Here is a 237,500-nt window from a genome sequence, read left to right on the forward strand (position 1 = left end):
TGAATGGAATACACATTACCCTATGTCACACTGCTAAATGAGATCGCATATAATGTAGGCATGAGTTATGATTTTGTTACTGGAATACTTAGACCCAACGGAGCTCGGATGATTTGGAGCAGGTTTTGCCCATGCTTATTTATTATGATTACGATTAATTTCCTAGGCCCCATTTTGATTTAGCATGTTTTGTGTTGTGGTACTCCTGGTTAAAATCTGTATATTACAGGAATAATAATAACAGTTTGTACAGATTCACATTTTTAACTACATACTCAAATGTGAACAGCATAGCTACCTGAATGGGCATGCATGACTCACATAGGTCTACACTGGAGGTGTTTTTAAGCTTTATGGAAGCCAGTGGCTGTTCTTGCAGTGACTTAAGGGTTTAAAATCGTTGGGCGCCTAATTCCAATTTCTTCATCTCTCCACCTGAAAAACTGAGACTCCCAAAGCTACAAGTTTGTAGCACTGTATTACGCTGGTCCGCAATCATTCTGTTTGATCCTGAGAAATATGTGTTCAAAACGCGCGATCCAGTCCACCACCTTATTTTGATAAACGGATAAAAGGCAATTCAATTATGTTGATGCGTGTTTCTGGAAAAACATACGCTTGAAAGTGAGCAAATATTAAAGAAACAATAATGACTTGATTTTTTTTGTTAGAGAGTTGCAATGTTATTTGTAATTTTTCCACTGAGGAACATGGATTTCAGGATTAGACAGCCGCTAAAAAGAAATTAACAGGAGAGTGGAGATCTAATGTCACAGCTAAGACACTGAAAGCTCTCTCTCTTGAGTTATGATTATAGGATAAACTGATGTTTGAGGTAATCGTGGATCTTGCTGATGTGTGCTTCTGCATGAGCGATGTATTGAGTGATCTCAGGAATTTGATGACTGTTACAGTGGGGTCTGTTAATTATGCTTATGTTTTCTCAGTTTTGATAATATCATGTGAAATGATTAAACAGCTAGCTAATGTAATTATTTAAGAGAGAGCTGTACACAACCTAGGTTCAGAGTTGCCATATTAGTTACCTAGAGGTTGTCCTGCCTTCCAGTAAATGGTCACAAGTGTATTAACAATCAGCTTGATTTCAAGTGTCGAAAAATCTCTGTAACGCATAAAAAGAATAGCAGGAACATGTTTTTATAGTTTAAAATAAGGTAGGCAATTTTGAGGGGGCTGTGCAAGATCCCATCCTCTCTGCATAATCACTCTGCAAATTAAATCTCCTCCAAAATATGTGAACGCTCACAGGAAGACCACAGGCTAACCCACACACAATGAGAGATGGCGATGGTGGAGGGTTGAATGCAGTTCTTTCAGATTACCTCATGTCTCATTCACAGGAGAGAAAACATTACAGTACAGAATACATAATATTACAATAAACGCCTTCTATTCTGTCTTGGTTTGCAGTAGCATAATGGATGGCGCTGATAATATATCATGCCTTTGTTAACAGGGTGCTCAGAGATAGGGCTGGGTGATATAACTCAAAAAATGTATAGATGATAGAATGGTCCATATCGTTCGGTATCAATAATTATATATATTTTTTAAAACAGTGAACAATAGATTTTTATTTATTTTTAACCACTTTATTTGTTACATTAATTGTAAATTAACTAAATTTATTTAGACAAACAACAACACAGATTGCCTTTAAAAACAGATGCAGTGAAAAGGAATAAACCTCCACAAATTTGTGACATTTTTTCTAAACGTTAAAACATTTTTAACTTTGCATGGATTTCTACACGTGTCCTGGGCGTGAGACGCGAGTACACCGGTCATGTTTGTCCGTCTAAAAATTTGTCCTGAATAGCTTGGTTTTAATCTAATCAAGATCTTCTAAGCATATATTATAGTTCTCTGCTGATTTAATTAAATAAGTTTATTAAGTTTATAGTTAACGTTCTACATGTAAACTGACATTTTGGTTGTGAAATGGAAATCTTTTTACTTATGTTATGGCTGCTAAAACTTCATATGCTCTTTTAAAGTTTGTAAAACAACTATAATAGAGTAAGTAACACATCTGATGTACATGTATTCTAGGTTACTCCTGGGCACACATCCCATCAAACTAGAATGAAGCAGTAGTCCAATGTGCCTCTCTCTGCATGACCACTAACTGTGGGAAACCTGATTTGATAATGAGAATTTTGGTGTGAGCCATCAGGCATCTATGAAAAATAAAACCCACAGATTTAATTTTTGAATGTCAAATAAAGTTAGGATTAAATATGTATTTATACTTTTAAATAATTCAATTCTCGGAGAGGTTTACTTTTAGTTTCATTTCAGATTTTAAGAAAATGTTTTTTCCCAATCAAATTCAATCAAACTCTTCCAGTCTGGCATCACTGCATAGGTTGTTTTATGAACAAGCATTGGTGTCAAATTATGCACCAGCTTAAGGGCAAATTAAGCTCATTATGCACATTTAAATTAAATTTACAGTTCATCTACAGTTCACCCCCTGAAAGTGTCACAACATGCATGAAGCCAAGTCATTTCCTGGCACTTTCTTTCTTTATTCACATCAACCTCAAACAGAAAAGGAGAGCCAAAGGTCACTGTCACCTGAGCAGTAGGGCAGGTGTATTAAAGTGATTATTCTCCTGGGAGCCATGGATTGTTTAAACGGTTCATGAACTCATCTAATTTTAGTCAGGACAATGAGCAACTCGTACTGTTCCTGATAAGGGAATATTTTAACAGATAGGAAGAAGTGAGCCTGAAAAATTTGGAATGACAAAACTGGATCCAAACTCATTTATGACTGCCATTTATCTTGATATGATGACATTAGTAAACATTAGTAGACATTATTGAACATTACAATAAAGTAGTTGTAATTGTCTGGCAAGCCTATCATAAGATCTTTAAAGATTTATAAAATAGCACATAATTTATATGCCTGAAATGTGCTACTACTTTAATTATCTAAAATAATTTTTAGAAAGAAAAAAAAAAAAGATTTCATCTGTGTTATAATCATGCCAATGAGACAATTTAAATATTACATTGTTTGGTTTAGTCCAGATTGCAAACGGTTTGACAGTTAGGCTACAACACATTATAATAAAAAATGCATTCAATTCTCAGAAATGTTTTTAAGCAAACTTGTCAGTGATCTCAGCACTGGCAACAAATCAGTACTTACTGCCAACATGAATGCTTCCTTGGGAATGATTTGCTCAATATATTCTAGCTTTTGCAGAATTTTTGGGGCTGATTTCATAAATTGAAAGACTAAGGCCAGTATGCATTCTGCAATAAAATAAATAGAGACTGAGGAATAGTTTTTTATTTTTTTGGTCAAGCAAACATGGCAGCATTTAGCCTTCTAAATCATTTTATTTATTTATTTATTAACTGTAGTGGTGGTTACTGTGACTTTTATTATGCTCCTTATATCTGTAATCATGTTTATTGTATATAATCAATTAATTATGGTTTGCATATTGCTGCATTTTATTGGATGGCAGCACTTTTGTCAGGGTGTTTTATTATAGATCAGTAATTGTATTCACTGTTGAGTTTGGCCTTTTAAGGGTTGGATTTCAGGAAGCACTTGTTTGAAGTACTGTAAAATGCTGAGGAGTTTAAGCGCTAAAACATTTGTTGAGTGTTTAACAGCTATTATTACATCATCAGGAACAATTTTAATCTAGTAGCACTTTTTAAAGAAAGTGTTGAAGTGCAAAAGAGTGTAAGTGGGTATTTAAACACATTTTATTAATACATGACGCAAAGCGGAAAAGCGTGTTGCATTTAGTCTAAACCCATTATCTTTGTCAGAGTGATGTGTATGCATTTAACCAATAATCAAATATGGCTATTGCTGAGAAATATTTGAATTGTTCTATTCACACTTTTTCAGACTTAAGCCTGTATCAAGAAATGAAAAAAGTTAAAATAAACTAAAATAACACCTGTCACAGATCTGGCAGGTTCTGCCACCACCCAAATCACAGCGATCTCCCTTACCAGAGTTCTAACTGGTCACACCTGCACCTCATCAACCAATAATAATGACATAGCGAGCACTACAAGAACACACACTAGAAAAGATAAGATTGAAGTCACTGACTCTCTAAAGACTATATACTCACCTGTTTCCTCTGCAAATTACTTTCCATGCTCATCTGTGCAAACCTTGTTATCAATTTGTCTGCCTTCTTTACACATCCATAACAACCAGACCTTTGTGCAGTCTTATTTTTACTTGCCCCTTCTGATACATGTCATACACAGTACAATACAGATTGTATCAAAGCACTGAACAGTATCAAATAGGAATACAATGATAGGGATGTTATAATGATGAAATGGTCTATGAAATACAATCAACGATAATCGCTAGAAAGTAAGTGCCCCAACTACGCAAGCCAGAGGCGACAGCTGCAAGGAACCAAAACCCCATCCATACAGAATGGAGAAAAAAACCTTGGGGGAAACCAGGCTCAGTTGGAGCCAGTTCTCATCTGGCTGGTGCCCAGCACTTAATTTTCAGTTAAATTAAAAGCAGTTATGTCAGATTGTGTAAAGACCTAACAATCCTTTAACAGAGTGTGTCTGCTTCCTGAACAGTGTTAGGGAGATGGTTCCAGAGTTTGGGATCTGCCGTCTGCAGTCAATTTTGATATTCTAGGTATTATCAAACCGCTAGAGTTCTGAGAATGCAGAGGACATGCAGGACTATAATGTGATAAGAGCTCTCTCAAATATTGAGGAGCTAAACTATTCAGGGCTTTAAGTAATTAACAAGATTTTAAAATGTATCCAATGTTTGATAAGGAGCCAATGCAGTGTTGACAGAACTAGGCTAATATGGACATACTTCCCAGTTATAGGAACCACTCTAGCTGCTGCATTTTGGACCAGATGAAGTTTGTTTATTAAGCATGCAGAACAACCACCCAACAAGGCATTACAATAATCTAATCAATTTGACATTGAGAGCATAGGTCGTAATTTGGATATTTGGATGGTAATCTGTACTTTTGAGATGGAACATAGCACTTAGCATCATAGCACAGACTTTGCGCTGTGACACTCTTGCAAACTGATATTGTGTACATCTATCTGCCGTGTTTTACTTTAGATATTCTTCAGATGTGCTTTGTTACTTACTATGTTTGGAATGCAGTGCTATTAGTTGCATGAAACTTGCACTGACTTTCACGTGTAATTTGTTTGTTTGTCCTGAAACGGCTGATCGAGGCTGCGGATAAATGCACTTATGTTTATAAATGCTTTTATAAGAAACTGATGCACACACCTTCAGTTATGTTTTTAGAGCAGAGTAAAACATCTTGTATATTGAAAGAGATCTGTGCATTAGTTTGAATGCAGCCTGTTAAAGCTGCTATTGTCTATGATCTCATCAGTAATAATCAATTTTCAATAATGAAGAGGGGAAAAAAAATTATATTTTATAATAAAAAAAGAAGGTAAATTTTGAACCAAATAAATGTGATTTAAAATGTCTATGAAAACGTAGCCATGTGAGGTAATACTGAGAGCTGAGAATGTGATATTCTGTCTCAACTGAAATATCTTGCTCTGACATATCTTAAAATATGTCTGTGTATTTGTTCTCTGTCAAGATGCACAAATGTAATGTTTTCATCGAAGCATTTTTGTAAAAGTTGCTTAAATATGTTCATTTAACTAAGACCAAGTCCTGGTCTAAGCTAAGCCACGTATGTGAAACCGGGCCATTGAGTTGATAATGATAATAGTAATTAAATTGAATCGTGAAACCAAAAAGCATATAAACTCCAATTTTGTTTAAGATTTAAAGTTGTAAAGATGCATTTGCACAGAGGAAGGATTAATCGGGGGAAAATAGATCAAGAGGAGATTTGGAATCGGATCATGAAGTGTTTTTACATTTTGCATCTGCACCCAATTATTGTAATAGTATCGAATCCGGAGGTAGGTGTATCATCCCTTCCTAATGCACACATACCTTTAATGCAGAGTTGATATAATAATACTAAAGCAAACACATGGCCCATAAAAACCTGTAAGCCTAGACCACCCAGATTCTTCTTGAACAAGCAGGAAAAGCACATTTTTGCATGCACCATTCAAACCCAGTCTAAGCACAGAATTGTTGCCACAACATGACTTTTATTGTGCAGTGCTGTTAATTGGATATGCAAGATCGTTGGCAAGCGTTGCCCCAGATGAGTCCTCAAATCTCAGCAGAACTGCTTAAACAGCATCTGGGAGTGTCTCACTTTTCCGATTTCCTCCCTTGACTTTGTCATTAGGGGTGCACAGACTGCTGAAGCTGCTGATATGCTGCTTTTGAGCTGCAGTGATGCATAGGTACACTCTGACGCAGTCACAAATTACATCCAATAAGGGATTAAATTTGTATGTGTTGTGGATCGTTTCTCTTTCAAAGATTTGAGTAGGGTTATATTGTATTCAATAAACTGGTGGTGTTTTATGTCTGATTTAGTTATCAATATCTTTGGATTGGGTACATATTACTGTACGTGTCTTATTACTGTTTTCTTCCATTTTTGGTTGGGGGACCTTGATAAAAATTGTACATAATGAAAACAACAGAATGAAATTAGAAAGAAATAAATGAAAAACAACTTTTAATGAAGCAGCTCAATAGTTTCTGCTGAAACATGATTGTGTGAACTCAATGAGACTTTGGGCCCTTTTAGCAACATTTAATTGTCTGCGGCCTGTAAATTTGCCCAAAATGCAATCCACTCTTCTCCTCTTTCTCTTCATTGCAATTCTTCTTTCGAACATCAGCTATGGCCCTAAGCCAGAGTCCGATGAATTATTGAACACTTCAGTGGGAAAAAAGCCTGCCTTTGATTGATTGAAAAGTCTATGGGCAAAACAGAAGGGAGAGCCCGCCCTAGAAATATTGCCTTTCCTGCACATAAAGAGGAATCAAAAATGACACACAGCCTTGAAGCGTGAAACAGCGGGAATTTTAGAAGTTGTAGACAGAGTTGAGCATAGTGCATTTATAAGAAGGGCAACAAAATGAAACCATTTACCATTGCCTGTCAAAATTATTTGACACCATGAAGCCTGAAGACACAACCTGCGATGGAGGGAAATGAAGTCAAATGAATATGCAGGAGCAGGAAAAGTGTGTGAAGTATAAATAAGTAATGTCATTATAATTGTCATGGCAGCTTCAATGAAGATTAAACTAGATGATAAAATAAGAAACGTGAACCTATTCTTTGCTGAATTTCTATCTATTTAGAAAGAATAATTTGACATATTACAATTACTGTAAACATATTACCAAGATAAAGTTTGATGTTGACTTGAGAGAGACAGCTAAATTCCCAAGAGCTTGTTAGAGTTCATGCATGTGTGTATTTATATTGGTTTTAGAACATACCAGTGTTTAGTTTCTGAATTAGTGCGTGTTTTAAATGAATCGTGTGAACCAATGATAAATAAATACATATTATAATAATTGTAAGGGTAAATATATCATCAAGTTGAAGTTCGGAATCTTTGAAACGGTTTTAAAATTGGATTTACACCAGAGTTCATTGTCCTTTGTTTGGCTGAATTTCAAGTGGAATCCTTTGTTCCTTTTCCAAAACTTAAATTTACTTTGGAGTTTGTTTGTGTGCTTTCTGATTGGCAACTTGCATTGTTTTTCTCAGTGCTGATCTTATTATAATAATAATAATACTACAACAACAACAGTCTATATATTTGGTTGACCCAGAAACAACATTTCAATACAAAAATTTTGTCTTGACCAAATCGCTATACCTAAACCTAACCATTAATAATTCCTAAAATCAGAAGGTGATGACTGACACTGCTGTACAAGCACTACACACTGATTGTAAGAATAAAATTCACTAAAAAAAAAACTATAAAATGTTTCTTCAAATCTGATTGGTTAATCACAATGTTGTTCCAGGGTCACAAACACTCAGCAAAATCAGGTTCTGCAATAACAGGGGTCTGTTATATAAACATTTTTTCCTTTAAAAAAAAAAAAAAAAAATTATATATATATATATATATATATATATATATATATATATATATATATATATATATATATATATATATATATATATATATATATATATAATAAATAAATGACATATTAATCTAATATAAAGTAAGACTAATTATCCCTTTGATGCTGCTGGTGACAGCCTTAACATTATGACTTTGTTTATGCAACTGAAATGTTTTTAACACTAGGAAAAATAGAGAACATATTAAGGCGGAAAAAGATGGATATTACATATGCCTGAAACTATGTTCTCTTGAAATTTATGCTGCTTGTTCAGTGATGAACATCTTGTTCTCATTGTGAAGCATCTCAATTCTTCACATATTTCCTTTACAAGAATACAGGCAGAATAGTGATTTGCAGGAAAGCCACAGTATAGCACTTACGGATACCTCCTCCACAGCGCAGTCGATAAGACACATGTCACTGGATAGGAAAGTGTGTGAATTTAGTTGAGGTCTTCCTAATGTCTGTGCTAATAAGATCAATGGAATGCCTCATACACCTTTAATGGCTAACAGATCTAATGAAGTGGAAAGTTTTGTGAGGCAGCAATGTTTTCTGGGTAAGATGGGAGAGAGCAAGCAGTAGAGAGACTTAGACTGTAAAGCAGCAAGCGGTGAGCTTGAGATGTAATATGGATTTAAAGCGTTTGCTTAAGGCTCAAACCTGGTTAAGCAACTAATTCCTCATCTGAACTCCTATAGCCAGGGATAATAATTCCCGCTCACACGTCTTTCTCTGTTGGAAATCCTTTACAGAAAAGGGTATGAAAGAGGCAGATATGTAGGCAATTATGTATGCTATTTTGATGTAGAAATGCTTCCTCAGAGTTCAGTATACTGGAAAAAAAAGAGAGCTGAGATAACTAATGTGCAATAAATGTAACATTGATGGTAACCAAATGCACTTGTCAGGTACAGTATGCATGCATATACAAAATATTTCTGACAATTTCATTTGGTGTCACCACCCTTTGTCTTCAAAACAGCAGCAATTCTTCTAGGTACACTTCCACATCGTATTTGAAGAAACTCTGCTGGTAGGTTGTTCCAAACATCTTGGAAAACTGCCCACAGATGTTCTGAGGATAGATTCTTTCTCCTAATGGTATTGCATGATGGATAATCTGTCTGTATTTCTCAGCGTTCAATCCTGACCAAATCTCCTACTCCATTTGCAGAAATGCAGCCCCAAACATTCAAAGAACCTCCACCATGCTTCACTGTTGCCTGCAGACACTCACAATTTTTCTGCATCCCAGTTCCTATGTTTTCATACATACTTGGGTCGCTTGGCCTTGTTCCCACATCGGAGGTATGGATTTTTGGATGCAACTCTTCCGAGAAGACCACTTCAGACAGAAAATGGTTTTACCTGGGTCCCACTGGCTTCTGCCAGTTCTGAGCTGATGGCACTGCTGGACATCTTCCCATTTTAAAGAGTAATAAGCTTGATGTGTCTTCTTGGCCGACCACTGCACATTTCGAACAGCACATTTTGGAACCCATAGTCTGCTTTGAAATATTTTTTTTCTGGGAGAGTCCTTGTTGATAACTACCTTGTGTCTTGTTGCTGTGCTTAAACTTGCCATGACATCTATCACAACCTCACCTTGGAAGCAGAGTTTGGCTGTTCCTCAACCAGTTTTAAGCCTCCTACACAGCGGTTTCTTTTTCAGTTCATGGATTTTAACCTACGTGTGACATTGATGATCATTAGCACTTGTTTGGTATAATTGGTTGATCATACACCTAACTATAATCCTACAAAATCCCTGAATTTGTGCAAGTGTACCTATAACAACTGATGCTGGTTTGAAGGCAAAAGGTAGTAACACCAAATATTGATTTTAGATTTTTCTTTTGTTCGATCAATTTGCATCTTGTAAATTGACAACAATCATTATTTATATTTCTGAAAGCATTTTTTGTTTACAGCAAGAAAATATCCCCCACACCATTACACTACCAGCCTGAACCGTTGATACAAGGCAGGATGGATCCATGCTTTCATCTTGTTGATGCCAAATTCTGACCCTACCATCCGAATGTAGCATCAGAAATCAAGGCCAGTAAATGTTTTACCAGTGAAAATTGTAGCTTCAGTTTCCTGTTCTTAGCTGACAGGAGTGGCACCCAGTGTGGTCGTCTGCTGCTGTAGCCCATCTGCCCATCAGACCAGCCCATCTGGCACCAACAATCATGCCATCTTCAAAGCCACTTAAATCACCTTTCTTCCCCATTCTGATGCTTGTTTTAAACTGCAGCAGATCATCTTGACCATGTCTACATGCCTAAATGCATTGAGTTGCTACCATGTGATTGGCTAATTAGAAATTTATGCGTTAACAAGCAGTTGAACAGGTGTACCTAATAAAGTGGCCGGTGGGTGTATATACATACATACATACAGGTACTGGTCATATAATTAGAATATCATCAAAAGGTTGATTTATTTCATTTATTCTATTCAAAAAGTGAAACTTGTATAATATATTCATTCATTAAACACAGACTGATATATTTCAAATGTTTTTCTTTTAATTTTGATGATCATAACTGATTTGACTTATTTGCCTGAATTACTGCAGCAATGTGGCGTGGCATGGAGTCGATCAGTCAGTGGCACTGCTCATGTGTTATGAGCCCAGGTTGCACTAAAAGTGGCCATCCGCTCCTTTGAATTGTTGGGTCTGGCATATCACATCTTCCTCTTTACAATACCCCATAGATTTTCAGGGGAGTTTGCTGGCCATTTAAGAACAGGGATACCATGGTCCTTAAATCAGTTACTGGTAGCTCTGGCACTGGTATATAAACTTCCTGGTATATGGCTGCATTGACCTTGGACCTCAGAAAACACAGTGGACAAACACCAGCAGATGACATGGCACCCTAAACCATCACTGACTGGAAACTTTACACTGGACCTCAAGCAATGTGGGTTCTGGGTTTCTCCTCTCTTCCTCCAGACTCTGGGACCCTGATTTGTCTGATTTTGTCTTTCAGACGTCTGTGCGTAGTGGTTCTTGAAGCACTGACTCCAGCTGCAATCTCCCCCACATTTTTGAATGGGTTTTGTTTCACAATCATCTCCAGGGTGCAGTTTTTTTCCACCATATCTTTTCCCTCCTTCACCTCTCTAATGCGCTTGGACACAGAACTCTCTTTTGCAATGACCTTTTGTGTCTTGCCCTCCTTGGTCGTCTTTTGGACAACTGTCAAGTCAGCAGTCTTCCCCATGATTGTGTAGCCTACAGAACTAGACTGAGAGACCATTTAAAGGCTTTTGCAGGTGTTTTGAGTTAATTAGCTGATTAGAGTGTGTCTCCAGGTCTCTTCAATATTGAACCTTTTCACAATATTCAAATTTTCTGAGATACTGAATTTGGGGTTTTCATTAGTTGTCAGTAATCTTCAAAATAAAAAAGAAATAAATGTTTGAAATATATCAGTCTGTGTGTAGCGAATGAATATAATACACAAGTTTTACTTTTTTAATGGAATTAGTGAAAGAAATTAACTTTTGAGGATGATATTCTAATTATATGACCAGCACCTGTGTACACACACACACACACACACACACACACACACACACAGACAATTTCAGTGTCAGCCTATGCTGTTTTCAGTAGATAAGTAATTTTTTTGCAAAATGCCACCCAATAATCACAAGTCTGCTTTCAAATTCTGTTTAATCACAAAATTCAAACAACACATTTTGTTTTACCACTTCAGTTTAAGCAACAACACAGAGCACACATGAACTGATAATGTTGCTTTGACTGTTGACTGTTTGTTTGCAGATTTTTAAAATTCAGTCTCTGTGTGTAGTACATCATATTTGTGCTTTATCAGTTATGTACCTCAATGCTTAATTTCTTGTATTCAACATCAGTGTCGTTGTTAAACAATGAACGTGTGTTGTGAACTCTTGCTTAGACGTGTGCTTTCTGTATACATTATCTATGATACTATTGTGCCTCAGTCTTCTGGCGAAAGAACAGCTTAAACCCTACTGAAACCAGGCTTATATATATATATATATATATATATATATATATATATATATGTAGAGTGGTCTACATTAAAGATGCATTTTGTTCAAAATTATCCCTTGCTCAGACTATTTTGCATGATTAACCGGGACAATACTGCTTGTTTACATGCAAGAGAATCTCAGTTACATATTATTATACATTTTTTCTCTGTGCAGATCTTATTTGGCAGGCACACTGTTCCTTGGCAAAACTTGTGCAGTCCACTCTTTGCGAAAAAGACCAAATAATGTTAATCCTAGGAACATCTGACTATAGACAAAATCAACAATTTCGTAATCTGTTTGTAGCACACAGCTTTAAGTAAGCTTCTCTCAGCCAGCCTTTGAGTAGCATTTCACTCGTTCATTAAAGGATGCCTTTCATTAACAGATGTGTGATGTTCTGGGCAGGCAGGCTGCAGATATCTCTTGGGTTCAATCCTTGACTCAGTCTGGCACGACACCAAGTCACTTTAATATGATTTACTCGCAAATATCCATACACCTAGCAGTGCTCCAATTTCACGTAATAGAAGTTTGGACTTGGCACAGGTGAAAAACAAAGCTCATTCAGTTTAATTTCAGTGGTTTTGTTTATGTAGCATAAATCAACTATTGTTTGTTCATTCATAATTACAGAAATGTAGCCTCAAATAAGAGACAACACATAACATATGTCACTGTATTCATTAACTAGTCAACAGAAAAGAAGGACAGAATGAAGAAAGAATGCGGGAAAAATAAGCAGCCCCTTACTGCTTCTAAAGACATTAAGAAGGTAATTAGCAGCTAGGTTCTGAAATTAAACGCACATAATTAGTAGATGACAAGCCATGGAACCTCCTTAAATAACTGCAACTTTTTGTGATCTGCAGTTTAGGTATGTGTTGCTGTAACACCTTACTAAGGTTTAAATTTACACTGCAAGAAAAAACAGATATTATAAGCTCAAAACACAACACTACACAAGTACACTACAGTACAGTGCAAAAGTGTGTTTATAAAATAATTTTTTTTTTCATTAGGTTAGACATTGATATTAATCACTCCCTTTTCTCTACTAGTCTTTCTGTCTCACATATTCTGCCATGTTTGTATTTTTCTTATGAAACCCTTGTTTTATGTGCAGTGCACCATCAATAGGTATGCAACTTTGCTGAGCTATATTAATAATATATATATATATATATATATATATATATATATATATATATATATATATATATATATATATATATATACACACATTGCATACAGCTATATCTGTATTGGTACAGACAGTAAAATACAGAAATACTAATTTAGAAAATATTGACTGTGATGATTATTTTATCATAATTAAGCAATATTTTACCTCTGAATAAAGATGTTAAATTTGAGTGGCAAATATTGGTATTTGGTTTGGTATGTTTTGCATGTTTTGCATTCATGGGACTTGAACAGCTTGAACCTCTTTTAAAGTATTCTACAGACAAATGTGAGACCATCTGTGACCACTACAGCTCAGCTAAAATTGGGTAGTATAACATAACACTGATTCCAATCGAACTTTGAATTGCTGAAAAAGGAAAAGAATTAACGTGTTGCAATGGATGAATCACAGTTTGGAGCTCTGTCTCATTATAATGCTGTGGAGGTGCCTTAACACAGTTTACACTCCAAGCTGTTAACAGTATGATGCAACCTGCCAGAGAACTAATTCTCTCTTTATTAATTAATGTACTTAAAGGTGAAGAATGCAATTTGAACACTAGTGTCACCTAGCAGAATTGGAACAATAAAGCATATTTTCAAAGAACTATTAGCTTACCTGTTGAGAAATTCAGGCCCCTCACTGGCCTGCAAGTACTCACCAGGCCTACTGTAACTAGCAGTGCTTATAGAGCTTGCGGGGTGGTGGCTTCCAACCCTAATGCCATGAGCTGTCTCGAGCGTCACTTCCAGGAGAGTGGAGATTCTATCCCCAGACAGTCCAACTGATCTGGAGACGATTTGGAGCTGTTCAGGTAGACCTGCTTGCAAATATGCGTTTCCCCCAGTGAGCCTTTTAGCACAGACACTGAGGAGCAGGTCTTGATACTGGCCCAAGAGGACCTGGTTCCCGGAACTCAAGCTTAAGCCCAACAGGGCCTGGTTCTTGGAACTCAAGGTAGGATCTGCTTTCTCAGAGGCAGGTCATCCTTTGGCAGCCGCGTCCAGACCTGTGTAAACTCCACGTGTGGTCCCTGGATCAGACACAGAGGTTCTAGATGACCTACCTCAGGAGGTAGCACTCACTATTGCTTCAGCATTAGCACTGTCCACTAGATGGGCAAATGCATTGAAGTGAAACCTGTTCATTGATTAGTGTCCATTTCATAGCAAGGACTCGTGGAGGTGTCTGATCAGAGCTGTGCTCTGCTTCCTGCAGCAAAGGTTGGAGTGTAGGCTGTCCCCTCTCAACCTTAAGGTTTATGTGGCTGTTATTTGTACCTACCATGATCCCACACAGGGAAGGTCTATCAGGAAGCACTGACAGGTTCCTTAGGGGGGCCAGGACCCCACATAGGCTTCCCTCCCTACCCTTCGGGACTTGGCATTGGTGCTTTGAACTCTGCAAACTGCTCCTTTATCCTTTGCAGTCAGTCGAGTTTCAGCTTCTTTTCATGAAAATCCTACTCCTTGGCCTTTATCAAGAGGGATCATTTTTGGTCAACGAATCATGCATTGGGTTGGCAGACTCCAGTGCAACACTGGGTGCTTCAGTAGAGCTGTGGGCTGGGAGACTCTAAACACGTTTGCTATGTTCTATAGCTTGCGCATCAAAATGGTCTTCTCACATGTTCTCACCTCAAACATGTAGTGGCACTGAGGCCCGGCTCAGAGTCAGTTTACGGCATCCTTATGCCAGTTCTCCAGAGAGTTCCATGTCCGGGCAAACCCTGTTGAACACTTCGGCATCCACATGCGGTGCATTTAGCTTGGAGATGTTAGGGCATGCTTCCCAGTGTTATCCAAGTCCTACTGTTGGGTTGCTCAAGGAATAGCAGTAGTTTACCTTCTCTGTGTAGGGCTCTGTCCTATTCTCTGCCCTATAGGAAGGGCCAAGAGGCCTACACATAAGAGGGCAGCTCCTGTTATGCTGTGGTAGAGATTTCAATTAACTCATAGCAACTTACTAAAAGAGAACATCTTGGTTATGGTACAGCCGCTGTACCACAGCTGAGCTGCCAGGTCACCGGCTCGAATCCTAAGCAAAAACATGAATTAATGTGGTGCACCTGCAGCCTTTTATACCCTTGCTGTGGGGTATGGCAGACAGATGCGAGATACCGTATGCCAATGTCCAGTATATTCAGTCACTGACTTGACGTCTCCGTTCTCTAACTTCAGGGAACAAGGGTTTTATGCAATTATTCAATTTTCACAAAATTTATGTTAAATATGCAACCTTGAATAAATATGTAAAACATAGCTAGTGTTTTGATAGTCCCTGGAAGGCTCAATGTTTGCTCTTTTAGGGGTGATACAACCATAAATGAACAATTAACGTGGTTAAAAGAATGCATTTTACATAGTAAATCTTTAGAGTTCAGATAAAAAAAATAAAATAATAGTAATAATAAATATACATTATAAACACGTTGGGCATATTCTCCCATAAATTATAATTAAAAATCCTGTTTTATTAAATATAATTGGCAAGAACAAACAAATAAATAATGATCAAATAAAAATGGTATATGCACTTTTTGTCTTTTTAGATGACTAATAATGTCTATATGTAATTACATTTGTAATTAATTTCCCATACTTTACACCTTAACCCACCCTTAAACCTATCCATACTAACCTGTCACTGACCTTACCTGTATCCACCTTAACAGCAGCAAATGTTTTGTAATACAACATGAACACAATACAATTCAAGTACTTTGTACTTGTTTTATGCATAACATATTAGCCACTTAATATAAAGTGTGACCAAATTGCAAATAAACTTTTTGCATGTATTTTTATAAAATTAATTTGTACCATTTAAAATTAAATCATGAAGGCAAAATGTAATTTAAAATTGTGAAATAATAAAACTGTGACTAGTTATCATGCCAAAGACAGACATGCTATGTGTTGACTACTATTTTGCGTTGTTTGAAATGAGGGCAGATTGGTCTGTGTGGTTGGAGTACTCTGGTGGTAATACACCTGGACCCAGGACAAGAATCTGGGCTCAACACATAATGGTTACAAATCTTCCAAATGCATTAGGCTACCAGCTTTCGTTGCTACAGTAACTATTGTTCTGCCAAAGCATTTGTCACACCTGTCCTCCTCTACAACCCGAAGACCCTTGGGTCATGTAGCTACACATTTTGTCCAATACAAATTTGTTGATGTGACATCCTGTCGTAAGTTTTATTTTTCAGTACAGGGACATTCTGTTTATTTTTTCAGAATGGAAAAGGTTTCGTGTAACCCATCTAGTTTATTCAGACATATCAAATTCAAGGACTGTGATTCTGTGAGACTATTTCAAGTGGCGTTGTGTATTTTCAAGGCTCATATATTTTTACTGAGTATTGGTTTGCTTATAAGAAAATCCAGTACTTTTTTACAACAAGTACAAGTTGTGCACAGGTATTCAGTAATTTTACACAACTAAAGATCTGTTTTATATATATATATATATATATATATATATATATATATATATATATATATATATATATATAATTATAAATTATATATATATATAAACAAGAACCATACAGAAACATGAACAATATTTGTGTACAAAAACTTTTGATAGGGCATATGAAAAAAATGTACAAAACATAATAGATAGACATGTGAAACTTGACCGCAGAATCCTCCTCTAGTGAAACCAATATTTAGTACAAAACGTTTGCAGTTTAGCAGTGTATATCTCTCTTAGTCTTACCCTTAAAGCTGTACTATATGTGGATAGCAGATATCATGCAGTGCTCTAGAGAGCTGACTGTTCTTTACATACTTTTGACCTTGTGTTGCATGAGCGAGCACTATGTGAAAAATTTCTGAAGTACACATGGTTTTGCAGGGCTGAATCACCTATACTGCATAATGCTTGGCAGTATTACATAGATTATTTGCAGTGGACATCACACACATCAGCCTTAGTTCAATCAATACTGCAATATATTGACATTTTCTATATTAAAGTTGCATTTACTTGGCAGTTGTAGCTGCAACTATGTAGGAATGATGTGATAAAGGCCCACAACATCGATCCAAATGCAGATGCTGTTTTACTACTTCTAATCTGACAAACCAGAGTTGTTTCCTTTGTATTATTAAACTAAACATTTTTGTTTGGATTGACACTGGTGCTGTTTTCAATCATACCGATGTTTTCAGTATTCAGAATTAAAGCAGGGATGCCACAGTCAACATCATGCCAGTGAATTGCAGAGGTTGTGAAAAAAAATGAAAATTTAAATGAAGCACAGGTTTTTATAACAAATTTATATTTTTTAAATTATGACTCAAATCAGTGACTTCCAGCTGCAGTGTTCGTGGGAGAATTAAGCATATGAAGTAAGCTACATTCGTAACGTAAGCTCAAAAGAAAATAGATGAATGAGGATAGAGCAACACTCAACACCGGTAACAAATTAAAGTAAAAAATAATTAAAGGATTTCCCTATAAGAACGAATGCTCTGATTGATTTTGTCTGAAAGTAGAAAGTCAAATACTCCTAGGATGGTGTTATGAACTCCTATTTGTTCACCACAAGATGTCATTTTTCACCACACCACACTGACATGACCCTGGACTTTTGTTTCCAATATTCTATTGCACAGATTGGTTTCACCTTCATTTAATTATACACTCACCTTATTACACAGCTACATCCAGTCAAACACATGCTATATAAACCTTGGACTTTCTCTCATTCACCACAGGGTATTGTATAGCACTTATCACTGTTCTGTGTATATCTACTCTTCAAAACCAAGTCCCTACTTCCTAAATTTAATCCTAGTCTAGTTTTTTTTAGTTTGTCTTAGTTTATCGTGTTCTGACCCAGCTTGTGTACTTGGGATTTACCCCATCGTATTACCCCTCTTTAGCCCCATTGGACTACATTTGCTGTTGACTTACCCTCGCTTGTTTCCTGGACTATTCTTGTGTTTTTGCCCATGCCATTGCTGTTGCTCGACCCTGACTGTACTTCTGACCATGTCCATGTCTTAAATAAAGCACAGCAAATTTATTTTGTTTGTGTAAGGAAAGTGCATAGCACATACATGTTGATATCATGTACATACATATTCTAAATGTCACTCTCTTCACTTCTAAGCAAGAATTAAGAACATCAGTGCAGATTCCAAATAAAAAACGGACACTAGAGGCAGTAAAAGTCTGACACCTTTTTATTTCTTTTTACACAAATTTGAAGAGGTTTAATTAATAATGCAGAATTTTCGCACAATTACTAGAAATATATCATATTATGACTTAAAATATTAAAATGCTGGGAGATTTGAAAGCTGCCTAAAAGCATTAACTTTTAGCGACAGTCCCCGGATATTTGAATGTAACTGAAGCAACATAATAATAAAAACACAGCAATACTTACTTATGTCAGTGTAATAAAAATGTGTGTTGTGTATTAAACCATTTATTAAACCTGTGTTTTAGTGCCACTTACTAGACATTTCTCTTTGAAACTGTGGTGAAACGTGCAGTAAGGGACATGAAAAATGGTGTTGCACAAAAAGTGCACAGAAGTACATATTTTTATTAGACCAAGTTGATATAATCACATGAAGTATCTTTTATCTTATGAGTGCACAAATGCAGCACGAACAAATACGTTTCTGACTGTTGTTTATATAACATCCACTGGTGGCACTCTTTACAAGGGTTTCGTAATGGCCCCATTAAACGTATAAATATGTATATAATTGTAGTTTACTTTGCCCAAGGGAACAAAATAATTTATATTCTTATACATGCAATATAAATTTGGTGGGGGTGGAGGAAAAATACTAGAATTGATGTACGGCCAAACTCCATGTAATTCTCATGAGATTATGTTGGACTACTAGAACACAGAGACGCTGCACTAAATATTTTAGGGTTTGGTTTTCAAGGACTTCTTCGAGCATTTGATTACCAAATCGATGTTTTCCAATGCTTCACAGTCAAATTCAAGCACTTTATTGAACTTCTTCAAAGTTTTGAGTCACTCATTATGGCAGATAAATATTTATATAATGCCACTTTACTCTTCCATGCTGTGAGATCTTTTTTGTTTTGTTTTTGGGATAAGGTTCCTGTGTCTAACCTGATTCTATCTCAGAAGAACATGAGTTCTCATTAGAGGAACAAGGAGACACCTGCCTCCTGAATATTTTTGGATTTCTATTTGTGTTTGACCTTGACTGGCTATATCACAATGGTCTCATTATGCTGTCTGTAGGAATAAAAAAGACAGAGCTTCTTTAGACTGGCTATCCTCTGTGAGAGACTGTAATATTTGAATATTTAACATGGCTTCTGGTTATTTACTTCACAGCTTTATGCATATTCAGTATCAATGTTTCAATTCAAGAATTAAAAACCGTAACAATACAGTTGTCCTCTGGGATTACTCTGAAGTTTGGAGGGATTTGTGTGTGTGTCTTTGTGTGTGGAAGTGAGGCAGATACCTGCAGAGCAAAGACCTGTGGGCTTGAATGATTTGGTAAACAAAAAATTTTGAACTGCCATTCAGACTCAAGTGTGATTGTGACAGTTGCCTGAAGCTCAAATATGGGGCATCAGTATTCACTGGCCTGACTCTTCCTGACAGACCTCTTTTGCTTTTTATTCACTTTAGACTCACTTTACTGAAAGACAAAATTGCTTAAAGCAGTTTAATGCAATAGTTTTAAATTCTAAAAATAAACTTCAAAACTGTATGTGGAAAAATGAAAAACAGTCAAAAAAACCCCCAAACCCCCAAAAAGCTCTAGGTGAAGGCAAAATTAATGTAAATGTAAATGCAGGGGAAATGGCCATGCACAGTCGTTAATAGTACATTCAGTATCAACTAATACAAAAATAAAAATACAGAAAATAATATTGATAAATGAAACCAATGTCTGGGTTTCTGCTAGCCTTAAAATGACTCATTGATTCTATAAGTTAAGGTGCAAGAGTTTTTATTATTGTTATTGCTTTTTTTAAGTAACACTTTGTCCCAATAGGTTCGACAGCTTTACAAGCAAGCAAGTACAAGAGAGTGATATGTTGACTGTAACTAAAAGTTATTTTTGTGCAGAGCTTTTTTTTTAATACTTGTAAGCCCAGAGAGGTCACAGATCTCAAGACTAATTTGTTATACCGTAACCCACAGAAAACATGTGTTCTTTCAACAGAGCAGTGTGACAATACATTGGGGCTTTCCCTGTAGCTAACATAGACATGCAGTCCCTTTTCTTATGAGACTCCTCCAAAACCCTTTCCCCTCTGTAATGGTTAATACCCACATTTCTGAATTACAAACAATGAAATTCTCAAGTGTTGGTTCCCAATCTGTCTTAGCCAGCCGAAGGGTGAATTTCCTGCTATACAATGCTAATTAATCATATGTTAGCTGAAAACAAAGCTGTGTTTTGAAACTAGCTGCTTAGTGAAGGCTAAGAGAATAAATTATATCCTCAAGGAAGCTTCTGTAAGCAGGGCAGACAAGGAAAATAAAGGTGAACTAGATCCAGGAGCGTGAACAGATACGACAGCTTTCAAAGACACGCTTTTTGAAACTATTATGAGACAAGTTGGGAAGTTAAAAAGGACATTTATATGATGAGAGGATTTATTCTCATACATAGATTATTGAGGCACAAAACACTTCAGTACTTTATTCCAGCATGATGTTTTTTAGCATTTGTGTTTTTAAGTGCTTAGCTGCTCCTGGAAAATAGGATTATAGGTTTACCTCAGGTACTAAGTTTTGTTTCGCTCCCTAACCGAGGCAGCATTCAAGCTTGTATTTTTCCTTACCCTATTTCGTTTTCATTATAGGTGCACTCAGTCATTTTTATTTGTTTCTCTGGCAGATATGAATGTGGTCTTTGGTTACTCATGTGGAAAAATGTGGAAAAGTAGTTATATAGTTTATTCCATAAAGAAGAGCTGGGGGTCACAGAGAAGTGTCATGTCATCTCAACATGTCTGCCTTTCAAAGCCACTCAACGTGCTTCACAAATATAAAAATATTTCAACAAAATACACCAAAAGAAAAACAATATAAAAAAAGCAAAACAAAAAAATAGTCATTCTAAAAATGTAATACAGTAAATAATTGTGGTAAATGAAGTGTTAATTTGCTAAAACCTATAACTAAACGTATTTAATGTTTCAGAAATCATGTTTTTTTTTTTTTTTATTGCGCACAAGTAATATCAATCAAACTGTGGTTGGGTTGTTTTGATTAAGTAAAAATAACTTAAATACAGAAAAAGTACAAAATGATGTTTTGTGGTGCATCATGTTTAGGGGCATGGAAATATCGCCACAATAATAGACCGATGTATGAAAATCTTGGACACATTTTAAAGATTTTATGCTACAAAATGCTTCTTTCTTGAGGGAGTCTGGCAGCACGCATATTTGTTTCCAAACGGAGTGTTAAAGAACGAAACATACGTCTCCCGGAAATCCTGTATAGTTTAACCGGTCCGATGCTGACTTCGAAGCTCCTGAAGTGTTTCCAGATAAGACTGCCGTATCAGACGTTTAGCCTGGAGTTTGGTCCTTTCCACTCACGAACACTTAGTTATTTATCTATTGTGGTAATTTGCAGGCCAGGTTAAAAAATTAGTTGGTCTAGATAAATAGCTATATTCTGTATGTTTACCTCGTGTACAATCATTTTCTTCCAAATACGATAATTTTGAGCTTCTGGTATGACACTTGGACATTTCCAATCTGGCAACACTGCCTGTCACCTGACCTGAATACAGCACTCAAAAATAGATTTATCGGCTTCTGTTCAAAAACAACAAGGGCGCTTGTCGGCTTCTGCAATAAAACATGAACCTTGTGATGCCTTGAAAGTGGACAATACTGTATTTAGTGTTTTTTAGATCGTGCTGTATGTGGAGAATAATGCACAGCAGTTAGCTTCATTTTTGTAACTCGTAACGTGCTGTTTATCGGTTTGTGCAAATATATTTACCTAGTTGCCAGGTAAATTTAAGCTAAAAGCTAAAATATCTCTGCCTGCTTATTATAAATGTGAATGCCTGCAGCTTTAGTACTTTCAGCTATTGAAGTTCTTAAATCAAAATTCTAATTTCATGGAATATTACAACATTTATTCCAAATCATATATTTGTGAATATAGTCTTTAATTTAAAAATGTAAACATTTGCTCAAAGCATCTCTGTCTTCATGTGAGGATGGGACAATAATCACTCTTCTCCAGCAAACTATCGCTTACGTGAAACCACATCAGTTAATAGAAGACAGTAAAACAACCGACTCGATTGCTAAACATGCTCATTTTCTCATCAGAGAAGCTGTTTCAATCGGTTTTCATTACTATAGAGAAGAAAAGATGTTTGCACTTTCTGTTTCGTGCTGACTTTAAAAGTTTCCATATATTTTGATTTCATAATGGCTAAAAGCAGCTTCATAAGCCTTAGTCAATAAATCTCTCAGGATTTCTATCCTTATGCTCAAAGCAGGAAAAGTGAGTGGAAGCCTTTCAGCAATTAATCATCCAAAATGTCATATAATACATAGCACAAAATGTGCCAGAAAACAAGAAGTACAGCCTGGGTACTCTTACCAATGTTTAAAATTTAGATGTATTTAAATAATGGTATTATATTGTCTGGTATTAAATATATCTATTATATTGTCAAAAGTAAAAATGTGCTGAAGGATGTTTCTGACCCTTTTGGAGCTGGTGTAACTTACTGCGGTCAGGTTTATTCAGTCATACTGCATTCTTAAATAAAGGCAGTTAATTGGAACATTACCACATACAGCACATTTTGTTTACCTGCCAAAAAGCTGAATAAACACTTCTCTCACCCAGCTTCACTCTACTTATGTTCTCTTCCTCTGCGAAGGCAGTGTTGGGGAAAACTGACACTCCTATTACCTGCTGGCACTGTTCAGGACACCCCTCTGCCTGGTCCTGTCCTTGGGTTGTGACATTTTTCCTTTTAGCTCCCTGCAGATTTACAGACGGTACTGGATGCTGAGCAGGCCACTCTATAAATACATCTTCTCTCAATTACTGCAGCTGCCCACCAGCTCGGGTCTTCGCTAGTGTGTGTCTTCATCCCACAGGTCTTGTAGATCAGGGACCCAGACCCAAATCCGTTATCAATCTCTGTTACCGCTTCTCTATGGCGGCCTATGTCTGACGTTTTCGCTCACCTGATTTGTGATCATGGTGGTTTCTTAAGAATATCAAAAAACAGGAAAAGGGTTTGTGTATCTGTGTTGTTTGTGTGTGTGTGTGTGTGTGTGTTGATTTGGTAAAGGCCTTTACCAGAGTGACATAATTAGCAGAGATGAATGCTAAATATGTCAGTTTGTGTAAAGTGCTAAGTTTTTTCACAGTGGCATGTAGGTGATTGAGAAAGAAAAATTATGCAGAATACATGCACTCTGAAAAACACTGTATTATAAAGAGCCCAATTTGGATTGTTTTTAGTCAAACAATTAACCAGCTTGGCCAAAATAATCAAGTTGGTGTTCTGTCTAATATTTAACCAGTATCTGGTTGCCAAATAACCATTTTTAACCCAACATTTTAAAATTTTTAATAACTCCATAACCTGCCAATTAAGAAACGGTGTGGTACTCTGAGAAGATGCTCTATATTGCCAAAAGTATTCGCTCACCAGCCTTGACTCGCATTTGATCTTGAAGTGATGTCCTATTTCATGATAGGGTTTAATATGACGTCGGTCCACCCTTTGCAGCTATAACAGCTATAACTCTTCTGGAAAGGCTGTCCACAAAGTTTAGGAGTGTGTTTATGGGAATTTTTGGCTGTTCTTACAGAAGCACATATGTGAGGTCACACATTGATGTTGGACAAGAATGCGTGGCTCTCAGTCTCCGCTCTAATTCATCCCAAAGGTGTTCTACCCAGTTGAGGTCAGGCAGTCAAGGTCATTCACACCAGATTCGGTCATCCATGTCTTTATGAACCTTGCTTTGTGCATTGGTGCACAGACATGTTGGATGAGAAGGGGCCATCTCCAAACCGTCCCCACAATGTTGGGAGCATGGAATTGTCCAAAATGTCTTGGTATGCTGAAGCATTCAGAGTTCCTTAGGGGCCCAGCCCAGCTCCTGAAAAACAACCTCACACCATAATCCCCCTCCACCCAACTTTACACTTGGCACAATGCAGTCAGACAAGTAACCGCTAAACTCAGATTGCCAGATGGAGAAAAAGGTGATTTGTCACTCCAGAGAAAGCGTCTTCACTGCTCTAGAGTCCAGTTGTGGCGTGCTTTACACCACTGCATCCGATGCTTAGCATAGCATGGAAACCCATTCCATGAAGCTCTCTGCACACTGTTCTTGAGCTAATCTGAAGGCCACATGAAGTTTGGAGGTCTGTAGCAAATGACTCTGCAGAAAGTTGGCGACCTCTTTGCACTATGCTCCTCAGCATCCGCTGCCCCTGCTCTGGCAGTTGCTGTTGTTCAAAACGCTTCCATGTTCTTATAATACAGCTGACAGTTGACTGTGCAATATTTAGGAGAGAGCAAATTTCACGACTGGGATTTGTTGCACGGGTGGCATCCTATCACAGTTCCATGCCAGAATTCACTGAGCTCCTGAGAGCGACCCATTCTTTCACAAATGTTTGTAAAACAGTCTGCATGCCTAGGTGCATGATTTTATACACCTGTTGCCATGGAAGTGATCGGAACACCTGATTCCGATTATTTAGATGTGTGAGCGAATACTTTTGGTAAAATAGTGTATTTTAACAACCAAAGTAATTACAAGCAGTGTAATTTAAGTTTTTAATTTAAATTTTTTTTTTTTATGCAAGGGCATCAGGTGTTCATGGTGATCATGAGTCATCAGTGTGCCCTTGTACTGTAGCTTTGCATAAAATAAGATGATTTACAGAACAGTTACAATTTTATAGATTAAATAAAACATACAAAATGCAGGTTTTTGTAAATTTTATTTAATCTATAAAATTGCAACTTTATATACATGACAGGTGATTAAAAGTAGTTTATTTATGTTACCTGTTACACATGTTAGTCTGATTCCAAAATAATAATAATAATAATAACACTTTTTATTATTATGAAATATTTAATATTATTTTAATCAAATAAACCTTTATTTAACAAGGATAAATCAAATAAATAAAAGTGACAGTAAAGATTTTTAATCTTAGTATTTTTCTAATAAATACTGTGTTTTTCTGGGAAGTGTGATTGTATCACAGGCAGCACATTCTCATTTCTACAATGAAAGTTTTGAGAATTAATTTTTTTATATATATAAGTTGTTTGTTATTGAACACGTGATTGTGGGAATCTAGAGTATCCAGTGCTTGAATGCCAGACTCATCACACCTCCAGTAATTGCTCTTCATTCCTCAGTGGATGAGATAAGCTTTTATATCGATAACAAACATAGGCTTTCTGCCTAACTGAAACTAGACTAACAAACAGAGCCAATTAAAGGATTTACTTGAGCTTTTTCAATTGCACCCCACTGCAAATAAGATTAACTACAGCTCCATGAAATCACCTGTCACTAGGGATGTACATAATTGCTGCCAGTGGGCTGTAAGCGGTCCTCTTTACTTCTTATAAAACTTTCCTGCTTTTTACAGTCTTTCATGTTGTGAGAAAATTAAAGCTTGCTAACTGAAGGTTCAATGTAGCATTCATTTCTAATAGTCTTGGTGATGGATTCACATAGGTTTCTTGACATTCACTCACAAATATAAATCCCTTTTGCAGTGAATGTTGACCTTGACTGTTCTGTATATCTCTACTGCATTACATTTACACCAAATATAGATAATTAGTTTAAAAATATATATAGATATATTGAAATACCTTCTTTCACACAAATTTAATTGCAGTTGCTGACCACCTCAGATTCATAAATGCGTGGAAGTTCCTGTTTATTGTATTAAGTTTTTAAAAACATTCACAAGACAGAATGTTTTAGACAGCTTCAACACTGTCTGCAAACACTTAAATAAATAAATCTCACCTCTGTAATTTTGTGCCAGCTCAGATACCGTCTATTTTGGTATTTGTGTTGAGCTCACACTGTGAAAATGTTTTTTTTTTTTTTTGGTTAAGACCCATTTCTCTGTGATGGTTTAACCATCCATGACAAGTAAAGAGAGATAAGACGCCAGTCTTCAAATTCAGAGTCAGTTCTCACGCTTGTGATGATTTATATGGTATGCGATTTCTAAGAGTACAGCAAATTTTATAGCATAACATTTATAAATGTAAAATTAACTTAAAATCTACTTAGACATCAATTTGCCATTACAGACTTTCCTCTAGATTTATTTTGGTGTTATATACCACCGAACTTTACAGTTGGCTCAGTAGATTCAGGCAGGTAGGATTTTTCTGACATTGGCCAGATCCATATTCATCCATCAGACTGCAGATGGTGAAGCATAATTCATCACTCTAAAGAACGTGTTTCCACTGTCTCAGAGATCAATAGCGGTGCGCTTTACACCACTCTAACTGACACTCCGCGTTGCGCCTGTTGATGTGACGCTCACTTGCGTCTGTTCAGCCAAAAAAAAAAGTTCCTGAAGGTCACAACAAGGTTTTGGTGTTTGTGTTTTTGTGTTTGGAACTCAACAGTGAGTAGCAATTAAGGAACGGCTTTTTTAATGCATGCAACACACTTCAGTGTTCGCTTGCCCCTTTTTGTGAGCTTGTGGGCTCTAACATCTAATTATTGTAAATGATTGGATCTGTAGAGTTGTTTTCTCATTACACTTTCATTGCAACAAAAACAGAGTAAAACACTATTATTTTGAAATGTTATTACCACTTATTAATAAGTAATAACTGTTTTTGAAAAGTGATTTATTCCTGTGGTAAAACGCTGAATTATCAGGTGCCATTACTTCAATCTTAGTGGCACATGATTTTTCAGAAGTCATTCCAGGTTCTACAAACTTATTAAACACACACATATACACACACATTGGTTTTTGTGGTTTAGGGGGACTCTCTATATGCTTATACTGTACAAACCATTTTCTATGGCCCTACACCTGTTGCTCTTAATTTCAGTCCTTTTGCTATACCACTCATATACATATTTTGTTTGTCTCTCTTTATTAACACACCTGATTGAGATAATCAGCTCGTTAGAAGGACTGTTTTCCTGTAATGAACACCATTTTGTTTTTTGTTCTTTTTGTCTTTTTGAATTATGGATACATAGGCAGTGTCCTCATAAACCATATTTAAATTGTAATAACTCTGTCATACCTATGTGAATATACAGTACACACATAGATGCACACACATATGCACACATACATCATATAAACCAAACATAATATATTAACCAGGGTAAAGGTAATGTGATAATATTTTCAACCTGGTCTTATCAAAATATGTACATCTGTGTACTTTTTGTGTAGCACCATTTTTGCGTACTTTACTACACATATCTATGAAAACCCATAGATATATAAGCTGGATATGTGTGGTGCTAACCTTCAAAAGCATCAGTTTTCAATTCTTCCACCATATTAATATTACTTTAAAGTCATACCATAATATTTTTCAAGTAATTGTGTGATAATTATGCTTTATTTATATCAAAACTGTGTAAATTTGTGTAAAGAGGAAAAAAGGTGTCAGAGTTTTACTGCCTCTAGTGTTCATTTCTTTTGGAATTTTCAGAGATTTTCACTTATTGGTACGTATTTCATGTCTCAATAAAAAGTACCCCCAGGTACAGTTATGCCATGAGACCAGGTAGAATATTTTTCTGTTTTTATCCTTGGACAATGTCGTACCATTTATAAGACTGGAGTAATTTATCCTGAACTGAAGAAGAAAAACATAAAGCATAAACCATTATTCTCTCAAAGTACATTACTCATTATTTGATAGGTCACCTGAAGATCTTTAGCCATGCGTCATGTCCAGACCACTCATAATAGGGGCTGTTAAAAGCTAAACGGCATCAGTGAATAGACTGTTTAATAGAAGATTGTTTTTGTACATTGTCTTTAACATTCCTAGTTTACATTGGATGGAATGTGCCTTTTACACATGTCTGTGGTTTGTTTTCATGTTGGGACTTCAGTTTAACCTTTAAATCAAAACCTAGTGCATATCTTTCTTCTCTTTATGAAGAAACAGTAAGAGCAAAACAAAACAAAATGTGCAGTCGGTTTTTATGGAATAAATACTTCAAAATCATCTGACTGGTCCACTGTCACATCAAAGGAAAACATAGTATACTTAATACAGAAATGGATCACCTGTGCATGTGTACAATGTGATGCCCAGGGTTGAACAAACGTTGGCCAGCTATCTGTCCCATGGCATGGCATCATCCTTTAAGGGTCTGACCTTACCCATCACCTCAGTCTCTCCCCAGTGCCCTCGGTGCAGCTCTCAGTACTCTCCACCAGAAATCGGGGATGAGATGCTCTCTCACCTCTGCGGGGGTGAGATACTCGCCAAGGGGGTTCTCAACAGAGGTCAGTTCGGCCTCTCCCTGAAGGTGTGCCATCTCAGGGTGCCAAGCTGCCCCTTCTAGTAACACCAGAGGCCAGCCTCGAGAGGCCATTAGTAGGCTGGTTCACACTTAGTAGGCAGTGTGGAAACTACTGCCAACTGTGTCTCGTTGGGACCTGCAGGCAGTAGAAAAATGATATCGAATTCAGTTTGGCTTTCCACCACCGTGCTTCAGTGGCTTGATTCCCACTCTGGTGTGCATAGAGCAGGCTCTGGTCATGGAACAAGAAGTAGATACTCTCTTGAGGTGGTCCCTCCTCATGAAAGAGAATCCAGGTTCTACTGTCAGTACTTCAAAGTTCTAGAAAATGATGGAGGTTTGTAGATCTTTGTCAACTGAACCGCTCAGTCAGCCGAAACCTGAAGTCTAAGATGCTCACGCTGAAGCAAATCGTGTCTCAAATTAGGTCAGAGAACTGGTTTGTCACAATAGATCTTAAAGGCACCTACTTCCAAGTTTCATCCATCTCACAAGAAGTTCACAAGTGATTTTAGTCAGTAGGGATCTCCTCTCACAGGCAGAGGGCACCGTTCTTCACCCCCGTCTGGAGTTATGGAAACTTTGGGTGTGGCCCTTGAGCAAATAGCTCATAGCTTCGTTCTCTTAACCGAGGTTTTTGAGACCATCCTCCAATCTAGAGCTCTCTCTGTGAGAAAAGTGTATGCCCTGAAGTGGAAATTCTTCACTTCATGGTGCAGAGTTTGCAAGCTCGAATCCAGCTCACTGCCCAATCTGTACAGTTCTAAAGTTTTTGTAGGATAGATTCTCTGCAGGGGTAAGCCACTCCACACCCGAGGCTTGCACTAGTTTGACAGAACATGCTTTTAAGCTTCCTGGTCTCTGATGTCACCCGCATATGATGTCATAAAAAAAAATATTTAGAAGAATATTGGTAAGCAAACAGTTCTACTTACCACTGACCTCCACTGTATGGACGGAAACACTAAGACTATTTCTCAGACTATGTTCTTTTGGGTTTCTCATAAGAAAGAAAGAAATAAAGCCATACAGGTCTGAAACAAGATGAGGATGAGTAAATGATGAAAGATGGTTTTTGTGGTGAACTTCTGACACACACACACACACACACACACACACACACACACACACACACGCACACACAGAAAGAAGAAGTCTGTATTCAGCATTTGAGCTAAAATATTCTCTCCCTCTCTCCACAATCTTTTCTGTCTCTCTTCTTACTTGGCCTTTGTTAGAGGATTTCATCTTCAGCTAATTCCATTAAACACAAGGAAATCGGTTTTCTCTGCTGACAGTATTTCACACTAACGTGTCTCCAATTAGGTGAATTAAGAGATTTAACTTCACAAATTTCCACTGAATGGGCAAATTTGTCATCATTATAGGAAATTGCATTTTCTTTGGGTACCACTGCAGCCTCATAAACAAAATAAATAGTTTTTCATCAAAACATTTTTATGAATTATCATGACAGTGCAATTCAGTCAAATTTGCATGGCTTTTGACAAAGTCACATATGCTGGGGATTAATATGAACAGCTTGCTTAAAACATTTCAAAGTGCAGGATACATTTTGAGACATAAGGCTTTAACTGGTGGGCTAAAGAACTAGTATAACGAACTTATTAAATATTTCATGATTATATAAAATATTCCACTCATTTGAATGATTTAGACTCTGGGTTGGACTTCCACACAGCACAAAGTCAAGTGGTTACCACAAGGACCTGTTTCTACCTGATCATTTCCTTACTTTTTGTAATATTGCTGATTTGGTTCTAATGAAACATTTCTTCTTATTATTAATATTTTTGTGGAAACCATTAGTTTAAAAGAACTATATAAATGTCTTTTAATTTGTCTTTATAAAAAAATAAATGAATATATATATATATACATTTCTAACATTTACATTTTCTGACCCCAAAATGTTTGAATGCTAGGGATTTTTAGCAACAATCCAGATATGAATTATATTGTTTATTTACAATTTGAAGAATTTTATTAATTTTATCAGTGCAAAATGTTCAAGCAAAAACAGATTTTCAGATTTGAGACATGTTGCTGATCAAGCGCTGGCTAATACAAGGTTTTTGTTAAAAAATGGAACAATGTGATTTGTCATAATTTCATTATCACAGCCAAGAATTAGAGTATTTTCTGAAAAAAATGTTTAATTACCCCTGGCTTTTGAGGGCATTCATTATTCCACATTAATTGTGTCAATATGTACTGTGTATCTATGCAAAGCCTGGCACTCTGCACCATTTCCATAGCAACATTGTTTTCAACACAACGTTCAGTGATTGATGACTTTAGACTTGCTATTACATGTAAATGTTTAATTAGGCAGTGTACTTAGCAAAACAATTCGTTACTGTTACACAGAATGTTTAGTTGCAGAGAGACGTGCCACAGAGAAAGTGCTGGATTTGGTTTTTATTGACCGGAACTGCTGATGTTGCTCCCCGTGGCATTCTTAATGCAGCCTGGTTTGCTTTTAGAGTAGGATGGACAGCCCTAAACCAGACAGTGACTGATAACATCACTTACCTCTGCAATAGCAATGTAAAATCTGATCTGTGCTGCCGGTTGGCAAAAACCGAATTTAGTTTGCTATGAATGACTGTTATGACAGTCTCAACAAATCTGAGAATTCGACTGAACACGTATTTCTCCATCTCGCTGCTTTACGGACGGTGTTTGTTGATGCTTTATGCAACAGAGGGAGATTTTGTCCCCTAATGTGATTTTGTTCTGTCTCTCCAGGTGCAAGCCATTTTGCAAGAGAAATAATACGCTTACCTACAGAGTTAATGGAAGCTTACAGCAGTCAGGTTTAGTTGTCCGAATTCAGCCATGCTTGTCTTAGAACGGTCAGTGCCTTCGGTTTTTCTAAAATATGCCTTTATGGAATGTAGGAGGTGCTCACCATGGCGCAAAGATGTTTTTTTTTCCGTTCAAAAGCCTCCACATGGATCTCTGAATGTATGTTAATATGTCACAGTTTCTTAAGCATTGTTCTTGAAAGTTGCTCGGTTTAACTATTTGATGCAAATTCAAATTGAAATTGCTTTGTGGAGTGAAAGGATTAAACAACACATTATTTTAGAGGAACCTTGTCAAACCTCAACCTTCTTGTAAAGTGCATAGCAAAAAATATGTCTTGAAAAAAAAAAAAAAAAAAAAAAAAAAAAAATATAAAAATATATATATATATATATATATATATATATATATATATGTATGTATAATTTAAGTCACACATATATTTCAATGGATCCAATTCAATGGCCTTTAAGTTGACAATATTGCATTTTTTCCATTGATTATTCCACTTATTTTTAAAGTTGGACAGCACGACAGTTTAATGTATATGCATTTTTTCTTATCAACAAGACAGTAAATCCATTATTATAATTTAATAAAAGTACTTTCTATTTTAATGTATTCCAAAATGCAGTATTACTAAATAACAATATTAATTTCTTTATTAAAAGAGCATATGAATGCATGCATAGATAAAATATAGCCTTTCATGTAGCCTATAAATTGTACTGTTATGTAAACACGTTTAAAGATAATTTCTAAGCTTTTTATCAAATGAACACATTTTTGCAGGTTAAATATCTCTGCAAGAGATAATGGTGACAGCTGTTGACTCCAAATCATCAATCACCTTGACGCAGCGCTAAGATGATTCCTGTGGGCAGTAGGTTAAGGGTATTATCAACACAATGCCAGCAAACACGCAAAAATACACTTGCATATCAAAGCTTTGTCCTAGTAAAAGCTACTTTTTCCCTCATTTATGATTATGATTCATTCTGTCAGCATATGAATTCAATCTGCCAGATAAAAAGCTTCACATGGACAATGTAGGCATGGCATATGCAGTGCAGTCCCATTATTGGGAACTAATTGGGAAATGTGTTAAATTGTTGCAGTTCGTGCAAGTAATGGTCCATAAGGAAGGGGCTCAGTAGGTGTGGATGTGGTTGAATGTCTCTGGCTCTTCCTGGCTACCCTGTTGAGAAAGTCTGTCACACCAGAAGGTGATTACAGAGACGAGCCGGCCCTTTTATTCAAAAACAGCCCCTCATCTTTTTCTGACTTTTGTATGGTGTAAAAACACAATGATAATGATAACTGCAATGTATTTCTTACGCCACAAAAAGCTCATTTCGGAGCTATATGGCAGTGTTTTCTGATGATTATTTGGTGCTGTGCAATGATTGCTGCATTTCACAAATCATTCGGTATTTACTGAAATCTCATTGTTTGTATGCAAAAACTAAACTATATTTACGCAATTTCACGGAACAACATGTGTTTTGACACCCAACATATATCGTCTTATTTACTTTTTTCTTTCTTGACGTCCTGTCCTGTATTTTTGTTGCCATCTTTGTCATAGTATTTCTCTATTTTTTCACTGTACAATTTGCACAGCTTAATAGTGACAGAGTGTACCACAGATAGATAGATAGATAGATAGATAGATAGATAGATAGATAGATATTGATAATTTAATTAAATGTAAAGGTGTATCTTTCGCGGTTTCACAGCAACTTAATCCCATTTATTTGAAAAAGAAAAGGAAAAAGACAAAGGGAGAGAGAGAGAGAGAGGCAAGAAAAGTGAATGCTGTAAACAATCTGGCCTGTTAAATCCTGACAGCAGGCCTGACGAGCTGCTTGCCTGAAAGACCATTCAATAACCGGGATGGGAACAATTCCAGTTGTTCATCTTCAGCAGGGAAGCCATTACAAGTTTTGTCTTGTTGGCTTTACAATGTATTCCGTTCGTGGCCTATAAATCAAGGTCACACAAGGCAGGCTTTCGCACAGCGTGATGTCACGGATGAAACACTTGAGTATACAAACTACCGCATCCTTTTTGTCTTTTTTGGCCTTGGTTGTGCAAAATACAGCAAAGCTAAAAATTTACACCGTAAAGACTAAATAAGCCAAGCATGTTGTTTGGATTGTCAGTTAATTGGAGAAGCAAGGTAAGTATTACATTCTACTGCTAATAAGATAAAAAAGACAAAATCAACCAGCAGCTTGTTTGTTCGTTTTTCCATCTGTTGATGACCTTAATTAAAGCTCTGACTGAAAAATTACAAAATATAGAACTGAAAAATTACACACTTTGTAGTCTATTTCATGCAACATTGAAAATATGCATAGACTGGCTTCCAATTAAAAGAGGTAGTTGAGGAGGCTGGGACCGTTTTTGGAACTGAAGAACAAAATTTCCATACCAAAAAGAGGAAAAGACTATGAAGACATGAGTGCGCTCTCTCAAGTCTCATGTGGATTGTGATGCCTTTGGATAATTAGAGGCTACTAATCAATGTTCCGGATTTTTCTTTGTTGTGTGCACAGCAGTGAAAAAGAGTGGGTGGTTACAGAAGCATTATTTATTCATTTACAAATACCGTATATTTCTTATTACAAATAACAGCACTACTAACAGATGAAGTACTATATATTCTTAATAAATGAAAATATATCTGGTTTGCATTTAACATTTTAGCAGCAGATTTGTAAATATATTTTAATCAAATTATCTCACTACATTTATTCAATAACAAATAGCTGATTAACAGACAGTTGAAAATGTATGCTATACACCATATGAGTACATGATTTTGCCACTCAAATGTGTGAAATTGCTATGGCTGGTTTTATTCTTTGTTTAAAAACGTATTGAGCCATTGGTGTAATTCTTAGAAAATATAATTGTACAATTTTGCAAGGCTGGAAGGTGTCAGTCTTTTCTTGTAGTTGTGAAGGATTCAAAGTAGACTGGCTGTAGTTTGGATATGTATCGTGCAGTTAGTGAATGAATCGTCTCGGTTACGTATGTAACCCTCGTTCCCTGAAGAGGGAACGGAGACGTCACGTCGGATGACCGACGAATTGGGATCTCGCCGAGAGACCAATCTGCTTCGAGTGTATCTAAACAAGCCAATTGAAGATTGGCATGCGCTAATCGCATCCAGCTGCCGCTGATCACAGCGCGTGTATAAATAAGCAGCGGGTGCAGCGCATATTCAGGTTTTTCGCTGAGGAGCGAGCTAGTGACCCGGCCCCTTCAGCAGAGGTGCAGCACCGTGGCGGCGGGGCGTGGCGTCTCCGTTCCCTTCTTCAGGGAACGAGGGTTACATCGTAACGAGGCGTTCCCTTTCAGTCGGTCACTCCGAGTCACGCCGGATGACCGGCGAATTGGGATCCTACCAAAGCGCCATGGGCGCTGCCTCTTCCAGTGTCCTGTGGGAGCCCACAAGCCCCCTCAGTCTATCGGCGTAGGCCGGGCTCAACCACAAGAAGCCAGCTACTTTTGTAACACTACCCATTCGTAAGACTGGAACACTGGGAAACGTCCACGTTCTAGTGAACAGGGACGTGCGGAAGTCCAGCCTTCCCGTAGGAGGTCTCGGAGCGAATACGCATATGGACAGTATTTCAGTTTGCATATGGAAAATTGGAGGTGATTGAACCCTCTTAGACGGGCAGAAGGTCTGCCGGGAAACACGGGCTCTAAGGCTATGCCGTGGAAATACACACATAAAGTCCTCTTGGGGTACTTTACATGGCTCCCAGCCCTCACCGGTTCTCGCGGATTCATCGAGAGGGCCTGGCGCCGGATGCTCCGCAACATCTGGCTGCCGAGGGAATGGAGGAGCTCGACAGGGTCTACTGTATGGGCGCTCTGGAGGCGGTTAACAAGCCGACCGAAACCGGGCCTCTCAGTGCTTCTACCAGTTTGAGGTGAGAACACAGGAGGATACCGGTTCCACACGTAGGCTATAGAATCTAGCAATCGTGTTGGGGGTCGCCCAGCCCGCAGCTCTACAATCTGTCAGCGAGGTGCCACGAGCCACCGCCCAGGACGATGCAACACTTGCTGAGTGTGCCCGCAACCTGAAGGGGGCAGGGCATACCCTGTGCTTGGTACGCTAGGGTAATGGCGTCCACTATCCAGTGAGCCATCCTCTGCTTGGAGGCGGCACTCCCCTTCTGCCGGCCTCTGTGACAAACGAGAGCTGGACTGAGGTCCTGAAGCTTTGTGTCCGGTCAACGTAGCATCGGAGTGCTCGGACGGGACAAGCAACGTCAGGGCTGGGTCTGCCTCCTCCAGGGGCAGCGCTTGAAGGTTCACCACCTGGTCTCTGAAGGGGTAGTGGGAACCTTGGGCACGTGGCGGGCCGTGGCCTCAGTGGTACCTGGGAATCCGCGAGCCCAAACTGTAGGCGCGAATCGTCGACCGAAAAAGCCTGCAGGTCCCCTACCCTCTTGATGGAGGCCAATGCGAGCAGGAGCAATGTCTTCATAGATAAAAACTTTAGCACAACTGCTGGCAAGGGTTCAACGGAGCCTACTGCAGTGCTGTCAGCACTACAGACAGGTCCCAAGAGGGTACTGTTGGGAGCCGTGGAGGATTCAACCTCCTGGCTTCCCTCAGGAACCTGATAATCCGGCCATGCTTACCCACAGACCTCCCATCTATGGGGTCATGATTTGCAGCGATTGCAGCCACGTAGACTTTAAGGGTGGAGGAGACAGCCTTCGCTCCAACCCTTGCTGCAAGAAGATAAGCACGACTGATAGGGCAATTCCGGGGTCTTCACCTGAGAAGAACACCACTCGGCGAACAGGCTCTACTTCAAGGCATAGGCCTGTCTCGTGGGACGGCACTCTAGCCGAAGAAATGGTGTCGACTACCTCTTGAGGTAGGTCACCTAGAAGCCTCCGCATCCCATCCAGGGACCAGACATGGAGTTTCCAGAGGTCTGGACGCGGGTGCCAAAGTGCCCCATCTCTGAGTCAGAAGATCCTTCCTCAGAGGATCGGCCAAGGAGGGGCTGTCGCGAGGAGCACAAGTTCTGGGAACCAAGTCTTCACCAGTAGGGTGCTACTAGCAAGACCTGCTCCTAGTCCTCCTGACCTTGCACAGTGTCTGTGCAAGAAGGCTCACTGGGGAAATACATACTTGCAAAGGCCCCGCAGCCAGCTGTGTGCCAGTGGGCAATGGGAAGTCTCTGGAGAGGCAAACAGGTCTACCTGAGTGGCTCGGAAGCGTTCCCAATCAGCTGAACCGCCGGGGATGGAGTCTCCATTCTCCGGGTAGTGCAGCTCGCGACAGCTCGTCGGCTGCCTGGTTGCACACTCCTGGAATGTGAATGGCGGCGACCTCAGAACTTCCGACTCCATAGGAGGAGGAGGTGGTGGGCTAGTTGCGACATACGACGGGGGCGTAGACCACCTTGTTGGTTGATGTGCGCAGCGGTCAGTATGTTGTCTCTGCGGACTAGTACATGCTGGCCTCGAAGGCAGTTCTCGAGACTGCCTAGGGCGAGATGTACTGCCAGCAACTTTAGGCAGTTGATGTGCCATTGCAGTTGAGGGCCCGTCCAACCCCTGACACTGCATGCCCGTTGCACGTGGCCCCTCAGCCGGTGGTGGAGGCATCCGTGAAACCACAGCATACCTGGAGACCTTCTCCAGGGGCACTCCGGCCCGAAGGACCGAGAGGTCTGACCACGGGGTGAAGGTTTGGCGGCAGGCGGTGTTATTTGAACCCGGTGAGTGCCACTTTGCCACGCCCACCTCGGGACTCGATCGTGTAGCCAATGTTGAAGCGGACTCATATGGATTAGTCCCAGCGGCATCACTGTGGCGTGGCTGCCATATGCCCCAGGAGCCTCTGAAAATATTTCAGTGGGACCGCCATCCTGCTCTTGAACATATTGAAGCAGTTCAACACCGAATTGCACGCTCCTCTGTGAGGTGTGCCATCTGATCGATCGAATCCAGCTCCATCCCAAGAAAGAGATCCTCTGCGTTGGACAGAGTTTGCTCTTCTCCTGGTTGACCTGAAACCCCAACTGGCTGAGGTGCTGTAGCACCAGATCCCTGTGTTCGCACAACTGAGCCGGGACTGAGCCAGTCATCCAGTTGGTTGAGAATGCGAACGCCTTACTCTCTCAGTGGAGCAAGGGCTGCTTCCGCGACTTGCATGAAAGGCGTGGCGACAGGGAGAGCCCGAAGGGTAGGACTTGTACTGATATGCTCGACCTTCGAACGCCAACCTCAGGAATGGCCTGTGGCATGGAAGAATCGACACACGAAAGTCACGTGTCCTTCAGGTCGATCGCTGCAACCAATCCTGGGGACGGGCGCACTGAATAGGCGTTTCTGTGTCAACATCCTGAGCGGGAGTGCTCGATTCAGGACTCACAGATCCAAGATTGGTCATAACCCACCGCCTTTCTTGGGCACTATGAAGTATGGGCTGTAAGCCCGACCTCATATCGGCTGGAGGAAGCGGCTTTATCGTGCCTTCACTAGAAGGACAGCAATCTCCGCCCACAAGACAGGGGCACACGCATTGTTCACTGACATATAGCGGATCCCACTGAACTTGGGGGCGCCGGATGAACTGAATCATATAGCCGAAGTCGAAGGGTTCGCAGGAGCCACGGGATAGCCTGGGAAGATTCAACCAGGCATCCAGAGACCGAACTAGCGGCTCGGCGGAACCACCGGACGATGCAGGCGATGGGGCAGCGAGGGGGAGTGCAGGGACCCGGCTCGGGCGTCTCGTGGCCGGTCCGAAGCGGGGTCTGAGTGTGTGCAACTCTTACCTGCATCCCCGCAGAAGTGAGGCGGGTAGGCTGTTGGTTCGTCCTCCCAGTCTTCCCACTGCTGCATATTAGCCCAAGGAGAGCGTGAGTGGCGCGGAACTGGCCCGCTCAACTCCTCGCTCTCCCTGGGGACCCAGAGACAGAGGAAACCGCCCTTGTCGAGGTTTTAGGTAGCGGCAACATTCTCTGCCCGGCAGAGCAGCTCCCTCCATCCCCGGATCTGAGGGCCTCTTGCACCTGCGCTTTCCTCCAGGTTTGGCAGGAGCCTGGACAGGCTGGGTGGCTGCCCTGCTGCCAGCTCCACGGTGCTGCCTAGATGGGGGCTGCTGCGTTGACTGCGGGAGTGGTGGCGGCAGCAGGGGGCACCCTCGGCGACGAGCTGGCTGAGGTGGGCCGTCGGCGGCTGGGTGAAGGCAGCAGCTGCACGCCGAGGCAGGATGTTTCTTACCTCAGTCTGCTTCTGGGCAGCGGAGAACTGCTGGGCAAAGTTCTCCACTGCGTCGCGAAGTGGCCGGTCTGGGACATGGGGGCATTCAAGGAACGTGTCTTGTCTACCTCGCGCATGTCGACCAGACACAGCCACAGATGGCGTTCTGGACCACCGTAGTGGCCATCGCACAACCCAGAGACCGCGTTGTGACCTTCGTAAGCTCGTGGCGCGAGGTCCATCACGATACAGAGTTCTTTCAGAACTTCCAGGTCATGACCACCCCTGTGCAGATCCTTCAGTGCCTTGGCCTGATGAACCTGCAACAACGCCAAAGCGTGTACTGCAGGCGCAGCTTGTCCACAGGCCGCACAAGGCACTGCCGTTCAGAGCCGACGAGTACCTGCAGGCCGGGAGGAGCACAGGATCACCGCACTAAGCGCGGAACGGCATTGGGACACAGCTGCATCCCAACTGACCGCTCCACTGGGGGCGATCACCGTAACTCCTGGCTGTGCCACTGTCAAGGGTGGTGAAGGAGGAGGAGCCACTGGGGCAGTTTCTGGCAGTGAAAGGTGCTTTCCACATCCCAGTAAGCTCCTCATGCACTTCCGGGAAGAAAGGTACCAGGGTGGGGCCCTGAGAACCAGCGCAAGCCACCCTTAAATACCAATCGTCCAGCCTCGAGGGGCCGGGAAGCAGTGGAGGTTTCCACTTGATCCCGATCACCTCGACGGCCTGGGCAAGCATAGCCACCATTTCTAGATCTGTATCCAGTACATTCAACGCCTGGTAGGCGCAGAGCAACCGGATCTTCACTTCCAGAAATGTCTGGCTCACCTTCCGATGCAGCGATTGACTTCTGATCATCAGGGGGAGCCCAAGAGGGTACAGCTGATACCCCACGTGAGGGTCCAGACTGCCCCTTTGCAGCTCCACTGGTTGCAGAGTTTAAGCTTTGTGTCACAACGAAATGGAGCCCACCTGTCTGCAGCCAGAATGAGAACCAAGTCGAGCAAACACAAGCTCCGCCTCCTTTTTCAAGGCGACAGAGCCCGCCCATCACTCCGAGATGACCATCTCCCGCGAGGAAATGATTCATCCACAACCGCCACCTCAGCGTGCTAAGCCCAGGCACACGAGGCAGCGATTGTGACCATCACCTAACACCAGGTAACAACCGCATCCAGAAACACACGGGTGTGCGTAGTCTGAAGCAAGACCCACGCTGTCTTCCAAGACGCGTCGAGTTTGCCAGACGTAACGTCGTCTTTAAAAAGACGCACCCGCGAATGCTCTTTAGTGCTGCGGCAACAGGGGATAGCCGTTTGCACACAAACAGGGGGTAGTGCAGCCTGATTGTGGCAATCCACTCGACGCAGGAAAACGACCTCCGCTGAAACGCCGTACTCCAACACTCGTAGATCGTCTTTGGAGCGGAACAGTCACGCCTTCGGCTCCGAAGCGAAAGCTGAATATGCGCTGCACCCGCTGCTTATTTATACACGCGCTGTGATCAGCGGCAGCTGGATGCGATTAGCGCATGCCAATCTTCAATTGGCTTGTTTAGATACACTCGAAGTAGATTGGTCTCGAAGCGAGATCCCAATTCGTCGGTCATCCGACGTGACTCGGAGTGACCGACTGAAAGGGGAATGTGAAGTTGCGGTGTCGACATGGAAATCCTGAAAATACAGTTTCTAGGTATTAGCGTAATGTATGGTTGTGTGTGGGCATGTGTGTGGTAGCACTGTTTCAGTCTTATTAAAAAAATTAGCTGAACTGAACTGCAATATCACTGCAACATCTCAAACATAATTTGTAAAAAAACAAAAACAAAACAAACAAACAAAAAAAACTAAGGTAGTGACAAATCTTTACTTTTGTTTTACAGTATTTCTGAGTGCAACAGGTTATTGAAAAAGAAGAAAAAACATTTGTCGATGGGTAGATTTTACACAAAGTAAATTATTATTATTATTAATATTATGCCTAAAATGTGTTTTATCAGTATTAATATGATCTCTTTAAATGCAAGATATATAAAGAGTATCTGAAGATTGCTTGCAATACTTCCTCTTTAGCACAATCTGATCTGTACTTTGACTTAGAAGCACAAAATTAGTTGTTCCAATGTAGCAGTATATAAATTTAGTAAAGGTAGAATTGAAGGGTATTTTTATTAAGCAAATTCACAGTATCTGTCGTATACTTAGCACAAACTAAATGTATTTCAAATACATCGTAGTATTTTTTTCTTCACATATTTCCATAGAAATAAATAGGATGAATTTGCATTTCATGCTGATTTTGGCATAGTATACTTAATCAGTTTCTGAAATAATTAAACTTTTTCAAAACAGCACATTCATTCTCACCGAAGGCCTTGAAACCACACTGAAACTGAAAGAAGTGCAAATAAGAATGTATCTATATCAGTAACTTTTAATATAGTAACATCATTTGGTGATTTGGTCATCGGTGTTGTAAATTGGTCATTTGATGCATTTGGCATCGCTTACCATTGGATGCTGTACGAATGAGAGTTTAAAAAGCTGATGAAAACATCACAGTGATAGCCACATGGCTTTGGTTAAACATTTAATGTCTTGTGGAGCAAGTCCATAATCCATAATGCTTTCTCCAGTAAAAAAGGTCCATTCACTGTTGTCCTCTGATATCAAAATCCACAAACGTATCCAGAAATGTATTGGATTTTTCTCCAGTGAGATTTTTCACTAGAGAAAGCATTATTATGGATAGAGAATGGTTTCAAGTGAAAAACATCTTAATGGTGGATTTTTTTTTTTATCTTTTAAAAACCGATGGACTGGAGTTGTGTAGATTGCTTGTGAATATTGTAATGTTTTCAGGAGTTTGAAACTCATACTGATGGCACCCATCGGTGTTGTAATACTAAGTTTCTATGTCTTGGACTAAATTTAGATTTATGAGTTCATCACATGTCCAAAATATTTCAAAATATCTCCTTTTGTCTAAACTATAACATCATATGGAAAACACTGCATTTTTCTGTGAAGTAACACTTTAAAAAATGAAAGTGCGGTACGCTTTAGTCTTGTATAGTTCAGGCTTGGCTTGACATATCTGCACTGACAGGATGATTTACGTACTGCTTAGAGGATGAAGTGGAGCTGTCCAGATGAACTGGACTGAGAGTGTGGGAATGAGTGCGGGCCAGGGAATGTTAGAGACCTGGGAGTCGATTAACTGTGTATCGAAAGAGGCTGAGTTCTGCCCCTCCGCTGAAGCTGAGCTACAGAGCTTCAAAACACAGGCCGTTCAGAGAGGTCAGGGGCCGTCCAGAGAGCCTCCCTCAGCCCCGATGATGGATGTGCCCTGTGCTTCCTCTCAAGCCTTCGCCAAATTAAGAGAGAGATGCACAAACCCAATGTAAATGTGTAAATACACATAACAGGGTGGGTGGACATTCATCTCGGCGAGAAATTTGCATCCATCAGTGAAAAATCCTCTGTGTATGTCTTTGATTCAGATAGATGTTTTAGGCACAAACTTCCACAGTGGAATCTTTAGTTATACCCCAGATATCTTTTTGCACGCTTCATTAATAAGACGTGCAGACTGAAAACGCTGCCTTGTATTCACTGAACCTTTGAACAAAGGCTAAAGATGATCACAGCGCAGCTATTTGCAAACAGGCCCTCCTGGCTACGAGCCCGCAGCTGGGACAAAGTGTTTTATGAGCATTGATAAGAAAATGATTAATTTCAACACATTCGTAAGCTACACGTCTCAAATAGCCTGTGCGGAGATAAGATAGCAAGGGACACAATGGTTAAGAAGTAGCATTGCAAGCCTAATTTATCATTTTCCTGACACACATGCCATAAGGCAAAACAAGCATTTTTAGGACATAAGCGCTCAGAGTGAGAAAATCAGATCCTGGAGATTTATTTTAGTAACACTTTAGTTTAGGGACCAAATCTTACTATTAACTAGTTGCTTATTAGTATTCATATTGGCTGTTTACACTTATAAAGCACATTAAGAAAGTAAATCTTACCTTATACCTGAACTTAACAACTATCTTACTTTTAATAAGCAAAAAAATTGAGTTTGAGGCAAAAGTCAGTGAGAATTGGTCCCTAAACTGAAACTAAAGTGTGACTGAAAAATGTAATAACGTATGAAATTAAATGTTTTTTCTTTGAAGTCATTGTTTATGGTAATAGAAGTAATTATATATGTAACGAAGTGAGTGATAAGCCCTTTTCTTGGTCACATTCTGTTGTATTTATAGTAAAGACATCACTTCTATTGTTCCTTACATTTATTTGGCATATGATAGCCCAATAAAAGAGACAAAGAATGAGAAAGAATTGGATTGTTTCTGTGGTTCAGTTTCATATTCATCAGATTTAAACAAGTGTTTGATAAAAGCCTTGATTGTCATTATGTCTTGGAAAATGTGAAAAAAGGGAAAAAAAGAAAAAGCATGCAGTGAAAGCTCACTCATCCAACAAATGTTTTATTCATACAGTGTTCCTGGGTTGAAAACTCCTGATTGGAGCAAAGGATGAATGTTTTAATGAACATTTTGAATGTGATTTGCCTGTAAGGCTGGTTTCACACTGCAAGCTTGAGCTGCATGTGAGCAGCCCATAATTTTCTTTCTTTTGTATGTTAACAAACGCGTGTATTCACACTGGGAGCAGCAGCATCATGTATTTTGGCATGGAGTCTATTTTTGCTGCGCTGCTCATCCTCAATTAAAGCGACAACATACTTTTGATGGACAAAATAAATATGATTTGACACAAAAGTGTAGGGGGAATTATTCCAAGAGTTCAGAGATTGTCTCTTCAGCATCAGAGAGATTCATATAGAGTATAATGAACAGTAAAGAGAAAAATTCTATATTAAATAAAGGTGGTTCATTCCACAAAAGTTTGAAGAAAAGAAACTTCATTCATAATAGCATTCATAATAATAGTGTTTATTTTGCACCACATCAACATATCAGAACGATGACCAGCAGCATCTTGGGAGGCATATGCGCTTCTTTTACAAGTTTTATAATAACGATGGCTCTTCATATGGAACCCAGCATATTAAATAGGTAAAAAAATTGTTTTCAGAACAGTCAGCCATACTATTAGACACATCACTAGGGGATTTTGTTGATAAATTGTTTTAGATGATGTTAAAAATGGCATTATTCTAAATTTACTAATAGAAAACAGTTATATAATTGCTCATTAGTTCAGAACAAAGATCATTAAGGACTTGATAGCTGATTGTATGCTGCGGGGCATAGGGGAACTCTGGTGTGAGAATCACAGTTTATTGTTGTCGGGTTTAATTAAGATTTTATCTTGGATTAATCCACTTATATAAAGTTGCCTTCACGGTCACTGTCTCTGCAGATGGTATGAAGTGCATAGAGGAATATTGTTTGGGGGTGGAGAGGTGGCAAGAAATGTCTTTGTAGAATTAATGGCAACACTAACAACAAGCCTTGCAGCAACAGCAAATCAAACTTACCCGAGGACTACTATGTGTTACAAATTATATAGTGGCTGACATTATACACTTCTAATGAAATAAAAGGTTCAGTCAGCGAACAATTGGTTATGCTTTATAAAGTTCAGTTTGACACATAGCCCTGTGAACAGAGACCTCACTCAGTTATGGGCTGTTTACACCTTTAATGTGGTTGCCCTTCCAAATAAAATGAGTTGCACATATCTAAACATAGCAGTGTTTCTATTGAGACGCATGAGCTGAAGAGTAATATAAAGTCTCTTTGAAGTTTCACCATGGGTGTTACCGTTCTTAGCTATGTCTTCTGTTGTGGTGTGAAATGCAGCATTGCACCTTATTATCATAAACAAAAAAGGAAAAAAACAGAGACTGTAACTATGTTAGCGATAGCATGTGTACAATTAAAAAAGCTGCTTGCAAAATCTTCATTAACAGATGTGTTGTGGTGTGGTTGGAGGCCGGCTTTAAATTGGGCCAGAATGATCCTGAATGGTGTTCGGGAACGTCCGTTCAAAATTGATGGAAAAAAAAAAAAAGATGTTTATTTATATCGAGGCAGTCCCTAGCATGGGGCAGGGCTCAGTGTGAGTTACACAATGTACTAACTAAAGTAAGGCCTTCCTGTCCTGCTAACAATGCCAAGGCAAGGGATTTGATTCCCATGAAAATCGGATCATGAATCTGAAATAAAATGTAAAAAAAAGAAAAAAAAGAATGAAAGCAAAAATGTAAATGCGATGTAATTATACATCAGCCAATTGAACAGTGTGTTGTTGCAATGATCATACATTATTCAACACGTGTTTGTTTCCACAAAGGAAACAAGAACGTTCAAATAGTGACCTCTAATTTATTTTCTGACTTAAATTATGACTTACTGTCGTTTTCACTATGGCTAGTAAAGCCGCACAAAAATTATATTCAAACTCATATTGAACAATTTTAATTAAAAACTGATTAACATGGTTCTCATCTGGTTAGGACACGTTATGATGTTATGAAGGACCTCAGAACTGTTATTCACGATCGCTGCAGGACCTGATCAAACAGTTGCCAATTGCATCTTATTATGGACGGCCATGCCATAATATCTAGTTCTTAGAAATGTCCTCTTTGTATTCATATGTAATATTCATAATGATGGTCCAGTGAACAACAAGTCGTAGATGAATCAAGTGCAGATTTATATCAAAAATGACATGAAGCAGAACCCAAAATGGAGCTTACATCAAATTGGTTATAGAAATGAATAAATATAGGCAAAACTAATCATAATAATTATCTGATATTTTAAAAGACTTTGACACACAGTAATAAAGATCGGCAGGGGGTCCTCTATATCACTTCCTTGATGATTTTTTTGTCATGTTGATTCGCATATTAATTTATGGTCATGTCATATAGCCTAACCTGTAATTTGGAAGACATTGTGAAATATTATTATTATTATTTTCATTTATTTTTGCAATTTTGGATGAATTAATAGATAGGAAGTCATACCCAAATGCATATACGTTTGTTTATATGTCTACCAGAGAGAGAGAGAGATAAATAAAAATAAACTGCCTTATACATTGCATTGCAGTGATCTATGCATTTCATGAGTTCACACATTTCCATGGAAATCAAAACCACGATCTTGGTGTTGGTAGCAAATGCTATACTGTCAAAAATATAGGAACACTTTAACAGCTATAACAGCTCTGCTAAGAGGTGCTGATGTATAGTATGTTAATTGCAAAGATCTCTGTACCACCCTGTGATGTATACAAAGTAGACACTTTAAGGTGTAAATTGATAAGAGAGTGTGTATTTTCATACATTATGATAAAATATAAAGTATAAAGGACATCACACCTTTCTTAGAGTAAAGGTGACTAAATATATGAATGATATACATTATATTATTTTTCATTATTCATTAAAACCTAAATTAATGAGGATTAGCAGTTCATTCCTTTAGGCAAATGCGTATGTATGAGGTTACCGTTGTGATAAGGGCCATCTGTTTTACATGCTTATGCTGCTTTGAAGTCTTTTCTGTACGCTGTCAAACGATTTCTCAACCATCTGTACTTTAACAAGAGTATGCATTATCAAAAACACAGCTTTAGAATCCTATACATTTCTAAATTCCTAGAGCTATTCATCAGAACTCCAGAACATAGTGCCACAAACGTATTGTCATGACATACCAACCCATTAAGCATTAACATCAGCCTCTCATCAGATGAAATGTTAGTAAGACGAAGTACTTTGACGTAATACTTTAAGTATGAAAGCTAACAAGCCCAGAAATGCTCTGTGAGAATGTGATATATGATCAGCTGGAGGCTGTCTATATATCTTTCTTTTACCCAGTCTTAGATCTTCAGTGTGGGTGCCTTTCACTTTTAATGTTTTTTTTTTTTTTTTTAGATTTACAATTACACGTAGACTGCTGACATCTCTCTGCTGATCAAAGTCAGAAAAAGTTTTAGCCTTTTAATGAGCATTACCTTATTTATCACCCAAATGCACCAAGTCACATTTGGACATCTGAAGTTGTTATTAAATTAAGGACCGATTTTACTTTTTGGCTTTCAGAGCTGAAACAAACTCTCAGCTCTATAGATACTGTACAGATTCTGTATAGATGTATAGATAGACTTGATTATTTTACATGTATCTTGTGGCCATTTGAATGGCAATTCATGAACATATTTTTAAACTAATATACACTAGTGATAGTGTTCATAGTTTAGCTTATTTTCCGACTGGTAAGAAGCTTAACCACTTGAGTTGCTTGGTGTTGATTTCTGATCAATTATCTGGTAAATTTCATTGCATGGTCCGCTGATGATGTGTGGAGGTGGGCTTAGACACCTGTCAAAACATCTCATGGATATCGTGCACAAAAAATAACGGCTATGATAATTTTCTGCAGATGTCAGGTAAGCTCTGACATATGGGTCCTTGGTTACCCCTGTTCTACATTTGATCCGATTCTGATTTCACAGCACAGTTTTGCACAAAACACATCTTTCCCATAGTACCGTTCATGCCTATCGAAAACATGAACAATATCATGGGAAAGATGTATTTTGTAAGAGTTGAATTTGTAAGATTATCAAATGGTAAATCATTTTAGGAAAATTAATACTTTTCAGGGTTGAGAAAACCCAGAGACCCATAATGCAAAAAATGCTGTCAACTCATTTTATACTGTTAATTTAATATATTTTTAGCTGTTTTATCTGCTGATTTTTATATTCTTTTGGACAACCTGATGAATAAAATCCTGGGTGTAATACCACTTCAATAAGAAGTTTGGGAAGTCAAACTTTAAAAGTGGAAAAAAGAAGAAAACAGGAAACAGTAAAGGAGATGGTTCCTCAACAGTAAATGGGACTTTTAGCCCTACAATCTCCTTCAATGGATTATGAGCTTTGCCTTATCAGTAGATTAAGACACCTTGAGGTGTAGAATTTTAATGAGGATGCCGGGCTGTGTTCTGTCTGTCAGACTAAAGCACTTGCAGGTTTAAAATAGCTCAACAGTCCCCACAACAGAGGATTTATCTCACAGCAGAAAATGTATAATATCTAACCATAAATCTATGCCCATTCAACCCATCTATGCAGCTTCAAATGCTTGTTTTATTATTTTTATACTGAAGTTACTAAATATGTTACAATAAAAAATAATACTCCTTTTTTTAAGATAACGATTTGGATTGGAATAATTGGAATATAATTAACATTAAAATAATTATCATCGGTAATATAATTATCATTTGCAAAGTGTATTAAAACTAAATGAAAAGTCAATTTTAGAACTCAGTTCCATTTACAGTTTCCATGATGTTTAATAGTTAGCGGCCAATAAGATTTTTTTGATATATTAACCAAAGATGTGTTTACTTGGATCAAACATAAAGTAAAAACAGTAACATTTCAATACAATTAAAAAGAACTGTTTACAATTTGAATATATTTTAAAATGTGATTTCAAAGCTTTCTGAACCTAAAATATCAAACAACCTTTCTGAACCAAAAATAACTAATAAAAAAAGTGAACTCACCATTGCATTGGAATTTATTATTACTGTTATTATAAAAATTATTATATGATTTATTTTATTTTTTGGTAGAATTTACTGGTTTTGAAATCATGCCTATATTTTACCTAAGTTAGAGAAATTCCGGTCTTACTGTATTAGCATCCTGTGTCCAAACAGTTAAACAGTAATAGCTGTAAAATCCAGGTGCAACTGTTCCAAAGAAATAGGTTTGGTTTTTGTGCAAACATAATAGAGAAACCAACTGTCTCAGTCAGCTTCTCATTTAAGTCTGTGGAGTGCTTTGAAATGTTCTCCCCTGGCTTTGCTCGGTCCCGTTAGTGTAGACTGAGGGCACTTTCCACCCACCAGGATCAGACCCCAGCCAGTGACAATCCTGCAGCTCTGCAGGGCTAGAATGAACACAGCCTCCTCTAGATCAATGATCTTTGCAAAGCGAGCGTGCCACTATTACAAATGCCCGTGTGACACGTGATGAATACTTCTTTAATGTTAAGGTGAAGAATCGAACACTGGTATCCTTTTCCTTGGCGTTTTTTATTTCCTCTTGTTCTTGCCACACACTGGGGGAACATGAAGGAAGGGAGGATTGAATACTTCACCCTTGTGATAAATGGTGGGATGAATGAGGCTGAGAATGTTACTGCTCTGGACCAGGTCAGAGTTACACCACTGTTGTCTAATCGATCAGCACGAGGTCTGAGTTATACGAGTTCTGGCAGAAAGCAGGTCTTTCAGACCCTCGTTGATTTTCGTGCAGTGATGTGTTCTGCTACGTTCTCCACAGTGAGGAGATGGAGAAGGTAGAGAAGGACTGTTCCTCTTGAGATCAACGTGAGATCAATAGACGTTTTTGTTCTTTTTTTGTTTTTGTAAATTTGTGCGCATTAATATATTCTGCTTAAGACCAACTAATGGTTAGGTTGTAATTTACGTAAAAATAAAATAACTATCCATATGAATCACATTCGTACATACTCGACTTTTTTCAATATAATGGTTTAGATAATTATTTAATGTCATTTACCTGGTAAACTGTGTTCACATTATTTATGTAGCCCAAATAGAGAGGAGTATTCTGTCTCTGCTGTGATTTCAAGCTAGTAATAGGCGTTATTTGCTTTTTTAAAAATGCAATCATAGACCATAAAGTAACTGTTTCATATGTGTAATTGTGGAGCTGACGCAAGCGGTTTGCTGTGTAAGTTTTATAATTAACGCTGTTTACAATGCTGGTGCAAATATCAAGCGTTTTAATGTGTTTAAATTACTGAAGCGTAAACATTTTTAACTCATTTTTATTGGTAGCTTTTCAGATATAGCAGCAATGAGGCCGAGAGGCATGTACAAAAACCATGTAGATACGTAAAAAAAAAAATGACGTCACCATAAAGCGATTAAAATAAAGAAATATGGGTCTCTTTTTCAGTTTTATAATGTATCCTCTCTACGATTGTATGCTGTGTCTCATATATTTTGTACATAGGGAAAAAAAAAAAATGATGTGAACATATAAGATGCAGATCCTGTTGGCACGAGGAAACCATCTATCAATACTTTACACATTAAAAATAAATAATTAAAGTGGAATGAGTATCGTAAGATTTTACTGCTGCTAGCCAAGCCACAGTTAACCTGAATTAGCCTTTTTTTTTTTTTTTTTTTTTTTTTGTCAGGGGCAACTGCACACATATACGTATAGATTAGTAGCCGTCCAAATGTATCTCCAGAAGCACTGCAGTAATGCTCTTCGACAGTATTACTAACAGAAAATTAAACCAAAATTATACTACAACCAAATAAAATTGTATGCATATTGCACATCTTTTTATTGGTAATTTACTTGAGCTATACAATGTACTATTAGTTTTTTCTTTCCTTTGTTGTTTCTTTTTCCTTTTTACATTTTTCCCCCTCCCCCCTTACAACTATTGATAAATAATTCACCTTTGGTTAGGGATGCTTGGTTTCCCTACCTTGCAGCAACTGAATATGTGTATATCTGTACCGATGCACACAGTAGACTCAAAACATACACGAGTAAATAAAACAGACTTTGTCAGTGCTGTATTTGGATGGTTCAGCTCTTGCATTCTAGCTGCTCTGTAGTGGACCTGTTTACAGTGTTTTGCCCGGTCCAGCTCCTAGCCTCAGGGCAGGTTCAAACTCCTGCCTACATGTCAATACAACCAGCTGACACGTCCATGAAATATTGACCATCTGATCACACACCAGAGATGGCAGAACGTCAAACACGACCAACCTGACCTGTTCAAAGGTCAATGATGCAGGATGTCAGTCCATTTATTATTTAAATTGTGCTGAATAATGAGCCCATTATCTAGCGTAGAACTGCTCTACAGCTTAAATTGAAGTTTCATCATTTATGAATTTGTAGACCTCATCTGTTACTTCTCTGCATTTTACTCTAACGTTGCTTGTTTAACAGATTAAAGTGTGTCATGCAAGTTTGAAACAACATTAGAGTAAAAAAGAACAAAAAAGAGAACATTAGAGTGAAATAGCTAGTACATTTGTAATTTTTTTGGCTGAAGTATCCCTTCTGTCTTATATTTATAATCTTGTGCTCAAATATGAAACTGAGAGGTTGCCATTTCCATAAAGGCTCCTGGAGCAGTTTAATCTGCTCCAAGTGAAGCATTACAGACACCCTGGAAAACCATTTTACCATTTTATGAGCTGGACTAAGGTTAAAAACGGATGGTTAGAGGCAATGAGTAAGGGTCATCCAGCCATGATGGAGATGAGAAAATTTGTTCTTCAAAGCGAGATCTGACTTAACGCCGACTTTCACATTCTTTCTCCGACCCATTAATCAGTAGCGAGTCCATCTTCTGTGCTGTCAGTCGCTGAAACGGGCGGTCGATGGCAAAACGAACGAGTCTGTTCAAAGCATAGTCTGCTCAAATAATTATGGGTTGTCAATGCCTACTCTGTTGGTTGGAGTGACTGGTTTAATTGCTTGGACAGAATCTAGAGTGGGGTGAGATTTCAGGACAAGCGGGAGGCCTCTTAAAAGCCATTCACCTTTTCCCCATGAACCGAATAATTATCGCAAGGGAGCTTCTCCTAGTGCTGTGCAATCTTCTTCATTCACAGTTTCAAAAACTATTGATTTCAAGAGTTTCTTCTTGCTTAGGCAGAAAAGCTGGAGACTCGGTGTGTTTTTTCAATGCCTTTGTCAAATCAAAACGCATCTAAATAAACCCTGATGATGAGCTTCTTGAAGCATTTGCACTACAATCATTTTAACTCTTTGTACTAAAAGAATACAAATTCTGTCATTATTTACATTGTCCTTATGTCATTTCAAATTTTCCTTTGGTGAAACATATTTTTAAAACAAGGTTTATCTATATGATAGTATAAGAAATGTCAATTATGTCCAATATAACATTGGTTTCCATTTCAGTATAAGGAAGGGTATACCTGTAGGTGATTTGCTTCAATTATTTCTTTATGGTGGTTGAAAGACTCTTCACATCCCGATAGCAATCACTAAATTAAGTGAAATGTATTTATGACATCTGTGGAAGGCGTCGGACCATTAAATGTTCGGCCAATCATATTCCTCTGTCCGAGGGCTATAATAAGATGTGTTCCATTAAGTTATTGCATACAGAGTGAGAATGGAAGGCTCTTATTATTCTAATATTATGCACTTTGTACTGCAATATTTTCTCACCAGTGAATGAGACATGAGATAATTTGACATTGATATTGCATTCAACTTTTAACATCGTCTCTCAATGTTCCTGTGGTTTGGTGGAGTTATTTGCTGGGAGGATGGGACCTTATGCTTTCAAAGCTAGCTTGCTAGCTTCTACAAAATTGCCTACCCTCCTTTTAATATTAATAAAACATTTCTAATAATATATATATATATATATATATATATATATATATATATATATATATATATATATATATATATAGAGAGAGAGAGAGAGAGAGAGAGAGAGAGAGAGAGATAGATAGATAGATAGATAGATAGATAGATAGATAGAGAGATAGATTTGGATTCTTGAAATCTAACTCAAACCAACTGAAAATACACTTCTCATTTCTGTTATTAGGAATGCATTTATGTTTCTTCTGAACTGAGTGAAACTTTTCATGCATTAAGGTCTTTTTGTGTATTTGAATAAGCTGATTAAATGGGACAATGTTTTCAACCATAATTTACTGTTATGCACCATAATGGAGTCAGTAGATTGAACACAATTTTTTCACATTGTTTTTCAGTTGAAAAACAGGATAGTAGTAAATATGTAGCTTTTTTATGATTCAGAGCTGTTCATCATTTTCATCTAAGCTAATAAAGTTAATGCATTTCATTGCACACACACACACACGCACACACACACACACACACACACACACACACACACACACACACACACACACACACACACACACACACACACACACACACACACACTGTGCTGTTTTGCTAGTATTGACAGGCAGCAATATTATCAATACAGACTAGAAATATTTTTAGCAGCCGTAGTCTCCTGTTGAGGTTTGCCAGCATTCATCACGTGAAATATAAGCGTGTTTCCTCAGCACTCCTGTAAAAGGAAGCATTGTGAAGCTGACAGCATGAGCGAGTCGATCTGAGGATGCTGCAGCGGACAATACTTGAGTTACAAGCTTGAATGCTAGTGACATTAACAGGTCTTGTTCAGCTTTCAGCAATGAACTTTACAAACTTGGGATGGTACACTAATAATATAGAAATGAAAAACAAAGAGAGAGAACAGCATTTATGAAATTCAAGTGTGTTTATATTGATCCATTTTAAAAATAAGTATTAATAAATCCATATATTTTATATGATGCTCTACATTTCAAGCAGTGTTTTCCGTTGTGTTTAAATGAGAGCCTTGCATATAATCTTTTTAAAGGGTTGAAATTGGCATTCGTTTTGCAGCCATTGAAGTATAAATCTAAGAAAGACGATCAAACAAATCTGACAATTAGAAAAAACACTGATTTTTGTACTTTCAAATAAAGCCACTGTTTCATATCACATTTGCAATTATTTAATCTAACTACAGAGACTACATTTACACAGGAGACTGAACATGAACTGAAATGTTCCATTAAAAGGACAGCTAATCTGCTGAATTTTCATAGAAATGAGAAAAATAGTTATTACTTTTCTTCAAGGGCCCATAATAGATATTTCCTGTGATAATAGAAACCTGTAAAATGATATTTACCAGGGTATTTCCCATCACGCTTAAATTGTGCCTTGCTCTAAATGCTAATTTTATTCCTGTATCTGATGTCATTGTGTTCCCAGTTGTGTATTCAAAAAATAAATAAATAATGAATTAAATAAGCAAATGCATTTACCTGAGTAGAGGAAAGTAAATATTACATTTTAAAAGTGTTTATCCTCTATTGCGTGTTTATAGTGTATATATATATATATATATATATAGATATAGATATTAGGCATCACTCTTCAGACAAATTTTGAACATTATAAAGTGTTAGCAATTTATTTATGTAAAGTACGTTCAGCAAACTTAAGATTCCTATTAGTATTTCAGTCACCAGGACCAGGTCTGCAAGAAGAATGTGAATCCTTGTAATTTATTTGTCAAAGTGCAAAAACAATGGTGAGTAAACAACAGCGCACTTTGAGCGATCTGAACGATTCATTGTCAGCGGTAGGCAGTCAAATTGCATAAAGCATTTCTCAAAAGTATAGTCTCTGTCTGTCTTTTCTTGAAAGTTGACATTGGATGACTTTACCAAGTATGAAATTGTTTAAAGTTGCACTGTCCTTATAAAAAAGTAACTGCAGTTTTTTAACAGCATAGTACAAGTGAGGTGAACTGGATGCTTTCTTCCAGACTTACTTTCTTCTGTGGAACACCAAGAAGTCTGTTACATTCTTAAAAAGAAAGGTTTCCAAATGGGTTTTTCACAGTGATTCCATAGAAGAACCTAAGTGAACCGTTCTTAAAAGAACCGTTTATCTGAAGATTTAAAAAATCTGAAGAACTTTTTCCTCTATAAAGTACCTTTTGTGCAATGGAAAGTTTCCATGGATGTTAAAGGTTCCTCACAGAATAGTCAATGGTAAAAAATATCTTATATTTTTAAGACTGTATAAGGTCAGATGTTGTTATGAAACACAAAGTGTCTAACTAATTCGGGTTAATATTGATATTATTTGTATAATTTATATGTTTGTGGTTTTGTTAGTTTTGGTAATCATGTTTACTGAATAAGTCGAGGTGTCCAAATCATGTGACAGTTATGGCTGAGTTGATTGGCTCAAGAAGGTCAGTGGCTGCATGAGCAAAGCTGGCAGATTTAAACTGTGTAATTCCAGTGGGTTTTGCACCAGCCAAACAGTGGGGATGTTAACAAATCGATTTTTCCAAGAATTATCATCTTCCTCGATCCAGAATGATTTCAGCTTTTGCTCCAGGAGTCAAAAGCATGGTGGGCGGTGACCGGACACAGACCTATACTTTGGTTTTATTACGCTGCTGACTTCGTCTAATGATGGACCGGACCGTCTCCCCTTCAGTTATCACCCCACGGAAAATAAGCCGCTTTGGCGCCGTGCTGAGCTTACGGGATTGTCGGTCCAAAGTAGTGATGGATCCTGGAACCTGGAGGAGTTTCTGGCTCTATCATCCAGGACCAATAGAGGAGCAATCGGCACGCAGCTGCCATGTGCATGGAGTATGATAAGCTCACATGTACAATCGTTTCTAGTCAGACTAAAGCGAACAACTCTCAGCGGCCTACAAAGTCACTTCCAAGACTAAACTGTAAAGGCTCTGTCAAATGCATTCCAACACTTTGCCATTAACTTACTTTTTACATTTACAAGCTCTGTGGGTCGTGCTGGATGACTTCTACATATATTTACATATGAATTTGCATCCTACATCTGCGGGGAGCTATTGATTATGAAACAGCCACATTTATCATCGGTATTCATGCCAAAGCTATTGATGAGCTCTTCTTTCGCACCCTCTCCAGCTAATTTGCATTTAAAATCTCATTTTTATGAAGGTCAAGACCATTTATTTCATGCAGGATAGGTACTCTTTTATGTATAGGCTTAATGGAATATGAATCATGTTTCCACCTGAGACATGAACGGATGCACTGCTGACATTTCCAGAATCCAGCTTTTGTAATAATGGCATAATTTAGTGTTTGATGAATGGTGTGAGGTTTACAAGGAGGTCAGAAACAACTCGCACATCATTAACTGTTTCCACTGTTGAATTGTCGACGTTGATTTGGATTTGATAAATGTACAATAATCGCAAGCGACCGTTTTTTTTTTCTTTGGCTACAATTGACAGGCGCATTGGATGCTGTGTTTCACAGAATAATCACAGTTGATTTTTAGATTTATTCTATGTAATCATGTAGGCGACAATAATGGTCCACGCTTATATATAGTCACGCCATGTCGCCACATGTTCTGCAATTTGTATTAAAAAGGAGATATAGTAGGTGTATCGTAGTTTAGTCATGCATAACCATTGAACTATTGATCTTTAGGTTAAATGTCTTATTTTAGTGGCCTCCAATCTGAATTTGAAAAAAAAGCCCATGAATTATAAAGCTTCAAATTCACCAACTTATCTAAAAGATAAGCAACTAGTTGATAGTGGGAATCAGTCCCTCTAAAGTGTTACCGCGATTTCTATTTCAAATAAATACATAAACACAGTACTCTTTGTATTCATTAATGAATCCTGAATGTCTCCGCAACAATATTAAGCGACGCAAAGTTTAAAATTATTAAAGTAATAATATTTCACAATTTAACTGCTTTTTTTGCTTTGGGGAAAAATAACATACACATGTTAAATACAAAAAAACTGTAGTAAGTGTGCGAAGTAGGTGTTAAGATATAAAGAGGTCTGTTGTCTAGGTGACACCTGTTAAAAATAAAATGCCATAATTATCACAAAATTTCAGACTAATCTGTAAGTCATAATCACTAAGCTGATGCTAAATGACATCTGGTGAATTGAGATGACTGCAATCCTTGTTATTACGCATCAAGTAGAAAAGAGCATAATCAAGATCTTCATCTAATCAAGCTAATAATCCTTTTATAGGCTTTGTAAAAGCTCATCCATTAGAGGCCATAATAACCAAAATCCTACTCACTCTTTTTTCTCTTCCCCTCCCATTCCTGTTAGTTAGTGTGAGGGGGACTTCATTAGTCCTATTTCATTATGCTGTATAATTGAATCATATCCTGCTTTCTGGGGCTGTAATGGCGTTTTAGACTCTGCAGTGAAACTCTTTTGTGGAACTGGTCCAGGTAAGGTCACAAAAAGCATGGTAGTGGTTTTACTCTGTTTTTGTCCTGTCCTCCGGTCTGAGTCAGTGGAACACACAGAATTAGCACTAATGCTCTCTGTTGTGTATTTAATACATCCCCTCTTTCATAAAGGAAATGCAGTGGATATTTTGGAAACAGAGGAATAAATACAATGCTAGTTGTACTTAAAATTTTAATGGTAGGCCTTTTTTAATATATAATAGAGACTTTTCCACTTTTCATTTTGTGGGCTACATGCAATAGTCTGTGGTCTTCCTGTCTGGCATATTTCTGTTAAAAAATGTCAAATGCATGTATAAAACATTCAGCATAAATAGCATAAATCATAACCATATCCGCACTGGAAAAACATAAATAAATGTCCTTTAAAAAGTCTTCACAGTGAATTTTGCTTCCACAAAGAAACATTTAGCCAAAAGAACCATGTCTTTCTTATCTTTTTGTAATCTGAATAATCTTTCACCACAAATAACCTTTCTATGGTTTCTAAGCTCTATGGCATCGTGAAGCACCTTTATTTTTATAGTATAACACATGTTTTCCCACATTTTGTTTTGTAGACGCAAGGCTCCATCAACATTTCTATAAACTAAACACTAAATATGATTTCTATGTGATTTTTCACATTCACCCAAATGTCAGCACCTGCAAATATACAATTAGATAAGGTAAGTTTATAAGGGAGAAGATAAATGATGTTTTGAGAGGAGCTTCTTAATGTCAGTGTTGAAGTTACATCATGTACAGTATTTGCATTCATACTTTCTTTGAACTTATTAAAGGGATGATTTTAATGGTGGATTATATTGCCCTTATTGCTTCCAGTTGCCTCACCGCATTAAAAAACTGGCATAAGCTCATTTGTTCTGTGTATGAATATGTAATGCTAACATAAAATTAGAGCCCTGAGTCCTGTCCATACTTCAGAAGTCTACTTATTAAATATTGATTTCTTACTCAAACAAATCTTGATGTGCAGCATGTTTTGAGCTTTAAATTTTGGGTTGCCAGAGGACTGAGATGTTTGCACAGTTATTAAAATATACATGAGAAAACTGCCAAAGATTCATCTGCATCTGAATATTTTGTATCAGAAGCTATTTTCGTTTATTATCAGTTGTTTTGCTAATTATCAGCTATGAACTGTGACTTTATTGTCACAGTGGTTTTGTTCTTTGAAAGGATTTAATTGTTAATTAACACAGAGCTTTATTGTGAAGTATTGAGACGTCTGGAGTCACGGCAGACATTCGTTTTGAAAAGTGTCGCTTTTTTTCTTTTCTTTTTTTTTTTTTACTAAAGTAAAACATTAAGTTACAGTGTGTTCACATTAGAGCAATCCACTGCTAAAGAAATTCAATATGTTACTGATAATAGTTACTGAAATTCTGTGTTTTTAGTTGAGCTTGCTTTTCACAAATAGGCCTATAGTGTTATATACGTAACCAGAGAGACAAAACAATTTATTCATTGTAAAAGTGCGAGGGAAAGAGAAACATGAAATACATTCATTTACTGTATGTATTTAAAGAAAACAGCTATGATAGAATTACTGTAAAATCAAAAACTTTGTTTTCAGGCCTCCTAACATTGTTGTTATGAGCAGTCAAACTGTATAAAAGGTTTCCCAGGAAAACATCTGAGTAAACAAATACTTCTTTTCTCTAGTAGTGGTTTTGTAAAACTTTTTTCAGTTTGTTCTGTCCAGTCTCAGAGATCTTTTTGTTGTTTTTTACAAAACTAACCATCTCACACCAGACCTTATTTATCATTAGACGCATTCTGCCAAGTCAGCTGGTGATTTCTCAATTTTTTTAGCTGTTAAAATGCCATATCTGTGACTTGATATTAGAAACTGGACAGAATAATGGTGAAATAAAGGAAACTGGAAGAAAAGGGCAACACAGACACAGTGTGAGCGAGAAGGCATAGAGTCGCTGCAGACAAAATAGCTTGAAATCTTGACTCTGTAATAAAAAAATTTATTGCCTTGGCAGTGGGATTTTCATAGTCACATTTAGGGTTCACTAAACCGCGATGACAGTAGAAAACAATAGCAACCGTTGTTATATGGTTTGGAATTTCATGGAAAGTTGTAGCATAAAGGTCTAACTATGACGAAACCACAAGTTCAAATGAACCAGAAGTTTATTACATCAGATATTTGACTTTGAGGCTGTCCAAATGATTGCGCTCCCAGTGGCTATGCCTCTAACAGTAATTAAATCTTACCCCGCGGTCTTCCTAGGGCAGCAGTTCTCAATCTGGTCCTGGAGTACCCCAAAACTGCCCATTTTGGATATCTCTCATATTTAACACACCTGATTTATATCGACAGCTCATTAAGAGGCTCCAAGACCAACTGAGTGTTTCAGATAAGAAAAACTGCCAAACTGAGCTTTTTGGGGGATCCTTCAGGACTTTACTGTCCTTGGGCAAATTAATAAGATGTAGACACATTCTGGCGAACTGAGAAAAGTGCACATACATTATAGTACTTTTTACAAATAAACACTTATGCTTTTTAAATTACATGTTTTATTTAGTAGTTTTCCCAACAAAATAAATGTGGTATGGAAACGATTTTCACTCCGAAAATGCCAGTATGTTCCACAAATAATTACAAAGAACACACATGCAGTACATTACGCTACGTCAGTAAAATCGTCTCGTCAGATGAGCTATTTATACTCACTAATATGCTCACTGACATGGAATCAGAGGATGTGAAGAAAATAAATGAAGTTAATTGGAGTTTGAAAGCAATTTATCACAAGAAGAGACAGAGAAATGTAATAAAACCCCAATTATTGGCACGAGACCTTGGCATGAGGGTTTGTGTGTAAAATATACTGCATGTAAGGGATTTTCATATAATTTCTATTTACCAAGAAAACTACTTGTTTGCTCAGATTTAACCAAACAAGGGGTTAACTGCAGGTTTTGCTTTCCCTTTTCGTGGCTCAAATTTGTAGCTACCAATACCACATGTAGTCACTAATGTTTACTCTATTTTTTGTTTCTTTAACCCAGAACTGGGTATTTAATAATCTCATGGACTGGAGAGTAACATCATTTTGTTATGACTGGAGAGGATATATTGGTGAGTGATGGTATGCAAAATTTTGACACATGAGTTCCAATGAAGAAACAAACTCATCTACATCTTGGATGGCCTTGGGGTGAGTACACTTTCAGCAAATTCTCATTTAGGATAAAGCATTCCTTTAAAACAAGTTGCAAGTATCATGAACTATTTGTCATTACCTAGCATCATGGTCAGAAGCACATATATTCCAGTCTAAACAATTCCCAGAACACTATCACAAAACAGCAGGGCCTCTCGTAGCTTATCCATCTCCTGCTGGCAATGGTGATTTATTAGAGATCTCCACAAGCCCAAGAGGAGACTCACACATTAGATTTAGAAATACTTCATGCCATCCTCAGAGGAAGGTAAGACTCATGAGCTGGTGGTCTCTCATACTGATTTATCTGTGGGAATTTTTATTATTATTTTAATCATGGGTGTCCCATACTTTGTCTCTTGGGGTTTATCTTCATGCAAGGCAGCAGAAGCACTCATGAATCAAGATCATCGGTGGTGGATTGAGATGTTATTAATATTTTACTTGAACTGTTTTCTTTCTGCCCTCAGAGAGTTAGGATAGATCCATTAGATGAACACACACTGTAATATGTGAAACTGTGCACTTGGAAGCTTAAGAAGATATTTATTCTTCTATGCACTAACCTTGAAGATGAAAATCATATGAGCCGCAACCTAAAATATGTTATGCTACTCAGAGAAAGATTTGTTTGGTCGTAATTACATTGATCTCCTAGGGTCTGAAGTACATGAGCAACTGTACTTTATTATTAAAATCGGTCAATAACTTGATGAACTATTCTTCTTTTTGTTTTGGTTCTAAATGGTACTTTTTAGCATTGAATTAAACACAACATTTTAAAGTAAAGGCTGGAATAATATTTTCTTATTGAATTTATTCTAATAAGTGTTCATTAAGGTAATTTCATTTAATTTTTTATTTAATTTTTATTTATTAAACATTCATCAGATTGGTCCAAAAAATTGTTCCAACGAAATATTAATGAAGCATCTGCATATAATAGTAATAAACATGAGTCTTGAAGTAAAAGTACAATAATTGAATCCACAATTATTCATGCATTTGTTCATTTAAAAGATTTAGAGTAATTTATTGTCATTTTTTAGTTTAGCATATTTTAATTTTACTCAAATCAAAGTATATGCACTTGGTTAATATCTAATGTTTTACCACTTCAGTGTTTTTTTCCTCATATAAAGACACATATAACACACAGAGGCGAAGAATACACTTGTTGCCAGTTGGTAGGCATATGTAAATATCCACCGTCAGCCCATGACTGAGGTATTTTCACTAATCCTTCAATGCACTTCATAGGCATCTTGTGTTATCTGAAGTTTGGGCTGGCTTTAAATGTATATGCTTTGAACAGCCTGTGCCAGCTTCCATCCCGCTAGATCTAAGCTGCTTTTCCTGAAACAAGCTTAGCGAGTGGCACTCGATTACAATAGCCACTGTCACGCATTGCCAAGAGGGCCCATTTGATAGCGATGACATGTGAAGTAAAACGTGCTTCGCTGCTGATGCTGGGCTGGGGACACACAATAGCGGGGAACTGCTGAGTAGTCACAGTAGGAGATGAAAAAGTACTTTGAATCATTTGTTCAGATAATGTAAGACGTGACTTTGTTGAGATCTGCTTCACATAAAGCTCAGAGAATTCAAAGAGTAAAGAGAGAAGAGACTTACATTCACCGCACATGCATTCGGTAATCTTGTGTTTGTTTTAGGCGTTGTTTGTATGTAGGATGTTTCTGCCCGTTCATACACGTGTGCAATACAAGGCAAAGCGAGGATCACATGACCTGCATGGTGTTATTTTTAGCTGATTCAGCGGCTCTTTGCAGGCCCCATAACCACACACCCCAATCTAATTCTCCTGCTTCATTCAAAGGGCTTCAGGCTCTGAGGTTTCAAATATTTCTGTCCCAAAAAGACGCAAATGACACTATCTGTAATATTTAATGAAGCATGTGCCAAGATTTTTCTGAAAACCACATTAAGAGTGCTGGCAGGATTTTCCTTGTGGTTGGGCCAGCTAAATATTGCTAGCCCTATAAGGGGACATAAAATAAGATTTAAGAGGGTAAAAGGTAATAAAAAAATTACATAAAATAAATGAATAAATAAAAAAATAATATATATATATATATATATATATATATATATATATATATATATATATATATATATATATATATATATATATATATACATACTGGTTTTCTGGTTTCATTCTCTTTATTTTGTTTATAAATTTATTTACTTACTAATTTAATTGCTTGCTTCCCTTTTTACATTGAAAAAACAGGCTATCAACAAAATATCTAGAACTATATCTCCTTTTTCTTGTTGTTTTTTTCTGTTCTGTGGCAGAAAAGTAGTGTAAAAAAATTCATATTATTTTATTTTTGACTGAAGTGATTCTTTTAAAGCATAATCTGAAAAAGCAAAACAATTGTCTTGGCTCATGAAAATGTGATCCATGTGAAAATGCAGCAAAGCGTGTTTCTTGCGCATTGTATGTGTAAAGCAGCTTTATTGTACAATACAGTTCTCAGCTGGATTAGAAGATGAGGCATTATGGGGGATGAGGTGTACTGTAGGTGAAGAGATCATACTGTTCTGCTTACTCTTCCTGTTGAGTTTAAGGCTGCAGTAGCTTCAAAATATTATCACAGCTGCTCTATGAACTTTTAAAGGTTCTGTTGAGAGAGAGATGATCTGGATTGCTGACGAGATGTTTTTCCTTATATAAGCAAGCAATCTATTGCCCAATAAATACAAGTTATTCTTCAATTATTGTACTTTTATAAAACCTGAAATCATTGTATAGAATAAACATTTATAAAGTTTGCACATACCTCTAGACTCTCCATTTCATGTTACAAAGGCTCACAGCACATTTATGATGTACTCCCTTGACTCTCACAGCACATTTATGAGGGTTGTGCAGCCATACACTGGAATTTAAACACGAAAACATGTGAAACTAAGGCAGAATACAGTATAACTCCAGGCTGGCACAGTAGCTTTGATATTAATGCACGGCTTAACAAAGACAGAGTACACTAACTCAATTTGAATATTTCAAAACAAATTCAAGAAACAGTAACTAATTGTTCCGCCTTGGTTTCTCCTGGGCTTTTGGAAGTTACCGTTAAGGCAACCCATTATTTTCTTGAAAGACAACTAATTTTCAAATACTTGACAAAGGAGGTCTTAAAGGTGCTGTATGTAAGATTTTGACTTTTGAGCATAAAAATACTATAATATGTTTGCAGATATTTAAGAAACATGCTAAGTTAACTCACTTGTTTATCTGAAAAACAATGCTACAGTCCGTTATTCTCGTTTAAAAATGTGTGTTCCAGCCCACTGCCAGTTTACCCAACCCCGGGTTGGCGGAAAACACAGTGTATTTCATTTTAATCATAGAAGCTGGAAAATGAAAGGGGTCTAGGCGTGTATCTGGCAACCTGCATGTTAGTCAAATCTGAGTAGGAGGAGCCGGGTGAAAAAAAATGTCTCCAATATTTTTTATTTGGACTGCAATACTTAGTTCAACCACTCGGTCTCAATCCTACATATAGCACCTTCAAATGTCTCCAAAAAAATACCAACAACTAATTTTTATCCAAAAACAAATAAGTTACAGCCTTGTCTTTGCACAGCAGTAGCTTATTATTTCAAGTTGATAAGGTTAATGAACATCTAGTTTTTTTTTTTTTTTTTTTTTAAATAGATAAATAAACAAATAAAAGCTTGAGACAGTCTGCCTTCAAGACAGATAGCTGGCCACACAGATTTACAGCTTGGGTTGCAGGTCAGGGCTTGATTTTCAGACACTGTGAATATGATTTATGTGTCCTTGTAGGACATATTGTCTGCATAGCACCGAATCCCAGAGGAGTGATCAGTTCTGAGACACACATGCCAAAGCACACACTGCTGGAGTGTTGTGGCCAGTTCAGACAGGGCAAGATGCCTGTTAACTATGACCTTTGTTTCCAAAACATTCCACAATTTTAAAATTGCACATCGGATTATGGAATCAGTCTATTAAAAACAGAAACAGTTCTTCTTATCCAGGTGGATTAACTAAATCTTATACATAAAACTTTTCCTCTACAGTTAAGAAAATACCTACATTTATATACAAATATGCAGTGGTATTTTTGTGTCTACGTATGAGTTTCTTTGAACCCCCCCTACCTTCTTCCTCCTGTCAGAATTATCCTTCCAAATGCAGACGAGTACTGTCATTTAATTTGCTATGCATATATTTACACACCAGTCAGCTGAACGCGGTGCAAATATTCAGCTGCTCAGCTGGGCTGTGAGATTTGTTTCTCACTAGTTTGGTTATGGTAAGCCGAAAAATGTATTCCTAATGCTTCTCAAAATGAGCAGAGCATTAAAGAAGCCAACAAAGTGATGGAATAATTCAAGACAAGCAGATTAATGGAATAATCTGGAAAAGCTCAGCATGTGCTCTTAGTAAATTTTCTTTAACCGTATTTATACTCTTTAACTCACAGCACTGCCCAGTTGATTGTTTAAATGTTTAAGACTTTAAGTTTTAAGACTTTATGTTTTATTATTGTAGCAAAAATTGCGAGGGAATTGTCCAGTGAAATATATATTCAGAAATAATTCACTCACTATAGTGTGTGCTAAATGCAAGAAGTACATGATACGTATAAGAAATATACAATCTTTCAAACCATGGCAAGTTTATGTTAGAGTAAATTTATGAAATCTATCAGAGATAGATGCTGCTGTTTTTGCTGCAATTACCTGCAAACTTTAAATGAATGTCCTTTATAAAGTACCGTATACTGTAGCTTGACCTAATTTCTGTTACCTGGGGCTACCCATCTGAATTTCAGTCCTCTTCTGAACTGAGGGAGTTTGAATAGACAGTTGAGTGTGACTACTGCAAAAGGAACTGTTCCCAAAACACACACACACACACACACACACACACACACACACATACACACACACACACTCCCCCATTTTTTTAAACTATTAAATTGCTTACTATACATCACCACATCACCATAAAGAGCATATTTGAATGATTTTTATTTATTTCTTTATTTTATCATAGTTTTTTCCCAATGTATGACCCCGTTGATACAATTTCAGCCTGGATATTACCCATGAACATATCCATGTTTCTGGGTATCTGCGTATTTGACCAGTTCTTCATGTCTCTTTATACAACAAAAACAAGAGGATTTCAAAACAAATTAGTCAACAGCCATTATGAAAAATTATACACAGGCACGGCATGCCAATGTTCCCATATTCCACACCTTGAACTCTCATTAATAATATATTGATTGAGATTAATGATGTGTGTCCTCTTGATACTTTAAATCATTACATGGGAAAATGTCAATTATACTGTAATTAAAAATATAGCACACTATAGATTGTTAAACTCCATCACCCTTTATGTATTTTATTTTTTTTTATTTATTGTGAATCCTTTTTTATATACTGCTGAACTAAATCTCCAATAATAGCATCCCATTTAATTTTTTCATTAGGAATATTTATTAAAATATGTTGAGACATATTGATATTTTAACATAGTAAATGTTCATAATTTTAGAGAAATGCAGGAATTACATTAGGTGGGAATAATTTTGCCAGTGCATACAATGGTTAAAAATTAGCTTACCTTGGGTAGAATTGATTTTTACTCCTTGTGCCGCATACATGCTGTCTTTTTACATTTTTATTCAATCTGATTCAGGGAGAAAGACAATGCCCTGAAATGAGTGTTAACAGGGGCCATAATTCCCCATTGTCCTTCTCAAGAAACTAATTTCAGCAAATATCATGAATTAGAGTAATGCAATGAGATGAGCGTGTCTTTAGCTAAGAGGATATGGCTTTGGAAAGTGCTAAGCACTACCATTAGGGCAGCCTAGCATGGCTAAATTTAAGCCAAGGTTACTCAAGCATGGCACAAGTATAGCTTGCAGATTGCTTCCATAGAGAGGGGGAGGTTTCTTAAAAAAAAAAAATGAACACCCATTTCCAAACTTAAGACTGGGCCAGAGGGTGTGCGATATGGAAATGAGAGAAATGAGGCAACAGTAAGCAATAAACATGCTAATTCACGCAAGCGTAGCAACCACTTATCTGTAACCAAGAAGAAAAGAGCAGCGGAAGCTCAGTGTAATTTAACCCTGCATGAAGAGCCGGACTCTAGACTACATCAACCTGTTGGAGTACGAGGGTCAAATAACCACACACCCACGCAAAATATATAAAGCATTTTTTTTTCCTTGCATGCTAATACGCTTTCTGTGTAGGGTTTGCCTGATTTTTGGTGACGGAAAAGGGCTGTGAAAATTGCATTAGAAGACATGCACATGGGTTGATTTCTTCATCACAATGTGACAGAAGTTTAAAGAGAATAAATGGATCAGCCGGTCACAGTAACGAGATTTCAGTGTTTATCAGGGAAAACAGAGCGATAAAGGACAAGGGAGATTAGCATGAAGAATGCAGGTGTGTAGGAACGTGAATTATATAGACATTGCAGTCATGCCAAAATCTGACATCCCAGCCTGGGTCCGCGGAGGATTACGGTTCACTGAAATACAAGACATAAGAACAGTGTTTTGTATTTTAAAGGTATTTTACATGCGTTTATCCCTGCTTTGTTTTACATTATGTACTGCTTGCTTTATTGTCACTGATTTAAATTCACAGGACTATGAAATACAGCACAGTCTTACCCTGCATTTGCATGTCTAATATAGTCAAGGCAATTGATTGATTGAGCACGCATCAAAACTGATTATTGACCTGTAAAAACATCCATAAATGTCAGCTTATCCTTTCCGCTTTCATAGTTTATTGCGGCTATAAACGGTTAAACGGTTATCTGTGTAACCTATAAGATTCCTCTATTCTGCATATACTGGAATATTATTTGGTTTTTAATTCTTGTAATGTTTTTTTCAGTATAAGGGATATCTGGTATACTGTATACTATATATTTCGTTTTCTTACATTTACACCTTTAGGCAATAGGTGACATTTCCGAATGCAGTATTTTGTCACGGTAGTGGTGTGAATTACTAGATTACTAGGCTATTGTCACTAGGCTATACCGCTTTACCACTTTAAGCCCAATTTGCACCTGTGACCCGATTCAAGGCTTGAATTGTTTTTCTTTACTGAATGAATTAATGTTTTTTCAAACTAATCGAGTCAATGATTCAGTGAGCCATTTTATTCAATCTTGCCATTGTCCTCCTGAAATGTGCACATGGCTACAACTTCTTACGTGTTGCTTAAAAAATGAACAGAACTCAAGAAAATAACACACTGAATCAGTTCCAAACATACCAAACACATCATTTGCCAGATCACTGCATTAATGATCCAGTCCTAAACTCTTTAGCATTTGCTTATTTAACCATGCAGCAATTTGAAGATCTTTGTGTTGTGTTAGCAGCTAGACAGGCGGCGTCGTGTGGAAAATCTTTAAGTGAAGATGTTTAGGTGTATATGACTGTAATTAGTAAAGGAGGACATGAGAATAATCTGTATTATTCAACATTAGAATGGTGGCCGTGTGTTCGGTGTCTAGACCTGTAACAACTATAAATGTTAATGTATAGACAAGTAGAACATGAACCTGAATTAACCTTTATGTTGGTCCTGGAACAACGATCAATGACCATAAATCTAACCACAACATTGTCTGGAAAGCCTCTAACCACTTCCTCCTGACCACAACAGTAAACTCTCACTCTCTCTGTTGTTTAAGGAACATGTTGTACTTGGGTAAATGTTGAGTGCTTTTGATGTGTTGCATTTGTGTGTATAAAAAAATTAAGCTTTTGCTGGCCTCTAGGTACCTAGCCTTGCAATGAACTTCTATAGTACATTACATACTCTATGACAGGACATATGTCCTTGATACAGTAGTAGTAAGAGAAGAAACGCGAGTCCATTCATACAGAAAAAAAGCAGCTCCTTCTAATGTGGCACTGCACATATGTTTGTCAGAAAATATTGATGGATTGCGAGACAATTCTAACATTAATATTGCATGTTCTACTTTTTCATGTGTCACGTGCCATAAGACAACAAACAGAATACAGTGTATATTAACATATCCAATAAATATGTAAGAAGCCAGAAAATCCAGTATAGTCTAGCTACTGTACAAAATCATAACATGACCTATTTTAAATGAATGAATACAGTGTTCATAGAAATGGATATAAGAAAGTATAAAAATAGTGAGGATATATATGGCTAATTAGAAATGCTGCAATTTATAGGTTTGACACTACAGCTCAAAGTCAGGATTGCTCAAATGTCTCGAGACTCCTGTTTCTTAACAGGAATAACGCTAGCAACAACAAGCCAATGGGTTCAGTTCCTAGGGAACAAGCATAGTGGTAAAATATATAGCCTTGAATGCAATGTAGGTTGCTTTGTATAGAAAGCAACTGCCAATTGAATTAATGTAGGCAGATAACAGAATTGAAAGAAAAAAAAAAGAATCACAGCTTTTTAGTATAAATTATTCATGCGTGTATGTGGGCATAAACTGCAGAGGTTGCATTTGTCTGCTGCATCTGTGAAAATATATGTCCATTCATTCCACACTGTGTCCTCAAGTATACGACAGGTGAGTCATTACATTCATTGGATCTGTTATACAACCTGTGAGACAATCTCAATAAATGACACACATGTAGAGGCTCCCGGTCATTAGATTATTCTCACACCCAGCCTCCTTTATTGTAGGATGTCCTGGAATGGATTCTGAAATGGATATTGAATTCTCTCCCCTGGAGATTTTAGATGAAAAAAGAGCCTGGCTAGAAATCGAATCATCTAGCGAAGTGAAAATGCTGTGTAAAACTAGGATTTGTGTGAATTGCAAGACAACATCACATAGCGTGCGCACACACACAAAGGCCTTTGTGGGAATGCATGAAGGAGAGCGGGGTCAAAGCTAACACAGCAATTCTCAAGATAAGGTTTGGTACGTGCCATTCTTCCTATATTGTTCCGGATAGTGCACATCTGAATGACCGACAACTCATTTCCATTTAGTATTCAACGTAGACCCCTGCGTCCATTTCCAAACCTCTGGTGTTCATCTGACTATAAATGTTGTCTTTATTGGGAATGATGATGTTTAACGTGAAAGATCACAATGTCGATATTTTCTGTTAATTCAGTGCTTCATACGGCATAATAGTCATACTAGTGTATACTAGAATATAAAGTGTTCTCTGAAAGAATCGATTGAGGTTGATTATATTTATATATATATATATATATATATATATATATATATATATATATATATATATATATATATATATATAGCTCTCTTTTACCTCAAGCCTTACATTGCATATAAAACCAATTACATAGGAGCAGACTGATTTCTGTTGATGGGGCTTTGAGCAGCGAATATGAAGAGTATGTGCATTATGTGCTCATGTTCAAGTTCAGAGTGGGACCACTTGTCTGTGGTATTAATGGAAGTAAGTATGAAAGCAAGTGCACTGTGCATAACATTTTTCTTGTTTACTTCAGACCATTTTGGCAAGGGGCAAAGAGACGAAAATTCAGATGAGAAAATAATCGACAGAAAAGAAAAGACAACAAATATAACTGAATATAAGATGCTGTGGCTTCTTTTGGATTGTTTATTTCTTTTTTGCCAATGAGGAACTATATAAGAACTAACTGGCCAAATTGTGTCTGAAATGTAGTTAGTTGATATTAGCTTCTTGTTTATAGAACTGCCGTATAAAAGCAATATGCTCTTGTTGGAGTGGGATTGATTTACACCATCAAATAAAAGATAGAATGGAAACAACATTTATTTCATAAAACTGAATGCAGGGTTTATCTGTGAAATGAGTTAGTCTACCAGTGTCTTTCTACTAACCGCTAAACTGATTACTGACCGTTTACTTAATGACTGTTCTCACTCACTGAAGTGGTAAGAAGTCAGTGAATTCAGACATTACTATGTTAGTAAAAATTTCATTATGAAATATATATTCTTTTATATTATATTGTTACATTTCTGACCAAATAAAACACTTAAAGGTGCTGTATGCGCACAGGTTGCCAGATTCCCTCTGAGACCCCTTTTGTTTGCCAGCTTCAATGACTGAAATTAAATACGCTCTGTTTTCCACCAACTGGCAACTTCAGGCCCTGAAACATGATTGAGTAAACAAAAACAAAACAGAAGTCGACATTCCGGGCCGGAACTCACATTTTCAAAAGAGAATAATGGACTGTAGCATTGTTTTTCAGATAAACAAGTATGTTAACTTAGCATGTTTCTTAAATATCTGCAAACATATAGCATTTTTATGTACATAACCTAAAGGGAGCAATTTTTTGGAGATTTAGGTTATGTCTTCAAGAATCACTACAAAGAAGTTGGTGACTGAAGAAGAATAATTCTACTTGCATTGCATTCAATGTACACAGTTGCCATTGTAAATGCCTGCTTTTATTTATAGTTACAATTAAAGGAACGCCGGAAGTGATGATGAGTAGAGGGAAAGGGACAACGTTGACATGAGGCAGATTTAAATGAAAAAAAGTTGCTTTAGTTTAGTTAATAGTTTAGTAATAAGTAATTATTTTAGTAATATTTTAGTAAAGTTTCACTGCATTTGTTTTCTAAATTGGACTGGTTATATGTGGTACCACAGGGTAGCGCAAATGTGCAGTCTAAATGAAATCTTTTTGGTTTACAGTGAAAGTAGAAATGTTTGGGTTCATAAGCACTTCTGTCACTTTGATCAAACAGGTTGATGTTGCGTTTTCCAATACATTGCCATAAGCCCCACTTTGTGGCCTCTTATTCCTATAATTTGTACTTGTTATAGCCACCGTTTTATCATTTTCCATTTCTTGGCACAGACAAGGACAAACACTGAGGGATATATCTTAGTATTGACATTGGCTTACTCATCAAAAGCCATTGGGTGATCAATAAATGAAGCACAGCCAGAATTACAGATGAAGTTTTCAGTGTATTGATAAAGCTGTAGTTATCTCACCTTCACTAATGTGTCTTGGCTTGGACATCCTCCATTACCCTTCCAAACCACACATTAGCACCGGTCCAGCCACGTTAACTCCTGGTCTTGCTCAGAGGGCCATACAAAGCAGGCAGTGTTAAGCCACCAAGTCAAATATGTAAATAATTAAAGTACTGTGCCAGAAAAGGCCTCAGGTTGAAAATGTGGTTGGCAATGAGAGGGCTATAGTCTGCAAGCGTGCAGAGTGGGATTTTCCAATTTCCTCTTTTTACAAAACCGCACACTTGACATTTCTCTGATCCAATCCCAGAGACATCTTTGAAGAGCATGAAACCTTCCAGAGACTGTTTCTGTTTCCACCTCATTGATTTGGAAAACGGCAGCGATGAAGGCAGCAGGGTAATTAACAGATTTGCAAGAAGCATTGTAAAGACAGCCAATAAAAGTCCTCTGGCTTATTATCTATAAGTAGATTGGAACTAGTACTGAGGAATTTAAAATTTTCCATTTCGCAATCAACAAACCTCTCAGAGCAAACTGCTGTGGCAATAGGCTTGGTTTTGACAATATGAGAACCAATTTTGGTAATGTACAGAACATTTAAAAAAAAATGTTTTAGGAATAAATGTAGCTGTTTAAGACTTGCATGTTCCAAATAAATAGCAGTTTAAATGGTGTATTTGTACACATTAGTGCTGTCAAGTCATTAATTGCAATTAATCACATCCAAAATAAATATTTTTGTAAAATAAATAATATGTGTGTGTCTACTGTGTATATTTATTATGTATATACAATACATACACATGCATTTATATATATATATATATAAAATTGTATATTAAATATATATTAAGATTATAAGATATATATGGAGAATATAGGGTATTGCTTTGGTTTTAGGACAACTTTGATGAGTTTTTAACCACTGCAAATGTTGACTATACAAGGGCTGCACAAATATGACAAAAATGATTATTTGAGTCGATTATTCACTTTTTAACATTATAATTGAGATTATTAATTATGGACATCACAATTTACACTAAATGATGTTTATAACATAGCTTGAAGCAATATTCTTAGATAAAAATAAACAAGCTAAAAACACCTAAAAATGCATCGCTTTTCTGTAGTAGCTTTTCAAGCATCAAATGTGAACTATACATCGGATAGGTTTCTTCTTTAAATAAAAATATATCATGCATAGTATTACAATGCTATACTAAAACTATACTAAAATAATGCAAAGTTTGAATTGTAATTGATTAGTTGTGCAACCTTGAATATACATATATACATCTAACTGTATGTGAGTGTATTTATACATTTACACAGTATGCACACACACACACACACACACACAAATTAACAAAAAAGTTTAGTAATAGTAAACAAAAACTTTTGTGAATAATCATTTGACAGCATTTTTTATTGTGTGTGCACTCCATAGAAGAAATTTATACAGGTTTGGATCAAAATGAGGATTTGTAAATGATAACAAACGTTTAATTTATGTAGACTACCCTTTTCATTTTCAAAATAGAAAATGTAACTTTACAATCAACAATACGTCCTTTCAAAAGAGACACATGCATGCAGGGTCCGAGTTCACACAGCGGAACAGAATACAGTTGTGAGTCTTGTATTCAAGTGTTAATGTCACATTCACACATATTTTGTGTTTTGAACCACATTCTATAAGCAAACTCACACTAATACATTTTTGGAGAAGCCCTGCTGTGTGAACAGAACCAGAAAGGACAACTAGTATACGGTGCGACAGTCCCACTCTGCATTGCTCTCATGGGTTTTCATGTGCGATTTAAGTAACTTACAGAGGCGCGGATATGAGCTATATGTCAACAGAAGCTCTAAATCCAGGCTGTGTGTGACTATAATTCAGATTTAATGGATAAAATCACCCCTCAATTAAACGTTTGTCATGACTTTGCCATTTTGGACTTCACCATCTCTATTATTTATTTAATACAGTGTCACTATGGTTACAGGTGATATTCACAATTTGAATACAGGCTTACGCTCAGTTGTACAATACATGCACACAGACAATATTCGGGCCTCTATTTTAAGCTGCTGTGTGAACATGACATTTTGACAATCACACTTGTACACAGCTGTCAATCCCAAACACAGACAGTGTGAACATAGCCTTAGTAGCTACCTAAAATAGACATACTGTATTAGTACCTAAATTTGTACCAAAAAAATGAACACATTTAGAAAGTAGCTTCTAAGTTACAGCTGTTGCACTTTTTGATACATACTTACTCTTCAGTGTACTTTTCTAAAACATCATCACGCTTACAATCGTTGTTTCATCTGGCAGATGAATAATTGCGATTTCCCCAAACCATACGTCCCCATTTCAAAGCGAAGACGTGTTTATCTCTGGTATGTACCATATTGTTTTACACCCAGGTGGCTTGCGCTGAGATTTAATTCCCTGCTGTAACATGCTTGCTTGGTCAAAGGCACACGAGAGATCAGAATTTCCTGTCTTGGAAGATATGGATATTCCCCACACGCACACACAGTATTTCCCTACCCAGATATCCGCACACTAAATAGATCAATCATTTGCATTTCCCATCTCTCATGCTAACATGGCCCCATTTATCATGTTAGACAACTTCATAGATGGGTTTTTCTTTCACGCTGTAATATTAATCAATAGCAAGTGCGATATGAAAAAGGAGGAAATCAAAAGCATGTAAATATGAGAATTTTCACATCTGAGCAGGCTAGCACAACTTGAGAGTAAATATCACATGCAAATACACCGTGAGGGTAAGCAAAAGCAACCACTGCGCTCAGGCTCAAAGACACAGTTCTCATATTCAGCAGTTTTGGAAGGTGGTCACGTTTAGTCCCTTGTGTTGAAGTAAAGGCGGAGTAGTACATGTAGGTAATGGATACTTTGTGTGAAAAACAGTATAACTATGATAACGTGATCTGCTCACATCAATACCGTGCATAGTATCATCATCAGAGCAAAATGCAACTTTGAAAACAATTCCGAAATATGCTTACACAGGTTCAAAAATGATCGAATTTCTAACGTACGACCGAAGGAGGTCTTCTGCAGATGTTGAAAGGCTGTCCTCATCTTTGTTTCTGTTTGAAGCTTTCAGAGACTATTTATCAAGGGTGAAATAATGCACCCAGTAAAACACTGGCAAACTTTGATCTCTTGGGCAACGTCTTTGAGCCTGGGAGAATCCGCGTATCGGTGGTTTACAAAAACTAGAAAGATCTTTTAAATGATGAATTGTGTATTTTAATAAGTAACATCTTGAATATGACAGCATATTTATACTTGCAAATTCCAGGTGCCGCTGACAAAACAGTTTGTCATTAGGGATCGCAAACACTCGCAGCTAAAAGATTTTGAGTTGCATATTAATTCAGGCTTATTTATTCAAAATCAAATGTGTTATAATTACACCACTAATAAAGAAATAAAAAGTGCATTACATTTATATTCATTATATGACTGTCTCTATGTATTATTAAATAATCTTTCTTTACGCATCTTTTCTTTAAAAAAGTTACGCAATTTCGTGTGTGTGTTCACGTGTGTGTTTTCTTACTGCATTTGTTTTTAAACAAAAAAAAAAGAAAAAAAAGAAAAAAAACCTTACTTCTACTAATTCACGATTTTTGCTCATGCAAATATATTCAGATTGTTAAAACAATAAAAAAAAAAAAAATATATATATATATATATATATATATATATATATATATATATATATATATATATATATATATATAAAAAATAAATATATATATATATATATATATATATATATATATATATATATTTTGATTTGACCTTTATTTAATATAGTACAGTATCCACTAAGGACACACTATGATTTATTTATTTATTGCTAGTGCATTTTCTTTCAAACCAAAATAAATGATACATTATTAATCTACAGACTTACAGTAATTGAAATTCATCAAAGAAAGGCTTCTGTAAGCATGCAACAATCTTTTATTAACGTAGTATACAACAGACAAGGCAGCCCTGAGTTCTCTAGGTGTGCACTAATCATTTGTCTTGTATGTTTTATTCCGGTCTGAAAAGCTGTCTGATTCTTGACATTGAAATGTGTTGTAACATTTATCAAAATGTCTGAAGGTTTGATTTTCAGGACTTCTGTTGTTCCTCCACAAGGTTGGAGATATTAAGAGGAAGGAGTCGTGTCAGATGTGCCCGTTTGAAGGTTTTGTAATATATAACCTCAGTGCACATGTGTTTGGAGATGCTGCTGTTGACTCATAGCGGATTCAATGAATCACGACTCAGTGTACCACATACTGTCAACAGCCTCAATCCGTCATCTCACCTTTTCCAATTAGGAATGAGCCGGGAAGTTGTGTATCCTTCAAAAATGCAAATAGACAGCAGAAGACAATGTGCTTAAAAACAATATTCTGTACACAAACACACACGTTGGATTGACGTGTTTTACGGGCACACTGATAAAACAATAAGCTTTGTGCAGTAAGCTTTTTCCTTCATAGGGACCAAAAATTGAAAGGATATTTCAGAAAAATTATTGTGGTCCAGGGTCACATTTATACATTGCACTTTTTTTCTAAAATGTTTAAATTGGATGTTTATTTTACTTGTAATATTCTCAAAACACTAGCACAAAAACATTATTTAACCATTTTGTAGGAAATTTATGCTTTAGAAACAGTTTAATTAGATGATAACATAAATCATTATGTAAACATTAAAGAACCTTTTGACTAATCTGTTTCTATTCTCATAATGCTTGCAAAACCAGAATGTGTCCTTACATCTTCGGCTTACCAAAGAAACTTTTTTAAAGCATATAAAATCTAGATGTTTTAAACCATCCTTTTTTTTTAACTTAGGCCTAATGATTTATTTATTTTTTATCAAAACATTCATGGACTACATGTATTTTGGGAATAGTCATCACTGCTATTATATTGTACTTGTGTTGTTTTTATGTCTGTGGGTCCCTAAAGGCAACAGCTGTTACAACCCAGTGATCAACTGTAAGGCAAAGCAAGAAACAATTCCCTGTCTCAGCATTAAATATGATGCTCTGTCAATTTCTGTGAGCATGGGCTATATTTACCCTTCTCCATGAGGAAACAAACCAGCAGGAATAAATTGCTGTTATGGCTGGTCATCAAAGTATAAAGTAATTACTGTTGTATCCCATTTATGCTTAATCTTTGATACAAGCCCATGTTATATATCCTCAGTGCACGAGTCAATAGATTCAATCAACTCTGTGCTGCTTTTATTTCAAAGCATGGCATTAAGGTGAGGCATAAAGGTTAAAGTCAGGGCAGCCTTTACAGTAACAGACAAAAGGCATGCATGGATCTTTGCGAACCTGTTTGGTTCCTAGACTGTTTCTGCTGACAGACAGAAGTGTCTTCATTTCTTTTATGTGAAAAAGCATATTTTCAAATTTGGAAACCGTTCCCTTTCCATGGCTGATACTAAGAGAGAGTTTGCTTGCAGAAAGTGGTGATTGCATATACATATGCTAAGAATGCATGCGTGTGGTTCTGTGTGTGTTTTCAGTTGTGTGTCTGAGCTTGTGTGTGTGTGTGTGTGTGTGTGCACTGACTATACTGTTTACCAAGATCCCACAAAAGTAAATACACACTGCAGTCATCATATCATTGTTTCCTCAGTAAATGGAAACATATGGATAAATGAATGCACAAGTACAAAACTATCCATCACAATTTGGTTGTCCTCCATTTAATTTATGTCCCAGTAGGTTTTAGGTGTCCATGGTTACAAGAATTAGTAATGAGAGTGGGTACTAGTATTATTATTATTTATTTGTTTATATTACTACCACTTAAAGAAATGTATAGTGTGTGTGTGTGTGTGTGTGTGTGTGTGTGTGTGTGTGTGTGCGCTCATTTTTGTGATTTATGACTAACTACAAATTAGTAGGATATTGGTATGACAGAGGTATTACAGTTTGAAGGTGGTTTATGAGGACACTGCCAATGTCCCCATAATTCAAAAGGCTTAAAAAAAACATACCAAATGGTGAAAATCTAAAAATGCATAAAATATCTTGTAAGGGGTAAGTTCAGGTGTAGGGTTGGAGCAGGGCAATAGCACATACAGTTTGTACACACACACACAACACACACACACACACACACACACACAAATATGTATATATTTAAGAAAAATGTTTCGTTTTTATATATGAAATATAATTCTATATGATACAAATTCTATGAATATATACATGCAAATATAAGTAAAATATTTTCTAAATATGTGCTGCATGTGTGTGTATTTATGTATGCATAATAAAAAATACACATCTCACACACACACACATTATGTAAACAGTAACTTTTTTATTTTGGATGTTTGACAGCACTAAAACCCTAAAAATTCAAAATACAGTTAAAATGTCTGTAACAAATAAATCAGGACAATTCCATCACATTAATACAGTACACTGTGCTCTGTTTTTTACAGTATAGAGCAGAATAAATGTCAATGCAAAAATTAAATCACTGAGACATATCATAACAGCGTCACAATAGCATCAGCTATTTTTATGATTTGCACTAGCTTCTACTTGTCCGTTTAAACTGCAGGGACACCGACAGAACTTTCCATTTCATTAATAGCAACATTGCTCTCACCTTGAAGAAATATGAGACAGGTGGTGATATATAGCTGTCAAAGCATTATATGACAGTCACTTTTATTGAAAGAACACATTAAGGCTGGATACAGGACCGACGATAGAAAAGCACTATATAAATAAACTAATGAACGTCAAACTTTAGATAGCTCAGGTCATATGACCGTTACAGTCTGCGCTGATTTAAGGAGCGGCGAATTGTGCTGCATGAGTTTAACAGCACCCTTTTTAAATGGAAGGACACAAAAAATCAAAGTGCAAGGGAATGATGCTTAGCTGATACACTAATTTACAGGAAAAGAGATAAAGAAAGGAAACCGAGAAGAAAGAAAGAGTCAGCTTATCACTTCTATCTTTCGACCCTGATAAACATTGCACTATCTAGTCTCCTGAGTCTTTCCAATTGCATAGCTTCTATAGTTCATGTGAGCTGCTGACCTGTGCTGTAACCTTCCAGTGAAGACACAATTATCACCTAGCCGGAGGCAGAGAAATGGATTGATCTAGCTGTAGTTAACTGTAATTCATTGGCCTCTGTCTACATTAAGAGTCCTGTGGGGAGGATTAATGTGGCAGAGGACCTGATAAACCAACCTAGTTCTCTAATAATGTCCTCAGCTCGCTTGTTGTGTGCAGAGTGAACTGTTTGCACTTGGGATAAAAGCATTGAAAACAAACATTCAATCTTAATATAGTTTGACTTTCGGGATTATTTCATATGTAGAACAATGTTCAAATAGACCTTAGTGTTCCAATAACCTCTCAGGACCTTTAAATCAATATAACATTGATTTGAATGAGAAAAAAAAAAAAAGTGATCATCTGGTTATTACTGAAGTATGGAAGATTAATATTATGTTTAAAGCGTCGTGATTTGTTTTCGTTCTGTTTGCTGGCCCATGAAATCAAGCGGGAAGCTTGTATAGCGTGCCTTGTCTTTGATTTTTGAATTCTGGAGGAGACAGCCTCAATTAGAGCATGACATCTGAAATATGTTGTCAGAATTAATAAATGCAATTAGGTCTTGTTCAGTGAAGTGCGTAAATTACAATGTTTGGGTAAACTCTGAAAGTGAAGTGTAATCTTATGCTGTGGACTTCAAAAGAAGGTTGAACTAATAAAAAAAAAAAAAAAAAAAAAAGAAAAGAATTTTGAATTGTGATTTCTATTATTGTGACATCTATTTGGATTGGGCCAATGGATTAGTCTTTTTACCTTCTTTTGAAATCTTGAAATCTGAAATTTATTCACTTTTTATTCTATTTTTCACTTGTAAGACATTTGAAATAGTAGAAACAATTTGGCGAACTGATATGAAACAGTGACAAAGAGCTGCCTGGAATTAAGTGTGCCATGCATTTTCCAGGAAATAATTGCACGCCTTAGAACATTTGTTGGCCAATCAGATTCAAGCGTTCAATGGACCCATAGTATAATATAAAATATTTGTATTTAATATAAATATTTTACCTTTAAACTTTGTATTCATCAAATAAAAAAAATGTTTTCAACTGATAAAATAAAAGTTTCTCGAGCGAACAAATCAACCTACAACTGTCTTAAACTGTCCTGAAAATGCAAACACAGTAACTATGCCAACGGTGAAAGTGAGAAAATTGCCAATCATGTCAATTCACACTCTATTTTCTCTGAATCTGAGCTTAGTTGAACTAAACCTGTCTGTCACAGGACAGATTATAGTCTAGCAGACACAATTTCAGTCAACTCAATTTTGACAAAATGAATAGAGCTAGTTATTGCGCTGTACTTTTGAATGACTGTATCATCATATATATATATATATATATATATATATATATATATATATATATATATATATATATATATATATATATGTTAAGCTGTGGTATGAAAAATTATTGTAATATTGAGAGTGAAAAAAAGCCACGCTTTACTTTGATCAGCAGCATTCTCAGAAGTGAGAACTCCAACACCACAGCATGTGTCTCTAATGAAATCCCTGTAATACCAGATAAAAGTGTCACTGCTTTGTTTTCTTTTGTCATGTTTGTGACTCCTGGCTGGGGTGAGAAAATGCCAAGGAGGAGTCAGATGATACGCTCATAAGTCATGACTCCGTGCAGTAAATCTGGTGCAGGTGTGGCTTATTGATCTCCCAAGAGAAATATAGTCCCTCCATTCTGTTTCTCGTCTGCTGATATACAGCCACACTGACATTGTAAATGAGTCTCAGGGCTGTCCGTGGAGGTTTGGACAAAGGGCACCATTTGAGGCTACTTGCTAAAAGAAAGACGAGTTATCAAAACATGCCGAAATTCCTTTATCCCTGAGCAGCCTTCGCTACGCGGTGTCGGTCATGCCGAACGCATTAGCAGAGGAAAGGAAAGAAAGAAGAGAAAGGGAAAAGGAAGGAAGGGAGAAAGAATGTTACATAGGAGGCAGATGCATGAGGAGATCTGTGTAAACAGGCCACGATGATGCACAGAGAAGCAATGATGTGATATATATATTTTTTTTTTCTTCAGCAAGTAAACAGAGTAGATTGAGGAGAACTTAGGCGAAGGTGTGTGGGTGGATGAATCCAGCGAGTCCAATAAAGAAACACATCGACTGGTGTTTCACCAGGGGAGCTCCTGTATCTCTGTATAACTGAGGGGAATATTACACATGCCTCCTGTGTACACCAAAGCTCCTTATGTGTGAGATTACAATATCACGGTGACGCATTATACTTTTGTGTTTGTTTTACCGTTTGTCTAAATTAAAAAAAAAAAAAAAATGCATCTGGGGATATTTAAGAAAGAGTGTAAATATTCGTAATTGTATTTACTGAGTGCATTAACGAATACAAAAGCAAAGTGAGATAACAACCCTAAACCTAAAGCAGTGTTAACAAAGCATTAACTAAACCCCAAAGTGTTAACAAATTCAAAACTGATATAAAATTGCATTTGCTGATGGAACAATGTCATTTCAGCTTCCTTTTATACAGATTTGAACAGTTTTGTCAAACCGTAGTGATGCTGTGACGCTGTTAGCGTTTGTGATGCTAATGTTCAGAAGCATCAGTTTTCAAATATCCCAGAATAATAATAATAATATTATAAGTGCAAGATTGTACTGGGTGAGCAACCGAGCAAGTTTACTATTCATATGAGCTAGTCATGTGACGCAAATATCAAAACGTATTATTTTATTTTTCATGCACTATGATAAAAACGTTTTGAGATCATGATATAGTATCTAGACAAGATAAAGAAGGTGTTGATTTTTTTTTTCATTTTAGACAGAAACCGCAGTGAATAGTATGAAGGTATGTTTTTTGTAGTTTAGATTTTTCAAACATGTAGGCAGTGGCACATTTATGCATAACAGATGAATTTTCACCAAACTGCAGATATATAGCATTTGACATCACTGACAAATAAATAACTAAAAAAAAAAAAAAAAAAAGGAAACAATGGATAGTGTTTTCGTAAAAATATAATTTTGCTCTCATACACAATACATACGCTACTTATTACTTCTTCCCCTGCTGTATGCAACTCTATCAGAACAAACATGTACACACTTTTTTCAGTGCTACAAAAACATCAAACAATGCATTACTCTGTTATGGAAAATAGCAATGTAATTGTCTTGCTTGTTAGCTAGCGAATGTTACTCAAAATAATGTGCATTGGATGTTTGCTACAGAGAGCAAAGTGAAACAAACAAGCAAAAAAAAATCATAGGCGGCAGAGAATTTCAAAGAATGCAACAGGATGAGAGTAACAATGGAGTATTATCACTATCACTCTCTCTCTCTCTCTTTATATATATATATATATATATATATATATATATATATATATATATTATAGATAGATAGATATCATTTTATTATTATTCTATGCTTCCAGAAAATTCCAGTTTCCAGTAGCTCCACAGTAAGCAAGAAAACCACATGGATTCCAGTTGTCTATGTTTCTTGGCTTGTTTAAATGGGGGATAATATAACCTCTGCTCCATCTATTGGGGACACAAAGTAGAACAACATTTTTCATTCAACGGTTCAGTGTATGACAGCCAGCAAACTAATATAAATGCATCACGGGACCAGCAGTCAGCAAAATCAAACAAATATAACTTTCAAGCACAGTTAAAATTGAAAGTGCGGATTGCTCTTAATTTAGGCCAAGTGCTTTACAAAACTTTCACAGGGTTCTTTGGCTTGATGCATCAGAGGAACAGATGGAGAACACAGCACAGTGGCAGAGCACAGTTATTATGGTCTTGCACATTTATGGGAAAAAAAAAAAAAAAAAAACCCTCTCTGCAACATAATGGAGTCTTTGCCGGATCCGCTTTCCCAAGCCTGTGGAAACACTGATGCAAATGTATATTTTAAAGATCATGATTCGCAGAGAGTTTTGAGCGTTTCCCCTTTGAAGCAGGAGCTCAGGGGCTTTTGGGAGGGTATTGCACTGCTGTGTCCCACTGCTGTTCAGGAAGACAAAAGTAATATTCTCTGGTGAATTAATGCAGTGTCTCTAATTCTGTCTTCCCTGCCTCTCCTCTCTTAGTGCCGTGGGGTTTGAAAGAGCGAATAGAGTAATGAACATGGAAAAAGAGCGACTACTGCCAAAATTCAAAAACAGGCAGCTGAAGGATGGATGGAAGGCAAGAAAAAAACATTGAAAAGACTATTCAAATCCCCTACTTCTAGAAAAGGACTCAAAGGATTAAAACAAATCTCTCAAGTAATGCTTATAAGAGGGTTCTTTAATGCATTCAACTATATATTAAATGGATAACAATAAGTGCACCACAGGTATAATATTTGACTGTAAGTTGTATAGTCAATAGAGAATCCAACAATTTGCTATTATTCATAGAAAAAAAAATAATAAATAAATAAATAAATATATATATATATATATATATATATATATATATATATATATATATATATATATATATATATATATATATATATATAAATAATAAAATACAAATTTAATTTTAACTCACTATGTAAACTGCATAAAATCATAAAACATTTGAATGAATCAGCAAAATGTATATCACTTTACCTAGATTAGGTATTAAAGTATTTTAGTGTTAAGGTGATGCTACAAGTGATGTTTACAGAGTTTAACTTGTACTACACCCTGCATATTGATTAAAGTATTTTGCACGGATAGAAATATTTTTTAAGCTCTATGAATGTACGTATGTATGTATTTATCCCGATGTATGGTAAAGTTACACCTTGCTGCAACTTCTTCATTCATATTCCCATATTCTTGCAAGGCCATATGGCACTAGTCAGTTATTCCGTATTGTATATGACTGCAGCAGAAGAGCACTACAACCTGAAAGTAGAGGTGTCCCTGAAGGTATGAGCTATTATTCTTCAAACATGTTACATGCAGGAAGAGCAATAAGCCTCTAAATTACTCCCTGGAGGATTAGGAAAGGGTTTAGCAATTTTTGGATGCCGGTAACCAGCTGTGTCTGATATGATGTGTATGGAGATGCTCCACTTTATTGTGTGTAATTAATTAAATGTCATATCAAATCACCAGGGACTGGCAGTTAAATGTGCAGGCCATGTCGGATAAGTATTCACACCAAACCCCATTCACAACTGAGCCAGGCAGCATAAAGATTTTGCTCCTTTTAGACTAATGAGGGGTATAATGTGGTGTGTTAAATTGACAGCTCTGGTTTGCTTTAAATTGTTTTATATTTTAATGTGGGATTAAAGTACTCCACAGTCTGTCAGTGACTCAAGTATTCCAAGAGATACTGCACAAATTTGCATGTCCATTAAATTAATGGAATTACTAAGTGCAATAAGTACTTATCCCTTAAAATAGAGATTACTATTCGGATAGCATAAGAATTTGTATAGGGGAGATTGGAGTGCATTGTAACATCGTAATCTTTTCTGTTTTTCAGTTGGTTGAGCAGACTTTGAATAGTCTTTACAGTCTTTATGAGCTTGACTTTTGCATTTTTATTGACCACTGACCTAAAAAAAAAAGACTCTTACGCTTTAAAAAAGAAAGTGGTTAGTCAAAAGTGTGGGAATATTATTTATTTATTAAAGCCATGTACTGGACAAACACATAATTATTGAGCTCTGCCTCCTCGTGTATTTAATATAATGATATAATGTAATATAATTATATAATTATATGTCCAGGTTTAAATTGAGACTGTACGAGACTTAAATTGAGACCAAATTTGTTTATACTTTGAAATTAAACTCCTTGAAATGAAATCTATTTTGGTTGTAGCGGTGATGAGGGTTCTCGTAATATTAAATTAACGCATGAGACGTTTCAATTTTTGCAGCATAATTCGTCCAGGTGGTGAAAGTGGGTTTTAACACGGCCACTCGTTGTGCCTTGTTTCAATCTGGAGCAAATAAATATAGGAGGAAGTTTTAAATAAATAGCGCGCGTTAACGAAACGTTGTCACAGCCATCCCCTTTATCCCTGCGGTGCCATATCCCGCTATCTCACCTACAGAGAGAGGGTGGGATAAATCTGTGATCGGAAGGGAGGTCAGAACAGTTAAGCCGCTGTACCTGTTCACCATCAGAGCAAAAGCGCGTCTTTCCCGCGGAGAAGTGAAACGCACTGATAGTGTCCCACCCATTTGGATTTTGCCGTTCGTTCTGTGCATTGGAAGCTCCAGGGCTGCCGGGGAGGAGCGAGACTCGTCTTTATCAGTAAGACAGCGCCGCTGCTCGAGCGCTACGCTGACCGTCCGCCGCGCGCAATCACCGTTTGATCGGGACCCGCGCGGAGCCTCTCCGTTATCTCGCCGCGCGCCACTGCAGCAGAAGGGGCAAGAGGAACTCCTGAGAGGACCACTTATTTCATCTCCGCTGACCCTTCCCGGGCGAAAAACACGGACTTAACTGACACCTGTCCTGGGAGATACTTAGTCGAAACCCTTTTTCGTGTGCCTCAGAAGTTTTAACCGTCCGTACCGTTGAACGTTTGTAACCTTGGAACTCGTAGCTGCTGTTCGGTGAGGATGGGACCGTTGCTCGTCTCCATCGCCCTCTGCGTGCACCTCGCTGTCCCGCATCTCGTCAAAGGTGAGCGGCAAAGCGCAGAATCTCCGTTTTAGCGATTTATGTTGTTTAACTTTCAATTCCAGAAGACCGGGGTGGGGGGGCAAAATAAGAAGAGTGGTATTTCAGCACGTCACGAAATGACCTTAAAGGCTCGTTTACAACATTTTTGTTGTTGTGCGTCTCAGCATGTCCTGTAATTAACCTCAGAACGCGCGATTAGTTGACAGCAACTATATTTGAGTCAGTCACTTGCGAATATTTAAAATGCCATTCACTACAGCTCATGCTGTTTTTATTGGTCAAGTGAAGGTAGTAAGGGAGACATTATTTACACGCTATCCCATTGACAGGCTGCTACGGCTTTCCTGATCACACTCCCACGGTTTTTATCTATGGCAAGCTGTTGTAACATTTAAACCGTAAAATGCTCCATTGTGCTATTTCTTATAATTCATTTTCCTAGCGATCGAGCAGTGACAAGTATATATATTTTTCATGTTCACCAACTATTCCTTAGACGCTGCTTGCAGCCTGTCAACGGTGGCTAAATTTATAGATACTAAACATTATACTTATTGGTTAGTCTACATATTAATACTTCATTTCAATCAGCTAATTAATCAATCAGTCAATCAACCAATGAACCAATCAATCAATCCGGTTTATTTAAAGAGCACAACACATCAACTTTTTGCTTATTCATTTTCTGCAAGTCATTTTCCGGATAGTTGTTTGTGTCTGTTCCGGTATGTTTTTGTAATAAGACTTTGGTATGTAAATACTTGCAGGCTTTGAAAAAGGTCTGTCAAAAACATAACTGTAAATGTAAAATTGTAATATGCTAGTCGCTGTAATTCAGTAAATACTATTATCAGACAAATAGATACTTCTAAAAACAAAAAAGACGCTTGTCAATAACGGATTGCTTGAAAATAGGGGATGCAATACAAAATATTACAATTGATATCGACAGCTAATTAATCAGAATTATATCTGCAGATACTGACACTATTACGATCATAAAATAAATTTTTATTTTAACAAACTATATATTAATGACTATATATTAAAAACTATTTATTAATAAATTATTAGTTTCTACAATATATTTAGTAGTAGCTTAATTTCCTTTAAAGCGATTTTGCAACCATTTTTATTGTGAAAAGCACTACACAAATAAACTGTAATTGCATTGAATGTTCACATATAAAAAATATTTGTATACAACTCAGTTGAACATAAGGTCTTCATGTTAGATCTTTTCAAGCATTGCATAATTAAATAATGTATAATTAATAATACATTTTTAATAAGATTATAAATTAAGAATAAATTAGGATCACACGAGACATGATATATTCTGGTAAGTTGTGTTTCAACATACCTTCGTTCATGTTTATTTCAATTCTATAGCTTGTAATGAAGTTGAAGAAACTCACTCTCTGCACTGCCGCTTGAACTGCAGATGCTGTAGTGACTGTGTTGTGTTAAATTGTTCAGGATTTGAAAGCTAAAACTTTATTTATTATTAGAAATAACAAAGCTCCCAGCCCGTTGTTAATTGGATTAGATTACTTAAAAATCTTTTAATGGGAAAACCTCAGACCTAGCAACCCTATCTTGAACTACGAGTGGTTCACAGAGTCAAACAGAAACCATCTTAAATGTGTTATTGCTTTAACCTGAACAGTCCTAGATTAAGCATTTTCTTCATACAGGTTGCTGTCTCATATTTTGCTGCCTTATGTTTGATGGGAAATAATTTTCCCTGACCATGAGCTGTGTTTTTTTTTTAATGCTGATAGTTGATAATGTAAAACACTTTTCTGATCCATGTCAAATGTGTTTGTGTGTGTGTGTGTAGTTGCCAAAAGGGGTATTAATTTTTTTTTCTATTTTTTATTACTCAAAAGCTTTTTAAAAATTAAAAAAACAAAAAACAAAACTCTGTTTAGCATTTATTTGATACAGTAAGTGTGAAATCATTCTAATAACTTCCTTTTATCGGGCAATATCAATTATAGGCCAATATATCAGTGCATTCCTACTTAAAAAAAACAAAAAAAAAAAAAAAAACAGTAGCAGTTAAAGGCATACATGTTAAATTAGCTTGCCACATCACATCAGTATTTTGAGAAATAGGGGGAGATTGATCAGTTGTCATGCCGGATGGACTTGGGATCCATTTACTGTAGCTCTGTGGATGTTTCCCCCCCGTTCTTATCGATCTCCAATCACTGCCAATGTTTCCTTCTATAGTAGACATGCGAGTGATGCACATCGTTTGGATTCAATTGCGCTGTCACTGTGAGAGTGGACAGGTTTCCTGTCCGATTCTTTTCATAGGGAGGTTTACCTGAGCCGGATTTTTATCTTAAACATTGTTCGCAGAGCAGCCAGAAGTGTTCAGTATTGTCCTGGCCCATGGCACATGCTCAGTATTTTGTGAGGTTTATGTCAAATTTGGCTTAGGTACAATGACGTGTTTTTAATAGTGCTGTCAAATGATTAATCGCAACTAATTGCATACAAAATAATTTTTTGTTTGCATACCATATGTATGTGTGCTGTATATATTGTTTATATATATTTTGAAAATATTAAATATATTAAAAATATTAAAAATTATTATTTAAAAATGTATTTGTATATATATATATATATATATATATATATATATATATATATATATATATATATATTTATACATTCGTATTTATTTATTTTTTAACAAAAAATATATTTAATAAATAAACATATTTCACATAAACAAAACAACATTTTTATCCAAAAATCACAAATCAGATGTAATGATAGATAAATGATATTGATTTACAAGCACCACGCATTCTAAGCCTAAACTTCACAAAAAAAACGATATATATAGGTTCTTCAAATCTGATTGGCTAATCACAATGTTGTTCCAGGGTCAACACGCTGAACTCAGCAAAATCAGGTTCTGCATTCTTATGCAGTAAAAACACTTATCATGTGGCATAAAAGTAGAAATTCTATGGGAAGACTGACCCAGAGGAATATCTTATTGCACAGAGGTTGCTTTTTCATAGCTTCTCGGATCTCTTTCATATATTTCTCAGATAATTGAAGAATTTGATGAGAAATGAATATGAGTTCATATCAAAACTTCTTTCTAAAACTTCCTTCTAAAACCCTAGAGGAGATTACTGTGGTTGTTTCCTTCTTTAGAAAAACCTGAGAAGCAAAATTCTTGAATTTGCTCTCTATTTAATCTCATTGCAGTCTAGAAGAAACACTTCTTATGTGTGGTTTTCGCTCCCCAAGGGGGTGAACCTGTTTTCTGAAAGTGTCTCCTTGAGGCTGCAAGAGCACTGAAGTATATAGCAATGATGGAGCATTATTTAAGTGTTCCTCAAGGCAGACGCTATGGCTTTCTAAGTTTGGATGCCGCTCAGAAGAACGAAGCATAGACGCATCGGTCCAAATTTTCTTCTGCTGACAGTTATGTTGCTGAATATGAGAGCAAGTCAAAATAACATGATGAAATAATATATGAAAACAGGCTGTGTGTTTGTACCCTTATTTGTAGCTTCCTAGTCTTCTCAGCTTCACAGGTCTGTGATTTTAAGTGTGCTTCCAGTCTAGCTGTGCTAGGAGCTATAATTGTAACTGAGTATGGCCTCAGAGCCTCCTGGTGTCAACTGTGCTTCTGCAGCTTGGAGCTGCAGCCTCCTCCTTGAATAATGGATTCTTAGCTACAATACCTCAGGGTGCACTTGTTCCTTGGCTTGGTGAGGGAGTGAAATCATCAGTGGCAGTTCTTCAATTAATCACAGCACATTCAGACGTCACACATTCGACATGCTTCAAGGTGTGATTTGGTGGCATGCCTCACTTTCAGTCACATTTGCTTTGTTTCTTACACAGCAGTTAAAAACTTCATAGTTTCTTTTCTATTAGAGTTAAAGGACACACGGCAAAGTAGAGGGCCAGTCCACTGATACAATTCAAATTTTGTCATCATTGACTTATCTACAAACCTGTATGGCTTTCTATTGTGAAAAAAAAAAAAAAAAAAAAAAATATATATATATATATATATATTTTTTAAAGAACATTGGTAATCAAACTGTTTTTGTTCTTATTGATCAAAATATTTCAATAAAATAAGAACTAAAACTCAACATACTTTAAAATATATATTATTTTGCATTTGCAGGAAAAAAACATGCAAACGTGATCGGAACGAAATGAGTAAATGATTAAATAATTGTATTATTATTATTATTCTTGGTGAACTTACCCTTTAGTGTTTTTATGTGAAAATATTTGCTGTCGCAGATTAATGTAGGTTGACATTCAGCGGTGGAACATTTGCGGTCCAGCGTGTATAGAAACATATATAATTTGTGGTTTAACATTTATGGAAGAGTATGGAATGTCTTGCAGTATATCATATTTCTCCCATTGTGAGCGAGGCTGTGTGGGAGATTTCAGAGGCTGCTTTCATTGATGCATGCGACTGTCGGGGGGCAATTATAAGCAAACACCCCATTCTCAATGTCAGAGGCCACAGCTGCTGGCTTGAGCGAATCGATGCTCTTTAAACATCCCTCGCCTGGAAAGGCTCGCTGTTCATCGTCTCATGCCATTTTGTAATGTATCAGAATGCTGTGCGGCTGATAAAAAGGCATTTTGTTTGTTAACCTATACCGACTGTCTCAGGCAGACCGTGAAATAACACTCGCTGATGACAGGGGGCATGTTGCTATATGTATGTTCTGTGGTGTTTTTTTTTAGGTTTATATATGTGGACACCTATATACTTGAGGTCATTGAATAGAAATGGGTTTTTTGACAGTTGCTCAACTACTGTATGGAAACTGTTTTGGGCTAAAATGTATAATAGTGAGAAAGAATTTAAAGTCGCATTGTGATAGATGAAGTGCAATGTAAAGTTAAAATTATGAAAAATACATATGCAGTTACGAGAACTAATGTAGCAATTTCAAGAAATAAAGTAGCTTTTGTGAGAAAAATTTTAAGATATAAAGTCACAGTTACAGGAATTAATGACAGTTATGGTAAACAAATGCAATTATCTGAAATAAAGTTGTACTTGTGACTTATATAAAATAACAACTATAAATTTATAAGAGAAGTCGCATTGTGAGAAATTAAAGGGGACATAACACACATAGTTTTACCCAATCTCATGTTAATCACGAGTACCTCTGGCTGGGTCCTGGGCGCCTCCCAACACTGAACATTTTGTGTGTCTCTCTAATCAAATACACCTGATTTAACTCACAAGCTCATGTCACCTGAAATGGGGGTGTCAGATGAGGGAGACATGCAAAATGCGCAGTGTTGAAGGGCGCCGAAGACCAGGGTTGAGAAGCGCTTATCTATAGAGTAGTATTGCATTCTTCATATTCCCAAAGTGCATCCAGATGTTCACACAGGCACACTTTTCTGGGGGAGATGCAAATATAAGAAGTTACACCCTTCATGACGTCATGAGGAGCCACAATAAAAAAAATAAAATAAAAAAAAAAATTCCAAAAACCGGACAGGTTTCTTTTTGTTGTTGAAACAATAGCAATAGACCCCTTTTTAAGTGAAAGTTTTGAAAAAAAGATTTTAGTCGCAGTTAAAGGAAATTGGCAGTTGTGAGAACTTGGAAAAAAAGTAGCAACTTTTCACATTTGTTAGAAATGAAAACACAATAGTGAGAAATAAAGTCTGAGTTTTGAGAGATAACGTCCAATTTTAAAATATCTTTATTACTCTAAGGTGGAAATGACACCTCATTGTAGAGTGTAGGTGATGTTTATGTTTAGCTCATCACAAAGTTTTTAGAGATGGAAAACTGCGTAGACATCCTTTACTTATTTGTATCTTTCTTCTTGCATGTGATTTGTATTTTAAGTATCTCTGTTTACTATAGTTTAGACTACAAAAGCTTTATATCAGTATTTATTGCATTATATTTCATGCACTCTGTCCGTGACAGTGTAACTATTTTATCCCAGCTTGAGGACAGGAGTGTGTTTGACAGGGGACCCATGTTGAGAGTGTGAGACAAATTTGTTCTGGTTGGTTGAGCCTGTGGGCCCTTAAGCTCCAGTAGTTCAGGTCTTTATCCCGCACACATGAACTGTGCTGTCAGCGTCAGCTGGCCACTTCATTAGAACGCCTTCCCAGCGTGAGCCCTACATGCTTTATTTATTGTGTGACATTTGCGATTACATTGTGGAAAAATTCAAAGCAAGCACCTTAGAGAAACAATACACTGTGGGCTCTCTCTCTGACGAGAAGACCATAAGCTGTATGAAGAAAAATTTATTTGCTTATTAAATAGGCCCAGTTAAGATGCAAAACGCAATCGGATTCCTTGTTAACAATGTAAATGTGACCACAGCATGTTCCTAGAGCAAACATTTGAAGTAAAATGCTGAGTTCATAGTGCTTTTAAATGGTCACGTGTGATTTTTTTTATGATGGAGTGCCAGTTGGATTGCTTTCAGCTTTGTTGTGCGTAGTTTGTTGTGCAGTGTTCGTGCACTGTGCAGGGGGCAAATGAGAAGTGATTAGCCTTTTCCGACAGGCAATCGGACGGTCGGGTGAATTTGTGACATGTCCGAAATTTTGGTCGCCCCTGCATGAGAGTATGGCTCTGTTGAAGCAGAGCTACGAAGCGACTGCCCTAAACGCAGCGTTTCTTCCTCACTGCGACTGCACGAAAACAGATAAAACTAAAAGAGGGACATCTTTAGACATTATGACGGGAAATGTGAATTACTGTCCATCATTTTGCAATCTGTGATAAACACAAATACGTCGCAATATTAAAAATACTTCAGTAAACCATGACAGCGAGCCTGTGCTATCACGCAAACGATATGCAAACAGCATTAGTCTAATGATCGAGAAGTTTTCAGAACCAGTCAATTCATCAAGATATTGAAAGTTAAAGTAAAAACTGACCGTGCTTTCGGCATTAACGGAACATTAATGGAACGTATCGTATGAAACATTGGGTAGTATTGGGTAATGTCTATATTATTTTCTATAAAAATATCTCATGGCTGATATATGTAGTGAAAATAACAACAGAATTGAAGTATTTCAGGTTAAACAAGTTGTTTTTGGAATTGTCTTGTAATAAAGGTTTATTCTGTCCGTTCAGTGTTTGTTTGGAGTCCAGACATAGGACTAGCTAGACGCTTGAGAATATTAAATAGGCCTGTTAATTGTGAAATACATCTAAATGCTTTAAATAATTTTCAGTGAATTGTAATGTATAACTTAATCTTTTATTATCTGCCCCTCAGTTATGTGATAAATGCGCTATGAAATTGCGGCTTGGCAAATGAATTGCATTAGACCTGTATATCTAATAATAAAAGTGTAATAATATTATTATTGTTATTAATGTAATACATACATTTGAAATGCCAAATACTCAGATATTACCAAGAGTTTTGTAATGTTATCTCTGGCTACCATCCATAAGCTATATGGTGTCATCGTCTGCACAAGCGCAACCCATGTATTTCACACATATAGCGTGAGCATATAAATCACGACCGCATAGTGTGAGTACATAAATCGTGAGCTTTACATCGCATGCGATCTTCTCATACAGTGTGAGCTGGTACTTTGCTGAAGTTGCATGTAAATCTCACAGACATAATACAGTGTGTGCATGGCCTTAGTTAAACAAATTACCCCACCTCCCACCCCTCTGGCATTAGTCTGTCTGTCTACTTCTCCTAGTCTTTTAAGCCTATGTTGTGAATGTTGCTATTCACAACATAGGCTTAAAAGAGTAGGAGAAGTAGACAGTTTGGTCATTCATTTTTTTTTCTACCATCACTTTCACTCTCTTTAATGAGTGTACAGAGGCCATTCCTTTCTAGATCATCGGTTCTGATAGGCTCACAGATCACATTTAATCATGAATGGGGCAACATGGCTGCTCTGGTGAAACAGAACTCAATCTTTCCATAATGACCTTCCGTTCTGATGAGGTGTCATTGAACTTTACTCATTGCCCTTCTTTTCCTGTACGCTGGGGTGTAATTGTGGTCATCACTGTCTGGACTGTGCCCATGCAATCCTGCTAATAATAAAAGATGGATTCATTTTTCACTTGTTTTGACAGACTAATGGCACCATTGGCATTGCTGATGAGCAAGACTTGACCTGTATTACCTCTTGGTAGAGCACCTCCATCAAAGGAATACAATCATGCTAAACTGTTAAGAATATTGGGGGCTCAACATTTGGCTCTTTAGCATGGCACATTTACTGTTGATAATAGCCTTATTCTGGATACCCTATATCATATAACTATTTTGTTGTTAACTGTTTTGTTTAATTATTTAACCTACTTTTTAGGAAGGTACAAGTATAATGAAATGGAACATATGTAGCCTACATACTCACACACACACACATGCAATAATGACGAAAAAAGGCAGCAAAAATTAAATCTAATTACATTATATTGAGAAGACCGTTGCCAGAAAAGCTAGTATAAACAGATGAAAGCAAATTTTAACAGATGAAAGCTCTAGGTGTTATAGTCCTCCTTTTAGAATTTGAGGAATTTGGGAATGCAGTGTTATGGTGTGCCTTTGGGGCTATCATCAAACGCCATTGAGAGATGTAGGGGTTTCTCAATAATGGTGACTATGCAAGATGCCCAGACCTGTGGATCTTATAGCCTGTGGGGTATTTTTGGGCTTGGCTGTGTGCATCTGAAGGAGATATTTCAGTAGGGTACTCTTTGTTGCTTTGTCTTGCCCTGAGAAAATACAGGAAAAAGCAAGATTGATCGCTGCAGATAAACTGTTCTAACCCCTCTTAAGGAATTGCAAAGAAAAGTGAGCTTTTTGTAACAATCCAAGCATGATATTAATAAATAGTGGCATGCCTGAGATGAGCAATATTTTTTTTTTGACTTAGGGAGTACAATATTTCTTAACTCTATGTATAATGCTTGTACATCTACCGTTGTAGAATGAGTTATACTGATTTATTCCCTAAATCATATTTGTTGATAGCAAACCTCATCCGCACCCTGAGGTTAACATAAAAAAGAACTCAAAAAAGATCATTAAAGTGGTTGAAAGAGAATCATTATTTTAAGGAAATGTGTGGATTTTCATCTTGTACATAATTTTCGACAATCTACAGTGTAAACTTTGCAGAGTTTGGGTAGGTGCGAATAAGAACCTTTTAAGTTAAAATGCATCATTTTAATAAAATAGTAGGATTTCCTTTGGAAAACAACCGCCTGAAATTGCCCATGACATTTATTTATTTGTTTGTTTGTGGTGGGTAAAAAGCTCCACAAAAGACTCTAAAAAGACTAAAGGCAGATTATTCATTAATTTGTAGTGCTTTCCAGCAGCACATAATTTATTGCGCATCAGACAAATTTATTTTTGGTTCCTTTTGTCATATTTTGTTGGTCTTTATGACCTATAGTAGGTGTAGTGTGTTATCACCGCCTGTGAATGAAAGGGCATTCATAATGAGTGATGAATTAGTATAGCAGATGGCAGGAAGTCAGAATGAATAAAGATGATGTCATTCCCAGCAAATAACCCTCTTCTTCTCTAAGGGATACAAATCATCCTGTTTTGGAACATACCATATCTACCTCACGTGGCATCTGTTAACAAGGACCACTGCGGTACTAATACTGATATGGCTAAGAGTGATGGGATAGAGGGTGGATTGGATCTGGATTGCTGCATACTTAAACAGTTTATTTAAAGCTGTGCTAAAATTACCTGTGTAGCAAGCTCTCCTCATGTTTTCCTATGCCCATAGCTCTTTAAAGATATTGGTTAAACAGAAACAGTTTTAGTTGCTGGTAAAATCATATGTCATCATATCATATCATTAAATTTTTGATTTATACAAAACCTAAAACCTAACCCTCAATGGCACGTATGCAAATTGCATGCAAATGTCAAATATGAGATCAGGCAAATTCATATGCATTTGCTACTGATCACCAAAATAATACACAGAGTGGGTTGGTTGATTTGACAAAGACAAAAGTTCTGACAGAAGTAGAAAACACTTTGAGGGTTTCAAAAAACTTTTTAGTATATGTAGTTCATTTTAAGATATTAACATGCATTACTTATTTTATATTTATTCGAATTGCAGCTCAGCAAATTTCTCTTTCTTTCCTTCCAGCTCAGCTTCCTGTGGTGTGCAGCCAGTCCAATTCAATACAAAAACTGAACACCACACAAGTTAGTGCTGCACAAAGGATTATGAATTTAAGAAAGAAAGAGCTCACACAGTGCAGTTTTAATCGGTATAATGGAGTATTGAGGTGAATGTAGTAGAAAATGTATTAGTTTATACATGGATTGCGACTATAGAGAAATAAATGTTGAAGCTGGATGTGTAACTAGGGGTGGGATAAGAAGGTCCTAAACATCAGAGACCATACAATTATTTTATGTCTAGCCAGGTGCCTCATTAGCAAGTAATTTGGAAGTAAACTCAGACACTTGGCTAGTCTGTGTGCAATACTGGGAGTGGGTGGATTGTTTGGGAATTATTGGCTGAACTCCGGCTGCAATTCTTTTGGGTTCTTTCATATTTTTTTCTAATTAAATTAGCTCCATCACTCAAACTCCTCAAAAGAGTCTAGACAGGCCGTAAAATCCGTCCAAATTCTGCACTAACTGCATCTACATGCCCTTCTGTGCAGATATGCTGTACTAGGCAGATGTGATCTCTATAGTACAGTGTATTCCACAAGTACGTCTGGGTATTCACCATCTTTCTCGCCTCTGTGGAGCCATGAATTACATTATTCAGCTGCTTTACTGACACAAGATGTAATACGATTCAGATGCAGGTATCAGCGTCATTTGTCTGGATCGGAGCGAACTGCTTTGAACGAAGGCTCCCTAATTACTCGCAGGACAAGGTTGATGCCACGGCTTGTTTATTGATTATCAAAAGATAGAGGTTTAATTTGATACTTAGTTGCAAACCTCCAGCTGATTTTTTCACAACCATTTAGTTTAAAGCGCTGTCTGTCTGATCTCGAGGCTTACATCTCTAGTCGTTGGCACGATGCGCTATGACTTTCACTGCTGTATTCTCTGCTCCCAGACACCCGGTGTTCACAGCATGCCATTGTTAGGCACATTAAGTACATTAACCGCAGTCGATATCTGAGGATTTGTCTCTCTTCACTCGGTTCTGTTCTCAGAGCCATCATCTCATGCTCGGTTCAAGGCAATTGCTTTCACTCGGCTAGTTCTGATTTAATTTGACGTGTGAACACCCTTGAATGTATCTGCGCTTCAGGGAAGAATCATGTGTCAAGCGTGTGTACGCATGTGCACGTGCCCGTATTTTTAGCTTTTATTGTGCGTGTGTGTTGTTCATTAGCGTTCCAGTGCATTTTTTGAGTGTCTGCTGTGTGTGCTAAGCAAGTGGATGTGTTTTCTCATAATGAGGTGCTATGTGTGCCATACTCAAAAAGCTTTGAAAGCTAACCCAGAAATGTCATCACATTAATAAGGGCTTCTTCACAAGCCAGAGAAGCTTTTTTAGAAACTTCTACAGCACTTTGTGCGAAACCATGACTTTCCCTGCATACCTACTCATGTCAAACCTAAATGCTCGCGCGACGATTTACTGACAGTCATAAATCTGATTGGAAGCGCGTGTTGCGTTTTAGCAATTGCATCGGGGTGAAACATCACAGTAAGAAACTTTTATTCAGACACATTTCGATTTTGTTCGCAATATAAAATCTTTTAAATCTTTGTTGTTTAAATCTCATCGTCCTTTAAAGCTGTGTTCACATCACAGTGACTTTTGTCGCTGCATGTCGCCATGAGCTGGGCGATGAGGTTGCTAATGGCCGTTTTCACTACTGGTTGCCCTGACAGCGAATTAGGTTTCTTGGCACTTAATACAAACATTTTAAAAGCAAAAGACTAAATATAGATATGAATTAGTAAGTGCAAACAAAAATGAATGATAAAGAGAGCCTATTTTTTCCCATTGCAAATGTTTATCTATGCCTGAGAAGAGAACGATTACATGAACTTTGTCACATCACTGGATGTGCCCCATTTGGACACCGACTGCTTCAGTTGTGCTTGTTGACAGAAATCACCAGCTCACCATTGTCTTTTTTCACTTATAGTGTGAACGGGGCTCAAGACCTTTAACTTTATAATTATATACATTAAATGTATGCATATGTAAAATGTATTACAATCCAATTGGTCCAAGTTAATTAAGCATAACATTTTTTAGTTATCATATATGATTACAACTATACAATTGAATTTTAAACAATGCTGCTGTTACTGTACTTGTTTACAACAGATGACAGTGTCCTTGCTTTATATGAAATATGAGATGCTTGAAGAAACATCACATGAGCTGAGCATTCTTAATGTATGGCACAAAATTATGTCAAATTATGTGAGATTTGTACTGGGATATATAAAAAGCGAACTAGTTTATTTTTGAAAACGCAATTTACAATTACATTTCTTAAATTGTGCACGCTCGATACAAATTTTGAGGCTTGGTGGAAATTACATTGTAGTGGAAAGTTTCATTACTTTCAGAAAAGAATCATACAAAAAAGACAGAGTTTGCCTTCGATTGTTGGACATTGTGAGCGGACTAATGAAATAATCCAGCCAGCATGAAATATATGGTTCAAGTGAGTTCATTTTCTCCACAGGGCCAAAACTTTCCATAGTTGAAGAAACATCAAATGACAAAAAGTTCTTTTAAATTATATTCCTCTGGTTCAGGCATGAGGGCCATAAGTCATGTTGTCACTTGCCATATGATGCATTAAAACACCAAACAAATGTTTGAGAAATCCAAGAAGGTTCAATTTGTGTAATCGTCGAGACTGGCACAAACACAACCCCCTGAGAACAGAGCAGAGACTTTCTGAAGAGTTGTCCAGCTGTTAGACATTACAGCTCAACCATTCTCATGAGTCGAGACTGTGACACGCTGTGAAACCGCAAGCACTCCTAAAAACGGACTCTAGGAGAGGATGGAGTGGGATAGTTTGCAGTCTTTTGTCTTCGCTGTGTTGATGGGTTTGACATAGTGTGTAATTGGATGAAAGGTTACACCCTCGTGCACCAGCTCACGATAATTAGGGAAATGCTTGAAATTCAAACAAGTTGCAGGAGCTTGCTGGAGGGGGTTGGCAGGGTTTCTGTTTGAAGTACGTACAGGTTTTTAGAAAACACCTGTTTCCTTCTGGAGACTGAAACATTTTGGTTTAAAATCAGTAGAGTCAGTTTTGCAACAGGCTGTGTGTGTTTGTACATTGCTGTATGTTTTGTGTAAGAAACTAAATCCTTTCGTGGAAATACATTTAAGTGAGTCTAAGTCTAAAATAACAATGGAGCGCAATATCTCCAAAGACGTTTGCCAATAGATTATGCAGCGTTAGTTAAGGTTATCACTATTATCATCTAAACTGACGGAAATCAGAAAGGGTGTTTTTATACCAATACAGATATAAATTAATATCACATGCGGCTGAGAGAAAATAATCTCAGCTTTCAAGAAATGCTTTATTTGGAGTGCTTAACAAAGGTTACATTTATGTCAGTGCATTTAATGCTGAATTAAGTGTTTAATTGATCATGAATCTGTTTTTGGTTCTGAATTGTGGATAATTAATTCTTGGTAAGTAGAAACTTTCAGCTATGATAGCTCATTATGAATTCAGTTGATAGAAACGCAATGCACTGGCCTTGTTGGAAGCAATATGATGTTATTAAACTCATTATTTATGAAACATTTTGGTCCATCAGCAGCCGCTTTCTATTCTGTATTGCCGCTGAGGTTTTAGTACGACTGGGATGTTTTGGCCGATTTCACCTCGACTACATTTCCATATCCTCTATCTTTCATTTGCCTATAATTAAATGAATAAATATGCATTCAGCTTTCCAACCAGTTTACAACTCACGGTTGTTTTCATTTTTCTCAATAGGCTACTGCATAAATAAACAAGAATATCATTTCTACCACACATTTTATTAATCATACTGTGGGTTTAATGTGATGCATTTGTTCTTGTGCGTATTTGCATGTGTGTATTAGGAATAGGGCGAATAGGTGAAAATGAGAACCGGTTATTATTCAGTATTGGAATTGTGTTTAGTTCCATTAATATCTTTTAACACATGCATTCTTCTACAAATTGTTGTTATTAACTAAAACTTGAACTGTTAAAACTGATGATATAAGTATTTTTTTGTAATTTAACAAACATTACTAAAGGTAAACTAAAAAATAGTAATAACAATTTTAAAGAAGATAAAGAATAAATGCAAAAGTAAGACTAAAAATGTAATATAATTATTTAGCTAAATAATGCAAAAACTAACTTAAAATGAATGTAAAGTTAATTCCAATAAAATGTATAGTGTTGTATAGAAGTAATACCAAAATAACCCTTTTTCAATACTTATTTAAAAGAGTCACTAGACCCTTTTGTGAATATAATACAGCACAATGCAGTCTCAAACACATTTTTTTTCCTTTAAAAATACTAAAAGAACCATGAACAGAACAGTCAAGAAACAAGAACCATTATAATGAATCTAAACTATAATCAAGTTTTTAAAGATTTCCATACCTTGTCTTAACATCATCACAAATTTGGTGTGTTTTGAACATTGGCTATTAGGTTCTCTTAACTGGAGGCAATACATTTCTGTTTTCCAAATTTAGAGCTCTGACGTTTCTAAAATATGTAATGATGGTGTATTGTTAAGATCATTTAAGTGGCCAAATTCAGACGTTAGCTAATCGGTAACCACAGCAGACATTCTTCAGATATGAGTTTATGTGTTTGTGTAGGTGGGTGAGTGGGCTGATGGTTTCGGATGAATAAGCGAGTCAGATAGCTTCTTTCCAGTGATGGTTTTGTATGGCAGGGTCAGACTGCAAGAGCTGGAAAAATGCTAGCTTTGTGAAATTTTAACCAAAGAACCTCCACACACAAAACAGACAAAGAACCGAGTGCTTATGTGCTGAACAAGGTCCCTAATGGGATAGCGGTGTATTATAAAGCAGGTGCCTAGAACAATATATTCTCGTTTGTTCATTTGGATTAGTAACATTTGAAAATAAGCAACATCTGCGAAAAGGAATGTCTTCTCTTGTAATGCAGCGTAATGCTCCGGCTAATTTAAAGCAGTCCTTGTTTTTACTGTTATTCCTTTAGGAGTTCTGTATTACATAGATGTGGTCGGAAATTGTTAACCCTGTGTGATCTGTTATTGGTAACATTTAAACATATTTATCATACTTTGAGGTCTGTGTGTATGTGTTTTTCTACTGCAGTAGCTATAATTCATCCATAGACCGTGTTTCCCTAGAAATTATTAATTTTGTGTGTGGAATGATGGAAAAAAGACCAACTTATAAGCCAACTGCAGAGTCCATTTGACAGATACAAAGAGGTTACATTTCTCATTACAATTAGTAGACAGCTCATATTTTCATTCTGGTAAATATCTGCTAGTATTGAGAAGTATGGAAAAGAAACACTTGGCAGTCTGGATGGGTGCTCGTCATCAATGTATAAATCAGTGTTTGAAATTGGTTATTCTGATTGAGTGTGATTGTTGGGATTGAGAGAAATAGGCTAATTCAAATGGACACTTCAGCATAAAGTTTAGTGAACTGGCTTGTGCAGTGAGAAAATTTGGTTTGCAAATTGCATTCTTTTATGGTCACATTTGCGTTGTTACCTGATTCGGATGTATCCACATATAATAATTAATGAATCAATTTATAAAGCAAAACAGACATAAATGATGTTGTATTTCATTCTGAGTGAGTTTCCAAAATCACTTTGGGAAATAAAACACCCTGCACAGTTACTTGCCACAACGTCCAGAATTTGTTCCCATAATAACTTCAACTAAGTTCAAATGCAGAAATTATGTGGCTGAGATTTACCCGAAAACACGAATAAATAATTAAACCTGGTCAATAATTTATGGCCATGTTTTTTCTTTCTTGTTTCTCTTTTTTTTGATGTACCAAATGTTAGAATTAATCATTTAGTAAGTTGGTAAAATTTTGAGAAATATTAGAAATATGTCTCTTATGTTTACCTGCATTTATTTGTTCAAATATACAGTAAAACTCGTAAAATGCTGAAATAGTATCACGATTTTTAATAAACGTTTTATGAGAAAATGATGTTTTCATGAACATAATATCGACTCTGTCAAACAAATGGTTTCAGTGCACTCTTTTATTATATTTACATAGCATGCATTTACTGAGCTTTTTAGCACTTGCAATATGATCCAACTTTTAATTTCGGTTGGTTTGGACCAGCAAACTAAATCCACAGCCAAGTGAGGCATTCACAGATATTAAACAGTCCTTTTCTCATGAACTTTCAATTATTCAAAAGCGTGTTCTGTGTTGCCAACTGGCTGCAGCATGACTTTTTTCCAGCCTTCGAGGTGCTGAAACATCAGCGCGTGTCGATGCAGCTTTAATAAGAACGCAGCAAATCATAAAACCCAAATCCGTTGTCTTCAGCTTGTGACAAATCTCTGTGTGAGCTTGAGTGTTTGTGTTTTGCGCGGATCCATGTGTTTTGAGTGAGTGGCGCCGTTTGATCTCCACCTCGCTCATTGATTGAAACCATGTGAGCGACGCTCTCATGGCAGCCCACCATTAGGATCCACGTTTCGCTGCCCTGTGATTTCCAAGCACACTTCCCTTAACATCAACAAAGCCGGGCGTCTTGTAAAGCTCGCACATGTTTCGGCTCAGAATTCACACTGCTGCTTTGCGCAAACTGTGAAATGGACGAGGCCTCATCTGCTAACCAGTTTTTCACAGCAGCACGTGCCGGCTGGTACCGACCCGTGATGGACGCGGTGGGTGGTTGAGAGCATCTGTGACATCGATCTGCTTGGCATACCGTCCGGCATAGGAAGGAAGAGTCATCATCAAATGCTACATCTGTGACAGGCGGCCCTTACGGACTCGGCCAAAAAGGATTTATGGGATGAGGTGGGGATGCTGGAGTAGTTCTTATGGATGGGTGACCTAGTTGAACAGGTTATACTTTTTCGAGAAGAAATATACGAGCCACACAAGAGCTCTGAAAGCTGTGTGAGTTGAGACAAGCACATGAATAATTTATGTTTTAACACCCACCCTTTTCATATTCACATCTTCATCTTTTGACCCTCTTTTTCTTGGCTTTCTAATGCTGTTGCAGAATCGGCGGACTTCCGTGTTCTTTCAGCTGCGGTCAGGGCTTGATGATGACAAACCGCGCTGTCTTTTATTTTGCTTTTATTCCCATAGGTTTTTTTATTGACAGCATCGACTGACACTACACATGTAATTTACTTGAGCCTGACGCTGGTCTCCTCTCCCATGACTAATTCAACAGCAGGCTGTAAACAATGCTAAAGAGGACAAACTGGAGTCATAACTCATTGATGCTTGTTTTTCTCTTATGCCTTTGTGTTACCACTCTTTTTTTTCTGTCCTGGGAGACTCTTCTGTTGTACTTCTAAATGATTTTCAGAATCACTTTAGCATATACACTTTTCAGTATTTCTCTTAAAAATATAAATAAATCTAAATAAATAAATAAAAAATGCGTGACTCATCCCGCACTAACATTTACTGTCCAATCAGATGCTTTCTAGAACGAGACTCTCAACTTACAGAAAGTGATCCATTGAAGTCATGTCAATTATTATGCCGAAAGATTGGTACGATTTTTTTTTTAATGTTTTTGAAAGATCTGTTACACTCACCAAGGCTGCATTTCAATAATCAAAAATACAATAAAACACAGTAATATTGAAAAATATGTTTACTATTTAAAATAACTGTATTGTATTTAAATATATTTTAGAATGTAACGTATTCCTGGCAAAGCTGAATTATAGTGATTACTCCAGTCTTCAATGTCACATGAAGTTCCAAAGAAAAACATCTGTCTGAAACAGAGATATTTTGTAATATTATAAACATCCTTACTGTAATCTTTGATCAATTTAATGTGTCCTGCTGACAAAAAGTACTCATTTATTTTACAGCACCAATTTTACAGTAATCTGTAATAATCTGTGGGAAATTCTTTTTTAGGCTCCTACTATTCTTTGCTATTCATTATTTTGAAAAAAAATTCTTACCTTTATCAGTGAGTGGAAGAAAATGGGAGAAATATGAGGTTAGTGTTAGGTGAGTCTATTTTATTCTGAATTACCCCTCCAAAACTTACAGTTTCATTAGGAAATACTTAAATGCAGGACAAAGTAGCTTTTAAGTAAGTGGGACAAAACAGAAAGAGCAGGCCCAGCGACTGGTTGTTTCAGCTCACCTACTTCCTCTATCATCTCAAATGAAGTGTTCTTGCTGGTGTAGGTGCAGAAATTTCTCTAGTCTTGGCTTTCCGTGGTGAAATCATAATCATTAATCATCTCAATCATTATCATGACAGCCAGTTCCACTCAAACAGACCTTTAGGCATTCCTCGGCAAGATTCCCACTCTCTTTACCTGGAGTATATGTGAAAAATAAATCGACTCATCTTTAGCAAACCCTCTTAGTGACCTGATGTATATGACTCGTATTTGTCACACTGACAGTATTGGTACAGTATTTGCAGTTTTTTTAGCATTTGCCTGAGCACTTGACTTGCATTTGTACTTGTGCTAATACATATGCCACATATGCAGTATGTCAGCTTTGTATTAGGTTACTGTTTGATAGTGTCTGCTCTATTTATTTATATGAAAGTATGTTTGAATAATTTTAAAACTTTAATTAATTAACTTTAATATGCCGTTTTATGTGGAGAGCAGTGGCCAGCAGCCAATATCATGTAGATTATGTAAATCAAATTAATGACAGTAGTGTGTAGTGCAAATGCAAAAATAAACATGATATTATAACTACATGATATATATAACTATATATATATATATATGCAGCTCGAAATGAATAAATGGCATAACATATATTCTAATACTCAGTTATTTAAATTGTACAAATATGTCATAAGATTACTGTATTTAGATCAAATAAATACAGCCTTGGTGAGTGTGAGAGACTACAAACCCCATTGTGTTGTATACACGAATTAGGTACTTAACTACTCATGTATTTATGTGCATTTCATACCCATCATTCATTTATGTTTATGATTATGTTACGAACCAAATTCACCAGTCACTGGAATGTAAAACTGTTTTGTGTTTTCCTCATATAAAAAAAAAAAATTCCCATATGGGTTTCTATCCCTTTTCTTCGAGTTGACAATGTGGAAACTGTCTTGGCATAACAGAATTGGATTATAAGGTCTGATGACAGAAATTTCAAAAAGAGACCAGGACTGACAGTTAGCCTTCTTAAGAAAGTTATGACAAAGACGACCTACTTGACTAAAAGATTCCATTCCAGGTTGTATTTCACCTTGAGCATGTGGGTGGAATGATGTAGGCTTTTGGTTGAAGCATTGCAAATCTTCAACATGACTATCTGTCTTGTCAGACGTAGGAGTGTATTCAGAATGACATAAATTGTGTTGCTTGGGATATGTAAAACATTTCAATAAAGTTTCAAAACATGTTTGCTTCTGCCCTTTGAGAAGTGTTCCCTTTTCCAAGCTAGTGGTCTCTTTTATTATTTTTATTTATTTATTTTTTTTGTACTCTCCACTGTTCCTTTGAAGTTGACTTTCCAATTGTTTAGAAACTCTTTTCATTATCTACACATCAGCAAAGTGGGTCTCTCTCGTTTTGAAGACTTGCTGCACACTACAAAATGAAAATTTCCTTCTTACAGATTGCAAAGTTTGAAGACGTGGCCAAAGTACAAACAGGCGTTTTTGACAGCTCATTTTTGGATAGGCATCTCACACATTGTAGCATAATCCTTCTTAAAAATCATTTTTCCAGACAGTCTGCAACTGTTTGCCATTTTTAGAAGAGGCCTCTGCACAGACTGGCCCTTGTGTGGATTAAAGCGCTCACTCGGTTGGTTTATGGGTACGCTTACTCACACAGGGCCTTTGGAGAAACAAGACAAAGCACCCTCAAGGGATCTGTGGGATATACCAAATCATATCTTCAGATGTGGATTTTCATAGTGGAATGGATGTTAGTATTTGAACTCCAGTGGTTGTGGATGAAACCGCCCACCTCACATAAACGGGGGCCGGTCAAGGTTGTATTGTGGGAGCGAATGACATCTTTGTAGGTCTTGAACGCCGTGCTCTTTAATCTTTGTTCATCAAGCCATCACAGACTCAAATCATGTTTCATCTCCCCGTTTTTTGAGTTCTGTCGCTTGCAGGTCTTGTTGACGCATACAAATTCACAGACAGGAGACCCTTCGAAAGGATAGGCCCTTAGTCTTCAAAGTCTTTCTCCCACTGGAATCAGCTCTCCTGACAGCGGCTGCATCTTTCAAGGCTAAATGTCTTGCCTTTTTGTCTGCTCTACCTGCTTTAGTGCTCACTTTAGTCATTTGCATCTTGCTCTTTTTTCCCTCTTCTCTGTTTTTTTTGTGTAGTCTCCACTCTCTGAGCTCTTTATCTCCTGGTGTCGGCTTGTTATAACGGCAGTTGCCTCTAGCGCAAATGTCTTGCAATCTCTGTGTGTGTGTGTGTGTGTGTGTGTGTTTATCCATGTCTTTTTGGCCACCGGGAGCAAATTTCCCCCCAGCCATTATATCCAATTAGCAAGAGGCTTTCTTTTCTTCTTCGCCGCCCCTACCTCTCAACTCAGAGTGGTAGAGGGGAATTCTAGCTGCATGCTTCTTTGATGAGAACAAATCGAGCTCTTCTCAGCCAATGAGGATTTAAGTGGCATTGGAATGCACATTCTGTTGTCTTTCTTTTGTGTGTGGCATTCAGGAAAAGCAAATGCATTTCTCTGGACTCTTTATGTTATATTTTGACATTTTATATTCGTAATTTGTGTGCTTACCAAGATTTGTGCGATGTTTGTTTCAAGTCTGCCTGCTGCTTGGAGTCGGTTGAGATTCATTTTTATCAACTGCTGTGTGTTATACAAGTACTTCATTCATTGCCATAACACACTGTCATGTTGAAGAAAATTATGTGAAAGTGTCTGCATGCATTATTGCTATCCCAAATTACCCAGCCGACCAATTAGTTTCAAGCATTACAAAATGTTGTGTAAAGTACTGTTTTACTTAACGGGCCCCTGAATATGTTAATACAGCAGTACATATTCCAAAATGCTTATGTTTATAAATATTTAAAGGTCACCCAGAAATGAACATTTTATCATCACTTGAATGTTGTTCCATTTTGAGAAAAACCTTTGTCCATTCAGCCAAAGTCAATGGGGTCCAGTGTTATTGTTTGGAATTTTCAAACTCAGTTTATTTGTTCGTTCTCTTGTGTGGTTGTGTTTTGTTTTGCAAATTTTAAGAAAGCCTTACTGAAACTAGTATCGCTGCGACAGATGTGTTCGATTTGTTCATATGTTTGTGACTTTCAAATTTCCTCAGCAGTAAGCCATTCAATTTAAAGCTCTTCAGCGTGCTTTGCACTTTCACTGCAAAAGCAGAAAGACCAATCCCCAAACCCCAATTCAGCAAGAGTATGTTCAATATTCAAATGCACATGCAGGATACACAGTCGGTCACACTGACTCACTCTACTGAACAATGCGTCCCCCATTAAATGACTGCTAACCCACACAGTTCCACTTAAACTCTATATGATTTATGTGCTGTGCAGAGCTGCAAGTCTGTGGAAGAAGAATGTCCTCTGAAAACCGCTTCCCCAAACATGCAACTGACTGCATGTTTTCCATAGGTTAGTTGGAAATTGTCTGTTACTCTTTCGGTGTCCTAGTTTCTCACCATCTAAAACTCTCTGAAATGAGAATTTTCGACAGCAAATAGGTTATATTCAGCACATGTGAATTTACACCGGCTTTTCTCAGTGCCGAGATGAGAATGTGGGTGTTAGCAATTTGCATGTCATTTAAATTAATGCCTCTACAGCATAATAAAGTGTGCATTTTCTGAGGCAGGTGGGTCTGTTCTGCTTTTGAGTCACTGGTAAGTCATCAGACAGTACTTTGACTGATTCCCTAGCATCCAAATAAGCTACTTTTAGGTGTTGAATGTTTCCTAAGCCTCTTTTCCACTCTAAAGCCTCTTTTCAGACCGAACCCATGTGAAGAATGGAGGTGCTTGGCTCACTGAGTATTGATGCCTACATTTATGAGTTTTACGCAGATTTTGCCTAGACCCAGATGTGGATGGTAACTGACATGAAAAACCACAGCCATGGAAGTGATGTTTCTTTTTGCTGTCCTATTAATGGTATGAGCAAATGCAGCATATGGTGAGAAAAGGTCGGACACTCTCAGTACAAAATTCTCATAAATTCACTTAACACTCTTGAGAAATTCTCTGAAAGAGTGTTAACGGGATCTCCCCTGGCTCAGTTACCAGTCTTGAATTATAAAGGCTCAGAATCTGCATTTTATAAGCAATATAACTCTTTCATAACCAACCACCAATGTTAAGTGTTCAGTATTTATTAAATATATAGATCAGATTAAACATGTATATAGGTCGAATAGTCATATATCACTGGAAATTTGTCAACTAACGTACAACAAGCAAATTGTGCTATATATAGGTATCTTATTGGTTATAGTATAAGTATTGTAATACATTTATTGTCATTAAATTATTAAGAACGCTAATAATTTATAATAATTTAATGACGTTGAATGTTAGTTTATCAAATCTACAAATCTAGTTTTATATTGTACCGTCGTGATGTCTCATGTCAGTTGTAATTAATTCGTTTTTAGTGTTTTATTTGACTTTTAAGATTTTTTATCAGTTCTGTCTATTTATCAGTTTTTTATTTTTATTTGATATACCAGTATGTGGTGTGTTTCCCAAAAGTATTATTAGTTACCTACAGTTATCTTATGGTTTAATTACCTTAAAATATTGGTAACGCCAAAACTGTAGTTTTCTTTTGGGAAATGCACCCCAGATTTATTTAGACTTTGATATCACAAATGCATCGTTTGGCATATGTCTATTAGCAGGCTTTTTCAGCCTGGCCTCATTGACTCTCTGCCTTTAACCAGTTTTTCTCCTTTTTCTGGGCTGTTACATCTGCGTTAGTCTGTTCCATCCAGTGTTCCATGTTTTATTTACACATAGCAAGCTATAAAAAAGGCTGTGAAGTTGACCTCTTACTGGCCCGTATGTTCACAATATGCCACCACTGTGACGGTCTAAACACAACTGCTGGTGTTAGGTAATAGTCACTGTTTCCCATGTATAATGGCACATGCAGAAGCTGAACTGAATCTTGATGGTGAAGTGCCACACAAAAGGATAATGAGGACTGCTGAGATGTTAATAAGATCTGTATCACCTATCTCTGCACTTTTGCTAAGTTGCTAAACTTTTGATCTACAGTTGCAAATCGAGTTATGGCTAAGCTGTGGAGTCTATCTTTAAAGCTCATTTCTTTGACTCATACTGACAGCCATTTCCTGTTGATTCTGTGAAGTTTTTAACTTTCTAAAAGATGCAGAAACTTTAAAGCAAAGTCAAACTTGTAGTGCTGAAGTGTAAGTTGCGGGGTTAGGATTATCAATGTCTGATTAGCCAGGGGTTGCTCTGCTCGATCACACAAAAGCTTTTGCAAATATCTTTGGCATTTGAAATCCATTCACCCCGTTTATGTTGTTAGTCATGCTCCCCAAAGCCAGGTGGTTCTCGGCTCAGGTTTTGCTGCTCTTTTAGTATTCTGAATTGCTTTTCAGATACACCATTTCATTTAGCTCTTTTCTTACATTTAACTTTCACATTAGCCGATTCAAATATAAGTTCTGTCAAAAGATTGATTATAATTAAAATAACGCAGCATATTTGTGTGTACGCTGTATATTTATCATGTATATATAACCATATGTATATATAAACAACCGTGCATGTATATATTTAACAAAAAATTGTTATATATTACATATATTTAGTTATAACATAAATGATATATATATATATATATATATATATATATATATATATATATATATATATATATATATATATATATATATATATATATATTCGGTGGAATTGGAAAGCAGATGCAGATTCAGTTACAAAAAAATAGCATTCGACAGTCCAGTGGTGTAGGTAATTTAACATAGGTTAAATACGTAGCACTTTTTTGTTTTATTTTTGAAGTATTTCTGATATTTTCTTGCAAAAGAGGAAAAGGCAGAGCATAATAGAAGAGCACAATTTTGTAGTTACACCGGTGCTGCTTTAAACAAAAATATAGCTGTACTCACAGGAAAAATGGTTTTCAAATGATCTAGAGTCCTAGATAATTATGTAATGTTTTATTGGACAGTAAATATGCCAATACTTCAAGCTTAACTTTGGAAGTCTCTGTCACTTTATGATGTGGCTTTCATGTTACTATGTGTTGTCATGATTAAACATCTGGGCTTTTATCAGAAAAGTTGCAGCTTTAGACCTCACAAGGGTGTTTCAAGAGCTTCCATGATTATACCATTGAGCAAGACCATTTGTCCTGATTGTCTGTCCCCGTAATAAGTGTTCTGTAGTCGCTTTGGATAAATGAGTAGCTTACTGTACATACTCTGATTATGATAAACTTCATTATTAGTTACAAGCCATTGCTTTATTTATTCAAAGCCTATTAAGTCAAAACTAACAAGAAGGCAAATGATTCAGCTGTTCCGTGACTTACTTTTAAATGTTCTTTATGGAAACCTCAAACAGCCACTAATTCTGGCTTTAAAGTTAAGCCATGCACAAAAAAGCTCAATAGCACAGCATTATGAGTGTCTGTGATGTGCGCAATGCCCTTTTAAATGCTTAGGTAGTATAATTTGGATCTCAGAGTCTGTGGAGCTGTGCGTGCCAAAGCACAGACCTAGAGAGTACCATCCTGCTGATAAGCAATAGGTATTTGGCACGACGTTTGAAAACAGATGTGGAGACCAAACTGATTCAAAGCAAAAAGTGGCAATAGCCATAGATCACTATGGTTAATATGCCTAAGGCATGGCATAAATGAACATTTGTCTGAACAATAAAGATTTCCTATGTGCATTGAGGTGGGCTGAAGCAGCCAATTAACATTGAGTTGTTGCTTTGTATTTAGAGTGCAGATCCCCAACAGATTTTACATTATGCTCTTCATTTTACAACTTCAATGTTAGTAAATAAGACTTTTATAGAATTGCACTTTTTTCTCTTTTGTAAATAATGCTTTGAGGAGATATTGTGTGCCCTGCAAGGTACTAAATGTTATCCGCACGAGACATGGGAGGTTCTCAGCTCTTTAAACCCCCAAGTCACCACGTTGGTGTGTGTTATTGTCCGTGACTTCTATAGGCGTTCGTTTTCTGCTGAACAGGCAGAAAAAAACAAAAATTAGAATAAACTTGAACTCATAGGAGTACTGTTGTTGCACTGAAAGACCTAGATTGAAAAGCAGTTAATGATTCATGTTTTTGTTGCATTTATGCATGGGCTTAGCTCCATTGAGGGTAAGACTGTGTGTGTGCCTAAGGGAGGGAGCAATGTAAAAGTGATTAGTGTACATTGTATGACTGCTTATGTTTGAAGAATGCGTATCTTACTATAAATGCTGAGAATTTCAGGCAGTGACTGCGAGGTTAAATGGTGGCCGCTGGCATATAAGACTCTTATTTAGCTAGTATACTGTGGTGTTGTGTTGTCTCTCTGTAATGTATCACTCAGTGATGTGATGCTAATTTTGTTCTCTTTATTAATAAATTAAAAGCAAATACATAGCAATAATGCAAATACATAATGTTCTGATATAACAAAAAATAGTATATATATATAATCTTGAAAGAAAGGTATATAGGTATATAGGATGGTGTGTGTGTATACTTTTTTATACTCTTACACGCTAACCCTATTAGTGCATATAATCATCTTTTGTGTACTTCATCCAGTGATCAAGCCATGTATACAACATTTTGTCTCTAATAGTATCCAGCTGTTGTCTTATACAGACATAATGATGTGTAAGAGGAAGAGAGCAGATGCGGTCAGCGCTCTGAACTAGCCGTATGCTGATAATGTTCTGAAAAGACATTTTCATTCTTCTAGTGGAGAGCTATTGGAACTAATGTATTGTGCAAGAGACAAAGGTGCCACTTATGAAACAGTACAAATCATTCTGTAATGATTTCCGGACATCTTTCTGTCAAGGTTGGTTGGACCTAGCCTTAAGCTTAAGGCGTCTGTCGGCACTGATTATTTGCTCTCCAGAAAGGTTCTACTCATTATTACACTTCTCTTGAGAAGAAGTGTTGCTGTTTGATGTAATTTCACATGAGTGTGTTGAGTATGTAATACCCACCATGATGTTATGTAGGTGTAGCAATTCCATACATTCTAACCCCCTTCTATCCTACTGTATATCATTTTAATTCCTACATATATTTAATTCTCAAACAATGTCTTAAAAATTCAACCAAGATAGGAGTCATTTTATTTATCTGTTGGATATTGGTGGTGTTTACATCTGTTTGACGTCCTGCTCCCGTGACAATTTTTTTTCAAAAGTTTATTTCTTCCATGAGACAGAGACAAAGAAAAGGTCAATTTGCATTAAGCAAATAATTTTAGCCAGAGCCACTTAGTGTACTTTCAAAGTCTATGTTTTAGCAGTATATGATTCATTGGGAAGCAAACGGATGACCTTGCCAGCATCATGCTCTACGAGCAGAAATATTTTTTTTTTACTTAAATGGAACGGCTCAATGTCTGTCTGCGTTAGACAAAGACACTCTCAGACTGAAAACACCCCCTGAAGCTGGTGTTTAGTGGGAGGTGACAGGCCTGTCATTCGGAATGCCACTGTGCTAAATGCAGATTAGATCCATTACCCAAATCTGCTCTGACCTTGTCACGTTCTGTTGGAAGAGAGATGTGGATGCGGCGTCTGTGACTTACACAGCACTCAACACTGCGTGCCGCTTTCACACATCCGCCATGTGCTCATTTAAAGTATTATCATTTAGTAATTAACTTTGTCGAGTGATGAATGCTCTGAGGAGACTACTTGGAAACTGCGTCTAGTTTTCAGATTCATCTTGTCGCGATTCTATAAATTTGCTAAAGAATAGTTATTACTCACCAAGCTCTGCTGAAAGGGAACTAGTTCATTAGAGCATATTTCCAATTCTGCCTTGAAAGCTGTGTAAGAAGTCTTTAACATGCAAAGACATATCATAAGGAAAAATAGCTCATGATGACCAAATGTTCAATTAGTGAAACTGATTATTCAGGCAGGTTTTTTTTTCTCCCACAGTTTAAATATTTTGGGGTTGGTAAGATTTATTTTACACTTTAGTATAGGGACCCATTCACACTATTAACTAGTTGCTTATTTGCATTTCTGTTATTAACATATTGGTTGTTTACTGGTTGTACAAATGAGAAGTCATTGAGGCAAAAGCCATAGATAATGGTTTGTTAAAGGGCGGTGGGGGGGGGCACTTGCCCGTCCAGGCATAAACCAAAGAGAGAGAGAGTGAGATCGTTCTCATTAATGCGCTCCTTTCGGCTGCACTGCACAGGACTCGCATGAGAAGTAGGCCTACGTTTAAGTGGAAGTGCAACGGAGTTTCACAAGTGTGTTGATGACCGTTTTATAAACAATGCCCAGCTGAAGCTGCATTTTCAAATTGTTTGATACTGAAACATGGAGCCGTCCCAGCTATAAAAGATTCCGGTAAGTGAAACTGCATCAAATGTTTCTGTTTTGTTGGCAATCGTTGCTCGTCAATCTTCAGCTCCACCCAGACAGCGCTACTCCAGGAGCTAGGTTTTTTTCCGAAAGAATCATAAAGCCGTATCTTTATTTTGTAAATATGATAAAACTAAAGACTTTTTGGAGATATGAAGGATGCAGTGCTACTTTATAGGTACTTACGAGTAACATGAGTCTGTGTGTTATGCCCTCTTTAATGTGAGAATGTGACCTTAAAATAAAGTGTCGCCTTTTTTATGTTTTCAAAAGTATTCTTATGCCTTAATGAACTTCTAATTATCTTATAATGCAACTAATTCGCCCGGCTTTGAATATGGGGTAGGGTTGAGGGATATAAAATATGTACATGCAGAATGAGGCATTGCTTTATTTCATACTAGAAGCGCCGGTGGTCAATGTATACCTAAAAGCGCCAGCGGGAGTAAATTTTACCCGTGCACATATATTTTTATATGGCTAAAGAACATGCTTTTACTGCATTATGCCACTGTCTTTACAAAGAAGTGTCCTTTTATGTTCAAGGCTTTTTTATGCAGGCTATACACTAATGAATTTTTGATAACGGTGAATAAAGTTAAATAAGCAAATATAAATTATAATACATATTTGGGCTGTGTAATTTTATAATCCAATGTCATTAAACAATATAGGCTTTTTAATATAACCTATTTTATTGAAATAATTAAAATAGCATATAGACAATAGTCCAACGAGCAATAGTTATTCTCCACAATGCATGATGCGACGACAAATTCAAGTGCACAGCATTTTCTAATTAATTATTATTTTGTTTAGTCATTTATAATTTGAATAAGTGCATGACAACAATAAACTTTAGATAATACAAAAAAAATAAAAATTGCCTACATCATTGTCCCTGTTTTTTTTTTTCCTTTGGGAAATGGACAGACTTATAAATAGCAACACAGAAGCTAACAACAAACGATAGAAATGGCAAAACAAAAATTAAATACTTCATTCAAATGCTGAAATGCTGTTATGAGTAGCGTAGGATAAAATATAAATATGATACTTGATCGCTGTCAGATGCTGAGCCGACCCAGGACGCATTACTTATCATTATTCTCTATTGCTCGTGGTATTTAGTGCTTCTTTTTATTTCTTAAGCATCCATGAATCACCTTATTTATTAAATCCATAACCGCTAGTTTACTGAGTGAAAGGCATTGCCTTGCAATGAACAATGTTAAAACATAAACATCAAGAAAAATGACAGCACAAAAACACATGCATTCTGGGCAAATTTGACCTGCGTGGCTCTTTTAGTTATAAATGTTCTTTGTTTTGATCTGGTTTTATCTAAACAGTTTTTAACAACAGGGAACTGTAAATTACACCGTTTTAGTAAAAGTCAATGACTGGGAAACCTGAAAGTTTTATTGAAAATTTGTTTCATTTTCAGTGTCAAGCGCATTTTGATTGAACTGTTTCTTTTAATAAATCGTTTGTCTTGTGCTTGTTTGTATAGTTTGATTTTCTATGCAACATCTCTCTATTCTCTATAGTCTCCTATTCGACTTTCTTATATCTGACACGAGGCAACAGCTCTCTTTCATATTCCACGAGGATCCAAAAGCCCTCAAATCCTCACTTAACCTAAACCCTCCCCAGGCTTCCCTTTAGCTTCCCTCCTGAATTATCGAACACACCTGGAATTTATATAACTTATTTGTTCTATTGCTTGAACACCAGCCACGAGTAAAGGCTTTTATATTTAGCTTAGGCTTGATCTTTTGATATACAATAGATTTTCAGCCATAAAACCCATGTCTTCCTGGTCACACAGTGCTTTCTTAAAAAATGTCTGAAACTAATGCTTTACATTCAAAGCAGTTTGTAATGGATACAATATGAATAAAATAAAAAAAAAAGCCTTTTAATGGACCATAACCAATTACAATTCATCAGTGTTCCCATAAACCTTTGCAGTTCCTCTGTCACGCTCCCCTATCTTCAGCATGCACCTTTAGGGTGGTATCAGCCTTGTGCTTTCTGTACCTGTTATATTATATTTGGATATTACTTTTAGCAGGATTTCAGTAAGATTAAGTCAATCCGCCCCATGGCTTTGCCTTATCACCCCTGGCTGGGATTATCTACATGAGTAGGGACTGCTCTGTAATAAACCGCCATCATGTTTTATTTCTTCTTGCATTTTCTAAACTTAGACTCAAAGTACATGAAATGGGAAAAATGTTTTGCATTTGTTTTAGTAAGAAAAAAACATTTTTAGACTATTTTGCTCACGACTTTCAGGATCTTTTGCTGTGTCACTGTTGGTTTAAAGTTTTTGGATGAATCACTCCTCTGATCTTGTGTGTTTTAGTTGGCTCATGATGCCAAGGATCTGCCATTTGTTTGGGAAAATATTTGATTCATTTCCCTCTAAAATGAGCTGGCATGGGTAAGAAATGGGATTATATAGAGATGAAAGGGTTTGTGGGTAATCTGATCGGCTCTTTTCCATTCCATAAATCTCTTAGTGCTTTAGAATCACTGTTGGAGGAATGGACACTCCTTAAACTGCAGAAGAGCAGAGCACATGTTGAGAACAAACTCTTGAAAACAATACCGAAACCAACACACACACACACACAAACACACACACACACACACACACACACACACACACACACACACACACCCATAATGCCATACAGCTGTTCCAGGGACCAGATTGTCCAGATGGAAACCCGTAGGGTGAAGAACATTTTTTGAAGCATTTATTGGATTTCAGCACTTTCATTGGAATTAACATGTTACCATGAGAAACAAAACTAAATACCCATAATACTGTGTTTATTTAATGTAATACTCAGTGGTATTCCACCAGTTGTTTTTTTTTGTAGAGCTATTAGCCCATAAAATCCTTCAAAAAAGTTATAAAAACATAGCTTTTTACCTTCAGCTAACAAATCTTCATTTAAAAAAAAATAAATAAATAAATAAATAATTATATATATATACTGTATATTTGTTTTTACAAAATTAAGATCTTTGAGAAACTGAGGAATGATAATGCCAGATTCAATATTTGTAATATCTCTTTCATTGAATGAGAAACTCTCATAGTACATGTGTCAAAGTACAGTACTGCTACAGTCAGCTTCTGTGGATTTATTTCATGTCTGTGGAATTGTCTGCAGTTATGTTATTTGCATAAATACATTTAGATAAGACACAGTCAAACATGTATGCCGAAATTGTGCCTGGTCATGTGTGGGGAAGCTGGTGGTGCTTGCAACACTCGGAAATTAACTTCAATTGCCGTCTGCTGACTGCATTTGGTTTTGTCACAGTTTTGCACAGAGAGTGCTCTAAAAATGTCAAGGTGCACAGCCATTTAATCACAATCAATCTGAAAGCTGTATTAAAATGATTGACGGGGCTAACCTGGCCTGCGGGCCATCGGGTGAAAAGACCTGCCGTACAAGGTCAGTATGGTCTGTGTAGTCATTCTGAAAAGGCTAATTCAAAAAAGTGTAGTCTGTATTTTAAAGCATGTGAAAGAATTGTTATTTAACCCCTAGTACTGTGTTATGATCTGCATTACAGCACTATGACTCACGGCGCTCATTTAAATCGCTGTAATTAACCGTCTGTGCATTATAGACTCAAGCTATGCGATATCTGCTATTGACACACATCCACTTTAGAGAATGGGCTTTTGAACTGATAAAATCCTCATCGGCATTGATTAAATTTGCCCATGGCTGTGTTTTCTAACTAGCTCTTTAGAAATGATCATTTAGGAATGCATTTTAGTGTAGCATCAGATTGTGAGAAAGGAGAGCTTTACAAAACAATAAACATTATAAAATGCAGTGCTCAGTGACTGGACGTGATGGCTCAGGGCTGTCTAGGGCTGAGATAATGTGCATGTCTGGCTTTCTAAGATAAAGGTTATGTGTATGTGTGTGGACATTTACAGTAAGTTACAAATGTTACATGTCTTCAGGTGTGTACACTGCTGTTCAAATGTATGGGGTTTAAATTTTAATAATGTTTCATACATTGTACATTTTTGATAAATGCTGGTGTTTTCTTTCAGAAATCGTACCGACCTCCAGCTGTTTTCAACATTAATAATAAAAAAAAGAAATGTTTCTTCAGCCCTAAATCAGCATATTAATAATTTCTGAAGGATCATGTGACACTGAAGACTGAAGTAATGACTGTTGAAAATTCAGCTTTGACATCACACTAATAAATGGAGTTCAAAAATGTAAAAACATAAAAAATATGAAATATTTCAAAATAGTACAGCTTTTCTGTGATGCATATCTGAACAGTGTATTGCCAGTATTTATATTACATATTATTGTCCATCTAATGCTAACTCATCTTAAAAAAACTATAATAATTTATGTTTCATACTGTACATTAAAAAGCCTAAATTAAGAATTTTAAATGACTTATTCTAGGTGTTATATTGTTAATTTGTTTAGGAAAAAATAACCATTTATAGGTTACCTAAAATAATTGGTGGCTTTTTTGCTAAATACATTTAATTAATCTCATACACTAGAACGAACTTTGTATCATTTCATGCGGTAAAACGTTGGTTGCTCGGTGCTGTTGTACTGTTAGGCAGCTCTATTTAAGGAAAATATATTATTCAGATTACTTGGAATGCTCAGAGCCATAAAATTGGTTTATCCCTCTAATAGCACAAATATTGTAGAAATGGATGGGCTGTTTTGTTGGTCCAAGTAGAAGAGTTTTACACCTCAATAAATTTTATTGTTTGTTTCTCTATGATGTTAATTACCTAACACAACATGCCAATGTTATGGAACACTGTACTGACGTGTTTGGAGTACAATAACCGGCGGTTAATTGATGGCTGAGTTGCCACAAGAACACTTCTTGTTTATGTACAGTTTTGTTTAAATCTACATTTCCGCCATTCAGAAGTAGCTCTCTATGACCTCCTCTGCTTTCATCTTTTCAATGAAGTGTTTCTCTTACAATTTTAATTAACTGAACGATATAAACATACATTTCTCTTGCTAAATCTTGAAAGAGTTGCTTAGTAAAGCAAGGATCCTCTCGACAGTAACATGCCTGGGATAAAAAATAATGACGGGCTGCTAACAACCATTCTGGCTAACTACCATTTCACAGCAATTATATAATAGCTCTGATTTTAAATTCTCTCTTAGACCCAAGGGATCTACAACAGGCTGTGTAAAAAGCAGATTGTCAGATTTTATTTTCAGAATGAGCGCTGTTTATCGGGCATTAAATATAGCTGAATTAAAAGAAAGAATTAGCTTTTATGTAGCTTACTATAGTTACACAGAATTAATCAAAGTGTCAGAAGGACGGGGCGGAACAGATACTACTCATCAGTTCCAGCATTAATTGAATGAGTCTGTGACGTCTGGCAGCAATGTCTTTCTTTCCGTAATCAGTTTAGTGAGTCTGTGAGACTGTGCGGTGCCGCCGTTTGGCTCAGATGCTGTTTGGGCTGCTTCAGGAGAAGATGCTGCCTAATTCTTCACCCAGATGTAGAAGACGATTCTGCTGATTTCTATCGGTGTCTATGTGGATGCACAGCATTATCACAGCGATACAAAAAGCTGCAATAAAAGCGTAGCGCTGTGATACAGAGATGATATCAGAGGGTAATGCCATGGTACTGAATAGAGAACAGCAAATTTACAAAATCCTGTATAATTAGGGTCTCTCGTAGCTAGTTCTTAAGAATGATGACAGAAAGTCTCAAATCCGTAGCAGCTTTCAATGGCCAAGGACCAGCCAATAGGCCACCTGATTGTCATGTATAGCTTTTGATAACAGTCAGTTTCGCTCATTGCCCTGTTTAGCTGTGCAAAAGTCAATGTCCCTACAATAGCATACTGGCATCCAGGCAATAAATCATTTGTTTAAGGACGTCATGTTCAGAGTCTATGCAGTGAACTGCACATACTTTTGAAAATCTGCCGTTAACTCTTAAATGCATACCTTGACCTGGTACATCATTATCTACCCTCTCCCTCCTTCAATTTTAAAGTCAACTTTCTCAGTATTTCCCAATCTATGCATTATTATTCATTGTTAACAACATAGCAAGAAAAAAAAGAGTAGAATATAAAAGAATGTCTGTTTTTTTTTAAAAAAAAAAGAAAGTGTACAGGCTTGCTAGAGACCCAGGGCATATATGAGGCAGATACTCTGACGTTGACAGCAAAATCACCCATCTCAGTTTCAAAAGGTAACAAAATATGCTTTCTTTTATTCTTCAGATTTTTTTTTCATTGACCATTTTTCCATTTTTGTTAAATGATTACCATATGGTAATCATGGTGTTTGCATGAATACTCCCGGAAATTTGAAATAACAAAAATCACTCTACCATTCAAAAGTTTGAAATCGGTAAGATTTTTTTTTTCCTTTGGAACATATTTAAAGAAACGGATACTTTTTATTTAGCATTGATGCATAAAAAGGTATTTATAATGTTACAAAATATTTTTTTTTCCAGTAGGTCCTTTGAACAGTTTCTACAAGTTACAAGCAGCACAACTGTTTTCGACACTGGTAATAATAAGTAACCAGTAACTAGCCCTGCTTCAGTGCTGTTTTTCCAGACACTACGGTTATGTTGCGGCTGAGCACATTTGTGATGCAGCTTTTTTTTTCATCATCAATACCACCTTCCTGCCCAACACATATAAATACACACATATTCTTTAACCCCCTCTCCCCACCAAACACACACACACACTCAACAACCTTGTTTTTCATGTTTGGGGCTCCAGGCCAAATCCCCAGTGTGCAGCAGTACGTTTCAGAGAGCAGATAACATAAAACTCAAAGAAGGTTCTAGAAACCAGACCCAGCAGAAAGAGGGGGAGCAAGAAAGTGGGAAGATGTAGCATGGGGACTGGCCCTTTCATGTCTGTGAGCTGTCACTATGCTCTGTAAGAGAAAGATAGAGTGGCAAAACAGTAGAAAACCACAACAAGATGCAGTTCACAGTGGATGGAGTCAAGAGCTTGGATGTGTGATGTCGTATTTGTGTTCACACAGCTCTTTGTAATGCTACGCAACTGTTTTCTGGCTATAAATGGTGTATATTCTTAAGCATCATATGTTCTTGTTCTTTTGAATAGTTTCATTAATATAAAAGGCATACTTTGTGCCCTGGATGTGAATGTGTGTTTATACTTGCCAGGAAAAGCTGTGTTTGGCATGCAAAAGCTTGTGTATTTTGTGTGTGTGCAAGTCTTTGTAGTTAAACTTCTGTCTTGGCTCAGATAATGAATCTTATGGATGTTATAGAGGAGCAGACATTGGCACTCACCCGAGTAGCTATGCTGTTGCTGGGCTTGCGCATCCAACTTTCTCTCTTTCTCTGTCTTCAGCTTGTTTACATGGATTATTGGGGCTGTGACATTCTACATAGTGCCACATCTGTATGAAAATAGTACCGAAGGAAGTAGAGTGAAGTTTAATATTAAAGTGACAGAGATTTTATATATATTATTGGACTTGACAGGAGAGAACACAGAGACAGGAAATCAACTTTGTATGTGCTTTGCTGCTTACCGTATGTCTCCTTATACAGTGTGCACTAAATCATAGGCAGACATGCACTAAGCATGTGCAGAATAGTGTACCCTCTTTTTGCTTATACGTCCACTCTTAAAAATAGATGTTTAAAGGTTACTTCACAGCGATACTATAGAAGAACCATTTTTGGTTCCACCATCTCTTTCTTACCGCAATAACCTTCTTTCCTGAAACAGAAAGGTTCTTCAGATCTTTTTGAAACCATTTAGACAAAAAGGTTCTTCCATGGCACCATCGAGCACCTTTGTTTTCAAGAGTGTATACTGAGAAAAAGACTGACTGAAAATATGACCGACTGATATTAGACAGGAAACATTTGAACACTTTCTTTTTGGATGTTTATTCCAGTTTGGCTCTTGTACGTACCAGGTTAATGGTGTCTAATGGTACAGGCCAGAGTTAACCTCCATTGGTACTAACAACACAAAACCCCAAACAATTACTCACAAGCAGCCAGTGAGGACAACTTAATCTCAGTTCTGATACCATCAGGACCCAAGAAGAGCTCCTTTCACAAGGAGATGAATAGGATGAAGATGAAGAGCGAAAGTGAAGAAAAAGCAAAGGGTGTAGGGAGTCTTCCTGCTGTAACGTGATCAGGTTGATGGAGGTCGATGATAATGGCTGGAGACAGGTTGGGTTCATCCTTGCCTTTAAGGCCCACAGCACAGCGATTAACAGTCAAACACATGCATGCTCAGCCGGATAATCTGAGAGCTGCTGCTGAATGATAAATACAGGCTGGGCTCCGGCTGAGTGAGCGGCAGGGTCAGACGCAAAAGCAACGTTTAGATATTGTATTAAAACTTGCCCTATGAGACTGCCCTAATTCCAAAGAGCCCGACCTTCAGGCGATTACGAGAACGGTCATCGGCTACATTCACACAGCAGCAGTCAGCCAGCCCGGGTTGGGAGAACTAAAATGAGTAATGAGTATGAAAGGAAATGACAACCGCATTATATTCCTCTTATATTCTGCACGTTTTCAGATGTTGAGAGAGAGTGAGTTCAGTTGATGTGTGCTGTATGAACAGAATGGCAACTGACAGTGTCATGTCATTGATATACGTATGAAATAGGTATGTGCTTCCCGGGTTATTCTTTTGCTGTCAGTCACTGATGTATAAGGCCTGTCAGCCTCTCTCAGCTTATGAAAAATGGAAATCTCATATCTACAAGAATGAAAAACTGTGAGTGTCAGTTCCACTGAGTAAAAAAAAAAAAAGAGTATATATATAATTTCATAAAATTCATAAAATTAAAGATCATGTTCTATGAAGATATTTTCTACCTTTAAAAACTATATACTGTGATGTGAAAACCTGTTGGGTGTTGTGCTGAATTTGTCTGATAGCTGTAATTTTCATAAATGGAATTTTTAGAAAAGTGGGTTTAAAGTGAGACGAGTTTCACTTTTACTTCATGGGTTTGACAAGAGCCCTCAAAAGGACAGCTTTGCGTTGTTTACCATGGCCATAGTCTCTGAACTTTTGATCATCCCTTGTTTGTTGAGAGCATGAATAGTGTACTTCAAAAAAGCGAGCGTAGCACACCTGTGCATTTTTCTGCACTAAACAAGTGAAATTTGCAAGATACATTCCTGAAAACCATCCAGCCTGTCATCCAACAATTTCGTCACATATGATCAGACACTATATATTATCAGTTGAAGAATGAAATATCCAGTGGCATTACAAGGTTTAGTCACAGGCTCCTTTGAATGATATCATTGGTTAAATATTAAAAAAAAACAGACGCAAAGATGACCAATATCACTGATTTGATATAACAACTAAATATACTAGATATAAGGAAGTTTTATTAATTTCCCATGGCCCACCCGACAACCTGTCAGACACAGTGGTTGGGAGACGCTGCAGCCAATAGATAGTATAATGGACTATTGCACATCCAGAGATGAAGGTTCGGATGATAACGTTAGTACAGTAACAGTAACGTTAGTCTGTTTGTGTAATAAAGCAGTATAGCGCTCCTGAGAGACAGCTCTTGTTAAACCCATGAAGTGAAAGTGAAACCTGTGTTACTTTAAACCTGATTTTCCAGACCAATCTTAAGCTAATTCATACATATTTTATGAGGTGGCTAATTTGCATGAATATGCATGACTTCAGTCGTATTAATTTATACGGTTGTTACTAAATTGTACATATTATCACGTTTCACACACACACAAACACCGGTTTCTGTTTTTTGTGGGGACTCTCCTTAGGCATAATAATTGTCATATTATATAATATATATTATATATGTGTGTGTATAATAAAGAATATGGCTGTTTTTAATTGTTTTTAACAATATTTTATATTGATATTTTCAAGTGCACCACCTGTTAAACTGCAAACAGCTTTTGTGTTACAAGAGAGGTTATCTGAAAGAGGATTGACCACGTCTCTCTTTCTCTCCTTCCTCCCCTCCAATTCCTTCATAACCCTCTATAGCAGCAGATGGTGAGGATCCAACTTCAGCAGGTGGGATATATCTAGATATGGTAATTGTTGTGCTCCCCTCATTTGGCTCCTGTATCTCTTTTTGTTGCACTTCCTTCTATTGTTGTCAGTTTTGGCATGTGTGACCTTCCCTGCATGAAATTCACACGTCTATTTCAGAGCTCTTCTCTTACCTGTTTCTTCGCACCTTCTCAAGATCTCCTCTGATGTCACATCGTTCTTGCTGTGTTATTCTGTCCTCTCAACATGACGTTGATGCATAGAGCATCTCAAAACCTGTTGCAGATAAACCCGCTTACGATATATCATCCGGTCTCTTTTTAGATGCTGCTATTCTGATCGCTGGCTCCCAATCGAATTAGGTTGCCCCCACTGTTGATGTAGTTTCTCGCTTTTTATCAGTTTTGAACGTTTCGCACATTTGTGCACATACATATATTCCGGTATTATAAGGCGTTTGTTCTTCTCCACCTCCTCTCGATTTCCTTGGCTCCTCGGTATCACACCCATTGATCCCTCTCATTGCGCATGGTCAGCATTCGCTCTCAAACCCACTGATCTCTGTGAGCGGGGCTGCTTTGAAGAGCGCTCAGGCTCTTCTCTCCTGCCTTGTTGTTTTATCGGGTTCCAAGCTTTCAATAAAACGATCCAGACCTTCTGTCTTCACGTTCACGGGTGTTCCTCTCACACTGTGAACAAGATGCACATCTGTTGCTGTCTGTCACCATAAACCGTTTCACACAGACTTTTGTTGAAGTTAAGAATTTTAGGAGTTAGATCATTAATTGTGATTAAGATCCTCTTTTGTAACTGTTAAGGGGTGAACACATTAACCGTTATTCAGCAAATTTCACAGAAAAAATCTAGTAATAAATAAAAATCCACACAGTTGGAAAGATTTTCCAAGAGTTTATTTTCAGCTGACTGCATTGTACCAAATTTTGATTATTTAAAAGTGTTATTCCTCTCAAAAATGTATTAATGCTGTTCCAAACCTGTTCAGTGGAACATTGCATATCTTGTGAAAAGTGAAAAAGAGTGTTTACAAGGGAAGAAATTCAGTCATATATATTACGTTTGGAAATAAATGAGGGGAGTTAAAGATGATAGTATACCATTTTTAATTAACTTTTGTTTCTTTAGCGTCTTCCTTTAAGTCTGACCTAGTTAATACGCATGTATATTAAAAACAAACAAGCCAATCAAATGCCAGTGAGCTGAATGGCATGACCTCCATTTTTAAATCCCTATTAGTGTTTTTTTCTATCCACATTTATATTCCGTTTTTTTTTCCTCTAACAGACTCTGTAGTTATATGAAAGCTTTTTCTCTAATAACCATGCAATCTATATTGCAGCTGTCATTTCCTATTAGTTTAGCATCCAAAGTGGCTTTTTAAGCCTATTTAGAATTTCAGATTCTGATAACTCTTCAGACACAATATGTGCTACTATATGTGGTCCATAGTTTACACTTATGAATAGTTATGATCTTTGATGCACATAAAGCCTGTAAATGATACTGCTCACATCTTACTTATTTTTTCACAAGGTTCATAATAGTGACACACACACACACACACACACACACACACACACACACACATGGAAATACTGTTATAAAATAAAATAAAAAAAATAATAATAATGTAAAAGGAAAATGTGTATTCAAAGAAAGATGTCTTCACTGAAACAAATGGCTTTATAAAATGATGTTCTTCAATGTGTTTTGACAGATTTGAAGAGTGTGCATGCATCTCCGTGTGGACCACAATCAGAAAATAAATCCACAGAGCCGATGAACTTTAGATTGCTGTTTGGTATAGTTTTGAGGGTTTTCAGTTTTAAAGCTCACATATAATCTGGCATTATTTTGGATTATTTTGTTTTTCACAATCCACAAGGGTTAGAGCAATGACCTCAGTGCATTTGCAGCATTGATTTGGTATTTTAAATGTAGAATTGTGACCTGCTGAAGCCTAAATTATATATTTCGTAGGGTTCACGTAAGTACATGAAGAAATGATCCTTCACGAGTGTGTGTGCATAATGATTGGATTCATTGAAATACATGCTCTTGAATCAGTAGCTCCAGCAGTTTACTGTTCAATCAAGACCCCCAGACTGTCATCCTAATAGCATGGTACGTGTTTCATATAATTATATATATTAAATTAGATCAAAAGCACTGTTATATAGGTAATAATTTATTCCCCCAAATGCATTCGTTCCTACTATAGCACCCTTAGCAAAAGCTTTTTGTGTTTACTGTCTTGCCAGTTTGAAAGCAAGAGGTAAATGGAAAGCATATTTATTTTTGTAGCTTCTGATTGTCCCCACATGTCTCTTCACTGTATAAACTCTGATCACAGACAATACTGGCTCAATTTTGCGCTTCAAAGGGAGCAAAAATGAAGCCTTAAAAGCTCTTCACATAAGACCGCATGTCCCACTGTACTTTCGTACTCAAGCAAAATGCAATAGCTGTAATTGGTCAAATGAAAGATGACACTCGGTATGAATAAAATTTCAGTTAAAGCATAATCCCAATAACAGCTCCTCCTAGTTTTGCATTATTGGATCAGAACCGTTCTCTTTTATTTCTTAACTGCGTCACTGTGCTTTTGTCTATTCTTTGTTCAATTATAAATTTGATATGTACATTTTATATGCAGCTGGATAACATTCATCGTAGCCCACTGGGCCCTTATTAGTGTAGTTGCTATGGAGGAGTGTGTTGCATGAATAATACACTTTCTTCTTCCTCCTGGGGAGTTTGAGTGATGGAGCGGGTAACTGCAGCAAACATTAGTATGCCATTATATAACTAAAGGTGGGACTAAGTTCACTGGCCAATATTATTACCCCTCCATCAGACACTGACATGCTAAAAGCCCCCTTTTTTAAATGCCCTGCTTTTGGCCTGAGTACCATTTTTGTAATCCGAGAAACATCATTTCAATTTGCTTTGCAGTGCGTTTCAACTTTGAAATGGAAAGAGGTGGCTTCTGTTCTCATGTGGGTCCTGCTATACCTGACAATTGTTAGCTTCAAATGTCTGGCAATCATTTGTAGGCTTTACTTAAAAGGTGGCCTTCTGAAAGGCTCAGCATGTACAAGCTCATAATAAAGACATGTTCAGTAAGCAGGTTACCAGCACAGCTTTTGCCATATGTTCTAAAAGAAATTAAAAAAATGACCGGAGAACATTTGACAGACACGTTAATCTGTTTTATGAAACATTCATAAACATTTTAGCTCTTTTATTTTTAATATAAAGCATACCCAGCGGGTGACTAATGGTCTTTTACAATTACCTTTTATTTTAAAATTAGTTTTATTTGTGCTTGTGAGAACTCAGCACACTCAGAACTCAACTCTTTTTTTTTTTACCTTTTAGTGTAACGTAGCTTAATCTTATCTGTCTTGTTATAGCTTAACAAAATGCACATACAATCAAATCAGTATATACTAAATAGCATATATTAAGTGTGTTATTGCTTGTATTGTAGCAAAATGTAAACTATTTTTGCCAAGCTCTAATCTGCTAAATGAGACTTCAAGACATGAAGATATTCTAAACATTATCATCATCATTTTCTGCAAAGCTGCTTTGAAACTGTATTGTGAAAGCTCTATACAAATAAATTTGACTTGACTTATCTGACTTATTTATTCATGAGTTGCGATATTCCTTCAGAAATGCAATTACGTTTTGCTAAAGGATTACAAAATAAGCACCCAAATCAGTTGGTCTATCCAAAGTAAACTGTTGCAGGAGTTTTCATTTGGCCATGTCTGTTCTTATCAGCCCTGCATTCTTGGATGGATGTGAGTTGACAGGAGAGAATCTGTAGGCTGTTCTTCTCCTGCCAGACTGCTATCATGGTGACATTTCCATGGCATTTCCTGCCTCCCTTTTACACCCTCACCTTCCATATCCGAAAGACTTTCCAAGGTGAGCTTGAACTTACTTCGGCTGCCCTAAGAGATTTAGTTCCCTTGGCGGAGAGCTGGATGGCCACTGATTTATTTCTTTTGCCTCTGTTCTGTTTTTACATTAACTCTTTGTTGCATCTGTTCAGTTTAGTCAGCATGTCTTGTCATATAGCGTGCACGGTGGGATTTACAGACAGGGCAGACAGCTCTAAAAGCCAGAAGTGAGTGCTTTTCACTGCCGGACGCGGTTCTTAGTGGGAGAGGCGAGTGTACTGGGCAGGAGGCAGTGAACTGGTAGGAGGCTGATACTGCACTCCCCGTAAAGAATGAAGACAGAATTAGGCCACGTACGAGCTGTGTAAGCTCTTACCCTGCAAACTCTGTGAGCTGAACATCTCTTTTAATGTGCCTGCATAGGCATTAATGCGAAGGTGTGGTTTTTCTGTGGTACAATGATTCTCGATTAAGAACACAGTGCTCTAAATTACAGCATACTGACATTGCTTCCCACTGTGGGCAGGTGAAATGGGTTCATTCAGCTTTTGAAGTTTAGCTGTCTTATTAGCCAAGTATCTGTACTTGTTCCTTTTTTATTATTGGAGCCTAGTGGGATGTGTTTGTCTTGTCCGTCTGTTCCATCCTTCTAATGTTATCATTCTAGATATTTAGCATTCTTTTTCTAGACACTAAACTTTTTTTTTCCCCAAGGCACTTGATCGTGTTGCTTGTTTAGAAGATAAGTTACATTATTATGAATTTATTTGAATTTCAATTAATTTTAATTTAGACTTTTTTGCATTTCAATCCCGAAAGCATATCGGCATCCTAATTTCTACCTAAATGTAAATTTAGTTTTTAAATTAGTTATTTTGAAGGAGTTCTCAATTAAATTGTGAACGGTGTGTTTTAATAACAGTAATGTTTCAGCTGTGTGAAATGAATTCAAAATGAGAGACTATTATTATTATTATTATTTATATATTAATTTTTTTTTTTTCAAATATTATTTCCAGGCTTAATGGAAAATCTCAGTTTTTTAATGTGTGCTCAGTCGGCTGGAGCTCACTGTTTAAGCGAATACCTGGCTATAGCGGAAATATAATTCTGCAGTCCCCAGACTCTTAAGACACATACAGGTCATGTGCACATGACCTCACTGTTGCTCTGTGCTGGTGCTTTGCTTGATTTTACCTTATAGGGAGTCTGATTTGAGCTCCAGCTGCCTGTTTGCTCACCTCCGTACCTCCCAAACGCTCAGCCCAATCTGCTCATGATAACTCAGACACCAAGAGGCTGTCTGAGCCCCTCTCACCTCCATCATTTTCACCTGGAGATCATTTGAGGGAGCAGTAATTAAAACACCTACATTACTTCCTCTGCATGCCAAAGTACAATTATCCAGTGGGCTGTTTGTTATATACGACGCTCTATAGACGGCGCGGTGTGTAATTATCACGGACAGGTTGCTTTATTTAGTTGCTTTATTTGCATGGACTTCGCAAAAGTCAAATATAGGCGATCCAATCGATGGCTGAAAGGTTTGTTCAATGAAAACCCGCAAAGGTTCAGTCGCCAAAGCTATAATTATTATAATCCAACCAAGTGATCACCATATCTCCATATTAATGCGTTACGATTTCCATACCATCCAAGTGACATTACCCACAATCTGCATAAATGAATACATTAGCGAGTGTAACGCATTTGGGCTGCTTACCTGTCTCACTTCAATGGCATTTGAGATGATTTGTATAAGCAAGAGACTAAAATGAATTCACTTCAGGGAATTTAGTATGGAGCGTCCATCAGAGAGTGATTAATTGCACAGGAAGCATCGGACGATTTGCTGCGTTTAACCGCCGTTGAGGTTTTACTATGCTGCATTGGAACCGGGCTCTTCTGATAGATTGGCTTCCATTGTGACTTGTCGGAAAATCGGGATGCGTGCGCCAGCCAACATCAATTACTTTCCTGCCACATTCACGAACCGCCCAACAACGACTGACATTCTTGTTGATCCCCCTGACTTGCGCCACAAAAGGGAACAGCACAGAGGACAAAGCTTTGTTTCATCGGCCACAATGCCTGGCTATGTCTCTGAGGAACGTGTGCAAATGTGGCATACGTCCCCCACCCTCCTTCCTTTCTCCCGTTCTCTTTTCTCCTTCTCGTACTGTCTCCCTCCATCCCTGTCTTGCTATCCCTCTTCTGACTTCCATCTCTCTGGAGATAGAGAGGGGGCTGTCACAAAGCTTTGTGCAGTTATAGATCGTCATGTCAGAATGCAGGCATAGCTGTCACCCTCTCCTTCAGGATGCAGAGGGCTTTTAATAGAGTTCTGGCAAGGTTATTACATGGTGTGCCCCCTTTAATTAGCTAGTAGTCTCATTAAAGCTGAGATGCGGTACTGGAATTCACAAATGTTGATAGGGTTACCCTCTGTGGCACATTTCTCTAAGTTCTTTTTTTTTTAATACAAATTATTTTAAGAAGATCAGTGTTACTGTACATATTCTATATATATATATATATATATATATATATATATATATATATATATATATATATATATATATATATATATACACATACACACACACACACACACATATATATATATATATATATATATATATATATATATATATATATATATATATATATATATATATATATATATATACATACATACATACATATAATTTTACAGTTTTATTTAATTTTTGTTATTTTTGTACTTCCAGTTTTTGTACTAATTTAAATTATAATGTAATAAATATTCTAATATATAACTAACACTTATTGCCTTGATAGCAAGTCTATTATGCCAAATTGGTGTTCAAGAAACAATATTTTAACATAATATTTTTGTTAGACCATGTTTTTTTTTGTTTTTTTGTATTTTTCAGAATCCTTTGTCGCAAAGAAAATTAAAATCCAGGTCAAGAGCAGCATTTATTTGAAAGATAGATTATTACTACACAAAATTAGAGTTTATTGAGGCAAAAGTTGTAGTTAATGGTTTGCTTATAGCGAGAATTGCACCTTAAAATAAAGTGTGAAATCAATCAGGCAATCAACCATGCAATAAATCTTACTGACCCCAGTTTTTTTTTTTTTTTAACAATAGCAGTTACTACAAAGATCCTACTGTGTCACAAAATCAAACATTTTAGACTTTCATCTAGAGTTTGTCAGCTTAGGGCCAAAAATGGGATTTTTGTCTTTTGAACAATTTACATTTAGTCTTTCTTTCCACTTTAGAGCACATTGATCATGTGTCTTTAATACATCTCTCTGCTCCACCCATGCTCTCCTACAGAGCTTGCTGCTGATATTTTGAAAGATTAACTGACTGCCCTGCAATTTCATCAAGCAACTTTTGACAGCATGCAACCCGATGCAGGCACTCTAATGTTTTAAACATCAGTATAGTATTGATAGGCCATGAGATATGGTCCCTCTGGGGGTTCTTATGAGGTTGACTTGCTTGCAAATGCAGGATTTGGGAAGACTAAGAGATTAGAAACTACTCTAGAACAATCAGTCCAGTTCTTGAATGTTGTTTTAGAAGCTTTTATTGAAATTAGCATTTTGATTTGTCATTCATGACTTCACATGACTTTCTAAACAACAGATGAAATCAAAATGGGTTTTCTATTTGAAGTAGAGATGCTCATATCATTAAGAGCCAATATATGAAAAATATATAATCAAATATTTCAATATTGCTGATAGTAATAAGACATTTTTGTGCACAAATTCAGCTTATTAAAATTATTTTAATAAAAAGACCATGTGACACTGAAGACCGTAGTAATTACAATACAAATACATCTTTGCCTCACGGAAATAAATTACATTTAAAAAAATATAAAAATAAATTTTAAATTAATTAATTAAAGCTGCAGCCTGTAACTTTTTGGTTAAAAATGAGGCAAAATCAATATTTGAGCAAGTACATAACCAGCCAGTGTTAAAAACTATCACCTTTAGCTCGATTCAAAATGCTTAGCTTATAATAGCGTTTTCTAATTTAAGTGGTACGGGTAGAATTTCAAGCATGGCACTGCGTCATTACGTCATGCATGTAAACATTAAGAAATTGTCCCGGCTACTAGGATATTGCATCCCAGAATCCTGCAGGTGAACGATTATTTATAGACTTTTCTCACAGCAACTGGAATAATTAAATCAAAAATCATTTTGATGGAGGATTGTAATCTAGAAAGGATTATGTTTTTAAAAACACATGTGAATGAAATTAAATGACTAGTTTTAAACATGCTTCTGATTACACAATTACAAAATATTTGTATTTTAAAGTGTCCCTACTGGGGATTTTTGAAAATGGCGTTTCATGCAGTGTGTAGCTCAGCTCCAGGTCAATGAAAACATCCTGCAAAGTTTTACATCTGAAAGTGCACAGAGTATAGCTAACATCAAATTTACTGCTATAAATTGCCATATCAACAGATAAATATTTCATAATTACACAAGTATAGTTTAAATTAAACAACACAAAATGATCTGTATTGAGATTTGCATGTAGTTGTATCTAAATACATAAATGCTCTAGAAATTGACAGATTAACTTCTTAAATTCTCTCAGAATATGTGCTTAAACTAATAAAAAAAGTTGATGGTAAAAAAGTCTGTAATCACTTCACATTTTACAGTGTGAAAGATTGATAAAAAAAAGCCTGAGAAGAACCAGAATCAGCTGGAGGAGACAATATTCCTGCCAAATCACATTACAATGAAAGTACATATGCCAGATATTATCTAGTTACATAATACGTGCCATATGTACCATACCTTTACTGAATCCATCTTTCACTAAAATGTCATTAAACTGGCATCCTATCAAAGAGGATTGCTCCCATAACCTTACTTTGACCTTTTCACACACTCATTTATTAATTTCTGCTGCGATTTAACTCAGTGACTGATTACAGTGATTGAGTGAAATGCCAGCGCGATTCTCGTTCTCTGTATCTCTCTCTCTCTCTCTCTCTCTCTGTCTGAGTGTTGACACAGTGCCAGGAGAGGTAATACAGTGCCCATGATATCATTTATCCCTCAAGCTGCCCCATGGTGACCTCAGCAAGTGATGCTTATACTTACATTTCTCTCTTTCTCACTTTCTCTTTTTATTCTTTCCTTCTGTGTGTTCAATCATTTATCTTTTTTTTTCCCCTCTGTGTGTCACAGCAGTTGTTACTTGAACCACTGTAGACAGAGATGCGAGCTTACACTGGAGGCCAAGTTATAAACTGCTGATGTCTGTTCGTGACACATCTGTTTATCTAACCCATCATGCGGGTTGTGGACACTTACATACATCAAAAACACTTCAGCCTGCTTGCTTATTTCAGTTTTGTCTAAATTGCAGGACCCTGCCATCCAAACCCTTGTCACAATGGAGGCACCTGTGAAATCAGCGAAACGTTCAGGGGTGACACATTCATTGGATACGTCTGCAAGTGCCCATCAGGCTTCAACGGGATCCACTGCCAGCACAGTAAGTTCATACGCTGACTGTACAGCACTGTTTCTGCTTGATTTTAATTAGGCATGGGATGTTTGATGAGTGTCGCAGTTGCATTCAATCGAAACACATTGTGCTCCACTTTTCTGTACAGATGATTGGGTCTTATGTAAACATGTCTGATTTCAGATGGATCTGAAACCAGCAAAATGGTGTGTTTACTATGCAGAGAACGCGTTTAATCTATTTTGTTCAGCACATGGTCAATATAACCATCGTACTGTATGTACACAAAATTACAGTTGGAAAGATGCTAAATATACAGTGCCAGTTTAGAAATGTTTGTTAGCATGGCTACAATGAAAATGTACTCGAAATGCTTATTTTACACGCAGCTGCAAAGCATCCAAAATGTAAACAATACTGTTTGTGCACTAAATTGAGCATCTTTTAATTACTTATGCCATGACGAATGGCACTAGCTGCATCACATTATAAACTGGTTTTAAAAATATATGTATCGCGCACAGTGAATGGGAAAGAGCAGAATTAATATTTTTGTTGTTGTTATAGTTTTTATTATATTTTAATGAATTAATGAATTTTCAGTTTTCTATTAGATGTTGATAAATTATCCAATCTGCATTCTCCGTGGGATTATATATTTAAGTTTTTCTCCAGCCAAATATCCTACCTGGTTTTATGGTATAAACGTACATTTTGCTCACTTTTTAGAGAGACATAAAATATGTACCAACAACTACACATCAAGGCTGTTTCCAAAAGTAAGTTTTCGATTAATAAAGTGTAATTAAACGAAATAAAAATGTTCTGGGGTCACATATCGAACCTGTGTTTTAGCACCACTCAGTGGACATTTCTCTTTGAAACTGCGGTGAAACGTGTGGTAAGGCACGTAAAAACGATGTTGGAGAAAAAGTGCACAGGGGCACATATTTTTATGAGACCAGGTTGCAAATATCCATTCTTCCCTATAGAAAATTCAATGTCCTACTACTTCCGCTTAAATTTTGAAGTGCATATCCAGTGGACACTTTACTATCCCAAGACGTTATAAGAGATAAGATATTAAAGTCAGTGAACGACACAACTGAAGTTGTCATGTGACAGTGACAACATGGTGAACGCGGTATGTCTAGATTTCATTTATACTACACATAGTCATCCCACACTTTTTTGAATGGCTACTTAGACAGTATGCGATGTCAACTTCATATATATGACACCGATATTAATCAGTATTTTGTTGGTAGAATCATATTAAATGAATAGCAATTCCATGAAGCCGTTTTTAATCGTTCATTTTACAATCCTAATGTAATTTATGCTTGCATTTATATGCACTCAAATGCAAGTGCGCACTCTTTGCTTTTTGCTGTGATTATACCAAACAGAGACAGATGTTATGGCATGGTTTATTTTTACTTGTTTTTTTTTACATTTTTATTATTTTCCACCTCTTCTGAACATATGGTCAGGAGCAGTCTGATCTTTTGCCACTCCAGCGGAAAAAAGGAAAAAATGAACATTTATTCTTGCATATTAAGTGTGTGTATGATTGTGTGTTGATACATGCTAGAGGATAAACCCGAGATGAAAGAGGATTTGAATATAAGCTCCTTAACTCTTCTACTACTGTAACTCACAGTGTCTCTCCTACTCTCTAATCTTAAAATTATCTCAGTAATAATTGTTTAACCCAGGGAGTTCCTTGCTATTGTCTTCTGTATGTTCCAACCAACTGGCATATGGGGCATTTGCAGTTGTAATGCTGTATCTTTTAAATACTGTAGCTGTTTATTAATAATTTCTTCTTTCCTGTTGCTTGTGGATGGGTATCACAAAATAGAGGTAAAAAAAAACAAAAAAAACACTTGTGGTCCAGGGTCACATCTTTTAGTGTTGTGGTTTGGTAATAGACTAAATAAAATGTCCTAACAGTTGCATTTACTGCAGGCTTACAGTAGTTAATGCATCATAACAAATTGTTTCACAGTAGATGCTGGATTTAAAGATTTTTATGTTGGCATGCTTAATAAGTCACACTGTTGGAATCTTCCTGAAATATAAAAGTGACTTAGTAAGACACTGCATGAACAGATCTTTCATTGATTTTAGCCTTGCGTCCACTCAACAGCGTTCAAGCCTTCATAAACATTCAGGTCAGCTATAAAAATGCTTTATATTTTGCAGGTAATTATATTTAAGTGGATTCACAAGTTGAAATTGTAAAATCCCACATCCCGAGTGTCACAATAGAACAGTAAGTGTGTCAAGAGAAGTGCAAACTTCATGCCATTTACAGTGATTGCCATGTACAGTGGTGCCATCCTAGAGAATAATAGCTGTTCACTCTACCTTCTCAGATTTTCAGAAATAGCTGAAAAAAGAGCATCCATTTTCATGTCAGTATTGGTTTTTGGGAACATTTTGTCTTTGTGCGTGTGTGTGTGTGTGTGTGTGTGTGTGTATTATGACTGCGTTTTACTGGCACTTTAAAAAAATATTACGAGAATCAATTCAAAATGTTCATAGAATACATTCAAATACTACGAGAATAAAGTTAAAATATTGTGAGAATAAAGTCAAATTATTATCATAATTACTACGATATTAAAGTCAACATATTTAGAGAATACATTTTAAATACTACAAGATTAATATCAAAATGTTTTGATAATAAAGATTAAAGTTATAATATTTTGATATATCCATTTTGCATTTTTGGAAGGTCCACTAATCCTACCCCAGGATTTATTGAGATAAAAATAATAATAGGAATTTGAGTGAAATAAAATGCGAAATAGAACATGTAATCATATATAGAAAAAAATGTTAAAGCTCCTGGCAATGTGACTATTTAATGGCTTTCAATTAAGCAAGACACTGATGTGAGGGAAGTTATTGTGACTTATACCTGAAAGGTTTAAACCTACTTTTCCTGAAGACGCTTGAACTGGATCTCATTGTTATTGCAGTCTAGCAGGATGCAAGCATAGGCTATGGGTGCTGTTGGACAAGACTTTAAAACTGGTAATGGCAGATGGGGCACAGGTGAGGGGATGGTGGTGGCCAAGAACAGGCAGATCTGGGCAGAAGCTTGTAAACAATGGTACGGATGTCCGAAGGTGTGGGTGGAGAAAAGGAATAAAAAACGAGATTTTAGTACTTTAAGGAAAGGATGATTAAAGTAGCAGTTGGAATCGGAAACAGTAAACTGATGCATGCAACCCCATTTTAAACTGTTTCTCCGGTGCCAAATCCATTCGTCAGAATACAATAACAATTTACTTGAACAAACGTGGCTGTTTGACACTTTAGTAAAATTGATGGATTGTTTAGACCTGTGGCTCATTTATTTTACATAATGTTATGGATGCTTGAAATCTACCAGGTTCTGTGTGTTTACAAGATGTCCCCTGTGCACAGTCATAAACATTCTTCAAAAGATGCAAATATTTCTTCAGAAGTTGATGGTACGTCTTATCAAAGCCAGCTTTGAAAGATTCATGTCATCAGCCTCGTGTGATTAGCTTCAGTTAAGCTGAGTAAAGCTCAGCACTGTCAGTACATTTGTTAAATCTCAAAACAACTCAAGGTTTATAATGGCATCCAATTTCTTTTGCACTCGCTGAAATGGATTGGCACATATACAGTATCTAAAGACATTAGGTAACCAAATCTAGTGTCTGGGTAATTCCTGCAATTAAATGATAAAAGGAAAGTGATAATAGAGCCCCAAGAATGACAGCTTAGTGGGCTTTGTTGCAGCCATGTGCAGGCTTTGTAATTGCTGACAGGCTTAATAGGACTGATAAAATTGAGTTAGAGGGATTTTATCAGCAAGAATAAACCCTGTGCTGAATGTTGGCCCTTTGTTACAAATGGAAATGACTTTGGAATCAGTGTGGAAATGAGAAAAGCAGTGTCAGTGAAGCACAAAACATGAAAAGAAATCTATATTACCTCAGGTTAATTGGCCAACGGACAAAACCTGAACAGCTTCAAAACTTTTCCCTTAAAATACATAAAGTACATATACATATTATATTTTAATATTATTTAGTGCTATAATCCAATGGATAAAGAATGCTATTCTAAAGACGAGGATACAATTAGTGGCCATAACTGAAATATCAAGCAAGTTCCAGATCTTCCTTGTGCTCTTCATGGAAAAAAGCTGCTTGTGAAAACATATATACGGATTTGTATTTCAATCTGCCTATTATTTGCACGTGTAGAGTTCAGATGCCAAAAGCCTCAGGCTACTATGTTTATGTTCAGTAAAAATGCTCATTTTAGAAGAAAATTTAAGATGGCACTTAGAGGCTTTTACATCTGAACTCTTCATGTGTACATTTTAGTCAGATTCTACTCTGTCTAATGCAATAAACAATTATCACAGTTAAATCGAGCCATCACAGGAACATTCACAATTCTCTGAAAACATTTATTTATTTTTTTTTGCAGTCTGCACAGTCCATCCTCAGCATATTCTGTTGACGCTCAAAAGGATCTCAGACATTGTTAGTGGTCTATAATGTGACTTCATTTTCCCAGCGTGTCACAAGTATTTTCAGCCTACATTTAAATGCATGGCTCAAATGAACTGTGAGCATCAAGAACAATCACAGCTGTGTGCATTATCTTTAGCATGGCCTGCCAATGCAACCTTGCTATTTAGAGCTTTCAGAGCCAACAGTACTGGACAAAGAAATAATAATGTCTGTTTCATAAGCATTGTTATGAACTGAAATGTTGAGGTCGGATTCAATTACTGGATGGTACCTACAATATGTACAGTCAGTTGGTCATTATCACAAAATAAATCCTAAAGGGGTTTATTAAAACTGTAAGCCCTACAGGTTTGTGTTATGGTGATTTTATCTTGGATAAGATATATTTATTTATTTATTTATGTATTTATTATTTTTTTTAGGCTCAGTGTGAAGCAGATAAACTTTAAAGATAATGACCAGTGTACACTGTCTCGCTCATTACACAGCTACATGCCACATAAATAAATAAATCAACATAAAAAAAAAAAAAAAAAGATTTGAAAAGTTGAAATGAATTTTATACACTTTCAGAAAAACAACAGCAACAATGTCATGAGAGTTTGCAGGGTTTTACATAAAGTGAGATTACTTATTTACTTAATATGAAATGATAACATTTCATTCACTTCCTCTGTCAGCTCATTTCACAGGATTGCATTTTATTAAACAAGACTATACTTTAAAACCTTACAGTCAGTTTTTCTTTATTGTTTAACCATTGTCTCGGTTAAACAATTAAAAACTCGGCATATATAGACTGACAGTTTAAATATCTTGAATAAATATATGGTTAAAGTCTTTTTTCGTTTAATTTGTACTGTTGTTTTTTAAAGTTTTAGTATATAATTTATTTGTTTGTTTATTTATATGCTTTTACAGTAGTTTCATGTCTGATAACACTGGGTAGCATCTTTTTCACCTACACTCTTCTAGACCTAAAGGGCTAGTTCACCCTAAAAAGAGAAATTTTGTCATGATATATTTTGAAAAAAGTGTCTCCAGGTTTTGTCTGTATAGTGCAAATCAATAGGCTCCAGTGTTGTTGAGAAACAGTCGAAACATCCTTCAGAATAACTTATTGCATGTTCCACAGAAAAGAAAAAGACATGCCGGTTTGAACCAACACGAGGGTTTTCATTTATTCCTTTTTAAGAGTATTTCACATTTTTTTCCAAACTCATACGCATTCATACGTTCAGATTTTCGCTGTCGGTTAGGAATTTTTTGAAACTTAGTTACCGTCCTTTTCTGTGAACTCTCTGGGATGATGAGGCTCGCTGGCGGTTAACTCTATTACCATCATCATTATTATTGGTGAAATCCAGCTTGAATCTCTGCTGTGTTGTCATTACTGGAATGATGGGCTGCCATGCTCCCACTGTGTCAATGGGCAGATTGGCAGGCCAACCGGGGATGGAGAGTGAATGGCCAATTATTATAATGGCATGTCACGACAAGCTATTGGCAGGCAGAGAAGCATGTGGATATTGTCAGGCTGGAAAAGGAGGAGAAGGGAATCAGCGTGCATTTGCTATTATTACTGGTATTGGTTATAATGCTAACAAGCCCCAAATCATGTCTTGGAACCCAGTGACTATAAGCCTTTGATGTGATATGCCACGTATTGCATTGTTCATGTCGTCACTGAAAGCTCCTTGGATTCCAATCGTGTTTACATCTCCACGCAGCCAGCTCTCCTTCTCACTTGTGTAAGCCTAAACAGTCCTCCTGTTTAGAACAGTCAACAATACAATGCCATGATAAACATTATTAATATTATTTAAACATTCATCTGTGTACTGTTGAGCGGGCAAGATTCCAACGACAAGAATCCACAAGCAATCTCTCTTTGTTCACATTTCATAGTGTTTGGTTTCATAGCTCTTGTTTATTTATTTTACTAGATTTTTTTTGGAAATAGAAATTAAGCAGCCGAGAACATGCAATGCTGGGCAGCAGGTAAGGGAAAAAAAGATGAAAATTTTAATTTGCTGCGTTGTACGTAAGTATATATTGTTATTGTTGATGAAAAACGAGACATTTTCTTCAGGCCGAAAGGAAGATTAAGGCTGAAACTTTTTCATGGAAACTACCAAAAACCAGCGTTTTGTTTTGAAATGAGTTATTTGCTTTTGCCAAAAAAATGTGTTTGTGATAACACTAGTACTATAATACTGTGTTTGATATAAACTTTTTATAAAAACATAATTTCATTGAACTTTAATTTTGTAAGCTACCAATTTGCTTGAGTTATTATTATTTAATCAAAGCAGTTTGATTGATATTACTTGGAATGCACACTCACACACACACACATACAAAAAAAATAAATATATAAAAATGGAGTTATCTGTTTTTGAAAATTAATTCTTAATTTATTTTGGATTTAAATGGACTACTGTTGAGACACGCCGTATTTGTTTTTATTATTTTTTAACATAAATGGCCAAGAGCTAGAGTCACTGTTCTGCGCAGTTATGCACAAACAATTAATGATAGCTTTGTTCTGTTTCTGTCAAGGTTATTAAATCTAAAGAACTTTAGCTGGGCAGAACTGTATTTTTAGCTTTGTTTCTTAATGATTGAAGATTGCCTTTGCAGAAAGTTCATCAAATCCAATACAGGCCAGATCTGTGGGATACAGTATATCACATGGCACTGCAAACACTGGTGTTGAAATAAATGTATTTTTTTGAAGAAATGCATATAAGAGGAGATAATAAAGCAAGGTTAAAAAGCTTTTCAAGCAGGGGCATCTTGAGTGGGTTGTACTACGCTTTGGCTAATACTCAAAAGATGGCAGCACTTTTATATCTTAGCAAGAAGTCTTTTGAGTGATTTAATTTGTACTTTGATCAATAAGCAATCTTCGGCTTCTTACGAAATATTCCAGCTGTTACGGTGATTGATTTGGACCGAGGGTACATGTGCAAGGTTTTTGGACTTGATCTGTATTTGATTAAGTATTGACAGGAGCTTGTGTGGCTTGTTTTCTTGGCTGCCTGGTGGGTTTAAAAAAATATGGGAGTGTGTCCGTAGGGAATATGTGAGTGAATATGTTTTTTATACAGTTTGCAGATGATGTCGGGATGGAACCAGATCTTGCCGCCTCGCAGTCTCAAAAGCATTAAAAACAATCTTGGCTAATCCCACACAAATACAAACAACAAGTTCTGTAAATTCACGCTGTGAGCTCCTCACTTTGAAGTTTAAGTTAAGCAGATGGGAACGGCTGCAACCAAAACATCTCTTTACTCTCTTCATTTAATTTGTTCAGTATTTTTAATAGCCTAAATCGAGCCAGTATTGTGTTTGTGCCGCGCCATTTCAGAGGTGCATCCGCCAGAATGTGTGGGAATGTTTACCTGGATCCACATTGTGATTGTGACTGAGAGCATACGGAGTGGAGATATGCAGGCATGTCGGTGAGAGTTTGTCCTCACACAGCTCTCAGCTTTCAGCCTCTACCTCATCACCCCCTCAGAGCCAGACACAAACTGCTCCCTCTGCTCCAGTAATAAATAGGATCATGCCTGTAGGCACCACCGTGAGGGACAGAGAGAGAGAAAGGGTGTGTGTGTGTGTGTGTGTGTGTCTGTCTGTGTCACTCTGTGTACTTTTCACTGGCTGTTCTGGAAACTCAAAGGTTACCATTATTACTAGACATTCTTTAAAGGTGAAGTGTCTCATTTTTCGATGTTAAAATACTTTCTCTGATCCCAGCCTAATAAGCAGAAACAACTATAAAACTATAGGGAAGTTTTAAATGGATTTTACCTGAACCTTTACAGGATTTGTAAGGCACTTGGTCACCTGTCAGCTGGCCATTCTAGTAAACCAGCTGAATGCCAGGTTTGCCAAGCCAGGAAATCAGCTTAATCCCACTGAAAAAGCAAGCCAGGCTGATGTTTAAGGTTTATGTTTGTTTTCTAACAGGACTTCTGTTTTCTTGAGCATCTTGATCAAAATGACACCAAATCAGTGGCTCCACTGGCCAGTGGTGTGAGTTTGAGACAGGATTGTCTGTATGTTTGACCACTGTAAGATGTACGTATGTATGCATGTATGTATTTATGTATCTATGCAGGTAAGTATTTATATATGTATGTATGTATGTATGTATGTATGCATGCAACATTTCCATTCCAGAAGTACAAAATCGTATTCAGTTTCTCCATAGGGAACAGATTTTTAACAATAACTTTACAAACATGGCATATGTCAGGTTGCATTGTTTCATATTCTCTTAATAAATAATCATGTTCAGTGGAATTTCTTTTATAACATTACCCATGATTCAGCAAATACATTTTCTACCAATCAGAGATACATGCCAAAAGCATTCTGTAGCACTGTCTGTTCCCATGATGCAGTGTGAAGGATTTAATAGAGTAGGTCCCCCTACACTCTCAAACTACATAAGTATGGTCAACACATGCCACTCGTATAATCTTGAATGGGAAAAAATGTGAAGCTTAAAATGGCCGATCAATCACAAAAAGCCCCGCCTATAAAAAAAATAGCACATCACAGCTAGCATTTCCGGTTGCTATAGAAACAGTCAGCATTCTGATATGTGCGCCTAGGACTGCGCATACACACTGGATGATCTTACATGAGAATTTTTTTATAACATTATATAAAAGAAACATATGCATAGTGCATAGCTGTTGTCACATGTCATTGGTTATTTAATTGTAAGCTTAGTGAACAGTTTGGGATGAATTTGATTGTTTCTCAATACAAAGAGAGAGGAGCTGCGCTTGGATGCCCGAGAGCCGATTCAAAGATGGCCGCCGAGTGACATGACTTGACTTACAGAGACTTATAGTTAAGTATAGTTTGGTATAGTTTATAGTTAACTATAGTTAGCTATTTAATAACTATAGTTTAAACTTGGTATATCTAAGTATAGTTTTATATAACAGCGAGGTTGGGAGTAGAATTTCTGTTAATTAAAAACAGCACACAAGAGTTAATCATTGTGCCCGAGGTCTGTTTTTGTAGAGTTATTTATTTATTATTTATTTGCATTAACTGGGAAATTCATCTAAAAAACAATAGTTGGATTTATAGGCTTTTTCAAGGCTTGATTTGGTATGGTGTCTACTTCATTCACAAAATGATAGCTAATATCCTTTTTACAGGGAAACACTTTTTCCTCAGTCTTAAAATTGAGAGTCTGATGGATAAAGACCGTGTCCTTCACATTATTTTCTCCCACAGTAATAGAGACCTTTGGTTGAAGTGTGCTTCGTTGCTGAAATTAGAGCTTCTGTTGTATGAACCCAAGCATTGGACTCAATACCGCGGAAGTGCTTCATCAGTGATTTCCACAGTGAATTAAATATGGAAGCTCAGTCTTGACACACTTGTCATATTAGCATAAACTGTGTTTTATTATTAATATTATTATTTAAACATTAGCAGTACACCAACAACCCTTATTCTCACCACAGATCTCTTAAAATCTGGGTGGCCTTCCCACAGAGCACTATGTGGAAGCCCAAGTCATCTGGAGATCCAGATTACAATCCCATTCCTGAAGCCACAGCCCACACACATCAGAACCCACTAACAGAGTGGAAAACCAGGACAACAGACAATCAAATCCTTGACAGCACATACAACATTTACTGGAGATGGACCACGCTAATCATATTCCCTTTATATGAAGTGCAAACAAATGTATGCGTGTCGTCGGTGAATATTTGAGTACAAACAAAAAGGACTATTCACAAAATCTGTAAATTATAAATCTCACAAAACATTGCCATTCTTAGCAAGTCCTAAGAATGGCATCTTATAGATAACATGCACACATATGGCATAGATGTCTCAGTGACACATGATTTATATTTAGTGTGTTTTGTGTTAAACATAAAGGTGGAGAAATTCCGAAGTTTCCTTCAATCACATATGCTTCTGATTATAGACTTCTTGGAACATATAAGTTTAGCCCTGCAAACTTAAAAGAGAACTTAAATTCAATCTCTCACACATGCACATTCTTAAAAAAACTAAAAGAATGTGTTCTGCTGTGATAGTAACCCTAATTCAAAACAGGACTGCTAATAATATTCTGCCATTCCGGACCAACAAGAATATATAGCCTCACGCCATGGATCAAAAGTTTGGCAAGTTTTAGATTTTTAATGTTTCTGAAAGAATTCAGCTTTTTTAATGTGTTTATATGTTTAAAAACAGTAATATTGTTAAACAATATCACATGTGAAAATGCAGTTTATTCCTGTGAATTTTCAGCAGCCGGTTGTTAAATATAGTCGTTAGTGTAACTTTATTTATTCAATTATCTGTGTTTGTTTAGAAACCATGATATTTTCCCCAAGATTCTTTGATGAATAGAATGTTGAGAAGTTTCAAATAGTAATAATAATAAAAATCAAATGTTTATGATATTGGAAATGTCTTTGACACTTGATCAATCTAATGCATCATTGCAAAACATTCATTTGTATATATATATATATATATATATATATATATATATATATATATATATATATATATATATATATATATATAAAGAATAATAATAATCATCATCATCACCATCATACTTATTTCAAGCATAGTTCAGTGTTAGTCTATCACATTTCCAACATTGATAATAAATGAGCTATTTATTGAGCACCAAAATCAACACATTACAAGGATTTCAGAAGGATCATGTGACACTGAAGACTGCTGTAAAATTGAGCTTTGTGTTGCAGGATTATATGTAAGCTCAGTGTTAAAGAAAAATATGTGTGTGTGTGTGTGTGTGTGTGTGTGTGTGTGTGTGTGTGTGTGTGTGTGTGTGTGTATGTGTGTGAAAGATTTTTTTTGTAATGGTTTTGAGTGTTTTAATTCATGCTTTCGTTTCATCTTCAAGTCTTGTACCGTTTCTGTCTCGCATATTTATCTTTCTGTCGCTTGATCCCTCCTGTCATTCGTACCCAGATGTTTCTTGTTTGTTAATTGCTTTATCCCGAGAAGATAATATTTGGAGAAAAAGTCCCATTCATCTGACTGCCATTTTTTTCCAACAGGGCCATACTCTGCAGTTCTTATTTCTTTTTTTTCACAGGATTCATATTTTCAGCTGTTTCAGTGATGCGATAAATGTATCATTTTACTGCTTTTAAACAAAACATAACACTTTTAAACACACACATTAGGAACACATTCTACATCCTGTCCTTTCTGAATGAAAAAAAGAAACACTGATAATTCCAAAGATATTTCATCACTGTTTAGGTAAACATGTAAAAAAAAATAAAAATGTTCTCACTAGCATAACGAGAGGCTTGCTAATGAAAGTTTATTTGACTGGATGAAGTGTAGCTGGAAGAAAATGCTTAATAGGGTTGCTGTGAATGATCAGCAATACTTTGTTTCTCCACCCTCGAGCTCAGACAATAAATTATTTAAAATAACCTGCAGCTACACTAAGTGGCAATACAAGAAGAAAGAGAATAGCAAGAAAGAGGTTTTGTTCTCTCAGTCTGGAGAGAATAGTCCTAACAAATAAGAGTGTGAAAAACAGATGCATAGGGACAATTTTACATTTTTTTTTTCATTTGTCTTTTCATTTTGTTTATTGGTATGCGAGTGGTAATATGCATAACCAAATGAAAAGTCAGTATATTTTAAACCTGATAAACGTCTGTTAAACACTCTCAGAGAGACAGCGTATAAATAGTAACAAGGATTGTACAATAATATGCTAAAACAAATTGTAAACCGTTTGCAGGAGACTTAATCAATTGTCCATTGCTCTCCATTAAATCTCATTTTGTAAGAGAAACAATTAACATATACTATTACAGATCTCATTAACTGCATAATTTTTCTTTCCTCTGGACATGCACTCGATGTATTGAGGAGGAACAGATTGCTTCAAAATAAGCTTGCAGGCCACACTTCCTCTCAGCCATCTGATTCTGTCGTGTCTGGAGCTGCTGTTATCTCTGAGCTGTCTAAAGGCATCAGGGAAAACAAACAGCAGGGATAAAGCCTGAATCAGAGAGTTTCATGGCTTGGTGATCCTGGTTTCCACATCATTCCTCGTCCAAGAGACTTGTTCTGCCTAGCCGGCAAACACACAGCCCATAGATCACTGCTGACCTTTTCGTTTTCCATGTGAATGTTTGGCAGGCTGGACAACGCAGGTGAACATCATTCATGCCATGCTACAGTGTACTTGTCAATCATGTTTGTGTGTGTGGAAGCTGAGAGTAACGTGAGCTGAAGGACTGGGGAAGAGGAGGGGTGAAGAGGGCGCACTTATTATACTCACACTGACTGACACTGCGGCAGAGCAGAAGATATCAGCTGGCTTCACGTCCACATTTTAGCATAAGCCATACATGGATGTAGATTTGAGTGTGAATGGTAGAAATATGTACCTACCAGAGTTAAGCGAATGCTGGATAATCCCCGCTGAATATGTTTCTAGTGATCGCTTTGACTGAAAATGACAAAATAAGTACGTGGAGTAATAAGTTTGTTCACGTTTCATATCATTTTCCTTTCTGCGTTAAACTAACAGTTGCAAGCTATAGGGGTTGCGATCATTTTATATCGTCTTCATCTAACACTTCGGTCATTTTTATTCTGAGTACAAAGTAGTGAAAACATTGTGTGTAATATTTTCATTGCCGAGTAGATCTACAGTACTTGTTTTTCAAATGGGTTTCCGAAACAAAAAAATTAAAAATAAGATAAAACGCCCAATTGGCGGAGGGAGTGTCGCTGTGTCAGGCTGGACAAATATACAGAGAATTGTTTCGAGTATTTTAGCATAAAACAATTACACGCTTTAGTTTTAGAAACTTTTTGAAGTAACATTCAAAATGAAAGACTAGCTGTGAAAGTGGATGTGTGTGTTTATTCAGTGTGTCTGTGTATTTCAAGACAAAAAGGCTTACAGAAGTAGAAATGCTTTAACAAAACAATGACACACTTTAATTTTAGAAACTTTTTTTTTAAATTACAACAATGCAGCAGATCCTTGATTTACCAATTGTACCAATTGTAGGAATTGTAGTTAATTTTATTCATAGTTAAGGAATTGTGATTCATTTTATTCATAATTAAATTGATTGATAATATGATAATTAAATCATAATTAAACTGATTGTTCCTCACACCTACAGCAAATGCATCTCTCTGGCATGACCTAGATATAGTCAGGAACGGTATTGTCACACCACCTGACAATTCTCTGGGTAACCTAGTTTTGTGTGTAGAAAGTGTTTGTTGGTTTTCTTACAGCTTTGAAAGCGCTCTATCCAAAACATCAATTGATATAGTGCTTTTTAGTGACAAAGCCTCATTGAAGGAGCAAAGTGTAGAGACATCGTATTGTTCTTCCTATTGTTCTACAATCCCATCGAGGCAGAGCTCCATTCTGTCCCATGATTCTGCCACATTGCCTGCCTCTTGACGGTTTTCCCTGTTTTCCTTTCCTCCTCCTCTTCTTCTTCCTCCCTTTTCATCTGACCCCAGTACTCTTCTCATTTCTATCTCTTTTTCTTGAATTCATAATATTTCTCTCCTCACCCAGTTCTCAGCTTGCTTTCTTTTCATTTCATCTCTGTCATTTTCTTCCCTCTCTACTCCCCTGCTTTTTTTTTTTTACCATCTCTCCCCCTTCACTGAAGGTTTATGTGCTTCTTTTGCCTCTTTGTGCCGCAGCCGAGCCTTCATCTCTGCTGCCGGAGCTCCATTGGCAGGCTGCCAAAGCCTGTTAGTACAGAAACCTGCCCATTCCTCAAACACCATCCACTGCACTTGCATTAGGACTCAGCCCATCGTTACAGCTAGGCCATCAGACTGCAATCATCCCATCAGCTTTTTAAAATACTGAGGGGTGGATTCACTAAACAGTTGTGACACTATGGGATTGCACCTCAAATGCCTATGTTTCATTCACTAATCAACGACAGCTTTACTCTGGTGCAGTACTGCAGCATGAACATTTAAATGAAGCCAAAACATGTCAGCTCACTTTTTTTTTTTTACAAAGGTTGTGATGCTGTATATGGCGTAAACAGTATTTTATTTAACAGAGAACATTTTGTAGTGGTCATGGTGGCAGTGATTGATTTTACAATCAATGTACTTAGCACTCTTAGGACAAAAGCAAGTGAACCTTCAGGTAAAACTTTATTAGTGGAATATTAGTGAAATATGGTTCATCGACGTCCTGCAGCAGAACTTTGATTTTGTGATTATGACAAATATGTTGAATGTATAATCAATTCAGAAACTGAATAAAAGTTTTGTTTTTGATGCTTCTGAGACATTTAAATGTGGGATTTACACTCGCAATTGCGAAAAATATATCCAATAGACGTGCATCAAGCGATATAAATTTAGACTAATAAAATCTAATACTACCTATACATTCCATCTTCGCTTTACTACAGCATCCGATTTAATTTCAGAAGCACCCTCAGTGGTTTGATTCTGGAAGCAGGCATGCCTCAAGATATGTTTCATACATGACAGATGTTTGGTGTGACACACAGGATGTAATTAAACTCGGGGGTCTGCTAGTGCCATGAAAGATCCCGACCCCCAACTGCTCCAGGCACCTGTTAAACAAAAGATGGCTGAGAAAAAATGTGCCTGTTGGAAATAAACCAAAGCCCTGCGATAAACACCTTCAGTTCCTCACGTCGTCCAGAGAGCTCTTACAGCAAAACAGTAGCTCATATAGATGGCCTCAACCTTAATAGACATGGGCTAAAAGCCACAAAACTCTCATTTTGTTTCATGGGGTGTGTAATAAGTTTAGTCTTGAGGGAAGAACTCATAAGCAGTCATTTAAATGGACCAATATATATCAGGTTGTATTAAAAGTGTCAAGCTCACCAAATTTTTTCATTTCTCAGAAGAACTTACTAGAACATCTGAATTAGCCTTCTCATGTTTCACGTTCATTGGATTATATTTAATAGATGCAGTGAATAAATTGACTGTATTCAGGTGAAATACACCCAGTATTGAGTTATAGCAAAAGATGCACTGCATTATACAAAAGTGAATAAACCAGACAAAGTACCTGTATTTTAAATAGCCACTTAGTAAATCAGCAGCTTGGGCTGAGCTGAAAGTTAACAGAGTGTCATTTTTATGTCTTAAACCAGCTTAGCGTCTGCTATTTCTTTCCCACTGAGCTGAGCAGAAGATAAGCTGATAAACTAATGATATACTCTCAGTATGGTTTCAGTCAGCAAACAAACTGCACTATATGCTCAGTGCAGGAAAAAAGGAACTGTATATTTTTCTACAAATATTTATTGCGCCCAAGCCCTTTTAGTTCAGCCTGATGTTTGATAGATATGAACTGCATGAATTAATAAAAAGCCAGCGGCCGTTACATTTTCATTTAAGTTACTGAATCATCCCTTGGTGAGGGTCCTTGTAGACTTCATGCTTCAAATATATAGTGCTGAATCACATCTGGTGTAGGATTTAAACTTTCACATGCTATTGTTAAACAGCAAATTCATGCATTGTAATAGTGCACAGGTAGTAGCTCTCATACTGTAGAGGAAAGTGAACCATTTAAAGATCCAGCAGTATGAAGTGCTATGGCAAATGTTAAAGATTTTTTGCTGCATTTTCTACTGACCTTCATCCGCTTCACATCTACTAACGGCAAACTTACTGTAGTACATTCGGTTGAATAGCAGATTAATTAAAAAGTAGAACCACTTGAGTATATCATATAAATACACGTTCATATTTGTTTTGTGCAACTGTACATAAAGCTGTAATTTTTCCTTAGTCTTATTTTTTTCTCTCTATTCTTGTGTCGCAAGCTATGCAGTATGTATAATTATTTTTATGTTTGTATGTACTAAAAACTTTTGAAGAAAGCATAAAATCATAATCAATAAGAGTGAAGTCCTTCAAAACATCTCCCGAATACTTGTATTGTGTACTTTATTTCCACATTCAGTTAAAATATAGCTACTAAAATGCTTAAGAACAAGTAGTACTGAAACAATCTGTTAGCAGTAACACTAAAACTCAAACATATTACAGTCACATGGGCATCTATAAAAATGACTGCCCATTCTGTAGATTTACAGTTGTTCAAATATATGAGGTCAGCAAAATTGTATAATGTTTTTTGTAAAGACGTCTGTTGCATTTATTTGATCAAACATACTGTTGAAAGTATTGTAATATATTATGTTTTAATACATTTTATTCCTGTGATTTTTCTCCAGTGTTTCGTCTTACTCAAAACTTGAAAAATCATTCTAATATGCTGATTTGATGTTCAGAATATATTTGGTATAATATTTCTTATGATACATATTTGTCAAGATTTATGATGAACAGAAATGCCAAGATTTGTTTCAACAATATAACCATTTTAACATTACAAAACTTTTTTATTTTTGGAAAAAAAAACACATTTTGATAATATCTTACTGACCCTAATCTTTTTAACAGCAATGTACATTTATAAAATTTGCAAACATTCATATCTACAGTGACACAGAGTTGATAAGCTAAAACGTGCATTATTCAACAGTTAGTTTATTTTCTTCGATTTGAGTAGTTGGGTAACATTCCAAGAGTGCTGATATAAAATCCAAATAGCTATTAGTGCAGAATAAGTCTGAAAAGGGTCAATTCTACGTGCTCTTTTACAATAATTCAGATGGATTGTTAAATATGTATGAGGCTCATTGTTGTAGTGGACACAATGCGAACATTATAGAAGACCTGAAATATTGTTTGGATGCAATCTCCCTCCACGTAATAAAACGCCATAGTATTGATATTATTCATTTTTGCCTGAATTTGCATGAATCTCAGTTATCCAACTTCCGAACTTCTTTGGTATAGTATCAGACTAAACTGCCCTAGGAACAGTTCAGTCCTTTTTTTATCATACACCTTCAGCCTCTGCAGTCCTCATTTCCCACTGCACCCATCTCCTCTGTTCTTCTGCACGGTTAATCCTCATCCGAGCGTCTCAGAGCAGCACCAGAGCAGGTGTCCACGCAGTAGGGGTCACTGCTGCCTACTGGAAAGGCCATTTCCCCCTTCCCTCAGCTCTCTCTCTGGATGTATGGCAACCAATTTAGCACTTACCGTTACAGCCCTTCATGCCGGAGTGCTATTCATCTCTCTCATTATCCCCCGACTGAGAACTGCTTTGAGCCGAACAGGAAAAAGGTTGCGAGACCGTGGGCCACGGCCAATCAGAGTTTGGCCTGAGACTAACTATAACAGCAGATGTTGTTAAAGGCTTGATAAAGGGTTAGGAGGTAGTTATAGGGGAGTGTGGCGCACTTGGAAGATTTTTTAAAAATCCTTCAGCGAGAGAGGTTCTGGAGTTATTTTCGGTTCTGGAAGAGACATGGGAATGAATGTGGATTGGGGGAAGGCTGGAAGCTTAAGAGACATGTATACACGCATGCACCGCTGTCTCACACACACACACACACACACTACCTCCATCCCCTCGCTCTGTGGAAATGGCCCTATGTGCTCTGAACACTAAATCAGGTTAAGCCTCCACTGTCTCCCGGCTAGCAGAGCACTTCATCACTCACACGGCAGACAATGCCACAGCAAAGGACAATCCCTCCTCTCTGTCTGCCTCTGCATGTGCATACTAATAGATATGAGTTGTAAAATCCTTCCAACAGTTTTGTGTCTCTGTTTGATCTCTTCAAAACCACCTGGTGGAGGTTTGAAATGAATTTCACATACGTAATGTTCACAAAAACATGTTTATGTACAGTTTTGTTTCGCGTGGCATGCCTTGAATGATAATTTAATCTGAACGTGTAACCCTTATGTTCTATTGAGATTGACTTTAATCTCTGCATTAAGGATTGAAGAGATGCCAAACTACATGTTCGTCTATCCCAATCAAAAGCCACGACAGATATTATTAACCCTATAAAGCGAATTGGTTTATATTTAATGCATAAATTTCAAAGACCTCTAAAATATTGACTTTATTAAAACTTAAAATGCATTTTAGTGTAGTCTCTTTGCTTTTTTTTTTACAAAGTAAAGATAAGAATAACATATATTGCATAATCTATATTTGCTTGTTTTGTCTAAAGATGCATTAAAAAGGACTATTATTTAATATGTCTGGCTTTGTAGGGCATTATAATTAAAGCATTATCCTTCAGCTGGAGTATGCACTATTAAAGCACATATGCACTATTAAAAAGGCTGATATCCATTCTGTAATGTTGTTTTCTCAGTAACCTTCATACTCTGATGAAAGGAGATGCTTTGTTTAAGGCTGCAGTATGTACATCAGCCTGAGAATGTTTATTCATGGTCTTTCGTTGAACTTCCCCGCCCAAGATAAATATGAAGACCCTGAACTACAGATAGGGAAAAGATGTGAATTAAAAATGATGTTGTGTATTTGCGTTTTGACGGACTACATTTAAAAGTCACTGTAACACTTTTTTTTTTTTTTTTTTTAGTTCTGTGTTGTGGAAATTTAGTTTATAATTCATCAGTTATTAAATTAAAAAAAAGAAGAATCACCCCAATGTTTACATATTAAGTGTGTTTTCGAGCCCTTTGGGTCTCCCAAACCGCAAGCAGAGCATGAGGGTTAAAAGAAAAACATGAATTTAACAGGTTGACACATGTGCTCATGTAATTAGAGCACCCACATGTGAAATTCATGAGGTTTTTCTTAAGGGATTGCATCATTATTATTCTTTATGATTAGAGCTTATATGCGTTCTGGAGCAGCTTGGGTTTTACAATATTTAGAATCATGCTTCTTTCGGTATTCCTCATGTCTCAGGGTAGCGTAGCTCACATGAGAGTGTTTGGTCAGAGAGCAGGACTTTATTGACTCCAATGGCTTCTGGTTGAGGGATCTTGATGTCAGGTATGGCAGAGTTTTGTTTACCTGACCTTGAGCCTCTCAGTGTCTGTGTTTCCCCGACTGTGTGGATTAGCTACTCTTCCCCTGAGGTAATCCTCTCTCTCTTGCTCTCCCGCACGCTCTCTGACAAGCGCACGCACGCACACACTCTCTCTCTCATACTCGCCGACAATCTCACACTCACACATGCACACAACAGATTTAATTGCCCCTCACTGATCTAAAGTCTCACTACTTAAGCTGCCTTTTAATCCGGGGTGGCTGCACCATCTCAAAAGGCCCTCGACTCTTGCCGAGTTGGATTTGTCTCCATGTTCACCTGAAGTGCCAAATGCCACCTGATCATCTATCTGCCTCGAAAGCTTCTGTGAACACAATGGAACAAAGAGCAGGAGCTCTTCCAATAAAGAAGGAGCTGAGACGATTCTGTCGTTAAAGCCCACTGCAGGTGCAAGGTCTAATTGTAGCAAATTACAGTGAATGTTCAGCGCAAACCACAGTGCGACGCACCATCACCATAACCCACACCCCCACGTTCATTTGTGAGAGCGATAAAGCTTTTAATATTTTCTGCTGAGAAAGAAGTAGAGAGAGTGTTTTCGAGAATGTGCTTGAAAGGTTAAATGAGTGTATTGTGTGGTCACTGAACACTTATTGAACTAAAGGCACAGAGATTCATATTCACTTAGACCTTTGCGCTCTAAAAACGTATTGTTATTAACTTACTATAGTGGTGAATCTGAAACGCTCTAGCCATTGATCAGAGAGCATTTCATCCAGTTTGTCATTCCAACTTTATCTACTTGTTTAGGTCGTGCAGAGTGGGAGGTGCTACGCAGAGCCAGGAATAACAAATTTGGTAAACTGTTTCTCTGCCAGAGTATTATTTTTAATTTGCCAGCCAGAGGCAGCATTATTCGACAATTATATTCAACAACCTTTCATGATCCCAGAAAATATTTAGTTGTATAAATATAAACAGTGAATGTATTTAAAGAAAGAACAGAACCTCTGTTTTTTTAACAACACACACACACACACACATATGTGGGTCCATCCAAAAGCATTTCAAACAAAAACCTGAGAAAATTGCATCTTTTTGTCAAAGACAGTTAAATTCAGAGTAATAGTTAAAACATTAATTATTGAAGATAATTAACATTTAACCATAGACATTTTTTCCTCTGTAACACTAGGCAGTTTTGATTTGTGAATTGTTGAATGTTTGGTGGTCATTTTAGGACACTTGTGCAGAAACTACTTCTATCCACTCAATCCAGATGTTTTTGCTTGTTTTGTTTTTTTTAGATGCAGAGATGGTGTACTAGTTTTAGATGGTCTGTAACAGTGTCCCCTACAGTATAACTCTGGAAATACAGATTGGCATACTAATTCATCCATTGTGTCATAAATATTAATGTGGAAATAGTTAAGGGTCCTGATTTCTGTTCACTTCACTTGGTGGGACACGTTTCCGTCCCAGATAATATATGTTCATGTTTCTGGTTTCTGATATCAGAAAGCCATAAATTTCAAAATTGTATGTTTTTTTACAGCTTATTTTCATAGTAGGCTGAACTATAATGTGCTCCACAAAGATTAAAGATTATTTCCTAATGATATGTCCCCTTTAACAAATTAACAGATTTTCAACATACAAAAGCAAGCATTAGCGGCCAATTTTGGTTTTGAAGTAGCTATTAACTTAATGATAATTTGCCCTTGTCATTGTCAGTAGTGTGCTCTCAGGTCTTTGTTTGTCAAGTTAATGATCGTTAATGAGAGCGTTAAGCCTCTCTCACTTGAATTAATTAAAACATAATCCTTGTGATTGTGACAATCTCCTGCTATGACGATGACACTATGTCTGACAAGGACTTGTTTGTGCACTCATGCTAATAAAGCATTTGTTCGCAGGGGAGTGCTTAGAGCATAGTTTTCTAATTTGAAGTTGCATGGTCATTAAGATGTTTGAAGTAATGGAGTAATTGTTGTTATTTTTATTTTTTTATTTCAAGCGGTACAGAATATGTGTGTGTTTAAGATAAAAAGATATCAAGTGTCATATCCAAAGTATTCAAAACTGATTTCTTTTAAGTAATTTTAGATTCGTCACAAACACAATTTATGTAAGTTATAGTACATGAGCACTGGCAATGACTTAATTAGAAAGATATATTAATCTCAAGCCAAAATATATTTATATGAAGATAGATTTGGGGATTTATTTTACATATGCATTCACTGTCCGAAAATACCAGAAGGATTTTAAGTCTTTGATTTATTAAGGCCAGATAAGTTTAGCAAAATCAAGGCTGCTTTTGAATGGAAGCTTATCCTCCAAACATCAAAGCTAAGTCCTTCAGCTCCTTGATGGCTGCTTGTAACATTTTAGAATTTATTAAGTTCTGTGAAATCTTTCAGGATCACCTTTAAGACTTATTTCTACAGATCATGTCCTCAAACACATCAACACACGCTTACTATTGAATGGTTTGCTTCAGTTTATTTATTTACAGTAATGAAGTTTGTTTCAAACAAGGTCTAACCACATTTCACGCATACCTTTCAGAGCCACTGGCTCAAAATCACAGATTGGAAATGCAAAGACAATGAAAAAAAAACAAAATGTGCTTACTGTGTATATATATTACAATTTAGTAATGTCAATATAAGTAGGAAAGTCTTCTATGAGGCCACATGAACCAAAGAGTCAATGGATTTGAAAAAAAAGGGCTAAAAAACATGATATTTTGTTAGATCTCATGTATGTTAAAAACAAATACTTGTGGTGTAGATACAGAAGATGGACTGTTTATGCTGCATGATGTTATGATGAGGTAGATGCATATCATATGCACGGCAACAATATTTGTATCATATGCACACGTTAAGACTGCATATTATATGGACACCAAACACATGCGTGTCACATATACAGCAAAGTAAATTTTTGCATATTAAGACCATGAGTTTGTTTTTATTTGGCATACTTTTTATACACATTTTTATGAGATTAGGCTGTCCAAACAACACTTAACCTCGCTCACATTCTTTGAACAAGGATTTTTTTCAAGTCATACAGGCTAGGAATGAGATGGGAGTGAGTAAATGATGACAGAATTGAACTTTAGCGTTACATGCTTTAGCTTTCTTCTTTGGCCAGACTCACATGAGTCGAGTCTCTTGGCATTTGGTCTTAGAGAGCTGAGGGCTTGCCTGGACCACACGGATGGATTATTGTGACTGCTCTTTCTCATCCTGTTAGTCTAACCACAGTGGAATAAAGAGGTGTGCTTTTCATCAGGCTAATTTGTGGTGAAACCTCAGAATGATAGGGTTGAATTTAAATGGGCTAGTTCTGTGTGTGCGCTGCGGTAGATGCTAAAGTGATGACCCTCCATCACTGATGAGGTTGACATGTCTTGAAACATATAATTTTGTATATTTTCTTGTATAGATTTCAGTTTATGTCAGTAGCAGGTTTCATCTCACTGTTGGAACACTCCAAGGGCCTTATGATGAGGGCTGATGTATAGGTCTAGTAGCTTATCATGTGTCAGTGTAAACATATGTTATTAAAAGAAAAGATGTACTCCCCACAAAGCAGTGTTCAGAAGGGGCGTTGTGTGGGGTTTTACATTAATTTACATTTATATTGATTTTCTTGGCAGGTGTTTTCATTAACTATAAACTACAACAGTCATTTCAACAGAAAGTTACAAAGTACAACTGGTTGGTGAAATTGATTTTAATATTGTTGAACCTAACCTCTTTGATGCTGCTGTTCCTTTTTAAGTATACTTTTACTGTAATTTTAGAACTAACATGATGTGTGGGCGGTCCTGTTTGGATAATTTCAAAATCCCACCATCCACTTCTATTTATTGTTCCTGCATAGTTACCAGTCACTTGTAGTAGAATATTACAATATAAAGTATCATGTGATACTGAAGACTGAAGAAATGGCTGCTGAAAATTCAACTTTGCCATCACAGGAATGAATTACATGTTACGATGTATTCAAATGTAAACTAAATATTTTCAGTTGTATTAATACATCACAATATTTCTGTCTTTACTGTATTTAATAAACTCAGGCTTTGTTTAAAAACTAACTTTTTAATTAAACTAATTTGTTAATTAAATTATTTTCTGTTTTAATACCTCTTATCCAGTAACCACAACAGTTAAATGCCTTGCTATCATTAGAAGTGATTGTGCATTCCTACAATTTCTTGGCTTTAATTTTTTTGTCTTTCATTACTGTTCTGTCTGTTTCAAATGTAACAACAGTTTTGTGTTTATAAATGTTTAATTCATCAAGGACTCGCTCGTGAGGGCTTGTTATTGCTTTAACATCAGTAGCCACCATTTCCAATCACTATAATTTGATTACATGGCTGGAATGTTCCTCTAAGATGTGAGAAGAGAAACAAATATAAAATAAACAATACAAACCTAATAAAGGGCCTCTACCAGTGCATTTGAATGAGAGGAGCTCCAGTAATTGCCTTTAAGCCTGATATAAACGGTTCCTTTTCCCCTTTTTTCTGCAGATGTTAATGAATGTGAAAGAAGCCCCTGCAGAAACGAGGGGATCTGCACAGATCTGGTTGCGAACTATTCCTGTGAATGCCCAGGGGAATATATGGGAAGAAACTGCCAGTACAGTAAGTACATGTTCTTGTTTTTATGGATGCTTTCTTCCCTGTCCCATTTCTTCTCGCTCAGTCCATCCAGTGGGCTTTGTATTAAGTGAATTTTGTGACAGTTCAGAGCATCTGTTTCACCGGGTCCATGGAGAAGCATGCAGGAACAGCTGAGAACAGACAGTTAAACCCCCACACAAGTCACATTGTGTCAGGGTGAACGGAGACGGGAACGGTGGGTGTGTCATCTGGCCTCAGAGAGAGATTTATTTCAAATAAGATATAAAAAAACTATTAAAAATAGAAAATGCAGTGTTCTTTTGGAACGCTGTTACTAGGCGTTTCATGGGACTTGACAATGGTAAAAAGATTAGGCTTTAATTTAAGAACATGACCTCCATGGATCATGCTCCGAAAATATTGCTTAGGTGTATTCACACCTGTCTTGTTCAGTTCGTTTGAAATGAACTCAAGTTCGCGTAGCCTTTTGATGCAGACCTTTTCGTGAATAAAGCAATCGCACTCAGACCCAGCTGAAGAGGTGGCATCAGCCTGCTTCCAAACCAACTCTGGTACGGTTGAATGGATGAACCAATGAATGGATGACCTCAAGCACATGTGAGGTTTTGTTTACAGTTTCTGGTTCACTTGTGAAAAGGGCAGTGTTAAAGCAAACTGCACAAAACAAAAATTCAACATTGCATTCTGGTCCGGACCTAAGAAAGTGAACAAGCGGACTTTCCTGGTGTGAAAACAGCCCTTACTTTTTTCTTGAACCTGTAAAGATACCCTCATGCATTCACAAAGGGAAGAGATCAAAGCATTTGATCTCTTTGCAGAGGATTGATTTGCAGTTAAAGGAATTGTTCACCCAAAAATGAAAATTTACCCTTAGGCCATCCAAGATGTAGATTTGGACAGATTTAGCATGGCTTGCTCACCAGTGGATCCTCTGCAGTCAATGGGTGTCATTGTAACCTCAGCTTTACTGTTTAGTGTCAGGGTTGCATGATCTAATTCTTTTTTTTTTGTTGTAGATCAACCCAAAAGATAGAATCAGAATATCAGAATTTATGGAGGAAAGGAAAAAACAAATAATGCAATTCCACACACAAATGTTACATTAGCCAGGGATATGTTTTTTAAGCGATTATTCTGAATGCTTTTGTTTCCTTAAAAAAAACAAGTGTGCATCTCAAACTATTAACATCATCAGAACATTTAACCCATTCCTTATAGGAGAAATCTAATGCATCTAATGCATTTTTTTGCATCTAATCCCTAGTCTGGAAAATAAATCTTCTTTAAACTCCCTTTTTCCACACATTGTGACAAACACTTAATTCAAAATACATATGTAAAATAAACACAAAATTAATTACATATTAATCATTAATCATATGCACTTACACATAAAAAAAAATAGGATTCATATGGGACACCTCGTGCTCAACATGATTAGCTGTAGAGCTGCACTTACCTGCTCTGTTATCAGCTAAGTTACACACTAATTTAACTGCATTTCCTTCAATACATTCACATTCTAACTCGTATTTCTTCAGATAATACTACAATGACAACAGAAATATATACAGTTAAAATCAACCCACAAGAATGCATTGAAAAGCAAAGAACCACAGAAAGGTATGAGAAGTATTTCTTCAACTTCAGAAACTCTCGCTCAGCTTATAACTACAATAAAGCATTGATTCAAGAACATTTTTCGCAACAGAAATACTTTTTTTATTGAATAAATAAGATTCTCACATGTCGTCTCTCGTTACATTCACTTAATCTGCTTTTGCCGCACACTCTTTCCACACACGCACTACACCGCCCTCTTAAATGGGCAATACCAAATGAAAGAAATGCAGTCTTGAAACATGCTAAAAAAGGGCTACATTGACAGAATGAGAGTTCAAACAGGCAGAAAAACTCTCGCAATAATCCACATGACTCTAGTCCAACATTAAAAACTGTGTGTTTATCAGCTTACTCCTAGGTGTAGCTGTGTTTTTTTTCTTCATTAGATCCAGTTTTAGTCATAATGGAGAGCATAGGGAACTTTCTCTATGAGAAATCCATCAGCATATTTGTTTAGAGCTGTTTAAGACTGTATCATTTATAAACATGCTTTACACACGCATATTTTTACTGGAAAATGCAATGTTAGAGGACTTTATATTTCACCATTTATCTTAATGCTTGAACACATGGCTTTTGATTCCACCAGACATTAATTGATGGACTGGAGTTGTCTGGATTATTTGTTGATAATTATTTTTATTTATATTGTGACGGCACCCATTCACTGTAGAGGATCTATTGATGAGCAAGTCATGTAATGCTGAATTTCGTTTAATTTGTTCTAATGAAAAAACAAACTCATTCACATCTGGGGTGGCCTGAGAGTAATTTTTTTCACAAATCTTCATTTTTGGGTGAACTATTCCTTTAATGGCAATTGTGACAAGGTGGCGACATTCAATTTGTCACATGCCTCATATTGTGCAAACTGGAATCATATGTCATTTAACCTTCCTTCTCACTTCAGTAGTCAGCTCAGATGTATCAGCCTGATATTTTAACATGAGCTTTATGAAAGGACTGAAACACTTTGATTTTGGTATGATCAAACGCTTTGATGAAGTAGTATTTCATCACCTTTCATCACCATTGTTGCTGTTTTATCTAAATCATTTATATTGCTGCTGCTGTTTTGTTGAATAAATGGCCAGTGAGACGAAGAGAAAGATGCAGGCGGATGGAGTGTGACTGAATGACACACACACACACAGAGAGAGAGACAGCATCAGACAGAAAATGTCATTTGTTCACACTAGATATGCCTTATCGCCATGAATCAATGGGGATATTAGTTTTCTCAGGGTTATTTGAGATATCCCAAGACATTTATTAAATAGAGACAAACATCTCTATCATTCCCGGTTTTCAGGGTTATTACTTTAAACACCAGCAATTTTTTTTTATACTAGCTTCAAAAATAATAATCAGTAATATATATATATATTCTAATAACAGACAGATTCTAATAACTTAGACTCTCACTTTAATGCAGTAATTTTGTTTGCATAATTATATATTTTTAAAATAGCACAATTAATTCACAATTAATAAAAAAAAAAAAAAAAAAAAAAAAAAAATTATATAAAAAAAAAATATATATATATATATATATATATATATATATATATGCATAATAATTGTCCATCATTTATCTTGATTTGGGGCTTTTATTTTTTAGAAGATTACTTGTGGGATTAATTGTGATTAATTTGATTAATCAGCATATCACGTCATAAATCCAATTAAAGTTGTTCAGTGATTGACAGCTCTAATAATAGGGCACACACACACACACACAAAAGAAAAAAAACTGGCAGAAATAAAAAATGCTCTTACATTCCAAGCCCAGGAAGATGTGTCACAACCTTCCTAGAATGAGTTTGACCAAAGCCCTGTCAGAAAGCCTTCACTCACGTCTTCCCACACTGCTAAAATCGATTGCTGCTAAATTCCTCCAGTCATTTGACTGACAGTTTCGCTCTATTCATTTCACCTTTTTGTCATGTTGAATCACTGCCACCTCCTTTGCTTTATTATGTGTGGCAAGCTGGTGCACTGCAAATCATTTGCATGTGGAAAGTTTAGGGTTCCTCTCTTCGTCTCCCACTTTCTCTCTCTCTCTGTTTGGATTAGGAATGCTGCTAAAATAATAGCGATATTATTGTGGTCACATGACGATATGAAACAATAGGTGTTCCTGGCAGAAAGTATAGTTTTTAAATATTCTATATTTGTTTTGGGCAAATATGCTTTTCCACAATATCTGTCAAACCAGCTAAAACTGAGAGCACACATTGTTCTCGCGATCAGCTCATAATCCTGTGTTTTCTGTGCCTCAGACAGCTCAGTTCACAGTGAATGAATGGAGTAAAGTTGTTTTTGCATCATCTGTGAGTATAGCGTGTGTTTGGGAAAGCAACTTAATTTCCCTATATATATATAAAACAAAAAAAGAGGTACAAAGTTGAGGTACAAAACTTTTTTTTTCTGATTTAAAATTTCTTAGTTGAGAACATGAGTGGGAGCTCTTAATTTTGAGTTGTTTGAAAGTGCATTAGATAAAATATTTAACTATAAAATGTACAAAATATTATTTTTTACCCCAATTTAAAATTTTTATATATTTTTTTAGTTTTTTTTTTCTTTTTAAATATTGCAATCAATATCATGGAGTTCATAGCACAATTGTATTGTGAAATTGTTACATTGTCACAGTTTTACAGTCTTGGCTTTTCTTCTTTCTTTCTTCATTCCTTCATTCCTTCATTCATTCATTCATTCATTCATTCACTCGTTTTCTTTTTTATTACCCAAATTTATCCTTGACTGTACAAATACCTTTGGAGGCCGTTTTAGATCCGGAGAGCCCATACAGCTCATATATAAATCACATAATAAATTCTGCAAGTGTGTTGAGTTCTGAATTCTGGATGAACTTGTATATCATCTTTGCTTACATATTCAGACTTCATGTTCTTGCACTACAAAGTCTCTTGTGCATAAAGCTGTGAATGAGCAGAATATCAATGAAATGTTTAGTTGTCTAATGACAGGATTTCTCACTGTTTAAAATGACAAAACATGCAGCTCACAGCATATCAATATCATGCCATACTCTTAGAAGGATCTCACACTGTATGGCGTCATCTTGATGAGCTGTCAGAGTCAAATCAAAAGGCTAGTCCTTATACAGCTCTGTATTTAGCAGCGTATGTGTACACCAAGTGTAGAAGTGAGTTTAAAACTGTCTGCAGCAGCGTTACTTTTTAGTTTAGAAAAAAAATGACATTTATTTGTATGCTTTTTTATCATCTGTATGATATTTGCAGTTGACCCCATGTTGACGGGGAGCACTCTTTAAAAGGCACTCTTTAAATTGATGGTTACAGTTTCTTTGTTGTACTTGGTGTTTTAAAATGTTTTAAATGACTAAAATGTGTTGAGGAACTAGACTTGTTAAAAGCAAAGCAGAACAACTTGGTTTTGTTCTTTCTCTAAACAAATTACTGGACTCAAACAGGGACAGTTAATTACATTTTCAAGAGGTTCAGTCTTTCATTTTTGTTTCCAGCAAAGTTACCAAACTAGAAAAACATTACACTTCAAAAAAGTATTTCAAACACTTATAATTTCTGATTTATCCAGAATGCAACTTAAAATAATATTAATTAAGATACAATATTATTTTATCTATTTATTTATTATTTGTTTTTGTTTTTTATTATTGAATAGTGCTTTTTTAAAAGTTAAGTCATCAGTACAAATGTGTCAAAAAACAAGGTGTATGGTGGGTATAGCCGATAGAAATTACTGTTTGTACACTATAAAAACTATTACTGCTATAAAGAGTCTCCGTAAACCACCAGTATCAACATGTGTGTGTGTGTGTGTGTGTGCCATAGGAAGTTGGAAAACAGTTGTCAGTGGAATGAATAAAAGTTTTATGTGGACAGCGGCACAGTCAGATAATCCATCTCTTGAGAGAGCATTCATCATTTTCATCAGAGTTTTGAAATCAATATTTGGCATCTTATTTATTCCAGAAGGAGCTCCTTCAGCTTCATAAACATTTATTCTCCGTCCAACCATTAGTCTGTATAGAGTATGCCAGTGAATGCATGGAGACAGGGCCATTGCTAAATTTCATGGGGCCCGAGACAAAATTTTTATGGATGTGTGCCTATTTCCACAGGCTTATAATGTAGGCTATAACATAGAGAACTGTAGTGAGCCCAGGACAACCTATGACAAATTTGTAGAGTAGAATTCGAACATGAAAGAGAGGATGAATGAGTTTATGGTCTTCAATGCATTTATTTTGCAATTCTATAGGCTGATTAACAGAGGGTGTTAGGTCTTTGGATACTCAACATGTGCATAGGAACATGTGCTTGTGTGCGTGTGTGTGTGTGTGTGTGTGTGTATGTTGAGAAAAAAAGTCAAATGTCCAGCAAGAAACCAATCCTGATTAAAATGAAAATTCGTAAAATGAACATGTTCCTAGTTCACCCCATGCAGAGAGATATAAAAAACTCAGAAGATTTTTTTTTCTGTCAAAGTTTTTTTCAATAAAAGTAATAGAGGGAAAATCCAGTGTTCAAGGGACTTGCTAGTTTGAATAAAACAAATATAGATGTCCCAAAATGGAATTGGCTGAACTGAAATAAATTGAAACATTATTCATTTAACAGAAAGCACAGCAGGACATTATGGGCAGAAGTGCAATCTTTACCTGCTACAAATGGAAATCACATAATAAATGTGCATTTTTAAGAGCACTTTCATGTACTTCTGTAATGTCATTCAGCTTTATTTTTGGTTTCACAAGCTTCAGTTCCAGAGGTTAAGGTTCTGCTTTAGCTTTTTAGAATTATACCTTAAAATGTACCTCATGTTTTGCATGCATTAAACAAAACCATGAATAATCAAAACTGATTTCTGGTGTTGTGCTTGTGGCTGTATAGCTTTTAATCTTGACAAGTAGGAGCTAAATTCCCAGTTCTTCCTCATTAGCACCAGCGCCAAAGATTGAGGTGGACTTTAACTCAATATATGGATTATATAAGTAGGCCTGCTGAGAAATGGATTTGGCTGTCACACTGTAGCATTAATGACGGCCACTGTCTGTTGGGTTGTAGATGTATGCTGGAGGGTCAGTAAAGAAGAGCTGCATGCTGCTGCGGTGGGCGGCTAGTAGGCAGCTGATTCAAGATGGTAGATCACACGCCATGCCTTGTGTCATCGCAAGTCACATCGCTGCCAGAGAGAAAAGCAGAAAGAGAGGGATCCACTGATGCTCATACAATGATAGACAGAATATCTCTTCTGCCAGTAGTCCTTATGCTTCACAATGTGTGAGCCACGCTGAATGTTGTGTAACAGTATTATTAGGACTAATCCAGTGGTTTTGTGTGTTTGTTGTCACTAAAGCATAATTTTTCATCCATGGAACACATAGGAGATGGACAAGGGATGAAAGAATGATGACTGTAACTGTGAAGCTTTAAAAAAACACATCTCATAAAAATAGATCATACTGTATGATTCACAGATCGCATTTTATGTCGTTTTTCAGACAACATTTTCTTCTCAAAATAGCCCTTTAGAATTGAATTTAAAACGTTTTTTAAATTCCAAATCTGTTCTTGAATTTGTAAAGTTCATCACTGGCTGGCTTGATGAATGGCTGGCTGCCTGGATGGATGGATGGATGGATGGATGGACAGTCATATCGAGGAATGGTCAGATGGATAGATAGACAGACAACTTAAATGATGAATATATAGATAGAAAGGATGAATAGATGGAAATATAGACTGATGGTTGATGGACAGATGGATGGAGGTAGGGAGTGATGGAGATGGATGGATGAATCAGTGGATAGACAGACAGATGAATGGACAGGAGGAATGGACAGAACGATGGAAGGATAAATGGATGGGTGGACAGAAAGAGGGAAGGAGTGAGGCTGGAGAGAGAGATGGATTGATGAATCAATGGATAGACGGACAGATGGTGGAATGGACAGAACAATGGATGGATGGATAGAGGGAGGGAGGTGAGACAGGTAGATTGATGAATCACTGGATAGACAGATAGATGGAGGAATGAACAAGGATGGATGGATGGATGGATGGAGGGAGGGAGTGATGGAGACAGATGGATGGATGAACCAGTGGATAGTCGGACAGATAGAGGACTGGACTATGATGGATGGATTGACAGAAAGCTGGATGGATGAATAAATAGAAGGATGAATAGATAGATAGATAAATAGGCAGGTTTCTGAGTAAATAAAAGCAATCTATAGGACTTTCTATTGCAGAGACTGTGTCATCCCAAGCCTTCAGGAGCAAGAGGTTATGAGCTTATAGCACAGAGGCACAGTGTTGATTGAAGATTGGCATAATTCCCAACCCCTTTCTGAGGTTTGAACCAATAAGCTGCAGCTAAGTAACCGGATTTTTAACAACTAAGCGGATAAAATAAGATAAAATATATGTGCTGTTTCTGTGAGAAATCACTTATATATTAGTTCAGTCTTTTAACATTGTGCTTTCAGACTGCACTGGGCTTAAATTAATACTCCACAGAGAAACAAGAGATCCGCAACGATAAAAGATCTGTTTGGCATTTGTGAAGCATATCTCTTTGATGTTAAAATTGTGAAAATAAGAAAATCGGTTATATAAAAAGACAGTGAGAGAAGAGAGAAAAGGATAAGTTTTGATTTTCTTTTTATTATTATTATTTTTTTTTTTTTTGACATAATTGAACTCTGAATCCAAAGATTCTCAGCAAACAGAAATCTGTTGTGACTGTAGGTGTCATAAGTTTACTCTTGTGATGTTCCTGTTCTTTGATTCCTCACAAAACTGTCTTTGTGATTGAGGGATAAAAAGGGAAGAGGCAAAACAGAAACTTCTGACTCCTTCAAAGAGCACCAGGCAATTGAGATGAATCAATCGGGAGCTATGGAGTGCCAAGCCTGGGTAAATATTAGTATTGAGCACTCGGGGTAAAGAAAAGGCACCGGAAATGTCAAAGCCCAAATTGAATTGAAGATGTATATCAACACAGTGTCCTATGTGCATTTCCAAACAATCAGTCCAACGCTAGAAAAAAATATGTGGGAGAAGTTAGATTCTGAAGAAAAAAAAATATTAATAGATGTATTTATGGGGTTGTAACCCCAGCAACATTGTTAAATTGCACAGAAATGGAGTGGAAAATGAGGGATGTGTGTTGGTGTTGTGTGGTGATGCTGTGCATTCAGAACAGGCAGTAGGCGGCGGACACCAGGTGTCATCATGCTCATTTCATCAGCTTACCGTTTGTTTTTTACAACAGTTTTGATCAGATGGGGGACACGAACATCTCATGTGTTTGTATGGTAGAAACTAGGAAAATGACAGAATGGGAATCACAGAGATGTGCTGATGATTCAGAACTCTATGAATAGTATATATATATATAAAAAGTATGTGGACCCTTGGTTTTCTCCATCAATTGGTTATAAAAGCTTATCTACTCTTCACACATATAACACAGTATACATAAGTTTACAACCCCTAACTTATGCGTTGCATTTTCTTCATCAGCATTATTGAATGTTTTCAGAATGATCTGAAAACCAAAGTGGGAAGGTTAACTGCTAGCAACCAAGAATTCATAACTATCTTATGAAACCTATCATAATTGTTTTTGCATTGTTAGCTTAAAAACATTATTTTTGTCTGTACATGTGACATGCTGAGCATCAGACGACATTTTATGACCAAAACCAACAAATTCCAATGGGTTAACATGCTTTTGCTTGCTACTGTAGGATTGTATATATGGAGCGTTTAAATATGGTTGCCATGACATTTAATTTTAATGCAAATTGTAATTTTAACTGGAGTATAGATTTAATAAAAAGTTTAAAATTAATTTGAATTTAGTTCTCCATATTGATATACATTACAGCAGATGTTATAAATATGCAACTGACACTTATGGTCAAAAGTTCAGTCTAAAGGTTCTGATGGTAATTTCATGATTTATACCCCTTGACCTTTTGTTCTCATTCAAAAATTCATCCATCTAACTATGACTGCTTAAAGAAAAACTTTATAATGTATAAAAGTCACCGAGCCATATGGTACAGAATGTAAGCTACTGTCTTCCATAAGTGGTGAACTAGCAGCCACACAGTAGATCTTTGAAAGATTTTATTTTCTCTCACAGCATGCATTACATACATTTACATACTTTTTAAAATGCAAATTAAGTTTCTTATTTTTTTATCTTATTAAGTTTCTTCGCGCATAATATGTGTATATTATTAGTAGTAGTTTCATTGTTGTTGTTAGTGGTTATATTTTTACATTTGTTTCATTTTGGTGTTTTTTGTTTCATTTCTCAGGCATGAATAGCCTACAATTATAAATGAAAAACTTTATTGGCATAATTGTCAGGCATTCACAGTATTTGCAACATTTATGGTAGCGAAAAAAAAATAGCATAGACTAATTAAATTAAACTAATTAAACTTTATTTAGGTAAAGTGCTACACTAATTGAACATTGAAATAAGCCTATATAACAATAAATATAAAATGTAATAATAATATAATAATAATAAATTAAGTGTTAATAAAAATGTTTAATACATATAGTTGGCTGCATATGCATTAAACTTGTGGCCACAAGAAATGCATGTAATTCCCTCTAGCATCTTAAGGCCATGACTTCACATCTTGTGTTCCTGACATAAGGCCTTTGCTACCTTGAAAAAATAATATCATGTTCCCACAAAATAATATATTGTGGCCATGACATATTTTCACATTCCCATGAGATGATAAGTCGTGGCCACAACAAAATTATGTGAACTGAAGACATACCCTCCTGGTCGCTATAGACATTTATTGATCATTAAATATGTTTTCTTAATATACACTAATATTTGTAAAGAATATAAAAAAATAAAAAAATAAAAAACTGAATAATCAGTCTCATAACCCTTAACACAGGAGTTAATGGTGCAATGTGTTTGTACATTTCGATGTTAAGTGAACAAACTCACAAACATTCTCTCTTTCCCAGAAGGCTTGTAGGAAGTTAATGTTAAGGATGATGATTCAGCATTCCAGTATTGATTTGTTAGATGGCTGACTAATTGCTGGAACCTTTTTAAATGGGAATGGACAAGGTTCAGTTGTAAGCAGCATAAAGAGAGATGCTTGTTTTAAGGATGTAATGGCTAAAGAGGCTCTGAGTGTCTTAGTAATTCCAGTGGGACAAAAGAGAGAGATGCTGGTTTATAGTGCACAAATAGGTTTACCATATAATGTAGACCTTTTTTTAGTTTGGAAAGAAAGAAAGAAAGAAAGAAAGACAGAAAGGATGAACAAAATTAGGAACAGAGACATTTTCAAATAATTGTATACTTCTGGCATGAAACTCTAGAAGGTGTTGCAGTCCGATTGTGAACTAATGACATCGTTATCACAGGGCAGAGCTGATTGGTTCTCTGCTGAATCTGTAGCCAATCAGCTCTCTGATCAACATTCAAATATAAAACTAATGTTTGCTGTAGCAGTTTTTCAGCACGCTTCAGAAAACCCTCCACCTTCCCCAGCTCCACCTGTATAGATGTGCTACAAGGTGATTCATGTATGATAGGGGGTTGGGGATGGATTATTGTTTTATTTGCAGCAGCAGTAATTCCTACATGCTCAGCAGCAGCTTGTTGTGGATGTATTTGCAGTAGCAAGTCTCGGATAGCATATCTATTCCAGCAAGACCAAATACATTAACATTGTCATGTACATTACCATGCTAATCTCTCCGAGAGTTGTCATGACAGAAATACTGTTCTGTAAAATGCCTTTGAGGCAAGAAGCCACATGCAGAATATCTAATTCCATGGAATTTATGCTTCTCCAATTATATGTTCACACAGCTGGGTATTTAAGCACAAGCAGGCATGCAGCCTTTAAAAATAAGAGACAAGCCCCTAAAACTCTCTTGAAAAGAAACAAATCACACCTTTCAGCTTTAGTATTGTGAAAATGAGAACACCAAGGCTACACTGCCCTTAGTAAAAACAAACATGCAAAATGCTGAAAGTCAGCTCAGATGCTAAATGAAAGGCAATAATTTTTGTAAAAGAAGATTTTTGTCCATTGGAGAGATCTCAGAGAATCATGCAGTACAAGGAAAGATAAACAAAGACTCTGGAATGGGCCAAGAAAGCATCACATGTCCTTTTTGTGTTTTAGACACACGTTCATACATAAAGTTTATGGATTATAAATTCTATGCAAATATCTTTAGCATTTTTAGTCATTTAGCATTTTAATCGTCATTAAATATAATCATTTTATATTTGTCTCTGTCAGCATATATACTGCTGGTCAAAGTTTGGAATTATTATTGTTATATTTGTTTAATATGTTTTCAAATGTAATTTATTGCTGTTTTGGCAAATGTAGTTAATGATACCTTCACATAATATATGTATATATATATATATATATATATATATATATATATATATATATATATATATATATATATATATATATATATATAAAAAATGACATGCAAATAACAAGTTTATACTGAGAGCGTTGGCACTCAAAACATTGTCATCTGTAAAGTTGAGCAATGCTTGCATTTGTCTGCACCCTGTACATTGTCTAACCTTTCCAATTGTTGTGTATTGTGCAGAATGTTCTGGTCCACTGGGCATGGAGGGTGGAATCATCTCCAACCAGCAGATAACAGCCTCCTCCACTCACCGAGCTCTCTTCGGCCTCCAGAAATGGTACCCTTACTTTGCCCGGCTAAATAAGAAGGGTCTTGTGAATGCCTGGACTGCTGCCGAGAATGACAGATGGCCCTGGATTCAGGTAACAGATTGACACGAGCAGATTAAGTCTGGATGAAGATCCATCAACAGTGAATGAACTTATAGTTGACAGAAATATTGTCTTCCTGTCAGCCTGTTTATCTGAAAATGATGATAGCTGACAATATTTTTGTTGTTTGCTTACACTACCTACTGTATTACCAAAGCACTGCAGAAATATGAGAATATATGATTAATTAATTGTTGCTTTCAAATGATTCATTGTGATGAATCTCATCCTAAATGAAAGTTTTTGTTTACATATTATATATATATATATATATATATATATATATATATATATATATATATAATGTGTGTGTGTGTGTGTGTGTGTATGCGTGTGTATAAACATAGCTTTAAACCACTGTGTCAAAAAATGATTCAAAGCTCTCAGATCAGATCACGTATCACAAATCAGAATGGTATCAAAGCGCAAATGAATATATATGAAATAATTTTTTATAAAAATATATATATATATATATGGTGGTACTGGCTGCTAAAAAAGAAGTGGTTAATCCAGTCAAGAAGCCTTGTTGAAATACCAAAGACCCCAGCAACTAAAAAAATACCATGCTGGTGACAGTTTATGCTGTTTTAATTGCTGTTGTTATAGTTTTCTTCAAGTTCTGAATTTAGCAGGATCTCTCCATTACCCGTTCTAGAAATCAAAACTGTTCTTTTCTAACAAATTCTCTCCTTAGCTGCGGTATTCGGTATTCAGAAATGTTTCAAAAGCATTGTCCATTCACAGAACCCCTTCATGTAAGTCCATTACCATTGATTGATGGCGATGGCAGGCTTACATCTTTGTGTATCAATCAATTTTTTTGAGTTTCTTCGGTGGATGGTTTAGTATTCATATGCAGTTTCTTCAGTAGAGTACATTTGATTGATAATGCAGACGATCACAGTGGATGGAAGTCTCAGTCCATTTACCTCTAGTTTTACGATGAGTAGCCTCATGTCAGCCTCAGATTTATTCTTTAAATGCCTGCTTGCAAAAGAAAGGACGACTGAATTGGATCCTTCTTTGAATTGATATTCCGCAGGTAGTTTGTGCAGTAGCGTAGTGTAAATCTCTGACCTCTGTGAGGAGCTGAGAAGAAATTTCGGCTGAAGAAAGAAATGACAGGGCAGGTAAGACTGCAGACATGTGAGTGTAACAAGTTAACCATTGTTTGTGCACCAGTAGCTTCTCGTGGGTAAAGAGCCAGGATTATAGGTGGAGATGGAGCTAGAAAGAGAGACAGGAAGGGTAAAGTAGTAAAAAGGGAGAAATCTAAAGTATTTAGGGAGTTTGTTTGACTTTAATGATGCCTCTTGGGATGAAGCTTTTGGTGCTGTGGAGCTGCTAGGTTAGAATACAGAGAGGTGTGATAGAAATACCAGATTGGCTTTAGGCGATATGCTGTGGTAGTTGCCACATGACCTCTCTTCAGCTCTAGTTATTTAAATTAAAGGAGATATGCATTGTGTCTGTTTGTCTTTCTCTCATTAGCATTCTTTTTCTTCACTGTCATTCCTTCCTGTCATTTCTACTTTGGTGTCCTGCTGTCTTCAAGACATCAGGTGTTGTGGTTGTGAATAACATGCAAATACTAGCGGGATTTAAGATGGGGGTGATGGGGACATGTCACAACCACTTGTTTTATTAATATACATAATTATGTTGGATAGGAGTCGATTAGAACCCAAAAGCCTCGTAGTCAAAGCAAAATGTTATCTGTAAACCAAGGATTTATCTTTAAGATTAAGCTGTTGATCCATGCATATGTACTGATATAAAATTCCAAAACTGACAGCGGCAAATGAAATAGGGATGATGTTTTGGAATAAAATTCCATTCCAAAGTTCAATTGAAAACTTGAGCTGATGAGTGAGAGCAAGCACACTGTACGTCAAATAGACTTTCATGATATAAATTGTAAAAACTTCTAAAATCGCTGGTCTATAACCTTATGCACATGTTGTTAAATTATACTTTTATCGTTTTAAAGCAAAGTGATGCCCATAAACAACTGAAAAAAAGTATAGTACTCAGTTGTCTTACGCTCAATAAGGACAAATTTACATTATTAAAAAAAGCACCTTATTACGACCTATTTTTACGTTTTGAAGTTATAGCTTTGCGCCTGTCATCATGAAATGACATCGTATGACTGTCATTACCAATCAAAATACATGTTTATTTAAATGCAGTGTGTGGACTTTTTACATATCTCATGGTAATTCGTACATATTTGACTTATTATGACAGCTGAATTAAAAAATAATAGGTTATTATTTAAAAACAGTAATAGCATTATTAATGCATTTTGATCAGTGTAATGCGTCCGTGCTAAATAAAAGTACTAATTTATTTTAAATACATTTGATGATTAATATGTTGTGTATTTATGTATACATAATAAATATACACAGTACACACATGTATAATATGTAAACAAAAAAATCTTTTACATTGGATTGCTATTAATTGCAATTAATCATTTGACAGCACTTTTCTTGTTTTTAAAAATCTACTGAGAATGATGTAGAGGTAGACGTGGATTTCTGTGAGGGCAGAAGTAGCACATTTGTCAGTAGCACTTGCATCTTGACTTTCTCAGTTGTGTGAAATTGCTTTGTGACACACTTGGGAAATTTCTTTAAGCCCATAGTGGACAAAAGCGTGAGATTTCATAACTGAAAAGTGGCACTTTTGGACGTGAAGGAAGTGGAATGCTCAGCAGCATGCTTTATTCTTTTATTTATTTCATTTCTTGAGGGGGATCAGAATTTGTTACGTCTCCTCAATATCCTGAATCTCACCATTCATTTAAGTTCTTAACCGTAACATCCAAGGCTTTCGTTCGAAAATATCAGCACTTATCCTTGCCAGGCATGCTTTAGTGTAACCCGTCAGAGTCCATTTATAGTTTATCCTGAGTTAATCTTTTAAAATATTGCAACTACGCAACTAATTCAAGTACCTCAAAGCAGAAATGTGTAATTGCTGTCAGTTTTCAGTATATTAACCACATTGTCAATAACACTCATACTCATTTGTGGACCTTGGACCTTGATGAAAGATACACCCTCTCTCCTTATAGTGTCTATGAGATCATTTTGGCCCACCTACACAATTTATTTGACTATATATAGTTACAATAAAAGCAATAAAAAAATATGTAGATGTAATAGTGATATGTGGTGCTGAGGTACTGCGGCATGCATGAATCTGCACACATTATGTTTTACTGTTCACTGTTTACTGTATTATTTGTTGTCATGTGGTGTGGTGATAACTACATTAGTCAAGTATGAGGTTCAAGAGTAATTGTGGTTTGTGTGTGGGATGATAAGTATCTTGCACATTGAATTTGTAACTAGGGATCTGTGTTTATTCAGCAAGGACATCATACTTTCTAGATTATTGTAGCTAAGCACAAATAGGATGAATTAAATGCAAAATACAACACTTTGTTTGTTTTAATTAACAAATATATTTCAAGTTACACTACCATTCAAACATTTGACTTCATATTTTCATTTTCTTTTTTTTTTCTTTTTGCAAGATAATTTGTAAGTATGCATTAAAATCATTAGCAAAAGTACCAATGAATACTTTTAAATGTTTTAATCTTACGCAATACTTCTACTTCTGCAAGATTAATATTTTAAAACATTTTGGTCTTTTGGACTTTCTGTTCATTAAAGAATTTTAAAAGAAATAAGTTAATACTTTATTTTAGGGTCTCTTAATAATGTCCTCAACAATAGACATTTCTCTAATTGAGAAGGAAGGAAACAAGGAAACCTTTATTTTCTTCAGTTCATTGTGTATATTGTGGCTGTTCTTTTAATTTGTCTTTGGTCTTATATTTTTTCACTTGTCTATGATAGATCAGTTAATATTATCTCACCTTAATCAAAATTGATCTTTGATGTTGATACCTAGGCAACATATTAGTGTTCTAACAATTTTTACTAATTTGCATAATAACCTCCAATCCAGTGCATATACAAATTACCATGCTTAGAGACAAAGAGTCAAAAAAAACGTCCCTCCAAAAGTTCAAAAGATCATTCGCTCCTTAACACCCAATGACCTGCCTTAGTCTTCTGTTTTTCTGGTCTCTTCCATATCTCACTACTTCTTGTCTTTTCAAACCGGCGCCCCAGTCCATGGAGGGCCTGGAGAGAGCCCTAGCTGCCGTTCCCTTGGACACTGGGAAGATGAGAATTTGAGGACCTCTGCAAACCTTACGTTTTTTTTATGCCATGCCTTGTGGCCTTGACTTTCCATTCAATCAAAGATTCTCAGATCTCAGCAGATCCCTCTCTTAGCCTTTTTCACCTTCCACCTGGGAAGAAACTCCCAATCAGAGTCAGTACATCTTGGTTCATCACTCTTCAAACCGAAAGAGCGAGATTTCAACTCCAAAACTATTGAAACCATCAAGACTTTCATACGAGATTGCATCTGGACCCTCACCTATGAGGCAATGCAAGGTTTAGTTAAAGAACCCGTTATAAATTGTGCTGATGGTTTACAGGTGGTTAACTGACATTTCATAGCTTCATTTTCTGATGGTTTGCATTCAAGCCTTTGCACCTTCCCCATATATGAGTATATTTATGCTTGTGTGTTCAGTTATGGGAGTTAACGTTTAGATAAAACTTTTGTGCACAAATTACACAAGTGCAGAAGTTTCTGGTTCTGCCTTGCAAATTAATGTCCCTTTATGATTTTGACCCTTACTATAGTGCATTGATACTGTAAGAAGGTACTTTATTTACTTTTATTTATTTGGACTTATATTGAATGTTCACTGAACAGATTAGTTGATGGCAATGCAATTCTGTTACATCTAATAAAAATAATTGCAATTAATCATAATTAATTTTAATTATTTATATGCATTTCCATTAATTGATTTGCTACAAAATAAAAAAAAATAGTAGTAATAATTCACATTACTGTTTTACTGTCTTTTACATAATTTGAAGGATAAAAACATCTTACCAACCCAAACACAACAGTACAGTACATGAACAGTACATGTCCACCTGAAATATGATAATATGCAGTAATGTTAGGATTATTTTCTCTGTGAATTTGACAGAGTGAACCAGCTGTCAGTCTGGTTGGACCAGAGCTACTCTTCGGTCAGTTTACATGCTTGCCTGTGCATGGCATATAGCTATCTGGCCTCTCTGTCAAACAGTACAGACGTTTTGATCCTCAACTAATTTTGATGATGCCTCAAATTTGAGGAATCTCTTTCTGTCCATCTTCCTCTCTTGGCATTATAACCAGACTCTGCATCCTGCAGTTAACTTTTAAAGGCACACTGGTCTAAAAACCTTTGATGGGGGAGTTTTAGTATTGCCTAAAATCTGTTTTTCATCCAACACTAAAAGGTTTAAATACAAGCATTAAATGTAGTTTAGGCTTTGCAACATGTTTCTTTTACCAAAAATAAACAAACAAACAAATAAATAAAATAAAGTGTGTCCTTTTGTCTGCAGATCTTCCCTGCAGACACCAGTGACTTAAGTCCTGAGGGATGATGCTGTTGGTAAAAAAAGGTAGCACATTGTGATATCTTTAAAAATGCGCTCACCGCAGCAGAAAGCCTGAATGTTTGAGGTGGGATAATTATGGCTGTGCGTGACTCAGCAGATTGTGTCATAGTATAGGCTTAATAGGCTGGTTAACCACTTTTGAAGTGGTGGAGTTCACTCCTGCAAGCCTGCGTGAGATGAGTCATAGTTCATTACGAGTTAATGAGCAGGGTTGTAAGCCATGCCACTGTCTAGATGGAAGACAGAAATAATTGTTCACACAGCAGCAGAATATCACTCACTATATATATATATATATATATATATATATATATATATATATATATATACAGTATATATATATATAATATACAGTATATATGTAAACCACATAACCCAAACATAAAATACCTTTCAGTAGTTTGTAAAAGTCTTTTATGCTCATCAGGGATGCATTTATTTGATCAAACATACAGCAATAGCAGTAATAATGTGAAGTATTATTGCAGTTAAAAATCAATTTTTAATACATTTTATAATGCATTTTTCATTCCTGTATAATGGCAAAGCTGATTTTTCAGCAGTCATCTCTAATCTACAGTGTCACATGATCTTTCAGAAATATTTTTGCTCAAATTTGTATTTACAGTGTAGATATATTGTGTCTGCAGAATTCATATAGTGTACATATTATATACATAACATACTTTTTTTTTTCATTTTTGGCCAGATTTCAGGAAAAAAATTACCCCAAAAAAGACTCAAGACGTGTCATTTAGAGACCATTTACTGGGGAAAAACTAACTTACTAACTTAATATAAACTTTTTTTTAAACTGACTTGTCAATCAATCAATCATTTTTATTTATATAGCGCTTTTAACAACACAGGTTGCATCAAAGCACTGTACAGTATAATGACAGGGATATATAGTGACGAGTGACCAATTTCTTATTAAATGCAGAGACGGTCTCTGTAGTCAATTCAACGATAGTCACTAGAAGTTAAGTGTCCCCAACCAAGCAAGCCAGAGGCGACAGCGGCAAAGAAACAAAACCCCATGCATATAGAATGGAGAAAAAAAAAACCTTGGGAGAAACCAGACTCAGTTGGGGTCAGTTCTCCTCTGACCGGACCCAGCACTTAACCTCCAGTTCAATTTGCGCAGCTGTGTCAGGTAGTGTAAATGACTTAGTGTGTGCGTGTGTGTGTGTGCATCAGGATCTGGTGATCTGTCGACGGCGCATCTAGGTTTTCTGGTCTCTGATGAACATAATCTCTGGGTGCTGATCCACCATCTAGTCTGGATACAAACTGTGAAAACAGATTGAGAAAGAAACAGGACTAATATTAGCGTAGATGCCATTCTTTTTACGATGTCACAAGTACATCGTATTTTAGGAATAGTGTTCCGGTTCCAGCAAATCTAAGTAATGCAGCCTAAAAATCCTTTACGGATTTGAATAATAAAAGGTGTGTTGGTGTGTTATGTGTAGGCTAAGTTAAAAAGATGTGTCTTTAATCTAGATTTAAACTGGCAGAGTGTGTCTGCTTACAGAGTTAGGAGATTGTTCCAGAGTTTAGGTGCTAGATAGGAAAATATCTGCCGCCACGCAGTTGATTTTGATATTCTAGGTATTATCAAATGGCCAGAGTTTTGAGAGCGCAGCGGACGTGCAGGACTATAATGTGATAAGAGCTCGCTCAAGTATTGAGGAGCTAAACCATTCAGGGCTTTATAGGTAATTAATAGGATTTTAAAATCTATTCGATGTTTGATAGGGAGCCAGTGCAGTGTTGACAGAACCGGGCTAATGTGATCATACTTCCTAGTTCTAGTAAGGACTCTGCTGCTGCGTTTTGGACTAGCTGAAGTTTGTTTATTAAGCGTGCAGAACAACCACCCAATAAAGCATTGCAATAATCTAACCTTGAGGTCATAAACGCATGAATTAATATTTCTGCATTCAAGGTCGTAATTTAGATATATTTTTAAGATGGAAAAACGCAGTTTTACAGATGCTAGAAACATGATTTTCAAAGGAAAGATCAAACAGCACACCTAGGTTCCTAACTGACAATGAAGAATTAACAGAGCAGCCATCAAGTGATAGGCTGTGTTCTAGATTATTATATGTGGGGTTTTTAGGTCCAATTATTAGCACCTCTGTTTTCAGAATTTAACATTAAGAAGTTACTCATCATCCAGCTTTTTTATCGATATGCATTCTGTTAGATTCTCAATTTGGTGTGTATCACCATGCGCTGAAATATAGAGCTGAGTATCATCAGCATAGCAGTGAAAGCTAACACCATGACTCTGATAATATCTCCCAGAGGTAACATGTAAAGGTTGAAAAGTAACGGTCCTAGCACTGAGCCTTGAGGAACTCCATATTTCACTTTTGATCGATATGATACCTCCTCATTTAATGCCACAAACTGATAGCGGTCTAAACCATGCTAAGGCGCTTCCTCTAATGCCAACATAGTTTTCTAGTCTATCCAAGAGAATGTTGTGATCGATATATCGAATGCTGCGCTAAGATCTAGCACAGAGATAAAACCACGATCAGATGATAGGTCATTAGTAACTCTAATGAGAGCAGTCTCAGTACTATAGTGCGGTCTAAAACCTGATTGGAAATCCTCACAGACACCATTTTTTTCTAAAAGGAATACAGTTGTGGATACTACCTTTCAGTATCTTTGACAGAAAAGGAGATTAGAATTGGTCTGTAATTTACTAAGTCTTTGGGATCAAGATGTGGTTTCTTAATGAGAGGTTTAACTACAGCCAGTTTAAAGGTTTTGGGAACATATCCTAATGACAATGATGAATTAATAATGTTCAAAATAGGATCTATGACTTCTGGAAGCAGATCGTTTAATAGTTTAGATGGAATAGGGTCTAACATACATGTTGCTGGTTCATAAAGGCAAGATATAGATATATATATATATATATATATATATATATATATATATATATATATATATATATATATATATATATATATATATATATATATATTTACTGAATTCTTTGTAGTCAGCATTGTTGTGTGTCTATTGATAGGAGAATAGGACTCCTACTCTCTCACCACTCACCACAAAAACTTAAGAACCCTGTCAGTGGCTGGAGAATTGAGATCATGATTGGTAAATGACTCTTGCGTGATTGGGTGTCAGGCTGATAAACGGCCTTTGGGAATTACAGCCATTTTATGTCCACCATCCGCAACCAAATCAATTTCCTCAAAACTGACAAATATTGGCATGCCAGATGTTTCCAGTGGCCCCTCCACACATGGCGCCAGTGTGCATCTCCATTAGATGAAGTGACTCCAGCATCTGTGGCCATTATGAGCATGAAGTATCACCCAGTCATGGCCTTTTAGTCACGCGGCTTTAATTGGTCACCCTGTTTTTGTCTTGTGCAAGTGTATGAAAGGATAGATTGAGATTAATTGGTGTATAATTAACATTATGGGTGGGATATGTGAGCAGAATATTATATCACTGTAGGACTAATTTTATATAACTTTCTTTTTCTTCTCTTTCTTGGTCTAAAATTACATGTATTAAATAATCATGTGGCGATAGATTTTATTTATAAAATATTTAGTGATGCAAATTCTAATGTTATCCATAGCAAATAAATTTTACATCAGAACATATTTTGAGTAATTGCTAAGCTGCATTTAATATGAACAAAAATAAGTAAATAATAATAAGTATACTGTTGTTGTTGTTGTTGTTGTTGTTGTAGTAACACAGTAAACAGTAATTCCATGCCTGTTATTAACATAGTGTCTGTTTATTAGTACTTATTAGTGCTTATTTGACCACATTCCTAATTTTAATTAATGTTGAAAACCTACTTTTTTGAATAATTGCTGTTTGCAGCTATATTTATTATTATTATTATTATTGCTATTAATTACTGCTATTCATGTTTTACACGTACTTTAATATATATAGATGAATCAAAGACTATTTTAAATATTTAAAATTTGAATATTTAATTTCTTGAGAAACGCAAGATCTCTCAGTAATATGCAAATTACCGTTATTTCTAATTACCGTGCGAGCCCTGCAAGCATTTCAAATGACAGGATTTCTCAGCAGCGCTATAGAAATTCACAAAGTGATTGTTCTTTCAAGAACTTGACGTGTTCTCCCAGCATGTGCTGTAGCCGCTGTCAGTGGTTTAGCGAGTTTTTGATACATCTTCAGTTCAGAGACTTAAAGGCTAGGAGAAGGAATTCGGCTGGTGATTTGTGTGGCCCCTCAAAATCCCAGCCCATTGCTCACACACAGTAGGATGGTGAATTAGCTGTCATCAAGTGTAGCTGACTGTGAAGCAACACGCACGCACGCGCACACACACTCACTCCCCACTCAGCGATAACAAATCATTTTAAACCCTGTATTATGACTATTACTTTTCCCCCATTTCATGGCTGTCTGTCTACGAGCCTGAGCTGTCTTCCTCTTCCTTTCCACACTCTGAGCACTCAGCTTTCCTCCACGCCCCGTCCCTCCGGAGCCTCTCAGACAGCTTTTTACCTCTGGGGAAAACAAAGACTTGACTGACTGCTCTCACTTGCTGTTTGAAGGCTGACTAAACGCCTTAACTTAGTCTTGGGTCTCCGAACATTTCTCCATTAGTTAGACAGAGGAGTTATGCTGAGAAATAGTCTGGGAGTTATTTTGAAAGGCTCATTACGCGCAGATCACCTCTTTGCTCGACGACAGCAGTTTATGTGTACATATGTAGAGTGTGATGGATGTGGTCGTGCCATATGTGCGCAAGTGTATGCATTAATACATGTGTACGCGTTCAGACAACAGGAACACAGCATGCACTTATTTCCATATCACTCTCGCTCTCTCCACTGTCATGAAGCCATGCAAGAAGGACATTAGTGCTCTTTTTCTCTCTCTCTCTCTCTCTTTCTCTGTTGCATGCTTGAAGTGTGGAGTGTGTAGGAGGAAGCTGATTTGAATTTTCTTTATTTTAATTTACTCTTTTGCATTCGACTGCATATATTTGCTACATCAGTGGTTCTCAACTGGTGGGTCGTGACCCCAAAAATGGCTGTCAGGTTTGCTCTGATAGGGTCATAGACAGCAGGGACAGAAAACAATGCTGGCTGCGAAATGTAAAATGTAACAAACCATATAATCGTGCACGGTTAGGATGGCAAAATAAAGTGACTCTAAAAGGAAGGAAGAAAGCTTTTTTTTTTTCGGAAGACCATGCATCCAAGAGTATACAGTGATTTCACCCGTCGTTGTGTCATGCAGCTTTTAGTGGTGTTTAACATGGCATTTGTACCAAATGTTAGGCTGGTAGGTGACTGCTGTTGAAAATTAAATTGGAAATTCAAAATTTGCATCTAACTTTTATGCTGTTAGTTATGCTTATCATAATATGTGAGATATATAATAGTTGCTTAATGTAATACTATTTTATTTATACTTTATATTAAGGTGACCTTGTGGAATTATACTTTAATAATAGTATAATAATATACTTTAATATATACTTTAGCAATATTTATTAACTACATGTAATTACTGTTTGGTTAGGATTAGGGTTCAGCTTAAGGTTACTTGCACGTAATTGTGCATAATTAATTGTTATTGTAATAGTAATTGCATCGGACCTGTAACAAGCACACTTTAATGTAAAGTGTTTTTAACATTACATTTTTTGTTACACTATACTGCTGTTGTTTTTTGCTCTGTTAATGACTAATAGAAAGTAAATAAACATAAATAATGTTGCTGTTTTTTAATTAAAGATCTTGTTGTGCTTAGAGAAATATAAATTAAATGTCATATTAATCACTTAAATATTTTTATTAATTATGCCGTTTCTTGTGCTTAGGGCAATATTAATAAATGTTAGTGTTTTGAGTGCATGTTGTTGTTAATTATGTTCAATAAAGCATTTTTGTAGTGTTGTAGGGTTACCATCTGATGTCCATTGAAAATTCTTGGTCCTGAGGCAAAAGCAGCTAAGAATCGTAGTTTTACATAATCTTATTTTAGATTTTTTTTCCTTGTTCTCCCACTAAGCACTTAAATTTGAGTGATAGTGTCTGTTGTACCAGAGCTGTGCTGCACTGAGTCGTGACCTACACAACAGTTTGGCTTGGCATGGTGTCAGTCCCTCTGGGCACGTCCTTCCTCCCACAGCAGGTTCAGTTGTACTTCAGATTAACACTAACACTGAGGATGTGCTCTGCTGTAGAAGAGCAAAATGACAACGGTAGCACAAAGTGAAGATGGGGTGAAGTTGTGAGCCAATTACGTTATGGTTAAAATTGTCTGTCTGGAGCCATTTTACTCTGCATAGAAGCTGCATCAATGCGGCAAAAGTATTTACACAACAGTCACAGTGTACCACACACTTGAATGTGGATTATTGATTTGTTTGCACACTGGACTGAATACTTGATGCTAGTTGAGTGACATGACGGAGTGGCAATGGAAAGACACAGTAGGAGTCTTTGCCAGTCCAGCTGATTCCCTGTGATGTGAAGGACAGGTTTGAGAGTTGAATCCCACAGTCGGTTCCTACTGTGTGTACTGTTCAAATTGCACTTTTACTTCCTCAACAATGCATATCTTGTTTGCCTCGTCTTTCTTCTTTAACAGTAAAGAAAGCTATGATAAATAAAGTGCTTAACTTTAACTGAATGACAATGGGATGTAAACAAGATATAAAAGGAAATGTTTTGGACAGAGCCAAATTGCTCTAAAATAACATTGTTGTCTGTCTCCATGATGCATCAGTCTCAGGAACCCTAGAAATAATTATAAAATTGTATCATTTAAAAGTAATTAGACTGGTAGCTTTGCTAATTATTGAAGTTTACATAAAAAAAAAAACAAAAAAAAAAAACATGTTTTTCTACCTAAGAATTTAATGTATAATTCAATGTGTTTCTTGCTGTGTCCTTGTATTTATTTATTTTTTTATGTTTTGTAAAAATTACTAGCAATGTCTGAGTGATTTTTTTTCTGTGGACACAGGAAAAAAAAGTTTATAAACGCAATCAATTTGGGATCAAAGATCACATCATTTGTGGAATAAAAACTAAAATCTTTGATATTTTACAGGCCACCTACAAAACTAAGAAACTCCCAGAAGGCTGTGTGGCCTACTTTAAAACCAGAGGCCTGTAACTATTCAATGTGCAGAGCTCAGACTACTTGCTAAAATACTGAAAATGCATCTGAAGTAGAATCAGTGGATTAGTGAAAGGATCATTTGTACTATATAATGAATAACAAAAAATGTGTACATGGCAATTTTCTTTTCAGTGAGGGACATGTCCTTTTTTTTACAAAGGTCAGCTTTGTATTTTTGCAGTAGAGCCCAACTTTAGAGATAAACTGCAGAGCTATGTGGATATGCATGTGATGGTACAGCTGTAGTTTTTCAAATGCAATACGTTCAACAATTCAAAGGATGCTCTGCGGATGTATGAAAGCTTAATCAGCCAGATCTCTATAAAGTTTTGTCTGTTTTCTTAGGAATGTATAATGAAACAGGGCTTGGCTTTAACAGCTAGTGGTGTACTTTAGAAGAAGTGACTATGAAATCAAGCAGTGAAAGGGTCTAGTAGAAACAGTTTTTGGCAGGTTGTCTAAATGGAAATTCTGGCTATAGGGCTTCCACAACTACTGGTCCGCAAGAGCGCTTGACTTGTCAGCTAGTCATTGTTTACCTTATATAAATTACTCTTTTTTTGCAGTATAAGTGATGTCTGCTGCCATTTTGGCACTAATGAAGAGGTAGTGTGAGAGCAGAGATGCAAAAACAGTCTTATCCTACTCGCATATGATTTCTGTCATAGCGTCTGGCCAATGCTTTATTGGTTTTAGGGTTGTTTGCAAGAATTTAGGCTTGCGTGTGAATGCTCCAAATGAACTCCTCGCCTGGTGTACGTGCTCTGTGTGTGTAAAGTGCTCCCGGCCTACTTTATTTTCAGGTCTGCGTAATTACAAATTCACATGGACGACACGGGTCAATATATTAATGTCACTCGGCTACACAGAAACACAGTTTTTGGTTAGAAAATTTTGTAAACTGCTTTCGGTAGACTGCTGAAGTACAGCTGCAACATTTAGGGGGAAAAAAATTGTTTTTCTGATAAAAATTGCAAATATGATTTCAAATGCATGTTTTACACCCCTCATTTAATGTGCTGGTTTGTAGGGCAGGACAATTTGACCCCAAATGATATGTGATTATATACTAAATCACTGTATAATAATAAAATATTGAGTTACCTATAGGTCATCTATTAGCTTAAAGATACGTTAGTGAAGAAAAGTTAAAAAGCTTTATGATTTGAATAAATGTTACTTGCCTGAATTTCACCTGGTTGAAGGGGTAAAACAATAATTCATACTTTTATTCATTGAAATGTTAAGACAAAAGAAGAAAACATTTTTTTATTCACTGCTTTACTGCAGTGGTGCTGCCTCTCTCCGTCTAAGCCCACGGTATCAGTCCACTCCTAGCATTCAAAGATGACTTTGTATTGCCAGTGTTCACCTCGCACATGAGGGTTGGATGCCTGATGAGCCTGCGGGAGTTTTCACTGCCTTCCTGCGTTTTTCTTGTCAATGAAGGAGTCAACGGCAAATATGTCATCCAGTTCACCTCCTCAGCCAAAATAAATGTAGAAGTTTCATTGGCATCAGGCTTAGAATCCTTGCTCAAAAAGAAAAAAGACCATTTTGGCAGTGTTGGGTACTGACAGTTCTCATCCATACTTGCTGAATCAGTCTTCAATAGCTCCTCTGCTTCTCAGCTCTTATCTTTGGAGCTGGCTTCTCCTCATCACACCAGTCTATAACTTATTCCCACTTGTTCCATGACAGCCAGAAGTTGCTGTCATCCCATGAGAGAGAGGACTTTAAGGTGTTTTTCTTCACCATATCTATTTCGATAATAAGAACTTCAGAGGTGCAAAACTATATAAATCACGAGGAAATAAAAATGATCTGACCAGACAAAGCAATTGCTCTCAGTTTACATTGTTCTATACACCAGCCGACCAGCATCAGCTTTGACTGTAATATCAAAGAAAATATCAGAGTACACATTTTATCTATCATGTGTTGTAAGCCAAATATGAGGATATTAGTTTAGAATTTTTTTTTTTAGAAATATAGAACAAAACTGTTAAAAAATGTGTTGCAAGCTACTTAATATTTGTATTTTATTAGATTTAATTTCAGAATTTAACCTATAATGATTTCAAATTGTGCAGGACACATACAAAATTGTTGTATTTTTACATATAATGATGATAAAGTATAGGCCAAATGATAAGCAACTCTTTCTGCAAGTTACATTGTTACGCCAAAATAGGGAGTGACAGGTGATTTCTTCACGCGTGAGTCAGCAAATGGTTTTATTCAAAGATTTGTTCAAAAACACTAACTCATTCTGAGACAAAGAAAATGAGTGTCATCCTCAGTTTTGCTCAGTGTTTGGCAGTTCTGCTCGCCTTGCGGACCAAAAACAGACACGTTTGAAAATAGAGAGTTTTGGGGCACTTTTTTTTACAAACATATCTATTAAATTACATATAAGTTACATATAAAAACAATCACACATGAAAGGTGGGTTGCTGTGGTGTTTCAGCATATCTGTAATTATCAGCATGTTATATTGCAATTATATTACATGTCTTGACCTGTCTTATTATGCTAGTACTAAATTCATTAAACTAAAATAAAATAAACCACACGCATATAAAGTATTATAAATACTAGTAAAGAAGATCCTTTCTCTCTCTTGATCTGTTCCTCTTTCTCTTTTGTTCTGTCGCAGATTAACCTACAGAGGAGGATGCGGGTCACAGGAGTGATAACCCAAGGAGCCAAGCGCATCGGGAGCCCAGAATATGTTAAGTCGTACAAAGTGGCCTACAGCGATGACGGAAAAACCTGGAGGACGTACAAAGTCAAGGGCACGGACGAAGATATAGTGAGACATTTTTTTAATTAGCGAAAAAGAACCACATCAGTCACTCAGCATGTGCTTTTGCTTCTTCCTCCGCCTTTTCAGGCTGTATTTTGAGGGGATTGATGAGAGCTGTCGAGGCCTCAGATGACATGCAGCGTCCATCATGATGCCAGCTTTTTTGAGAGTGTCTAGATTTCTTCTAATGACTTCGAGTAGTTGCTAATTTGATAATTTCAGACACTGTTTTTGTTACTACGGATTTTAATTGTTATTTTAGGGGTTCTTGCTTGTTAACATGCATATTATGAGAATATTAGCTGTTTATCATTAGTGATTAATCATATATTAATGCCTTATTCTACATAGCCCTATTCTAAATCACTCATTCTACAGAATACCTAAACTTAACAACTACCTTATACTACCTATCAATAAGCAGCAGGGAAAAGTTGTAGGTAATAGCGAATAAATGTAATCTATTCTAAGGTGTTGCCAAAATTAATATTATAGAATCATACATTCTTGTTCTAGACCATAGTATTTACATACTAAATTGTGATAAGTATTTTTTAAAATCTATTTTACATACTTGTTTAATTTTATGTGCTCAGAACCTAAGCTTACTTACGACATTTTTTTTTGGCCATCTTGCAAGCAGTGTTATTACCTTCGAGAAATGTAAACCTAGTCGCGTTTAATCTAGTTTTGTCCCTTTTACCTCCAACATTTTTCACAAATGACTTCGATTTGGTGTTAGTAAATACTCTTTTGATTAAAAACCAGTATAATAAATTGGGGTGAGTGTGATGGAGCAGCGTTGACCTCTCTTGTTTTGTGAAATCTCTCCACGTTCTCCCACCAGATCTTCCGTGGGAATATTGATAACAACACTCCTTTCGCCAACTCCTTCACCCCTCCTATCGAGGCTCAGTATGTGAGGATCTACCCGCAGGTGTGCAGAAGACACTGCACTCTTCGCATGGAGCTCCTGGGTTGTGAGCTCACGGGTGAGTCACCTCAATAGACAGCATACATCATTCTGAGAGCACGTCCAAAGGCGACTTTAAAAGTGTGTTATACCTCTGGAACATTGTCCAGACTGTCAATAAAGCACAGCACAACATAGCTGAAGCCAGTTTTTCCTTTTCTCTTTGCCAGTTCAGAGGATTTATTTCAAACAGCTCAGTAAGGATTGTGCCATTAGCTATATGATACATTGGTCACGCTTTATATTAGGTGACCTTAACTACTATGTACTTACATAAAAAAGTGAAATGTACTTATTGTGGTCATATTGCGTTGAAAAACACTTTTGCTAAGGTAAGGTTAGGGACAGATTTGGTGGTATGGGTAGATTAAAGTGTGGGTTAAGGTGTAAGGCTCGGTCAACAGTGTAATTAGAAATGTAATTACAAAAATGAACTGCATATGTAACTACAAATAGGTATTTTTTTAAATATAAGTACAATGTAAAACATGTATGTAAACGACAAATGCACTGTATAAGATTATTTAATTTAAATGTAAGTACATATTAGTTATGGCCACCTCATATAAAGTGGAATGCACACCATTTATTTATTTTTCATGCTTCGTAACACAAGTCATACTTAACCTGTATACCAAACAAGACACTAGCCAGCGTTCATTATTGTGTAACAGCATGTCATTTGGTTTTATTGCAATACGTTTTTAGGCTAATGCCTTTGAATTCTTCAGGGTGTTCGGAGCCAATGGGGATGAAGTCTGGCCATATTCAGGACTACCAAATCACAGCCTCTAGCATCTTCAGAACTCTTAACATGGATATGTTCACCTGGGAACCTGGGAAAGCAAGACTGGATAAACAAGGCAAGGTCAATGCCTGGACATCTGGACATAGTGACCAGTCCCAGTGGCTGCAGGTAGAGTGTACTATTACTATTACTATTATTGTGTCTGTTACTGGCTGTGAATTTCATTAAATGTAAAGTTGAAATGATCACGTCGGGACAGAGGTGTACATTAAACAACATTCAGAGTTCAGATGATTCCTAACCCAGAACCTCAACAAAGATCAAAGCTTTGGCGTGATGCCTGCTGTTTAGCTCCTAGAATCAAAGTTTCACCGAAATCCTAGTTATCCCTTCTCCCTAGAGCCCTCGCTCACTTGTTCGCTCACTCACTGTTCATTAAGGTAACCGATCACCTTACCTCAGGCATCAGGCGAGAGCTATTTGCCATCATTCAAGTCAAGCATCCTAATACCACTTCATATTCAAACATATTTCACCTTAAGCTTGTACAATTACTATTTATTTAAATTCACTACAGTCAATTAATTTGGCTTATTATGATTTTTTAATATATTTATTAATATTTAGAAAAGGTGATCTTTCATGGTCACCAGGACTGCATTTGTTTGACAAAAATATAGTATTATAGCAGAATATTATTGTTGTTTAATGTGACATTTTTCTATTTGAATATAAATTTACATTTATTCCTGTGATGACAAGACTGAATTTTTCAGCAGACATAACTTCAGTTTTCAGTGTCACATGATCCTTCCAATATGTTGATTTGGTGCTCGAGAAGTCTTTCATATTATTATCAATGTGTAATGGTTATTAAAATTATAACTTTCTAGCAGCATTCCCCCTTTTTTCGTATAATATCTCTTGTTATGTTTGATAGACAGCTCTGTAATAGGTAGGCTGTGTCATTTTTCAGGGGACATGGACTGTTGTTCACGAGATGCAGGGAATGTCATCACATTTGAATAATTTTCTAGCTCCTGAGGTGTTAAAAGTGATTAATATCCTGAGATTACTGAATAAATGCTTCAGTGCAATCACAGAAATTGAGCGAATGTGATACACATTTCGTCACGTTTAAAACGTCAGTTGCCATGGTGAACTGTGAGCTTCTGCAGTGGTTGCCCCAATGGAATAATCAATACCAGTGGTATCACAGAATGACTTCAGGCTTAATAGATTAATGGAATTAATCAAGCTTAATGACAAATTAAGTATTCTAATTAATCAAGACAATTGCAGTGCTGCAGAAGCAAGAATTACTTCACAAACTGCAGTAACGTCAGAGACGTTTGGACCAAAAAGAGCACATATCAAGGATCTGCCAGACAGCATTAAAATCATCAGGTTGTCACTGCCTCAGTTGCTTTTAGGTGCACGTTTCGATTGGGAGCCATTTATTTGTATGTCCATTAATTTTGGTGAAAACCAAGCTGCTGTTACTCACAGCCTTTTTATTGGGAACTTTTTTAATGATCTTGGTACTTTCGGTCTGTTAAACGGCTTGGTCTCTGTATGCTGACATGTTCAGTCAAGCAGACATTTTACATGCCGCAAGCACACATCAATATTGACCAAGGCTCCAAGTGAAAAGTTCATTTGCCTACATTCATTAGGCTGGCTTAGGAGCTTGATGCAAATAAAGTCTTTTATCGCCAGGCAGTTTGTTTTAGCGAATTAAAATATAGGGGGTAGTCACAAGCAACATTATCTTTTATATCTGTGGCAAAGTTTCTCTCCATTAACCAATCAAAAAACAAATCATGCTGCTTTTCCAGGGACTTCTAAGGTCAAACAAACCACTCACATTAAAATGCATATAAATCCCATTGACAGGTTTTGGAGCTGTTTGAATGAACCAATTACTCCCCAGCCTTTCAAATACACTGAAAGTCAGCTCTTTTTCATCTGTTTGGACATACTCCACAGCAAAAAGGCCTCTTGAAGTTTCTGTTGATTGCTTCCAAACATGCTGAGTCGACCAAGAGACAGTGAGGAGACGCCCATCCTCCTTCTCCTACATCTGTCTAGACTGCCTGGGTCTATGGCTTTTCTCCCCTCGAATTTTGAAAAATTGCCTTTTCAACTCCTTCCTCTCCCTTCTCTTTGTGTGAAATGAATCGATTTAGTGTCCTCATTTGTGGTTTCCTATGTCTTCGCCACTACTCAAACAGAGATGTGACCTCAGTCACACGGAGAGAATTTTTAGACTTCATCAGGCAGCCATGAGAAAGACCATTTACATTCATTATGGATCTTAAGTCTGCTCATTATAGACTATATGCTTGGACGGTTTGAGAAATCTTAACAGTGGTTTTCTTGAGGTGAAGATGAGGACTAGAATTTATTGGAACGTTTATCTAAGTCAGCATTTCTCCAACCGAGGTCCGTCTCAAATAGCCAGGGGGTCCGTGAAAAATTTCTGAATTTCTGAACAAAAATCTTTCTGCAAAGCATTGACAAGCAATATGATGGAACTTTTCCAGCAGCCTGGGTTCTGGAAGGATTTTTACTATTTATTTCTTTCATAGAGACATTTCAATTTTCAACATTTCAACATTTTTCATTAAGTCTTGAACCAATCCATGGCTCCAGAATGAATCACATTACAACATCTGATTTTAAGCACAGACAAATTTAAACAGAATTTGGATTGGTGTACATATGGTTGACCATTAATATAATCAAAATTGCAATCATGCTACAATATAATACTATTGATTTCAACTTATTCTTGTATTTAGTTGTTTAGTCATGGTAGCCTAGCTATCAGTCTCTCAAGATTAGATTTAGGGGTCTCTGTTTAAAAGCGTTTATAACTTTCGATGACCTGTTATATCTGTCTCTTATTATTAAGACCACATTTATCATTTCCCTCAGGGGTCTTTCGTTTTCAAAAGAAAGACTTCATAGTAACATAGATGTAAAAGAAGCATGCCTTCATATGTTAATTTTAGCTTGAAAGTGTCATTTCACAGACATATTGCAAAATAATTCATGTAATTTTAAGTCAGGTAGGAATATGTTAACGTCATGTTAGTTTTATTAGAGGTCACATATGTCTTTTGAATTGTTCCCTTTGTACTGCAGCCTCACAAGAATTTGACTTTATATTTCATTTGGCCTGAGGTCATTTTAGATAAATTCTTACATGCTAATTGCATCAGATGACTATATACGAGGCGCTGTTAGACACTATACTGTTCAGATGTTAGGAGTCAATAAGATTTTTTTTTCATATAAATGAATACTTATAGTATTCAAAAGTATAGTATTTAAATTGATCAAAATATTTTATGTTATTAAAACAGCAAAAAAGATCATAAGAGACTTTTCTCTAAAACATAAATCATTAGGACAAGCTGTACGCATGTCAGTGTGAGCAGAGGACACACTGCATGCTCATTTACGCTGCTTTTCTACATTTTCTGATATTTTAAAGAGCTGATTTGAATGTTTGGATCACAGTGGAGGTGTGATCCTGTTCGGTCTGAGTAAAGTATAACAAATCACATTAGTCCGCTGCATCCTTTACAACCACGCGCTCTAAACCGGCATGTTTCACTCTGTAAATTGTGCACAGCACACATTTTGTTAGCAACGATACTTCATTTACATAATTCCTTTAGGAAATTGGGTGCTAAAACAGCACAGTCGGCATGTGCAAATAAACACAGCAATCAGCAGGCATAATTTATTCTTAGTTAATTCCCTGGTTAATCTCTTAATCAGGGAATTTATTGTACCTCCACCTTGTTTGAGAATTAGAACTTTTAGCTTTCCCATTTCCTTCCTGGCAACTGACCAACCTGTTGGATTGTTCTGTGCACTGACTGGACTCCCCTTTTTCTGCCGCAGGCAGTGTTTTAGTTTAAGATACAATGTCACTTTAGTCTGAGCAAGTTTTTTTATGGTGTTTGATATTGGCTGTCCGTGAGGTTATGAGAGTGCAGGCATTAAATAATAACCTAAAAAATTGTTCGAAAACTCTTTCAGAAACTAAAAACTTTATTCAAGGCTATATTGATTGACTGTATATTGATTGCTTGTGTATAGTCCAAGAAGTGTTTAACTGCTCTACAACTTGTTTCATTTGTTCTGAATATTAACTTTTTAGACCGATCAAACAAATCCGCAAATGCGGTGCTATGGAATGCAGAAACAAGCTTCACAGTGGCAGAGATGGGTTTGAGATTTAAGCTCTCTCGCTTTTGGAAGATGCTTGAAGATGAGTTGGTGAAATCTTCTGAAGAAAAGAGTGGATATGTTTGGTTCCAGCTGGCAGAGGCTTATTAGTTAATTATGCACATTAACAGGCTAACCGCATAACACAGAGAGCCTGCCAGAGTGCACTTGGCTGTTTTTAGAACTTCCTTATTACAGAATTATTGCAGCAGTGCAAGCATATGTTAAATGTTATGGTGACCCTGCTAGTGCCGTAACAGTTACTACAAAACCACAAAAGAAACCACATGCAAGAACCATGTGAGATTTTTTTTTTATTATTTATAATACTTTAGACACCATACTGTTAACCATTAACTTATTAATTGCAAATGAAGTATTAGATTTACCTCTACTGTATGTTAGACGTGTTAAGAATAATTAGGGCTGTCAAAGTTAATTGCAAGTGTCATTGCATGCAATTAATTTTGTATTCATATTGCTTCATTTATGCATACTGTAACTGTTTCTCGTTTGATCTGATCTTTTGTTTAAGTGAAGCATTAAATTATGTGAGGAATATAATTTAATGTTAGTTTTGTTAGTGGTTGGCACATATGTATTTTAAATATTCCCTTTAGGTGGCAGCCTCACAACAGTTTGTTTAATTTAACTAAAATAATTATGTCAGATCTGGCAGAGGACCTTGTTTGATCTGGTATGGCATATAATAAGTTAACATTTTGCTGAACATGGCTCATAATTATTTAAGTACATCATATTATGGAATCTTTAGTATTTTTTTTTCTTTTTAAATGTGGTTAGTTCTATAATTTGCATAAAACAGTCAGTGTATTATATTTAATAAATTCAGTGTTTTGTAGTTTTTTTGGCACTAACACAATGTTTACCATTAACATTTCAAACAGCGTTCACAGTTGGATAATTTGTAGTGGTTTATACATTAAATTCTATTCCATTTTGGTGGAATATGTAAATAATGTTTGCATAATGATTGCTTTGTTTAACTGTGAATATGCAGTATTGTTTTGTGGTTTGTTTTGCTAATTGTGTCAGAGCTGCTTTACATCACATGAAATATACCCTTGAAAATTTTTAGCCGCTGATGCAAAAAATTACCTCCTGAAGACTTGTTTCTCACTCTATATAATCTTAGCAGCCCAAGTATCTCATAAATAAAGCTATTTGCAGGTTCTGACACTCTTTTTAATCAGATAGGCATGTGTTTTGTCAGTTAATTATCTCCTATGCCTTGATAAATATGCATGTTGCTCTGCATTCAATTAAGAGAATCTCCAGCCAGCTACTATAGGGGAACTTCTAAAGATGCCATGTTCTCTGATTAACAAGTGCTCTGGCTGAATAAGGTTCTCATTACGAAGCAGCAGCGAAACAGCAGTGGACTTTCTATTTAATACATCTCCCAGTGATTTGCATAAATCACCGTAGATGTCATTAAAGCAAGCTTTTTTGGGTAGGATAAGGCCACTTATCATGGTGAGATCCCTGTAAGGGTCTTAATTGACTGATCTTTAATGAGCAAATGGCAAATCAGTCACATCCATCTTATAATTATTTAGTGTATACAATGTCATTATGAGAGGAATTAAGTGACAGTTAGTTCACCTCCGCAGAGCCTTTGATAATTCTCAGTAACAATTTCTTGCATGCAGGTTTTTGTTGTGTATTACTCTGTAGGCAATATTACAGTTGTCTTGGATGAAACAGAAACTTCCTGACAGTGTGTTTACAATGCAATGAATTCAGCACAGCAGAGTAGGCATTTTCTGTGAATTCCTGTGGAAGTCAAGCTTCAACCTCGCATGGTGAATTGTGATCGGAGAAAGCATGGAAGGCGGCCAAGAGCATCCAAATGTTGAGAAATGCCCAACTTTATGCAAATGTAAAGAGAAAAACGCTAATCCACAGCCAATCGCTGTAAGAAGCAAGTAGTGAGGAGTTTTATTGAAATATAGTCCTTTTGAAACACACACACACGATAAAGAATACACAAATAAAGAGTAAATGCAATATGTAGAGAGAGAGAGAGAGAGAGAGAGAGAGTTATGTCCGTATATATTTAGACACTGGCACAATTTTTATTCTCATACCCACCCAATGGGAATGAAACTAGACCAATTTTTGACCTGTTCAGTCACATCTGACAGCTGCTTTATTTCATTAATGCCCTTTAAATTAAACTATTTTATTTTATTTATTCTTTGTGTTGAATCGTACCAAGACTTGTTTATTTATAGTGTAGTTTAGTTATAGGGTTTTTTGTTCAATATCATATTTATCACAATATTAATTTACCATTATTAGGAAAGGATGTGTATATGTGCATGTGTGTGTGTGTGTGTGTGTGTGTGTTCATAATATATGTCATATATAACATGATTGCATATATAATTCATGCATAGGCTGCTGTTAGGTAAATTTGGCTAAGCAAATTTCTATCTTATATTTTTATCAAATATATTTTTATACGCATACATTTAGTGAACTCACTCACTACAGATTTTGTAACGCAGTCAGTGGCACTGAGCAGAACGCTGCAGTGTAAATACATCGTAAGCCAAACTGTGCTCATAAATGGCAAACTGTTTTACTGACACCACATAAACCTGAAGCCAATCTAAAGAGACTAGTGAACGGTCTACTCATGAACAAATTGTTCAAGTGGAGGAGCCTGGGCGTGGGACAGTAATTAGGAGTAATGCAAGATTGATTCGTACTCAGCGGCAATGCCTTGATTAATGTCAGGAACTCTGCAAACAGAAACATGTGTTTGTGTTAATCAGGTCTGGTATAATTGCTCTGTGTTTGGAGGGCTGTTTTGGTATGTAACCTGGTGGAAGCTTCTGGAGATGAAAACGGGTTCTCTGAGTCAACAGCACCGGCTGCATCTTGTCATGTCCACAGCTCAGAGCCGCTACTTGCGTGTTGATTAAATTTCTGCTCTGTCGCAGTTGTTTATTATGTACACACTTCAAAAATAGAATGTGTCACCGCCCAAGACAACATATCTGAGAAAACTGCTGCCTTGGAAAAATGAGGGAATCGACATGACAGAAGTTGAGAGGAATTGTAATTGTCTCCTAGAGCAGTAATGATGACTAGCTAAATAAAGGCTGGGGCTACTGCTGTTTTGATTAAATGTCACACATGAAAAATGAAGCTCAACAAGCGGCCGTCAGCGCTCATGGAAAGAAGGATCTACAATGTGCCCTGGGATTTACCATTCATGGGATCAAAACAGTCCACAAATACATTCTGGCACGCCAAAATGCCTAAAATATGTTGGTAAGTGGCATTCTTTAGTGTAACCGCTTTTTTTAAACTTTTTTTTTTTTTTTTTAGAACCCTGAAGCTATTAAATTCATAAGTATGGCTAGTTGACATGCATTGCCTCATGCTGAATGGAATAGGTTTTTAATGTTATTTGTCTTATTACTCAGCCTTGTAAAGGAATCAATAGAAACGCTACCTGAAGCCATGTTGTCTCACGAAACTAATTGTGAGTTGGAAATAAAGTCTTCAGGATTCCAATACAATTATTGAATAGGCAAAAGGAAAAAGGATTTTCATGATTCTTGGTTCCAATCCAGAACGTAAATGAAACAGAACAGCTCCCTCAATGAGTCGAATCCCATTTCAGCTTTGGGAAATAAGCCTTTATTTCACAATAAAAAGCAATATACTTCTACGCTTTTTCTTCACTTTTCAGTTATGTAATATACATGAATAAATTATATACTTTCTCATGGTCAGTCACAACATTTTGTCACAACTAAATATCCATTTATACTTGGCCATTGTCCCTCGGTCGTTATCACAAAGTTTTTCATTTCTGTGGCACTAGCATTCCAAACCCAATTGCAAATAAATCAATAAAAATAAATAAAATAAAATTGTCACACGTGGACTCCTTTTTGTTGTTGTTTTTGTCGTGTGCCATGTGTTCCGTGTGACCTACTTTTAGTTAATTGTCGTATCGTGTTCAGCTGTGTCTTGTTTTTACATTGTATATTTAAGTCCTGTGGTTTCAGCTCTGTTTGTCCGATCATGTCCATGTTGGAATGTGGTTTAGTTTATCTGCCTGTCTGCCTACCTGCCCGAGGTACTAATGTGTATGTGTATGATTAAACTCGTTAAATCTTCTCGTCGAGTGCTCCTTCACGCTAAACCACACCGTGACAAAAATATAAAATAAAAATGTTCTTAATCGGTGCCCATTCTGCTAATATAGAAAAATAGGTAGTCACTAGCAAGAACTTTTTATTTCAGCTCATTCCAACAATAGCCACAATGAACACTCTTTGCAGAAGTCAAGCTACAGATATATTACTTGTGTTGTTCCTTACAAACCGTGCTAGAAAAAAGTTTCCTGCCATTAACAATTGTTCTTGTCACCTTCAACACATTACTGTTTTCCTGTCAAGTTGTTCGCTGAAAGAATGGGAACGCAACAGATGTCTGTGCTCACGTGCCAAGAAAAGGTACTTCCTTTTTTTTTTTTTCCATGTGCTGTGTGCAGGTGTGAGGAGGTGAAGGGCAGGAACACTTTCAGATGCATCGAGGGCCTTCTGTAGGCAGATGGTGCTGATGTGCTCACCAGGGAACAGCTAGAGCAGGGGAGTGGTGGGCAAGCACAGTGAATGACTCAGTGAATGAGATCCATTATTCTCTATTTCGAGACGTTAAGTGGCTTTTGTCTCCATCCTCAATTTTTTGGCGGGTTCACGTGTTTTATTATCTGTTCTTTGCTTGTTTCCTATGCCGTGGAAGCACTGGAGCAATGCTGATATGTGTTTAAAAGTGTCACTTTAACATTTATCTCAAGTCTTGGTTTGAACCAAACCTGCTGAATTGTAGCAGTGAAGAAAATCTGTCGGCAAGCTTCAGCTTAGCTTGTTTTTAACATTTGTGATGTGTTTTTTCACCCTTCTTCTTCTTTTCAGAGTGTTTTCGACAAACATCAAGTATGTGGGTGGTTGTTTACGTGCTTTGGGGACTTTCTCCCCTCTCTCCTCCAGAACTGAAAGTCATGTAAATGTTAACTCTGTGTTTGCAAATGATCTCCAAATTAACTAATCTAATTTAAGAGTGCTTCTAATCCAGCTCATAGACCCTTTGTTAGATGAAGGCCATTGAAACTTTCACTTTACCCAATTTGAGTTGATTTCCCTGAGTGTCTGCGTATATTCGATTAGTCGATAAATGGTGTTACTTTAGGAAGAGAGGAGATGCATCTAACGCCGCAATTCACTTAACATTCCTCAATCATTGCATCTATCTGCTTTAAAAGGATTATCACTGAGTTGCTGTGCACTTCACCTGTGTGTATAATGGGCTGAAGTTCTTATTTACTAACCCCAATGTATTTTTCACATGTTGGAAATAGCACGAAATTATCTTATAGCTTCAGGCTTTAGTCTATAGATCGTTAGCACATAAATATTCATAATAAATGAATAGAATACCTTTTTATTCGTGTTGAAATTATGTAGGTTTTAAGTTTAAAATATTCAAAGACAAATTTGACTATCCAAACACTGTTTAAAATGGATTGGGACGTTGTAAAGTAAATTGATCAATTCTAAATGTTTGTAATTTGGATATGAAAAAAGTCTTTTGAAAACATTTAACATTTATTAGTGACGCTTTTATAAATGCTTTGACATTTTTAACATTAACCTTCCCATTTTTTAACCCCACAATGACAGTTTTATCCTTGGATCTTTTAAGTAATTGAAAGGAAATCTGCATCAGTGCTTTCCCACGCTTTCTGACAACACAACAAAGAAAATATCAGCTTGACCTGATAAATATCTAAGCTTCTATCTTGTCCTTCCACAGACAGGCAAAATGATTCTCAACTGAAAGTGCATTTGTCACCTTAAGAATGTCCTTAGTTCTTAACTGGATTTGAAGCATGGATGGCTAAAGAAATTGATTTCCTCCAGGGAGTAATTTTTTTAAATGATCTATAGCCATGCTAGAATGGATGAATGCAGTGGTGATTTTTTTTTTAATAGCTGTGTTAAAGCCTTAAGCCTTAATAATACAAGAGCAGTCGCATTCCACTCGCCTGCAGATGTTCACCAAAATACATGCTTTGTTTTCAAAGGGGCTCTTAATTGATTGAATGCACTGGTATTTTCACGAAGGTGTTTTTTTCTGTGGAAGAAAAAAAATCTTTTTTGTGTGTGTATGTCAAACTCTTAGATGAGGTTTGGTGGTGTGAATTATGCATGCAGAGCAAGCACACTCTGAATTGAGAAGCTGTCAGGTCTGTTCGAATCTGGACGCTTGCTATGAATTGGAGATGCTTTTACTCACGAAATGTTGTGCCTTTCTCTTTTCCCTCCTTCTTTTACCTCTTTCTTTCTCTCTCTTTGATTTTCTCTCAACCGGAGGTATTCCATTTTTCAGGTCTGATTTGTATGCAGTTTGTTAAGCAGTGGAACTAATTAATGTAATGGGATGAAAAGAAGCGATTTAAGTGCGAATCTGTACAGATGAAGAATGATTCAGGCTTGAAGGAACTGACTGGAGCAATGAAATATTCACACAAGGGACTAATTTGCTCTTAGTGTTGTCTGCTTTGAGGAGCTCACACTCACTTTTTTGTTGTTCTCTTATTCTATTTTTATATATGCTTTTATCCAAAATAGATGACACAGATACAGTGATGAAATTGTTACATTTCTGAATGAAACTACTTCTAAATCAGATCTGCATATACCTGTAGTGAGTGGCATTTGCTCATTCGGTTCAGTATTTTCTAATGCTTTTGTGCTTTCTTAAAACAGATTTGCTAACTAGCTGTAAAACAACATGTTTTAAAGGATTAGTTCACTTTCAAATTAAAATTTCCTGATAATTTACTCACCCCCATGTCATCCAAGATGTTTATGTATTTCTGTCTTCAGTCAAAAAGAAATTAAGGATTTTGATGAGAACATTCCAGGATATTATGAACTTGAATGGACTCCAAATGGTTAAAGGTCAAAATTACAGTTTCATTGCAGCTTCAAAAGGCTACCAGATGATGAATAAGGGTCCAATCTGGCAAAATGATCGTCATTTAAAAAAGGAAAAAATGTATATGCTTTATAAACACACGTTCGCCTTCCTCTGTAGAAAAGGTCACTCTTGAAGTAGGCGGAAGTACAGTTTTTACAAATGCGGAGGAGGACCTTTCAATGACATGTTGAACATTGAATGTTCAATGACATATTTATCTTTGTGTCAGTTTATTGTTTACTGTGCGCATCCTGGATGTTTTGATATTAAAAACCCTGATAAAAAATTTTAGCTAGAAAAGGTAATTGTGACTTTTCATAGACTTTGTAACTCTGTATACTTTTTCACCGTAATTACTTTTCACGCACATCACAGAACAGAGCAAGACGAGCATTTGTGTTTATAAAGCATATACTTTTTTTTTTTTTTTATGGCTAACGTTTCGCGAGATGCTTTATTCATCCTTTGGTATCGTTTATAGCCCTTTGAAGCTGGAATGAAACTGTCATTTTGACCTTCAACCGTTTGGAGTGTATTGAAGAATATTATATATATATATATATACACATATACATACATATATACTATATCCTAGAATTAAAAACCTTAATTTATTTTCAGCTGATTAAAGAAATACATAAACATCTTGGATGGGGATCAGTAAATTATCAGGAAATTAATTTGAAAGTGAACTAATCCTTTAAGCAAAGCCATTAGTGTGCCCTACACAATTTTCTCAAAATTCTTCTAATGTACCTTGTTCAGCAGCTTCTTTACGAGCCTCTGTTTGATTGCTATGGAGAGGGCCATGGGGAGAAATGCTGGGACTGACTGTACTTTGAGTTAAAAAAAAATATATAATATACAACAATTACTTTTTGTTCATTCCAGAGCCAAAAAGCCACAAGAGGCAATCATCAGGGTCCAATCAGTTTGGAAAATTGTACAAAAATGGCCAAAAGTGACAAAAGTGAATGCTGCAGTACAATTGTTTTGTTGACAAATGGCAAATATTGCACAGAGTGGATTTTTTTGTTTGCTTGTTTTGTTTTAGCACCCCCTAACATCAGAAATAATAATAATGTGTAAATGATGCATACCGCGTTTCATGAATTGGACAAACATTTATTTAGATTAGAAAAATCAGAACATCTAAACAAATACAACATTGTGCCATTAGCTTTATTGTTTGTTACCTGCATTCAAGACTAAACAATATTGTTTAAAAAAGGTAATCATTTGCCTGCTGTTTCTACTTATACTGTCTTGGCCTGAGTACAATCTCAGATGTTATATGCACAGAACAGGGAATGCTGTCTGTTTGATTGGATGTTATGTGTTCTTGTGAAGCAGACGTACCTCGTGCCTTTACCCCATGTGTACTTTTTCATCTGACTTCTTATTAGGCATGAAAGTGGGTCAGATTATTCAAGGAATTGTAAATTAAAAGGGGCTTTTCGTATAGAACTAATTTAGTCCAGCCACAGGGACCCTAATATCTCAATGGTGAGATGGTATGATGTCTATTTAATTTGATTTCTACAATGTGGCAGCATTTTACAAAAAAAACTGTATTTCTCGGTAAACTGACTGGGCCATGCCAAGCCTGTATGTGTGTTGTTATGAATACTTTTGCTTGTGGGTGTTGTAATAGAATGAAGGGACAATAAAATACATTAGGACTGTGGAAGGTATTTCCTAAATCTAGATCTGCCTGAGGAAAAATGCTGTAAATAAATAACACTCAAATTTTTGGTGCACTTTGCCAAAAGCAAACTTCATTTAGTCTTGCCTGAATGATTACAAACATGCTGTCTGTGCAAAGGTTAATCATAGGGCTGAGTGCAATAAACATTTGCACCACTTTTTAGAGCACTAGCACAAAAACACATTAATTCAATAACCTTGTGCCGTTTAACAACTAACTTTTTGCTCTTTTAGTTATTGTCATTCTTTTCATCCCAAACACACATTTCTCTGTTAATTGGGCTTATAGATTGAGCCTTACTTAAAAGAGTCAGTGCTATTTGGCTGGTGCAATTAACATTGGGCTGTTTACCAATTACAGAAACATTGGAATTGACTCACTAAATAATAGAGAAGAGCGTTCTAAATTTCGCATGGTGTAGCATACTTTTGGCATTTTAAAATGTCGATTTGGGTGATTTGGGCAAATTTATGGCATTACCTGATTTGCATAATTTCTTTAACGAATGGAACATTTAAAAATACAGTACAAATGTACAAATAAACAGGGCTATCGGTTAATACAACTGATTGTTGGGAATTTCTGTGTTTTTTTCAAACATAATATATATCTGTGTGTGTGTGTGTGTGTGTGTGTGTGTGTGTGTGTATATATATATAATTTTAAATGATTCACAAGCTAACACACCTGAATTCATTCGCTGGCATTGAAGATAAAACAGTGTGTCCTCAGGTTTACACGTAACTGCAATTACTGCCTCAACATCAAGGTCCTCCTTTGTTCAGACGGACTGGCTTGATTCATTGGTCTGAGTGAGATTAGCTTTGGGTTCAAGCTTCTGTGTGAAATAAAGGACATGTAGGTGTGTCAAGCACTTCCATTCATTCCAGGCCACTCACTCTCCATCCTGTTATCATTCCAATTACCTTGGAAATGTCACATATGTTGTAATATTCAAACATAAGTAACAGTCTTATGAGTTGAAATTATCTCATTTCATTCCCGCGTTTAGGGAGCAAGTCTATACTGAAAGGCAGGTCTCATACCCATAGATATGTGTGCTGACTGAGTGTAATTAAAGAAAAGTCAAGCGAAGGTTTATTGTTGTTTCTGTTATAGAGTAATAAAGAAACAAGTGACCTTGATATAGAAGCTTAGCATGAGCCATGCAACAGTAAACGCAAGGCAAAGGCAATGTTATAAAGTAGTAGATACAATAAACACAACCTATATAAAGAGAGGAGAAATGTAGACTGCCAGTGTAAATAATATATACATTCAGCAAATATAAAACACACACCATAGTGCTTTATTTTTGCACTGCTGAAATGAGCATTTATTCCATCGAGAAAACAAGTTATTCCACAATATTTGCAGCAGCACACAGACTAAGCTTAGAGGGAGGATCTGTCTAATAATTTTACTTCTTGTATCATACCTTATGGAGCCTTTCCTTTTCATTATTTCTTTGCCTTGCTTGTTCTGGTTTGTAGTTCACTACTCCATGTAAACATTTTTAGTGCAAAAATGCATGTTGAAAAACAGGCTATAAATGGAGTCAGTCAGTATTTATGTGTGACCCTAATGTCCAGTCACACTTACTATTGCTTTGCAGATTCTCCCATGCTGATTTTTTTGCATTAGCAGTGCTTCGTATATTGCTACACTTTTTGCAAGAGTGGACTTTATTAAACAATTTTACAGTTTTTGACTGTTTGGTGTATTTTTCCAGCAATAAGGTTTTTGTCCTATAGTGTAATGGGTCTATATGAATGATTTTGTTTCTTAACCAACACTATCGGAATTTCTCCCATGTACAAATGAGCTGCCTTCTCCTTTTGTTTTGTGGTGTAGTTCAAACCATTCATGACCACAATTCAATAATAATGACTTGAAACATCTAACTTTATTTAGACTGCTGCAGCCGTCTATAAAGATAACCTTGCAAGTTTCTAACAAGAAGGTATTTATATACTGTCAGGCAAAAATGGAATTTGGTATTGCAAATAAACAGTTAAACATGCAGATTTGGGTAATTTTTTAAACCAAATTACATACAACACACATCAAGTGTAATGTTAGTTCTGGAAGTTCACATCCATCAAGCTAACATCAGCTGACTCTCAGTGGATCCACAATTAACTACAGAAATACAACGCCTATCACTACTTCCACTTATTAGGTCGTTTCAGTATTATTCAGCAGCTTATCATTTTGTTCAGGAGCTAATTACCCTTCTCCATCCCCAGCTCCTCCTTTCAATTCCAAATTCATTCTTGTCTTTCAAAATTACTTGTTTAGTCAAACACTTTTTTTCTTAAAATCGTGTATTAACATTAAATTTAAATACATGATATTTGCTACATTTATGTTGGTTCTTTCCTGTTTACCCTGAGGTTATTATAGCTGCTATCCTTGCTCTTATCCATACTAGGCTGCATGGATATCAGAACAATACCGCCAATCCAAACTGTATGCTAATCGTCAACCATCGTTGATAATAGTGGTCCTGACAGAATCTGACAGAATTGTTTTTTGGAGCTATGCAACAAAAAAAAAATCTCAGTAAATACAGCTGCATAAAATATTAACCAAATGCAATTATCACATATTGCTGTGGCTAGCAATCACAGTTCTGCTGAGCTGAAATAAAAGGCTACTTTTTATTGCCCTCTTTGCTGTGAATAATTCATGATACCCTCCAAACAGATTTACAGTATCTTAAGAAGTTATTGCAGAAGATAAGACTGGAAGATTCAGGCTATTTGGGGAGTCAAGTAATCACTAAAATCTCTTACTGATAGAAGAGGTCTCTCATTCTTTTTCTCTCACTCTTTCTCTCTGTGTTTTTCAGGTTGATATGCTTCGGCCAACAAAAATCACAGGCGTTATTACCCAGGGGGCTAAAGACTTTGGACATGTTCAGTTTGTTGGCTCCTACAAGCTGGCTTACAGTAATAACGGCGAGAGATGGTTTATATATCAAGACGAAAAACAGAAGAAAGACAGGGTAAGATTCTTTCTTGCACACTGCCACGTGTCAAAAACTCATATTATTGAGAGACCAAAAGATCTTTTATCTTTTGACCAAAGACGCTTTTATCTCAAGGTTGATCTGAATCACCTTGATTTAAATAGTTTTTTTACCAAAAAAAATTGTGTTTGACTACCTTTGCATTGTTTTTTGCTACACATAAACACTTGATTTCGTAAGCTCGGATTCCATTGAATTGTTTGCCTGCCAACGTCAATGAAAGAAGCACATCTTTGTCTGATGTCAGGGCTGTATATTCTCCTCCATCTTGTCCTGTCAGCACTGTCCCAAGGCACCTGGGCAGACTCTGTTTGTTTCTTTCTCTATAGCCTGCCTACACCCAGATAACGGTGCAATCTGTCCAGCCTTAGTGAAGAGTGTGCCAGAAATGTTTGTTCACAACCCTCTAGCGGGTTACAAACGTCCAGTACATTGGCCTGAGATTGTCTTCTGATGCTTCTGACACTATTTTGAACCTAGCAGTGAAGCAGTTTATTTGTGTACATACATTTCGATGACATTGCTGAATATGACGTTTTTTGAAAAAGAAAGGTTGTCAGGGTTGTTTAATTTAAAATCTAAAAGATGGTTCAACCATGACTTTTAGCGGTAGACATATGTCTGTTTGTGACCTTAATATTTGTGATGTTTGTCAAACAAGCCCTGCATCCCAGCTCTAATTTTAGTTCCTATTTAGTACTGAGATAATCTTTGCATTTGGCTACTGCTGTGTGCCATGGTAAAGGAAGAGAGCTAGTGAATATTAGCTGGCACAGGGTCAGCACCTTGGCGAGCCAAGCACAGCATGGATAAAAATGTGAAAAGGCAGAGATGGCCTCTTACAATCTAATGAGATTATTAAATCTAAATCTGCACCCCAGTGTTTGCACTTCTTCAGTGATTTTTTTTCTTCTGAAAGTTAGCGCCAGTTATATCATACAATGCTGCATTTCAAAACAATTCTTAAATTCAGCCATTCTGGTTTCATTTGTAGACTGCTTTAGCTTTTTAATTTAAGCTTTTATGATTATCCTGGTCATGAAAGAATAATGCAAACATGCAAAAGGCATAACTGTTCCAACTGGGTTTTTGTCAATGGAACCAGAGTGATGTTAATTTCCAGACAAAATATGTCATTCTATTAGCACTCTGTGGGAGGAAATATAGTGGCGAGAGAAAGATCGACGTCAAAGTTTGTTAAAGAGTGTAACTGTTTTCCTGTGATTTGCTTGCACCACACCTGTCAAGAAAAGAGACACAAATTGACAAGCTGTCATTGTCCACAACAGAGCGGTATTAATGCATTAACAACTACTTGTTCAGCTTAATTCTGTAAACACTAGGAGGATTTAATGAAAATTGATCCGGCTTCCTAATATAACCCACTCTATGTAAAGAATGGCATTAAGCACTCAGAAGGGGAGTGACAACTACATTTAGCTGTGTAACTGTGTACCAATATGCGATTTATTACTTGTAGTGTGGTTCTCAAATCTCACTCTGATTTTGGCCAAAACCTAAACTCACCCGAGTGCACTTTGCCTTAAGAGACTCGCCAATGAACAATAATTTTGCCAAATCATTAAAAAAACAGTGCTTTTGCGTACCCCATATTTTCCAAACAACACCTTAAAAACAGATTTTACCTGGTTCCTGACAGAAATATATAAAGCTGTTGGCAGTGAAGACGCTGTGATTGGCACAATCATGCACACCCATCATTGATTAGCCTCGGGTCGACATCAAGGGGTTAATTAGCCTGTGAATAGAACTATTCCCTCATAGGCAGTGGGGTCAATAGCACATTAGATGGCAGTAAATAAGATCACATCCCAAGATTAGCTGCCAGTATAGATTCCCTTTCCCCCCGACCAAGCATGTAGCCACATTCCCTTTGTTTTGATTAGGTTGTATATTTTACTCTTGAACCTGAAGATGGCAGTTGATTAGCAGCAACGCATAGGCTTAGAAGATTCATATCAGCATTTAAATGAAGAACGAACAGAGATGGGATTGGATTCCTATGATGGGTATGACCAGAAAGTAATATATGGTTATAGAATCTCCTATTGTATAATCTGTGTCGGTGTCAAATCATGACTTACAACCAGGAAAGTCACACGTTCCATTGCATCTTTTGGGAGTAGGTGCCCTTGATGTCCTTATTGCAGAAATCAATACTGTGGAAACATTGCCCAATGGGTTAAATAGGAGGCACAGACCAGAACAGATTGGAGGGGAAAAGTAAAACTCTATTTCCAGCCGCTGAGCAAGAAGTTTAAGCGAAGCTTAGTGACCCACAAAGGGCATAGTGGGTATTATTAAAGAGAGCACCTTCTGAATTTTAGAGGTGCTCCTCTGAAGTGCCTGCGTTAATGTCCGTGAAGACACTTTTGACATGATCGCCAACAGTTTTACTTGATTTTTCTGCTTGTTTCGGTTACTCTTCTAAACTTATCACTCAGTCTTATCACTCCATAGTCAATGCAGCTTTCAAGCTCTACTAAAATCTTATCTCACCCTCTCATATCCCCAGTTGCTTTTAACTCAAGGGAGAAAATTCAATATCAGATTGTATCATATCTCTTTTTTAACCTTTCAGATTTGGACCTGATCTAATGGTAGTCTTAAAGTGCTATTTATCTGGGTGTTGGCAATAGGCTTCTGAGGATGATGGGCCTTGAAGATGAAATTGAATACAATGCACCATACTATTTACTGTCTTCAGCTGAGATGAGCTCTAATGCAGTTGCAGAGATTCGCTGTCTTACACAGAATCATTTCAGAATCACCGGACAGCCTCTTGATGGGTGTGAGAAAAGGTGCCAGTTTGGTAATGTTATATTGTCATAGGACAAGTAAAGTGAATTGTGTGTTGTGGAATAATGGCCAATAAGATTATATAGGGTCTGCATTACTTTCTTTTTGTCCATTTTAAAGCCTCTATTCTATATATATATCGAACTATAAATTACCAGGGCTGCCAAAATCAACATGTATGGTTAATTAAAAGGTAAATTACCTTTTTAACATTGCTAATTGTTACATTTATATTTATTTATTTCAGAATTTTTTGAAGAAGAGTCCTCTCTCTGCCAAGTATGGTAAACCATAGTTGAAATTTGTAGTCTGCATTAATCTCATCCGAGCGCAAACACAGTTTAAAAAATGTAATGGCTGGCTTAATGGCTTCATTATGTAGCAGTGGTGCTATACCATTGAACCATTGAAAACCATTGAAAAACCATACAAGTGCTGAACAGGTTCTTTCTTCATTAACAGTCCTAAATAGCACCTTAGCCTCTGCAAAAAAAAAAGAAGTGTTCTAGTAATATGCATGCTAATAAGTAACTTTTTTTAAGAGACCTTAATATAAACCATTAATTGTACTTGATTGAAATACATTACTAAAAAGCAATATAGAATTTTCAGTTTTTGCTGTCATGAGCCTTCAGAAATCATTTTAATATGATGATTTTGTGCTCAAACATTTCTGTTTATTATCAGTGTTCTATTTAATGTGGTTGTGCTGCTTTTTTTAAGATAAACATTTTCAGGCTTCTTGACATATAATAGTTTAGTAATACTTTACAAAAGGTAACACTCATTACCTATTAACTACAACTTTTCCCTCAATAAATTCTTAATTTGTGACTTATTAATAGTTAGGTATTATTGGTATTGCGTAGAATTAGGGATGTAGAATAAGGCATTAATTTGTGCTTAATTAGCACTAATAAATGGCTAATATTCTAGTAATATGCATACTAATAATAAACTAATAGGTGTAACCGTACAACAAAATGTTTCCGAAGGTTTAACAGAAAACCATGTAGTTAAACTAACTTACCCCAAATTTATGAACAATAGTGTGAATAAGAATATGTTCATAGAATTTGTTAACATATTAAGTATGAAAAAAGAATAAAAATAATCATGAATTAATATTATAATCGATTGACAATTCTATAAATTACAAAACCTTAATTTGAAAATGGCCACCTGAATCTTGTTCAAGCAAAGGGTTAATGAGTAGTTTTGATAAGCTGGCACGCATCTGAGTAATGACAGAAATTCGGATCAGGTCCTTATAGGATTGCTTTCCTGCTGAGTCACACCAGATCTCCCGTTTTATCAGTGCTCAGGGGAAATAGGACAACTGTAACCCTTGAGCCCTTGCAGCTGATCTATTGTTTGCAATTTGTTTGCTCTGCACAGCACAACCTGTTCAGCTGCTCTGCTACTATATCGATGAGTTAAAGAAAGGAAGCAGACTGACTTAAGAGGAAGAAAATTAAAAGAAATGGTGTGTTAAAAGCGATTGTGTCCTCATTTGGTCCCTGTCAGGGTGTGGGATGTCGGCCCATGGGTAATTCATGCGGCATGCCACTTCTCAAACACTTACTTTTATAGACAGTCCAGACAGTGTCAGGAAAGGGCGATAGCTCACGCAATATCTCCATCATTAGTTAATAACATTAAATTGAGCGAGCTAGTGCACTACGGATGAGGCCGGAATAGTGGATATATTATGGATTTGGCTCAGATGAGCAAATGAGAGAGATCCTGCCAGCTGGCAAAAAGATAAAGCAATATTATACTGTACCTTTACAAAGATAGAAATGATGTTGTTGTACTTAATAAGTGTTCGGTTTCATAGAGGCTGTTTTGGCCATGATTTGGCAACTCTGTCTTTGTTTCTGTCCTTGTGCTGGCGCTTGAGATGAGAGAAATGTTGATTATAAATAAACTAAATTAAAAACTAAAAATAAATAAATAAATAAATAGCTCAGTGTCATTAACTTTTCATTGTTTTACCAAATGTTTGTTTGTGTTTGGACTCTGTATTTGTACTACTGTATGTGCTGTATCATGGCATGCTAACTCTCAGTAGGTTCTGTTGAGAGTCTCAGTTGGTATTACTGTGATAAAGACGAGGTTGAGATGAGTTACGCTGCCTTAGAATGCATTAGTCTGGGTAGGCAGTGAGGCAGGTTTTGAAAAGGGCAAATTGTGTGACACCGTTGTACAATTTTGTGTTATATCAGAACAAGTCATATTTCAGAAATGTTGAGCATTGTACGCAATCATTGGTTTATCTCAACACAGAAAGTCAAGGGAATTCCCAGCTTGCTAAATCTTCCCTCATCGCATATAAAATATATATTTCAATCACACTGGAGATATTTTAACTTGAAATTATATTGGGGGAAGGGGATTAAATAACCAGTCAATTAAAGGGTAATAATTTCAGGGGCGTAAATACTAGTCATTTTTATATGATCTTATTTTGGAGGATTTGTACTTTACTCAAGTGTTTTTACCTGTAATTTTAATGATTACATTTCTATCTATATCTATCTATCTATCTCAGTGTCTGCTGATCTGTCAGTCAGATCTGGAATCAGTTCATGCTCAGATGTAATATGCAGAATACACACAACCTTGTTTTGCCATGCTGCAAAAGGACTTGAGATTGCCTTTCCACTTTGAGCATCACTCAAGGGATTTTTACACTGATTCAGCTCCATATGAAGGACCTACTTCAAAAGGACGTGTTTATGAATTGAGCAGTCTTGCAGCTTGAAGAGGCTATGAAGTGATAAACTGCCCTCCCCTTGTGATCGAACTCCAAAAGCCCTCACCTCTAAATAGAATATCCGCTATACCTTATGCACCAACTTAGATAATCCTACATGCCGCAACACTCATTCAGTGCTCTAAAGACAACTTTCCGTTCCACGGCTTTGCGGTGATGAGCGGAGCAGTGCAGGGATTAGATTAAGCAGTAAACACCAGGCGCAGATTTATGGGATGTCTTAGAGATGGATTTGTTTTCTTTGCAGCTTTTATGCATAATCGTTCCAAATGTTCTTGGGTGCGCAGGGAGAGAAGGTAATTGAGAGTGACTTGTTTCCATCATTTCTTCAGAGGGTACATCAGAAGAGTGAGATGTCTCATTTGGTTACGGTCACAGAAAGCAAAAGCGTTTGCTGGAATTTTAGTGTTTACTGTTGCGTGAAAGACTGAAATGGATAAGTAACATAAAAGAGATGTACACTACATTACACCTCTGTGAGTCTGTTTTTATTTAACAGCTTTTACCAGTCAAATAGCAACAGTATCCGTTGTTCAAGTAATTAAACTTACCCTGTGAGTCGTGTTCTTTCTCATTTGAAAAAACGTCAGCTCAAACTGTCATAATTGAATTCAAAAATATCATAATATGATTCTAGAGTTTCAATAAGCTATTACATTTGTATATCCATCCAAGATACTACTTCCATTTTATAATAAAAGATGTATATTTTTGAATGCAACAGCTTATACATCACTACTGTTATTATAATTTTTTAGGAATATTTGTATCTTGGACACTGTATTGTGCGCCTGGTGTTTGCTGCTTTATAATGGTACACATATTTTAACCACTATACTTGTGTGTCAGATATGTGTGCTGCTTCAAGCAGTGCATAACTTCTATTTTATGGTTAAACCATTGTCTTTAAATGTAAGAAAGTCGTGCTTCTGTTTCCAATTTGCATTAAGAATCATCTTGAGAGCATGGAAGTTAAACCTAAAGAAGGAGTGCATGCATGCGTGTCTAACAGATGAAGAGCAATAAAAATGAGAGCGCGATAATTCTGACTTAAATACCAATTTTGCTAAAATAATTTGCATTCAAAAAGCATTTTAACTCCTTTACCCATTTTCAACGTCGCCATAAAGTGCAGTATAGTTTCAGCAAAATAAAAGAAAAGAATTTTTCTCCCACTCTAACCAAAAACATGCTGAAACCATTTGTGTAACTTCTCAAGATATTTATCATTTAAAGTTGTTAAATAGCTATCCATCGCTATGATACCATTTATTTTTATATGCAAAAATAATGAGGACCTAAAACAGGGCGACTTCTCATAGTGACTTCTGTACACGGCTTCAAATAAATTGGTGAATAGAAACAGTTCTGATGGACTTGTTTTGAAGCATTTGATTCATATTTGCATATTAACTCTCGTACAAAAAAAGACCGTCTGCACATGCATTCATGTTTGATTTTGCCTGTACTGTAATTGGTCATACTGGAATCAGGGGCGGGCTTAGCCATTATCATATGTACATGAAAAATGTCGAAACATCGAGCACCATTGTGCAGCCGGCAATCATCGCAACAAAAAAAAGGAAACTCAAGGTTGATCTAGGTGTGTGTAAATATATAGGGCCCCATTCCTATATTTACTTGGGGCCCCCAAATGCACTAAAGCCGCCCCTGACTGGAATCACCAGGTGCCTGAGGTGTCTTCAGGGTTATTAAATGTTAATGAAAGACTAACAAATCTCTTAAGTATTTCTCGCCTTACCGTCCGTGAACAATCACAGCCGAAGTACGCAGACTTTATCATTATTAAAGCCTGGCGGGAACTGCTTGACATTGAAAGACTTTCCTGTGCACGTAGATTCCCTGCAAACACGCAGGCCATCAGATGAGAAGTTCAGCGAATGAGTTCATGTTTTGAGCTGCCCTTTTGCCTAATCAATTTTTTATGACATTCCCCCCCCGCTCTGCCTAGGAGTACATTGGAGAAAGTCAAGTTCCAAAACACAAGATTGGTTCCATGGCGCAGAAGGGAACGCTGATTCAGTGTGGAAGGAGAGAGAGGGAGGGAATATGTCACACATTTACGTAATGCTTGTGACACCAGCAATTAGACACACAGGATCTCTGCGCTCTTATTGTTTGCTCTGCTGATGAACATGCGCTGTCAGGGCTCGGGGAGCTCAGCAAAATTTGTCTTTGAAGCCCACTTGAAGACTCAGTTCCCAGTCAACCTCTTTGTTGCTTGCTGAATTTTCCCCATCTCTGAACTCTTTACACCGAACATACTTGAGCTCTGTTTGCCATCAGCAGCAGCGCACTCAAGAGTTATTTATAAATCATGAACTGTACTTCCTTTCCCTGACTCTGTATTGCAAATGCTCATTATTTGATAGATAAGTCAGTGTGTTTCTGTACGTCTGCTGAAGGAAATGCAAAGTCAAGTATATGAAATAATTAAGTATTTACAGTGAATTAGTCTGTCTCTTTTGAACTAAAATTAGCAGCCTTTGAGACAAAATTGAAACTTTCTGTAGCTTCAATTGGGTTGCCGGTATGTGTTCACAATCACATCCTAAGTAATGACATTAAACAGAGCAAATTGTGGATCAGATGCGATCAGTACACAATACAAAAACCTCTTTCTCAGAGACTGTCATATAGAAAACAATAATGTAAAATATACATTGCGGTTTAAAAGAACTGCTTTCTATTTGAGTAATACAGTCCTGTGATGCAGAGCCAGATGTTCAGCAGCCAGCTCAGTGTCACGTGATCTTTCAAAAAGCATTCCGATATGCTGATTTGCTGCACAAGAGTCATTTTTTTAAATTAGCAATATTTGAAAACAGTCGTGCTGCTTAATTGTTTTGTTTATTTAACTGTCACTTCTGATCAAGTCAAAGTATCCTCGCTGAATAAAGTATTTAGTTCTTTCAAAAAAAAGACAAAATCATCACAGACTACTAGATATGATGTACAGTATCACTTACAGTTCTGTAAAATATTTCTTATGAAAAAAAGGGTAATATTTTAGAATAGGTAAGACTATTAACTATGACTTTTCCCTCAATAATTGTTCATTTAACTATGACTTTTGCATCCAAACTCCTCATTGGCTGCTTATTAATAGTTAGTAAGGTGGTTGTTGAGTTTAGTTGTTGGGTAGGATTATATACGTATAATATGGTTATGCAGAATATGTATAAACATTATATAGTAGCTTTTTTGTTATCAAATATTTCAGTTTATACATTTTTGGCCATTTGGTTAAATACGTCTGCTATATTTGATTAAAATGAATCACTGTATGATTTGGAAATGTTTCATTTTCTTTCCAACAGGTCTTTCAAGGAAATTTTGATAATGACACCCACAGAAAGAATGTGATAGATCCTCCCATCTATGCCAGATTCATCCGGATTCTTCCATGGTCGTGGTACGGAAGAATCACTTTGCGCGCAGAGTTACTGGGATGCACAGAGGAAGAGTGAAGACCCCTTTTCATTATCCCTTTGCAACACTTTGGTCCATATTCAATATAAACTGTGCTTGTAAAACATGTACAATTAAAATTGGTTTCATTTCATCTGAATTTTCCATTTTTGTAATATTATGATTTGTTTTAGGTTTTAGCCCTAAAGAGGTTGGATTTAGTCATCTCTCATGCCCTGCTTTTTTGTCCTTTTATGGTCTATGCCATTTATTGAAATCCTTTTTTATTATTATTATTATTATTATTATTATTATTAGAGGGTGGGGGTTATTTCACTGTGGTTTTCGCAGTGGAACAATAGCCACTGTACAGTGTCACTTTAAACCAGAACAAAAAAATCACATGCAATGCTTTTTGGACCATAATCAAACACATAACAGAAAAAAAAACATTAATATGTAAAATATCTTTCTACTTTCATTTTAACAGCAGGCCTGACTGAAGTTATGTCACAACTGACACTGACACTGTTGTGTGGACAAAAAATATGATGGTCTTGTAATATATGTAAAACACAAAATAACTGCATGATGCAAAAATGAATAGAAGTATAAGACAACAAGATGTATAAGTTCAAATTAAAGCATTTCCTATACCATTTTTATCATTTCAAATTTTTATTATCTGTTTTCCTGTACTTTTCTAAAGACACTGTTACGCGCCCCATAACGTAATGACACGCCATAATAAAAGCAACACTACAGAACTGTAAGCACCTATTACAGACAAATCTTAACTAAAGGAATAGTTCACCCAAAAATCAAAATTATGTCATCACTTATTCACCCTATCTACTTCAACTTCAAATCTGTATGAATGTCTTTGATCTGCCGAACACAAAAGGAGATGTTTCGAAGAAAGTTTTAAACCATGCTCTTTTGGGTCACCAATGACTTCTGTGGTATTTTTTTCTTACTATGGACGTCTATGGTGACCCAAAACAGCCTGGTTACAGACATTCCTCAAAATATCTTCCTTTGTGTTTGGCATTAAATTTATACAGATTTGGAACTGCTTGAGGGCGAGTAAATGATGAAAGGATTTTCATTTTTGGGTGAACTATTCCTTTAATTTCACACACATAGACATCTGTTGGGAAGCTATGAAGGTAAAGGTACATTCACCTACAGGTTATGTAGGCAGTCTGTAACAACGACAGAGAAATTTTTAAGAAAATAATGTGCTTGGAAATGAATTATTTACATGTTTTCCTTTTTTTTTTTATGTATACAATATTGTTTAGTTTCCAAATGTCTCCATTTTCAGGCTGTTTACCTATACTACTGTATTTCATTTTTTTTATCTTGATTGTAAAGACCTCAGGATAGATGTCATTTTCTTTTTTTAGTACCTACAATTGTAAAAGTCCCTTTGAAATCCCACATTTGTATGTTTTTGTTAGAAAATGTGAAGGAATATTAACACAAAATAACAGCTTTCATGAATACAGAAGTTAGGTAATTATCAAATTCAGTTATTAATTTCAAAGGTAAGCACCGTTGGGTTGGGTCGTGAAATCACTGCATTATTTTATTTGCTACTTTTCTGAAAATTTTTAGGGCTCATGACATACATGTAATATATATACACACACAAGAACCCAAGATGGGGAGGGGGTTTAACACTATTTGTACAGTCTTGAATGTGATTAAACAAAAAAAAAAAAAAAACAAACATGAATTCAGCGTATATCATACACCAAACTCAGCATATGCATCACCACATTTTTTAACTACGAGATAAATGTTGCCATCATGTTTCTATGTTTATCATGATTATCGACATATATTGAAATAATATCAGTAATTCTTGTCTAACATTTCCCTGTGTCTGTGAAATTCTTCTCTAACACTGTTCAAATGACTTGTGTGCACATTTAACAGTTTTGTACAGAACTTTTGAGGGTGACTGTGTATTAAGAAGAAAAAAAAATAGAAATATGAGGTCCACAGGCACATTTTTGAAAAATAAATAAAATAACAAAATATGTATATCGGTGGGTCTGATAGTCCGGCAATCCCATTACATGTGCTGTGAATAGTGATCGTTTGAAAAAAATGTATAGAGTTAAAGTCAAGAGAGACCCAGTGGGCCACATACTCTTTTTGTTTTGCATTTATGCTGTCAGCTGTTCCAAAAAAAAGAAAGAAAAAAAAAGTCATGTTTCTTTTTTATTCATACCGTGTCAAGCAAGTGCTATATGGTAAAACATACCAATTATACACTATTAGTTTAAGCGAAGTGTACAAAGGAGGACAGCCATTGCTAACATATACAGTAGACAGCTCTTTTGTTTGACAAATAAAAAGACATCTGTGAAAAATCTTTTGATTTCTGTCTGTTGCTTTTTCACGTGTTATGCTTTCGCTAATGTTAAAAAAGAGAGAACTATCTTATTTATTCTAGTGCATTATTTGGTATGCAGCTCGTGTTTTCACTTGCATTGATTGCTTTCCTCGTCCTCCCAAGCTATTCTTTGTTCAGGATCGCACACGATACAGCCTATGAATGCGATGTCAGATCATATACCGCTTATAGCACTTCATGTGAAGGGAAGGAGAGAGAAAAAAGGAGATGGTCAGATATACCCAACTGTGATGACTAGCAATGAATTTGTAACCTCAGCGACACGATACATTTTAAGAATAAAATAGAGATTTTTAAAAAAGAACAATGCAGCTTGTTTCTGCCACAGGATAAAAATAAATAAATTAGAAAATGTTTTTATCTCACAATTGTAACTTTTTATGCTAAACTCAGAATTGAGAGATATAAAATGTACGATTGTAGTAGCCTGAGTTAAACTTGTGATACTGTCACGTTTGCACTTTCGCGAGACTGAGTGTACGAGACGTAAAATAAACTTAAACGGATTTAATTCCAAAATAAAGATACAAAGGCAGGCAGGTAGAACAGGCAGGCAGAACAAACATCAGGTATGGACATTGACGATCAAACAAACGGAACTCAAAACACAGGACTTAAATACACAGGGTAAAAGACTAAATTAACTACACACAGCTGATGACAATGACATAATTAACATGGAGGGAAGGCAGGGCACAGGGAGCACATGGCACGAGACGAAAACAATAACAAAAGTGTCCAGAGATGTGACAGATACATAAAGCATTCTAGTGTTGTTCAGTTCAGACTTTTGTCTCAGAATTGCAAGAAAAAAAGTCAGAATATATGTATATATAGTCAGAATTGCAATATGTAATCTCGGATTTGCAAGAAACAAAGTCTAATGTGTCATTTTATTATCCCATGGTATTTTTTCATGGTAATTCATGCAAGCTTCTTAAGGTAAAATTATAAATCTAGTGGAGTAGATTATGTGGATAAACTGAAAGCACAAAGAGTTGTATGATCTTTCTGACAATGCCTCTAATAGACTTTATACAGCCGTCTTACATGCTTGAAATGCATGCAAGAGGAGATTTTGTATGGGTGTTTTAAGACCTGCAATCTAAAATCAGCTTTCTCAGTCAGCCCATTTCTGAGCACAATGGCGTAAGATGTTAGCATGAGGCTATTGTGCATTTCTGATTGTGCTGTTGGATTATTAATGCTCGGAAACCGTTCCTTTGCCAGCTGAAGGCATGAGGTGGGCATGATGCCATGAGCAAAAAGCAGGAAAAAGGAGGGTGTGTGATTAGCAAGCACGCTGGGATCTAAACTAAAGGTTATCCTGCTTCATTTTGATTTTCCCATTGCACATTAGAATTGCTTTCAGATGTAACAGCTGATTGCTTCTGCCCGTGGCATCGTTCATTGAAGACGATCAGTATTAAGACTGATACACAGCTGTGTGCTACACATGCAGATCACATACTAAGAGAAGATTAAAGTCTTTAATCCATAGATCATGGGTCTCGCAGATCTCTGCATTCCGTAGTTTGCTTCTCATTTATAAAATCTTACACGTTGGGAAGTGTGAAGAGTCATCTGAATGGTGGACCCTCACGGTGAACGTGACTTAACCAAGTACTACATGTTTCTGGAACAACATTCATTCAACCAATCAGCATTGAGGGGTCATGATTAGGTGCTTCTACACCCTTTTTAATCAGCTATCATTTCCCACTGATTTTGAGAATAAATTATGGGTAGGGTAAGGTTTAGGAGTAGAGATTGGGGTAGGTCTATATTTTTGGACATGATCTTACTGCGACTCACATGAAATGAAGACTGTACTCATACAGTAATAGTTTTCTAAAAAAAAATATTTCAAATGTGTAAGGTTTACTGGATAATCCAAGCTGATCACACTGTACTACTATGAAAGCGTGTTTTTTTTTTTTTGTTTGTTTATTGCTTTTGTTTTTGTTTCTTTTTTTATTTTTAGAAAGTAAGCATTACAGACTGTTAGATTTTGACACGCTCTCCTCTGGGAGATCCTCATGTCCTTGTCCTCTCTATAACTCTGGTTCTTTATTGCATTCCCACATGGATGCTTTCCTCCCTTTTTCTGCGTACGTGCAATTTTGTCTTTCCTTACTGTTCTTTAGCATCTCTCATAGACACATGTGTCTGGATGTTGGAAGGGTTCAGTCGGTCATTGGTGTGTGCGCTACCCCGAGCTGTGGGGTGAATGGGTTTACGCTACACTCTTGATACTTGACAAGTAGAAGTGTTTTTCTGTGTCCAAAAGTATTCCTTATATGTTCTCAACTTCCTTTTGATATCTCTATCTTACATATCTTTTGGCATGTATACAACATGTGCCATCTTTTGTTTCATTGGCTAGAGGGGTAAAACTCCCCTTTGAAAATGTCTATATAAACCGTTGTATTTGGGAATAAACTTTGGAGTAAGGATATATACGTCTCTGTGTGTTTTCTTGCTCCCCGGGCGTACGCCCTATGAGATCAAGAAATCGTCTAGAGTTATTCTATGAGAACAGCGGGAGAGTAAAATGTTAATTATTTAAAACAGACCAAATATTTATGAATTGGCAAAAAATTGCAATAAACATCAATACTGCATACAGAAGATGGGAAAATAGTAGTGATAAAAAAAATATATAATGGTGGGTAGTTCTGGGCCCAGGTATTGTTTATTTCAACCTGGTTTCATAAAAATATCTCTGCACTTTTTGTGCAACACCGCTTTTACGTTATAGAGTTTATAGAGAATTTTACTAACAACTAATTTTATTAACAGCTAACTGGACTGAAATTTCAAAAGGAAGGGTTCTGATTTTATTATATTTAGTGCATGTAAATGGCAATTAATAGGATAATGAGTACCAACAAGGTAACACCAATGAGGCTAGAGCCATTGCCCCTCTGCCTTCATTGGCTGAGGTACCCCTCTCAACAAACCCATGCTGTTATAATTTTGTGCGCCGAGTAAATGCATTCGTGTTATATTTCAGCTATAATGAAAAGTCATAAATGCATCTGAATGCTGTTACAGTCACTTCTGTTTCTTCTGCTGTGGAAAGATAGGTTTTATAGTTATTCATTTGAAATGTTTTGTAACAGCCCTGTATTATCTTACTATATTAAGTGAAATTATTAATAAAATGTAAGAATTTATGAAAGATTATTCATGCATTTAAAGGAGAAAATCCCCTTTAGATAGGTCAAATGACTTGAAAACATTTGTGTGCAGTAATAGGTCATGTAAAATGTAATTTCCCAACAAGGAAATTGTGGCCAGTGAAAATGCAGAGTGGCTAGTAAATTTGGAGACCCTGTCTGTGAGCTACCGAACAAACCTACCTTCTTTAAAAACCCATATGAAGCTGGATATGTGTGGCGCTAACATCCAAAAGCATCGGCTTTCAAATATCCCAGCATGCTAAATGTTTTGAAGTCATGATAATGATACTCTTCAAGTAACTGTGAGATAATTATTCTTTGTTAATCGAAACTGCAAATTTGTGTGAAAAGGAATAAAAGTTGTTTTACTGCCTCTAGTGTTCATTTCCTTTGGAAACTGAAGTGATATATACTTGATATATACAAGGTAGGTTTATTTACACACTAAACAACATTGAGATATCAGTACAAATCTGGTAGAAAATCTGTGAACTCATCCATTGAAAGTACACAAAGCACATCAATAGCTAATGCTAGCTCAAGAACTTATAATGCTTAGATTAGCATAGGGCTATTGCAAAGTTATCCAGGCGCTATGTGAAAATGCTAATCAAATACCATTACCATGTTTTTTCATGCTGATGTTGTTGATTCTCACAACTTGCAGAAGAGTATGGTTGCATGAGGAACCACAGAAGAAGTCTTTAATCGGTTTGAAACAGAAGTTGCAGAGCTTAGATGTGAGTTTCTCACCAGGGTTCCTCCTATGTAACATTTAGGTGGAGAGGACTTACCTACCTTATAATCATTTTTTAGGTTTACTCTGAAGATCTCGTTTAATGGCCTGTGCCTTTACTCACAGTCTGGAGTTTTAGAAAAGTAACAGATGACAGGGACTGTTGACATGATGTTGTGTGTCTCTCTTGGCCATGTCAGACTGTCTGTTTGAGTCTCAAAGAATAATGTCTTCTGACTAGAGGAAAATCTTTGATTGTTTACCTCTTGAAAGAACACTAGATGCCTGGAGAGTGTTTAATTTAGCAAAGCCTTAATCCTCAGCATACTGTTCGCAAAAGCACACAGACGAGAAGATACTTGCAAGCTGGAAGAAGTGATTTGAATGTATTTATAAACCTGTACAGATTGCATTTGAGGTTATACATTCATATTGGTATGATTATCTCTCTCTCTACCTTCCTCTCCCTCCTTCTTGAACATATTGCTGGGATGTTGTTTTTGTTTATACAGCATGAATATTCCATATCTGTTTGGAATGCAGTGTTAGTTTACTACTGTGCCGAGCCACTCTGGCAAGAAGCCACCCTGTGTGTAAAACAAACATTTCAACAAGCAGATATTACACATGCAAATGTGCCTGAGCTAGTGAGCAGAAGAAATGCTATGGTTTTGAGACACATTTTTTACAGTAATATTTTCAGCTCCCACTTTGTGGTTTCGTAACAAAATACATCTGTGAGCTGAACATGAGAATGGGAGTGTGTGCAATGCACTAAATATGACCCTAACAGTCAGAAGATGTAATAACCATTTCTTAATAGCGTGAAGAACATTTTAATCATCTAAACCAATGAACCACAGATGTCAATAAAGAACCATTATTTTTTATTTTATTACAGCACCAGTGGAAAAAGCTTTTGCAAACTATTACAAAATGTACCACCTATTGATCAAAAGTTCTAAATATGAAAATAACTACTGATTGCTCAGCTTGTCATTTTGAGAACTGTTCACTGAATTTTTTCTTTAGTGGGCTTAAGCCTAGTAATATTTAAGTCTTTGCTTTTTCACTTGCACTTGCATCTTAAAATACATCATTGCTTTTGTTTTGTCTCAAGATTCATGTTTATAAAAATTACTTAAATGTCCTAATTAAACTATGGCCTAATCCTGTCTTAGTCTAAAACCTTTCTGTGAAACTGTATAAGCACAAAAAGTATATTTTTCATATACCGCAACCCGCCAACTCATTAAGATGTTCTGATCATGCTTTCATTGAAATGTAATTTTTGCAGAGGTGGCTCACTTGTGCTTGATTTGCAGCTTTACCATAAACTTTTCAAAAAGTTTGTAAGATCAACCCCGAAAAGACCACCAAAAACGTTCAGCCTCATGCTACCATCAACATGTCATCAAGTCTTACCGTGAGCACAAGGATTAGTCCAATCCAGTTGTCTGTCTTAAAGGTATGCAGTTATACAGTGACTTTCAGAGCGCAATTCTGCATTTATCCATGTTGATTACAATGCCATCTGTTCTTCTACCCGCACTGCAAAGAAAATACATTTGACTAAATGCTTGTGGCAGGCATTCTGTAAAAAACCATTGGACAAACCACATCTGCTGCTCCAAAAAGCCTTTCTATTATTCCACAGGAAAGCATTGGGGAAAATTCTCCTAATGCTGTTTTGGCATTGGTCGAGGCCTTTCTTCTGGAACGGCCCAGGTACTAATTAAACCCTTTAAGAGCTTTCTTTTTCAGCTTGGCCAGCATGGCTCATCATAATCTGCATCCTCTTAAGTTAATTAAATATGGTGAAAACAACTTTAAGTCACCCCCACCCAGTGGTATTGTTGTATGTATTTATTTTGGCTAAATCTTTTGCACTGTTGCACTCGCCATTTTAAGGTCAATTAAGGGAGCTTTGAAACAGCCAAAAGGGATATATTGTACGTGAACCATATAAGTCACGTAAACCAAAGAATGAATTGCATATACATTTACAGGTGCACTGGAAGAGTTGAAAATGAAACTTGACCTAAACGAATATCTTATAAATCAGTTTAGCTGTGCAGACATAAGACCTGAAGATAATTATTTTATTTACGTCATATATGAGTGTGTGTGTGTATGTGTGTGTGTGAACCTGGAATTTATCACATTATGGGGACCAAATGTCCCCACAAGGATAGGAATACCAGTACATTTTGACCTTGTAGGGACATTTCTTCGGTCTCCATGAGAAAACAAGCTTAGAAAACATGCTGAATTAAATTTTTTGAAAATCTAAAAATGCCAGTAGTTTTCTGTAAGGGGTAGGTTTAGGTGTAGAGCAAAAACACATACAGTCTGTATAATATAAAACCATTTATATGTTTTAATGTCCCCATTAAAAATGGAAACACAACGTGCGTGTGTGTGTCTCACTTTGTTCTGCTTCCTGCTTTGTAATTGGCCATTTAACATAGCAGGTGTCCTCCCCATATATCGTATAAGCAGGTGTTTAGAGGTGCAGGGGATCTAAGTAGTGTGTGTGGACAAGTGTTTTAATTCATTTTAATACGAACGGATAATTATTTGTTCTCGCATTTTGCAGGCACTGTTTATTTTATCACATGCATCACATTGTAAGGCTGAAGTTAAAATGGTCTGAAAGGATCTTTTAATCTGTCCATGTCTCTCTCTGATTCCTGTTCTAATATTTAGAAAGCTAGCATATTGAAATTCAGAAAATAAAGTCCAGCCATTACAAGTCATGTATGCGTGAAGTAGTCTACAAGTCAAAACATATTTTACTTTTTTTTCTTAAATAAACTTGGCAAATTACAACAAGAAAATTGCTTGACTTGATGAAAGAACATTTACATAAACACATTTGAAATGGCACAGGGAGAAAACAAACAAGCAAAAGAAATCTGAAAAAAACACAATATCAGAAATAAATATACTTCAACTCATTATACGTGAATAAAATGGAACATATTAAGAAAAACTGAAAAGTGCCTGCTCTTTTTCCCACAGTGGATTTCTTTGAAACGCTTATCACAAAATAGAGCGAAGAGATACTGTGGCCTGAAAAGCTACAGTGCGACCACCCCTGACTGATACTGTGCATTCTGACTTGTGGGACATCTGAAAAGACTGTAAAGTGCCACAACAAACAAAATAATAAATAGAAAACAGCTTTGTTGACTCATAAATGCAACCCTGACCCCATAAAATTGTCTCTGGAGCACTTTATTATTGAAGCTTCAAGGAGAGTTCCAGAGAATGTCAAGAGTATCAATATGGCAAATTCAGTAATTGACCCCACTGTCTCAGGTCGGCAAAAGAATGCCATTTATCAACATGATGACATTTGCAGAGAAGCTTTCTCTCTTCATATCTCTCCCTCTACAGCTACTGTGTACGGCTTGCATTCCAATGATCCAATGAAGGGCCAAAGCTTACATGATAATATCCAAAATAATAATAATAATAATAATTGTTTGTATGTCGTGACATCTCTGACTTTTTTTCTGCCCTTCTTAACAACCCTGCGATATATGATATTTTAATGAATGAATAACAGCGATCGCAGCGAAATTATTGTAAAAGCACATTATTTGCCACGGGTATTGCATTTTATCTAAAAATCTAAAATTGCTCATGGTAAGCAGTCAGTAAATTAACAGATTTTTAATGTATATTTTTCTTTAAAAAGACAATATGAACTACAACAATATAGGCCAACACTATAAATACAAGATAAATGTTATCTGTGAGAACAGCTGACAGATCTCAGTGCATATGCAAAATAACCCCTGGAGGTTTCTTATTCACACATTCAGCGCTATCACTGAGATGGGATATATCATTTTGAGTGATGTGCTTGTACTTTGTGTGTTGCACACTAAGATATCTCTGGACCTCACTGATAATTCCCTCCACATCCATCTCAGATGACAGTCTGCGTGATGTTTACAGATGAGTTAGTTGTGAGGCAGTCCTAGAGTTTTTGTGAAAGTTGGAACTATATGATAATATAATCATAACATCTGAGATGTACTGGTGTTCTAAGTACATGGTGTGCCGCTTTTCATTATTGCAGATTATTTTTGTATTACTGTGAAAGCAAAAGCCTTTATGAACAGAAAAAGCAAGAAGCACAAATAGCCAGACATTGCGACAATCATATACTGTGGTATTATAATTACCTTGTCTTCTGGGAGTCATTGACAGAATCAGGCTGACTTTGTACACACAATGCAGATCTTAATGCCACTTTGTAGCTCCTTTACACATTAAAAGTGGGTCTAAAGTGAAAGCAATATTAATTCTTCTCTAGAGGTATCCCTGACCAAAATACTCTTGATGGTACCAAGATTGGTGTGCTATGAAGATGAGGTGAATGCACTTAATGGAAACAGTAGACCTATTTCAAATGAGAAATTACAGAATAATGTCAGAAGCATCTTTGGTGGTGGCGTTCTGCGGTAAGGAACATGCATTTGAACTATCTTCAATAGCTATGCAAAATATTTCGTACGAAGATCACCTTGATGTCCTATAGAAGATGCATTATTCATACATCCATTAATGAGCATTCTGATGTTCTCTGACATTTAGCAGGTGCTTTTTATCCAAAGCAACTTAAAATACATTGCAGAAACAATCCCCTACGGAGCTACCTGAAGTTAAGTGCAATGCTCAAGGGCAAAATGCAATAAAATAGGATCTGCAATTTAAGTCTTTTATTTACTCTTAAACATCCTCATTCTCAGTGTCCTTCAACATAAAAATCACAATATTCTGAAAACCTTTTTAACATGTACACTCTATATATGCGTGTGTGCATGTGTGTTTTAGAGGCATGTCTTAGCTCTTGCCTAATAAATACAATCATATGACCTTTTAACTCACTCAGCAAGCAATGCAAGCTCATTTCAAAGCTCACTTCTATCTTCATGTTAAATTACCGTCCTTGAGTTTAGAGGTTAAAAGGGTTATAATTACACTAATAAAACTGAGAAAATGCTGTGGCAGTATTAGGACAGATTTCACATTATTCACCAAGGACACAAAATATCATTTGTCGGTGTCTAAGTTCATGCAAAACTTTCAAAAGCTCCCTCGTTGATTGTTACCTCTCTTGGATTCAAGGCGCCATAAATATAATATGAGATATTCAGTAATGGAAATCTGTAGATGTATATGTCTGAACTGATATAATGAAGGGAAACGAGCTATTAGGTCTTAAAAAACCTGATCCAATTAAAAATATACATTTAAGTGAATGGATCGAGAAGTTTCAAAAATAATCTAGGCTCCAGCAGAGATCCAGAACTACCTCACATAATAAAACATACATGTAAAAAGGTGATGAATGTCTTTTGTCTTCCAGTTGTCCTGTAGGCGTCTAATGCTATGCAAACAGTTTCTCTCTCCTTTTCTCTTTCTTTCTCTCTCTCTTACTGCCATCGACATGCATGCTGCTCCGTGCTCTCTTTGGAACCAATTAAAATCACATAATATAAAAAAAGATACTGAATGTGGCATCTGTGAGTGCAGCACATTGTAAAATGAATGATGAGGTTTAGTATTTACATACTGTGAACCAATGGCATCATGAAAAAAAATTGCATCTGTCAGCCTGCCCAAGGACATCAAAATGGTTTTAATGATACTCCAGAAAAAAATCATGAGGCATAAAATGTAAAGTCAAAAAGACATCAAGTCTAATATTATGATAATCAAGCTCTGCAAACAAAGTCTCGCTGTATGTCCAAGATTCATATTAGTTGTTTGTGCATTCATTACTTTCACTGTGCAAATGCAAATTTTATAAATCAAATTTCCAACTACATAACATGACAGAAATAAGAAGCAAGTATCTAAAACAACTGAATAGTCAAGACGCTATTAGTAATTCAACAGGCAGTGTCAGCAGGTTCTCTGAAATGGCCTGAATTTAAATCATCTTGAATATAAATGCATATTAAATTTGACCATGGATATAGAGTTATGACCAGAAAATGTATTAATTTGGATATTGCAATGCTTTAATAAGCAGCAAGAAGGCCTGGGTTTTCCTCTGGGTGCCCCAGGTTACCCCTCAATCCAAATGCATGCGTAAGTGATTTGGACAAAATAAATTGCATGTAAGTGTGTATACATTCTTTTAACATCCATGGCTTCTTATAACATCTGTTCTTTGAGGAACCAAATGGTCCAAAATAGCATTGCTTTGAAAAAGCACATTTTGGAACCTTCATGTTTAAGTTTGTATAACTGTGATGGACTGGTCATTGATCCATCCAGGGCGTTTGCTTTCCTATGGCCTGATAGACTTCAGACTGCAGTCCTACATAGGACAAACCATTTGGGAAAGGCATGCATGCCTGGACAATGTTTTTTTATTAGCCGATTATACACCACTTCTCAAGAATATGCAGTTGAATAACTTTCCCATCATCAAACAGTTTTATGTGAATGACTAACGTTTGTTCTTTATTTAAAACAGATGCAATAAATGTGGATTATACAATTTTGTTTTTAATGAAAGCTCCTGGGAGATCAGTGAAAACGAAAGATTTTGAGAAATCACATCAATGCATCTGCTGCGTTTTCAAACCTTCTGGATGTGAAGGTGTAATGACTGAGCTCAAAGCTCGTGAAAATATATTGATATCACTCTGCATCAGCATTTAGACTTCGAATCAGAGGGGGCCTTGCTGTGACAGAATGAAAAAAACGACCCGAGCACAGAGGTTTGTCCTGGTCGCTGTGATTCCGCTCTGATTCCTGCTCTGCATTCAGCGTGCTCTTGTGCCCTCGCTTTCCATATCACAGCCAATCCATTCTCAGCTTCCTCGATGCCCACTCTGTTATTCCACCCGCACTGCTCGTAAAGGGAATTCTCCACTCTAAACCTCATTCTAAGAAGGTGTAATTAAAAAGCTTTCATGGTAATATTCCCTGCTTAGGACCCTGTTTGGATTGTCCCTCCAGCTGCAGGGTACTCAGAGGGAAGTCCAGCTCGCTCTTTCCAGCCAGAACTCATTATAAGGCTCCATTTTCTGCAGCCAAAGGCTCACTGGAAGTACGTTACAGTGGATGAACTGAAGGCTAATTTTACACAAGTGGAGTTTGGAGACCTGAACTTGTAATACTCAAATGAGTTCCTACGCTTCAAAGAACCTGGTGGCAATGTTTAAAAAAATAAGAGGCTGACAAATAAAGAATTTGAACTTCATGTTCTTCTTAGGATGAACGCTTAGGGAAAGAACTGACAAAATAGACGCTCAGTTCGACTTTAAAAATACAGTAAGCATTATAGCCCAGAAATATCAATTTAGTATAAAAAACCCTTTTGGATTCAACATTGTTTTATGTAGAGTGGGACCAGACAACCACTTCCTAGGGACTCGAAACAATTTTAACACAAGCTTAAAACTACTCTAAACTGTTACCTTGTCTCCAAAGAAGCACTATATCTGGCATTTTATTTGACAGAGATCACAACAAAGGAATATAAATGTGCAATGAGCCTGCATCTCACATCAGAAACCACTCAGCCTACCTCCCACTTCCCATTCGCCTTCCTCTAATCTCTCACATCAAAGTTTAATGCCTAACATTTCCAGGGCCTCTGAAGTTTTATAAAACAGCTCCTGTGATTCAAGTACTTTAATCTGTAGGAAAAAATGATAATATAAAAGTGATTCATTTCATTTGAGAACATTTTAAATTGTAGTGGCTAATGAAATATTCACGCAGATGAAACGTAAGGAGATATTCCCAGTATAAAGCGTGTGTTATTTTGTTCTTGAAATACACTAGATTTTGTTTTTTACTAACATTGTTTGTATGGAGTCCATCAAAATCAATCAGACAGTCAGTCAAAAAAGAACTCAGCCATAAAAGACCACGGGAAAGCTTCATATCAGGCAGTGGTCTTGCATGATTGATAAAGTGTGTGATCTATATAGAAAATAAAGGAGAGTTAAACTTTGCGAGATAAACTTTGTTATTTTGAGTGTCCTCATTAAGCTCTTTTCAACTCTTTTAATGCTTTTGTAACATCTGTCTCTCTTTGAATCATGAAGCAAACTTTTCTGATTAGCTCGTCTCTCCATCTCCAACCAATTCGCCGCGATGCCAGATTCATTCGTCTGTCATTTGTGGGAGACATAAAGAAAAGCATCTACACACAAATCCCTTTCTGAATGGAAACCATTGAAATCAGCCGAGTTGAGCCTCTCTCAATGAGCAATCAACACCATGTGAGCTCCTGCTGAGAACTCTAATTAGGATCTATCATAATTTAAATGATTTAGAACTCTGCCATGTGCACTTCAATCTACAACAGAGAACATGAAGCATCGTAGTGATGGGGAGTGTGTGCTGCCACGGTTTTATTGTGTTTAGAGCTATTTAAACTGACACCTAATGCACAGTATAGATCTCTTTTTCTTTCCGTATGTATATGGACGTGACATCAGCTGTGCGACTGAGAATTATTCATTACTTTCGGCTCTCTTCTGCACAGCATGCTAATGTTACAAGATGGTGGTATCATTATTTATTGATTTTTCAACAGGTTTATGCCTTGTAGGTCAGAGAGGTTGGGAATGTCTTTATATCTAACTTGAGGTGTCTGCGCTAGAAATGCGGCTTGGTAGCTTGACGTGCTATGCATGAGAGGAAAAAAAAAGCGAGGTATGAAAATGCAGGCGTTGATGAGGAGAAGAAGAAAAGGTGAGAGACGGCGGTTGGCGCTTCTCAGTGATTTCCCATTGAATCGGTTCTCTCCAAAAATCTGTCTTATCGGACATGCCTATTTGGACACGTCCAAACACTATGACGTTAGCTACTCTAACTGCATTCCATGGCAGACCTCCATGTTTGTCTGGAACGATTTCATCTTATGCTGACAGCCAAACATGACATCTGTCCTTCGCAGCTGTGATGAATTCATACTCATCTGTGAGAGCTATTTCTTGGCCCTTGCCTCTGCTGACAGCGAGCAACCATGGCTGATATCCTCTAGTAAACAGCCATCTGATACATATCTACCTCTGCTTAATACCCACACAAATGTATGATACTGTCCACTGCCAAGGTGCTGATCTAAAGCTTGGAAGCCTTTGTTAAAATGGGCAGATTGCAGTAGGTTGGAGCCTGAAGAAAAGGTAATGGTATTAGCAGGACTATAATTGTTTTTAACTGTACTCTCTATAGAAATTAGCTGAAATTAACTACTTCTATATTCTGATTAAGCGGACAAATGGTGTAGAGATGTTAAAAAAAATTGTCATTATTGTTTGTCACATCAATGTCACATTCCAAGATTTATAAAACTGCAGGCTAATAAACAAGAGATAATAGATGTATACTTACATCTTACACTTATACACTAAATAGTTATATATATAGTAGATATTGATTTTAGTATCGTATTATTTTATTTCAGGTATCAGGTATTTATCTTTTAAGGCTTCCGCTCAGTGAAATCAAATAGCCTACTTCTATGTGAAAAACAATCTGCCTAGCAGTGGCCATTGTTACAGCAATATTACAGTTATATTATTATTAAAGTCCTTTGAGGTCATTTTCACTGCAATCAGTAATTGAGATTTGTAGGAAACAAGAAAACTAAAGGCTGCAGTGTGAAAGAAAATAAATACCACTAGTTTACTACTCAGATGAGAATACAGTGTAACTATTATACAAGCATCTTTCTGCCACACAATAAAAAAAATTACATAATTCATAATTATTTCATGTGTAATGAATTGAATGAAGACGATAAATGACATAACTTAAAGGACTACAATCAATAAACATGATTTAATCTTCTATAATGGTGGATTTATTTACAATACCCATTTTGGAACAAAAACAAAATACAGTAAAAATAATAAGCAACCATAAAATAAGGTGAAATATTTTTGGATAATTAGCAGGATGCGGGTATGGTAGGAGCACATTCCATTTCTGTGATGAGTCTACTAGAGAGAGAAAGAGAGAGAGGGAGGACAAAGAGCTCAGCTTTATTTGTTGGCTTCTCATTCACACCTGGCTGGAGGCCATGATAACGTCTTTGTATATAATAATGGTTTAATTAAAGTAGTGCTCGACTGGCCTTGCATAGAAATATGAGGTTCTGGCAAATGGTTCAAATACTAGTGTCAGTTTATCAGAGTGCAAAGTCATGATTTATAGCACCTATCTCCTTGGTTACAAACACCTTGAATAAGAAATGCCTTCACATTTCATCTTCAAAGAGGGAAACTATTTAAACAATCTTAAAAACATCTGATTGCTTTAGTATAGTTGTTTTATAATCTAATAAAAAGATTGTTCTGTTTCAGTACAAACAAAATATAACCTTGTAGCCTGTGTTTTTATTCAGTGTTGATCTCTTCATTTATAGGCAGAACTGTTTGCCAGTTTGGTCTGTTCTATTGGTTCAAATAGTGTCTTTATGGTTCACCGCCAATGCCAGTAAACGTATTTAAATACGAATAGAGCTCTTTCCAAACCATAAAACCAACACCCAGACTGTAATTCATCCATGAATTATTCTTATTGGGCAGGAGTGTTGAACATCACTGCCACAAAAAAAAAGAGAGATATCCAAGTTTTGATCTTGCAGTGAATTTTTCCATTACCTTTCAGTGTTCATGTTTACATCTCTTGATAAGCAAACGTGAGTTTGCATGAGTGTTGCATTTGCATTTAGCTTTTACGAAAGCAAAAAGCTATCTTACATAGGCACAGCACATCGGGTGATGCATAACATGTGACCACAGTCTATAAGCACCTCTTAGGTTTCATTTGGAGATATAAAAAAATCCATTTGCATGAAAATGACATTACTGAAATTGCGATCAGATGGCAGCGTGCAAGGCTGAAGTGTCATTCTCGGGAGATGAGGTGTCGGCTGTATCTTTAATTGAAAAGTGTATGAGGATAAAACCTTGTGCTGATAAGCGGAAAGAAGGTTCTGTTAACCCTGTCCAGTTTTTTGTCTTCTCATTGTTCATTCTTTTATGAAGACTAATCTTTCTCTTTCTTTCGCATTGTTCCCTCAGTCACTTCATCTTTGTCCTCTATCTGTTTCTGTAATAATCTAAGTTAAAGAGTTTTGTGTGTGTGTGTGTGTGTGTGTGTAATAAAAATGAACTTTTTCATGAACGTTTTTCTTTCAATTTTATTTTATACAATGATTGTGATTACCATCATCAATGACTTCTACTAAATTACGTCTTATTGGAAAAAACTATAATACGTAACGACACCTGTGCAATACATTTTAATGGAATGTCCTGTGGGTTTTTGTTTTATGCTTAGAATTAGACATTATGTCGGACATTATGTTTTATTTACTGGGATAAAATTTTTCATGTATTATAATTTATTGATATGATCTATCTGTTTGATTCTGTTAATTAATTACTTTTTAAGAGTAACACTGCATGTGTGTAATTGTAACCACCAATAAAAATGTAGCCTATATGAATGCACACCAATGGAATATATAATATTATAGTAAGGCAAAGATAATATATTAGATGTGAGTAGGAATTAATAGAAACATAGAAATAGAAATATATTGACGCTTCTCCTTTAAGAAATCCTAACGCACTGTGTCAGTGTTGCCAGGCGTACGATAATGATTTTATTTGTACGATAATGTAGACCTTTGTACGATGCACGAGCAATAATGAAAAAATTGTATAATGTTTGGCTGCTTTATGTTGCGCTCCATGACACCTGGCAACACGCAGAACCTTTCCACTTACGTACTTCTAAATATTTATCTATTGTGGAAATTGGCAGGTCGTGTTAAAAAATAGTTGTTGCTCATGTATGTTTACACGAGGTAATTTTCTTTTGAAATACGATAACTTTGAGCTGATGCGATACCTGGACATTTCCAATCTGGCAACACGGCTGCACGCGCAACTAGCGCTCATTTGAATAGTGTCGGTCAGAGAGAAGAAGCTGAGAAATCCAGGCCTTGGCGTTGTTTTGATGGAGAGGGAGAGAGTAGATGTCCCTGGTCGCTAAAGGCCCATGGTATCCATTTAAGGGTTATTTATGACATTTTGACTCTTTCTTTCTTCGGTTTATTGGACCGTTTTAATCTGCTGCATGTGTCTGATCTTCAGGATAACATCTCTATTGTGTGATATACTACACAATTTTTTTTTATGCTTATTTAATTATGTAAAAGTGCATCGCTTGCTTTCAAGGCTCCATTGTGAGTTTGTTGTAAAATGCAGGATGCTTGCATATTTGTTGAATTATGCCTATGTGTTTACTGGATTTTGGTGCGATAGGAAATAGTGTGTTGTTTGTATTCTGACAATAATTAAACACAATCAAATCTGATTGTACCTTCAAAATGTTGAATTTTGTGATTATTATTATTTTTTTTTATATAGTTTTATACGTTTATTCTGCATCAGTATACCAACTGAAACTGTTTAGTCACAGTCGACATTACTACCGATGGTTGTTTTGTTGTAAGGTTGCTTATACCTTCTGAACTTTTTGACTTCTTTTGGCATTGAGCGCATGATGCGACATTGTCACCCGGTTTGTTTCAAAGCAGATCTGGCTGTCGAGACGGCACACCCTCACAAACATCACCTTCCGAGTTTAAGATAAAGGGACGTTTCATGGGGACAGCACGCATTAACATTGGAGGAAAGTAAGAGTGTTACAGATGGTCACAGTGCAGGGGTTAAAGCTCTTAAGGCCTCGACTGGTTTTGGCCTGGATGGCCCTGAACTGTTTGTCAGACGGGAGCATATGGAAAAGAAAGATGACTGTGAGGAGAAGTCTGAGGTGATCTTCAGCCTGATGCTTTGTGTTGAAGCCACAGTTGATGGAGAACATGTGTAACGAGTAACCCTGTCCTAACCATACACAGCAAAAAGTCCAGTGTTAAATGAACTCCCACAGAGTTGATTTCAACACTTTCTCAGAGTTTAAATAGCTCCACACTCTATGAACACTTTTAAAATAGTTCAATATTTAACACTACGCCAGAGATCCTAATTTCACTCCAAAAACAGAGTTAAAATAACAGTAAAAGAGAAACAGAAAAACAACACTATTCAGGGTTGCATGTTTAAGGTGGTTCCATTTAGTCTCAAGGGCAACAAAACGTTGTTAAATAAACTACAGCACACAAAAGAATCTCCATTACCTTGTTTATTTTTCATTCTTACTTGCGGTGCAATTTAATGTCAAATTAAAACATTGCAAAAGAAGGTTTTCTGGCGTCCAGCAGCAAGAAGGTACGGATGCTGACTCTGGTTGCTGTTGAGGGGCTCCTCCAAACTGCAGCATGACTAAAGCTGAAATGAACATCGCAAATTAGACACAAACATAGTGTCTAGACACAGAAAACAACATTAATAAAAAGCGATTGTTCAAACAACTCAATGGCTAGTGAAGTACGTGAATGCATATGACGATTTGATTTTAATCTTTGATATTGACATCGTTGCTAATTTGAGGTCACTGAATATTTCTGCATCAACTTACCCCCTTCTATAAAACATATGATAAGTCCATCTACACACATGAGTCAACAACATGACAGCTAGGACAATTTCCGATATTCAAGTCAAATTCTTGTAAAAAACAACAATCTTTCAAGTGAAATTGCATAAAGTCAAACCTCCCTTCAATGCAATCCAGCTTCATGTACTGCTGCTGTGCGTTGTACTTTGTCTGGACCAACATTGTACCTGGAACATGCAAAAGAGTTTGAAAAAGTACCGTATTTATGGATGGATGCACAACATCGTTTAGGCAGTAATATCACAATGTGCAGATGTGTTAGTCATGCATTAGTCAGGCTGCACCGTACTTTATCTACAGGGCCGATTATTTAACCACAAAATGTTTTAAGAAAAATAAAATATATAATCGGCAATGGAAAAAAAGTACTCTTTCTTTCTCTTTATTTCTTTCATCCCTTCTTTCTTTCTTTCTTTCTTTCTTTCTTTCTTTCATCCCTTCTTTCTTTCTTTCTTTCTTTCTTTCTTTCTTTTTTCTTTCATCCCTTCTTTCTTTCTTTTTTCTTTCATCCCTTCTTTCTTTCTTTCTTTCTTTCTTTCTTTCTTTCTATCTTTCTTTCTATCTTTCTTTCTTTCTTTTTTATATCTTTCTTTTTTTCTGTCTTTCTTTCTTTCTTTCTTTCTTTCTTCCTTTCTTTCTTTTTTGCTTCCTTCCTTTCTTTCTTTTTTCTTTTATTTTTTTCTATCTATCTTTTTTCATTGTTTCTTTCTTTCTTTCTTTCTTTCTTTCTTTCTTTCTTTCTTTCTTTCTTTCTTTCTATTTTTCTTTCTATCTTTCTTTCTTTCTTTCATCCCTTCTTTCTTTCTTTCTATCTTTCTTTCTATTTTTCTTTCTATCTTTCTTTCTTTCTTTCATCCCTTCTTTCTTTCTTTTTCTTCTTTCTTTCTTTCATCCCTTCTTTCTTTCATCCCTTCTTTCTTTCTATCTTTCTATCTTTCTATCTTTCTTCTTTCTTTCTTTCTTTCTTTCTTTTTTTTCTTTCTTTCTTTCTTTCTTGCTTCCTTTCTTTCTTTTTCTTTCATCCCTTCTTTCTTTCTTTTTTCTATCTTTCTTTCTTTCCTTCATCCCTTCTTTCTTTCTTTCTTCTTCTTTCTTTCTTTCTTTCCTTCCCTTTTTTCTTTCTTCTTTCTTTTCTTTTCTTTTCTTTTCTTTTCTTTTCTTTCTTTCTTTCTTTCTTTCTTTCTTTCTTTCTTTCTTTCTTTCTTTCTTTTTCTATCTTAGTTTTTCATCCCTTCTTTCTTTCTTTCTTTCTTTCTTTCTTTCTTTCTTTCTTTCTTTCTTTCTTTCTTTCTTTTTCTTTTCTTTCTTTCTTTTTTTCTTTCTTTCTTTCTTTCTTTTTCATCTCTTCTTTCTTTCTTTTTCTTTCTTTCCTTCTTTCTTTCTTTCTTTCTTTCTTTCTTTCTTTCTTTCTTTCTTTCTTTCTTTCTTTCTTTTTCCCTTCTTTCTTTCTTTCTTTCTTTCTTTCTTTCTTTCTTTCTTTCTTTCTTTCTTTCTTTCTTCTTTCTTTCTTTCTTTCTTTTCTTTCTTTCTATCTTTCTTTCTTTCTTTCTTTCTTTCTTTCTTTCTTTCTTTCTTTCTTTCTTTCTTTCTTTCTTTCTTTCTTTTTTCTTTCTTTTTTTTTCTATCTATCTTTTTCTTTCTTTCTTTCTTTCTTTCTTTCTTTCTTTCTTTCTTTCTTTCTTTCTATCTTTCTTTCTTCTTTCTTTCTTTTTCTCTTCTTTCTTTCTTTCTCTTTCTTTCTTTCTTTTCTTTCTTCTTTCTTTATCTTTCTATCTTTCTATCTTTCTTTCTTTCTTTCTTTCTTTCTTTCTTTCTTTCTTTCTTTCTTTCTCTTCTTTCTTTCTTTCTTTTCTTTCTTTCTTTTTCTTTCATCCCTTCTTTCTTTCTTTCTTTCTTTCTTTTTCTTTCTTTCATCTTTCTTTCTTTCTTTCTTTCTTTCTTTCTTCTTTCATCCCTTTTTCTATCTTTCTTTCTTTCTTTCTTTCTTTCTTTCTATCTATCTTTCTTTTCTTTCTTTTTCTTTTTTCTTTTCTTTCTTTCTTTCTTTCTTTCTTTCTTTCTTTCTTTCTTTCTATCTTTCTTTCTTTCTTTCTTTCTTTTTTCTATCCTTCCTTTTTTTTCTTTCTTTCTTTCTTTCTTTCTTCTTTCTTTCTTTCTTTCTTTCTTTTTCTTTCTTTCTTTCTTTCTTTCTTTCTTTCTTTCTTTCTTTCTTTCTTTCTTTCTTTCTTTCTTTCTTTCTTTCTTTCTTCCTTTCTTTCTTTCTTTCTTTCTTTCTTTCTTTCTTTCTTTCTTTCTTTCTTTCTTTCTTTCTTTCTTTCTTTCTTTTTCTTTTTCTTTCATTCTTTCTTTCTTTCTTTCTTTCTTTCTTTCTTTCTTTCTTTCTATCTTTCTTTCTTTTTTCTATCTTTCTTTCTTTCTTTTTTATATCTTTCTTTTTTTCTGTCTTTCTTTCTTTCTTTCTTTCTTCTTTCTTTCTTTCTTTCTTTCTTTCTTTCTTTCTTTTTTCTTTCTATTTTTTTTCTATCTATCTTTTTTCATTGTTTCTTTCTTTCTTTCTTTCTTTCTTTCTTTCTTTCTTTCTTTCTTTCTTTCTTTCTATCTTTCTTTCCTTCATCCCTTTCTTTTTCTTTCTTTCTATCTTTCTTTCTTTCATCCCTTCTTTCTTTCTATCTTTCTATCTTTCTATCTTTCTTTCTTTCTTTCTTTCTTTCTTTCTTTCTTTCTTTCTTTCTTTCTTTTTTCTTCCTTTCTTTCTTTCTTGCTTCCTTTCTTTCTTTTTTCTTTCATCCCTTCTTTCTTTCTTTCTATCTTTCTTTCTTTCATCCCTTCTTTCTTTCTTTCTTTCTTTCTTTCTTATTTTTCATCCTTTTTTCTATCTTTCTTTCTTTCTTTCTTTCTTTCTTTCTATCTATCTTTTTTCTATCTTTCTTTCTTTATTTTCTTTTCTTTTCTTTCTTTCTTTCTTTCTTTCTTTCTTTCTTTCTTTCTTTCTATCTTTCTTTTTCTATCTTTCTTTCTTTTTTCATCCCTTCTTTCTTTTTTCTTCTTTCTTTCTTTCTTTCTTTCTTTCTTTTTTCTTTCTTTCTTTCTTTCTTTCTTTCTTTCTTTCTTTCTTTCTTTCTTTCTTTCTTTCTTTCTTTCTTTCTTTCTTTTTCTTTCTTCCTTTTTCTTTCTTTCTTTCTTTCTTTTTCTTTCATCCCTTCTTTCTTTCTTTCTTTCATCCCTTCTTTCTTTCTTTCTTTCTTTCTTTCTTTCTTTCTTTCTTTCTTTCTTTCTTTCTTTCTTTCTTTCTTTCTTTTTTTATATCTATCTTTTTTCTATCTTTCTTTCTTTCTTTCTTTTCTTTTCTTTCTTTCTTTCTTTCTTTCTTTCTTTCTCTTTCTTTTTCTTTCTTTCTTTCTTTTTTCTTCCTTTCTTTCTTTCTTTCTTTCTTTCTTTCTTTCTTTCTTTCTTTCTTTCATCTTTTTCTTTCTTTCTTTTTTTCTTTCTTTCTATCTTTCTATCTTTCTTTCTTTCTTTCTTTCTTTCTTTCTTTTTTCTTCCTTTCTTTCTTTCTTGCTTCCTTCCTTTCTTTTTTCTTTCTATTTTTTTCTATCTATCTTTTTTTTGTTTCTTTCTTTCTTTCTATCTTTCTTCCTTTCTTTCTTTCTTTCTTTCTTTCTTTCTTTCTTTCTTTCTTTCTTTCTTTCTTTCTTCTTTCTTTCTTTCTTTCTTTCTTTCTTTCTTTCTTTCATCCCTTCTTTCTTTCTTTTTCATCCCTTCTTTCTTTCTATCTTTCTTTCTTTCTTTCTTTCATCCCTTCTTTCTTTCTTTCTTTCTTTCTTTCTTTTTCATCCCTTCTTTCTTTCTTTCTTTCTTTCTTTCTTTCTTTCTTTCATCCCTTACTTTCTTTCTTCTTTTTTTCTTTCTTTTTTCTTTCATCTCTTCTTACTTTCTTTCTTTCTTTCTTTGTATCTTTCTATCTTTTTTCTATCTTTCTTTCTATCTTTCTTTTTTCTTTCATCTCTTCTTTCTCTCTTTCTTTCATCCCTTCTTTCTTTCTTTCTTTCTATCTTTCTTTCTTTCTATCATCCCTTCTTGTAGGAAAAACTACTCCTACTACACATACTACTCCTACTACACATACTACTCTTACTACTCTTACTACTACTACACATACTACACATACTACTACTCCTACTACACATACTACACATACTACTCCTACTACACATACTATACTACTCTTACTACACATACTACTCCTACTACACATACTACTCTTACTACTCTTACTACACATACTACTCTTACTACTCTTACTACTCTTACTACTCCTACTACACATACTACTCTTACTACACATACTACTCTTACTACACATACTACTCCTACTACACATACTACTCCCAATACACATACTACTCCTACTACACTACTCTTACTACGCCTACTACACATACTACACTACTCCTACTACTACTCCTAGTCCTACTACTACTACTACTACATACTACTCCTACTACACATACTACTCCTTCTACACATACTACACTTTTTTCTTTCTTTTTCTTTCATCACTTCTTTCTTTCTTTCTTTCTTTCTTTCTTATTTCATCCTTTTTTCTATCTTTCTTTCTTTCTATCTATCTTTCTTTCTATCTTTCTTTTTTCTTTCTATTTTTTTGTCTTTTTTTTCTTTCTATCATTCTATCTTTCTTTTTTCTTTCTTTTTTCTTCCTTTCTTTCTTTCTTGCTTCCTTCCTTTCTTTCTTTTTTCTTTCTATTTTTTTTCTATCTATCTTTTTTCATTGTTTCTTTCTTTCTTTCTTTATTTTTTCTTTCTTTCTTTCTTCTTTCTTTCTATCTTTCTTTCTTTCCTTCATCCCTTCTTTCTTTTTTTCTATCTTTCTTTCTTTCTTTCATCCCTTCTTTCTTTCATCCCTTCTTTCTTTCTTTCTATCTTTCTTTCTTTCTTTCTTTCTTTCTTTCTTTCTTTTTCTTCTTTCTTTCTTTCTTTCTTTCTTTCTTTCTTTCTTTCTTTCTTTCTTTCTTTCTATCTATCTTTCTTTTATCTATCTTTCTTTCTTTTTCATCCCTTCTTTCTTTCTTTCTTTCTTTCTTTCTTTCTTTCTTTCATCCCTTCTTTCTTTCTTTCTTTCTTTCTTTCTTTCTTTTTTTCTTTCATCTCTTCTTTCTTTCTTTCTTTCTTTCATCCCTTCTTTCTTTCTTTCTTTCTTTCTTTCTTTCTTTCTTTCTCTTTATTTCTATTCTCTTTCTTTTTATATCTTTCTTTCTTTCTTTTTTATATCTTTCTTTTTTTCTGTCTTTCTTTCTTTCTTTCTTCCTTTCTTTCTTTTTTGCTTCCTTCCTTTCTTTCTTTTTTCTTTCTATTTTTTTTCTATCTATCTTTTTTCATTGTTTCTTTCTTTCTTTCTTTCTTTCTTTCTTTCTTTCATACTTCTCTTTCATCTTTTTCTTTCTTTTTTTTCTTTCTTTCTATCTTTCTATCTTTCTTTCTTTCTTTCTTTCTCTTTCTTTCTTTCTTTCTTTCTTTCTTCCTTCTTTTATCTTTCTTTCTTTCTATCTATCTTTTTTTGTTTCTTTCTTTCTTTCTATCTTTCTTTCTTTCTTTCTTTCTTTCTTTCTTTCTTTCTTTCTTTCTTTCTTTCTTTCTTTCTTTTTTCTTTCATTCCTTCCTTCTTTCTTTCTTTCTTTCTTTCTTTTTTTTTCATCTTTCTTTCTTTCTTTTTCATCCCTTCTTTCTTTCTATCTTTCTTTCTTTCTTTCTATCTTTCTTTCTATCTTTCTTTCTTTTTTATATCTTTCTTTCTTTCTTTTTTATATCTTTCTTTTTTTCTTTCTTTCTTTCTTTCTTTCTTTCTTTCTTTCTTTCTTTCTTTCTTTCTTTCTTTTTCTTTCTATTCTTTCTTTCTTTTTTTTTCATCTCTTCTTTCTTTCTTTCTTTCTTTCTTTCTTTCTTTCTTTCTTTCTATCTTTCTATCTTTTTTCTATCTTTCTTTCTATCTTTCTTTTTCTTTCATCTCTTTTCTTCTTTCTTTCTCCCTTCTTTCTTTCTTTCTTTCTTTCTTTCTTTCTATCTTTCTTTCTTTCTATCTTTCTTTTCTTTCTCCCTACTACACATTCTACTCCTACTACACATTCTTCTCTCTACTCTTACTACTACTACACTTACTACACATACTACTTCTTACATACTACACATACTATCTACTACACATACTATTACTCTTACTACACTTTCTACTCTACTACACATTTCTCTTATTTTCTTTTACACATACTACTCTTACTACACATACTCTTTCTCTTTCTACTACACATACTACTCTTA

The 237,500-nt window shown here is 36.3% G+C and overlaps 1 protein-coding gene across 3 annotated transcripts; it reads left to right on the top strand.

The window, feature by feature from the left end:
• The first annotated feature begins 84,264 nt into the window (after positions 1 to 84,264).
• edil3a (EGF-like repeats and discoidin I-like domains 3a) lies at positions 84,265 to 211,360 on the top strand. Of its 3 annotated transcripts, none has more exons than XM_043240527.1 (10): positions 84,265 to 84,887; positions 122,826 to 122,852; positions 132,165 to 132,293; positions 156,308 to 156,421; positions 168,706 to 168,887; positions 184,311 to 184,466; positions 185,308 to 185,452; positions 186,165 to 186,349; positions 202,021 to 202,176; positions 211,141 to 211,360. In XM_043240527.1, the coding sequence occupies exons 1-10, from the start codon at positions 84,824 to 84,826 to the stop codon at positions 211,288 to 211,290; spliced, it is 1,308 nt and encodes a 435-aa protein (XP_043096462.1). In that variant the 5' UTR covers positions 84,265 to 84,823; the 3' UTR covers positions 211,291 to 211,360. The 3 variants fall into 3 exon arrangements, with proteins under 3 accessions (XP_043096462.1, XP_043096463.1, XP_043096461.1); XM_043240526.1 differs by having other exon boundaries at positions 84,270 to 84,887; positions 122,823 to 122,852; XM_043240528.1 differs by lacking the exon at positions 122,826 to 122,852 and having other exon boundaries at positions 84,266 to 84,887.
• The last annotated feature ends 26,140 nt before the right edge of the window (positions 211,361 to 237,500 follow it).

Source organism: Puntigrus tetrazona, chromosome 5 (genome assembly GCF_018831695.1).
Source record: "Puntigrus tetrazona isolate hp1 chromosome 5, ASM1883169v1, whole genome shotgun sequence".
NCBI classification, from domain to species: domain Eukaryota; kingdom Metazoa; phylum Chordata; class Actinopteri; order Cypriniformes; family Cyprinidae; genus Puntigrus; species Puntigrus tetrazona.

Excerpts from the sequence above, each read along its gene's own strand:
- edil3a (XM_043240526.1), top strand. The coding sequence starts at position 84,824 with ATGGGACCGTTGCTCGTCTCCATCGCCCTCTGCGTGCACCTCGCTGTC. Across the intron at positions 84,888-122,822 it reads TGTCCCGCATCTCGTCAAAG|CAGCAGATGGTGAGGATCCA; the intron begins GTGAGCGGCAAA and ends AACCCTCTATAG. Across the intron at positions 185,453-186,164 it reads CCTGGGTTGTGAGCTCACGG|GGTGTTCGGAGCCAATGGGG; the intron begins GTGAGTCACCTC and ends TGAATTCTTCAG.